The sequence below is a fragment of the Tubulanus polymorphus genome, chromosome 4 (genome assembly GCF_964204645.1).
Source record: "Tubulanus polymorphus chromosome 4, tnTubPoly1.2, whole genome shotgun sequence".
NCBI classification, from domain to species: Eukaryota; Metazoa; Nemertea; class Palaeonemertea; order Tubulaniformes; family Tubulanidae; genus Tubulanus; species Tubulanus polymorphus.
In genome coordinates, this window is record NC_134028.1 from 25,054,163 (window position 1) to 25,342,520 (window position 288,358).

The following is a 288,358-nucleotide window of genomic DNA, read 5'->3' on the forward strand; positions in this document are numbered from 1 at the left end:
TTCGAAGGATTTGGACACCCTTGTCCCTACTCTGAGATATATAAGGGATTGTTCAGTTTTCTGAGGATTAAGCTTAGGAAATACTGCCCCCTTGTGTCATCGTCCGTAACGATATGTTTATTGCTCGTCCTTTTTATTGCCTATTTTGTGAATCTTCGGTATTTCAATTGTATATATTTGTTGCATATTTCCCAATTGTTTGTATCTGATGTTGTAATCATTAATGCTAAGGATCAATGAATAATGATAATAATGATAATGATAATAATAGAAATAATGATAATAATAACATTTATTTTTATATCGCTCAATTATGAAATTAGATGAAAATATCCTCAACTGGAACTTAAGCATTTGTGGATTGATAAAACTGACGTTTTGGCTGTTGACTAACCATCAGATGGATGATGTAAAACATTTCATTTATCTAAATCAATTCGAGTGCGTGCAGATATCTGGCTGTTGAGTTTATGGCGTGAAGTCGAATGTTACAGAGGAAGCTTAAGTTCGCACTAAGCACGAATTGTTTAAATTCAACATGTCAGGTGGATATGGCTGAAATCGAAACCTTGATAAATGGTTATGCATAAGTTGAAAGTGTGAAACCAAACTAAAACTGTCAAGGGACCCATTTAAACGAACGACAACAACGATACGTGTTCAACTGAACGCGACAGACGATCTCATTTAGCAGTTATTTCTGACTTCTATATAACGTGAAATAAAAACATTTTCCTCGTAGATCCAAATCCAATTGCGAATATAGAAATATTATGTATAGCTAATATATAATGGGAAGACCCAGAAAACGTTCGAATACGTTCGAAACGTTCAGAATATCTCAATATTGTTTTTCGTAGAAATGTTTCTTTTTTCTTATGACTTGAAATGTTAAAGAACGTTGTTAGATCGTTTGTAGGTTTTCAATTAAAGCCGTTACACACACGTTTATAAAGGTATCATCAGTATTATATTATTTACCTTCTAATCAATCATCTTGAAGCACAAGTATGTCTGTTGGCCCCACTAAATGATATGTTTTTGAACTACAGTAATGACGTCGTTACTAGAATTAAGAGGCCAGGACTTTCAATGCATCTAAATACATCTACGTATTTTTCCAGAACTCGATGGTGACGGCTGCGCCTAGAATGTTCGAGTAAAATAGAAGAAAATTTTGCCCCATTTTCCTGAAATTTGTGTTTTCTTGATATTAGTTTTGCCTTATAGCGTTGACATATTCGACACTCTGAATATGTGTATCAAATATATTTTCAATCAAAGTACGTTTGACACCAAGATGTTAGGCGTAATACATATTAATACCAAGTCTGTCGTAGATGAGGACAATGGTTGGATGTTGATGACATCAGTTCGCGAAAAGGACAATAATGATATTAACACGCGAACGCCTATTTAGAATACGGCTACACTTACCACGAATAGAATATATAAGCTGCGGGCCAGGACAAAAGCTAGAGCCTAGTTGGATCCATTTCGTAGAGACTTATATTATCGCCTCATTGAAACGGTTCAACTACGGCCGCATCTTTACGACGATTGTATTCTATTTTTTACATAAATCATTTTAATTGATGGATATAAATTTTCGGCCGTCGAGAAAAATGATAAACGTAAATGATGAACACGGGATGAAATGGGATGCCGGCATACCATCTAGAGGCACAACTCGCTTCTGCTTGATAAACTTTGCGAAGGCATTCAAAAATTAAACACTTTTGGCGTTTATATGTTAGTTTTCTTTTGAAAATAGTTTAACGCGAGTGTTTTTATGAGCAAAAATCTAACTTTTTACAACAGAATGACAAATTAGTCGAGGAATTATTTCGGTATTCACAAAAAATGTTTTAATTCCGCCGACAAGCACAGAGTCTTACGTTGTCGAAATGAGTTCATTGTCGATAAACCGTGAAACTCATTCTCTCCCGACACCATACATTATTACCGGGCCACCAAATATACGTTAATCTAATCTTCTCAATGTGATTTGTATAGTTTTCATGATTTATTCAAGAGAAAAGTTCATTCGATTTCAAATGAAATCTAGAAAATATTGAAAACGTTGAAGACGGAGTAACTAATAGTGACACCCGGTGGATCCTCACTCGCCATGATGTGGAATCCTCGATTACCACGGTAGCGCTTCAGCTTCCAAGTTGGTCCATCATGTTTGGCTCATCCCTGGCGGGTGCGATACATTTTTTTTTCAACTACCAATTATTCGAGGAAACAACGTTGTTCATAGGAAGCACGGCTATCGAATTATGGAAAGATTGTTTCTTACAACGCAACATCATCAAAGTGCACACACGGATAGATTTGTTGTTGATGATGTACAAGATCGGGTTGATCGCCGAATTCGCCAAGGTGAGTATAATAAGTGCGCGACGAAGATTATGCGGGGGTACTACTCGGTCGTAGCTGGTTTCTATTGCCAACAGAATCGACATCGGTGTCCAACAAACGATAAAAATTAACGTCGATATCGCTACCGATCGAGTAACCGATCGTTCTCGGGAATAGTGAATTTTGTTCAACGCGTTTTGCATATCGGGTTCGACTCGAGACGCCCGCTTGCGGACCACCGTGTACAGTTTGATATAGATTAGCACGATTAGTATTTCGACTGTTATAACGATGGTCGTCATGGTTCGCAAACTTCGCGGGCTCATACTTTGTAAATCGCACGTAGATGTGTCGCCGGTAAAGCTGGGTAGAGACAAGAATAAAGTACTGCCAATTATCGAGAAAACCAAGGAGAATACAGTGTGAAAAACAAGGCGTCTCCGGCGCTTATTCACGTTGCGAAATACGATAGGGTCCATGACCGCAATGATGCGATCGCAACCGAGTGTTAACATGTTCAACATACTAAAAAAGCTCACCATTAAACCGATCCATTTCATCGTTTGACACAAATGATATCTCCCCGATTGCGGCAGAAGAAAGTGCTTGAATTCCATAGCCACGACTACGCCGATCAAAACATCGGACAAAGCCCGACACACTACTAAACAGTTCGTATAAGTTCGCAGTCTTCGAAATTTCGATATGACTAAAATCAAAAGGATATTCGCCCCGGAAATCACTACTGAAAATGTCAACAGGAACAGCGTCACGGCGATGATGACAACGTATCTTTTCGGCCGTTCCTCCTTGTCCGAGTAATCCGATATAAACGACGAATTTGAAGAGAAAATGCAGGACGAATTTTGAGAAGTCACGACATCGGCGCCTGAATGATTTTGGCAGTTGGTCAAATTCATCGTGAATACTTGACGTCGTCTAATCTGCGATTAGTTGTTTCAAATGAGAACGGCTCGTTTGTCACGTCAATTTAGTCGCGCTGCGTTCGTTCGAACATCTCAGCTCTCAATGGGCAGTGCACAGGTGATACTTAGACGACAGCGGAGTTACCCCTCGTCACCGGGTGGCCTTGATTAATTACTGCTAATAGATAGAGGAAGATAATATACCACCGAGAGATCGGATATTGTTTATTTAATGTAAAAAAATGACGGTGCAAAATTATTGCTTTGATTAAGTGTAAATGATTTGCCCGAATCTGTGAGTACCGCGTCTTATAAGTGGCTGAGCCACACTCGGGAATGTGGTTAACCATATCATACAATATTCAACGTGCATCCTGAAACCAGACGTCGAACGAACCTCAGCGAATCTTTCAGATTCTGCTAACTAATTCATAGTGTACTAATCAGCAAATTGTTTCCCAAAGTTAGCTTAATGATCCGTTTTGTTTCGGTTACTTTATTGTGCGCATATATCTGCATATTTTTCTCTGTAATGATATCTAAGCACAAAAAGTAGCTAATAATCATCATTAGTTATTACGTCCTGGTAAATTGTATTCATATGACTGGTTAACGATCGTTCTGCAGGGTGGACAATAATTGATAAATTTACGAGAAACGCCGCAGCTGGAACTAAGATGATTTTCATTTCGACCATCCATTCATGAATACTAGATGATAATGTTATTTTGGCGTTGGATTTGTGTTTATTTTTCTAATTTACATCATCTTTTAATGAATATTTTGTTTATGGGATAACATTTTTTTTGCCAATGACTTTTATCTAAAAAAAAATTCCAATAGAATGTGGCATCTTCATTCTTGACATTTCGACGTGTATGGCGAAAGATTTAAGTAATAGTTTCTCATGTAATAAATCATTTTCGCCAACGTTGTTTTGATGTCTGCAGAGCTGGATATCTAATTTATTCATGAATATCTTTCTTCTCGACGTCCCCGGTTTTTTGTCGTCCTCATAAATCATCTTGAAGATCCATTTCGAAGTTTTAAGTGTATTGGTTTTGAACGCGGATGCTATATTCAATACGTCAGATGTATGTGTAGGTTGGCCTTAAGTTTTACAACTTAATAGTTCAACTTTTTAATAACTATATGTAGCATGACTCTTTCGACAAATGTCCGTGTGTCTTATGGTGGCTGAATCGGGCCTAATCAAAAATAATTCATAATATGACATTCAATATCCATGTTAATCGCCGTATTGATATCAAACTTTCGCCCGAACGCGGCATCAAAACAAACGTTTCGTTAACACCATAAGCGCTATGGTCACCTACGAAGACCCGAGCGCTTTTATGTCGGCGGATCTAACTAGAGTGATAGCTTTTGCCTCTGCGACGTAATGTGATTTAAGCACTCCATCTGCAACCAACGTTGTAAGAGCATTACTGCCTACGTGAGTGACACTTATATCGATACCGTCACAAAAGGCAATAGTAATAGAAACGACCGTAGAACAACTGATTTTTTAAATGGTTTAGCATTCGTTAAAACCTCTATGGACACTATGCAGCAGCATTCTAAATTAACTTATTTGGAAAAGATATATCGCTTAGATAACTGTACAAAAATACTGGGATATTTCTACAGTTATCTAAGCGATATATCTTTTCCTCATATCGGAGTTTAACAATAATTTGCTCGTCAAAACCGATAAGAAGCTTCGGCGTCGGCAAAAGCCAAGAAAGGAGAGAATTCCGTCATCTATTTCGAGAACATATTCTATAAAGATATTTCATGAAACCTGATGTTTATTTTTTAACTAATACAATGAGTGGCATTTTTTTCGATCACATTTAGCAATTAATGAAATTGCTGAAATACATAAACTGGATCCGGTTCCGAAGTTCGAGAGAAGACACAAAAACTTAACTATTGAACTGGGTCCTGGTGAGTAAATGTCGGCGTTAGTTACGACGAGGCCGCAGTGGGACTATCGTCATAAATACGCAACTGCCGTTCGCCATGTGCGCTTAAAAATGCAATAATAAGTAAACGTTCGCGAAGCTTCTCTTCTTCCAAAGTATACAAAAACAAAACGTCAGTACTGTTTCTCCTCTTATGGTATATCGTCGTTCATCAAACATTATGCATCTTATCGTCGGCGGCCCATTCCCAGATACCTATAGAAATCCAGTGTTTTCCCGTAACCTGGCGAGTCGGAGTCACCTGGAAAGGAAAAAAATATCAAATTTGGTTGTTTCTGAAAACATTTATTTCTACCATTAAAGCTTCACGAATCATAATTTCAAATTAAAAAATAGCCGCAAAGCAGCGATACCGGTTTCGACCGGTGTTATCATATGAGGCGTGACGATGCATAGGTTTGGATGTGACAGATTCACAATTTTAATTTCCGTTAGGTGGCAAGCTAGTCTTGCTTGGCTGCGCAAACTTCATTCGCACACACGCTCTAGAGCTGTCTCACAGTCGTTTAAATGCCCAAACACTCGATCAAAAATCAGATGAAAATGAACAAAAAACAAAGAGAGGAGCTTTAACGTTTTACAAAAAGATATGCCCAAGCGAAATCAAATTTCTTGAAAGGAAGTGTACAAATATATCAGTCTTATCAGTTCATGGCTATGTTGAAGTAGCGCCACCTAGGGGTCAACACATGTACTTGATATGTGAATCCATATGGCCTACTACGTACGAGATACTGATGCACCAAGTTATGTCAAAATAGCTATGGGGAAACGAAGTACCCTGGTGGCAATTGTATTAACTAATTATGGCGGTTGGCGTATATTGCGCACCGTGTTTTCTGATATATGAGGCTAAGTTTTCATTCAGTCTAAAAACTTAATCCAAAAAAGAACATGCATATTTTCATTCTTGTGTAAAGACGATCCTACCGTTCTGTTCTAGCATGTATCGCTTGACATTTCGTAGAAACCGATATCTATCGATCATGTCGGCCATTTCATTGCGATCTGACGTCTGAAAATATAATTAAAACTGCATTAAAAAGAATCGCCCGGATCCGATCCTTTCATCGCGGACAAAAATGCGTAGAACGAGCAATTTCTCTTTTGATCGTCGCGTTTCGCGATTAGTGGATATTCAAATGGTCGTCACACGACAATGCGAAAACGAGAAAATCGAAGATTCCAGCGCGGATAGAACCGGCGGCTATAGTTTTTCAATGGTTTATGTGGTACATTAGAGAACAGCTCGCGAACATTCTCATTTCGTTGACGATGTTGTCTGATATCGGTAGCATTCACATTTATTCCAGTCAACGCACACCGTAATTTAAAAGGCCACCTGAGATGAACCGTTATATACGGAATTGTAATCAACGGGGTTTTATGACATCTTCCGCCCGGCTCGTGTTTTGACCTTGTGTCTGTTATTTATCCAGATATACAAAATTGCAATACCGATACGCACGCCTTTTTCTCCCAATTTACTTTTAAAGGGGTTTCGCATTTTAAGGGGATTCTCTGCCTTAATTCTTGGATCGGCTGTCGTGAAGAGACTAGATTTCTCTTTCAGTTAGATTTTTGATAATATTCATTCGCTAGATTTGTTTTCGCCAGCCGGTTTGTGCTTTTTGTGTATCTGATGTCCGTCAGCGGCAACTGCGGTCAACATACGGTTTATCATATCGAGTCGTCGGTGATTCGTCGACGTGTATCTGTATAGCAATTATCAGCACAGTAACACTGCGATGTTCTAAGGCGAAAATCGTATTAACCTGTCTCGATTAAGAGAAAGTTAGTGCAGCATTTCATCGTGTTATCCGATCGGGTATAAGCCGGTGAATTAGCTATATTTCCGACTCGGATAACAACGCCTCGGGGACAGGCACAGTTCCGCGTGCGGTTTCACCCCCGATGAGATTCGTCGTAATGGGGGACCTCCGACGCTTCTGCGGCAAGCGAGGATCCGCCAGGTTCGCCAGTATGTAACTACGCGTTGAATATCTTCCACATGTCAATTAAATATGAGTGATGAACTTTTCTCATAAATAGATGATTATCATTGATAATCATACCGGTATCTGAGTAAAGAAATGAATTTAAAGTACATTTGGAGAGTCATGTGATAATGTATGGATTGAGTAGCGTGAAAATTCAGTTTAATGAACTAATCTTGACAACGTGACGACTGTGTGTTCCATCCGGCGGTTAACTTGCTGTTGCACTTCCTCATTTGAATGGGATACCGACAACGTGTGGCTTGTGAAATTCCACCTGATTCTGCCAGGTTTGCCAGTGAACTGTCCGGCGCTATTTTCATCTCAAATAATACTCCGAATTCTACGCGGGAATTAACTCGCAAAATTAACAAGAGTTTTACCTAGATGCGCAATTTGATCTCTCCAGTCCGTGGCGACGGTTAATCCGGTGTGCGGGTACCCCCCGTTATAGCAGAATCGCTTCTTCTCATCTGCATCCTCCCTCGCCAGGGATGCCACCAGGTTCGAATACCTGGGGGAGGATGCCTCTTCTGCGAGTACATTTAAATGTGTCAGGAGATTCTAATAAGTTCGAAAATGAAAAATAGCATCTACCATTTCAGGAAATATGACTATCCCCGAAGACGCCATCGATTTGACGAGTAATTCAATTCATTAGCAATTAGTGCAGTAAGAAAACCAAACCTTTAAGTCATTTTATTAGTATTCGCTGGGTAGTTAATAAAGATGTCATATGGGAATTTAATGGTTGTAGCTGCCATCATTTCTGACCGGAACTATATAACACGCAGTCAGGACGCCGCCATCCTTACAAATACTCGCTGATCGTCAACGTTATTTCTGAGATCTTAATACGCGGAATAATCCAATCGGAACTCACAGAAATACTTGACCGTTATTTCACAAAATTCGTCATTTTTATCTCGGTCCCGACGGCGGCGTTCACACGATGATAGAAACACTGAAAAATTGTTTTTCGCAAAATTAATGCGCTTAATTACTACCGCACTGAAAACTATCGTAAAAGGCTGGTTTTTCTATACGCACAAACACACAATATAACCTCGGTCTTAATTAAATTCTCGAATATGCGCGCTCTATATCGATCGATCCAGTTCTAATTGACGACAATGTGACGTTGACTGCGCCAATCCAACGAAATGGATTCTCGAGTTTCTTTCTGCGGGGACGTGAAATAAAACACCGAGGAATGCGAGGAATATACAACAGCAACTGGTGAAGTTCCCATTAGATATCTTCACGAACACGAACCCGCGCGCCTCTTGCCAACATTGTTCAAAACTCCCTGTGCTGGAGACGACGACAACTTGAATCGTCCTATAGGTCTTGCAGCCATGTTCTTTTCGATTTATCTACGCCGTGGTCAATCAGTGATTGACATGACTAACTCTCGAGGCTTGTATAGATCCCCGGGACCTACAGATAACGAGTCACTCTCCGCTTTTACATACCGGGAAATGAACATCTCACTGCAGCATTCTGTTACGCATATTTTCACCGTGCTTTTCTTCGGCAAAATCTAATTCATCGAAATACAATCGAGATACAAAAAATGCAATTCAACCCGCGTGTCCAATGTAACCCGATGAATACTCGGAAATTTCGATTTCCTTCAGGCATTTAGAACCGCGATGAGACTATACGCGAACAAGGCCTATCGTATATTCGCATTGATACACCTGAGGGTGAATTACGTATCATATTCAGCGAGCATAATCATATCACAGAATGAAACCTTTATAGCAATATCGGTACGCCGATGAATTTACCGAGGTGAGGGTTGATCCCGAGTTCATTGCGTGGAAACCTCCACGATGTCGGGGTATTATCGGTATCGACTACATCGCGTAATGATAGTTAGTCGGACTAATGCACATTTCTTGTTACAGAACCGGGGAAGGTCCCTTCTCCGATGAAATTTCAGATCTAAAAGCGACACTTGGCTTTGCTTTGCTTATGAATACAAAATAGATCGATGGAGTTTTAGACGGAATTCATTGTAAAGACTTGTAACTGATATCGCAGTTATTGCAGTGGTTCAGTGTGACCTTCAGGAAAAATTTTCATGTGTTTCTTAAGGTTGGTGACGAACTACATTTAACTCCTCAGTAAAACCTAACTGATAACTCTGGAAGCAAGCACTGTTTTCCCAGTCATGACTCGACATCAGGATCTTAGGTCTGTTGGGCGCGGGGTGATTATGGCGGCCCCAAAATTTTGCAGACCAAACATTGTGAAAGATTTTGTGTACAGCAAAAATACTCTTGGATTACACTTCATTTTCAGCGTTTCCGAGGGGTGGGGGCCTACCGCAAGTCGCTTGCGGTATATGCTACGCGCGCTGTTTTTTTTAATTACAATACAAAAGTCTGAATCTGCATCATTCTCGCACATGCGATCGATTGGCTCAATAACCGATTGGATTCAGATAAAAACCCACAAACTTGACGAGATGATAACTATGAGAACTGTTTTCCTGAAGTTTCGGAAATATTTCTTCTTCCGTCTTCAGAGATTTATTCGAAGTATTCCCAATGAATCGCCGACGAAACCATACGATACGGTTATCACGCGAGCAATATCGTGATTTTGAAATTGATCTAGCGGCATCTCCGCTTACCGCGATGACTAGCACTCTCTGTAATCGAGCACGCGAACCGCCGGCCTCGTTACATCACGACGAGACCGTCATCGACGAAAACGACAATTAAGTTACTTCGTATAACAATAATTACGCGGTGTCCGCTTTATCGGCATTTTATTTCGAGCGCCCGGGCGATTGGGAAAAATGACACATGCTTCCGTGCTAATATAATTAACTTCGTTCGCCAAAACCAATAAAGCCAATTTATCAAGACGCCTTCGCGTTATGTATATATGTATGTATATACTTATATGTTTGACGTGGTGGCGCATTAAGAACTCGGCGAGGCTATTATGGTCTTTCATCGGTTCAACTACTCTCAGTACGCAGCCGATGCGGGAGTGAGAGGGATCCCTACGTGTCGCCGCCTCGCTCCTCGCGCTGACGTCTCAGATATGTAGGGTCCGCACTTCACGAGTCTATGATAATATGTGGCCATCAATCTACGCGGTATTAATTCTCGGCGTTATATTGCATTCGATGAAAAGTGCATGCAGTAGACTTTTTCCGATTAGAAAACATATACACATACGGCAAGCAAGGCACACACATCATTACTGCCGCGAGAGACGATGAAAAATTCGCTGCTTACGTGTCGACCTAACGTATATATCTCTAGTTTATTGGACGCGATATTGCGCGAATATAATTCCTATGAAAAAGCGGTTGTTTCGTATATTGAGACCGGTGAATTATGGCTGCTCCCGTAATACCAGCACACGTTTAACGCTCGTTAATTAGCGTCCTACAGGCTTTCTTAGGACGACGAAAGAATATATCGAATAGCTACGCTTTATCAGTCATTTCTGGGCGATCAATCGATTGATCGTCGCGTACAGTTCGGGTAGGGAGTTCCGTGTGCCGGTGAAACCTCGTTAAAACCACATCGGATACAACGATTTATCGGTCATTAAAAATTTCATCCTAAATACGATAATTCTTATGATTTCACTTCACTTCAATTGGTAAAACGTTTGCATCCAAGGTCACTGTCTCAAAACAAAAAACAATGCCATGAGTTCATCTACCAAAGCTGAATGAAAACACACTCTTCCTATTTCCAACTGATAAAACTGAAATCGCCTCATTTAGCAACTGCCCCAACAAGTCGAGCACTGGCGGGGATGACATAATCAATGATAGTCTACCTAAAAATAACTTTCAAACTGAACAATATTGTTCCACTAATTTCTAACAAATCTCATCCCCTTCCTGGTGTTTTCCCAGATTCCATGGAACTTGCTAAGATTATACCAATCCACAAGCAAAATGATAAATTAGATTTCACTAACTATCGACCTTACTTCTGGTTTTATCTAAGATACTATCTAACGTAAACTATACTCAAACGACTATATTCTCTCTTTTAAAAGAACGATGTACGTAAAACCATTTCATCTTAATTCGAAAACCATTCGTTCAAATTAAGACTAAAGGACTGTTTAATCCCAACGGTAGTTAATTCGATGCGATTTACACGGACTGATATCCAACATAAAGGCACTTAGTAAATTGAATAGGAAATTTAGAAAATTGATATTTTCTACTCCATTTCAGAGATATTTCTTCGTCATTCGTTGTTTACCAATTGAATATATCGGCGGACCGAATTCCCGGGCGATCAAACACACAAATTGATGATATTTTCTCGGATAATTGCGTTCATCTTCTGAATAAAACATTTTATTACGTATCCGTCTTCTAGAAACATCGAATAGACGGCGAAGATGACGGCTTTTATAGTTAAACACGACGGCCTTGCGTGGAGGACAAGATCGACTTGTTCCGGCGGAGAAAATTGTATCAAATATTTCGTTATGCGATTTGGATGATATGATGATATGATTTATTTTCAAGTGAAATTTTTACAAAATTAATGAATAAGGAAATGCATTAAAGATGTAATAATATTAAATGAGTATACTAATTATATGAGTATAATAATTAATTTTCAATATAGCTAAAAAACAAGGCTTTTATTTTTCTTCAAAATTCGAAATCTTCGATTAAGGCTTGTATACTTTGGCGCGTAAACCTACGGTTTTCAAAAAAAACTTTTATCTCAATTTAGAAATTCACCATCAGATATTAGTTTGGGTTACTCTGTGTAATTTACTAAAAACACTCCGTAGATGGGCAGAGACTGCCCTAAACGTTAGAACCGTGCTATGCAGTTGGAAAAAATCCAAAATTACGCAGAAAAAACTACTAGAGTATTCGGACGTTTACCCTCAAATTCTACGAGCCATTTAGAAAAACGATATTTTGGAAAATAGCTCGTAGAATTTGAAATATCTGAATCCTCTATTAACTTCGTGATTATGGGTTTTCATAATTCTATTGAATAAGACATGCAACTGCCACTGGAATATCGAATCCCTTCCTTTTTGTATATTAGGAAAACGCTAAATAGTTATAGCATCAAATTAGTCATCACATAAATCTGAGAGAAATTCATCCATATTTAAAGACAAGAAACAACAAAAAACATCGGAAATGAATAATTTTGAGTCTTGAGTTAAGTTTGACTCATGACTGTAAATCCGGGAGTACTTGACTTATTCTTATCGGTTGAAATGGCTTTAAACTTGATCTCCGGAAAAAAAACAATAGTTTCGTTTTCAAATATTCATATTACCTGTACATACGCTTTAATCCCGACAGTGGCCACCATAACTAGAAGTAATATAGCTGCCCGCATTATTGTCATCGATAGTGGTTGTTAGCGATATGGCGATACAGAGAACGATCCTTTATCCGCCGCACGGAACTCGCAGTCGACGTGATGACGATGATGCTCTAGCGTGCGGCTGGTTGCGAACTAGTGGCTGGAATAACAAGAAGGAAGGGGGAGATTTCTACACCGGTGTATCCGAAAGCAAACACGTCGAAAGCCCATATCATCGAATACAAGATTGACGCAAATCTTTTAAGCGACGATATCTTGATTTTATATTTGGTCCTGTAGCAGATACACTGAAAGGCAAGTATACGAAACATTTATCTGTACAAGTAATGGAAATTTAAGCATGAAAATATCGATATGTAACAAAGTACATTCACGGAATCAAATCTTTATGAAACCATAAATATGTAATGGGGAGCTGTAACACAAGTTATCCCGCCAGATGGCGTGGCGAGCACTCGGTCTTGCGTTGTCAAAATTAGTTCATTTTCGATCAACTTTGAACTGTATTTTTAGGCTCGTGAATCCATACATTATCACAGGACCCACCTAAATCTACATGTAATTTACTATCCTACTCAGTGATTGGTATAGTCTTCATAAATAAATGCATTATTCAAAAGAAAAGTCCATGCAACTGAAATGTTGAAGAAATTGAACGCAGAAGACCGATTAACTACTAGCGACACCTGGATTATCCTTCCTTTGCCATACGTGGAATTAGCGTTGGTAGCTATCCATGATATCATCGTAGACAAGATTTATTTCGGTAATTTGGCTGTCTTGGGATAAGCTACGATCCGAAAACATATCTTCTTCGGATCACTATAGCCAATGTATTCAGGTTGTTGTCGCTTGGGTTGTCTTACGGTCGCTTTTACTTTCGATGAACAACGTATTCATCGATCTCTCATCTGCTCGGCGGGAACACCCTCTCGCCTAACGATGACCTGCAGCCGCGGCGAATAGGCCTCTCGAGAATAAACGAAAATGAATATTCATAAATCAGCGCGCTAACGATTCAGAATGAATAAAACATCACCGAGATCAGTTTGCGCCTAATTTTGTTCGCCCGTTTGAAGCGGGCACAAAGGCGATATCTGCATTCAACCCTTTAATCGACGTGTATGGTTTTTCTATGCATGGATTATACCGCAATAATCTATCAATTTACGGCGCAAAGATTGAGCTTTTTTCCGCTCTCTCGCTCAGACTCCTCTTTTTACCCCCTAGCAACGACGTTACCCGACGCTCGTCATAATAGAACCGTGTAACAACGCGACTGACTGCGCGCTATATTTCAATTACTCATACGCGGAATCGACGCCGCGATAAATTCATCATCATCCGTCTGCGTATATTAGATCAATATCCGTCCGCTAGGCGTCGTCGGTATAATGCGTATATAATGATAGGAGTAATGTTAGTTGTGCCGGAAGCATCTTCGAAATCTGATCGGCTGTTTGGGCTGTTCGAGGAATGTCGAGAGTGCGGAATCGTATCGCCGCGCTAAGCTTGTAAATCGCAGTGTACCGAACACCTGACTGATAGGTAACTATGAATTATCGTGTTGTGTGTTGTGTTGTGCCTGTTGAGAATATATATCTCGTTAAGTAGTTACTTCGTCGGTGTTCAATTTCACAACAATTTTACGGGAATCCTTACCGGCCAGTGCGGGCTCGTATCGAGGTAGGTTGTTTGCTTCGTTGGTCTTTTACAGACAAGTGACGAGTTAATGAATAAAACCCACAATTGAAGAAATTGCACGGATTTCGACTCAAATCCCGTATGAGCCATTTTCATAAACGTCAAGATCCGTACAGTTTTTGTTCGTCAAAAGGTTTTACGGTTTACAAATTAACTGTATATCAGCAATAATAATGTATATCAGCATTTCAAGATTATTTTACATTGTTTGTCTTTTTCATTGATTGTTTATATAAACATAGAATGATGTCTGGTAGATTGTTACTGGGATAAAACTAAAATCGTTGCTGGAGTAAATTCAGATTTTTCGACCGAGCTACAGATCGATAGATTTGGCTTTTCCAATATTTAGATAACGTCCTGTGAACGCGCCTTGAACACCAATAAACTCGATTTACACAGTGAAGATGCCGCTGTTCGAACAGTATCGATTAAATTAGAATAATATCTAACATCGACGTCATAAAACGAGAAAAGCATGATTCATTGTTGAATACATTTTTCTATGATTTCTGCTTTTATGTCTTTATTTTAAACTATGTCCATAAGAATAACGATAGAAAAATTGGCACTTTTTTGTCATTTTTCTGAATGTTCATGATCCCGAGGATATAGTCAAATACCAAGCTATATGATGAAGCGCATGCAGGTATGATAAGCTCCCTGGGGCCAGTTTTGTAGACCACGGATTTAAGTTTATACCACACTCTACAAAACCGGTCCCTGTACTAATAAAGCCACAAAAAGTCGACCTTTCTCGGTTAAGTCAGTCCTACCAACTCCCCATTGCGTTGGGCCTTTATCTATTTCATCGAGGTTACATAAGATTTTCATAAATAATCACACGACTTTTTGCCGGTAGCGAGTAGGTGGAGTCAAGCGATGTCAAGGTGGTTTGGTTCAGACGTGCGTGTGATATCAGTCGGGCGTGTACTGATGCCTCCAGCAAATAGTATGTGGCTACAAAACTGAAAATAAATATGAATTGTTTTCTCAGGAGATCAATTTCAACGAGACGCAGGTTGGTCTTTTTATGAACACACGGGGAACATTATACATTACTAACTGCTGGGTATGTTTTGTAGTCATGCAGTTTTTAGCATTCCCGACGTTAGTTTTGAAATTGCTGGCCCCACAACGGATAAAATTGATTGCGTTGAATGTTTTTCTTGTTTTCATTGCTATGAGAAAATATATCATTCGCCATCCAATTCATTTGAAAGCTCCTCAATTAAAAATGATTACTATAACTGTAAGATTGATGACAGTTATTAGTTTTATTGTCTCTCTTCATTGGAAAGTGTATCTACATTGACTTAGAAATGAAAATTCAAAATAGACGAAATCACATATTGGCGCCGAATTAACATTTATTCAAAATTATCAACATCGAAAGTTGAGGTTGAAGATTGGTTTATTTGAAAACACGAATAAACCAATATAAGCAAAACGCATATTGCACGTATTTCTAATGGAAAGATGTTATGATATATGATTTCCGATGTATGAACATGAACAATGGACACCGATCACAAAGGCTTAAAAACGACAGGGAAACGATAACTTGTAGACGAGTTCAGTATCACGATAAATGTTGTTAGATCTTACTCGAAACACAACGTGAAATAAACAGCGTTTTCGGCAAAATTTCTAGACGCTTTGCAACCAATGAACCTAGTGACCTGCATGTTGGCTATAATTACGTATAGATAAGAAGGCTAGAATAAAGTGATACCTTGTTTCTCGTTATCGGCCAGGTCCTTTTGTAAACTGCAATAAAATTATTACTTTTCACTGTCGGCACTGTTATTGTTGATCTTAAAATAGGGATTGTCCCTGTAATTTATTTGGTTGGTAAAATTCGTTCGATCTTTTGATTGGGCCAACACACCTGCCGGGAGCGAAACAGGGGGTTTGATTTTGAAATCGGAAATATAGTGTTAGCTTGATCATGATTTTGAAAAAAGTACAGGGAAGATATAGGCGACCGGTCGGCATAAAGGTATCAATTTTAGCCTTCACCATAAACTCAAAGCCAAACAATCATGTAAAGGGTTTTTTCGCGGATGCGTCTGAGGGACATGATCATAGAATATTCAGTTCAAAACGATTTCTCTGCGACTTTTTACTTTTTCCAGGATTAAGAAAACCCGGTTTAATTCTTACAAAGCACCAAAAAGAATTTTATGTATTACATTTATCTTATCATCATTGTAGTTTTTGACGTTGAAAACACCATGGCACCTATCGATGTGCTACGCTTCGAATGTCTCGAAAGAGGCGTGAACGGAATCAAGGCGCTGGGAGCTTTGTTTCGTGGACTAGATCGCGACTTCTCATTGGTACTGACCTGGGATGAATTCTACGCGGGGCTAAAGAAATTCGGTGTCAGAATGGACGACTCCGACATGAGATCGTTGTTCATAATGCTCGACAAAGACAACAGCGGTAGCATCGATTTCGCCGAATTTCTGGAGAAACTGCGTCCGAAAATGACACCCAACAGAATCAGCGTTATCAACGAGGTATTCGACAAGTTGGACACTAGTGGAGACGGTCTTCTGCAAACTGATGATTTAAAGGGTATGTATCCAGAGACCTGTTGCATTTGAGATATATGTTTCAGGTAATTTTGGGTCTGTATAGATTCTAACAACTTAAGACAACCAGTCTAAGCTCATTCTGGTTCTTTTCCCAATCTAACTACTTAAGATTAGTCTAAGGTTATGTTCTATAAGTCAATGGAACGATGTAAGACCAGTCTAAGCTCAATTTAGTTCTAAAGCCAAACTAACCGCTGAAGACTAGTCTAGCCTCATCTTTGATCTCCATTTGATCAAACATTTCAGTTTCATCACATCTCGGTTGTGTAGTCAATCTAACAACTTACAACTAGTCGTGGTTAAATACCACTTTTGGATAATGCTGCAAGATTGTGTAACTGGGGGGCCTATATGAGACAATGCCGATAGGAATTTAAACAATGCGTCAAACTTTCCACGATATATTGTTTCATGATAGCGAGTAAAGACCCTGCAGTGAAGTGAACGATAAAATTCGAATCTATTCGAGCAACTGAATCGTTTAAATGATACACACAAGCATTACAACGTATATAGTAAGGCGTGGTAGCGAAATGTTAGCTACTAATGGATAGGCATTTGCTGTATGCAGAGAAAATCAAAGCCGGGTGTCTTTGGTGTATCCTCATGAAATCGATACGAGTTTCCTGTTTTCGGTATGTCGTTGAAAAGAAGGTCGCGTCGTCGTCTTTGCGGAGATTCAATGATAAAAATATCGCATCTTAACCGTCGTCGCTAATGAGAAATTTCGAATACCGCTGAAAGGATATTCCGGAGTTTTACATTTCGTCGATATGGATCGGGTTACGTAGACCTGGCTATTGTTTCAGCGAGATAGAATTACGTGGAAGTAACTCAAACCCCGCTTAACCAAAAAACATTGTAATATCAGGTTACTACGCTTAAGATTGGCAGTTTATTTTATTAGTTCTTAGATTTGATATTTTTTTTAGTTATCAATAATTTCGTCTTACGTTTTGCGAAATTCGGATCGATAATTTAGAATCAATGAAATAAAATTAAAATTCAATGAAATTATTTTATGCACATGGTGGGATAACATAAGGATAGAAATCTACATGTTTTCTAGTGGTACTGACGAACATGTCGACGTTATTCTGTTTTAGGAATTCATTGCGATTTATTTCTGTAATCTTCATCGGTCGCGGCTTTGTAATTCTTTTGATGAATTAGGGATTATCGCTCTTATTTTGCTGATTGGTAAAGATTTGGATTGACTTACTTTGTACTGATGCCGATAGGCTATACGCGAAGAAAACTCGTACATTTGTATCGACCCGTCTAAAAGTCGATTAACAACCGCGAAAAATTACTGCTTCCCTCTTGATCTGATTTCAACGTGCAATATCGATCCATCCCCGAGATGTAACGTTGTTGTTAAACGTTAGACAGTCAATGATCCGCCAGATAATAACGTGAATCCCAGCTTCAGCTGGTAATTACCTGAATTCTATGTAAACGTTGCCACTCGTTCTCAATCGTATTTAGAAAATTATACCACAAATCGAGCGTTACCTTACGATGCGTTCTTGAAATGTGCGTTTAGAGTGCTACAGCCAGGTCACGGTGGCTGATTCGAGCCACAAAAAAAAGTTTTAACGCCACGTTAAAATCAGGTTTTCACTTTAACGTGGTATTTTGAGAATAAGAAATTATCAGTGATTTTGTTCGAGAGAGACATCAGAGCCTATGGTTCAACAGTTGAGCTTTACTTAAAATCAGTTCACTATTTATGTCTTAACCCCAAACGAAAGTACCATCCATGTAACGGGGTCCGGAACTAATTGATATTACATTGGAATAGAGAAAGATTTGGGGATTCGAGTTCGGTGATATCCGAGCTTACAGTATTCTAACGGTATGGGACACGTTATAGCCGATGGCGTGCGCAAAGCTTTAAAATCCGACACACTCGGTATATTTACATTACATTATTCAACTACTTCCCTCTAATGAAAATTAAAACCATCATTTCCACTTGAATCGCACGAGACAAAGTGAGGACAATATGAATTATTCAACCTAACGATGGAAATGATACAAATAATGTTGCAATAACTCAGCCCGCGATCAGTAGGTTCACGCAAATATGTAAATACGTTTAAAAATAACTGAAAGTGCATTTAGGCGTTCCTAAAAAATATCTGAGTCATACCAGGTATCATTGAGCATTATCTAGGCACCCCTGTCTGCCTATTTGCTCTCTTGATTTTTTTCATAACATGAAATGCCTGTTCGGCGCTTTGTAAATAATGAAAAGTATTTCGCTTAACGTTTTAAGTTAGTACGAATAAAAAACCTAGACACTTGATACATAGATATCCAAACAATATTGCAACTAATCATTCATGATTGTTTTCTACTCGTCTAGGCGTTTTCACCGGGCAGGTTTACAGCCATCCGAAATACCGATCGGGCGAATGGAGCGAAGAGCAAGTATTGGTCAGTTTTTTGAAGACATTCGACACGCCGAACGATCCAGACGGTGTCGTCACTCGCGAGGAGTTCATGAACTACTACGCCGGCGTCAGTTCGACGATCGACGATGATGTCTATTTCGATTTGATGATGCGCCAATGTTGGGGTCTACCTCAGAAGAGGACATAGCGGCGAGAGAATTTTAGCCAATATATTCGAAAATTAGACTAAAATACAATATATACCTTGTTTCGCCGGGTTGATTATGACAACTTACTGAACAAAAATGAGAAACAAGGTGCCATAGGCCTATTTTCACCAGTCTCAATGTATTTTCATCATGAATGTAAGCAACCTTGACAGGAATGCTCATTTAGAAAAGGTTGAATGGCGATTCGTAAATTGCGTGATTGTTAAGTTTAATTGTGTTCTAGCAGTGATGTTAATTGTTAGGGTGAATTATTGTGGATCGTTTGGGTGAATTATTGTGGATCATTTTCATGCGTTTTTATCTAAGTATGAACAAATAATAAACAGATGTGCTTTAAACGTGATAGATGTTACAGATCAAAATGTATGCACGACTTCAGATATGGAAAACAATTAAAAGCAATTATTCTTAAGAAAATCGTTTACGCGGTATTTGCTGATTGGAGCCGAAAAAAATAGTCGATGTTGGTAGGACCAGTGAATGACCAGTCAATGTTGGTAGGAATCCTCGATGACGTAATAAATCAGCCATAAGAATCCTCGATAGCAAAAAAGGGAAAAAGAAAAGAACCATTGAAACGATTAAATCTTATGTATGAAAAGTTTTAATTAGAACGTAGTAATTGATATTACAACTAATTATAAATGAATTGAACGTCGCCGTCTATTTCTTATTAACGGTACCAACTCCGTCTTGAAAACATCTCTTGAAATCAGCGACAATGGTGTAAGGGTTCAACGCCTTCTTACCATCGAGTTGTCTGATGCATTCATTCGTCGATCTCGAGCAGCGACCTGGGTTGTACTTAGCGGTGTAAGAAGAGAAATGTGTGACGCCGTAAGTTTTCAGGCTTAGATTGACGACACCCCTCTCTTTGTACCTGGCTTCGTCATCGCAACGAATATCGTATTCAACATTCACACTCTTGTTGTTTATTCTGTACTCTCTGACGTCAGCCATTATCAAAGCAGCGCCGGGGCCGGTGAACGTAACTTCCGTCGCGGCGGTACCCTCCCTGCCGACAGATGTCGCTTTCTCGTAGGAACTTCCCCATGTCGTAGACCCGCCAAACGACTGCGACACTCGGAATGACTCGGAGCCACCCGTACCCAGGAATGTAACTGAAGTCTCAGCTGAAACCGATAGAGTTGTCTCAAAAGTGAATGATTTCTCTTTCGAAGTAGTGAATGAACTGGTCTCGACAACCCTATCGGTTCCGCCAAGATTCAACATGAATGAATGACCAGTCGCACAACCCTGAGTTGTAGCAATACCGACAACTCGTGTGCCGGTATGTGTTGATTGTAACTGGTCGAGAATTTTCATACCGACGGCTTTACAAACAGCAAAACGACACATTCTAAACTTGAACAATCGATCCCTGAAATTATGAAGCAATATATAAACATTTGGTTCTTCATTGAATTCTAATTCTCTGATTTTAAATTTTGGTCACAAATTTGATACTTACTCTTTTCCGTTATCGTGTTTACTGTACATGCCGACCATTGCTTGTCCAGCCGGGAATCGGTAGTCAATTTGATTGTCCCAGAAGTCAGTCCAGTAACATGACAGTCCGGGTTTGGTCACCAACTGCATAAAGATAAAAATTGATTAATTTGAGTCTGAACCGAAATCTAGAAATGGGAAAACTTGGTAATGGGAATTCAGTGAACTTGCTTTGCAACAACGCAACTTCCATCGTCTGTCCTCTTTTTCGTTATCGTGGTAACTTTTGAACCCGGTGACTATGCCGTTATGAGGACACACGAAGCTTACAACTCGATCCCCATCATTCAGGTAACCAGTCCAACTGCAATCAGTTCCGACGTATCCCGGTCGGCAGTTCATGTCGAACAGTCGATCTTCGCGATCATTATTAAACCACTGAATGTGTTGATTATTAGGACACTTGAAATTAAGCCGTTGGTCCCATTGGTTTTTCCAGGCCACAGAAATGCGACATATCCCGAGTAAGGACATTACAACCACGAGTAAACCGGTCATCTGAAAAATAGCAGAATAAAGTTCATCAAACGGGAAAAACGTACAATAAAACTTTATCGAACACAAAACCATCGTGAACGCGTTACCTTCAACAAGTTTTTCAACTTCGGAAATTCGAGTCCGTTAGAACAAGACAGCGACGTTCAAACAACGAGTGAATCGATTCTCAAGATTCGTTGTCTTTATAAAAGACCTGACTGGTCACATGGTTGACTGGTGTATTTTCAGTCGATCAATGAAAGCCCGGTATCGGCGTGGCGTGTACGTATAATGTTACACTCGGTTCGATTAGAATTTAGGATCATTTGATCGATGCTGTTGTTTGAACTGTAAAGGAATTCAATCGTTACGGTCATTTCAACTACCCCTAATGCTTTCGTCAATAGAATATTCATGCTCAAGCTACGAAGCGGTTTCACGCCTTAAGAGTGCATTATCGCGTTGAAGCCCATCGGGTCAAATTTCGCGTAAAAGCTTTATCCGTTAAATTTTTGGTTCAGTTACTTTTTATTTTCAATGCCAGCGACATCAAACTTTAATTTTTTCCTGATATCCGAGCCTGAACGACAAATATGTGTCTCTTATCTAGCTTTGGGTCTATCCCTTCATTTGTTTATGCTTGAATGAATCAAAAACAAACCAATCTGTTGATCTCGAACCGCATCAAAATAAATGCCCTGGAAAAAGGATTTGAACTGTTGAAGAATTATCACATTGAGCCAGATTTCACTGAATTTGTCGAATGTTTTAAATGCGCCCCTATCAGATAACTAATGCTTATCTTAAGAAATCCAACATTGAGACATATTCTCAGTCGTCAGCGTGAATGAAATCGATGATTGTTGCTTCATGAACCTCATTCATCTTAGTCAGTTTTCCTATCCTCAGAATACAAAATGTACAGGGTATAGCATAGTATTTTTACCTTTGAAACTGCAAAAGTATAACCGATGTTTTGAATAGTAAAGTTTTGAATTGTGATCACAAAATGGTAACTTTTCAAACGAGGTGTTTTGAGAAAAGCAGTTACGGTAAGATTTACTATCACAAAGTGACTATTTACCAATGGGTGATTTTATAATTTAGTTGATTTTACTCATAGTGCGCGCTATCGAAACCAGGTGGTCACTTTTTAGCGTAGTAGATTCTTTCAAACAGCAACTATTAAAAACCACCCGAATTTAAAGGTAGACTATCTCAGAGTGACTGCTTTTATGCGTATTCTACTGGAAAAGTAGCCGATACCGTTAACTGTTCATTGTTCTCGAGTGGCTGATAAGTAAAAGTAGACGTTTGAGCCCAAAGTGTGATGGACTTGTTCTTGGATTCAGCTTTCAGTTTTAAGAATTGCGTATTGTTTGTTTTTTATTTTTTGCTCAAATTTGACCTCGACACAGAAAAGAGATACCGCACGTTTTTAAAATGTGAAATTACACAACTGTAGCAAAAAGATAATGGATATTAAAGTTTTATCTGCTCATCCGGTGTAATGATTAATGAACAGGTTAGGTATATAAATAACGACTGGCGCATGCCATACGTACAACTAGGTGCCTCCTGGCTTAATATTTCTATACTTCGTTGAGGAAAGAGAATGATGCTGATATTGTTGTTATCCGCTTCGGTTCTTGTTGGTTCGGTGTTCGCGGCACCGATCGGTAGCGAGTGCGGATGTTTCGGTCCAAACTATGCCGGAAAATTCGATATCAAAATATCTAAGTCACCGATCCAAACGGTAGACTTCACTGACACAAGAATAGCTGGGTTGTAAGTTTCTTTGCAGAATGCATTTGTTTCAACGTATGTTACGACTCTAGGCATTAACGGGTTCGAATCCCTAAATGATACGATTCTATTTTTTCACAGCTTCGATGTTGACATGCTCCACAACACCGTTTTCTTCAACATTTGGAATGCTAACTATTATACTGGTGTAAAATCAGACTTTGCATTTGATTTCACGCTCGATCTACCGAATAAATATGTAAGTCAGGCTTATTGTTGAACTAGGTCCAGTGAAGTAAGTACACTCTGAGCGATTTGACAATTGATGATTTGTGAGTTCGGTTATTTTTTCCAGCATATGCAGCTCGTCCCTGAAGGTGGAAAGGATTGTTTGAATATAGTAGATAAGAGCAAACAGGTCGATTTGTCGAAGTTAAAAAACATCTATGATTTTTCTAACGACAAATCCCGGTGTTTCTTACGTAAGTGAATGTTAATTGATTCATCTCTGTGTCCAGTCTATCCGGTTGTTATTACCGGTATTTAGGATAGAACGTCATTTTAACAATCTTCCTATCAAATTCTTTTTATTTTAGTCCTACTTCGTATTTCTATCACAATTTTTCAACGAAACAAAAACATATTTTTTTCTTTCAATCTAGTCACTCGTAAAAAGTTATGTCCATCTTAATTTTCAATTTCGTAATTTGCAAAATCTTTTTTTTTAAATTTCTCTCATTATTCGAATCAAAATTCATCACAAAATTTCCTGTTATATTTTTTCTGCAATCCTTCTGAGGTTTTATGCGGAAAAACACTCAGATAATAAAAGAATTTTATTTTCATTTTTTGCCCGTTCCTTCCATTTTGAAACGACTATCATAGAAAGAATTCTTTTTCATTTTTCCAATCGAGTCATTGAAAAAATCTGTACTCCAAGTAATTGAAAAATTAGGGTCGAGTTCCGTCGATTATCATGAACCCCGTGCCACCTGACAATCCCTTCAAACGCCACTAGTTTATATCCATCATGAATGGCATATACTCTTATATAGGGAATGGAGTCAAGAACGAAACAGTCGGAGATTCGATCGTGTATGACGTAGATGTGGGAAAGGTGTTCTACGATGCGAAAACCTGTCAAATGACTAAAGCCACGTTCGGTTCTCCAGGTGAGTCAAACGCAACCTTGACATTGATCCCTGTTTTTAAAGATGTACGCAGTTCATTAGTTCACGGTTAGTTTTAGCTCAAGGTCAATATCTTGTTCATTTTCGATTAGTTTGATTCGAATTCATGCGTCGTCTAAATTTGCATTCGTAATCAATTTCATACCATAAATCTAGGGTCAGATTCTAACTCTTCAATTTGTGAACCTAGTTTTGGCAGTTGACAGTTAAGTTTGACTCAGTTGAGTCTGAAATGTGTTCATTTCCGAAAAACCGTTCAAAATACACTAGAACCCAGGATTAAGCCGATGTTGTATTTCTGGGGTTTTCGAGTTAGCACTGACAGTTATTTCTTTATATTGTTTTAGATTCCTCATATTACGTCGAGTTTACGAAAGACAAAAGTGGCAAGAATCCAAAACCAAGTGTTTGCCCTAAAACTGCGATCGGCTATGGAGATGTTGACGTAAGGAGGGTTTTATCAATTAAACCAAGATATATGCAACAAGTGATCCCCCTATAGGACTTCGCAGCAGGCTCCTATACTATACAAACCGTTTATATCAATAAGAGTATAACGTGACACTTTCCGATTTCGGAGGCATTTTTCCAGCGGGATTACGGACTCTAAATCCTAATATCCATATTTCTAATATTCATTCTTCTTTTTCCAGTCTGGGTCAGTGATGAAGATCTTGATGCATCTTGAACCATTCCAGAAAATCGCCGATTCAAAATTAAAGGGTCTTATTGATCTGTCAAAGGCAATAATGCCGTTTTCTAAATAGAATATAATATAAATATATTATATACGGCTAGTTTGTTATATTTCCTTACTCGACTCGACGGTTCTATCGAGATTAGGCATAATGATGGGGATAGATGATAATCAATAACAAAGAAATTCCGAAAACGAATGATTCCTAGTTTAGGAGCTTGGATTTTGATATTTTGATTCCTAGTTTAGGAGCTTGGATTGAAGAATATTTGATCACTTACACTACGGCAATGTACGGGGTTCGAACCCACGACCTGGCTTCCCAGAGCCGAACGCTCTAACCTACCAGCAATAATCTATCTGTTTAGATAATTGCTCGTAGCTCTAACCACTCGGCCACACCGCTCCTCAAGCATCGTGTTAGCATCTTCCATCCGGTTACAACGGAAATTTAAATATTCTTTTGAGATTGTATATTGTTTTCTAATCGCGTGCTTACAAAAGAGCCTTAAGGTTTCGCCTTTTAAACAAAATGTTCTTAATTTGCTGGGATATTGACTGGTTTAGAATATGTATATATCATTTTTCAGGCGGGCTCATTCGATAAAATCATGAACATGGTGGCTCCTTTTAATGTGTAAGCAAATAAATATCTGCCATGGCAAGTCTAGAAGCATTTTCGTCAATAGTACAATCATTTATCCACGTTATCATCGCATTTCGATTCCGTTCAGTGTGAACTTGACAACAGCAACAATAAACATAGTTCACTTATATCATTTATTCAGAGGTAGGAATATGATAAATTGTCGACGAGTGACCTAGACATAGTCCTTTATTTATTGACGGAACCAACTTTGTGGAAACATTCCTTGAAATCAGCGACAATGCTGTAAGGATTCAACGCCTTCTTACCATCGAGTTGTCTGATGCATTCATTGGTCGATCTCGAACAGCGACCTGGGTTGTACGTGCCAGTGTAAGAGGAGAAATGTGTGATGCCGTAAGTTTTCAGGCTAAAGTTGACGACACCCTTCTCTTTGTACCTGGCTCCGTCATCGCAACGAACATCGTATTCAACATTCACACTCTTGGAGTTTATGCTGTACTCTCTGACGTCAGCCATTATCAAAGCAGCGCCGGGGCCGGTGAATGCAACTTCCGTCTCAGTAGTACTCTCCCTGCCGACAGATGTCGCCTTCTCATAGGAGCTTCCCCATGTCGTAGACCCGCCAAACGACTGAGACGCCCCGAATGACACGGAGCCACCCATACCCAGGAATTCAAATGAAGTCTCTGTTGTGACGGACAGCGTCGTTTCGAAGGTAAACGATTTCTCCGATGAAGTAGTGAATGAACTGGTTTCTTCGACGCTATCGGTTCCACCAAGATTCAGCCTGAACAAGTGACCTTTCGAACAGCCTTGAGTTGTAGCAATACCTACAACTCGTGTGCCGGTATGTTTCGGTTTTAATTTGTCGAGAATTTTCATACCGGTGGCTTTACAAACAGCGAAACTACACACTCTAAACTGGAACAATCGATCCCTGAAATGATACAAGATGGATATTTGAAATATAATTTTTCAATCTATTTTACATTTTCATAATCTTTGAATTTGATTGAAACATTAAACTTACTCTCTTCGGTTATCGTGTTTGCTGTACATGCCGACCATTGCTTGTCCAGCTGGGAAAAGGTAGTCAATTTGCTTGTCCCAGTTAGCCAGGTAGCCAGTCCAGTGACATGATAGTCCGGGTTTGGTTACTAACTGTATAAAGATAACGTGAATTGAAATAAGACTCTTGGCGAAAGAAATAGTGAAGCGAATTCTGTGAACTTACGTTGCAACATCGCAACTTCCATCTTCTGTCCTCTCTATAATTATCGTGGTAACTTTGGAACCCGGTAACTATGCCGTTCTGAGGACACACGAAGCTTAAGACTCCATCCCAGTCATTCAGGTAACCAGTCCAACTGCAATCAATTCCGACGTAACCGGATCGACAGCTCATGTCGAACTGTCTATCCTCATAATAATTATCGTGTCGACTCTTAAACCACTGAATGTGTTGATAATTAGGACACTCGAAATTGAGAGGTTGGTCCCAATCGTTTTTCCAGGCCACAGAAATGTGACATATCCCGAGTAAGGATATTACAACCACGAGTAAACCGGTCATCTGAAAACAATAGAATAGACATTATCGGATTAAAGCATGGAATACGAATAAAAGTCAATCGTACAGTGAAACATCGCAGACGCGTTACCTTCAATCAGTTTTGCAACTTTGTTAATTCTACTACTGACACGATGTCTAGATAATGAATGGATAGATTTATATGGTTGGTTCGTGGTACTTTAAATGGGAATTATTAGAATATGACGTCATTGCATTCGACGACCAACTCTTGTGAGTGCAGTGGCATATGTTCCGACTCTTGAAACAGTAAAGGTGACTGAATATGGTGTCGTTGGTTTCAGACAACTTGTGAGTGCAGTGACACATGTTCCTACTCTTGAAATAGTAAAAGGCGACTGAATATGGTGTCATTGGTTTCAGACAACTTGTGAGTGCAGTGACAAATTAATGTTCCTACTCTTGAAATAGTAAAGGTGACTGAATATGGTGTCATTGGTTTCAGACAACTTGTGAGTGCAGTGACACATGTTCCTACTCCTGAATTAGTAAAGGTGACTGAATATGGTGTTTTTGGGATTCAGGCAAATGGCTCATTGAAGAACGTCCCTCACGTCAGCTGAGCTAAGCATATTCCATCCATCAATAAAGTCAGTCGTTCGATGACGTGGACAATATATTCATCGTAATAAACAGTGACATTTTCAGGAAGGTTGACTGTAATTGTCTATGTATCATTACAGAAACGTAAGATGAAGTCTGTTGAATCCTTTTTTGTATTTGTACGACAATGAACGGTTTCTGCTGCTGCAATACCTGTTTTATATAATGATTCACATTGTTATTCTCGTTATCTTCAGTAGTTTGAATTTACTGTCTTGATTTTCTGAAATTGCTTTATCGTTCACGATTCGATGTGTTTCGACTGCTTTACTTAATTATTCGTTGTTTTATAAGACTATATTACAATACACGAATTATACGGGTCGCAACAGGGCGGTGGCCATCGAAGAGTTGCACACAAACAGCCGACAGAGTTTGAACCGATAGCGAATACAACTTACTGCATCACGCCTTTTCCAACTGAGCTACTGAGGCCGCTGTTCTTTATCGCGAATTAATGGCAGGGTTGAGAAATCCATGTGGTGAAAAACGAACCAGATTTTTTGCCGGAATAATACGAATAACTATTAACACAATTAATTAATTACTGTCAAAGCTCGATCACGTTTATTTCTCCATAGATCAGAATTGTTTTAAATTCGTATATTTAAGGTTTTAATTTCGAAAACTCGTTGAGTGGCGCCATCAAGGCAGCGATCTTAGAAATATCTTCGGCCTGAAAGACACGATTATAATACGATGAAATGGAAGTCATTCCTATGGTAAATACTGCAAGGTTGCTTGAAAGGGGGACAACAAATCATAATACGATATCAAACTTAACCAAAATATGCAACGCCATCCTCGCTTGCCGGGGTTTTACTGCCTCCCGTCGAAGCTCACGCCAACACAAACTGGTCCTGGTCGGAGTACCTTCATTGGTCTAATTACACCGGCCTAGATTTGTAGCTGATCGGCGGGAGGCAATCAAACACCAAGCGAGGATCAAGTGACGCATCAAGTGACGACAAAACGCATAGATGCAGTTCCACTAGGAGTTGAAATTTGACCGCCTTGTTATTACGTTATTACAACCAATGCGGATAGATGGCGCATGGGAATAAATTTCTGGCATCATCTATGACACAACGGCGGTAAACGATGTGAATTGATTGAAACATTTAGCGACGATCAACGAAATGAACACGAAAATACTCACGCTTGACTTGGACATATCGATAGCCGGGTTAGGACATACACCAGGTATCGGGCGCGTAACACCAGCCATGGTATCTACTTTCAATGTCAAATCCACCGCGCCTGGAATAATAGTTTGAATATGTTCAAAGTGCCCTTTTCTGTTGGTTTGGTTGGAAATCACCCCGAGATAAGATGCCGTATTCGACTTACCCATGAAAAAGTTCTTAGCTGTAATTGTCTTCAGTTGACAAGTTTGAGCATCGAACGCCATGTCTCCGAGTATGAATGTGTGGTAGGTGATGACGCCGTTAGTTGTCGTGGTTTTAGACATATCACCTGCCAATTGTTGTTTATTATGCGTGATAAATAACAAAAAGTATCAGATAAGTGATAGTAAACTGTGATAGCGGTAGATAGTGCAGAGTTGAGAATCAGAGAACTCGCTGGCGTTTTTCCAATAGTTCATTAGGGTTAGAATTCTGTGAGTGGTTTAGCTGGTTGACCAATACCGAGATTAAGTCTGAATACTAAAATGGCGTCTAAATAATGGGGTGAATCAGAATTATATCATTAAACTTACGAAGAAGACATCTGTTCTTGATACCATTTTCAAAATAGTCATCTAATACTTTGAAGATTCGTGGGGATAGTAGTCCGTTCAAACATTTTCTGTTGCCTCCCGGGATAATCTGTAAATGCTAAAAAAAGGGTCGCAACCGGTCAGTACGTACATGCGTATTGTCAAATCAATCTCCGATAGATTGTTTCCAAAGAAAAATCCATTGAATAAATGTTTGATTTCACAAATTTTCCAAAACGACTGGACAGCTGTTTTGAGCGGCCGAAGATAAAGAGAATTTTCTAAACTCTCAAAAATCACGACAATGCATACGTTTTTCAATAGTTTAATATAGGAATCAAAAGCGAATGTTGTCTTAATTCCTGTCTCGAAGTCAGCGTTCCAAACGTTTGTATGCGATCGTTTATTCGGTAGGTCCAGGTCAAAACTGCAAACATAAAAAGAGAATTAATATTAATTGTCGAATCTGTAATACTTATACTGTTAGCGGTCCGTAACGATAGAATAAAATGATGCGTTTTAAATATCCATTTTGATGGGTATTAAATTAACATAATTTGTTTTTATTCCCAACGAAACACATTCAAGGCCTACAACTAAGATTGAATCTGTCTCTGCAGATACGTGGCTTTCTTCATATAAGGTCTCATCAATAAAGCCAACATAGAATTCTTTTTACAAATACGCACAGAACACAGAAACACGGAATCATTTGATCTCGTAAACATTGTTTCCCGAAACCCGAAACCATGTTTATCGTACACGATACATATGGAAACGCTCGGAAACATGATTCTGTTTCCTGTTCCCGTGTTTCCCGCAGCCAGGGCCAACATCGGTTTTCGTAGCTAGTCGATTAGTGGTCGTAACTAATAATCGAACGTTCTTAGCTCAGTCGTAACGTATTTCACAGTGTCGGCCATCTTGAACCTATATCCAAACTATAGCGACCGTGCTCAATGCCGTGGTCGACTATTTCCGGACCATAGTTCCGACTAACTGACATTCGGTTTCACTTAGTTCGACTATAGTCGACTAACTCCGATAACCGAAGTTGGCCCACGGTGTTCGTTTGGCTTAAGAAAGACATGCTTACAATCCGTTAATCCTAAATTGTTTGATCTCGGGAAGTCTTTTAGCCAGGATACTCGTCGTTTTCATGTCGAACTCCCCGGATATCTTCAACGGAAAGCAGCCGCACTCGTTGTTTGCTGGTGCCGCCGAGATCAAACCGACCAGAAAACTAAAAAGCATAATCATCACCGCCATACTGAGGTATTCGAACGATCAGCAGAATTGTAGATATCTAGACACCGAAACTAATTGTAACAGGATTTGATTATGGAAACAAAACACACGCTGTTTTATATAGTTACTGTGTAATCATATCATTCTGGTTAAACATAGCGCAGATAAACAACAGTTTGTTCAGTTGTATAATTTCGCATCACAAGCATTTTTTTAAAATCAACATTGATTATATACGAACCAATCGACAGAGATATTTGAGTTAATTAATATGCGCGTGGGCAAAGCAATGATGTCAACGTACTTTAGGTCGTTAGATCGAATCGTATCCGGTGTTTTTCGCTGTGTTTAGGGGGAATGACCTCAAATTGCTGTTTGTTAGGAACTGAAGATGTGTATATTAATTCTTTCGTTAAATTACTTAATTCGTCTGTGTATGTTCACTAAACGACTGTGAATGTGAATTTCCGGATTTAGTTCAGTCACGGTTCAAACAGCAGCCACGATCAAATGATTCTAAACTGGAATCATACTAAGTGTAACACTATTCAACGCGCACCACACCAATACCGGGACTTCATTGGTCAACTGAAAATGCACCAGTCGACCACGTGACTGGCTAGGTCTCCTATAAATGCCACGAATTGCCCGAATCCACTCACACATTGTTTGAACGTCGCTGTCTTGTTCTAACGGAGTCGAATTTCTGATTGTAAAGTTGTAAAGCTGATTGAAGGTAACGCGTTTCACGATGTTTCGCTGTTTGATAGAATTATTCGTATTTCTCCTTTTAATCGTTTGTTTCTGCTATTTTTCAGATGACCGGTTTACTCGTGGTTGTAATATCCTTACTCGGGCTATGTCACATGTCTGTGGCCTGGAAAAACCAATGGGACCAACCTCTCAATTTCCAGTGTCCTAATAATCAACACATTCAGTGGTTTAAGAGTCGACACGATAATGGTCGCGAAGATCGACTGTTTGACATGAACTGCCGACCGGGATACGTCGGAACTGATTGCAGTTGGACTGGTTACCTGAATGACTGGGATCGAGTTGTAAGCTTCGTTTGTCGTAAGGGCATAGTCACCGGGTTCCATAGTTACCACGATAATGGAAAAGAGGATCGACGATGGAAGTTGCGTTGTTGCAAAGTAAGTTAACAGAATTCCCTTAAGTTTTCCCATTTCTAGACGCCGGTTCAGAATCAAAATTATCAATTTTTGTTTGTATGCAGTTGGTGACCAAACCCGGACAATCATGTTACTGGACTAGCTATCTGGCTAACTGGGACAGTCAAATTGACTACAGTTTCCCTAATGGACAAGCAATGGTCGGCATGTACAGTAAACACGACAACGGAAAAGAGTAAGTAGTTTTGTACAAATTCAAGATGAGAATTTGAGATTCGAGAATCACAATCACATTTATGAACGCTTTGTTTTATAATTTCAGGGATCGATTGTTCAGGTTTAGAATGTGTCGTTTCGCTGTGTGTAAAGCCGTCGGTATGAAAATTCTCGACCAGTTACAATCAACACATACCGGCACACGAGTTGTCGGTATTGCTACAACTCAGGGTTGTTCGACTGGTCACGAATTCATGCTGAATCTTGGCGGAACCGATAGCGTTGTCGAGACCAGTTCATTCACTACTTCGACAGAGAAATCATTCACTTTTGAGACAACTCTATCGGTCACAGCTGAGACTTCTGCTAAATTCCTGGGTACGGGTAGCTCCGTTTCATTCGGAATGTCTCGGTCGATTGGTGGGTCGTCAACTTGGGGCAGCTCCTACGAGAAGGCGACATCTGTCGGCAGGGAGAGTACCGCCGCAACGGAAGTTACGTTTACCGGCCCCGGCGCTGCTTTGATAATGGCTGACGTCAGAGAGTACAGAATAAACACCAAGAGTGTGAATGTCGAATACGATATTCATTGCGATGACGGAGCCAGGTACAAAGAGAGGGGTGTCGTCAATCTAAGCCTGAAAACTTACGGCGTCACGCATTTCTCCTCTTACACCGCTAAGTACAACCCAGGTCGCTGCTCGAGATCGACGAATGAATGCATCAGACAACTCGATGGTAAGAAGGCGTTGAACCCTTACACCATTGTAGCTGATTTCAAGAGATGTTTTCAAGGCGGAGTTGGTACCGTTAATAAGAAGTAGACGGCGACGTTCAATTTGTCGTTAATTAATTGTTAGTTAATAAGTTATCGTTAATTAAAAAACTTCATACATAAAATCTATATGTCATATCAATGTTTCAATCGAGAGGATTCTCATGGCACGTTTCATTTCTTATGCAAAATCGTAAATTCACGATGCAGTTGTGTCATTTCACGACGTAATCCAGAAAGCAGCTAAACAACCAATTGAAGAATAGACTGGCCATGAAACATTTACATTACGGAAACATTAGAGGATTCACGTGAAATTAGCAGTTCGTTTTCGATTTATTCGACATCATTTGCACTCTGCTAAACGTTGATGACATAACCTGTGGCGAGCGAATATCTACAAAACCGCTCGGCCTTCCCCGAGGATGCTTGGGTGTTTATTTTTCGGGACCTAAAAATCCATTTCAACCCCGATTAAAAATGAACTACATAATTCAAGAATAAACTTCGCTAAAGTTCCTGAACCTCGAAATCGATTAATGCGATTCGTTTATGTGAAAATAAAAATATGTTATTACTTTTTATCGTTCATCCGGTTTCGTTCGATAATAAAATGTATATAATGACTCCACTTTCGTTTCTCAGTGACAATATTTATTGTACGTGCCAGATCAATATGTCGATTATTGTTGGTCTGACCGTTTTTCTGGTCGGGCTGTTAACGTCCGCCGCAGCGAACCAAAATCAGTGCGGGTGCGTGCCTTCAAAGATGTCCGGTAAGTTTGACGTCAGAACTACGAGTTCGCTGAGTTTGCTTCGTCCCGAAATAAAACCATTTAGGGTGTCTGGAATGTAAGTGGAAGCTTCGACTATTTTCTCAGTTCCCTGAGCGATAAAAAGACAAATATATTCTATGCTAATTTTTTACAGTTTCGACATCGATCATCAAACTAACCGCTTCCATTGGATATTGTGGAACGCTGATTACGAGACGGGGGAAAAGACGACGTTCGCTTTTGATTTTTACGGTGATCTGGCGAACAATGTAAATGCGTCGCGTAAATATCAAACATAACAGAAAATAATCGAACAGCATTATTAAAACTTACCGTCAATGAATTATTTTTCTAGCATTATCAGCTTACCCGGGATCAGAGCTGTATCAACGTCAAAAATAGCTTCTACTTCGGGATGTTAAAAGGCATGGTGAAATCTGCATGTTATTTACGTAAGTTTAGCCCGACAACGATGTACTATATCTTAGTGCGAGATAATAAATAATCCCACAATTAAATACATCTATAAAATCTATTCTTCTGACAGTTTAGAGATTTGCCTAAATCACATCTTCATAGAAACAGTAATGAAAAAACATCGATTATTATTTTTTTCATTTATGTTTGTCTGAAGTTGAGATTTAGTTCATTCTCGAAACTAATAAGGCAAATAAATGTAAGTAATCATCAATGAAAAAGTGAATTCAGTTATTTTTCTCTGAGGCGATAAAACCGAGTATACATGTCTTCTTATTGTCAATAACCGACTGTATATTTAATGGTTCCAGTTTTACAACGCTGTACAAATGACTGCCTTGAATTAGACGAATAAATCATAATTTCGTTCAACACACAGGTGACGACGCAGAAAAGAAGGAGAATGGCGGTTTCATTAGCTACAATGCAAATGCCATGAACGTATTCTTCCACGCTATAACATGTCGACTGACGAAAGCATCAGCTAAAGGTTTCCTGTTCGGTGAGTTTTATTTATTTACATTTTTCAAAGTTAAGGCTAAGTTTATATATGAAATGCAATCATGTTCAACCTTTCAGGCGCATTTGATTTTGAAGTCATTTTCGACGGTGACGTTTCTTATTCAAAACCTCCAGCCACATGTCCTAATCCGGCGATCGTATTATTGGACTACAGCGTAAGTGTATCCTGCGTCTATTTGCACAAAACTGTTCGTCTCAAATGTTTGATTAGGTTATATAAACGTTTTAAACCGTTTTTACTTCGATAATAACAATCATACTGATAACAAGTATAAGGATTATAATGATTTATCGCTTATGAGCGCTTTCCATCCTTAAAATCTCTACGCTCTTTAAAAACAGTGAAATATTAGTAATTTCTTATCAATCAAAAAACTCAACTACTGCTTAAACTGCTGCTCTAATTTCTACTTAAACTCTTGAAAGCTTTTTATCCTTAACTAAAACCTCACTCATTTAACTTTTTAAACATTTTGGTGTAGCCGGAAGCTATCTGTGAGACTGGTTTTACAGTGATATTGTAGGCCTAAATCGACCGTGTTTTCTGTTCAGCATTTCCATAGATCTTCTATTTTTCAGGGGGAAAATCTCGAAACAGTTGTGAACATGTTCGCACCGTTCGACGAGGTTTTAAAGATGGGGCCGCAGTGGTAGAATATGAGACGTGCCGGATGGACGTCTATACAGAGGAACCTTGTATTTCATAAACTCGACTGATATCTTGTTCAACAAATCAAATGAATTGATACGTGAATTGAATAAAATGCATCAATCTATTTTGCACAGAATTGTCTTCGTTGTTTGTTTACCGATTTCCTCAATCTTGAAAATATCATCAAAATGGTAGTATCCATTTTTCGATTATAGCAAATTTGATCCATGCGTCACATATCGTGCGGTATTCAGAAGGTCGTTAGATAATTCTTCAGCTGGCTGTTCACAAGACACACTTTAAACGGATAATACTACGACAGGTCCTCGTGCATCTGGATTATTTAAATGTAATCTGGAGTCTACGTCTTCACTGCCAAAAACAGATATGAACAATGATTGACCACACGCCGTAGTGATAAAACAAAATAGTTATTTTATACACATGTATTCTGATCATAAAGAAATTTGCAAATATCAATATTATGTGAATCATAATCTTGTTCTTGACAATGAAAACATATTTCATGTATGATTTACTCGTGCCCGATTTAAAACGTAGCTAGCTCCGGCTGATATATGGTGACTACACGACTGTGACTGTGAATGACTGCATTGAGTTCGGATTCCTTCACGGTTTAAACATTAACCGCAACCATTAACTTATGCTGAATTTGAATCTTACAAAGATATTCAACATGCACGCTACGCCGATACTGGGATTTCATTTGTCGACCAAAAATGCACCAGTCGACCACGTGACTGGTGCGGTCTTCTATAAATGTCACGAATCTTGTGAACGTGTTCACTTGCTGTTTGGACGTGGCTGTCTTGTTCTAACGGAGTCGAATTTCTGAAGTTGTAAAGCCGATTGAAGGTAACGCGTTTCACGATGTTTCGCTGTTTGATAGACTTTTATTCATATTTCTCGTTTTGAACGTTAGTTGTTAACTTTTATTCTGCTATTTTTCAGATGACTGGTTTACTCGTGGCTGTAATATCCTTACTCGGGATATGTCACATGTCTGTGGCCTGGAAAAACCAATGGGACCGACCTCTCAATTTCCAGTGTCCTAATAATCAACACATTCAGTGGTTTAAGAGTCGACACGATAATGGTCGCGAAGATCGACTGTTCGACATGAACTGCCGACCGGGATACGTCGGAACTGATTGCAGTTGGACTGGTTACCTGAATGACTGGGATAAACTCGTTAATTTCGTGTGTCCCCATAACGGCATAGTCACCGGGTTCCATAGTTACCACGATAATCACAGAGAGGACAGAAGATGGAAGTTGCGATGTTGCAAAGTAAGTTCACCGGATTAGCTCGACATTAAGTTTGCCGTTTTCTAGAAACTGGTTATAATCCGCTGTAATTCGCCTAACCTTTTACACAGGTTGCTAGACCTGGACAGTCGTGTTACTGGTCTGGCTGGCTCGCTGACTGGGATCAGGAAATCGACTACAGTTTCCCTAAAGGAATGGCAATGACCGGCATGAAGAGTATACACGATAACGGAAGAGAGTAAGTGTATTTTCGGTCAAAATTATTCCGCCATGATTCTTCGGTTATAAAACAAAAATTGTGTTTTATACTTTCAGGGATCGATTGTTTGAGTTCAGAATGTGTTTTTATGATTAGTGAATTCAAGAAGTTGGAGTTGACGACGACGATTCATTCATCGATAATTACTTTATAATATTGTTATTCATCGATAATTACTTTATAATATTGTTAATTAGATTTCGATCTATGAATAAAATAAGCAAGTTATAGAATATATGAGTGAGTTTTCTTTTGGAATCTTGTTCTTAGACTCGCGACATTTTCCTTTTAATGGGAGGAGCTGACAGCACATGTTCCATACAGAAATCGGAAGGACTCGATTCACTAAATGCGGAGCCATCCGTCTGAAAAATATATTAAGACAAGATTTTAGTAAAATCAAAACGACCTCAAGTAATATAGATTACCTTTCCGGCCTGGTTTTCGCCCACCATCGATAATGATTTTTTTATCAGATTTATATGAATAAATAAGCAAAATAATATGAATCTTTGTTTTTTTTGGAAAAACGTCGTTGCATGTCGTTCTTTGAAGAAGTGTTGCCTTTACTCGGGGAAAAGACCAAATGATTTGACGTTTGCTTAGAAAATGTTTCACTCGTTAACTCTAGTCGTATACATTACTTTGATGGGGAATTATTGAAAGAAAAAGAATTTCAGATGACCGGTTTACTTGCGGTAGTAATATCCTACTCGGGATATGTCATACTTCTCTGGCTTGGAAAAAAACCGTTGGGACCGACCGACATTTAGTGGATTTAAGAGTCGACACGATAAGATGTTCGGCATGAGCTATCGATCGGGTTACGGCAGAACTGATTGCAGTTGGACTGGTTACCTAAATGACTGGGACCGTTAACTTCGTGTGTCCCTTATAACGGCATAGCCACCGGGTTTTATAGTTACCACGATTATGGAAAAGTGGACAGAAGATGGAAGTTGCGATGTTGCAAAGTAAGTTTACCGCATTTGCAAAGTTTGCCTATTTCTCTAGCAAGCGTTTATGATTCGCACATTCAGCTTTATACAGGGCTAGAAAACCGGGACAGTCGTGTTACTGGTCTGGCTGGCTCGCTGACTGGGATCAGGAAATGGACTACAGTTTCCCTTACGGAATGGCAATGACTGGCCTATCCTTCAACTGGTTGGTGATTTTGCATAAGAATTGAAACGTGCCATAAGAATCCTCGATTTAAACATTGAAATGACATATAGATTTTATGTATGAAGTTTTTTAATTAACGATAACTTATTAACTAACAATTAATTAACGACAAATTGAACGTCGCCGTCTATTTCTTATTAACGGTACCAACTCCGCCTTGAAAACATCTCTTGAAATCAGCGACAATGGTGTAAGGGTTCAACGCCTTCTTACCATCGAGTTGTCTGATGCATTCATTCGTCGATCTCGAGCAGCGACCTGGGTTGTACTTAGCGGTGTAAGAGGAGAAATGTGTGACGCCGTAAGTTTTTAGGCTTAGATTGACGACACCCCTCTGTTTGTACCTGGCTCCGTCATCGCAATGAATATCGTATTCAACATTCACACTCTTTGTGTTTATTCTGTACTCTCTGACGTCAGCCATTATCAAAGCAGCGCCGGGGCCGGTGAACGTAACTTCCGTTGCAGCGGTACTCTCCCTGCCGACAGATGTCGCCTTCTCGTAGGAGCTGCCCCATGTCGTAGACCCGCCAAACGACTGCGACACTCCGAATGACACGGAGCCACCCGTACCCAGGAATTTTGCCGAGGTCTCAGCTGTGACCGATAGAGTTGTCTCAAACGTGAATGATTTCTCTGTCGAAGTAGTGAATGAACTTGTCTCGACAACGCTATCGGTTCCGCCAAGATTCAGCATGAATGAATGACCAGTCGCACAACCCTGAGTTGTAGCAATACCGACAACTCGTGTGCCGGTATGTGTTGATTGTAACTGGTCGAGAATTTTCATACCGACGGCTTTACACACAGCGAAACGACACATTCTAAACCTGAACAATCGATCCCTGAAATTATAAAACAAAGCGTTCATAAATGTGATTGTGATTCTCGAATCTCAAATTCTCATCTTGAATTTGTACAAAACTACTTACTCTTTTCCGTTGTCGTGTTTACTGTACATGCCGACCATTGCTTGTCCATTAGGGAAACTGTAGTCAATTTGACTGTCCCAGTTAGCCAGATAGCTAGTCCAGTAACATGATTGTCCGGGTTTGGTCACCAACTGCATACAAACAAAAATTGATAATTTTGAGTCTGAACCGGCGTCTAGAAATGGGAAAACTTAAGGGAATTCTGTGAACTTACTTTGCAACAACGCAACTTCCATCGTCGATCCTCTTTTCCATTATCGTGGTAACTATGGAACCCGGTGACTATGCCCTTACGACAAACGAAGCTTACAACTCGATCCCAGTCATTCAGGTAACCAGTCCAACTGCAATCAGTTCCGACGTATCCCGGTCGGCAGTTCATGTCAAACAGTCGATCTTCGCGACCATTATCGTGTCGACTCTTAAACCACTGAATGTGTTGATTATTAGGACACTGGAAATTGAGAGGTTGGTCCCATTGGTTTTTCCAGGCCATTGAAATGTGACATATCCAGAGTAAGGATATTACAACCACGAGTAAACCGGTCATCTGAAAAATAGCAGAAACAAACGATTAAAAGGAGAAATACGAATAATTCTATCAAACAGCGAAACATCGTGAAACGCGTTACCTTCAATCAGCTTTACAACTTCAGAAATTCGACTCCGTTAGAACAAGACAGCGACGTTCAAACAACGTGTGAGTGGATTCGCGAAATTCGTGGTATTTATAGGAGACCTAGCCAGTCACGTGGTCTACTGGTGCATTTTCAGTTGACCAATGAAGTCCCGGTATTGGTGTGGTGCACGTTGAATAGTGTTACACTTAGTATGATTCCAGTTTAGAATCATTTGATCGTGGCTGCTGTTTGAACCGTGACTGAACTAAATCCGGAAATTCACATTCACAGTCGTTTAGTGAACATACACAGATGAAATAAGTAATTTAACGACAGAATTAATATACACATCTTTAGTTCCTAACAAACTGCAATTTGAGGTCATTCCCCCTAAACACAGCGAAAAACACCGGATACGATTCGATCTAACGACCTAAAGCACGATAACATCATTGCTTTGCCCACGCGCATTTAAACTCAAATATCTCTGTCGATTGGTTCGTATATAATCGAGTTTTGATTAAAAAGAAAGCTTGTGATGCGAAATGATGCAACTGAACAAACTGTTGTTTATCTGCGCTATGTTAAACCGGAATGATATGATTACACAGTTACTATATAAAACAGCGTGTGTTTTGTTTCCAAAATCAAATCCTGTTACGATTAGTTGGTAATACATGTATTCCGATCAAAAGAAATTCGAAATATCAAAATTTTGTGAATCATAATCTTGTCCTTGGCAATGAAAACATATTTCATGTATGATGTACTCTTGCCCGATTCAAAACGTAGCTAGCTCCGGTTGATATGGTGACTACACGACTGTGACTGTGATTGACTGGATTGAGTTCGGATTCTTTCACGGTTTAAACTAACTTGTGCTAAATTTGAATCTAACAAAGATATTCAACATGCACGCTACGCCGATACTGGGATCTCATTTGTCGACCAAAAATGCACCAGTCGACCACGTGACCGGTAAGTTCTTCTATAAATGTCATGAATCTTGCGAACGTGTTCACTTGCTGTTTGGACGTGGCTGTCTTGTTCTAACGGAGTCGAATTTCTGAAGTTGTAAAGCCGATTGAAGGTAACGCGTTTCACGATGTTTCGCTGTTTGATAGACTTTTATTCATATTTCTCGTTTTGAACGTTAGTTGTTAACTTTTATTCTGCTATTTTTCAGATGACTGGTTTACTCGTGGCTGTAATATCCTTACTCGGGATATGTCACATGTCTGTGGCCTGGAAAAACCAATGGGACCGACCTCTCAATTTCCAGTGTCCTAATAATCAACACATTCAGTGGTTTAAGAGTCGACACGATAATGGTCGCGAAGATCGACTGTTCGACATGAACTGCCGACCGGGATACGTCGGAACTGATTGCAGTTGGACTGGTTACCTGAATGACTGGGATAAACTCGTTAATTTCGTGTGTCCCCATAACGGCATAGTCACCGGGTTCCATAGTTACCACGATAATCACAGAGAGGACAGAAGATGGAAGTTGCGATGTTGCAAAGTAAGTTCACCGGATTAGCTCGACATTAAGTTTGCCGTTTTCTAGAAACTGGTTATAATCCGCAGGTTGCTAGACCTGGACAGTCGTGTTACTGGTCTGGCTGGCTCGCTGACTGGGATCAGGAAATCGACTACAGTTTCCCTAACGGAATGGCAATGACCGGCATGAAGAGTATACACGATAACGGAAGAGAGTAAGTGTATTTTCGGTCAAAATTATTCCGCCATGATGAGAATTTCTTCGGTTATAAAACAAAACTGTTTTATACTTTCAGGGATCGATTGTTTGAGTTCAGAATGTGTTTTTATGATTAGTGAATTCTAGAAGTTGTGGAGTTGTGGAGAAGTTGTGGACGACGATTCATTCATCGATAATTACTTTGTAAAATTGTTATTCATTGATAATTACTTTATAATATTGTTAATTAGATTTCGATCTATGAATAAAATAAGCAAGTTATAGAATATGAGTGAGTTTTCTTTAAGACTCGCGACATTTTCCTTGGAGGAGCTGACGGCGCATGTTCCATACAGAAATCGACCTCAAGTAATTTAGAATACTTTTCCGGCCTGGTATCCGCGCACCATCGATAATGATTTTGTTATCAGATTTCGATATGAATAAATAAGCAAATAATATGAATCTTCGTTTTTCTTTTGGGAATACGTCATTGCTTGTCGTTCTTTAAAAAAATGTTCCCTTTACTAAACTCGAGGTAAAGAACAAATGATTTGACGTTTGCTTAGAAAATGTTTTACTCGTTAACTCTAGATATCATATACATTACTTTGATGGGGAATGAAGGAAAAAGAAATTCTTTGGTGAAATATGTAGCTATAACGATTGTCTGCGCCTCTGCGTTCATTTTTTTTTTTGATGAATGAATTTACTTTTCTAGAACCTATATCAATCATCAATGGCTATAAACTATATGTCAAAAATAGTATTTATCATTTCCTTAGTTCTAACTGTTGATCGATAGCCTTTACGTGCTACTTGCTTGTTTTTCCATTTTGTACGTATGTATCCTAATGTTTGGTCACGTGTGCACATGAGAGTGAATGGGGGGTGTGCATGTGGGAGTGAATGGACGAGGGATTTGCGAGAACTTTGGCTTTTCCTAATTCCTCGCATAATCTATTGCTACGATGATTGTTATTATATTTTCATACTGTTCCGTATCATATTGTGATTGAATATCTTTGTATCAATCTATAAGCAAAATAAACTATACTAACTATACTGATTGTGTAATGGAACGAGAGTGGTTTACCCACGAAATAACTCTATCGCTTACTGCTTAGGCTTCGTTTTGCCAGATAAACATAAGTTTGTTTCTAAAATTCAAATACCCTTTTCTTTTGAGACGTTTTCTGGTTTCATTGAGTAGGATTTTTAATTCATTATTCATTGAATTTAGACTGAAAATAAGACGAAATCCATATTTCAATGTTTCGCCCCGCGCATGTATTTGATGAACAATTGTTTCACAGCGAGCCTGAACTTATTATTAGTAAAACAATAGACGACGAAGTTTAAACAGGAATCAACGACAGTCAAACCGATTGCCGTTTTCCGAAAAATAATTTTAGAATCCATGGCGTTTATACCGGGAATACGAAAAAAAAAAGTTCCCAATTTTGGGCCTATCAATTTTTCAATGAATATTAATGATTCGCAGGTGACGTATACAAAAACTAAAGCCAACGACATTCGTAAAACTCGCAGTTCTAAACTACTGGTATCAGTGCTCTTATTCAAGTTCTTTCCACTCGAAAACTTTATGAATATTAAACTAATAATCAAAATAACATTGACAAGAATTAAGGAACACATCGGAAAAATGATACTGGATACGGTTCCTTTCCAGGAATTTGAATAAAGCCTCCATTGAAGTAATACCGACTTCTGGAAATAGTTGAAATATCTACCTCGAGCTAACGTCACTCCGGGGTCCCCACTGACACAAGCGACTGATCGAAGCCTCCACCTCGGTAATAACTGTGGAAAATAACAAAAAAACCCGTACAACGCGATAGAAAATACGAGAGAGGTCACAACTTTTCGATTCCAGAACAATCGTGATTTCAAAGGGAAAAGTGTTACGACAAGTCTTTCGAAACTAATTAGTACGACGCACCAGTTTCGGATTTGTTGAAACATGAAATATGGGCCTATGGCCACTTGTATAAATTCCCAGCCATAATTCCAGTCACCAATATAGAATAGAGTTTTACCCAAATGTATATAAATGTGAATTGCGCGTAACGGGTACATGATGAACACACTCGTCGAGTAAGATACATCGAGAACAGCTAAAACTTTGATCAAATAATAAACTTCATTTTTCATCTTCTTCAACACTAGGATCGTAATGATGTTTAAAACGACGCCGAGTATCGTCGCGGGCCCGTAACCGAAAATATACATATACAACCCGTATTTCAGGTCCCAAAGGTACGGCTTAGAATTCACAATCCGCTCACAAAACCCGGACCATGATTTTACAGTCGGTTTTAAAGTTGTCGTGAGATTTTCAACATCCATTTGATCGTATCATTTCAAGACTAACAATCACAATGTAGGAACATCAGATGTGAGTGCTGTTGGACTACGACGCGCCGTAGTTGCAAATCGAGTGGAATAGATTATACAGCCGTCCTCTGACTCACGTAGTAAGAACCCTCAATTACACCTACGTCTAAATTATACCTTGCACGTGATGACACACCTATAGGTAGCACATATATAATCTATCACAGTATACGCCTCCCTTTATGCTCGTCGTCGAAAATTCCAAAATCTTCTTTATCCTAAGAAATGAAAATTTCGAGCGTTAATTTCAAATATACGCGCGTAAATCTGGGGGACTCCTGCTTATGGCTGCTCATAGGCCAGCATCTTAGCTACGCGTTGAAAAGGTTTTCGCCCCACATACCTGACCAATCCTAAAAAATCCAAAGCTTCGGACGTCAAAGTTACAAAGTTTTACCTCGGCTCATATCATCGGATCACACCGGGACAGGGTATGGCCGTAGAAATTATATATATGAATCGCGAAAGTAATTATTTGATTGAATTGTTTATAGCGCTTGATAGCTTGATACACAAAGCCCGGTGTGACAGAAACCAGTGATTCTATGAAATAAGTGAAGAACTATTATATAATTCTAACTAAATAAATTTGTCATATATGGATATAGCACATATGTCTTTTCGTCAAGTGATGGTTGACATCTCTTGAATCCTTTGGGCTGCGCCATCAAGTCAGCGATCCTAGAAATTGCTTCAGTTTGGAACGATTTGATAATTTTGCATGTGACGGGGAATTATTCGTGATATAAGATGCAATATCGTTCAAATTGCCTCGAAATCAGCATTGCAAACATTTGCAGGGTCAATTAGGTCAAAAACTGCCAAAAAATAAATGAACACTGAACCGGACGCCGTAGCAATGAAACAAAATAGTTATCGTGGATATGAAAAACAACTCGAGATATAAAATTTCATAAATCATTATCATGAAACAATGAAAACTTATTTCATGTATGATTTACTCTTGTTCGATTCAAAACGTAGCTAGCTCCGGCTGATAAATGTTGACTTAAAGACTGTGACTGTGACATTCAAACATTAACCGCAACTATCAACTAATGCTAAATTTGAATCTAACAAAGATATTCAACGTGCACGCTACGACGATACTGGGATTTCATTGGTCAACTGAAAACGCACCGGTCGACCACGCGACTGCTCAGGTCTTCTTTAAATGTCACGAATTTCGCGAATCCACTCACTCGTTGTTTGAACGTCGCTGTCTTGTTCTAACGGAGTCGAATTTCTGAAGTTGTTGAAGGTAACGCGTTCACGATGTTTCACTGTTCGATAGCATTCTATTAGTATTCGTGTTTTATTCTTGAAATAACATTTTTGCAATTTTTCAGATGACCGGTTTACTCGTGGTAGTAATATCCTTACTCGGGATATGTCATTCTCTGGCTTGGAAAAACAGTTGGCACCAACCGCCTAGTTTCCAGTGTCCTCGTTATCAACATATTCAGTGGTTCAAGAGCCTAGACGACAATGGTCGCGAAGATCGACTGTTCGACATGAGCTGTCGATCGGGTTACGTCGGAAATTGCAGTTGGTCTAGTTACCTGAATGACTGGGATAGAGTTGTAAGCTTCGTGTGTCCTCATAACGGCATAGTCACCGGGTTTTATAGTTACCACGATAATGGAAAAAGGACAGACGATGGAAGTTGCGATATTGCAAAGTAAGTTTACCGCATTTGCAAAGTTTGCCTATTTCTAGCAAGTGGTTATAATTCGCACATTCACCTTTATATAGGCTACCAAACCTGGACAGTCGCGTTACTGGTCTGGCTGGCTCGCTGACTGGGCTCAGGAAATCGACTTCAGTTTCCCTAACGGAATGGCAATGACCGGCATGAACAGTATACACGATTACGGAAAAGAGTAAGTATCATTTTCTCCCATTTTCCAAACGATTCGGTGAGAATTTTGAAAATTTCAAGGTAAAAATAGCAAATTGTTTCATACTTTCAGGGATCGATTGTTTCAGTTTATAATGTGTCATAATAGTTATTGATTTTCAAGAAGTTTCTGCGTGTCGGTAACGTTAGTAAGAAATAGACGGCGACGTTCAATTATTTATTGATGATAACTTTTGATTTTTCATCTTGGAATAAATAGCAAATCATAAAATATGTTAATTTATCTTCATTTTGCATCGTGGTTCTTTGGCGAAATCATCTGTCCCATCAAGGGAACTGACGACACACTGACAATGATGACTACAAGATGATACAAGATGCAATGGACTTTGACTTGTTAACATATTGTTTCTGATTACAACACTTCCCAAAAACGATGATGTTTGACAGTTCAGAACTTTATTCACCAGGTTTTTAGTTTATTGAGTAGAATCCAAAGATCCGAAAAATATAATTCATAACACTATGGGAAACGTGTTATTGTAGCGTAAACGATGTTAAGGCTTTTTATTGCTTGCAGCACAGAATCCTGATCTTCACTTCTCCCCTCATTTGAATATAGCACGATTTTTTAAATTTTCACGCGGTACTTCCAGCATTATATGAGAAAAATACTCAAATGATAAAAGAACAATTTTTAATTTTTTTGTTTTTTCCCTGTCTCCTTTTCAAAGAGTCTGTAAAAGAACAGATTTTTCTTTTAATCTTTCATGTATTATCCTTCGCTTTTCCGTGTTTGCTCCAAGTAATCAAAAAGCCTTATTTAGAAATTTGGTGGTGAAAATAGATGTTTTGTCTTGAACGTAATTCGATACATTTTTCAGTTATTCTTGAAGAGAACTCTTCTATCTGGAGATGCGAAGAACAATCTGAAAATCAAAGAAGAAAAGATTGACGAACGTTGGGTTTTCCTTAATATACCCCACTTTGAACGGGTTGGTGGAAGGGTCTATTTCTAGTGAAATGTAGCTGAAGATCTAATCACATTGAAAAAAGCTAATATCAATGAAATGTGAAACAGTTTTATATCGCCCAAACGAGGATTCGTTTGGAAATACAATTTTGTAGTTCTATTGATATCAGGCAAACCGATCAACAGTGTGAAGGATATCCGGGATCATTTTTGGCCAAGCCTGGCCCATATAGAGACACCCACACTGAGGCACTCGCCAAACGCTTTACGTGGCTTCCAGTAATCACCTCCACCCAGGAAGAATCTGAATTGGAAGTAAAAGGGAAAACAAGTGCTGTCAAAGAGATTTATAAGGGTTATGATTTACCTATAAATCAAAGCCGCAAGGGCAGCTCCGAGGGCAGGTCCGGCCCAATATATCCAATGATCGGCCCAAACTCCTTTATGTTTTGAGTCAACGGTATGAGCCCAAACAGCTGGTCCAAAACTTCTAGCTGGATTCATAGAGCCACCGGTGTCGTTAATGCTATGAAATTGAAGAATTGGTGAAGAAATAACGTAGAAATCGACATAAGAATAATATTTATAGGAAGATATTGTCGGGCATTCGACATGTCTACTCACGCGGCTAAGATACCAACAGTAACCGCAAAGCCGATTGCCAGAGGCGCGATGTTAGTTCTGCCGTGAAGATCAACGGCCGTCATCAATACAGTAAGAACCAACAACAGCGTTATCATAGTTTCAATGACCAGTCCACAAACCGGGTGTACCCCGGGATCCAACGTAGTGGCGCCGAAATTGACGTCCTGGGCGCGGGTAAAGTTAACCCGAATTTGGAACGACAACGCCCCCTAAATAAAGATTACAATCCAAAGGTTATTCGGGTGTAAATGTACTGTAATTTGAATTCCTGATTCGAGTGAAGCCTTTGAATTGAAATTTACATACCCGACATATTCCGGCTCCGATGATGCTGCCCCCTAGCTGAAAGAGGACGTAACATATCGCTACAATCGGTTTGATTCCTCCCGATAAGGCAGCGCCCAGAGTTACTGCCGGGTTGAAATGTCCACCGCTGAAAGAATGGAAATTGTTTTGGGTGATTTTTTATCAAGACTACGTAATACAGGTACCAATACGCAACGCCAGATGTCGCGTCTATACGTACGTTTTCACGTACGGAGTCACAATTAATTAATTTTCAATATACTTGCAACTGAATTCCCAGGCTGCAGAGTCAAAACGAGTCACTAAATAGATTCACGATTACATTTTACTGAGTATTACTGGGTATATTTCCGTGGTATATGGAGGAATTTACAGTATTTACAATTAATTACCAAAACTGAATATATAAGCATTTTATAAACATATCAAACGTTATTTATAACATACTGCAATAAACATACGGGTAATATTGGAGGGATCTACAAGGAGACCTAGTTTGATGAATTTTGTCAGGTTTAAAAAGTTGAATTATCTGATAGATCAAAGTTCCTAAAGGTTTAGATTTCACCGAGCAAACCTGGCGGGTCCTCGTGAAAACACCTTGCTGTTGCAGCGGTTTTTCCAACACGGATAACCGAGAATCTACCAGCGAACCTGGCGGTTCGTCGCTTGCCACAAGCGGAATCCTCGATTGCCACAGTAGCGTTACCCGTAGGCAAACATTTTTCATTCACTAAATTTTTGCCACATCTGCGTAGTACGGAAATTTAGATAAATCAAAATTCGGAGTAATTATTTTTCCGATTTCACAGCTGCAATAGCGGCATAATTATCCTCTGTATCGATATCGAAATGTCGTTTGATCTCCATTTGTTACGCGGTCGATGCGTGCGTGTACTAGAATTCCTGATACAAAGCGAGTTTATGAATTAAAACGTTTAGTTGTCGTTGAAATCGATATAAAAACGTTCGCTTATAAAACGCGCAAAGATGCAACAAGTCGCACCACCCACATGTGGCGAAACATGTCGATCTGTGTAATTAAATAACAAAAATCAAACGTTTGGCGGCGACGATATTCTATATTTTATATACATCGACGCAGCAGATGTTGAAAAAGAACCGCCGTTCAAACTGTATAAATACGATTTTCTATATGTGTATATATATATATATATATATATATTTCACGTATTGTGACCGTAACAAAACATCTGTTTGCGGTGTAAATGTGCGAAAATACATATGCACTAATTAGATCTATGCGTTCGAAGAAGTGTTATAACTAGTAATTAGTAGCCTAGGACAGAATTACATAACTCTCAAGCGTCATTTCCCTTGAGAAAAAAACACTCGGCCATACTCTTAGCATTCGTGTCCAAAACGTCAATCCTTTTTTAATTCCACTTCGTAATCGTGGCTTTCTATTTGAATCAGAAAGCGCTTGTTGTCTATGGAATACACTAACTTCGCCACGCGTCATGAAGTACATATCGCGCATATAGGTAATCCGTTCCTGTAAATTCGATGCTTTCGGGAAGTTTACGTATTAATATCATACTTCAATTAAGTATCAACTATCAATAAATACATCATCTGTCTAGGTCGTCTAATCAGGCAATTATATCGAATAGCACGGGTAACTTCCATTTAGCCGATATATTATACACAAACAATAATCGTTTTTTAGCCATAGACGAAAGATTGTTATGTATGATATTTACTTCATGACATGCGCTTAATTCTGAAATATCAACTTGTTTAAAGCGTCATGAATGTGAGTATTTTCTAATAAGACAAATGTATAATGGATCTGGATCTGGAATTGTTTATTTTATAGGTTTAGCAAGGGCGTACCAGCTAAATGTGGGACATTAATTACCCGGTATTTCACAGAGCATTGACTGATTCAGGGTTTTAGTAGACTTACTTACAAACATAATACGCTTATTTCCATCACGAAGGCTCATTACAAAAAAACCAAGTAACATTAAGTGAAAGGAATCCTGTCTCAGACAGTTTCAAATCCTAAGTTCTAGTTGTGTATTATGGGTGAGGGCTTGCTCTGTATTAGTAAGAGTCATTAGAAAAAGAGACCGTATTGGGGTCCAATCCCCGGGGTCCAACCGGGCCGAATCAGTCCAAAGCTTATTTTACGTATATGCATTCGCTTATACAAATATAGCATCATCCTAGTGGTTGATTACTCCAGGAATCAGCCTAACCGATACATATATATGTAAGTTACCGGTATTATTTAGTCAGTTACGTCGTCGAATAATTAATTTCCTTCACGGCGAACCTACGATCGCCGCGGCAGCTGTTTCAAATTGAATCGGTTAATTGGTGCAATAAATCGGCGACGTAATTAGATGACGATTTAAAGCGAAAATGGTTTCTAAAGTTTAGAGATAATGATTACAATAACATTATACTATTTCTAAATACACATCCATATAGACAGCGAAGTTATGGGACTACTACGTGAAAGAAGAATGAATTTTAGAATTATTGAATGAAAGTTCATTGCCCCACAAAAATTACAATTGCTTCGAGCATAAAAACATAATTACAAGGAGTTAGGCTAAAAAAAATTGATACCTTGTTTCTCCGCTCTGCTGAGCTTAAATGTTGACCCGGCCGGCCGCCTATCTACCCTATACATTAATTTTTTTTAAATCGTGATCAATTTTACCATAATAGACCCGGCCGCTATAGAAATGAACTGTTTATAAATTTTATCATATTTTACAAAAATGACCCGGCCGCTGCGGAGAAACAAGGTATCATTTTTGTTTAGCCTTATGTAAATTACTTTGAAAGACGAAGACAAAACATTTCTGAGAAGAACAGTTTAGAAGATGAAATTTATCAAAACGAAACCAGAAGGTTTCGTTTTAATAAATTTCATCATATAAAATTCTATTTTGGGACTTCATAATTCATTTAACCCTGGATCGTTTTGTGCCTACCTTATGTGGCCAAAAGAAGCGACGAGTAACGCAATCGCGAATCCATGAGTTACGGCAATAGCGATCGCAGAGGGTCGATTATTCAACTGCTCATCTTGAACACTCATACAACCGACGAACACGAACAACGTAACGCCGATAAGTTCGGCCAGACATGGCTGCAGAATGCGGAAGAATCCAGCGCAGCATCCGCCTTCCTTGCCGCCTTCTGCGTCCGAGACCAATCGCGAATTTTCATTGGACGCCGGTTTTTCCATGGTCGTCGATATATCGACAATACCGCGCGATCGGTTAAAACGATCTGTTCAAATCGAACTCGCCAGAAAGAATCAAATAGCTTTGACAACAGGATCGCGCGCTGCGACTACAGGATCGAGTTTAACTTTTCCAGAACAGGCTCAGCGCTCACTACTGTGAGAGTTGTTCACGCAGTATTGTGTCGAGTGTTAATCGATGACAAGCGACTGACGATTTTTAAACGGATCCACTTCATCATTGTTTCAATCGCGAATTGGTAACCGAAAACAAATTGAATCGCCAGTCGGTTGTATATATATATATATATATAGATATATCAGAACAAGGTGTTACAACAGCACAAGTGCGTATCGAGACACTAATCCTTAAACTGGAATGATGACAAAGTCTGCTGAAACTACGATCTGAATCAGCTGGAAACCACTGGGAATGCTTCGTCTTCACAACAGATCGATCAGCTATCAAGTTGTACCTCAGGAACGGATCCAAGCGATATTCCAAGAATATATAATCAGAAAAAATGTAAATAACACTTTCTAAAAGTACCGGTGCGGGTAATCTGACAGGCCCAGAATGCCTACAAGGCAGCCGAGTCATTTTTCAAATTTTCCGAACCTTTGCTGCCTCCGATCATTGAGTTATCAGTCAAATTCGCCCGCTGGCTCCGCCCTGTATTTGTATACCGCATCCGTTAATCAACGCAGCTCACTTCAATTTGTGTCATTTTAGGATTATTTACCATTTTTATGATCGTTTATCGATCAAATTTGTGAATATGAAATGTGGAAATTTCCCCCAGGTTTCGGTTTCTCGTAAAGAAGACGACGAACCCGAACCTCTTCTCATGTGGCGGCGACCAGATGTTGACACGTTTTGCAGCGAACAATTGTGGTGCTCCAGGTGTGAATCGGAGAAAAAAATTACAAGCCTGGCTCAGATGATATAAGCCGAGCTCTTGGAGGATGTAAACAATTTGTAGGCATAGGCCTATATTCGATTGATTATTATTTCTGTCGCACGACCCAAGTACCCTTCGCTTGTGAAATGCGAAACCTACCCCGGCATGTTATTGTTGACTCCGGCAACCAGTCCAAGCAATACAATTATTGACTGACCCCGGCAACCAGTCCAGTCAATACAATTATTGACTAAAAAGATGATCACACGGCAGTGAACAGTCTGCCTTAGAATTCTGAAATCTAATATTATGAGACCAGTACGTACTTGCATGATTTACCGTGTATTTTTACGAAAAACGAAGGCGTGCTACACAGCACGTGACGCAGTTGGCGGCGGTGTGACCGGTGCTGGATGGGGAGAGGGACGTAGAGTAAGTGACGACAGTGTGCCCGTGAGTTTCCTCCTACTCTACACGCCGCGACGCACCAACAACAACGCAACGACGTGCAACGCCGGCGGCAACCAGTGTATACAAATTCAAATTCTGAAATTCTGAAATTTACAAAAATTGACTTAGCCCTAAAAAGAGGCCTAAGGCTAAGGTCGAAGAATATGGGATGGATACATAACTTTTTGAAAGAGGGACCTGTCATGTTGAAGCGAAGGGCATACAATTTTGAGGACGATTTTCAAGTCCAAGATAGGTCCAAGACTTCGTCTTCCTGCCTTTACCACACAGAGAAAGTGCATTTCACGACACAAGATTGAAAGTAAAGAGTCGCACAGCCGTGACTTAGGCCTAAAAGTGGCCTTGAATAAGACTGGTCAGATTGACTAAACTATGTTGCTCAGCTTCATGACTGTACAACTGGCCCCTTTGATCTATCCTTAGGCTTTTTATAAGCCTAGTTAGAACAAATTTTAGGAATTAATGCAAAACCTTTTGGCTTGAGTCTACCATGCAACGAAGCTGAGCTCAGGTTCACCTTCAATGATTCTAGTCCTTGTGCACGAAATCTGAGCTAAGTGCCATGGAGCGTTAAAGATGATTAGAATGTGCATTTTCTCTTTTCGTTTCTTCCAGTAAATTACCAGTAAATATTCTTCAAACGAAGCATTTTGTGACTTATACATAATCAGGGCTTTAGTAATACCGTCAACCTTGAAAATAGAAGCGCGCACTTGCAAAAAAAAAACGGAAAGAAAATGGGGAGCTATGTTGCTAGTTTTGGATTAGTTCTTCTACCGATCGTGTTATTATTCCTTTTTCGCGAGGCCGAACAAAGTACGATACTTCTCGTCCAATTGAATGGCCAAGTCAACTTCTCAGCACCAGTTGACGATTCCGAGTACAGCCTAAGATCGTATTTGGATGGATTAGATTATGAAGACTGGGCGCTTGGCCCGTACGTAGTAATGGCAAGATCGTTTGCAATGTCATTTCTTAAGATTCCGTGGGGTAAGTCAACATCACGAATCCCCGCCCCAGTTCCACAGAACTGGGTTAATTAAAATTTGGTTTGAGGTAATGAACTAGCTTTAACTCAAAGTTGGCCCCAACTCATAACTTACAGTGCAAATGCGTGGTTCCAGTACTTTATGGGTCAATCAAATTGAATCAAATCAAACACTATTATACACATTTCATAGAAGTGTCATCAGTAAGCATCATCATAATTTGAGACGTCGTTACTGTGAAACCTCTAGGCTTTCCACTAAGCCCATACTGAAATTAACTACATCAATACAAGTTTATTTCCTAACTACCGGTAAAAACATTTCGATGGGGTCTCAAAATATTGCAGATGAAATTCACAAGTTATTGAACAGTATGATGCCTCAAGACAGCAGCAGTAACAGCACTTTAGCGTCGGATGAATTAGTATCGATATCGGGCATGCAGCAATTGTTTGTGGATTATAGCCAGGTAAAGAATGTGCTGAAAATACGTATGATTAAACATTATGAGTAAACTTTGAAACGTTATAAGCCGGGGTACGGTGGTTACTTATTACCTGGAGATCAGAAAAAAAACAGGGAATTTCCATTTCTTTTCAAAATCAGATAGGTCAAATAGTCTGAGAATTTTCTAAACGAAAAGAAAGCAAAAAATCAGGAAATAGTCAAGAAAATGTGTTAATTAGATCGCGTGTATAATCAAGTATATATGTCTTACGTACATTGGCTGTGTTAATTGATTGATTGAATTAACGTTAAGTCGGGGGAAAAGCAAAAGCCACCCTACCTGGGGGTAATATTCACTAACCTTTATCCGTCGATGTATGTCAATTACAGTTAGTTAAACTGGAGATTCCCGTGTTTGTAATCGGTGGATTCGGAATTCTGGCCGGTATTGTGACGCCTATCATCGGAATGATCTTCTGCTGCTGCCGGTTTTGTGGTAAATGTGGCGGCGAACTGAAAATGGCACAAGCGAGCAAAGAGAAAGGATTTTGCGGATTATTAACGTCGTTTTTTCTGCTATTGTTCGTTCTGTTTTTGATGTAAGAACATTTCCAAGATAAGCACGTTTTAAACGGCGTTTAGGAAGAGAGTTAAATCTCTGTAATGAGTGGGTATATGCACCCCCTCTCCTTAATTCAAACGGGTCCCACAAAATGCGAGCCTTCTAAAAACCATTTGCGATCTATGTACGCATGCATTTTACTCATAGAAGCCTGGAAAATGATTTTTCCATGTAATACCTAAATTTCATTTATTTTTGGGGGTTTGTGGACCCTCTTTGCGCCTTATCTTTTCATCTATTCGCGAATGTATTAGGCCCTACTGTCTTTTCTTCTCTTGGTTATGTTCGATCGTATGGGGCCGAAATAATTCTGTATTCTAAACTTACTTTACTTTCACCTTTTTCGTAAAGCAAAGTCTTATCTTATCTTGCTAAAATAATCCTATATATCTTTACTTGCTAGTGTCGGTGGAGGATCACTACTCAGCTCATATCTAAGGCTGAAGGAATCGCCGGGACATGTTGAAAATGTAATCGTGAAAACTATTGACGACGTAGTCCAATTCAAAGACCTTTTCCTCAGAGTAAAGTATCGATTCTGATTTCCGTTCCTCATTGCGGGGGCGGAAAGCCCTTCCTTTTCTTTTGAAACCTCACCTTCCAATTTCCCAGGGTCTATCCCTGCATTGTTTGGGTTTCTTCTAATGTAATCACTAACTTAACTATTTACCGCAATATCTAGATTTCTAAACGTCAAAGTCTTTGCGAGATTTTCACAATCTGCACATTTCTGTGGATCTCTAGATCTTGAATCTGAGGTTAAAATGATGGAAATAAACCGTTTAACTTCGCAGTCAAACTGAACCAATTGTGGTACTGGTTCCACTATGTAAAGGAATATATCTTTCAGCAAGTTCAAGGATTGCTAAGCAATGACCTCGAAGCTTTGATTGACCTGGTTGTCAGAGATTTGGGTCGTAAGTAGATTAATGATTTCCTATTCATTCGAGTAGGAAAGCCGGATTGAATCCTCGTAAAATGGATTCCATTTTGGGATTCATGCGATTCCTATTTCAGAATCGTCCACCACGATCAGTGCAAGGCTTATGTTGAATCTCCAGCCCCAAGTCAACCAGATAACATCCAGAATTCGACTTTTAAACACCTGTAAGTACATTTTTTCGGCAAACAATTGACTGTCAAATTCAATTGAAGAAAAACTGATGAAGATAGCTGACGTTTCGGCTTAAATGCTACGAGCCATTTTCAAATACTTCTGTGCGTTTTTGTGCTCAGTGAGCAAGTGAGCCAATTAAAGAAAATCATCGGCGTCATATACCGGTAGTGCCTTCATAAAATTTTACGGATTTCAATTCCCCTCCCTCTCCCGTGTAGGCCTACTCAACTTGAAGCAACATGTTCATAGGGAGAAGTGGTCAATATTGACCTACAGTGAAAAGCCTCCAGTTAACATCCACCGTACTCGGTGGCAATGAGAATCAGCGCATTCGCCGCTTGCCGGATGCGGAATAGCGGTTATAATCTCCCATTTCTTTCGGCAGTGATAACTCAAATGAACAGCACGATGGATGAAATAACGATGAAATCAGCCGAAGTAACGGCGACCGGAACTGCCGTAGAGCTCTATGTGAACGCCGTCGATTCGAATGTGACGTCACTTCACGGTACCTGCGTCAGCAATGGGTATTCCTACTGCGGTAGTATGTTATCCGGAGTTCCTACTCCGTATGATTTCGATTTGGTAAGCGCGATTCAAAATACTATTTACAAGGCGCTATATAAATTCAAATTCATTATCGTAAATCAACCTATTAAAAGAAAATGATTAAGACAGATTCAGATTCGAGATTATTTTGGAACGTTTTATTTTTAGGTTCCAGATTTAGTAAGCGGTTTGCTAACGCAGTTAGATCCTCTGTTGCAATTGGACACTGACTCATTTGCATCGACGGTAAGTTGACATTTATTAAATGAGGTCGGCAAAGTCCCACTCGTCACTTGCCACGAGTGGAATTCTCTATTGCCACAATCTTCCTTCTTTTCAAACACGATGTATTACACTATAATTAATGATAATTCATCGAGTTTTCTCGTTGTTTTGTTAGGTAGAAACAGAGTTTTCAAACACGATGTATTACACTATAATTAATGATAATTCATCGAGTTTTCTCGTTGTTTTGTTAGGTAGAAACAGAGTTTTCAAACACGATGTATTACACTATAATTAATGATAATTCATCGAGTTTTCTGGTTGTTTTGTTAGGTAGAAACAGAGTTTTCAAACACGATGTATTACACTATAATTAATGATAATTCATCGAGTTTTCTCGTTGTTTTGTTAGGTAGAAACAGAGTTTTCAAACACGATGTATTACACTATAATTAATGATAATTCATCGAGTTTTCTGGTTGTTTTGTTAGGTAGAAACAGAGTTTTCAAACACGATGTATTACACTATAATTAATGATAATTCATCGGGTTTTCTGGTTGTTTTGTTAGGTAGAAACAGAGTTTTCAAACACGATGTATTACACTATAATTAATGATAATTCATCGAGTTTTCTCGTTGTTTTGTTAGGTAGAAACAGAGTTTTCAAACATTCCATCGCATATAAATAGTAGCAGTTATACGCAAATTGAAGGTATACATGCGCCATATCCCCCTGATGTATATATATATTTAATTTGCTCTGTTCATAATCCTAACCTTTTCTAACATACAAGTAATCCGTCTATATCAAACAAGATCTTCTGATTTAGAGGTTTTTCAGAGCTAATATACGCCTATGTATATCTAAACTAGCGTCTTTTCTTTCTGAACAGAAGTTAAAGTTTCCTTGGAATCGGTAAAAGCGATCACGAATCAGACTCTACAGATGTTGAACAATATGGTTAACGGGGTGAGTAAAAGAATCTGTTTAGGCCCGAAAGCCTGCATTTACATATTCAAATTATGTAATAAGGAAGGGGTAGTAGATGATATCAACATCGCAAATTTCAGTCGTTTCCAAGTGAGAAGCTGACGGACGCGAAGTCGACCGTTGAAGAAACCATAGACATTGCTGATAACTTCATGCAGTACGGGTACGTCCACGTAGGCCTAGATCAGTGGCATAATTGGAATAGACATTTAAAGACATGTTTTAAGCAAACATCATATTTTGCTTGATCGTATTTTGTAGTTTGTATAGCATATACGGATTTTCGGGAATAGTGGCTTTGATAATTACGTTGACTCTTATCGGAGTGTGCTGTGGACCGATCTCAACAGGCTGCAGTATTTCACCTCTCAAACGAAACGGTCTGTCCGATTTGAGCGGCAAACTGAATATGGGGTATGACTTCAACCAAGCCTAATTACTCAATTTACGCTAAAGCTTCTGTTTCATAAAGTCGAAGCTCTGCTCGTCATAATGATTATTCATCCTGATGCAAAAAATAATGTGCATTGAATATAGACGTCTAACCCTTATTGAAAGAAATATCTTAAATTGTTAGATTGGCCATAGAACCAGAATTTGCTTAGACTGTATGGTCTTAAATTGTAAGTTTGGCTTTTTAACCAAAAGGGGTTTGGACTTATGAATATTTGCGTCGACCTATAGGCCCTGTAGGTTCAAGTTTGTAGATGAAACTGATCGACTTAATACTTCTATCTCTATCATTCTTTCCTTTTAAACGACTTTCCTTACTTTTGCTAGTGGTGCTTGTCTCGGATTTGTTTTTATTTTCTTCTACTTGTCCGTCGGGTCCGTTCTATTCGTCATCGGAGCTAATCTCACTATCGTTTGCGGGGCCATACAAGACATGTCTATCTACGACCAGGTACCTGAGTCCTCAGTCCGGAATTTCATAGTCACTGTAGACTCCACCTTACTCGGTTTACAGTCAACTCGGTGAAATATTTGACAGAGCAAAGCCACCTATACGAGTAACATGGAGTCTAATGGAGTTATGTTTTTTTTCTAAACCATCTTCAAAGCTTGTTGGAAGATTTTTGCTAATTTTGTTCTATTATATTTCTATTTAAAGGTTGTTTGTAAGTTTATTTATTATTTTCGTAGCTGGAATTTGTTTGATATTCACTAACAACTGTACACGTGATGGGTTGATTTTGCAATAACGTACGTATATTTCCAGTTGATAGATAACCCAGCCGGTATTCAGAGAATGGCCAATCTGAACACTATGTTCAACTTAACCGATGGCAATATGACTATAAAACAAGTACTTCTGTACGTATCGTTAAAACAAACTTTTTTTTTTCAAATTCGACGAATTTTCAGACCTACCGGTTTTTGAGCATTAAGATCGGAAGATATCGACACCTCCACAGCGTTTAAACAATCTTGAAGTGTTTTTTTAATTTATAGCGATTGTAAAGCGAACAAGGCGTTGTATAAAGTTCTGCATCTATCCAGCATGTTTGATATCAATACGTTCGTCGACTTGGATACGGTACGTATAGGCCAAATGAGAAATATTCATTATTCACGGAAAACAAGCCTTCGCCTATAAATCCTGGAGTCAGATCAGCAGTTTCTCGATTAAAAGTTGACTCTAAAAGATCGAAATGAACTGTAACTCTGTCAAATAAATCGACTTGTGTATTTTCTACAGATATTGCCTGATATGACGCCTGCTTATGCGACAGCGAACGACACCTTGCAGAACACGCAGTTCATTCCTCCATCGTTAGAAGGAGAACTGACCAACGTTACTCAATACATTCCTTCGTCATTGAACGTAACGGATATCATGTCTGCGGTAGGTTATACGATCATTCTACAATGTTTGATTAATTTTCAAGGGTATCTTCATTCATATTTAATGTAAAAAAGTCTAGAGAAAAAAAGAAGATGGTCTCGTCGAAAAGTCAATTATTTTCATATTTCATTTTATAGCTGAATAGCGGTTTGGTCGCTTTGAATTTGTCAGGATTGGCCGATCAGATAGACGCCGCGCGACCCAGTATAAGCGACCCTAGTTTAGAAGGCCAATACGAGGATATAGCAACTTCTATTCGAGCTATCGACGCCACTACCGGTGCTTTGCTAACATCTCATGTCGTAAGTGATGAAACGAACCCATCCCACAATTAGGTACAGATTTTTGTAATAGTTGAACCCTGATTGAGCGACTTGAGGTAACACTTATGTTTATGTATCTACCCAACCATAATCCTTATCCTTTTCTTCCCGCTATATGGCGCCAGTGTTGCGAATGTCCTCAGTAACACTAGCATCACAGGGTTAGAATATGAACGTATTCAGTTGAACAAGCCTACTTCTCTGTTTCACTTCCTTATTCTACTAGTTACACTATTTGAATATTACTATTGCACTATCGATAGTAGAATACATGTAATATCAATCTTTAAATCAGTACGATCCCAATTTCCCGTCTCAGGTTTTGTTCTTTCTATATTCTGTTGCAATATTCCAGTATCAAATTCGAAAAAAAATATGCATTTGTTTCAGACGGAGTTGACCGCACTCTATAACACATTAGAAAGCTATTTCGTCAGTCTCACCGTAAGTCAAAAATCTAAAATAACTCCGATGATCAGCCAAGTCAACAGTTTAAAGAATTGCTGATCAGTCGCTTAAAACGTTAAATAGTTATGTTAAAAATCTTACGGGAACGAATTTTTCATATTTAACAGAGTACCGCTAATCTTATAGTCTACGATGCCACGAATATCCAGGCATACATCATGACGACAGGCAGCTCAATTTTATTGGAGGTAAAATTTTGAAGTTTTTACATCTTCGCGGAAATAGATCTCTTAGAGATAGTGCATGTTATTCTAATGGTTATTAATATCTTGCTAAGGCACTTTGCATAATTCAACCAACGTTATAATTAGCGGTAGCAGACGTTTCTCAAATCACTGTTATCTGGTTACAAGTATATATTCGTAGTTTTTGTATCGTGATATATATTTGCGTGGACTGATGCGACAGGTCGTTAGCGGAAACAATTAGCCCTCTCCCCTCCCCAATAAATCTAAATATTCCCAAATTTCCCCTGAAGTTCTGCGCTAAGATACATCACCTTCACGGGCACTGACAGGGCATCCTAGTTCCGCAGGGACGAAACACTTACACAACATACCTCATTATTCGTTAGACTTTGAAATAACAGGCAATGAATCAAAACGTTCATTATCGCAGTTTTCCATTATGTAACGTCCACGCAGTTACACTGGCATCGCAATGGTTTCTCAATTTTTGCAAGATACCAACTTGAAGAATTGAGTTTGCATTTCGGCACCGGTTAAATAAATGAACAAATTCGTAGCGTGTATAAGAGTATTGAACAAGTCTTGCATATTAAACATGACGCCCCAGCCGATATCCGACAATTGCGATTCGAAACTAGGCACAAAATTCAACAGGGAAACTATAACGCTCGGGATCATACCGACAACGAAAGACAAGGCGATTAAAATCAGCACGTACGTAGTTTTGTTAACTTTTTCATTTCTGTTCGCCTTGTCTCCGAATTTGGCGCGCGAAAAACGCAATCTTAGGATAATGGCGGTGTTCATCGCCGACACAAGTGAAATCGTAACGAATACGTTGTATGTACGTAATTGCACAGCGAGGACAATGCCGTCGTGCGTATGCCAACAAACGCCCCGGTAGAAAAAATATGGCCCCGCCGGGTAGGAACTGATATCGTAGTAAACAGGCATGAGAGGCGAGTACAAACAGAAAATGGCCGGTATCAGAACGGTCAAGCAAGTCGCTACGACGGCGTTTCTGTGGTTGCAGATGCGACTCGACATCAATGGAAAGAACACGACGATAAAGCGTTCTATCGATAAAGTAACCATAACCCACATGCTAATATAGTATATCAATTTAACTACGTAATCGGAAATAACGCAGCCCAGGTAAGACGCGGAAAAAGGCGTTTTCACGCGAGTTCCAGTCAGCAAATAGGTGATTACGCTGATCCAAGCAACGACCCCTATACCTAAATAACAGTTATCAATTATCGCGATGAAAATTATATAAACGGAATACGAATGTCGGCGCATGACTTTTTGAAACATGATCAGAATAACCATCGAATTACCGATAAATCCGACGACGATTATCACGAAATAGCCGACAAGGAAGAGAATAGCGCCGTATCTGGTTTTCAACTGTTCGCTGCCCGACATGAAGTCCATGATTATTCCCGGCACACCTGGTAGCGAAGAACGCAGGTATATACTATCACATGTGGCGGCTGATGAATTACTGCTTTCGCACATTTCCACTCCCGGCGATTGTCGACGATTTCGATCATTGACGGCGCAGCGCGGCTGAACTATCCGTCGAAATCGCTTTCAAATTACTATAGTTTCACCTTAGAAGCCGATTCGAAAGCTTCCGATCATTTTCCCGGCAAGATGCCCAATGATTTGTCGTCTAACAACTGAAGATAATAGCCACGTTCTTGTCGATCCGATGCGAAGTATTTGCCTTCGTCGGATTGTTCTAAAGTTTGTACATCTTCGTACACACTTTTAAAAGGGAAGATTTATTCAACCTACACTAGGCTAAAGCTGCTGTGTCGTCACTTGAATATACACTAAATTCTAAATCATTACTACCCAAGGGCCACTGCGACTTCGCGATTCAGTTCCATAAAACAGTTTCAGCGGCTTGAAAATGTGAAGTGATCATAAGCAATTAAACCTAAAATTTGAGTTAAAATCGTTCGTGAAGCCGAACCCAGGGCGGCTGTTCCATAAGCCTGCGGCTCGCACAGGGTTTTTTCTGAGGGACTTCAGGAACTGTGCTTGTAATTTGAATAAAATTGTCGTTTCATAGGATTTCGAATCGTTCGTTGATCAAATCGTTGATTATGTTCATCAGTTTGTCGGCCACTTAGAAAACGCGGTAAGTCGATCGATGTAACAAAATCATTCCACATCTCTCTATTTATCTATGTACGTTACAGCAGCATCAAGCTGACAATTATTTTCTTTTTTTAAGATCCCCGAGAAAGAGTTAATTTCAGTGAATTCAATCTTCTGCGTAAAAAAATTGCTACAATTTCATCAATTCTACTCTATTTTTCATATAGCTCGACGATCATCTTGGCACGTGTAGACTGGTTTGGGATGTTTATGAAGGCGTCGTCGATGGTCTTTGCAGCTTCTTCCTCGATGGATTTGTAAGTACAGTCAAATAGTACGGTATTACAGTAAACCTCGCCTTATTCGGACACGGCTAACTCGGACTTTTGAGTAACTCGGACAGAAAACGAAACCATTTTCTGACTTCCTAATCCAATCATTAAAATGCTCTACTCGCAACAGCGTACTCCACTTGGTTTTGGCTCTATATCCACAATATATATGTTAAGTGTGTTTACCTCGTCAAAATTCAACCTGATTCATTGAAAGATTATATTTGAAATCGAAATTCCTAATTCTTATCGTATATTCTTGTATATAATTGATTTCAGAACGGTTTCTGGTTATCGCTATGCGTCATAGGCTTCTTCCTGTTACCTGCCATCGTTCTGAACGTCAGAATCGCTAAATACTACAGGTAACTCTATAACTAAACCCGAAAATACAAACTACAAACAGAAGCGTAGTTTTTTTTTCAGGAATTAAGAACGCGCACGGTGGGATATACTGACGTTTGACTTCTTTAATTTCAGAATCCCGATGGATAGGAAACGAGGGTACGTAATTAGTGTCCGCATCAAATGTTTCAATCATCTGACCTGAAATCACCGTCTTCTCGTGATTTAGATCTACACTGATAATACATCAGTTTAGCCGTCATGATGATAAACATTTCATTGTATTTGCTTCCTCTTGAGATTTTAACATTCTGTTAACATGAACTTTCTAACTGTCAATTCGAGTTAACCACCTACTCTAGTAGGTGGATTTACATCAGTCTTCAATTTCCCTGATTCTCAACTCAAAGAGTGAAATATTCAAATCAGTCCAAACGCTGTCACATAAACCTACAATTTTTTCCCGTCGTATTAATACAGAACTGGATCTGAAGGAGTTGAGACTCGGATAACTAAATCTGTCGATCGAATCCGGCGTAATTTAGCGGCACAGGCGGCTCGTATTGGGTACACGTTACGCAGTCGATCCAATCAAACTACGTCTAGGCTTTAAAACTCTCGGTCTCCTCGTCGCTGTCTCATTTGGGTAAGCAGGTCATGGCTAATTTTCATTTTACTTCTTGAATCCCAAGTCCTGGACCCAGTTCCGTAGTTCAGTTCAGATCTTACTCTAAGGTTAGAAAATTCTATAAATTCGAGCCCTGACCACACAACTATATCTGTACTTGGATTTCTATTACATGTATTATCAAAATTGAACCCCGTTTCGTTCCCGGTAGGTGTGGTGGGTTTGTAAGGGACACAAAACCAAATCAAATCAAAGCAAATCAAAATCAGCCAATCAAATGAATTAGAGGAACATACATATTTAAAAATTGAAAAAAAACATAGGAAATAAGTGAAATATTTTGAATTAAATTTGTTTCAAAACTCTATAGAGAAAGACTTAACTAAGGTCTATGGAATCTGGGTCCCTGGTTATTGTCGAACCTAGATATATTTGAGTTCGAGTTAGATACGATTTGCAAAGTCACATTATATTCTAGACCCAGTTCGTTAAAACTGGACTGTTATTCAACGGAATTTTTCTGGAACTCGGTCCTTGTAGATAACTAATACATGCATTAATCAACGTTTTCCGAAATAGTACATGGCAGGCATGATTTGCTCTTACCCAAATGTTACGAGAAGCGGAAATGAATAAATGCATGTAGTCTCCGCTAACGACTAACATCGAGAAAAAGCATGAAAATTTACTTCGATTTTTCAGAAACAAAATCTGGCCAACCGTAAACGAAATTCGAGGCAATCTACCGACAGTGGCGGATATCAAGAACGATCTGATTACGCAGATGCGTACTTTACCACAAGCACCCACATTGCGCAAGGTGAATCGTCAACGAGAACGAACGCAATATTCGAATAAACCAAAACCAACCAAACGACAGTTATACGACAGTGAAATGTGGTAGACGATGCTCCGTCGACAGAGGCTAGCGACAGAGCGCGTCATATCGGCCGTCAAACCCGCGGGATGAGATTTTTAAAAGTTGAAATTTCTGTGAATAGTAATGCAAAAAGTGAAGATTTTCAAAAACGTTTGAAATTTTAAGAAATTCAGTTTGCAGAATGTTATCCTGTTTTATCCTTAGAAGCACATGTGCATGTATGATTTGCGTTCCTTTTCATTTAGACCTATTGTTTTGTACTCCTTGAGTCCGCAATGCACTTGCTTGTTTGTCGTCACGGCATCTAAGCACTGTTTTACCGTTGTAAGAGCCGAGACGATAATTTTCCGATACTCTGTGTAAAGAATGATCATATTTTGAAAGTTCTGCTGTGAAAAATGTGAAAGTATTTTACCGTGAAAAAATGATTATGTGTGAAAAATGTGATAATTGTACCAATCTTACCTCTGAACCTGACATCTGGTGGCTTGTATGACGCGGGTGAAAAATACATATGAAAGATGTGTTCAAAAAGTACGTACCTGTTTTACTGCTGGACTACCTTTTTGATAGGAACCTTCCACCATCAAACTGCGGCTCCATGCCCCTTTCCCCTAGATATTATTTGTATTGAAAAATCAGAGAATGCTTTCTTAACGATACATACAAAATCAGAATTGAAAAGCCTCCAGTTCTCCTAACACTTCACGCATTTTCTGCTATCTCTGCAGCTATTTATTGTTCTAGTGTTATTGTTATATCGTGTTATATTATCGTTTAGAATATAAATAAGAAAAAACTAAGATATCATCTCTAATTATTGTAAAATTCTTTCGAAATCGTTGTGTGGTCGTGTTTATTGTTCTATTTGGACGCAACCTGTACCATTAAACAGTTTCCAGACTTCGGAATAGTCGCCCCGCCATCAACGGATAGAGTTACACCAGTCGTGAACGAAGCTTCGCCTGAAGCTAAAAATCTAACCGTTCGCGCCACCTCTTCGGGTTTTCCATTACGACCAAGATGATGCAATGACGGCCCGATTTCATCCATGAACTGAAATTCTTATATCCGCTGTCTGGTGTCGATTGCAAACGACCTTCGCGTATTCATTATCGTGCCGGCATCCACCAGCCCGACTGGGTAGGATCTCTCAATAGCCAACGTATGTTTTTTTTTCATTTGAAACGGGCAAACTGTTCGACAAAATCGTGCCTCTGTCGTACAGGATAGCTTGTCCAAATTTATTGGCATCGGATTGAGGTGGTTTTCGTGTATAATATACAATTAGTTATCAAGCCGTGATTGTGAAAACTACATGTATGTCCCTTGCAGAAGTAATCTATTGTCAGTTCTGTCCTGTGTATGTTCAATATATCATATTATTTTTATATGTGTACATTGTGCCTGGTTATTTCGAATGAGGTTATATAATCGTAAGCACTCCGAGATAAGAGCGTTGAGTCTGTTTTTGTGTAGAAACGGTAACGGAAAAAGGATTATGGCGTCGTCACTGAAGAATAAAGTTGTTCTTATAACAGGTAAGCTAATCTACGCATACACATATAACGAGAAAAATTACAATTCATGTCATATATAACGCGGGTATATAGTAGAAAATCGATCCCTGCAAATGTTCATGATGGAATTGAAGAGCAGACCATAGATTGATTGCGATAGCGGTGGTGGATCCAGTCCGTGGAAGTCCGGAGGTCTGAGGTCCCTCAAGGATTCCATCCTCCAAGATTTCGGATTGAATATTTTCTGCAGAAATTAAGCTTGAATAAAAATCAAAATTTCATTGTAACAAAAATGGCTGTTTCACCATTCTAGCATTTCTATTAGGTCATTGTGTCTGTGAGCAACGAAAGAAGGCCCTAGTTTTATTGACACCCTTTACCCTGGACCTGCCACTATATGTAGTCAATAAAAAGTAACCTCCCATTTCCAGGAGCTAGCAATGGAATAGGAAAAGCGATAGCTTTGGAATTTGCTCAACAGGGATCGAAGTTAGTTGTAACAGGTCGAAACGAAACTGATCTCCAGGATACAGTCGATAAGTGTAAAAAGCTAGGTCTCGATGATTCACAGGTGAATACCGATTACATCGTCACAAATTTTCATTTCGAATTCGATGTTGTAACTTGTGTATCTTCGATTTAAGATTCTAAGTGTCGTAGTAGATTTTGCCGGTGACGATGAGGGGATAAAGAATGTGGTTGATAAAACGATCGAAAAGTTTGGAGTCATCGATGTTTTGGTACGTGAATTTGTTGTATTTTGCCTTAAGTCTCTTTTTACTGATTATTCGCGATTGTTCGGGCTTTTAATCGGATTTTACAGGTAAACAATGCAGGTACCAATAAATTGGGAACTCTAGAAACTCAAACCATGGATGACTACGATTTTATAATGAAAGTAAACCTCAGATCTGTGTTTTATCTGACGAAACTAGCTCGACCTTACTTAATCAAACAGAAAGGTATCTATCTCACTGAGGTTGTGTCCTTTGGCGAAGAGAACGTTGTCAGTTATGTAGCTGTTCTTTCCACGGAAAGATGAAGCAACATGTGTTACCCAAATAATCGAGGTGTTATGTAAAATAGCCATGGATACTTATAAGAGTAAATTGGTTTCTTACCCTGTCATTTGTGCGATATTTTACTACGTGCCTATGACACTGGAGGGGCTTGGACGTTAGAATCACGAGTCAACAGCCTTCGCATGGTTTACGTATCTCTCGGAACCTTATATGATTTCAGGAAATATTGTCATGGTTTCAAGCGTCAATAGTTTAAAAGTCGTAAGTAGAAATCGAAATCGACGAAATCTCTAGATAACGATCGACAGGTGTCGAATATAATAGATTGTTGCTATATTCTAGTTAAGAGATATGTTAGCATACAATGTATCAAAAGCAGCGCTTGATCATTTGATGCGTAATCTAGCAATAGGTATGTGAAACATCAAGCAGTTGTATTACTTTCGGTAGGCCTTCCGGATATGTAGGTTCCGATCGAGATATTTCAAAATATTCATTCTGATCTTTTTCAGAATTAGCGGAATTCGGTGTTCGAGTCAATTCGGTTAAGTAAGTTTCGGTAGATGCTACAGTAGATGCTACAGCCTGTCATTATGGCCTGGCGGATCCAATTATCGCTGAATCCTCGCTTCCCACAGTAACCAGTGTCCCATTGCTTGGAGTATTCATCCACCGCCTGGAATTTTAACGAAAAAATAGCATTCTAAAATTTCTGTCCGTTATTTTCTTTCTATTTCCGTCTTAATTTTTCCGATGTAATTATTCTAGTTGTTTATTTTTCCCATCATTTGAATTCCATTCGATACAGTTTCAACCCTTTTTTATTTTACGCCACTCCTTCCAAGATTAATGTGAAAAATGCTCGAACAGTAAAAAAGACATTTTTCCAATCTATAATCAATCAGAATAATTGAAAAGGGCCGAAGTGGGCCAATGTATAAATACGTGCATGATTCAAATGTGTGTATATTTATGTAGCCCTGCGGGTGTTATTACCAAAATCCAGCAAAGATCGGGTATGTCACCAGAATTAGCCGAACAGGTAAAGAAAGAATTATTAATGTGAGCTATCGAGTTCTTCTTTTTGATTGTGGGATTTTCTCTACATTGAACAACAATTCTGTTCCAGTTCATGGAAGAACTTGGTCCGAAAATGCACGCTCTCGGTCGAAATGGAAAAGCGGAAGAAATGGCGCGAGCGGTTAGATTCCTAGCTTCCGATGAATCTTCTTTCACGACAGGTGTTACTCTTGCCGTTGACGGTGGCGCTGCACTTAAGTAAAAATTAGTATTATAGATAATCACGTAATATTTAGTTTGGATGTTAGTGCGCCACCGGGAATTCTCGGCAACAGGCATAAAAGATAAAGTCTTAATACGTCGTTCGTTACGGTCACAGTCTTTTTTGATTTCTTCTTTCTGTCTTTCCAAATCTTCATGCAACCTCGATGGAGTGGTTTTTACCGCACTAGGCCGACTATGTTTTCGTCTAGTCGACTAGTGGTCATAGTAATTCCTCAGATTTGCGACTGAGGGCGCTTTTCTAATTATTTCTTGTATAAGTTTTTGTTTTTTTTAAATGCTACTATGTATTATGTATTCTCTATTTAATGTCATTCTGTAATGTTTTGTCCTGTAAATTTATTGCATGTCTTATCGGCCTATGTATAAATGTTATATACGGCGCAATAAATATAAGTTCAAGTTCAAGGTCAGAACTACTTGAAAATTTGATTTGGATAGTTTAATTTTGCGCAGCTTAGGGTTGGAGACAGAGTCATTTACAAAATCATACCATTGTGATGAGTACAGTGCACTTGGCATTGCTCGTTTGCTTAGAAAGCCACTTTTTGGCAGATGCAGTGTTCCTTTGGTTTACTTTGGCTCCATGAACCATGCGCTCAGCTGGTGAAGTCAACCCTGACAAGAGGATGTAATCATGAAGAAATCTTAGATAGTACTCGTTATTAGGCGCCCCGGCCCCGGAATCTCCCTTTTTTATTTTGGCCGCTTCATACTCGCAAACATCGTCTTACTTGGATATATTCGGAGCTTCCCACTCCTGTGGCCACCACCTATAGACGGCGCCATCTACTTAATTCCATTTCCTGCACGGAAAACTGCACGAATCGGAGAATTTTTATGAATTTGTTGTAAACGAGCACATATTTTAGTTTCGCGCATTTGTCAGGTAAGAGCGAGTTGACGTTGATTACAAGCATATTTGAGTTCATTTATTCAGAAAGTTTAGGTATAGTTTATTCTCGTATGAAGCCGTCGAAATTGTCATCGAATGAATGATTGTTGAAAAAGGTCATTTGATTTAATTTTGAATATCAAAAATGTTCTTGCCAATAATACCAGAATACTGTACTCTGCGTTTATTGAGAGGAACCAATAATAGATCCACTTTCCATACAATTATCGGAAAAATATTTAACTACGGTTAAAACATTGTAAACAAATTAATGACTCTGGAATCCTACTAGCTTGTATTAATTGGGTTTATTGGACTGCTGCTGTGGGTGGAACTTATTTTCTGGTGTTGAATATCGACTAGATACCCAATGCTTCAGATGATACTAATATGAATTATGCCCCAGTATTTGCAACCTCCCATTAATATGGATATGAATGATGAGAACATGGTTTGTCCTACTCTATTACAACAGTTACAACAAGTCTACTACGTCATTGATGTGCTTCTTAATAATGCCACTTTTTGGAAGAAATACGTTAAGGCCCTGATTTGTGCTTGCTTTCACAAAAATTGTGATGTTTAGGCTCCGTTTTAGGGCTATTATTGGAGTGAGGTCAAGTGCTATAATAGTTAAAACGTTTAGAGGGATTCCATGAGCCTCGGTGGTCTAGTGAAAAGATGCTATGCCATTGCCAGCAATATACTGGCGCAGTTTTGAATACTGCTGCTCTATCCGCTCTATTTTCTCTAAATCTAGTCTGTTTCTACACTTTCCTGCGTGAACTGAAGCTCATGTCACTGTGGCTCAGTTGGCAGGCCATTCAACTAAAAATTTTGAAGTTCCAGCCTCAAAAGAAGTATAAATTGTGACTAGTCAGAGAGTCTAGAACTCTGCCTCGATAATGATATTCCATTACCTTAGAGAGCTGTCAGTTATCAGTTACGTGTATCTAATCAGTTCAATGAATACTTAATCACCTGCAGATAGAAGAAGTTAATAGGTATGTTTACAGAGCACTAGTGTGAAGAACAATCTTCATTAGTAACTTTCATGATAGATCATTTTCTCTCAAGTTTAGAATAGATCATTACTGCGTTGCCTATGTAATAGGTCTGGAAACGGCCGGAGCGTCTGTTCATAATAAAAACTCAACTCCAGTCGGATAATAATTATCCAGGAGAATGTCGGTACAAAGATTACCGTATTTTAGAGAATATTGCGACCAACTCAAAAGAGAATTTGAAATTTTTAAAAATTAATCTACGTTTTTCAACGTAAGATATTTAAATATTTTGTTGTTTGGGGGTATTTTCACCACCGTTAGCTGTTACGTTCAAGGTTAACAAAGTCCGAATTAGGAATAGAAAGAAATACATTCATGGTTATCAGAAAAAATGATTTCTTTTTTGTCCGAATCAAAAGTCTGAGAGTTTGTTATGTTCGATTAAGTTCAACTGTATCAGTATTGATAGTAGTTGCCGATAACCGCTCTGAATATCGGATATAATCAATCGGTATAAACCGTCATAATCCCTTAATCCGGCTGCATCCTCAATCATCTCTCCCTCCGGATCGCTGTTAAACTCCTACTCTTAAAAATCCCATCCCTTCCGGAGCTGTAATTTGATTGATAATGCGCTCCTATCACCGCGGATTTATTCTTCAAATCTACGACGCGCGCAGCGGTGAGACAGAAACGCTCTTCTGGCGTGTTCCATCGTCGAAGTGAAAGAACCGCCAGCGTGGCCTCCATCCTAGAAAATGCAGGGAATCAGGGAAAATTCAGGGGATTCGACAAATTTTTTTTACCAGAAAATCTTGGAGAAGTAAAAGGGAATTTAGATAGAACACGCATTTCTGTATCAATTCGTGATTCACAAAAGATATTGTATCATTTCAAACCGATTAAAAATTCACTTGGGAAAACACTGGGAATTGTAAATGGACAGAAAGAGGAAAGAGGCTGATCTGCTAAACCCTAATTTGCTGCGGTTCATGAAGCCATTACCGGGACTAGTCTCTGTTATTCCGGTATTGCTTACATTTCATAGAAGCTCTAGGTTTTACGATCTGCTCAGAGACGACTTCTTCTTTACGACGCGTATATCGCGGATAAAATTTCATATCGTCTTGTTTATGCCGGAATTCTTGTTTCATCGCCCCCGTTCCGCGGGCGATAATCATAATCTACAGTTCCCTCGAGTTCACTGAGCTGATAAAACCCGTGCCTAAAGTACATATGTTATCTAGCCATATATTAGTATTCCGTGTCATGTCTATCTTGTGTCTGTCTATGATGCGTTGTGTGGAATGTGACTCGCTATTTATTAATTAATTCCCGCGTGATGATGTCAATTTGTCATCGGCGGGGCTATAATTAATAATCTTCTCTGCCAAATGTTGTACACTGCATATGACATGAAGTAAAAATGTCGTCGTTGTTTTTGCCAGCCAGATTGCTGGAAAATTGTGTAATTAGACTCTTGTCTGTTTTGATTTGTTCATTTACATATCCAGCTAACATTAACAGAAACTCTGATATAGCCAATTATCAGGACTGAATAGACTTAGACTAAGGCACTCGGTACTGTTCTAGGGGAGGGCACAAATAATGTGTGTAAACTCGGCTGAGGGTTGGAGGGAGCAAGAAATGTACATACTTTTCTGATAGACAATAAGCTGCGCCTTTGCAATGTGTGACTGTTTTGCAATAAATGAAACATTATATTTCGCAGATCGTTCGTGATTGAATAAAAAAGAGAAAAAATGTCGGAAAGTAAATCAATGCCTGACGCGCAGTCGATGAATAACGCTCAACTGACGGCGTCGCCGACGCCTCCGAAACCGGCGTTTCTAACGCCGCTTCCGCACCCTTTTAAAACAAAGCGAACTCGAACTGTATCGCAGTAAGTATATCAATGACGAAAGAGAGGACCTGGTGATGCTGCTGCTGCTGCGGCGAGTGAACATCCATCACTGTATTGTTATTCTTTATTTACGAATTAAATTATATTCGAAAATTACAGGTGATGGTAATGTAATTAACATAAGTCGATGGATACCTGGAGAAGTTAAAAACTTGTAACCACATGCAGTATAAAAAGCACGAAATTTTTGTTACGATTGGATGACACGTTGTTTTTCTGTTGAAGGTCTGAACGAGCTCTCGAAGGTCCGACGTTCTACGGAGTGATTCAGGAATTCTGTCGCAACCGAGGACATGGATTCATTATTCCTCATGTACGCGAAAATGGCGACGAACGATTATTTGTTCATATATCTGAGTAAGTACAGCGCGCTCCATATCCCTTCACTCGTACAGAGAGGTACACTACTTATCCCTGATGAAGAGAGGGAACGCTGGTCATTCATTTCCCGTGAAGAGGGGTACAGCAATCTCATCGGTACGTGTGTTAACATGGTCACCCGACATGAGAGGTGGTATGTGTACCTCTAACCCCTTGAGGCGATGTTAACGACACCTGGTGGATCCTCACTTCCCCCACTGCGGAACCGTCTATTGTCGCTTAGTTTCTAATACTCTTCTTCCTAATGATCCCCTTCCGCTTAAGATGCCTTTTTCCGGGAGCTGAAAATGAATAATACAAAGGTAGTTTTCTTAGGGAGGATGCTCTAACTAGCACCCATCTTCGCCCGTCAAGGGATTCGAACCCACTCCCCTTAAGCTGTTCCCCGAACCCCTTGACCTCACGAGTAGTTGGAGTCGTTACTAGCCGACCAGAATCCGGTCGTACCAATCACAGCGCTTGTAACAAACGACTTTAGGCTTCTATTGGTTTTCCCGTTAAATGGACCAATCAGCGAACGTTTTACCGAACAAGGAAGTATTTCGCAAATCGATATATGACGTCACGCGCAACAGCGCCAGTAATGAAATCACGCTTCGTGAGGCCAGGGGGCTGGTGGAAGCGAGTTCGGGAGTGATACCGGACCCCTGGCAAGCGAGGATGACTACCACCCGATACATTCGCTCGGATCCGCTGCCCTTTCCCCCGACCCAGAATCACTCGGCTCTTCAATATTCTATATTATTTATTTGCAGCATCGATGGCGAATACGTGCCGAAGGTCGGGGACGAGGTCGCGTTCAAAAAAGTGTTAGTGCCGCCGAAAAAAGAGAAATACCAGGCGTGCCACGTGCAAATCGTGCACATGGTCGCCGGGCAGACTCACGAGAAGTGGGATTCATCGTAAACAGTGGCGCCACCTACCTGATAAAAACTGCGCGTGTAAATATGGAAACGATGTGCGTTTATCTGAGATGTGGGATTTTATATCGCGGCGAGATGAAACCGTCGTCGTCGTCGTCATCGCGCTTACATCCGATAACATTCCAGCGGTATTCACCGACGTCTGTCCGCGTCTAGTGGCGACTACTATCGGATCGGTTCCGCAGTATTCGGGTTCAAAATTAGAGTCACGTTTAAACGTCATTGTAAGCAAGCTTATTTTAACTGAAGAGTTAACTCACTACTGCGGAACTGGATCCAGTAACATTCGTGCTCAAGTCGGATCCAATCAACTCTGAGATAGCCATTTAACTTTGCTGATTCGATTTTACCATCAAGTTGGAGAAATATTGCCAAAAATTTTAGATCCGAATAGATCCGACTCGAGCGCAGTCTACTCTATCTTTATCAACCGAATTCTAGATATATGTTGAGTTGAGGGCCGGATCTAGGTCGGGGTCTAATATGTGAGACTTGCGCATGCGTAAGAACGATCGAAATTTTGAGTGTCCCTTTACTGTAAAGGCATTTCGTTAAGATTGGCAGCTTCTGTAAAACAAAGCGCACAATTTTATCCAAAATTCTGGAAGTTTAATTTTTCAGCACTGCCTGAATGACCCCCTATGCCCCTACCGTTTGAATTTGCCAAAATAATTTGGGTTCGATGTACAGATCTGTCCCTGACATTTGGGTCCATTCGTTTATCTCAACCTCTTGTTCCTTGTACCAGAAGGTTAACTGATAAATGAGTGGTGCCTTGTGTTATTTAGGAGTCATTGATTGACTCAAATGATTGGTCCCTCGCGTTGTTTTGGAGTCATTGATTGACTCTATGATTGGTCCCTCGCATATTGTTTAGGAGTCATTGATTGACTCAAATGATTGATCCCTCGCGTTGTTTTGGAGTCATTGATTGACTCTATGATTGGTCCCTCGCATATTGTTTAGGAGTCATTGATTGACTCATGTGTATAAATTGTTATCGATGAGTTGAGTTAATGTTAGTACCACAAAGCTTCCTGTTTGTAATTGTATTATTCAGGTCAACACTGCTTAATCCAGATCATTTCGGACCGTAACTGAAATGATTCGGGTTTTAGAGAAATCTGGATTAAACACATTTAACAGAGATTTATCGCTGGACTGTAGTAAATGATATCCGGATTAAGCGCCGGGTCTGGTTTAGCATCCTAACTCGCCGAAGCCATCATATTTGCGATGATCATTACGTCGACTATTTCGAATGACGATTTGCACTTGGTAATTTGAATTGGAAAAATACCGATTGAGACTCAGAAATACTGATGACTTCGGAAATGTGATGACTTCACCTAGTTTGACTGTAATTGCACAAGATTTGATTGAGTTTAGATTTTATAATTTGTCATTGGAATAATTTTGCTGTTAATCAATTCAACATGTGCTCTATTGTTTCTTACACGGTCGACTGCTGCCAGCAGTAGACTGCTGGAGTCCACGATTGCTTCGGATTATCACCCGATTGTCATAGTCACATGATTACGGCCAATTGTCACTCCATCAACCACCGAATGGGGAACCACAACACCATCAGCTAATCCCGCCAGATGGCGTGACGAGCGCTCAGTCTTACATTGTCAAAATTTGTTCATTGTCGATCAATATAAAAATGTATTTTAAGGCTTGAAAATCCATGCATTATCACAGGACATATATCACAGGATATATATATATATATATATATATATATATATATATATATATATATACCAATATAAAATTGATCGGTGCCACGAGATCCGAGGCAAGTGCAGTCGACTCGACGTGTCCTGAGAAAGAAAGTCAATACTAACAAAGTCTACCAGAAATTTTCGAATACCTCCTTCTGGATGGAAATAAACTGCTTGTACAGAAATAATCAAATGTAGATATCGTCATCGAAGATGAAAAATATTCAGGGATTTGTCTCATCGCTATAGTCTGCTGAATTCGTGTTCTCGTTCGTTTGAGAACTCGTCGCGTGAATTGAGTTGATCGGCACACCCGGTAAACTGTGCTTTATAATATTAGAAAATATAGTCGACTGGTTGTATGTATTGGAACTGAGCTACATTTCGGGGCGTAGCGTTTTAATGTACGATGGAACCTCGTTGGTTGAAATTTCTGGAACAGGTAAAGTTTGTTATGACGAGGTTGAAACTGTTACGCTAATGGAATAGCCACAGTAAGACGTGGAAAATGATTATAAGATTAAAACTCATTCCATACGAATTTGAAATTTTCAAAGAATTTATCAAGAACTTGGATTTGAACTCACTCTCTAGAGGATGATCGAGCTTAGACGGAGAGTTTGAAAATGTCGTGTCCTCTCTATGAGTTTTTGATAAATAGATTCTGCTTTTAAATCTTTTAGATTTGTACGTAGCGGGTTTTAATCGTATGTTACAGTGTGTTTTTTTCTCATCCACGAAAAAAATATTGAAACTGTTTTGTGTCTTGACGATGTTTGACGGTGGATGATGAAAGTGTATAAATTGTGTAGTCTTAAATTTTGGTTATGGTTTTTGTCCTTGGTCATTTGTCCTAAAGAATAAGTAAAGAAATAAATATCAATTGAAAATGACGAACGTGTACATGTTTTTATATGAGTTTGATTTCTGTTTAAAGATCGCCTTGTTATCGTGCACCCTATTTAAGCTGTAACCTTGTAAAAGAAAATGTTCAGCATGTTCCTGCACCCGATTGAGTGGCCCAAATTATTTTTTTTGTGGAAAATTATGTGTTATGCCAATATTGATGCACGTATAAACATGTATATAATTTATGACTAGGGCCACGGTCTTAATATCAAAGGAGGCGTCACTTGCAAAAAATTTTACTTTTCCTATCAACAAGTGCCTAAACGTGCTCAGCCCTACCGTCTAGGAATTCTGTCAAAGGTAGTTCTCGAAGGATATATAGGATACAGGGGTGGATGATCGAGAGGCCAATTTCGAAGGACTTGTCACATCCTAAAAGAGCACTTTGATGTCCAAAAGGCATTATCATTAGTACTCTCACGCTGTTTTACCAATGACAAAATGAAAAAAGACCCCAAAAATTTGATGGACGTCTACAAGTCTCCCATGTATCCGCCCCTGGGCTAAACTAAAACCTCGAAATAGTACACGATTTTGACTTGCTGCCCTGAAGCTATCGTGGCTGATTCGGGCCATACTAAATAATCTTTCTGCATACGGCTAGTGGCACGATAAAAAACAATTTTAAATTGGCCCGTTTTTTGGTTTTCTCGCGCGAGAGATAGGATTTTTCCACCGAAAAAGGATCTTTATGGGGAAAAAAATTCACAAGATTCAAAATAAGATTAACTCAGAACTCGGTGTATCTCCTTATATCTGATAAATGATAAATTATTATGAAAATATGTACAAAATCTATAACGACGAAATGTGAAAGTCAGCTAGATTTAGCCATTGAATTCACGGCAGATACATGAAAAATTTATATTGTATATAACATTGTTTGCTCTACAAAAATGTTTATGTTTAGTGTCGTTATGCTCAAATGCACTTCCGCGCCCAAGCATGTTTTTTTTTCATAGAAATATTCCGGTTTATTAGAATGACACACATTAAACACTAAAATTCCTGTCATAGTCCATACAACGCTTCTTCACGGGCGGTGGTCAATCGTGTAGAAACAGATATAAGTTGAGTGAAACACCTTGATCAACACAATCGGCGATCGACAGGACCGATCCGAACGTACTCCCAACAACACAAACACTAAATCAGTTTAAAATGGCCGAAAGACCAAAAGGATATGGTTTTACTGCTGAAGTTAAAGGAAAGGTAAATACGACATCAAAAGATATCCGGATTTGTATGTGAAATCCTTAATCGCATCAAATATGAGGAGCGGTCGGTGTGGCCGAGTAGTTAGAGTCCTCTAGGTCCGGTCGTGGGGTTCGAACCTCGTACATTACCGTAGTGTTCTCGGGCAAGACACTTAACCTATTTCTACTTCTACCAATTTATGGCCACCATCAACCAGTTGATGATTTTGCCATCGAGAGGTGCATGAAAAAATTATTTTATTATTTTGTTTATTATGGTTTAATTTAAAAAAAACTACCCCCATGGCGTTAGGCAGTTAGGAGAGACTTGAAGGCTTCAAGGCTCTCGGCGGTCACCGTTGTGGCGGGTAAGGCATTCCAATCAGCGATGGTCCTTGGGAAAAATGACCACTCGCGTGCTTCGGATGAACCTAAGTGCCCCTCTTCACCCAGGAGTAAATGGGTACTTGACCTGATAGATGACTCCTGAGCGTTTGTTCGGATTTTACTTCTCCCCAGGGAGAGATGACTGATACACGTTAGAGTATAAAATGCATAGCTGCGGTAATAATACCAAAATGTAAATAAGCGCTCATAATCATGATATGTTTCTGTATACGTAGATTGACGGTAAATATGACGAAAATCTCGCGAAAGAAGCGCGTGAATGGATTGAATTTCATGTTGGTGAGCCACTTCATCCGGTTAGTTTTCACTGTGGAGCCAAACCATTACATATAACCTTCATTCACATCTTTGGCAACAGTTATCTTCTGTTGTTAGGGTATCAGATCCCAATTTTGGTCAGGCGCTACAATTTAGATGTATAATTCAAAAATAATTATATATATATATATATATATATATATATATATATATATATATATATATATATATATATATATATATATATATATATATATTGCATTATCTGATTCAATAGACTGGTAATGACCCTGAGAGTATGCACGAGGCACTGAAAGATGGTCGGATTTTGTGCAAGTAAGTTTTCATATTCGAATTGCATGAATTCCCCATATTTTCCTACCCTTAGATCCCCTTCGCTCCTCTCTTTTCAACCACTCTCACCCCCGGCTCCCTCTCTCCTCTCCTCCGTCTTTCATTCCTTCATCAGAACTCACTCTTTCATCTTATACATTCTAAGGTTGATGAACTGTCTAGATGGAGGTGACATCAAAATCAACGCTTCGAACATGGCGTTTAAACGAATGGAAAATATTGGAAAGTTTCTGGAGGCAGCCGCAGCCTATGGCGTTTCGAAAACTGATTCATTTCAAACAGTAGATTTATACGAGGCTACTAACATGCCTCAAGTTATTAATGCTTTACACGCTTTAGGCAGAAAGGTAAATGAAATCAATTTTTAAAAAAACTCATAATAAGGAAATATCTAGACGATACAAGTATATTGTCATCATTTATTGTTGGTGTTATTGTTTTTATCGTTTTTATGATTATTGATTTTAGGCTGCTTCTAAAGGTAAACGAGGAATCGGACCCAAAGAATCTCAAGAGAATAAAAGAGAATTTAGCGATGAACAGCTGAGAGCCGGTGAAGGTGTAATCGGTCTTCAAATGGGTACAAATAAAGGCGCCAGTCAAGCTGGACAGCATTTCGGCAGACCCCGACAAATACGTGATTCGTGATCGTAAAACCGATCATTTGCTGTATTAATAACTAACGATTGATTAGATATAATTTTGTTTACGATACAATTTACAAAGATTTATAAGCATTAGATACGTAAAAATACGATGTATGATTGTTTGCGCCTGTGTTCGAGGATTGAGATTCGAACTCTGGACCGCTGTGATCAGAAACCGGGACGTCAACCTACATGTTCTTGTTATGTGTTCTGTTCGTGTCTGGTATTTCTCAAGTTTTAATGAAACGAGTCGATTCCAAAAAACAATGGATTTTCGCCGTCCATCGTGAACCCGAAAAATTACGATTTTCAAAACAAACACAATACAGGGAGGGACTTGATTTTCCGAGAACATACTATATCGACAGGCTTTCTTTTTTTCTCCTAGGTAATTGGGAAATATCAGTTTTTTTTCCAATAGTGATTTATCGTGATAAATGATAGATCTCAGAAGAAAGGATAATCCGTTCATTTTCACATATATAATCCGTTCACTATTCATTCGTAGTATTTGTCGAGTAAGCGAGGCTTGTATTGTACGTCACGCATGGAGCGGACAATTAGGACCTGATTCGAAGAGCACAAATATATATATATATATATACAAATATATATACAAATCGTTGAAAAATTAAAATTAAATTTATCGAAGAAGACGTTTCGGTTTCTTACTAGACCATCTCTTGAAAGAAACCGATACTTCTAGAATTTCGATTATAGATTTCGTTTCTGGATATTAAATTCGGCTTTAGACTGTATCATATATACCGCGTCTTAATGTGGCTATTTACCATCTAAAACAAAACAGTCCATGATTATGCGTTACTTTATCGTATATGCAGATACGTGTGTCCATGGGAGCTGAAAACAGTTAGCGATACTTTTGGGAATTTTTCGTGCGTGATAAACGAACGGCATATAGCACGGATAGGATTTATATATTATTTATCACCGCTCTCCTATACATTTTACTATCGAACGGCTGATCCAATAATTGGTTTTTCGTAATGGTATGAAAACTGACGTTGTAAATTTCAATCAGCGACGCGAACGAGAAATTTTGTGTTTTTCCCTCGGGAATTTTCGAAGCCGTGTAGCGGTTTATATGTGCGTACATGTGACGCGCAGAGTTTGTTGTTTTCGCGAGACTATAGACCATTTTTGATGACGGAAATTAACAAAGCAATCAACATAACCAAATGAAGTTACTGCTGGTTTTATCGGTGATTTTAAAGGCTATATCCCACTCTACTGCAGGTCAGTATACGCATCGTCGTCCAGTTATCGCATCAGGTGTATAATTCGTTTCCACTTGAGAGTTTTAAACTGAATAGAACAGGTTTTTTTTTCAATTACATACCAGTAAAATTGATTAACTTAACATTTCTTCATTTGTACTAAATATTGAAATATACTATATAAGATATCTAATATACCTCAGACAATTTACAGAAGAAAAACGACATGATCCACCAGGTCTCCTAAGCCATAATACTGATTTTTTTGAGGGATCGCGTACGGGTAGCAGATTGACACTTGAAAATACAAAAGCTAGAAAACAATCTATTTCATTTAGACGACCCGATTTTGGTTTTCTCTTTGGAGAGACATATCTTCAAACCAAAACGGTCGAAAAATACGAAACTTTATCAGTCAATATCAACAATGATGCAAATATTGGATCAAATAGTTGGTTGATTGTCAAATTGAACGCGTGAGATCCTCCTCACTGTTCCGTTCAACTTGTGTTGCCACGTCGTGCGGCAAACACCTTAAATTGTAATTGGTGAATTTTACTAAAATTCTGGTAGGAAAATCATTCAATTTCTCTGATTCTCAAATCGGTGAAATATCTACAGCAGCCCCGACGCAACCAAGTTCCCTGATGAGATAAGATTTATTACACTCTAGCCACACTTAGTAGTAGGCCTACATATTATAATAAATATAAGGAAAAGAAAATCAACATATTCCATAGAACTCGGTAAACTATTTACAGCAGTCCTAATGCTACCGAGAAGGCGCAGCTAACTAGAGCTAACTATTCGATCTGTTATTTTTTTCATCTTTAAATATAGATTGACCCTGTTATTTATTCAATTGGTAGATTTCGTTTGATTTTTTGATTTGGTGTCCCTTACAAAGCTATACCTACCGGGAGCGAAACGGGGCTTGATTTTGAAATCGGAAATCGAAGTACAGATAAACATATATATGATACATATGCATGATCGGCGTTCGAGTTTACAGAATTTTTTGTTTTAGCGACATGTCAGGAATGGCAAACGGTCCAGAATGTATATCGAGATCCCAGCAACCGTACTAAGGTATATCGGCAAGCCTCTTCTCTCGAAGACTGCCAAAATAAGTGCCAAGCTGAGAGTGAGTTCAAATGTTTATCGGTAGAAATCAGTACATATGAAATACATGATTTCTACTATTGTTATATGTCTATGACGATGACTGCAGATATAAATGAGCTCAAAGGCCCTAATTCATGGATATACTCTTACTGCAAGATTTTTGCGCCAGGTGTGTATATACGTCACATAAACAATTCTAATTCAATTTACTATAAAATTGTTATATAGATGAGTATTTTCATCTCAAATACCCAACGATCACGGTTATTGCACAAAATGCATTTTATCTCCACGACAAGGAGCGATTCTGAAATAACGAACAAGCGTTTTTGGCAAGAGAAAACAGGTATGTAAAATAGCAAGGGAACCCTATTTCGCGGAGGTTATGTCGTAAAAAAACAATCACGTTAATTTTCAGGTAAGATTATTAGGTAGGTTGGTGTAATCTATCATCTAATGTCCTATAGCTGGTCTTCAGTTGTTAGAATGTCCATTCAACCAAAATGACATTAAACTGGTCATGTACGTTATGTAAGCCCTCTGCATAAATGGTCTTGAATGTAAGATTGGCCCTTTTGTTTTTGCTGTCGACCGGTGGTGACAATCAGCATCAATTAAACTGGCCCCGGGGATTAATCCTGGCGTAAATGAAAATGGTTTTAACGACTGCGAGACCCGCATCCCAATGGAGCGAGTAACCGGGAGTTGCTGCTCTTAAAATTGTGAATAATTCAACGAAAACAGATAAATCAAACGCTGAAATTGTAATGAGCCTAGAATAAAATGCATGGCGGTGGCACGAAGCCTATATTAGTTTATTGCGTAGTTTGAGCATTTAAATGCAAAACAACTTACATTATCGCGGCACCGCCCCTCATCCATTCTCAGGCCTACTTGCATCGAGTCAATTAAAAAAGGTTTATTTAAATTTGCAAATAATCTTCCGCTGTTTCATTCTACCCGCGTGTGTATCAGTAAGCTTTACTTACTAGACCGAAGAAAGTGCATAATACGGTGTCAAAACCAGCATTAAAATCCTAGTGCCAACAGCAAGACTTACGTCATCCGGAAATTTGTTTCGTGACTCTGGCTCTCCAAAACACAGAAAGTACTCCGTATTTCAGAGAAACGCGTACAGAAACGAAACAAGCCAGGGAAAAAACGATGCTGTTAGAGTCTTCTGTGTGTACTGTGCTTTGGGGGCAGAATTCACCTTCTAGATCCAGCAAAGAATACATGCATTTTGAGGATGATTGTGCTGGATCAATAGAACGTATATTCCGATTAATTGAATATAAATACAATATTTGGTCACGATAGCCGGTGGTGAATAGCCGCCCCATGACCGGTGTCACAGAATTAGATCCTCCCCGATGTCAGATGCCCCCACCAACGATAGAGTGGTTGCATCTGAGGCAGGCTGGTCGAGAGTGGGACTGCTGACCCTAACCTTTAGTTCTGAGATCTATTGTAAGGGGCATGACATTCTATGACAACGGTCCCAACTCCCTGGTTCGGCCATTTTAAATAATCGGCTATCTTGAAACGAGAGACAAACATATCATTCGGATTCGTAATTAATGATAATGATAAAATAGAAACTTCAGAGATCTAGGATCTAGATCACTTATCTTAAAGGTTTTACTCTATTACACCCTGCGATGAAAATTGCAATTCTCTAATGCAGCGTGCTGTCAACCCCTATATATAGGACTCTCTGAAAATTGATATCCATAAAAGTTGTTGGTCTGTGTACATTTGAAACAAAACCACCAACGTGAAATGTTTAATTTCTATGTACATCCCCGCTACCAATCCACAAGTTTCCGTAATAGTGACGTATATTTCAATCGACGCCATCGACAGGTTTTTTGTGTTTTTTCCCTCGGGTATTTTTGAAGTTATGATAGCATCAGATACGCGCGGTCAGTCTGAGGAATGATTTGAAAGAACGCTGAACAGGCTGATCGCTGATCGCTGATTGCTGATTGCTGATCGCAGTTTGATCCATGATTTGTGTCGTGGAAAATTTACACCACGTGGTCCACCCGTAGCAACTGCTCCAAGTATTATAGATTTCAACATTTGTCGTAAACAAAAGCAACTCATTTCATATATTTGTCTATTAATTAGAACACTTTAATGTCATTTCAGAAAACAAAAAAAAAAACGTTAACAATTTCGTTTGTAATGGTTATTCGGTTACTTTCTTTTTCTTCAATCGTTTACAACAACATTGATAAAGTTAAGAAAATATAAATGTCAAGATATATGTAGAAAGATTATCAAATATCTATATGTATATATTGTTGAGACAAGTAACAAACTTGGAAAAAAAACCAAAAAAAACAAGACAAAAATGGAAAAATTGTGCTAACAGAAAATATGAATAATAAAAAACAATATTCACACCTGGCGAAATATAAACTATATACAAGCATATAGATTAATTGCTTTATTGATAATGGATTGATTGGGGCCAAACTCCAAGTAAGAATCTCATTCAACAGTTTTCGGTGGGAATTTGAGTCTGTGTCAGAACATTTGTAATCTATCGAACCATGCTTGACCAACGACTGTGAAACAACATGGCTTGGGTTTGAAAATCTGTCACCAAAAGACTTTACTTCGAACATGAGAATTGACGCGCTATGTTTGTCTTTTCTTTCTTAGTAAACTAAAGCTAAGCATACATCGACAAAGCGACTGGAGACAACTAGTTGCTAGTGAGCGAAGTTACAACCATGTGTTGTTGATTATGGAGCGCTCACATCGACGGATATGACAGCAACTGAGTACAACTAGTTGCTCAAAAGTAGAACATGAGCAACTGGGTGGAATTGGAGATAGATGGACGCTAACCAGTCGTAAGCTCGCTCACATCGACAAATTCGAGCAACTGATTGTATCCAGCCAGTTGCTCTCATGCGCCGAAAACTGCCTGGCAACTAGTTGTCTCCAATCGCAGTGTCGACGTGCGCTAGGCTTAAGAGGCATCGAAGTGTAGCATCGAATTATATAACATATTCAGCAAACCTCATATTACATTGTCAACTCGGACTTTCGAAACTCTGGCAAAAACAAATCAAATCAACTTTGTGCCATGCTAATGCATTTTTCTATTCTTAACTGGGACTTACGCGCGGTTACTTCGGTCCAAGTTGGTCCGAGTTAGGCGAGGTTTACCGCCATATAACATACGTCGTGTTTATGCATCGTGTCTGAAATGATTTATGCGTTTTAACGTGTACTCGATTGATTGAATAGTCTTTAACTTCGAGAACGCGTGCAAAAATATCTAAATATCAACTTTGGCCCGTACCAACCCGTTACACCGATGGAATAGTAGCACGTGCTTTGAAATCATGGACGGAAAAAAGATTATGTTTTTAACTACTAAAGACACCCGGTTTTGTGGAGATACTCTGGTGTTCTAATGAAAAAACTTCGGGCCATAATCCGAAGATAGATTCGCTATATTTCACCATACTTATGATTGAAATCATTCGTTTGACTTTGACAATAGCAAAACATATTCGAATTGTCAAAGAACTGTTCATTTCAGTTTAATTCCCTTCAAACGAAATTTATTCTCTGATATATCAGTTGATATCGCTTTGTTAGAGGTTGCTATTGTGACGTCGTGACTACTAAACTTGTAACTTATAAAACCGACAATTCATAAAATAAACAATTGCTGTTAATCTTTAGTATTGCGTGGTTTGGTTTTATTCTCGGATATACTAGTCGGGTGCTTCGAAGGGACCAGTTTCATAAAAAGGATAACATATAACTTGGAATATTAGCATTCACTGAGAACCTTAGTGTCTGTGGTATATCGCTATCGCAACCCCTGATCGCCTGATGTCACGCCCTGTACCCGTGCGGCCGACAGATGGTTTTATATTTCGAACCATGATCGAATCTTTCATACGAACCGCATCTGTTTCCAATATTACATTAAAATAACGTCAAAATGTAGACATCAATTTGCAGCCAAATGATCAATTCATTTTGACGATTACCATATTTAACGCGTGAAGTTGAAAATGTGCAGATCGAGTGTCTGATATCTGGGACTGGTGCCGCAGTTTCAAGGTCGTAGTGCTGGACACATGTCATATGCAGACGATCAGTTTTCAAAAATTAGCTGATGAAACACCGCAATAGCTCATCAACTGATGAAAATCACGATGCTGTACAATTCATTTTCAATATAGAAATATCGAGGGATAATCCTGAACACACGTGATTCCTAATCGGATAGAAATTGGACGACGTTGGTGCCATGCACACAGGCTGCAGATACAGAAGTGCAAAATCATTTCTAAAGAATTTCAGATTTCGATTTGGAAGTACTGATACGAACCGCGAAAGAACATACCCGTACCGTACATATACATATGTATGCTTTTATAGAATATTAATGCATCCATGCATTGTTAGATATAAAATTCATTATATAATACATAGACCAGCTGTTTATATCAATCATATACTTATAGCTTTGAATTCAGCGTTTAATCGAAAATCCGTGTAACCGAAGTTTTAATGCAGAGTTTCCTAAGCAAAAATTGAAGCAGGCTTTCACAACGCTATTCGAGTCATAACAACGGGACTAAAAACATTCAATTATATATACATGAGATTTTGAACTTGATGGCATCGAGACGGCGAGATTGGCGTTAGACCCAATCAGACTTCACTCCGTATATCAGCAACGCTATTTCCGATCGGCTTATGTCGATATCAATATGTACACGTTGAAGGTGAATCTATAGGAGTCATGCTTGTCGGTCGGGCGGATCCAGCCGGCCTTCACCTAAGGACCTTTCCAAATAATTTCTTTTGAGGCAAAGGACATTCATTCTGACTGGAAAAATACCCTTTCCAAAATTGCGTCTTTCTTCTACGGACATTAATAATAATTTTATAATAATTTTATTTACATTCGAGATAGTGCCCTTTTTGACTAAGTCTGACGAGGGCACTCACGTACAGGATGTATCATAAACCCTCTATATCCGTCCATCGATGCCATCAAATTCCAATTCCAGTCGAAGAAGGATCTATGGATCATCATCTGGCAAAAAGAGTCCACGATTTAAGGCACCACACGCAGATTACGATATCCGGTGTCTGAAGTTCACAGCACCGCCCCCTAACGAGTCGCTACAGAATTATCTTCGATTTCTCGATTCGCATTGTACGCGCCAATCCGGCCCAACTCATGAACGATATAATTAGAAACGCGGCTCCCACCCAGCCCATAGCTACGGACCAGCCGACCTCAGCTATCCGAGCCGAACAGGCCGCGGGAGGGTCGTCGTTTAGGTTATAGCATCGTTTCGTGATGTAATCGGCGATTTTAGCGTGCGTTATCGTCAATCCGAATATCATAAAACAAGCTAGAAAAATAGAACAAGAAAATTAGTTTATTTGCGTGGCTTATACTTGCGAGTGAAAATACGAAAGGTGGAGTTCGTGTAAGACGGGAGCTTTGTATGAGTCTGATTCGCACTTTACAGTCTAAAGTTAACTCGTTGGAAATGAACTATAAATTTCAACTCAGAATCAACTCTCAACTCACAACCTGTGGAACTGCATCCAGCTTTACAAAGCTGGGTAAGCATTTGTTGCCATTGACAACTTTCTTGTTTTCGATAACTTCAATCGCGATTGATATGAATCCTGATTAGTTTATGAAACCGGGTCCTGAGGGAGCTATAAGTTATCTGAATGGTCCCCATTGTCGTCGGGTACTGGGGTATAGTTCACAGCTATTCGCGACGACCAGCGTGTCAATAAGCTCCACGCTGAAATATTACACGATGAAACAATAGCGAAACCAATATCAGCAGAAATTTTCCATGGATCAGGATTCTCTGAATTTCTTTAATTGAGCTTATTAATTTGATTGATAATATAACCACCCGCCTGCGGAGTGAATCGATCCTGATGCATCCTCGCTTGCCAGGGCTTGATTGCCACACAAGGCTTGTATGGCAATCAGGCCCTGGGTTGCGGCCAGGGCTTGGCAAGCCCAAGATTTCTTGGGCGGACAGGTTGCCGCTTAGCTGCGTATCCCCCAGTTGATACAGCTATTACCGAAGAGCCCGCATACCTATTATAGACCATGACAATGATGCCATCAGGTTCGAATGCCCTTTTTTACAACAATGACTTCATCCAAAATTCTTCTGGATAGATTATGGAAGTTGCTACGAAAAGGACATTGCCGGGTAGACCACGCTACACCGTTTCGAATAGGGTTCGAATCCTCTTGCCAAAGCAAAACGCTACTAACCTGCTAACATGTACATAACAGCAGTGACAGTACAGACAGCCACTTGTTTACAAACGATTGATAAAATGCCAGTCATTTTAGCGGTAATCACTGATATTATACAAACAATCACACAAGATGCCGCCGAATTTTGCATTCCTATAAAACATAAAATGAAAATAACAAAGTTAACAAAGGTAATGGTTTGGGACGCGTTGAGGCAGTAGGGATTACCCCTAATTCCTAAGCCATGTGTGGATGGAGTCAATGAAATTATCTGAATTAGTAATGATGAATATATTATTTGTATATAATGACTTTTTATCCATACAGTGTTTCCATGAGAACGACACCGTCATCATTAATATACTAATGGCGGCGTGCGTGACATGTTTATGTTTATGGCTGACGGACTGTTAGTTATTTCGGCGGTGAGGGAGAGGGGAAGAGGGGTCCAGAGTAGAAGAGCGGGAGGTGGACCTGCGGGGAGTTTAGGGGAAGCTGAGAGGAGATGGAGAGGCAGAGCAATAGGAAATACATATCCTAATGTACAGCCATCAAATATAAAAGCTATCGATTGGACCAGTGAAAGGAAACCTCAGCGCAAACAAATAAACTCAGATCAAATCGCCGTAGAAAGAGTCGTAAAGGAAATCTACTTATTGAATGGAGTACACCTATGTATAATAAATCTAATGGTACGATATTTGATGCAACAGTAAACCTTGTCTTACTCGGACATGGCTAACTCTTTTGACTAACGAACAGTTGAAAAAAAAACAAAATCAACGTATTCTCCTAATCTTAAAACCCTTTCAGTGCTGACTAATTAATACCCTATAGCGCTGGAGAAAATTTGAAAATTCTAAAAAATTCCACCCTAGTGTGTTGAACAATGGGAATACCACTATAGCGCGTCTACACCGCAGTGCGGTGTATCGTTAGTTACTAGTATTTCACTATGTTTGACACTTTCTGCCATTTTTCAATAGAGATAATTACAAATTACTAATTACATCAATACACCGCAGTGCAGTGTACTAGCAAAATCCATCACAGATTTATACACCGCACTGCGGTGTAGACGCACTGAAAGGGTTAACTCGGACAAAATTTGCCGGTGCCAGTTGCTCTGAGTTAGGCAAGGTCTTCTGTATTTTTGCTATATCCCGCATTCGTCTGATTTCGAAAGCGCTAATGACGATACTATGTATCGCCATTATATAATATATACTCACGTATTAACCATCGGCCTTTGTCGTTGAATCGCAGATCGATTTGGCCGAGGTAATCGTGGATGTAAGTGAAACATTGGTTCATTTTGTTCCACGAATTATTACGGATTCCATCTCTGAGCTCCGCTGGAAATAGACGAACGAGCTAACGTATAACCTGTAGCATTTCGATTACGATAAAAAAAAACCACACAAAAATACAGTAATGAAATTAACGAGACAATTTTCAAATTAGAGAATGAAATCGAAGAATGGAAAAAATGATATCTCATTTGAGATATAATCTTATATAAATAATGTATTGAATTGTGTTTGTTATTCAGTAAGATCCTAATCAACCAATAAAATTAGCATTTTTATATCCACCAATCTAACTTGATTTAACATTATCGTGTTTTCGTAAGCCATATACACAGTATAATGAATAATCGATGCTATGTTAATCAAGATGATATAGTTACGATGGATTGGTGCTAACGAACGGGCTATGCTTACAATGAAGGCTGCGGGCATTGAACCCCATGTGACATGTGGCACACAATTATAGTTGCAATAGCTGTCAACCTATTTTCGTTTTAGCTATTTATGGAATTGGACTCTGTAACCCTTTTATTCCGTATTTATCGGTTATTGATTCTCGACGTTATTGACGACACTTTAACGACTCGTTATTGTTTATACAGTCGAACCCAGTAAATACGAATCAGTTTACTTCATAACGAAACGATGATTTCCTGATTTCCCGGTTGAGGTAACTGCATCAATCCCCGACACAAAAAAATCCGTGTAGTATGATGATTTTGGTGCCCACAGGATTTGTAATAGTCAGGTTCCTCTGTAATACCCGGGGCGGATCCAATGGAGATCTCCTCCCCCTTCCCCCAATCCGTGTTCAAAAATTTTCTGATAGTGCATTTTTCATTGAAATAATTTGAAAAAAATGTATCTGGGAAAACACTGCGCTTGACCCCCCTCTGATCAAATCTTCTGGATCCACCTCCGAATACCGTAGTATGCGACACTAACAGACCTGGATCCAAATCAGTTCCACAAGTTTTCGTTGAGCTTAGTTTCATTCCAATAGTTCATTTCCAAATTCAAATGCAAGGAGATTCAATGCTTCAAGCCTTGTTTCAATTCGTAGCCGAGAACTATGGAGATGCAAGCAGACAGCGGCGGACGGATGGTCGTCGTGACATAAACTAATCAATCAAAACCGTTACAAAATGTTTTAGATACTTATATACTACTGTCTGAGATAAGATTCGGAAGAATTTATACGGATAGGTGCATAACCTACGTACGTATATGGATTTCCCCATACCGCGATTAAGAGAGAGATAATAAGACAACCCATTCATAATGAATTTCTTACGTGCTGAATTCACGCTAATCATCTCCCGTATAGAGAATCCAATCCAGATTACGTATTTACACGAACCTTATACGAGTCGGTGATGAGAGGATAGAACAACCCGTTACAACTCGAAATACAGGAATAGTAGAACGATAACCACACTTAGACGTGTTGAACGGATAATAAGATAAACCCACTATCTACAGATTAGAATAATTTAAAAACAAGAATTTATTTATTCAATCTAAAATATATATAAGACACCTGACGATGATCTCTAGGGTGAGAACGAAAGGTCGTGTCTTATATATATTTTCTTTTAAATCTTTTAAACTGTAGATAGTGGGTTTTTATCTTATTACAGGGATAGTTTTTTTACTCGTTGTATCCGTTTCTACCCAGCGCGTACATGCACATAGAATTCCTGGGATAGTAGACCTAAAACGTACTAAATTTCGAGCCTAATGATTGATTTGATACACTTCCACGCTAGGCCTGCGGCGTATTTCGTTACGTAGGTAGGATCGAGTCGTTAAACAAGAGGGAGGGCGATGTGCCGAGCACTTTTGAGCAGAATGCTTCTCTTCAATCTGTTAATTATCCACATTTGAGAGCAGAGCGCTAATAGAGTTCGTACACGTCAGAATAAATGAAGCCAAGTCTGCTTGAACGAGCGCAATTATTTCTACTCGTTGACGCTGTTTAAATTGTCGATCCTTCTTACGTCAAAAACTCATTTGTATTTCGAACGCACGATTGAAGGAGTCACGGTAAAATGACAAGGTTCATTTGCATTTCTCAGTCTGAAAATACTTTGATACGGCAAGAAATCTATTTCGAATGATCGCAGACGACACTCAATCGATGAGCGGCGCCGATACGAAAATATCGGTTCAATAAATCGAACCCGTCGTCGTCGTCCATTGTGGCGCGCTATAACCGCATACATCGCTCGAATTAGAGTAGAACATTTTCGGAAAAATCCATTAGTAGAAAAAATATGTCACACTGTTTAGACTTGTGTTAAGACGTTCAGTTTCAAATCGTCGGTTGAGGAAGACTCTGGCAACAGTCAGTTGATGAATATAGCGATTGCATTATTGTGCACGAAACAAAATTAAAGGACGAGCCTGCAGTGTATGCGGAGGTAGGCGGGGTCTAGAAGTGGAACTTAAACCCCTCATTGTAACAGGACTTAGAATCCAGCGCTATGTTTTTTGTTTTTACCGAGGCCCCAGATAATTCCAAATCAAAAAAAAATTTTGTGGAATATCTAATAGTTTTTTCACTAATTTGTGCTTAAAGCGATACTGTTGCAGTTTTTCGTAGCGAACTTTCTCTTATAGTTTCTCTTACGGATGTAGATGGTTCATAATAACAGCGCTTGTGGACAGACGACTCGAGTCAAAAAACAGCACGCGATTTAGATGTATACATTGTTGGGTGTAACTAGAAGGGCGTGTCGCAGGCAAAAACCATTAACCGCGAGCTTTTCATATGATTGCAAACAACATTTACACAGATATATTGACTGAACTCAGATAAATGATTATCAGAGCGATATCGGTAATTCTATACCTGAACCTGCCTGACAAGTACAGCCGTGTTTGACGCGATTCGTGTTGGGCGGTACGCGGGGGTTTCCCACCACCATTTGGCAAAAACGTTTCTATATGGGTTGGTTCCCAAAATTGGTCTATTAAATCTTAAGACTGCATGGTCTTAATAAGTTGTATGACTAGCTATAGAATTATGTAAAACAGTCTTGGGCTTGTCTTTTCTAAGCCATCACTGGAGCCCCTGGATCATGAACGTGAATTTTAGTTTACTCGGCCTTACTCGGTACAGGTGATCTTTACTAGAAACATATTTGGTAAAACCTTCGATTTCTCGATTTTCAACTCGGTGAAACATTTACAGTCCAAACGCTACCGAGTGCGACGGAGTTCACGGTAAGCGTACAACATATCTCTTAATTGTGTATATCCCCATTCAAATGAATTAAGGCTCCCCTATAATAAGGTATCCACGCAATCCAGAGAGATTCTAATGAGAACTCAGATTTGTACAAGTGGGAAGACACCGAAAAGAAGACAGTGATATGTAGGGTGTGTTAGGGCTGGCAACTGTTGCACCAGTTAGGCTCTGGATGACATACTAACCAGGTAATGTATCACAAATCTTCCAGATTCCACCCGATATCGGAAACATCGTGTACGCGTTACTAACTTTATGGCTCATATTACCGATTCTATAAACGGTGACATTGGTCACCGTAAAAACCTGAAATTCCGGATAATAGTTCGTGTAACAAGTCATCGTCGATGTGTTCTGATAAATCAGTTTTAGTTTCTGTATATCCCAGTTCAACGTCTCCCACGAAGTCGTCGATATGGCCACGATTACGCAAATCGTAGCCATCAACGAAAAGAAAATAGCATTCGCCAAAACTAGAACGATAGGTACACCCATATCTCTCATTCAGCGGCTTTTTACCTGTTCTTCCCAGCATACGAAAAGTCGCGTTCGAATTTCTTACTTCTTCGAAATTCTGAACTTTTAAAATCCACTATGAAATCTCGAAATCGGCAGACGTGGCAATGAAATGCAACAGGCGGATTTTTATCCAGCTGGGATTGTTTTCATCGTCACGGCTGCAAGTAGTTAAAATGGTCGCTCATTTTGCGCGAAAAGGCTCATATTAGGACCTTCATCATATATTATTTATTTTCCAATCAACGCAATGACCCGTATCCGAATGTACGTATAAATGAATGAACCATTTTTATATTCCCCTGAACCGTTCGCGTTTAAATATGTATATATTTTGCATGCGCCTCCGTTCGGAGTCAACACTAACTGTTCGCATTGATGATTTTCAATAATTCACAATTTCTGCCATACTTCATAAATTCCAATTTACGATCGTTCGTTGAAACCGCGTAGTATTGCTCTTATCAAACGGTGTAGAATGTATGATATTTTTGAATACCCGTCTCGTCTGCGGTTTATTTAATGCGCGGCTGTTGCGTGGTACACGCAGTTTGAATAGAGCATTTGAATAAACAATGGAATGCGGAAAAACAGTCGATAATTTTCATATTTCAGCAGTGCGCATTCCCACACTGACGCATCGGCACAAATATTGCTCCAGCCCTGATGATAAATTCGTTTGCGGAAAAAAGGTCTAATATTTCACTAGAATGATCAGAATATTATGCCGGCCTTGCACTCTCTGTCGTCGATTAGGAGAACGTTATCTACCATTTTACGATGATTTAATAGCACTCCGTCTCCCACTCTGTATCGGCGCGTAGGCTCTTTACCGCTCTACGGAAAATCTACTCGATCATGCAGAAGTCCTACGTCGCCAGCCTTTCACCAAGTGCTATTTCCCTGTCTGCCTCCCGTTCTGTCGTGTGCGCAGCAGAACCTTCCTTATAGTTCCCCTGTCGTCAAAATATTCGTCGCTGCGAACTAGACACGGCGCGTAATCTGAGTTTTTTCTCGACGCGGTCGAGGTGTTCTTTTCATTCGTAGACCAGCAGGAGTCGGACTTCTAGCGGGACAAATCCAATCAATTCTCCATTAAACCCTCCACGTGTGTGCAGTTACATATCCGTTTGCAACCATAATGTTTACAAGCGACAGAGAAAATATACGAGTTCATATGAATTACATCGGACATAACGAGCAGCGTATAAGCATTCGTTACCATGGAATTCAGGGACGAGTTGCTAGCACCCCGTATCGGGATTCAGATTCTACTCCACAAAGACCGTACATAATACATAACTATCGCTTTTCCAGCGAGAAAGCTCTTAATATTCATTCATTTATCCTGTCTAAAACTGATCAGTGAAGGTGAAACTGAAATGACAGCGCTTTGCTATAAATAAATGATTCGCTGTCTCTGAAATTCATGTACCCAGTCAGACGACGTTTCCAGTCAAAGTAATTCAGTTAAAATCGATATGCATGTGCGGTGATATTAATTAATAATGCCCGGGGTGTCGTCTGAATCTATACGTCGTGACCTTTACGCTCACAGCTGTCGGTTTGAATGAAGTAGCAATCATTAAAAAATCTTTTAGTGCATCGATATTTCCAGGATATCTTTTACACAGAAAATGTCATATCTTTTATAACAGACCCGCTGGTTGAACTTAAAGAGTCATTATCAGCATTTGGTGACCTTGTATGTGATATTTGGTGACCAAAATGTGATATTATCGTGCCGAATTCGGTTCCTTCAGAGTGTCGCTTTGATACATGGACTCCTTGTGTCCTTAAGTCCAGACATTTATGATAGATATCAACCGCGCAGCCCTTTGAATAACGATAGCTAAATATCTGCTGTAAACTCGATGCTATCACGGCATATTACCACCAGAATATCAATATTAAATTCCCTTACGTAATGGACAATGACTGTGGTGATCATCACTTCTAATAGATAATGATACTTATCCGTCCTTAATTTTACAAATATTTCCATGTTTTTTTTGGTAGTATACCATGATTACATTCCGGTAGCAACGGCCGCGGCAATTAATTTCCGGCTGAGCTAACTTATTCAATATTTATTTTGATAATCACTGATCGAAAACAGAGAAACTGAAATGGGGTACCGAGATCTCCTGGTATCTGCGATCAGAACCCTTCACGAAATACTGAAAAAATGTGACTAGATATTCCATTCACCCTTTAAACATAGCGAAACCGATAAACATCTGAATCCACAAACAAATATGAAAGTGCCATTGCAAAACAAGAACATAAAACACTGAAACTGTAGACATTACTCAATTAATGGTAAAAAGCTTTCCTTAAACGATGTTTTGAGGTATGTGCGTTTAAAAGTATCGACGGATTCCCGAATACAGTTTAACATTTCATCTCAGCGGGGCGTTATACTTCATTTAGAAAGTAGGCCAGCCTCTTCAGTGGTCTTCCAACTGCGTTCACTATTTGAGGAAATTTACGTGTCATTTTGTATAATTAAGTTGGTTGGATTGCTGTCCTCCGAAAAGTGGATGTATATCGTACGGCTCGGGCATGCGACGGGCCCTCCGTGCTAAGGAATCAAGGAGAACTTGTCACCCGGGCTCCTTGAGAGTAAATAACAAATACCTCGATACAAATAAGCGCTGTTAAAAACTAATTATTGTATGAAAAATTGGATTGTCATGGAGTATAGCGCCTGTTTTGTGAGTACCGGACAGATCCGGCGCGGGCCGCAGCCCCGCCGCCGTCATCGGCCCTGCGGGTACTAATTTTAAATGGGAGCTGTAGCCTATGTCCACTTAATACTTCTCAAATTTCCTTATAACGTTATAAAATATTTGTAATAATGTCTAATTTGTTTCGTTCGTAAAGTTTGTAGCTCTAGTGTGGAATTTGGTGTAATATAGCAATTTTGAATTGGACTTTGAATTCGTTATACATAGGGGCAGCACAAGACGGCTGTCGGAATCAGCGGTTAGTTTGTTGTTGCTTAAAAGTTGAATTTGGTCTAGAAATCAGAGTAAAATGATGAGTAAATCTCGAAGATTGGGAAATCGGATGGGTGGACGTTCTCCAGAGGTTCGACCGGTTGGTGCCTGGGTACAACCTGAACTGAAACAAGACGATCAACAATATTTCGAAGCGGTGACCTCGGCGCAGGCCGAGGACGAACGTTTACAAAACATCCATCGTAACAAACAGGAACACCTGCGACGATTTCAGGCCGAAGTGAAAAAACGCGTGAAGGTCATCGAAAATGCTCATAAAAAGCAACTAATCGAAAAGTCGTACCGAGCTATGAAGGCCGAACGAAATATACTTCGGCAAACCATGCAAGCATCGGAGAAAGTGATGGCGCGAAAAGATCGGTGCTGTCTGTGTAAAGACGATTCGATGAAAATCACAACCGAAGAGAACGCGGCGGCGCCTCCGTTACCGGACGCCGTCCATAAACAGAAACGACAAGTTCGTCACGTTTCGACGCGGGCGCGAAAAACTTTGCTTACGAAGAAAATCATTCGCGGCGGCGACGAAAACGAGCGTAAATCAACCGATTTACCGGGCGGACCGTGGTGGACCTCGCCGACTAGAGATCATCCGGCTCAACGGTCGGGCGAGATGTCGCGCGTCGAACGACTCGAGAATCGCGAGACTTTACCGGAAACGTACGAAAATCAACTACGCGTTCAGAACGAAGTGAAGAAAGTACATTTTAACGACGATAAACCGAAGAAAAAGAAACCGATTAAAGAAAAATCCGCGTCGCAGAAAGATGAGGTCGTCGTGAACGTACCGGAGTTGTATCCGGGCGTGGTCGGCGAACGAATGAAACAACAGAAGTCGTCCGAGCGCGCGATGTATCGTCGTCTGTTCATGGACATCGAACGCGAGCAAGTGAAAGAAATGAAAAAACGACGGAACCACCGCGAACGCGTCGTCGCGTTGAAAAAGTCGAAAGAAGACGAACGAAAACGTGCGGAAATCCGTGCGAATCGCGCGATCGAGCCGCGCGATCCGGTTACCGGGGAAACGGCGCACGAGATGCTACGAACCGAGGCGGAAGACGCGTCCGAACACGTCGCGGACGCGGGCGTTAAACAGATCGATAATCGGCGATACATCGACGCGCTGAAACATCGTGTACGCGAGCAGATCGAGAGTAAAGGTTTAGAGATACCGCTGTTGTGTACGTGTAATGGTTATTCTATATGGGATACCGATCCTGATCACTGCGCGAATAACTGTTACTTCTACAGAAATCATAAAGGATATACGAAGGCGCTGCAGACGTTGTTATCAACGCAAGTTTAAGCGAATTATGCCGCAACGCGTCGTGACGAGTTGAAACCACTCTCAAACCTGGTGAACGGATGATAAGATAAAAACCCAATATCTACAGATTAAATAATTTATAAACAAGAATTTATTCATTCAATCTAAAATATATAGAATACACGACGTTTCGATCTCACCCTGGAGATCATCGTCAGGTGACGTCACCTGACCCTGTCTCTAGGGTGAGATCGAAACATCGTGTATTCTATAGGCCTATATTGAATAAATAAATTCTTGTTTTTAAATTTCTTTTAATCTGTAGATAGTGGGTTCTATTCTTATTATCAGAAACAAAGATTTACAGTGAACTCTTAATGTGACCTAACCAAGCTGAAATTTTATCCTGTTTTAAGTTTCTCCATATTTCGCAGCATCCTAGCTGGTGTTAATGAAAAATTTAAAAAAAAAATCCCATTACATGTAAAACTATTTATCTGGGTCCAGTTCCACAGTTCTGAGTTAAAATTTGACTCTGAGTTAACTCATTGAAAATGAACTAACTTTAACTCAGAGTTAACTCTAACTCACAACTGTGGAACCGGGTCCCGACTATCATAGCGTAATTGATTTAAGTAATATACATGATGAAATTATTTTTAGTGGAAAAGTATGATATTTTAATCTGATATAGTGAGGGTTAAGACAGTAAAACCAAAGTATTCCGATGGTACACTTAACCCATAGTAATCTATAGGAATATGAAGTAATATCTAGTAATAATAAGTAAACAATAGTAATATATCGTAATATTAAGTAATTTAGTATCTAGTAGTATAGAGTTAAATGTCTAGTAATATAGAGTTTCATGTCTAGTAGTATGAAGAATAGTTATAAGTAATATGTAGTAAAATGAATGAAATTATCTTTTTAATAAAGACTTTAAAGCTACTTTTTGATAGAAATGATCCATATTTATTTTGTTCAATTTTTGATTTTGTCCAAGTCTGCCTACAGGGTCAAGGTTGTTGTGATGGTTTGACAAATGATGATGATCGGTACACCTCTCCCTGTGAAACGGTATCGATATACCCGGTTGGAATCTAAAGTATCCCTGTTTTCTCCCTTTTTATTCGGGACACTGAGAATCAATATCAATAAAGACTGACATGGGACAGCCCTTTTTATTCTCTATACATGTACAGCACTTGTAGAATTTTGAATCTGTAAATACGCTGGGTTCAAACCCTGGACACCGACCCCCTGATAGTAATACAATAACCCTTGCCAAACTCGGACAAACTGGAACCAGGTTTTCTGTAGTATTACGCCTCATAATTTGGCCATGCATCCTCTCTCTCTCTTCCTATATAAGAAGTCAGAACAAAGAAACGAATGTAAGACAATTTCATTGAAACGCTCAACAATACTAAGCTGTATTTTTGTATCAACTATTTGGTAAATAAACACGATTTGTCGAGACGTCTTCAGTTCGGTGGCTTCGTAAATCAGGATACGGTATTTCATCGCTTTCGATTTCCGTCGATAACAGCCACGATTTGTAGAATATGAGAAATTCTTCTAATTCTGTGTTAAATCTGGGATTCTGCGCATACGCTGGAATCGATTCACCGCGATCCTGAAAACAAAACAGAAGATTTTAACATCTATCTTCATACTTAAGTATAGATTCATACTAAAATAGTGAATATCTAAAGGACATGGGTCAGGGCTGCAGATTGATAGCATTTTGATTCACAAAAAACTTGAGTTGAACTTTTTCCTGAAACACCAGCTGCGTTAGGGGTCATTCATTTATTACGTACGCATTAGGGGAGGGGGGAGGGGGTCAGTGCAATTGCGTACTGTAATGCTTAATGTATATGAAAAAATGGCCGATTTTGCGTACAGAGGGGGAGGGGGGTTGAAAATTTCGAATTTTATGCGTACGTAATAAACGAATGATCCCTTACCTTTTTCAACATGAGATCTTTTGCGTATTTGACCTGGCGTTCGATGTGATGGAGGCTTTTCGTGCCCGGTTTAATAAACTCTTGTTGCATGCTGTGACAGAGTTTCAATTTGTAGCCGAAATCCATGTTCGAAACGTGCAAAAGATGTCCATAGATTTCAGACGTTATTTGAAAATTGGCTTTCTGAAAAAAGTAGAACGCATTCAATTTTGATTACTTTTTCAGTCAATTGGTATCAAGAATTAAATCTAGTTGGCACCCTTGATCCCGATTGGATAAATTTTTGCCCAAGTCATCCTCACTTGCCAGGGTTTGAATGCATCATGCCAACACAAATCACGACGAGTTCGTTCATTAGTTTATTACGCTCTCAACATTTCTTCAGCGGATAGGTTACCACCAGTCTATCTAGCCAATCAGATTATTGATATAGCGAATCTGCCAGTGAAAAACAATGCATCTGATTGGCTTTATCCATAGACTGGTGGCCACTGAGCAGCATCCTGTCCGCCCAAGAAATCTTGTGCGGTGTAATAGACCAATGAAGGGTTAGCAGCAAGGGTTTGTGTTTGTGTGAGCCTCAGCTGTGGTTGCAACAGCTCAGAGATTATGAATGGAACTCAATTAACAATCCTTTGCAATGATTCTAAAGAATTCTACTAAGTGTTCTTATTAAGAGATATTACGACTTCAAATCATTTGAGTTAAGAAGAATCTACTGTTCTAATCAGATGAGAAAAGTTGAAATGAATACCTTGATATCTTGAATGAACTGTAAACCATCTTTACGTTGACTACAGGTTAAAGCTAGGATTCCGTACGTTCGGAAATTCGGCGTCAATTTGTGTAAAGTCAATGATTTGAACATTGCCTGAAATAAAACACGAGAAAATATAGATGACTACTTAAATATTGATGAAATATCCCATGGCTATCTAAATCAAAGGTGAGACGTTTTCATTCGTCAACCATCTGACTCCTTTCAAAGGGTCCCTACAGGTAAAACTGTAAAAGTTAAGACGTAGTTTACTGTACAACTACAAAAATTTCCAATTGCCTATTTCTCAAAATTGAAGAAATTTTAAAGGAATTTTTGAGCATTTTGTTCAAATCAAAGGAGTTTCAAGCATCTCAAAAAATATTTTTTGTTTTTAGGTTTTTAAGGAATCGCGGAGTCGTAGGGACCCTGTTTAGGAATCAAGCTCACTCAGTCAGTAACTAACCTGAGCTCCGACGAGGTCTTTACGATAAACGCGACGTTTCATCATCAAGTTCACGAAATCTGTGTCTCGGCGAACGCCTTCTCGATCCATCACCGCCTCGAGCGCCGTCTCCGCCTCCGTCGTCGACGGTATTATATCCATCATCTGAGTCATCGTTTTGATATCGGGCTGAACATTATCTTTACGCATGTGACTCAGTAACGCGTCGACACCGCCGATCAGAGCCAGACGATCGCCGCTCGTCGCGATCTCCGCGAATCCGACGATACCTCGAAAATCCGGCCGCGGACTGAGAATATTCGGCGTGTTGCGGTATCGCGCGTGTTCGTCGTAAATGTAAACGCCGCGGTTTTCTGAATTCTCTTCGGCGGTCGTCGTTTTTAAATCTTTTTCGTCAGTCTGATTTTTAGCAGTGCCCTCGAAGCCGATCTGCCACCAGTATTGATCGCTATTAGTATTAACACTGCTGCTCAGCTGGGGTCGGTTCTCCCCAGTCGGCTCGCGCTCCCCGGCACCGCCGGCTTCTAATTGTTTCAAGCGTTTTTTCCCGAGGAGTTGTCGCGCCGATTCGGCTGAACCGACGCCGCAGTCGCGGATCGCGCGTACCAATAAGTTGTAGTGGAATATACGCGGAGTAATTCCTTTGAGTCGCATCAATCGCCAAACCTGCAAAACAACCAGCATTAGACGATTTGAAAATACAACTTTACTGGAGTCAAGATGTGCATTAACATAAACTACTGCGGCAATAGAGGATTCCATCTGTGGCAAGCGGTGATCCACTGGTGTCACTAGTAGTCCAGCCCAGTTCTTTGTTCTTCAATTTTTCCATTAAAAAAATTCAACTTTCTGCTAAAATCAAGTACCGGGTATCAATGAAAACTATACCAAACTCAGACGATGCAAGACCAACTTTAAGTTAAAGAAGTTAAACACAAATTATTGTACCTCAATTGCGCGTTTGAATCCAGTTTCTTTATCGGAGATACAAGCTATCAACAACATAGCGTAGCAATCAGCATCCGGCCTGTAACCAGTTTTAATCAGTTCAGAAATCAACGCGAAAGACGTCTCTACCTCACCGTGAATTGCATAAGCTGAAAAATTTACAACAAATTCTTCTCTTCGATATCGACAACGATTATTTAACCCTTTCAGTGCTGACTAATTAATACCCTATAGTGCTGGAGATGATTTGAAAATTTTGAAAAATTCCACCCCAGTGTGTTGAATAACGGGAATACCACTATAGTGCGTCTACACTGCAGCGCGGAGTATCGTTAGTTACTAATATTTCACTATGTTTGACAGGTGCTGCCATCTTTCAATAGTGATAAAAACTAATTACATCAATACACCGCAGTGCGGTGTACTAGCAAAATCCATCACAGATTCATACACCGCACTGCGGTGTAGACGCACTGTAAATGTTAACAGTATGTAAGAATGATCAGCTATTCGTCAAAGCAATGACGTGAGATCTGAAAATACGAGATCAATGACGTACCTTTGATCATAGCTTTATAAGTGAGAAAAGCGGGAACGATGTTTTTCTCGGACATGTGTCGTCTGAGATAGTCAGCGCGCTGGATCGCGTCGGACTTCACGGGTGAATTCGCGCACGCGTTGAATAACGATGAAAACACGTAATCGTTCGGCTTCAATCCGTATTCCTTCATCTGAAACCAGATAATATAATCAATACTTATTGGGACTAAACGTAATGCGTAAGTCAGATTGTTGTAGGTTGGATGATGCTATATCAGAGGACAACATTGTTAGATCTGGATTTCTCATCAGATTTTCAAATAAATTTCTGTCCCTAAGTTGGACTTGGCAAGTTGCAGACAAGCAATCATATCCCACCCACCAATTGCTGCTGCGCTGATCCAGGATTTTAGATCGAGACGTATTCAGGTAGGCCTCATAAGTAAGTGAAAATTCAGTGTTTTTAATGTCCGTAATAAACCATAAGAAATGTACATTCACAGTACGTACTTTAAAGAATAATTCTATGGCTAGTTTCAGATGTCCCGATTTACCGAGTCCGGTAATTACGACGGCGTACGCGAAAACAGTCGGTTTCACGCGATCTTTCGCAATCATCTGTTCTTCGAGCAAATCCAACGCTGTGACCACCTGAAAATATGGATAGCGAGAAAAAGTAACTTTCCAAGTCTGGCCTTTTTGGTGATTATTCATCCGGATTCAAGGAGAAGTTGTACCCTTGAAAATTCTAGCTAGGTCAACTAAAATATTTTATCCCAAGTGCTTAGTGCTGGATCAAAACTTATTAAACTCAGCAAATACAAGACTGGAGCCGCCCTCATTTTCCTCTCCTTCGATACAATACTGGAGCCAGCCTCATCAACATCAAACACATACTGAAATGGAGCCACCCTTATTTACCTCTCCTTTGTTACACAGTTTTAGTATTCTTCGATCGTACCAGTTTTGAGTGTGTACGCGACCGGTTTTAGACAATCGGATGTGATGAGGGATTTCATCATCCTCTTCCGACGTTCTGCAACCAAAAAATAAACATAAATATTCAGAAGTCGATCAGCGTCTTGAATTAAAATCACTTAAACGACTTTACTCTGGTAGGTAGAGACATGCATCAAGCCTTTCAACGGATACTGCCATCTCGATCATACAATAGTGATGTCATCATCAGACGTAGTCAGTAACCGGTCTATGGTTTCGGTCATCCTTATTACCGAGATGACGTATTTTACCGAGATGAACCGAGATCAACATGAAATATAACATATTTATTCATACATATCGATTTAAACCATTGAAATCATATTATATCAGTAATAAATGCCTGCTGGAGTCATATTTTACATATTTCGTCGGATATTTTTGTAGGAAAATAACTTTTAACTTAACCGAGATGAGATCGTTGATCAATCGAATTCAATGAAATTTTATTGCTAACCAAGTTTACGTATTTGAAGTCAAAATTTTTCTAAATAAAAAAATATGTAAAATATGATTCTAGAAGGTATTTATTACTGATATAACATGATTTCAAGTGTTAAAATCGATAAGGAATGAATAAATATGTAATATTTAATTTCATCTCGGTTCATCTCAGTAAAATAGGTCATCTCGGTAATAAGGATGACCCTATGGTTTAGTTTGGATATTTTTACACCCATCTGATTATAAAAGCTTACCACGAACGATAAGGAAACTAAACTACATCACTAGGGATTCCCTCCTGTTGCTTTTTCTGCTGGCAGGAGGTCTAGTTTCTCGATCGGATATTTTCACATCAAGCCCATCAGGTTTTCAAAGCAAGGACCAATGATTAGGTAACTAACAAAGCCGAGACTAACTTCAATGCTTGTGTACAGTAGATGGCTCCTTATTCGGGACCAAGTCCGGAAAAGTTGGCGAATTTGAATAAATCTGACAACAAATACCTTTTCGCTTGATCTTGAAGACGCTTGTGAACTTTAGGATCAAGCGTTCCGAACACATCCGCCGACAACGACAACGACCTGCTTTTAGTGAATTCCGAACCCGCGTCTCGTTCGTCGTAAAAAGCGTCCTGACTCTGTTCGTATACTTCCTTCGCTTGTAAATAATCGTCCTGCCATGATTCCGTATTCGTCTTCGAAATACGGTATTTATCGAGAATACTTTTATCCGGCCGAGCTTTTTCGGTATTTTCACTAATTACACTTTGTTTCCTCGCGGCGTTACGAGTTACTTGTCTATTCTGTTTTTTCTGCTGCTGCTGCTTTTGGCTATTTTTATCTTCGTTAAATTTCGAATCTCTGAATTTCGGATCGAGCTCGCCGAAAGTATCAACACTCGTTGAACTTGAAGAGCATAGTCTCTCATTCACAGATCGGGTTGTTGTCGCTGGTGGCAGTAACTGCCGCAGCGTCCTATACCTCGAATAAACACCAACTCTCAAATTCAGTAAAGCAATCCCTCTCGATATTTTCAACATAATTGCAGCTCTTTCGCAGCTTTTACATTTTACAAAGCACGTTATTTGTTTCAATTCAATTCAATCAATTGATTCGTTATTTCCGGGTCCACACGACCTTCGGATAGTCCTAAATACTAAGCAAAACAGACCGAACCTCCTAACTCGGATCTTTACCCACGAAACCCATTAAGGACGAGAATGAGCTATTTAAAAGGTGGTTTCATTATTCGTTAATTAAAAACTAAAGGTCCGTGTTTCTTTGAGCTATCGAGGGTTTGCCGTAGTAGATCCTGGTCGGGATCATCGAATAAAATGGCGGCTCTTTCAACTGAGGAAAATATTGCTTATCCGAATCGTACACCACCACACAAACTAAGAACAACAAAACTTTCATTTAAGCTACATAGTTTTCATATTTATTATCCAACCGTGTTTATGTACACCCTATGTGTATCACTAGTGCATCGGAAAACTCTCAACTTTCAGTCAAAACTCATCACATCAATCTAACCTCTATAATTTGGCACAAACTCTGGAAATCCAAGCAAAGCCATCTATAAAACTAGGTTCATTCGACCTAGATTCTAACTTATAGAACACTCATTTTGACTCGAAACCGCTTTTAGCTTTTAATAAGCCTGTCAAATGTCAATTTTCATATTTTTTATAGGGATCAGATAAATCAGTAGGCCATCCCCAAAAAAGTATTTTTCTTATGAAAGAATCTCGAAATAACAATTCAAAAGAAATTTTCAACCTCGCTTAAAATATCATCACATAAGTTTTAAGCATCACTTGAGTCATCTATTTTTGAGTCCCACAGTTTGCATTTTCAATTCAACAGTGTTAGTCGTCACTTAGATACACCTGGGACATCATAGCAGACAAATTGAGACATTTCAAGCAAAGTTAACTGTACTTTGAATTCACAACCTTCAAGAGAAGACATAAATTGCGGATGAAAACTATTGATCAAATTGTGAAGTTGATATTCGAATATATAACTGAATATGAGTTTCAGATCATCAACAAAAACAACCAATATTCAACACGCATAACTTAACATCATTTAGCAGATACCGAGTTTAAGACGAAGTCATATGAAATTCATACGCAATCCATTTTTTCTAAAACAAACATTAGACCCTAACATTATTTACACAATACAATAACTCGATTATTATCACGCCATAAAATGCATTCATTTGTTTATATTTGCGTTATATTTAATATCAACGCCACATCAGTGCAACCGGTTGAATTCTGTCACCATGCATGTATTTAATGATATAGTAATGCAGGTATCAATCTGCTGTCAGGTTAACCCTTTCAGTGCTGACTAATTAATACCCTATAGTGCTGGAGAAAATTTGAAAATTCTAAAAAATTCCACCCTAGTGCGTTGAACAATGGGAATACCACTATAGTGCGTCTACACCGCAGTGCGGTGTATCGTTAGTTACTAGTATTTCACTATGTTTGACACTTTCTGCCATTTTTCAATAGAGATAATTACAAATTACTATTTACATCAATACACCGCAGTGCGGTGTTCTAGCAAAATCCATCACTGATTTATACACCGCACTGCCGTGTAGACGCACTGAAAGGGTTAACTAAACAACCCTTAACCACTTTTGGTATTCGCTCATACAAGTGTCTCCTGCATTCATCTGATACATTAAGTGAAGATACAAACAACAGTCTCGTCACAAAAGTATCGTCACAACTAAATAAGATGTTTTTCAGTAGAAATCTCATTCAAATATTTGAGAGAATGTGTCAAATTAATCGCTAATCAACATGTGAGACGTTTCATACCGTGGTGGCAAATACTGAAGATCAGTATCAACAGTTGGGGTAGTTAGTTACCTAATCGTTGGTGGTAAGCTTTTTATAATCTGATGGGCTTATACCAACGTTAGGGATGACAAGGGCGAAAACACGAAAATATCCGATCGTGAAGCTAAACCACAGACAGACTGACTACAGTTGGGGCGAAGTCATTTAGACTGGTTCATATCCTGATTGAAGTCGCTGGCAGAGTTATCGAGAATGGCTATTCTAAAACCGAAATCCGTTCAATCGAAACCTGCCTTAAAACATAATGAATGGTCGATTGAGTGGAGGGGTGGTTCCGGACTGCAGATTCATATCATTGATACCCTTATTGTACTGATACTGTAAAATGTAACGTCCCCGGAAAATATCGAGGCATAAATAAACACTTACATTCAGATTATCACGACAATGACAAACTTCATTTATTCAGCGCGGAAAAAGTTACAAATTGAAAAGAAGAATCAGGAAGTGACGACAGTAGACTGCGCTTGCTGTGGATCGAGAGTAGGAACGAATCTCTGTGGGGCTTAACTGCCTTTTGGTGCTGGCACATTTTTATTGCTTCCAATCTTTCTTTAACCTCAGAAAACCCCCCTTCATATTTTCCTGGATACGGCCTCGAGTGAGATAAGATAGGTTATCATCGCGTGAATTGGGAACCGACACTAACTGGAGGACGCAACAAAACATTGGGTTATTTGTAGTAATGAAAATTAGTTCCTCGATGAAATTTGAAGTTGTGTTTTAAGCTTCCAAATCCGGAAATCGTCGGACAAGTCAATGGATAGATACATGATTACCCTTCTCACTAAATGTATGGTTTTGATTTCATTGAAAATTAGAAAGAATTGGAGCGCGGCGACCCAGCGCCAACGTGGCGAAATCCTCGCTCGCCACAGTAGCATTGCACATGATGATACCGAGACAATCAGCTCTGCGCAATCAACTGTAGACATTTCCGATAATCATAAAATGAGATGTTCGCAAATCTCGTCGATAAAAGTTTATTCTAAAGTTCGTCGTTATTATCTCGGGCGAATTACGCGATAGACAAGAAACCCTATACCGGCTGCCAACGCCAGACTCATCGCAGCTGTCAATATCAGGTTCGAATCTTGGATTTGAACTCCGCGAAGATGCCTGAAAATAGCAGAAAAACGTCACAATTAGTAACATCCACGGTACTGGTTATACATGTACAGACAAACATGCTTCTTAAACTTCTGCAATCAACTATGAGATATCTCTTAGTTCCAGTCACACCATCATCGCCACTATGAGTTATCTCATAGCTGAATCCTATCATTCACTGCTTGATATTTGTACTCCAACACACGGGAATGACACAGTTCCCGATTAGATGAAAATGTGAACAAACACGGCTTCATTCTCAATACTCATCGGCCAATATTGAGTAATGGCAGACCATGTAACTTGTGATTAAGCAAGTCTGACTGTATTTGTATCAGATTTATCTAGATTCAATTTCGACTCTATCTACACTTATTTGCTCGAGTAAAAATTTATCAATTTTTTTCTATCATTGATCGGAATTATCCAAGTAATCCACAATCTTTGTGATTCGATTTAAATTCGCCCACATAAACTAAGTCTAAAGCCTAATCTACGATCAGGTATAAACAAATATTACAAGTATGATTATTGTTAACCGAGTTATATATACCGCCACAGTGATAAAACACCATACACCATTAAAATATTACTAAAACTACTCAAATTACCGGGTTATAAAACACGGCTCAGTTGGTCAAAGTTGACTAGTTGACAAATGACGTGTCTGTAAGCAACTTTGAACAACAGACCCTAGAAATCGAATACTACTGAACATTCCATGCAGATTGTTACTTAATGTTTGACTTTTTTGCCAGTGTGATAAGGAGCCGTTCACAAAATTAAGATGATCTAAACTGCACCTCCCCATGTGCACACTTTTCAAGCAATATGTACATAAGGGAAACATGGGCGATTTTCGAGCCTCTTGCCCCCAATGGATGCATGCATTCATCATGAATGGCTCCTTGTCGGTTAGTTTTGATGAAGTGAGAAGATATTTTAAGAAATTTCGACTTTATACAGCAGTGCTGAGATGCTGTCTGTTGATTATGTATGCATTGCTTAAAGCTGATGAGTACGCCCATGAATGATTTTGTATGGGCAGAAGAAGTACTTTCTCCACATATGCATAAATATGGAAAATCTATGTAATAAACGGATGACATCGCACAAGTTTGATTCAGGCGAGAGAATACATACTGATTATGAGAAAGGATACTGAATTTTAGTTTTCTGTGAAGTTATTCGTATCAAACCTTGATCGGACCCAGTTCTACAGATGCCAGTTAAAAGCATAACACCGTAATTGAAAATGAACTGATATTCGTGACTCTTCTTGAGTGAACGGACAATCTATAGAGCTGGATCCTGGACCGAGTTCCACAGGTAAAATTTCGACTCTATATTAGACTTATTGAAAACTAACTCATCCAAACTGGAATCAATTGGAACCGTTGATTTCAAATAAGGCTATAATTTGAATTATAGATAATGGAATTGAACTCACATCCAGTATAGGATGTATAAGACTTATATTTTCGAGTAAAGTGATAATTATTTGAAAGTATTCGAGTTCAGAGGTGTCTACTATAATCTAAAGTTTTAAGAGTCAAATTCATCTGGCGTTAGAACTGGGTCTCAGCGACTATATACATGCACACACATACAATACACTTAACATACCTTCGAATGTTAGTCATGTCAAAATGATTCCAAATCATCCTTTAATAACACAAAGAAATTCAACACGGTGAAAGCTAAGATTTAAATGACACACATGCAAACAACCAACCGTACACACAGCAAGCCTTGATCAGTGACATCTAATAGGAATAATATACAGGACACACCTTCAAATAAATTCTCAAATCGAAAATTCATTTTTGTTCAGAAAGATTAAGCTTCGTGAGCATATCGGGAGCAGGGATGCTTCTACGGATTATCGCCCCTTGGTGGCGATCATTACTTTTCAACAAAAAGGAGAACATTATGAGGACCCGGCTGCTGTGCCACCAGCTACATCATTTAGACTGCTCGATGAATATCTGGTTTATTCTAAATGAACTCTTTTATCTAGATTTATAGCCTCCCACATAAAACATTTGGGGAAATTATGCCTCTAACATTTTTATTGGTCATTCACGGAATTTGAGGAACTATGGTATGGACGGATTTCATTGAATGTGAGAAGAGATAAGCGACATTGTCCGCATGTGCACCTGGTGGATCCCAGCTTGTCAGAAGCGGAATCCTCATCGCTTCATGTTTATCTATTTATTTGAAGGTGGTCGCGTGATTAGAGGAGTTGGGATCGGTAGCCTAGTAGCACACGCAAAGAAAGAGATGATAATCTCACGAGCGAAAACTATATAAAGAAGTAGCAGCCAAACCGAGATATTGATAATAATACGGTCGAACCCTCTGAATCCGGATCAGTTGTTACCGGAATGAAATCAATCTGGTTTACCGAGAAATCCGAATCAAACGTCTTATCTTAAATACCGGGTACATTTACGTATCGATGCATCCTCCCCCGGCAGGGATTCGAACCTGATGGCATCGAGACGGCACGAAACCCTGCCATAATCGACCGTGTGCGCAGATACATGCGCAGTTCAGATGATGTGATTTTTAGCCAATCAGAAATCCCGTTTTATTTTAGCCCGGGTTTTCCTATTTATAGTTCTTCCTTGAAATTTGCCTCAACGATTATAAAACGAGCAATCTGATTGGTGCCGCCAGTTTTCGTTCGGAAAGCTGCGCATGTACCTGCGCACGCGGTCTACTGATGCAGGGGTTCGTGCCGTGGCTGAGTGTAGCGATGCCATCAGGTTCGAGTCCCTGCAGAGGGAGGATGGTATCGATGGACCATAAATAAATTCAGGATTAGATCAAAATTAAGATCCAACTTATCCGGATTAAGCGGGTTTGACATTGATAACGTCTATGACGAAATGATGCCGCTACAAGGACGCCAGTCCGACTGGTGGCAACGCGTTTCACCTGAGCCTATCCTGTACCCAGAACGGCGGCTGTTGCGTTAGTAGCATGTTAACCAATCTCTTCAGGTTACTGCAAAAATAACGCACATCATCGTCATTTATTCCCACCGAAATCGAGAGCGCTCCCTACGATCTAACCAAAAACGTTAGGTAACTAAATCGCGCTCATATCTGAAGCCAGGATCAGGGGCGGATCCAGGAATAATTAGCAAGACCAACAGTTGATTACTCGATAATCTGTCAATTAGATCAACTGTCAGATTAAAATTTATTATTAAGTCATCGACTGGGTTTTGCTAATCAATATCAGTTCTACTAATTTCTTGAATTTTTACATTGTTACCATGCCTACGCCACCCTGCTTTAGTTGTTGAGACCCCACAAGAAAAATAACTTCATTTCGTAGGCATGGTGACAATGTAAAAATTCAAGAAATTTGACAAAATGGAGGATTTTCTCTCTCATTCAACTGGACTTAAGGAGTCTTTTTGCCAATCCATCTAATTGGTACAGAACTGGAAATATATCGGATATTCAGTTGTTGTCCGCGATTTTTGGCATTCTGTTAAGACATAAATGAGGTATGTACCCCAAAAAGTAAGCAAAATATCCAAGAAAAACTGGTCTCATCAATTAATAAATAGACATTAGTCATGGATCGAGGATATGATACTGTTATTAAACCATTGAACGGAACTGTTTGCGTTGTAACGATTTTATAGAATCCCTAAGAAAAGAAAGAAAAAGAGGAGGAAAAATTTCGGCGAGTTAATTGTTTATTCGAAGTTTCCACTATATCCTAATGGACATCTTCAGGAAATGTCGAAACATCGAATACAACACTTTAACTCAAGGAAACATTTCCGACTCTTTTTCTTTCCTATTGTAGAATTTTATAAATCCCAGCTAGAACAGCGCATGGTCCCCGCCGGCCCTCGTGCGGAAGATGCTGCTGATACATTCAAGCTCTCTTTTGGAGCATTTTCAAGCGGCATTTTTCCGATGAATCCGACCTTGTAGAGAAATTATCATCCTAGGAAACAGTTGTTACAATTTAGATTGTTGGGGATTAGGCCTGTAATATACCCTGCACCGCGGAGAGGAGTTTGTGTTTGTTAATTACAAAACAGCAGGAAAGGTGCAGGTCTGTTACATAGTTTATATAATTGGTATATTAATATTACGATTCCTAGCACCTACGACGTGGCACAAAATGGTAGCGTGGCCAAGGGCACATGGTAATGCAACATAGAGTATACTGTGACCCGAAATAGGGCGCACCACTGCCACGGTGCAAAATCAGGTACAAGGAACACCGTGGTACAAACCATGGTGCGAAATAAAGCACGCAATGGTATGAAATAGGAGGGTATGCGCCATGGTTCGAAACCGGGTCGTTGACCACGGTATGAAATGGTGACAAACTGGGCGAATCGGAAACATGAAGATTTTACGAATTTTCGAATGAACGAAGTCTTAACGATTGTCGATGTATTGTATGATTATAACACTTACGGGTGAGCTGCGATCGTTGCCAGTTTCATATAGATATCTTTACTAACACGGTCGAAGCTGGTGAAGTTTTGAGGCGGCGGTAACTTCAGACGCGTGCAATACTCAAACGGTTGAACTTCCATCGTTTGTTTGATTTCCGGCAAATCACTTTTCCCGGCGACGACGAGACACGGTATTTTACTGTCGTGGAAATATTTCTGCGAAGAGATTAAACCGATCATGAAATACGGGTAGATGATTACTATCACAGGAGTGTTGTGGACCGCGTTCCTCGAAGAGACTGACCTCATATATCTCAGTGATGTAGCTGAATGATTTCGGATCGCTGTGATCGTACAGTAAACAAGCTACGTCGCAATTATAGAAGTCGGTTCCCGATGTTTCCAACTGGCTCGAATGCATTTCTTGCAGCTGAAAAAGTACCGGGTAACAAACACTAACAAAACGTCCACAGTTGCTGTAATAAAACCGGCTAAAACCTGATTTCTACACATCTACACGATAATTGTTATGGCAGCATGCCAAATAACGATACAGAAGCAATATGCAGTAAGACGCTTCCACAGTACACTCCATTGGGGCCGACTCTATTATCACGTCCGGACTGATATCCGGATAATCCGGAGATTCCGGTGAAATAGAGTACAATCGGAGAACGACTGTGCTATCACTTAATAGACTGGTTGCTGAGCCTAGACTGGTTGCCTGTTAATGCTATGCTGAACGTGTATCTTCTTAACCGCATGGCTCCACTCCGCAACTAAACCACCGCGCCAGAATAGAGAGTCCGGAGATATCCGGATGATCACGTGATCGATAAAAGAGTGAAATTGGAGACATCCGGACGCGTCCGGATGGATAATAGAGTCGGCCCTTGAAGTCGGATATTTGAGGACAAAATCTGTCACACTTGTAGAGTTTGATGTTAGAGTCAAATGATGATCTCAGAGTTGAGATACTTTTGAATTTAATCCTGACCCAGCATGATAGGTGTTGGTGCTGAAAGGCTTAAGACACTTACCATTAGATATTTGTCCTGGCCGTAAACTTGTACGGTACCGATTGAGAACTGCGACATGTGTTCCCTGTTCAGAGTTTGTACGTACTGTAAATTTCTACCGATTAAACCTTGACAGAAAGTTGTCTGGAAAGAGATAAAGACGACTTGACTTACATAGCGACGACTTAGGCGAGATAGACTGTATCGGTATTGTTGAAACTGACCTTTCCACAACCTCGGCTGCCGAATACTTTACAATGGAAAACATTACGAGCGGTTTGTTTCTTTTGAAAGTCGATTTGTTTGTCTCTAGTCACTGGAAACATAAATACAAAACCATCCGATAAGGGATTTTTTCGCCGATAACCATCTGATCTATATATATATATATATATATATATATATATATATATATATATATATATATATATATATATATATATATATATATATATCACACGGGCGGATATAAGATCCAGGTTGAGAAATGGTGTCTTCAATCAATTCGTACCATGAATGGCTGTTAGTTGACTTTCATTTTCGTACAGATAGCCTAAATACGTGAGGTATTCCATCGTTCGAGTCACTTCTAAAAACGTCGTCAATCTGCAAAATTCGAATAAATTATGGTATACATCGGTGGCATCAAATCTTAAACACTATCGGCAAGAAATATAACGAGCTCGAAACGCGAAACAGATTTATGTTCATGCGATCTAGCAATTTCTAGCAACAAATTTCCCCTGATATTTTAGCTTTTTTCTTACAAAATTCCCTGACTATTCACTGATTTCTAGGTAAGTGACCGCCCTGCTTACCCCTCCCCACATGCGTATATAATCAATGAATGACCGCATATATGCAAGCGGTAAGTAAATATCTATTCATCTATACATACGTCCACTGCGAGAGGAAACCTTGCGACGTAATCCAACCCATCGCGTTCGTGTGAACGCTGTTCGTGACGTCCGGACCCCACGGCAAGTACGGACACGTGCTGAATAGATTCTGTAATTCTACCGGGGACAAACAACCGTCTTTATCCTGAAATGTAACGAACGCGGTCAGTCATCTTATAATAAAGCACGAGTAAATGAAAACAGACGATCGACACAGTACTACAATCTGAAGCCCGGACCTAGCCCTTGAGACAAAGGTGATCGTCAAGATTTCTCGTTAAAAGGCTGAGGGCCAGGTTTAGGGCTGCAGATTGATAACACCTGCTGTAAGTATGAGGACAAGTGCGGATCTAGGGCCCTGGGCCCCCTCCCTCCTTTAAGTGAAGATTGTTTTTTTCGACCGACCTCCCGCCACTCGCTTAATATTAACGCTGCGCTGTGTAGTATTTGTCATGAATTCTTGCCTCAGAATGCAGGAAATGGCCCCAAAAGTTAAATTTCAAAAATTTTTCTGGGGGTCCCTCGCGCCTGCAGCGCAAGAACGTCTCGCGTCTACGCCGCTCGGTGTCAATACAGTATCATCATAGCTACATTTATTAGGTGCCCCCCCTAAATTGGGCTCTAGATCCGCCCCTGATGAGGGTAAGAATTAGTTAATTTTTCTATTAGTTTTCATGCACTAAATTGTAAAGTTAAACTCAAACTAAGTGACTAGACTCAAGAATCTATCTTACCTCATCGTATTTTTCAAAGAGATTCGTAAGGAATTGGATGCCTTGATGAGTCAGCTCCGTGCTGCATTCCGGTCCGACTTTCAACCTGAACACAAGCGAACAAAGAATTTCAATTTCAAAAATTTAAAGCATTTAGAGATGATATCAACTATTTTTGTAAGCAAATTCTTATCCTAAACACTACTAAACTAGATTTCTAATTCGGTAACCGCCTAACCGGGTGATAAAAATCCTGGCACTAACTGTACCAATTTAGACATACGTAGTCTACTTTCTTATCGTTTTTGTTATCTTTTTTAAATATTTTTGCTCAAATTGAAGGAATTTCAAGCACGTATAAACAGCATTTTCGGTTTAGAAAGTTTTTAACCTCTTCACTACCGCAGATAATGTAACCTGTCTCACCAGGATTCGAACCCAATGGCATCAATCAATTCAAATAAAATCGGCATTAGAGGCTGTTAGCGTTACTAATCGTCCATCTATGAGTAAAAATTGGAACTAAGTTGAGGCAGACAAGTCTATAGTACGGCTACACACCAGCGGTGCAATGGCTCACCACACCAGCAATTGTAGTAAATGAATATATTTGCGACGAGAGAAGGTCATTATTTGCGACGTAAATATACGTCGCGCATGGTAGCGAAGAGGTTAAGGAATCAGGGTGTCATAGCGACCCGGCATCAACGTACGTCGGGAATAGATACTCTTTCGGTAATTTCAGCGTGTTGTCGTAGCCGAACTTGCGCAGTACGGTCCACGTCGTTTCGTGGCGTCCGCGCTGAATGAACAACGTGTGCAAGAACAGGAAACCTTTCTGCGTGAGACAATCGTTCAACGTCCCGTCCGGTATGTTCTTCTTCACGACGCCTTTCACGTCCTCCAACGCTTGCGGCATCAACGGCGAATTGAAACATCTCCTCTGAAGAAACATACGCAAACATTGAAGAGGTCTTTGATAATCGCAATATCAATGGTTTCTAGTTGGAAACCAAAAAATCCATTTTTTTAAATAAAACATTTTTCAGTTAGTTGTCATTTACCTGGAATTGATTCAGTTCTCGGTCGTTCATTAGTTTATCATTGTCTTGATCACAAATCTACAAATTATATGAAGAAGAATTACCAGCATATTCATAAGAGACCTTACATCGAGTTTCGTATTCCAGTTCTGATTCTTAACCACAAGGTCACTGTTTAAGTCGGGTTTACCGAGTGGGCTTAAGTTAAAACCGATTTATGCAACTGAGTGTAGTTCGTCTTAGGTACATTTCATTCATTTTGAATGATTTAACTAAACATGTATAGTGGAATTCAGATTACCTTAAATATCCGGGTCAATGCTTTCTTACAAGCAGGCGTTAACTGAAAATAATTCAACGCACAAAATATTAAGTACACACTACAGGGATCAGATTGATGAACTATTACAATTGGCTTTTTCAGATTTTTTTCACAAAAAAATACCAGGATGGTCACATTTTTTACTTAAGGGCACAATAACATACGGTTACTGATCATAATCCGGAATGATTAAAATTCGTTTCTCAACACGGCAGTATTATTGATTGGCTTCCGACAAAACTGCAAACCGGATGACTAACTTTTTCTCATCGGAGCTCACCTCTTTTTGTTCGGGTAAATATAACGGAGCGGTCGGGTGAAGCACGGCTTTTTGAGCGTAATAGAAAACTTCGCTAATGTTTCTCAGCGTTTTAGCTGAACACTGAAAATTGAAAGACAGGTTACAATCGGGATATGATACCCTAAGACTAAAGTCTTCGCGAAGATAATTCTTTATTTTTTTTAATGAATCAAGGACAGGATCCCTATTCAGGATCAGTTATTCCAGGATATAAGAAATTTTCGAGGAGAAAATTTCAAATTTCGAGGAAGTGTCCATAACTCAATTACTGTAGAATTCTCCTAAATCGGTACATTTAATCTCGTTCCGTGGTTTCGTAAACAAGTTTCTATCCTTTACCCTACTAACCCTTGTTTTTGAAACCGCCTAATTGGGTAAAAAACATGAATCAATGAGTCGTGTATTAATGACCCTGAAGGTAAACATAAATGAAATTGATGGAAAAGTTGCTAAAGATCTCACCTCAACGCACGTTTCTACTTCATTGTAATCTTCCATGATTGGTAAAACAGTCTAAAAGAAAAACGTCATGAGACTAAAAAATTTGATATAAACCTTGTCTTTTCATTTCCGCTGAGGTAAAAAATTGACCAGCCAGCTGCCTATCTTAACATGACTGTTTTAAAGTTATGCTCAAGCTAACAACACACCGCTATAAAAATGAACTGATTACAAATTTCATTAATGATTACAAAATTACAGCTGATTACATGAGAAACAAGATATCATCTTTTTCTAGCCAAAGTCTTTTTTCAAAACGTCGTAGTTTTTTCAGTTCAGCAGTTCATTGAAATCTTAAGTTTAGTTCTCAGGAGGAGAAGTACACATGTAAAGGGTTAATACGGTTTACGAAATCTCACCTCCATCGTCGTATAGTCGATGAGGTCTGTTTTATTGCCGACCAGTATAACCGGCGTATGAGAAGTGGTCGATTCAGTCGATTCTTTAATCAACGGTAGCCAATGTTTCGTGATTTGACTAACGGATTCATCGTCATCCACCGCATAAACTATACATATTACATCGGCCTGAAAATCAGCGATAGCAAGATTCGAAATCAAACGCGCAGAATACGATCAACTCTTCTAATTGCACCGACGCCACAATATGTGACACACGCGATCATCACTATTTACGAATGCCTTCTTTAAAGTAAAGTAAGGTAAATGCATAATTCCTACCCTAATGAGTTCTGACTTCAATTGCTTTTCATCTTGTTCCCGGCCTAAAAAAATGAATGTTAATAAATACCGGCATCAGACATTTAACAGCTAACTTTATGTTGAACTCCATCAGGTTAAGGGTCAGTAAAACCTAAAAGACTCAGTCTTAACCCTTTCAGTGCGTGTACACCGCAGTGCGATGTATGAATCGGTCATGGATTTTGCTAGTGCACCGCACTGCGGTGTATTGATGTAATTAGTAATTATCTATATTGAAAGATGGCAGCACCTGCCAAACATAGTGAAATATTAGTAACTAACGATACACTGCGCCGCGGTGTAGACGCACTATAGTGGTATTCCCGTTATTCAACACACTAGGGTGGAATTATTCAAAATTTTCAAATTATCCCCAGGGTCCAGTTTCACGGACAAGTTTAAGCTTAAAATGGTTAAGCTTGAATTGTTGTCCTCATTGAAAACATGAAGTAACCAATGGTAATTACACCAAAAGTTTTAGATAAACTTTTTTGCGAAACTGGGCCCAGCACTGTAGGGTATTAATTAGTCAGCACTGAAAGGGTTAAGTGAAGTTGTAAGATTGGCCTTGACTGTGCAACTGGTCAAAAGTGTAAGTTCAGTTTAAAATAGTCTTGAAATCTTTGGGTTTTCATGTATGGGATTGGAAACTCACTTGAGAAATCCACAATGTGGGTTGGTACTCTTTCGGGAGTCACATCGGGAGGAATAGTTATTTCTTCGGCCTTAGCCGGAACCTAAAAAACCATAAAACACAAGAAGTTTTAATCTAGACAATTTTGTAGGGGAGGGGTCACTTCTCCGTATCGGCTGCAACGCTTAGAATTATTTACGAGGCATGAGTGTAAAAATAAATTCCCTAGGGTTTTCATGTTCACAATATTTCGGTATTTTACCTTTTCTATGAATTCTTCGCTGACTAGAGACATAACTAACGACGTTTTGCCGACACCGGCTGAAAACGAAGAAACTTGAAATTTTAATCGTCTCCTTGAAAAGTAACACATATATTGCTTAATATTGTCGACAATAAATAATGCAATGTAGATTATGTGTAATATCAAGGATCAAAGTTATTTTGGATTTCAATATATATGTTTATATCAATTATTGATGACGTAGTATCATACTGATGACGGCACATCCTCTTGTAGTTAATTATCAAAATTCATCAATAATTAATGGAATGAAACTTATGAAAAATAAGCCAATTACAAAATAAACAGCAAAATTCACAATTGTAATTCTTTTTATCGTCAAAAAACATGAGCTGAATGATTTAACATCATTCATACTTAAGCATCCAAAAATATGTAACTTGGTGACTGCTTGCTTAAATGTGTTCATCGATATCTAAAATTCAGTTGAAATGTAGATGAAACACCAAGCACGTAACTACTACTCGCAACAACTGATGGACCACTGCTTGCCACAGAAGGAATCCTAAATTGCCAAAGGATCCTCACTTGCCTCAAGCCGATTCCTCAATTGTCATTGCAGTTTTCAAGGTCCTTTATTTGAATAAGATACTTACGCTCGCCGACTAATAATATGCGCACGTCTTTCATTTTGAAATGTTTTCAGTTTTGACCGGTTTTTTTAATAAATCAAATATCAAACAGTCGCTTCACAATCGTTACACTATCATTCTGAAATTGACAAATCATTAGAAATGATAAATTAGGCTCGTCAGGTCAAACTGTAAATTGAACTAAAATCCCCTACCCTCAGTCCAAATAAAACTGCAACCAAGTTAGAATCTCATATAGAGTATGGATAAGGTAGGGTATGTTTAGGATATATGAAGGCCTATACAACAGGGCGTTGACTAAACCGCACTGGTTATTGACTAAGACCACCAGAGTCCAGTAACTGAATAAACAAGAGTCCAGTTCAGCTCTTTTGACTGTCTGTTAACTGGCTGAACCCCGACTGATGGAGTGACTACAGTTTAGGTGTCCCTAATGGTATGTACCTACTTTCTAAACAAACCATAACGCAATTCTTTAAGGAAGTGAAATAGTCTGATCCGGTCACCGACTTCTGAACGCTATTTTGCCGGATCCATATATCATGTAACAATAAAATCATTTTATTGTTAAAAGATTTGTATGGTTTACAGCGAGCTCGGTGGTCTCGATGACCCTGCGCTAGTAATTTTTTACTGGCCCGGGTTCGAGTCTCGCTCTATCCGCTCTATTTTCTCAAACTCTGTTCTCCACACTTCCTTCGAATTTTCGAAGTCGCGCCCCTCTCTGCGCATGCACGGAGTATATCAGCCAATTAGAGACGATATCCGGCAAAATAGCGTTCAGAAGTCGGTGACCGGATCCGGTAAAAAATAACTACGGCCTCAATTTAGAATGACACTATAGCACCACACAGTGTAAAGGTGACCTAAGCTACAGTTAGACCATTCATAGTTCAACCTCATCTGTTTCGTTGTAGAAAATCATCGAATAAATGGTAAACAGTCTAGTTAGTAATAAACTTAATTGAATTGAATGAGATTTTTCTTCAATCGTCACCGATCGTCACAAGACACTCGAATCCGGCAGAATTTCTCACCATAAAATAATCATTCATCATCGCTCAAAATACATTCAGAATATGAAATATAGATAAATATTACTAACGTTAACGATGCGAAAACGGAGATATTTAATGGAAAATTCGCGTGAATTTTCAGTTTTTTTTCCAACGAATTAAATCCACTTCCGGTATTTTGGCGCCACCTAGCATTTCAATTAAATTCAATACAAATAAACATTATTGACACGCTCTAAAACGGCCGATATGTATGGTGTCGATACTGCCAGCATGTGTCGATGACGTATGACCAGCGACTCGGAAAATTCGTGTATCACATGGAACTGACATTTTCGAAAGGGAGTGGATTTGATATACAATCTAAAGAATCACGATAATGATGAAAGGGTTTATCTTTCAGTTGACCGGTTGCGCGGCGCATAAATTGGCCACAGATATCTTTGAGTAATCATTTTGAAATGATTTGTCAAATTTTTGCGAAAATAATTTCTAAAAATAGACTCACGCTGTTTAAATGTTGCAAAAACAGTCAAAATCCATCAATGGACCAATGAAATATAATAAAACAGGCCTCACAAGTTATTTTAAAAAGAAACAACTAGACCCAACTATGCCGAAAAATGTACAGCAACTGTAAAATGTTTTTTCTTCCGACTCTTCCTTCTCTCTCTCTTGCAATACCCATCCACACTTCGATGGCCAACGGCCTGAGCTGAGCGTGAGGGGTTCGGTTTCATTTTTGAAAACCATTCGAGGACCAGGAAAAAATACATGTGCATAGAAAAACATAACCCGCCGCGCCCGGTATGGGACTCGAACCCAGGACCCTCAGGTTAAAAGCCTGATGCTCTACCGACTGAGCTAACCGGGCTGCTCGACAAGTGTGCATACGTATATATCAATTTTGACGATGAACCAAGTGACGTCATTTTAGTTGACCGTTCTACTGAGTGTTCGAATTTGACCTTTTAACCCGTCTGTTTAATCACGGTCACTCGTATAAGAGCCCATAGTTTATTTATTGTTCCCGTCAAGAACAGTTTTTGTGTATTGCTAACTACTATGCGATGTTTAATCGTGGTGTGACGTGTGAGTCGATGTGTGCTTGATACGTCATCGATATTGGTATTTGTGAAAACATCAATAACAATTACGTACAACATTTGCATTTATTGGATGAATTCAATTTCATGTCATGTTTCCTACTCTATTCAAAGGACTTTCCAGTCTTAATAATAGATGGAGTGTGTGGGCGGATGTGGATGTGCACTACGTCATCAATATTTGGGTGAAACTAATTGCTTGCCTCTTTTTCTTAGTGTCGACAATTCAATTCAAATTGATTTGACTATATATACCTCATACGCCAGCTTTTCTATCATAGATTTTCTGATCGTTGTTTCAATAGCTTCAACTTCAACTCGTGGACTATTAGACTATAGTCAAATCGATGCTCTCAATACTATCACTACAACTGAACTTTTCGTCCATTATATTGGACTCAATGTGAGATGATTATTTACCGCCAAAACGTGGCCGGAAGCTCTGAATGTCAGGCTCAGTCACGTGGTAACCAGGAAGAAAGACACTCTAAATATTTGGATGGATATATGAAAGCTGTGGGTACTGGAGTGTGTAATGGGTGGTGTAGTGTGAACTGTGTGCATTTGTGGCCAGCACACAGATCACATTGTTCATTGGGGTTTGGTCCAGGACTGGCGAGATTTTCAACAACACGGAAGTAACGTGTAATAAATGATGACTTGAATTGCATGAATACCTACCACCCCTCATTATTGTTGGAAAACTAAACGTTCCGCACTGACTAAAAATTAGTAATAACATTTTAGAAATGGCCAGAATTTTAACTTAGGTTCTATCTCATTTTTATTTTACAATTGCGATTGGTATAATTTTTTTTTTAAACGGCCGTTAAGGCTTCATGTTTCGTCTGTAATTCACTGCAAATAGTTACGCAACTACGCACATTTCAGTGTTTTTGGCAGCTGTACACTCAATCGGCACTGTTCGTGACTAGCTTCACTGCGGAATTATCATTAAATAACATCGCCATATCACATCATCAACTTATATTGTGCCTTAAAACCCTAACAGCCGAAATAATTGAAATGCACACACGATTTCTATCATTGAAAATTGAGAGAGTGGCCATGTTTGTGTTTGCTGCTTCGCGTAAATCCCGCGCGGTGGCGCATCCGCGCGGAGTGGGGCCGATACGTCCAGGGCACCCAAGACGCGGCAGTTGAGTTCAAGTAACATTCGTTTATAGTTCGTCCTGTTATGATTTTCGTTGAAGAGATATATATATTCATTGTCATGAAGCACTTTATTTATCATTTCAATCAGGCTTCAACAATGTTATTCTTCTAAATATTTAGATCGTGTTATTCAATAACACGTCTGTATGACATGCCCCGTTTTAGCGGGTATTTCGTTCCGTCGTGGAAATTTGTTTTTCGGGTATTATTTTCTAGATTCATTAATCATTCTTCCAAAAACGCCTTCTCTGCCTTGTATTTCATTTTGCGTGCGTCCTTCCACATTTTGTTTTTAAATAATCAACGAAAATTAACTTAAGATTTTAGGCTGAGAGCAGTATGTTTTTTATTTGTACATCTATAGGCAATATAACATCTTTTCAATAGTGCGAACCTCACAATTGCGCGGCATTACAAATACATAATATATAGAATACGGAATAAAAAGAAAAACGTAAGTATAAGGTCTTATCACAAATATGTGTTAAGTTTATATGTCATGTTTCGGGTTCAATGCCGGTGTGTCAATCATAACGGCTCTCTTTAAAAGAGAAGACTTTACTTCGGTGCGCGGTGTACAAAGCCATGTTCAGCGTTAAACTATAAGTATGATACTCTGGTTTACTTTGCAGCGTTCTCTTTCATCTTCTTCAACATTTCGTGGATCATTTTGATGCCGTCGTTGCACTCGTTCCAATACGACAAAGCCTTCATTCGTTTCATGTAGGCGTCGATATTAGCCCAGCCTGAAATATCGTATTTGATCGCTTCTAGGAATGCAATCGACGCGGCTATGCTGAAATCAGCGATGGTCAGATTATCCCCGGTAACGTATTTGTTCCCTTTCAGATATTCTTCCAATACGTCGAAACCGTCTTTCATCGCTTTCTCCAATTCTTCCGACGGTTTTTCACCTCTGAATAACTGCGGATACTGGAAAATAGTGTGAATGAAAATACATAGCGATTCAAAACTTGTAATAAACGCGTCTATATGTTGCATCCGGAGTTGAACAGATACTGACGTTTAGAGACTGAGTCTAGTTCCGCAGTCGTGTGACTCATGCACAAAAGTTGGCTATAGTCTTATTACTCGTCTTATACGTTGCTTGGTTGGCTATAGAACCACGACAGTCTTAGACAGGTCTTATATCTTAGCCTTGATTGCAACCCTGGGACCAAACGCATAGTCATCGCTAAAGATTAAGACCAGTCTAAGACCAACTTAGTTCTATAGGCAATCTAGCAACAGATTAAAGAGAACTTTTAGACTTGGGTCACAACTGCGCAACCAACCTCAGGGGCCAGTTGCACAGTCGTGACTTAGTCCAAAAGTGGTCTTAAATCTTAAAACTGGTCTTAAATTGTTAGATTGGCTATAGAACAAAGTTGGTCTTAGACTAGTCTTAAGTCTAAGCCATGACTATGCAACCGGCCCCTGGAGCCTGAATTCTCCGACCAAATGAATGACATAACCGTAACCAAGTGAGCTAAAATCATCAAGGAACTTTTTGGACTGTTCATGAAATTACAATTGGCAAACGAGCCAGAATGCAGGTGCGTTGTTCGTGCGACTTACGATGAAAGGCCCAAGTTTTCCGTAGATCTTCTCCATGTCGAAGTACAAGAAACGATTCACGTGCGCTCGAGCCTGGAGGTCTTTCGGGTAGAGCGATTCGTCACCGTATTTTTCGGCCAAATACATCAGAATACTGCGACTGAAATACACAACACACATTATAGTCATTATTTGAGAGAAGTATATGCAGTGTTTTTATTTCTTAAGCCTTTCAGATAGGTTCTCGGCCATCCTCGGTATTGGTCGGTGAATTTTATTAGACCTTATTTGGAATAACCTTCTGTTTTTGAAATATTCACACTCCCGGGCATAGTTGGCCGTTATTCCTATAGTATAATGTTATTCTTGATAAATTCGTATATGTATGAAAGATGTGTTATTCCAATTTTCAGATATAGTTTACGAGACAGTGTGATCAACCGTTGTTTATTTGCTCTTCTGCTAGAAAATCATTAACAAAATTGAAACGCCCTTCTCGATTGGCGTAGGCATGCGAATGGATGCCCAAGGCAGGTTTAGCACATCCTCCCTCTGCAGGGACTCGAACCAGATGGCATCGCTACACTCAGCCACCGCACGAACCCCTGCATCAGTAGACCGGGTGCGCAGGTACATGCGCAGCTTTTCGAACGAAAACTGGCGGCACCAATCAGATTGCTCGTTGTATAATCGTTGAGGCAAATTTCAAGGAAGAACTATAAATGGGAAAACCCGGGCTAAAATAAAACGGGATTTCTGATTGGCTAAAAATCACATCATCTGAACTGCGCATGTATCTGCGCACACGTTCGATTATGGCAGGGTTTCGTGCCGTGGCAATCTCGATGCCATCAGGTTCGAATCCCTGCCGGGGGAGGATGGTTTAAGCAGCGTTATGATAACAGCGATTCGAATCCCTTGACGACAGTCTTACCTTTCCCACAGGTAGAATCCATTATCATCTAAAGTCGGTATCGTGTGCTGGGGATTCATCTATAAATTCAAAAGAAAACCCAGTAACGATAAAACGATTAATTTACGAAGTGAAAATTATTTGGATAGTGCAACACAAACCAGCAAACTCTGTCTTATCAAAAATATACACGGACACAGGACTGACAGACAGAGAGGTTATGAGGGAAGAAACAAACCTTGATGAATTCCGGTTTAAGTTGTTCTTTATTCATCATGTCGACGACTTTCCAATTAATGTCAATTTTAGCTTCTTTCCCCAACATCATCACAGCCCGACAAGGGGCACTGGGAGGCATCATGTACAAATCGATAGGCATCTTTTAGTAGAAATCGGGACGAATGTTATCTGAAATCCAATGTAACGACCTTTGAAATCGTGACAAAATCATATAACTGGTATAAACGAGGAGAGATAGTTAGATGAGAATGAATGTTAGTTCTACATACGTATAATTATGTCCACTTACTTGCGAGTAATGAGAAGGCAACAGCACACACCGACCTTTCAAAGCGTATAGTGACTGCATGCATATAGTGTACAGTAACGGCACTGGAATTGATTATTGTACATTATCATAAAGGTCTATTGTGTTATCATTGATTTTCCTATGCAGGCACGTCACGTTGCCTTGACAATGACGCCTAGATAGTACGACAAACGAGATATTTTTTCGATTTCACTTCTTGCGATGAGTAAATTTGCTGTTTTCATGTGTGCTGAATAGTGTCGATGAATTGTTCATTTGAAGTAAATGAAATATCGTCCATTCAGTTATGATCGCAGAGGTCCTCGATTCATTGCTGATACCAATTCTTAAGTCAATTCAAACAGGTTTTTTGAACTGAACTGATAATATCATTTCATGGGCGTAAATGGTTTTGCAATTTAAATAATGGATTTGCAATAGTTAGGTTAAGATTATTAACGTACGCTATATTGAACAGTACTTATGTCGTGTAGATTTTCACGACTCGTATCGTACCGTGCCGTACCGAGGTTTGACAGAGGAGGGGGAGTTCGCCTGCCTTTAACAAATTGCGTTATTGATCAACTCGCAATTAAGAATTTTTGTCTAGTCAGTGACTTGGAGATCAGTCGATGGTTGATCGTGGTGAATACAGTACCGATATGATATAAACCAAAAAAAAATTAACTAGAAAAAGTTGTGGACCATCCAGTCTACACCATTGACACATTACGTAGATCTAATGAAAACGACTGTTAGAGATCTTCCGTTAATATCTGCATTCGGGGCGGGCACTGATAAGGGCCAGCCGGAATTTTCCAGCTCGTTGGAAAAGTCACCATTCTGCAAACAGATGAAACATGTCTCATGAGTTTCACTTCCTACTCTCCAAGTATATGCGTATTGGCATGGACTCTATCGGTTCATGACGTCAACCAAAAAATGAATTATACGTTCACACCGTATTACATTTTATTGAATATATTTGCTACAACGTCGAAGCCTGTGGTAATGCTTTAAACATCAAACATACAATAAAGAAACGAGATTAAAATTACTGAGTGATATTAGAATTATGTGTCATTGTGTATCGATCTATGTATCTCAGTACGTGAATATAAGCACAATATTGAGGTGAATTAATTCGGGTGATTAGCCGTGAGCACACGGAGATACTGGCCCGGTCATAGTCCGAGAAGGTGCGTGCTTGAAATCTGGCCCTTGTCAAACAGGCGCGGGCCCATTTAGCACCAGCATGAAAGATAAGCCCGGGTAAAAACCAGTCGTTTGATCACGGCTATTAACTACAAACTTCCTAAGTCGTGTTCAGTGTAAAACTATGTGTGCGCGGTGTTGTCATGCTTAAAGCCATCATTTGCCAGCATTCTCTTTCATCTTCTTCAACATTTCGTGGATCATTTTGATACCGTCGTTGCACTCTTTCCAATACGGCAAAGCCTTCATTCGTTTCATGTAGGCGTCGATATTAGCCCAGCCTGAAATATCGTATTTGATCGCTTCTAGGAATGAAATCGACGCGGCTATGCTGAAATCAGCGATGGTCAGGTTGTCCCCGGCTACGTATTTTTTCCCTTTCAGAAATTCTTCCAATACATCGAAACCGTCTTTCATCTCTTTCTCCAATTCTGTCGACGGTTTTTCACCTTTAAATAACTGCGGATACTGAAAAATAGCGTGAATGAGAATCAGAAATACTACGTAAGAACCTACGATCACTAACAATCCGGCAGTGGGATGCAAACGGACACCGACGAGGTTTTACGCCTCAAGACTTTAGTTTGTTAAAGTGACTGTTTATCATATTAAGCATATTTTTCATTCATACGAGGTTCCGACGACTTACGATGAACGGCCCAAGTTTTCCGGAGATCTTCTCCATGTCGAAGTACAAGAAACGGTTCACATGTGCTCGAGCCTGGAGATCTTTAGGATACAGCGAGTCGTTACCGTATTTATCGGCCAAATACGTCAAAATGCTGCGACTGGAATACAAAGAAAGAAATACTAAAAAATCATGTTTCATCGACCATTATACGCTTCGGAAGGGATTGGAACCAGAGGACACTTAAAAGCGTTGTCCGCATGCTGTGAGCAGCAGCAGGACTCGAACCCACACTGGTCACTCACCAGCACTGATACAACAGCATCTCCTCGTCCTACAAGATACTGAGGTCGAAGGAGCTAAGAAACCCTCATTACTATCATCATTAAAAAAAAAGATTCTAGATAACATTTCAAATATTTTGATTTTGATTTGAACACTTTATTTTTCAAATATAATTTACAGCATAGTGTACAAAGCATAATACAAAATACAGTAAATTAGACCTCGAGGGGCCTGTAGAAACTAAGGAATAGTTTGTATAAAACAGGTCCCTCAAAAGAGAAAAGACAAAAAAAAAAAAATTAAAAAAATAAAAACAATATGGATTCTTACCTTTCCCACAGGTAGAATCCATTATCATCTAAAGTCGGGATCGTGTGTTGAGGATTCATCTTGAAATTAAAAAGTAAACAATTGATAAATGAAATGATTAATATATCTATATGAATCTTGATAAGGCACGGGCGTATAAGTCGTTTTGTGAAAACGAGCCCGAAAATGAAATTCGAGCAAACAGGGTATAGTCTTTACTGTGAAAATTGAAAAACGTATTGAAAAATAATACTTTCTCGGCTGCCTTCATTTATTTACGAGTACGAACTTTCACTGTAGCTTCATCGTATCGGATAAAGCTCTTGTACTTTCAATAGATTTAGTTAACCTTCAAATTGAACTATCTGTCGTTTTGTTTACTGATTTAACATCAGGTTAACGCAACTGAGAAAATTGAGTTCGATTCACAATTAATTTCGCCCTAAATTAACGAAGAAACAAACTTTTAGAAATTCTGGTTTCATGTGTTCCTGTTTCATCATGTCGACGACTTTCCAATTCATGTCGATTTTAGCTGCTTTGCCCAACATCATCACAGCCCGACAAGGGGGACTAGGTGGCATCATGTACAAATCTAAAGGCATCTTCGTAATTCTTAGGAATAGATCTGCAGAAATACAAAAAAAAATCATGTCAACGAAAATGCCAAATTGAAGCGACTAATCATGTCTTAATCATGTTAGGTATTCTGTCAAGCAAAGGTAACTAATTCAACTTACCTGCTTAGAATCCTTCTATATAACGCAGGCAACAGCGTACCGGGACCGAACTTTCTGGGCTTATATACTGATGACACGGTAACAGTGCGGTTTAATATTGATTGATCATGCTCATTACGCGGTTTATACATTGTATCATTGATTTTTCTGTGCAGACATGAAATTTGGCCTTTAGATTTAAAAGCATGTTCAATTCTCTCCTTTGTGAACATAACATACAGTTATACTAAAAATATGAGTGTTGTAGAAATATCGCCGCGGGAGCCACTTTTTGATCGATCAAAATAGCAACTGGAAATGTATCGAATTTTTCTTTTTCTTTTCAAACAACACGACTTTCATTCAGATTCATGCAACCCAGATTTTGACCTTATTTGTCTCGTAGTGCATGTAGAATATGTGTCGATAGAACAGTTGCCTTATTTTCTGTTCAGACTTCATAATTGGGTTACGGTCACGTCGAGTTTTACGGCGGAAAAAATAAAAACCCGCAGAAACACACCAAACTACACCATGTAGTTCAATATTTGAATCCATACTAATCCACTTATCATCACCACTTCATTCATTTTAAAGGTTTGATAATATTCGTAACTGTATAATAAACCGCTCGTCGTGTTTCTGCAGGTTTTCAATAATTAAGACTGCACCAAAAAGTGTTAAATGACAATTGATATGATGTTTTCAAAGATGACGGGAAAAGTTGTCATTCGTGCTATCTGATATTCATTTCATTTACACTAAAATTAGATCGATTAGACGAACGAAACTTATAAAACGAACTGTCGTGAGGTTAAATTAACAATCCAATAAGGTTAGTTTTGGGTCCGGAACCGATGTCCGGACGGCGTGAAACGTGCATAACCAAAACAAAGAATTGAGCTTCATCCGTGCATAGTATATAATACGGTGCTGTCACATCACTTTTAGTGACGAATTTATGAACCTCTTTCATTTGTGTTGGTCACCTGATTGGATGCGGTCTTAGCATTTATGGGGCTTTATCTATTTCTGAAAATAATTAACTGCAAACCGAGCAATACCCTAACTATACCCCGCATATCGACCAACCAGTCTCGATTAGAAACTTGGCGACGACTTTTTCTAAGAACGAAACCTTCTATCTGCGCCTAGCACTAATCAAATCTTGTCACCAAATCGTTCGTGTGACCTTTAGAAGGGTGGCGAAATATTTTTTTGTTGGTTGCCGGCGGTTTTTCGATGTTCGTAAAAATCGTTACGGTTTGGTCTTTACCGCATCAGAAAAACGCCGTAAATCTAATTGATATAATTTGATAAAGAGAGGGATGATTCGTGAGGCAAGGTGGGTTTTTATTGCAACCTTATTTAGTCCTTTGGTGATCCTGCATTAGCTTTTGGATATTACGTGATATAACCAAATTTAACGATCGTGCGCTTCACTCTTTCCAATAATTTTACTTTCCAATTTGAAATGGGTGTCCGTGTATTATCTAGTCGTTACATTCTCAAGCTCTCCTTCTGCCTAAAACACTCTCGTTAATTCGAGGCTGAACTCTACCAAAAACCCCATCAGACCTGGATCAGACATTTCGTTTTTAACATTCCTGAAGATTAGGATATGTTAATTATCAGCTCACCGAAAGATTACAGGATATTGATAATAATTTTAGCAATTTATAAAGCAACTTTCCACGTATGATCACTTGAAAGCGTTTCCTCCTCGAAAAACTTACGAAACGGCCGCGTTTTCTAATTGATTTTAGATCGGTGATTGCAGTCAGGGATCTAATGTTGGTAGTTCCACAATCTCGGGCCGCATACAGAGACAGATCGATTCGCATACGACGTTCTCGTACGCCTTTCGCGGAGATTGTGAGGGTTTGTAGATCTCGAAGCTCTAAAGTTCTTTCCGGCATTTTCAACATTCTAAGTGTCAGGTTTTATTTCATTTTACACATATACACCGGTTTCCTCTAGTCGATCCGAGAACTTTGATATATTCGCACAGGGCGAAAACACGAAAATGTCACGACTGATAAATTCTATCCCAGCGCAACAAATCACCATGAATTGTCTCCGCGGAGACAGGCAAATGGGATTCAACAACATTTCTTCGTTACACCGGTCTGTCGCCGCCATTTTACGTGTCTCTAGTGGCCTATACGAGGCGATGTTAAACTACAGTTAAATTACAATTCCACACAACGAATTCATCGTGTCACGTAAACATTATCACTAAAACTTTACACTCCGAAGTTTTATTGTGTTTCTTGATAGTTTCGAAAGCCGTTCTGCAAATATGGTCTATTCGTAGGTGACATTAATTCATTTTCTCTGGTAATGAAATCTACTTCAAGTCGTCGTCGAATGTTTAACGAACGTTTCTTATACTCCCAATAAGGCGTGAATGTACGGGACCCATTTCAATATATATATATATCTCTTACTCGGTAATTGAGTATCCTCTTCAATTCTTACAGAAAAGCCCTAATAAATCTGGGGGCAGTTCCACAGTTCTGAGTTAAGATTTGACCCTGGGTTAAAACATTGAAAATTAACCAAGTTTAACTCAGAGTTAACTCTAACTCGCAACTGTGGAACTGGGTCCTGGCTTATTTTATTTAAAAAGGCAAGTCCACTTTGCCTCTGGTAAATCGGAATCTAATTCTACTGATAAGACCTATGTTTACAGTTGTTGCCAATCGAATGCATATCTGTTTTATTTGATATATTTCGGGTCCACGTACGAGTTCAGAAACCGTAAAAGTTCATTGCTTCGAATCAGAAAAATATTGCGATGATCGACGAAACTTATTCTATCGGTTCGCGCGACTGAAGCTTACCGCGGCACGGGAGGAGGCTTTACTCGTTGGGGTTGATGCAACTGTGGCACGCGAGGGTAATTCTTCTTCTACCTCATCGATCAATCAATCAGCGCTAATAAATTGAACATTCAAATCAGTGTTGAAATTGATCAATTTCTAAATCGTCGTCGCGGGTCTCCGTGATTTATTTTAATGGTAGATTCGCACGCCCGGTGTTCGGCTCCACGCGTAGGCGGGTCTTCACCAGTGAAGCACATCTACGAACCGCACAAATTGATCTAACTTCATCGTCGAATTGTCTTCAGATATATTCAACTCTAACAGAAAAATGTATAATCTTGCTGAATCTACCAGTAGAATTCCTTCCTATGTTGAGTATTGCCATTGACCTAGAAATGTATCTTCTCCTATTTCTACGTAAAATATTAGTCTATTCTTTCTTTCTTCGTTTTACGTCAAGAACTTTACATCTTTGGTTGAATCATTGTGGAATTTCTCTCATATTCATCTTGCACGGATATTGTGCATCTTGTAGACCTCGCCAAGCGCCACGCTTCCTCTTCTGTTGAATATAGATTAACGCCGATTTGTTTATAGTTTCCGTCGCCGTATCGCGATTGTCACCGTTTTCTTTATGTATATTGTATAAACCCGACCTGCGACCGAGAGGACGAACAGTCGTGTAATTTCGTCCGTAGAAACTAATGCATAAAATCATCAGTACATACAGCCGTAGCGGCCGGTATAAACGCGCTATAAAATCACTTCCTAGATAAATCGCTGCCTTTACGACGGTGGTCGAGCGAAAGATGATAAGTGGAGATGGGTCTAGTTATAATGACTTGATTGCCCCGGTGAATAACGAGAGATGGCAAAGGCCGCGCAGACTAGTATCGCCCCCTAGGGAGTGCTGTGTTACCTAGATTCTTAAATTACCGTGTTAGTTCTACAGTATGGTGCGGCTTCGATTAGCATAATTGGTTTCGTGTTTAGTCAAGTGGTTAATATTCAACCACCCGTTTTGAACCGAGATTGAATTTCTGATTATACCTTTATTGACTATTTGGTAATGTTTCAATCCTAGATGTTTCCAGGCGAACCTCGGTTATCGGAGTTAGTCGGACTATCTAAGTAAGTGATGAAACCGAATGTCAGTCAGTCGGAACTTTAGTCCGGAAATTGTCGACCACGGTATTGAGCACGGTCGCTTGGACTTAGTTCCAAGATGGCTAACACTGTGAAATGCGTTACGACCGATCTATGCATGTAGTGTGTTTGGTCCCGACCACTAGTCCGACTAACTACGAGCTCTCTGAAGTTGTTGGTCGTATTGGTCAGTGGTGTCATCCACGCATGCTCCAAAACCAGTTCAACACTTTTTTCGGTTGTAGTTTGATCGTAGCGATGTGACCGAAAAGACTTCAAATCCAATTTGTCCAAGCAAAACTTATCGCAACGAAATGATCTTTCGGAAATGGAGACTTAATTTAGGATTAGTTAAGCTCTTACAACGTAAACATGGATTCAGCGCACGTTCTTGCCAGAAAAACGAAAAATTTGCGAGTCAAAAATTCGAATTTTTAACGCCAATGGAGGCTGACATTTTTCGTCCCGCAGTTTAGTCGATAAAAATCGCAATGTTATTTTATATCATCGAAGTTTTGTAGGATCATCACATAGAGCTTACTGATCTGCCGGCTATACGATCGCTTATCTGCGCTAACTCATCAGGAAGATGACATTTTTATAATTACATTGTTGGCGTCCTGATCTTTTCAATTTTCTTGACGTTATCGGTGAGACGCGGTTAAAATGGCGTCGTTTTCTATCGCTTAGTGAACTAATTACCGAACTCGGCTTGCAGTTAGATTCTCCTACTAGCATCCCTTATCGCTTAAAACGTCATTTGGCACGTGACCCGTCGTTGCGTTAAACAAACATACGAATCAAAGCCTCTCTTCATTGGTCGTTGAACTTCAATTTTAAATCTCAAGATTATTTTGTTAAAAAGAAATTGATGGCTTTCGAACCAGGATCAGTGCGTACATGTAAAGCCGCTGTAAAATGATAATGAAAATCGATTTACCGAACAAAACTCTTACGGAAAAGACAAATGATTTGACGCTTATTTAGAAGGTGTTTCCATCTTGAGATCTGAATATCATGGATGAAATTATGTATTAGCTCAAATACGTGCTTCTACTGATTGGGGATTAATGTGATGATTCCACTTGTGGCAAGCAAGGATCCGCTTGGTGTCGGTAGTAGTAGTAATTCGGCGTTCCGCGTTCAATTTTTCTTATTCCCATGAATGAATCAACTTTTCTCTCGACTAACCTTATATCAATCATCCAAACTATGCCAAACACCGATTAGAAAAGTGAATCTTATATCTTTTAAGTCGCTTGTATGATGATATTTTGATCCAGGAGCCTAACGTCAATTTCAAAGTTGATTGAAATGAAAATAAACCCGTTTAAAAAAGGAAAAGATTTGACAATGCATTACGAATTACGAATTTACACTACATACTACCATTTCCAATACTGCGCACATCACGCCATCTACCGGTAGAGCGGTTTGCCATAGGACATACGAATGGCCGCCAAACCATGACATTTGACATGTTCATCTTACAATTAAAGATGAGACATATCTTAGATTGTAAGCTCTTGACACCCAAGCACCATCACCAACACCACTACCATCACCATCACCAGCACCAGAGGCACCAACAGCAGCACAAGTAGCAGCAGCAGCACAAGCAGCAACAGCAGCAGCACCCACCAGCACCACCAGAGCAGTGGCATCAGCACCAGCACCAGCACCATTACCAGCATCATCCCCGGCAGCACCAGCACAAGCAGCAACACAAGCAGTGCACCAGCACCAGCAGCACCAGCACCAGCACATGTCATCCACAATCAGTATCATTTTTCGACAGGTCCGCGCTGCGGTGGAAAACTGCGCAAGTCAACTAGTTATCAGAATTACATTAGCGGCAACCACGAGATCACAAGTCATTAATCACGTGTTACGGGAAGGGAAACAGTATCGCTAGGACTCGGGATTTAAGTATTATCGCCGATACGTTCCTGCTAAATGTTTGCCGTATAACCAGGCGACGGTAGCGTCCAGGAAAATAGCTATTATTGTCAATCACGGGGATTAAGTCTGCAAAATGACAGATGTAATCTAAAATGGGGATTTAGGCGCAATACCGAGAGAAAAGAGGCGCGCATATATAAAATGAGAAATTACATGTACGCCGGATATATATCTTGAAAATGTATCGTTCGATTTATGTAAATGCGTCCGGAATTTTTCCGCGTGATTAACGACAATATCGTTGGCTGAACGAATTCGTCGACGACACTGAGCTAGAAAAGAATAATACGAAATCAAATCTATATTCTTTTAATATCGGACCCAAGACAATGAAAATACGCCGTTCAGGACGGTCGAGACCTGAAAATGTTACTACTTTTCACGGTGTTGGCCGGGTGTGTATAATATGATTCCATTCAAATAAAACCGGAGCTAGAAAAAGTCGCAGACCAAAATTGAAATATCTATTATCAAAGTAATCAATATACTTTTGACGCCCATGTAATTCTCCGTGTACAGCACCAAAAACGAGCTTGATTGAAAAGCATCTCGTTGGAGTCATCCTAATGGCAGCAAAGGGGCTTGTCGCGATAGCTTGGGGTCCACATTCAGATTCGATACGGTATCCTAGGTACCATCTATTAGGACACTATGCCGAATGTATGAATCTGGACCCCAGCTATCGTGACAAGCTCTTGTGAATTAATCATGGACGGAGTCATAGAAAACAGCGCCATATATCAAAGAGGGCGCTAGCTGACGGCTTGGCTGGCCGGTGCGATGCATGCAATCATAACATCTTTAGTCACACCATGGACTCTAAAACGAAGTGAATCCATTCGTTTTAGAGTCCATGGTCACACCATGCAGAAATGAAGTAGTGGCGCCGGTGGGTGAGGGTTAGTAAGGCGTATTTTCTAAGCGTCGTTCAACTTTCTCCGCATCAAAATCCGATTAAATGCACGCAGAAAGTAAGCACGGATAGAGGTTTACTCAACAGCCACTTAAATCAAATCTCCTCGAAGTCCCGGCTCTTTTGTGACCGGATTATCTTATTCTATTCAACGGAAATATTGCTCGTCGATAAAAATAATTACAATAAGTTGATTTTGTCCGCGTTCCCGGCACTTCGGTCTTTACGAACGATGCCGACTTCGTGTGAGCAGTGGACCATCTAGTTTGTACGTCCATAGTGTGAATTAATGATAGAAAATATAGGCCTTTTCGTGTAAATGAAGTGTTCTAAGTTATTGAAACAATTCATTTTGATCGATCACCCACGCAATTTTATTTGATATGCATTTTTATGCAGAGATAGATTGAAAAATTTAGGAAAAATATCGCGTACACAACGTTTGAGGCCGTTGACACAATTGAATATCATATTATGTATGTTACATAATACTATTGATAATTGAATTAAAATTCAGCACAAAACGCTCATTAGTAAAATAATAAGTCTTTGATTTTTGTTTAGAAGTTGAACACCATTGCTGCTTCTGAAATAAGTAGGTAAACACTGAAACGATTGTCAGACAAGAATAAAACATCGTTTGAAATATATATGAAGGATGTATGAAATTCATTTTCTCTCTGGCATTCGACGAGTTTCTGTGACGATGCGATCGCTAGCAATCCCGTTGCTTCGCGAGGCCCGAACACCTAAGCCCTAATTAATTTTGCGACGAACTTTTTGCCGAAGCTAATCGGTAAAAGAAAACGTTATCAAAACAAAAACTCTCAGAAAGACTTTGGTTGAAAAAAAGCTCAATTTATAAAACTAACCGGTTGAAGCTTTATTTTGTGAAGTCTGACAGATTGTGTAATGTGAACTATACGCAACGCGGCAGAGAGAGTAGGCTGAATTAAGAGATTTCTCAGATGTTCTGAACTGATTCCGTCAGTGAGTGTGATGAGATAACGAGGAGTAGAATTCACCTGTAACTCTATTCAACAAATACTCTCTTCCTCTTCTTGCGCTATAGTTCACATATTTACCAACATTAACCGCAAACGCAACAAATACACAACTCTACCGCCGGAGAGTGGTTGACTCCGACTGACTCTCGCCGATCTCTCTATGAGCAACACTGTCATCGTTATACCAATCATAGACGCGTTAATCACCGGATTATTATCTCCGATCCTCTCAATACTACGGACGAATAATCGACGCCGTTCGCGAATTTCGTGTCCGTGATAACTTCAAAAGCGAGACAGCGTTAACGCGCTGGAGTCACCGGTAACAGCAGCAGCAACATCACAGCCTCGGACATGCGCACTGAGCGTGTTTGCGGCGGATTTGATTATGTCCGATGATTCCGCGTGCGCGCGAGACGAGAGTTGCGAGGAACATTATGATCGAACCTCTGCTAAAACTAACATTGTCGTGATCGGATTCTAGTTCGATTCTTTCTTTCGCGTTGTGCGGAGAAACACGAATATTACCTCCTTTTTTTAAAAGAAAACCTCGGACGCGACGACGAGTGTGCGTACAACGGATTACAACTCGAATAGCAGATGATACATTATTTCAATATTACATATCTGAACGAAAGCGACATTGAAATAATGATCTGAATAATAATATCGTGTATACCGAACAGATCAGTAACCCTTACCGGTAAGTGTTAAATGTAATCTTTAGATTTAAACATGTGGACGCGGTATATACAACAATATAGCATGTTTTTCCTTCATTTCAAATCCTGCGTGCGTGTGGGCGAATTGCATTAGTTTTACTAAAGGCCCTTAGACTTCATTACCAATTCAACTGTAAGGAATGTTTAGACTATGGTTTGAAGAAATATGGTTCACAGACAAGTTTTATCAATATTGTTTTATCATAACTATAATGAAACCTTGTAGTCGTTCTGTCAATCAGGGTCTCTGAACTGATAGTTCCATTATAAGTATCGTTGTCACAGTTCGATTTGACTCGATATTCAAATTACAGGCATTTTCAATGATTTCGTCCTAAGTCGAACTATACCCGTGTCGATCTGTGTTACAAGAATGTTTTTGGTCGAAATGGTTATCCATTAAAAACCGTTAAAATCAGATTTCTTCCGTTAAACATGAATACGATTTATGAGTTAATCGTCTTATTTCGAACCTGGACCATTATGCTAATGATTTCGACGTTTCTTACCACTCTTACGGCGAGGAAGAGACGCTAGAGAAGTGACCATTAGGACTTTAAAGGTCCTCGGTTGCCTTTACTGCGGTTTCTAATGCAAAGACCGGGGTTATATGGGAGGATGACGCATAGTTATATATTTGACACGGTTTGCAATCTACAAAGCATATCTTTCTTATCGATGCGAACATAACTTTAACATGTAATTCAGATGTTGAATTGAGATCTACATCTGACACCCACCCCTTTCACGTGTATAGGCTACTATACTGTAGAGAAGCAGTGCTACTCTACGCGGGGTAGGGGGAAACGGGTACTATCTTTTGAATATAGTTAATTACCCCCGTTATTGGATACGATATCAGTTCTTAATGAATCTTCGAGAGATAATTTACATATTCTACGATCTAATATCAAATTCTGACCGATGGGACGTTTTTGAAATGAGAGGAGATATTCAAATCAGCATGAACATTAACGTGTATGATATTTAGGTATGAATTGTCGAAATTGCAAAATGGTTATAAGACTTATAAGATTCGGTTTAGAATGGTTGTATATAAATAACTATAAGGTTAACGGATTTGACTAGTATCGGATGATCCAGAAATCGTATGAGGCAAGTCAATATGAAACCTATGTGTGCTAAATGCTAACTAAATGCATTTATTGCTATTAACTCCCCTTGACCACAGTTAGTGGAATCGTACCGAGCGGCCCGTTGAACTCCCCGTTATGCAGCTAATAGTCTCAGAGGGATTAACCAGTAAACTAAGCTACAATGGTCGCCGAATCAATCCCTCTTTAACCGCGTTCAGCAGACCCCCGGGAGTCAGAGTGTCCGGACCTCACGTTTAAACCGGAAACCCGTTGAGTTCCGTCGCGGTTACAGTATATCAAATTGATATTAAAGATCGGAGCTCACGCGAACGGTGCAGATATCTCACCTGCGAACACGCGGGGATATTCATAATTCAATATCACAAATAATCGAATTTACATCCGGAGAATTTTACGACGGATTCGAACGTTACGTGATGCACCGATTGAACTTAGTATGGTGTTTTATTTACGGTTTGGGTCGGTAAAGTTATACAGTTCACTATCCCGTCTGGTTATGTAATTATATACATATATCTGTAAATCAATGACCATTTTGTTTCCTGTTCCGCAGAAATGATTTGAATATTTAATGATTTAATCTATCAACGTCACGCGAAACTTCTTTGATCGTTCGAGTATCACGAGTCGTCTGCTATCGCGTCCGAAAATCGGAACCCAGTTCTACAGCTGTGAGTCAGATTTAGCTCCGAGTTAAGATTAGTTCATTTTCAATGCGTTAACTCTGATTCAAATCTTAAGTCAGAACTGCGCAACTCGATTCAGGCTTAAAGATATCGGATTCGTCTGCGTTATTGGCTTAACCGATAACCGCGAATATCCGGAAAAATGCCGAATATTTCCGAATTCACTCGATGTCTATTATGGATATTTTCTGTTGTCCTCGGGATTCGCATCCCACATATTTTGGTACACCGATTTGTCATTCATGAACTCGTCGAAATCCAACTATTTCATTTTGTGAGATAGCCTTTTCATCCTTTTTATTATATCCCATTCATCTACTAAATTCCATCTCGGCAACGGCTAACGCTAGTTCAAAATGGTCACAGACAGTTCAAAGCCTTTTGCAGGCGGAACGATAAGGGGGTTTTGAGGCGACGACAGAGTAGATAACGTGAACTCGCGCCTCTAATACCCCTAACACGTAAACTGACTAACTGGCAAACCTCCCGCTGCATAGTCGTCTTAAATACCGAACAGATTTCCAAGTAAACATGATATTACACTATTGACCAAATGTAAAAATGAGGATAATTTGGTTTATCGTTGGAATAGGTATGTGATCTTGACAAGATAATTACAGCAAGGTTTTTCGTGTTGGAGAAATCCGTTTGTCTGAATTGACAGAAGGCCGTATTTATAGCGTTATGTTGTTATTCGGATAATCTTTAGTGATTTAAATAGAATTGCAGCTAATCAAAGACCTGTTCACACGCAGTAATACACTTAGAACATCTGCAACTAAACAGTTTACCTCCCTATTTCTTCCACCGTACCACTATGTTGATCTACTCGCCCCAACCCCTGCCCTTCTCTAGCCGCATTTTCCTTAAGGTCCATGTCCCCTCTCTCCTATCTCTTTTCTATATCCCCTCTTCTCCCCCTCTCTCTTTATTCATCTCGCCTTGACTACGTAAATTTCTTTTTTCACACCTCGCTTCCTTTTATTGTCTCTTTCCTGTCCCTCCTTTACCTATATATTACTATTTCCCACCTTCACCCACTCGCTCCAACCCTTACCCCTGCATACTTCTGTATACCTTTACCTCTGTCCTAACTCATTTCCTCGTGTCTTCTGTCGCTTTACGTACCCCCATCCCCCGCTTCCACCTCGAATGCACCTCTGTCTATCTCTCCATCATCCCTTAACGCCTTCGACAACAGCACCATTTCTTATCATCATCATAATTCAACTTCGACGGAAAACAAATAGATGTGTTCTGCTTGGCTGTTGGAATTGAGATGATTTTAATGACGTCGGCCTCATCCATCCACCCATAAATCTGTCGGGTGTTCATACACTGGTGATGTATCTCAGTTAGAACCGATAAGAGACAGGTTTCCAGCATATTTCCGCCTCCGCCTTCAGACATATGGCTTGGTTCAACGTCAATAAGCCTTTTGGCCCGGGATATTTATTTGCTGATTAATTATTTTGAATTAATAAAATTGACAATCTATGTACAAGGCTATTATAAGATTATACTGTATGATTAAAAGGCTAGACAATATATATAAATTAGGGTACCTCCGAATCTAACATTGTGGTAATCGATGATTCCACTTGTTGCACGGGAGAATCCATCGATGGTGCTAGTGTATAGGATATCAAATACTGTGAAGAATCCACTTGTGGCAAGCGAGGATTCACCAGGTGTGCTAGTAGTTACTCGGTCTCCCGCGCTTCAAATTTCTTTTTAATTTTTTTTTTCAATTAAAACGGGAACATTTCAATAAACAATCAAAACATTTCGATCAACTTTCGCTGAATCTTTTTTCTAAATCGATAACCATTGAAAACTACACGAAACATCGAATAGTAATATGGGTTAGGAAATTAGGTGATCCGTTGTTTTTAGTATTTCAATTACACCTGATGATTGTTCCAAAATGTCGCGTTATTTTGATTAGATTTTGAGAAATTTCCAATTCTTTTTTTTTCTGTAAAAAAAACAATCTCTACGATGTGGGTTTTCCATTTATCTTATCATCAAAATCCACTAAAAATCCAGACTGCACGCGGTCACTGAGCAATGGTGGTTTCTTTACACTGCAGACACAATCTATTATCATACTCGATTTGCAAGTCTCAAATTCTACACAAATTTGTCTTAACACTGATGCAAATCGAAAGAATCGATAGCAATTCACCGCGAACCAATTCATAAAATAATTCATTTTGGTCGTCGCTTCGTAATTACGTTGGTAAGAACTATTCAACGACCGGAGTCTTATTTATACCGGTGCCATTCACGAGAACATATTTACCGGGCGATTTATATGTTTATATCAGTGCGTTACAACTGACTAATACTTAGACTAATCCACAATCAATCAGTCAGTCTACATGATTGGAGAACACGTGATGGCGTGGCAGGTTGGCTGGTTGGTTGGGCATCTCATCAACCTGCAGCAAATAGTCTCTAGGGCAGATTCTATGACGGGTACTATATTTTTGTTATGTTTTTTACCTATTCTGACTATAAATACAAAAAAGGTATAAACATCCATAAATGTTTAGAGAATACAACGAGATGAAGTGCAAAGAAATTGAAAGAAATACATGTCCAGCCGTGGCACAGATCCAAACTAGTTTATTCTAAATCATGTTAACTTGAAAGTGAAATTTCAACCGTGGAATACCGACTCTTACAACAAGTTCGAACGCAGTATATCAGAGACCAGTCTATAGATTGTTTTTAACTTTAATTTGAATCGACTAATAGTCGCAGTTAACCCTCGAGTTGCAAGTTTTATAGCCAATCTGAAACACCAGTCCCAGGTGTGGAACTGTAATCGCATCTTCACCATGCAAATAGCGACATTTATAGCAATAAATTCTCCCTAAAAGAGTTTTACGTGGACCCAGTTCCGCTGATATAACCGTTTCAAACTGAATATCCGTATTCTCGTGATATAACGGCGCGCGTGTTTACGTACCGCGTCATTGCCTAATTCGCATTAATTCCTGTTACTGATTTACAGTTTTCACGCCGAGATTTTACGACTTGTAATTGTTTGGTTACGAACCCGAGAACTGCTTCTCTTAACATGTATATATGCGGATTTATCGGGGCTTGCGGCACTTGGTTGAAAATCCTAATCGCGTGTTACTGAGAGTCTATGCGGCTGATACAGATTATCAGTAATGTTTGTATGTCGGGAGATTATTGCGGAATTTATTCTATTTTACGCGCGAAGTATCGTAAAATGCCTCGCTCTATCGGTGTATCCTGTTCCTCGCTTCTTGGTTCCACGCATGTATCCAAAAAGGATCGCTCCGAGAATATCCAAATCGACATCAGTGGGTGGAATACGGCTAAAGAATCATGAATTGTTTCTGTTTTCGATGACGGAATTTGACATTTTCACGGATTCATTAGCATTTCATAATAGAAATCAATCTAAACAAACATCATGTTCTAATTCGTACGTCACGATCACACGATGCGCGTCAATAACTGGTCAAACATAGATTAACGGTAATTATTTTCGCAGTCACGCAACGAAAAGCGATTAAATTTATAATCACTGAAGCTTCCGAATCAGTCGCTGAAAAAATATCCGATTCCGTCATTCAGTACGCAAAATATTGCGACTTCCCTACCACTTTGGCCGACGGACCTCTCCTTGCCACCCGCAACCCCACAATATTGTATGTTAATATTAAACTATAAGTCAAAATAATAGGTTTTTTTCATTTTATCTTTTTCAATGAGGAGGAGACAAGCAATCTTATGAGCAAGTTAAAGACAAAATCGTATTCCTTTTTTGTGTGTTGTGGATCCTGCGAGTCGCACCCAAACTAAAAATACTAGACAATTTTTCAGAACACTTTCATGATTAAGGATCGTCCACACTTAATACTGTTCAAAACTTCGCCCGAGTTGTACTATGAAAACTCGAAATTGGATATTTGATCAGCAAACTTTCAAAAAAACTGTTAGTCTACACTTCATACGTGTTCCATAATTACTACCGTACATCAGACATTTTCACCTTGCGACATTTTAACCAAAATATGTAATAGCAATAACAATAACCTAGGATATTATATCAGACCCACTTCAATAAGTAATCATCGATACTACAAACCAAATTCAATTGGAATTCAAGTTGAAAATTATCTTATTAAACCTTAATATTTACACATCATACTATTGGTTATTACGGTAAGTAAGTGAAGAACAAAACAAATATCATCCTAGAAAGTACAAAAGGTAATTCATTATTTCAACAATATGAATACACTGGAGAAATGTTTATTGAATATATATATACAGATTTAGCAAAACTGAGAAGTAAATTCAAATTTTCGGATATAAAAGCTTGAATAAACACCGCAATAGTTAATATGAAAAGGGGTTGAGTTCAGGGCTGCGTATTTGGTACCTGCAGAAGACGTTCGCATCGCGTTTGTTGCGCCGCCGATGTAACAGTCATGCTAATTATCGAAACAAAACGAATCGAGTTTGATTTCATGCTATGCAGAACTCAATTCCGCCCGGTGTCTATTTCTGTCAGAACGTTAATGTATGAATTATTGTTATTATTGAATTATTACGAAGGAGACTGCGCGAAGATTATTCGATTAGTTGATACGCGATCAATCAAGCAGCATCTGACTGCAAATTCTTCGCGAGCACAGACGAAACCACTCGCAAAAATACGATTTACTAAAAACTGGAACTCTAGATATCTTTATATCTCTGTATGCGTGTGCTTGTTTCTACCAGTTTAGAGATTTCTCAACTCTTTTAAGTGTCTGTATTTTTTCGCGTTTAGGTATTATTTTATTGGGTAAACACAGTTACCTAAAGGTGAAAACAACCAGTCGAACATATTCACCGTCTGAAGATGCAGTGAGTAATCAGGGGAGGGGAGAGAGTTGAGAGAGAGGAGAGAGAGGAGGGGGTTGAAGATGAACGGGATTCACGTCAGATTACACGAATACCACGGGTAGTTTTTTTTCTATATTGAAGGATGTAAGGACATCGAAAGATATTCTATATTCATAATTCGTTTTGATGTAGAAAAATTATGCAACGCTGATATACCTGAATTGTCAAAAGTGAATGTAAAGACTCTGAGAACCTCACAACAAAAAACGTAAACACATTATAGGAAATGAAATGAGGGTTATGATTATACACACAGGGGTTTTCATCAATTTATTTCAAATTTTACAATCAGGAAACGATGTACTGGGATTGAATTGTAGCCGGTATTTTACTAGTTCTAGCGTTTCTGTTACGATTTTATCAAAAGTTGATATTCTAAGTATAACTGTAGATTCTTATCTTTGTTATGACTAAGTAATTGTCTCGGATACGACTCGTTGTCTGAGTTAATGATTAGTTAAATATATTGACGTTGCGGTGGTCCGAACGATTCTATATTCCGAATCGTTTTCAATATATGCCCGAACGATTAAAGGCTAATTTCTGCCACGTCAACTTTGTTTAATCTAAACTACGCACTGTCAGTGGTCTCTGCACGTCTTCGCCACGGTTGACAGATGTTTTTTATTAAAGTTAAACAGCTATTGTCATTATGGCTGACCGTGTTAATCATATGTTCGTCTAACGACGGGGGCTGGACTAATGAAAGAGCGTTGAATACCGGACGGACAGTCGACTTTCAGTAGTAGAACAGCGCGGATTAACTTCATAATACTAAGACGCACGTAAGTTAATCAAATATGAATTCAGGGTCAATGACAAAATGATAATACATATTTATGATTTTTGCAATAAGTTTTGAATTGAATAGATTCTTGATGATGAGACAAGAAGTAGCATTAATACTTAATTAACCACGATATTTACAAAACGTAACACGGTAACAAATCGAGTATCCACATCAAGTCTTATACGGCTTTGTTGATAGAATATCAAAAATTCACAAGAAAGCATATGTGCTATCTAGTGACAAGACTGAAATAGGTTTTTTCGCTTTTTCTCGTGAAAATACATCACTTGCATCATTTTGATTGTGTATTGGGGTGTATTATTATATCGTCCAGTTTCAATCGGTAATCAATGATTATCAAATCGAAAAATTATCATACACACAAATGAACTGTGAGCAAGACCTTCTACTTAGATTTTACGGCGTCCCAGGAGATTTTCAAGCTTTGCCTCGGTCATTTGCAGTTGCCTCGTGAGGTTTAAGTTTCGCTAAAGATACGTCACCTATCGTAAGAGCGATAGCAATTTTCAGTAATCGAAAAAATCCGCAAATAATAGCGGGTGCTTTTGGAAATCATTTTCAAATTTAAACGGCTTTTTCGATGCCATTAATAACCGTATAAACAGGTATTGAATGATAAGTCCCAAAATCTAGAAATTCCGTAATGAAAAATTTTATATTTTCATAACGATAACTAATAGAAATAATCGACATTCATTTAAACTGCATTTCAGTTCGGTTTATATAAAAAGGTACTGAATATATCAGAAAATATCTTGCTTAAAGTCTCGCTTTTGTCAATTTTGATACGAACAACCAACTCCGAGTCAGTTTCTGTTATAAAAAGGAAAGAGTTCTTCCATTAGCAGCATACGTTAAGCCACGATTACCATATTAAATTAAATGAAACACATTCTTCGATCATCATAATCATACATTTTCGATATAGTCTACAAGGGTTCACCTTGACCCTTTGTATCGAGTTAATCTGGTAGTTTTTGCGACTTGGTCAACGAAGTTCAAACGTATACATAAATAGATTCGATGCCATAAATAGAAAGGATATTTAGAAATATAAATTAAATACAGATTATCAATATTATTATTGTGATAATCAACGCATGGTTGAGTTCTAACGACATTACAGTGTTTAATAGCTATAAATGTCAGTATATATAATTACTAACGTTATAAGCCGACTTTGTAGTATATTGACCATTCATTATGATAATTGTCAAACCGACCCGCTCGCCGCGAATAGAGCTTCGATACTCGTGTCCAATCAAATCCGTTTTAAAGGCATACGACTCGGATAAATGAATACGAAGTCATCAGACCCGTGGTTTAATCGCTATTTGTTACTTCATGTTTTCAATGAGGACAAAAAATTCAAACCGAACCGTTTTAAAAGCCTCTGGTCTAATAGCTTCTAACTGCATACAGCGAGTATGCATTTTATCCTATCTAAGGTTATTAATCTATATTAGAAAAACTAGCTAACGCTTTAGAAACTCAAAGAACCACACATAGCTGCGCCGATAAGACAATTTTCGAAAATTCCTACACGCCAGATACAACTAGCCACTTTTCTCTAATCTAGAAATAACGACGCGCCAGCGCGGGATTCCGGAAGTGAGGGTTATAATTCAGAAACATCTCGATAGGTAACAACTGAAATACGTCGTCGCTATTCGTCAAATATGTTAGAATAATCCGTGTGAGATAATTTGGATGCGAGAAATATTTCAACGTCTCTAGAATCGACTCTAGAATTCAGAATCTCCGGATTGGATGACAGTAGAAACACAGTAAATATCTTTCAAATTCGGCAGACGATTGCTGTCATTGCCCGTGATTTACAACGGAATAAAACTATAAAACTATCTTCTAGTTCTCATCTTACTTTCGATAAGACGAGAAACATATATTTTAGCGCTCGAAAGAATTCATTTATACTTTCATCTGAAGATGATTACTCCGGTATATACACAGCAACAATTTTATCATCCTGCGATATTAACCCCTGGAGAACCCGAGCATACTTCTGGTAGTAGTACAAACCGCACATTTTGTGTTTCTCATCTTGTTTCGTGTCCCTTATGACAAATCAATATGAGTTTCGGATATATTTTAACACGTCGTTGTGGGATGGGTCCAAATTTGACCACTCCATTACCTTAATATTTACAATGAAACTTCATAATCTGAAAAAGTTCATCCTTAAAGCACAGTGTTGATATAAAACATAGAAGCTTCGTTCTGGCCATGGGTCATAATGGTTCGAAGAGGTAAACTTCAATTTCACGAAGAGTCACCTGGTGATATTCCTACTAACCAACAAGGGTCATATATGGAAAATTTTAAGGTAGCGCTGGTGCTATCCAACCTAGTTAAGACTCTTTTCAACAGTAGGTAAATCTATGACCGGCTAATTAGGCAAATAAGATTACGAGGGGCCCGGGGTCAGCAGGCTACACTAGGAATTTAAGGCACTGAACCCGTGTATGTTGTAACGGTTCCAATAATGATGTCATTATCATCTAGAAATGATTTTTTTTTTTCGTAGAAAGAGCTGTTGAAATAAATGAACGGTAGATTATTTACGAACGACGCAATAAATTTGATTAAAAGCAGATAAAAACATTTACGAAATCAAGAACGCGTTAATATGAAAAATGAATCGGATGAAATATTCGGCGACGGCGCGGATAACTACTTCTGAAGAGTGATGATGATGATATCTCTGACTTCGCCCCTCGGATTCTGTTGATATCTCAATCTCCCCGGCTATTTCTGTTAACGGATCATCAGAGTTTAAAACGTGATAAATCATCAAGTCTTATCGGTTGTGGGTATTAAACTCCCGTGACGTGTAACTGCGAACATATTTTCAAGCGGATAATTACTGCGGCTCGATTTGTAATCATGATTACGTCACCTGTATTACGATTAGTAGTTAGTGAATAATGGTAATTCATACGAAACCAGTCGCCAGTCTGTATACCTGCCTTCTTTGACTTTCTCGTATCATCTCCATCCCATCACACGCCTCTCATATTCATTCTCCCTCTTTGCCTCCTCTGTTTTCCCCCCTACTGCCCCATCCCAATGTCTTCCTTATCCTTCTTTTTCCCCTTCCCACAACCCTTTCTACAAACCCCTCTCAGTTTATCCTCATCAATCATCCTATCCCCCTATCTGTTCCCTTAATACTATTAATACTTTTATCTCATCTCTCCCTCCCTAATACTTCTAGTCTCAGTTCTTCACCTCTCCACTCTCCCTTGACACTCCCAGCACCCTCGTATTTTCACTTTTCTCTTTCGATATAGCCTTCTAGCCAGTATTATTCCTCTGCCTCTGCCTCTGCCTCTGCCTCTGCCTCTGCCTCTGCCTCTGCCTCTGCCTCTGCCTCTGCCTCTGCCTCTGCCTCTGCCTCTGCCTCTGCCTCTGCCTCTGCCTCTGCCTCTGCCTCTGCCTCTGCCTCTGCCTCCATCCAGTCAGTTCTATCCCTCTCCCCTCTCCATCTCGATATCTTCTCTCAGCCAGCCAGCTATCCCTTTCACGATCCCTCACTCCATATCTCGTTGTAATCACGGCTCAAATACACGATATAATGAAAGTAAAATAATGGATTGGCTCATAATGTTTCTACCCGCTGGTTTCATCATCTGACTCTTGTCGCAAATATAGTGTTCATCATGAAAATTACTTTTTTCTTTGATGAACGATGAAATAGTCTCGGCAACTCGCTAAAGCATGAACTGAATTTTTCATTCTCGGCTTATTATTCGGTTTAACGCGCTACATCGGCTGAGACCGGCCCTGCGGTTCGGAATACACATTTAACTTCCACTAAATGGAACTGAAAATCTGAGTTCTGGTACCAGCTATTATTTCGGTCATAGATATAAAAAAAATTTATCTGGACAGATCTTCCGGATGGGCCGTTCATTCCATCTCTTTTTCAGGAAATAATGACTTTATTGGAGATTCATAACGTGAAACATATGTGAACGAACATCACGTGCAACAAACACGCGGAAAAATAGTGAAATATTTCAATGCCGGTTTCTATGCTTCGACTAATGAGACTTATGTCTAGAAATTTGCCCGACCGTGAAAACATCGAAAAAACCTCGAATCCTTTGAGTTCGCCCGAAGTCGTGTTCCGTATAGAATTACCGAGCATGTCTCAAACAAGACAAATCTGTTCGGTGCGTTAATTTGCGATAAGTACTCGGATAAGACCGGGAAACACGGGCGGGAACGTTGTCAATTTCTGGTCGAATTGCGATTCGCGGCACGTCCGTCGGACTGCGAACTCGGCACTTTCAACAAAGCGCCGCAAAATACCAATTACAACCGATCGTGAAATCCCAACGGTAAATGGATATTGATGGACGCCGAGTCGGTTTCAAAATGTCTGTTAAATGTACTCGCACCCACGACGCGTTCAGCAATCTTTTTAACTGTCAATTAGACATTGTAATAAGTTCGGATTTAGATCTATTTATATGGACAGTTCTGACAAGACTGAGACCCCAACGACTCTGTCGTTCTATTAAGTTTTCTACCGGATAGTCAACGATAAATCGTGACCGTTTGAAACGACTCGCATTAATTCTCTATACAGCCGTTTATTCGGACACAATTATTCTAAATGATTTACAACCGAAAGAAGAGACGTTTTCATTATTTGAGAGCGCGCAAATCGAAATCTAAATGCGATCAGCAATTCGGAGCATACAAAAACAGACGCATAAATAACCCGGTTTATAAAGACTGGTCATTAGTCCGGTCACTTGATAACCTCGGGTCACAGAGACGTGGTATTTAGGAGTGGTCATTTACACGTTCGTGATTCAATTAGCACCTTTAAACGAAATCGTGCACTGACGCAGTTTCCTAATTAAACTGTGACATTCGATATTTAATCTTTATTCTGTGTGTTGAAATTACTGACCGCTGCTTAAGGCAAGCAATTTGAAACGAAGGTCAACCTTTGCAGATTTACGTCAGTGATGATAACAAGCTTTTCACCTTTCTTGCTATTAGCTCTCACACTGGATCAAAATTTAGTTCATTTTCCTTTTACAGTGTTCTAAAATTTCGTCCAGGTTCGCTGTCGTCCGAATCCTCGCTTGCCGCAAGTGGAATTCTCGATTGCCACAGTTGATCGTGGAGTCTCCGTTAAACCATTGAAATAAATCGGGTGAATTTAAAAATGTTCCCATAGGTCCAGATCAATGAAACTGGTTCCCATGACGGCCACGAGTTAAAGTTGCGAAGCTTTAGTGAAATCACTTCAATCCTTCTTTGAAACGGCGTCAGTAGTATCCGAACCTTCTTCATTTCCGAGTTGAATTTAACACGAAAGTTGAAATTAAGATGAATTCGTTAAGTTAAATCTTGCTCATAGAAAGTTAAGATTTCCGTTCATTGCAGTTTTGTCGCAAATATTGGAAATATTTTTTTACATTCATCTATAACGAATCCAGCAACGTACATTTTCTCGGGCTGACCTTACATACTCATTTCGCAAAATGGAAATGCGCCTGGCAAACACATCGCTTAGCCACTCGCTTGCGGTTCCCCTCTGACCACAATCGGGGATTCCGTGACCAAATTAGCCGTATTGCCATCTCTTGTTATTTGTCTTTACCTGTACGGCGATCTGTTTTGACATTCTCCTATGACACGGCGTTACTTTTTCATTAGGCTTTTAGTGAAATTAACCTGCGGCCGCCCGATAGGTCGACGGTGCACACACAACACACTAACACAACTTGTGATGTTATAAGAGCCCGTTGCGGTGGTGTATGTTTACGATGTGCGACAGTTGGGGATTACTGAAAGTAGTTTGATGTCGTGCTGGCCGATGCACGCAAACAAAGACCAAAAGCGTGGTAACTTAAAAGGGAAACCTATCTGCTCGCGTCAAAGCTATTAATCACCTTGCATTCTCAGCTCCGAGACTTAAATTCTGCAATGTGGAGTCAAAATGATGATGATTTTTGTTTCCTTGACGTCACACGCATTCGATTGTTGGCCCCAAAGGTCCTGCTTTGAGATGAATAATGGCAAATGAAGGGTGCCATTTCTTCATGTCTGCAGTTTATATTTCAATAATCATCTATGGGTTTTGTATACCGAGTAAAGCGGGAGATACGTGTTTAGATTCGAACGAAGCAGGTCCGTCGCATCGGTCAAGACGCAACGATGGCGACGCACGATTGCGCTCTTGGGGTGAGATGCAGAGGAACGAATACAAGTCGTGGCGTTACGGGTTTCCCAGCGGGACAGGTTGGGCTACGCTGGTCCCGGTGAATAAGATCGCACTCGGAAGACTGGTGACCCTGGTGAAAATGCTGGAGCTATGCGACGAGCATAACGTCCCAGGTTGTCGTTGGAAGCAATTCGTCGACTTACAGCGCAGCTATAAACACATATTAAAAGATTTCGATGTACTTTCAATTTTGTACATATTCGAAGTTTGTAAGCTGACGCAAGGTCAGGATAAAATCTGCCCTCGCCCATGCGAAAGGGACCCGTGTCGAGACCTAAACCACGTGGTGAGTTCCATTTGCCATCAGTTAGAATACGGTTTGTTCGACAACAACTACAAATGCGAATGCGAAAATGGCTGGACTTGGGATTTAAACCACATGGAATGCCGACAGATCGACCTGTGCGCCGATCAAAATAACTCGCCGTGCATTCTGGAAAACACCGAACTCTGCTTAACGAAAGACAACGGCGCTTTCCTCTGTCAGTGCAAAGAACCCTTTATGGGAATGAAATGCGATAAGGAACGAGACGCCTGCGTCGAGAATTACAATAAAGAATTCTTAACCGGGTTCGACGCGTGCGGTACACACGGCAAATGCCGCAGTATCAGAGGAACCAATTTCTACGGTTGTCACTGTAAAAAAGGCTACACCGACGATCCGACGAATCGACAGAGAGACTGCAACCAGAGAGAACAGAAATGCGACGAAATTCTATGCGTGAACGGTTACTGCGCCGCATCTGTTTCTGGTAGCAGAGCTAAGTGTATTTGCGACGAGGACTACATGGGTTCAGACTGTACTACACCGTTGCCTGAATGGAACCCGTGGGGAATATGGAGTGCTTGCGAACCGAGTTGCGGTAATCATCGAGTTCGGACTCGATCTAGAGAATGTTCGACTCGAGTGCGTCCGTGTCGCGGTCAAAGCCACAAACAGGAACGATGCACCCCGAAAGTGTGCGAGGTAAACGGCGAATGGGGAGACTGGAGCAGTTGGAGTCAGTGTGATTATAACTGCGGCGGGGGACAACAGTGGCGACATAGAGAGTGTACGTATGATATTAAACAAGGAGATAAACGAGGTCGCAACTGCCGCGGCGAGGGTTTCAAAATCAGAGATTGCAATGCAGCCAGTTGCCCGATAGGTTCTCAACGTGCGCGTCAAGGACCTTCGCCTAATGAAGCCTACGGTGATTTGATTCATAATGGAAAGTGGAATGCCGATGGTTGGGGCCCATGGGCCACTTGGTCGACTTGTACGAGTCAGTGCGGCCCAGGCGAGCAGACCAAACAGCGCCAGTGTATGAACGGACCGGGTAACTGTGTCGGTGAGTCGGCCGATGCAAGGCCATGTAAGACACCGTGCCCTGCCGGTCAATATGCGTGGGACCAGTGGTCCAGTTGGTCTCTATGTGGTCCAAGCGTCGATATCTGTTCTCGCCAACGTCGGTGCCCGTTCCTGAACAGTTGTCGCGGTCCCGCCTCGCAGCAAGCTTACTGCGTGAACGGTTTGTGCGATGGAGAAAATTCCATGTCGGCTTTGAGCACGAAACGTCACGAAGGCAAACAAGCGGCTTCGAATTTCCTACAAAGTTCTCAAGACGGGAACAGCGGCGTCAGTTCTCGCGGGACGTACTTACAAAGCGAACGAGAACTCGAATTGTCGATCGGGAAACGGCCGAGACGGAAAAGCGATAGTACCGGATCGTCCGCTGGTGGCGCCACGATCGGCGTGGTTGTCGGTTCTCTGCTGGTTCTAGCCGGTATTGTCGCTTTATGCGTTGTTTACAGGCGTAAAATAAAACTATTTCTGACGACGAATTATGAAAAATACATCAAACAAAAGAAAAACGATCGTACGAAAAATCGTCTGCTAAAATCAAAAACGGATGATGATGATGATGATGATGATGACGAATGGTGAAGCGTCCAAACATCAACCCATCTTCCGTTGTAATTGTATTCTAATTTTATTATGAATAAACAACTAGCGAGAAACACTCGCATCCATGCGTCAAAATCTTTTCTTCGCCAGGTCAGTGTTGTTAATTCAGTTAAGGATGACGGAATGGTTTGAACTGTGTGTCAGTCCACGGAGCGCTGTTCGCCGAATTAATCCGCTACACATTCACTTTTCAAACGATAATTGTAGATCATTTTCGGGCCGCGATTCGCCGCGATACAATTCATTATACATGGTCTAGCGATTATTACCGAGTGACTGGTTATCAATATAGTCTTCGCGCGCAACGAGCCCGGTTGCGACGGTGGAAGCCTCGCCAATAGTTTCTTTACCAATCATAGATTTCTTTGGCTAAGTGACAGATATGACGAATGAAATGCTACTCCGAGTTGACAAGCTCTCCGTTACCGAGAGAGATAATCCAATTCTTTATTAGGTTTTACTTATGGATGATGGCAAAGCGAGTCACTCTCGAAAACCACTCTAATGTACATATATATGCATATATAAATATGCACGAAGTGACGTATTAAAAGTCACGTTTCAAACGTCCGATGCGCCTGATTCGATTAGAAGTCTTCGCTTAGGGGAAATCATTTTTGAAAACGTCCGCAACATCGTCAGTTGAAAGAACAATTAGATTTTTTTTTCAAAATATCGATCGACAATTTAGACCGCTTTTATCGTTGATAATGGAAGGGGAACGAATTTTTCGCCATCCAGTTGAAACGAATTAGAATTTTTAATCTATTTCGAGAATCGATCGCCGATTTGAAAAGTGCTTTCATTAGCCGATAAGCGTGCTAATGCAGGTCCCTTCGAGGGTGACAAACGTAAAATACACACTTGCTACATAAAGATTTCGAACAAAAACCAAAATCGCCGTCAGCGGGTTTGGTAACTAGTTGTCAGCGGAGAGAAAACAAGAACCGATTTGGTAGAATAGTCACAATCAGTTGTCACGATCCTGACGATCCTGACGATGATCTCTCGGCTGTGATCGAAACGTCGTGTATTTTGATATATTTTTTGACTCAATAAATTATCGGTTTTTAATAATTTTAATCTGTAAATAATGGAACTGATTTGATTAGAAAAGTGCCTAGTTCCACCTAGTGACGTCAGCGGGTTAACGACGAAATTTTTTACGAAAACTTTAGAAGCTGATAATGCGAATCGCCGATGACGTGAACAGCCCCTGGAATCACGATCAGTGAGAATTGCTTTCCCTCCCCTCCTTCCACTAGCAACCCATAATCTATTTATTTTCTCCTCATTTTGGTTGCGTTTCGTCGTTGTCAGTCAGTATTGTGGCCTGTTATCAGTAGTCGTCACACGACGCCAAACCGTGCTAGAATCTGTTACGGCGTTATTATAACCGACTGAGGGCTGATAGCCGGGTTTACGTATTGAAGCCCTACCGGTGACTGATCCCCCTTCGTTAGCACGACGGCTCTATATCGATCATGCTTCGATGAATGACAGATTCGGATCTCATCATTGCCAGCTGATTAAGGCGATTTTGACACTTTTTCCGACGACTTGATGTCAGCGAGAGGAAGCATTAGGCGGCGGCATCGGCGAGAAAAACAGCTTTCATTTTGTGCTGCACGACGATAGTTAAAAATCGGAAGAGACTAGCGTGAGGGGTGAAATAGCCTGGCACACTGTTCTCGCTGTGAGTCCAGTAAAACCGATAGCGTAGGGGAAGAGCTCTCACTTAGTGTCGAAAGAAAGATGTTTTTCTCAAAAACCTAATTTTTGTCGACAGAATATCGTCATTCGACTGTCATAGCGTCATTCCTCATCACATTACGCTCTGGGTTTGCGAAATACGTTACAGCTAAATTACCCAGCTGTGTAGTTTGTGACTTAAAAATGTGTTCTTGATTCTGAGACAGCAGTTAGTTTGTCAATTGGTTATAGAACTAAGATGGTCTTAGACTTGTCTTGAATTTAAGCCATGACTAAGCAACTTGCTCCCGTACTCACTAGGCGTATATTTCGGATTTCGTAACCAGCCGACTAGTGGTCGGAGCTTATAATCGAATGCGCAATAGTGCGGTCTTACGTATTTCATATTGTTAGCTATCGTAGAACTAAGCCCGAACTACGGCGACCGTGCTCAAACGCATGGTTCACTATTTCCGGACTATAGTTCCGACTAAATGAGATACGGTTTCACTTTGTTCGCAAATAGTTGACTATATGTGATAACCGAAGTCCCCTAGCCGCTAGTTTGCTCAATTCAGGCCAACATCCTCGTCCCCTTTATCTTATCCTCGTGTCCCTCTATTTCTCCACTATTTTCTTGTCTCTGAGACTCTCATTTTACTACAGAATCTCTAAATTCCGAAATCTCAGAGCGAGTAAGTTCATTTAATTTCGTAAAGCATCGACCGTACACCACCTTATCTAAAACATAGGGACGACGCTCTACCGAAGCTTATGAGAGGTAAGCGCGTTCGAGGCGCTAGATTCTGACAGATATATTATGAACACGTCGGTCTTTCGGACATCAGAGCAATGAAGAATAATCAGCAAATCTACGGCTTTGCTAATCACTGCAACCAATGATTTCACTGTACCTAGTCACTGAAGCGGGATGATCTCCGATCTCGCTCATTATCAACAAATGTAAATAGGTTTCTCGGAAGTGGTACGAGCTTTTCTGACCCGATGCCGCACCGGAAATTACGTCAGTTCATCAGCGAGCATCAAGTACAGTATGGCGGGTTTTATCGGTGACAACCTTAGTAGATTCATTAGCGTATTAAGAGCTTCAACTTTTGACATCTCGCAAATATTAAAAAGTCATTAATTGATGTAGATCATCACGGTGTGTTTTCACCGGTGACAATCGGGTACCGGCACCGCTACTGTGGCAATCGAGCTTCCGCCAGTAGAAGTAACTTACTTGGTCTTGTACTGGTTCCAATTCATTTAGATAATTCGATCAACAAAAACCCAAAAACTTTTAACTTAGGAAATAGTAAATCTTAGCTAAACCAAACACCGAACTGAAAAGCTATTGTTAGGTCTTAAGTTCGCAATCAAGTTTAAAGTTGTGAAATGAACTTATTTTGACTACATCAAACCGACTTTTGTGTTTTTTCACTCTGGACCCGGCTACAAAGTTCGCGGTTAAGTCTGAGTATTAAGTGTTAAAGTTAGTTCATTTCAATCAATTATTCGACCCAAGATTCAAATTTCAATAATTACAGTAGGCCTACCTGCTCCCGAACAGTGAGGCTTAGCTCGCTCCTTGTTTCTTGTAAAACAATTTTGAAATTCTTTTTGACATTCTTACAAACGTTTTCTAGCGAAATTTACTTCTGTTATAAATGAGTTATTATTTTGACTTGCCCTTCTTCAAACTAGAGTTTGACTATACTGGCGATGTTCGGCGCTTTTCGAGAGTCTTGGAATATTTCATAGCATTTTTCCTGAACTGTAACACGAAACAATTCGCTTCGAACTCCTGATGACAGCGCGTACAACAACATGTATACCAACGGGTAATTATTTATAGACTGTGAATATTGCGCTGAACACCAAGTTAAAGGCTCATCAAATCACTTCTCTGAAAGTATCTATTATTGATAAATAGCCGACTAGTTTTTTTTCTTTCAATCATCTCGATATATTGTTGGCAGTCACGCGAGGTTGCAATGCGGCTGGCAATGACTTCAGGTGATGACTTCGAAACTGGGCTAATATTCACGGGCACGATACCTGAATACATACTGTCAACTTACACCCGTAGTAATTACCTGTTATAGGCTGAACGCGTGACAGGGTTTTACTCAAACCAATGATGAGCCGGTTAATCAGAACCAATCCGTCTTCGCGGAAATGGATTGTATTTTCCAATTTATTTTCTGTCTTGTGTCTCTTTCTCTAGTCGGAAATGTAATGCAAATGCTATTATAACTGGCCACCTTTTATATGCCGCTTCTTCGAGTGAATTGACAACTAAGCTACATTCGAAGGTTGTTCTTTTCATTAGGAAAGGAATTGAAATGTTCCTCTCTCGCAGAAACTGAATATTTCGTATTTTTAAAAAAGAACGGTATCGTCAGACAGTGCACGTCAGTTTTTGTCCGTTATCATCAAGGCAATACGCACTGATTTGAAACTAATGGCTTTTGTTGATTACGTTATTACAATACTGATTGAAATAATATAGAACACCGGATCCATTTCTAGGCTGTGAGTAACGTTTTGACCAGAAACGGTCGGCTTATTGAAAAAAGATGTATAATTCAATTCAACGTGTCAAATTTTACCACCAGGACACCGTTGACGGCCACCTCATTATCATCATAAAACGTTCGGAAGGTTTTTCGTGGGGGGGGGGGGGACTTTCTTAGCCCGGAATTCAAAGTTACAAAGGGTTCTTTTATTAGAGGTTCTTTGACTTGCCTCTGAGAGAGATTACTTATAAAGGGTACTCTGAAGAACGATCTTAACAGGGTTTGAGTGGATGATATGACATGAGAGTTGATTTAGAATCGAAATTATTGGTTTCCAATCTCCAAACTCTAAATTTAAGTTTTATCTGATAAAACTCGGAGATTCCAGGGAGGGATATAGTTGGGTAGTCGGGCTAAGCGAACGGGTGATATGACACACTGAGTGGCCTCACGTATGAAGAGATTATCAATTACCGTGTCCGATCAAGTATATTGAAACACATCAGTCAACCTCTGTTCGCCGTAGATTGAGATGCCAACATTTCTGAGTGTTTATCCAACCGATGAAGATTACCGAACATCGACTCGTTTGATCTGTGTTCGTGTCAGACACGCGGCAACCTGTGTTCAACACACGCTCGCATAAAAATCAAAATCATTTCACCATAACGATCTGTTGACCAAACGTGCGCCTGAATCGGGCTCGATCGTCAGAAAACTCGTCTTAAATCAAAACAGGGTTTTTCGATCTGGCAAAAACCGTTACGAAAATGTTTTATACGTCGTTAACTAATATCCGTTAATCAAGGGTAAATGATTGAGTCGGTGTGGACTACGTCATCAATATTGACGTTTCAAAATAACAATGACAATCGTATTTATTGTTGTTTATGTTTTGTGTTCAGATTCTAATTCTCTATTTAATGAATTCGTTTATCTTTTTGATAATGAACTCTCGAGTTGATGTAGACGACGTCATCGATATTGGGGCTAGACTGGTTTCCGGCCAATTCGACAATTGAATTCTCGAGCATCTGATACATGTTATTCCCGATATATTCTTTTCATCACTTGAACTCTGTTTTGAATGTAACCCGATGACACAGCGCGTCCTACATGTGTGGTGCTCGTGGCTTCATAATTCGTTGGAGGCTTATGGACCCAGTTCAACAGTTCTGTGTTGAACTACCGCAGTCATCAACAAATTGAAAATGAATTGGATCATAGCATCTTACAAATTACGGGGATCTGCCATGGAAATCGTTCATTGTATTGGCAAAATGGCGTCGTCACCTGTAAAAAGCGCATGGCTACGCGACCTTTAAAGTCGGACCAAAAAGCCGATGGTCCTCGGAAGCCTTTTTTAAAGGAAAATAAGCAAATATCATAATTGCGGCATTCGGAGCAAATATACCAAAACACACACGAGCAAAGGTTACCCCGGACACAAGAACCGATTGTTAATTTCGGGAGAAGTTACATTAACTTAATAGCGAACTAATCCGTCAGATGCGAGAACGGAATGAAAAAAAGGGGGGAAACGTCCCCGCGAGAGGATGTTACTTATTAAATCGTTGCACCCCCGAGCATCGCTGAACAAAGATCAAGCGGCTATAGAAACAGTGACCATCTCCGAGGACCGATTCATCAGAGTTATTATAGTGCACGGTAATTGTGGCAATTAGTTGTGTATCAGATTAAGCCTCTTGGATTTACTACAATTCGAGGTGTCTTGAGACTAGCCACCTGTCGGTCGTTATTGCACTAACTGTTCGTCGTTACTGCGCAATTACATTCACAGAGCCGCGACGTTAATGGCTTCAGGTCCGACGGGATTCATAAATTGTCGACATAAAAAACGCGCGCGTCACATCCGTAATATCATATACGACTAAGGAAACCGCATGAATAAACTACGATTACATGTACCATATATATTTTATATACATGTACCGCTGTCACAATCTGCCAATCTGTTCGGGAACTTGTGATTAAATTACGATTGCTCTTCTACTGCACAAACACGTTCGCAAAACGGTGGCAGATCCAAGCAAGGCCTACTTTAGAAAGTGTTGTGACATTTTGAGGGAATTATGATAGTTGAAAAGGCATATTTGCAGTCTTTGCATCGCGTTCGAAAATCTGTGAGGTTACGTAGATGCATTTCACGTAGATGCATTTCCAAGTAGAAACCGTTATCCTTCTGATCATTCAGTTTGCAAGTTCATAAACGTGATAAGGCAGTAAAGGAGTTCTCTCAGAAAACCCAACACATTTGAGGGTATTTTCCAATGCATACACCAACTCTGGATCCGTGCCTGCGTAAAAGTTCATATATTATGGTAAATGAATTTGGAGCAATGATCGCGAGTTGTCCGAGTTTCCATACGAGTTGTTATAATAATACATGCGAAAAAAGTGCCGCGTATGTCCGGTAAAGTAATTTGGGAGGCGACGTCGTTTTGAGTTTGCGTAAAGGGTATCGTGTGCTACTGAAGCCCGCAGCAATGTGACGGGTCAGTTGCGTTATATTGGTTTGTGATTGGAATAACATAGGTTAATCTGTCAATTCTGTTTGTCTAACTCTTCAGACATGGCGGCCGCTAATAATAGATGGTATCTCTACATACGCGGCATTGATTGCGCCTTGCGACGCGTTTCAGACTCTCATGACGATCTATTACAGATCAGGAGGTCTCTTCTCTGTAAATTTCCATATTTGCCACTCTTATTTCCGTTCGTCGAGTTGTTGCTGTCTCGGTATCAGTACAGTCGGCGGATTTTAAAACGGCCATTTTGGATAAAGCGAACAATGGCCGATTTCGCGTTCGTGAGCCACTGTGGACGTTCAATGTAAAATGCATAGGTCATTAAAGAAATTATCTATCCATTACTGAACGATGATTCCAAGTTTACTTGCATATTGCAAACTTTGTACGTATCTCTGAGTAACTTGCGAGTTTAGCATTCGACCGATCGCATCAGCGTTGACGTCACGCGAAATTCCCGGTGACGCGGGGGATAGTGTGGTGTCTCCCTAGTTCGCAGATCAGTGAAATCTTGGAAAAATTATCTTGTCAAGATATAATAAGCGCAAGTGAAATATAGGTGTTTATGTTATCGATCGCGTGTACAATTAGCGTCCATTTCATCGCTAAACTGTAATTTACTTTCAGCGATTACGTAATTAGTACATCTGGCCATAAAGAATTGTGTTATTCAAGCTATCGTTGTCTGCGTCGGTTGTCTCCGGAAATCTGCCGCTATCGGACACGTCATATTACACCTTACACCGTCTAAAACCCGGTTTACTCGTATTCAATGTCGCGCTACGCATCAAAAGCCAACGGCCGCGGCGTGTGAAACTGTTGACTGAAGTGCTAATCCCCGCTGTGGTGTACTAATAGGCCATTAGCGTAAAGTGACGTTTTAGACGCCTCTAGAGGGCGCTTTTCTCCATTTTTCTCCTAAACAAATGATGCTCGATCACCCGTTACCCCGGCGAATTCTACGATAGGCGGCAAATATTTTCATACCTGTTCAACCTCGTACGTTTCCCGTTCAGTTATCACATGCAGAGAATTCGAAAGCGCTCTATCTATTTACCTTCTCTCTGAATTCATCGTCGAAAACACTTCAATTTATTGTGACGACGGAAATCTAACTAAGAACGCTAATAATGTGTCTTCGATTTGTGCTCGCTTCCATTTTCTTTTCAACAAGTTGTGATCACCGAGAAAATTGTGCGCAATCGACGGCATCATAGACAGCTTTTCACGCTTTCGTTATTTAAGATATAGATTTATGTGCCGTATCTGCATTGCTTTGATGATACTTATCAGGGTTAACTTAATGATCTGGGTTCATTTTCTACCCGACATAGCTAAAGCGGCTAGACTTAACGGCAGTATTAATGAACTAAGATATACATTATGACGTTGGGTTAGATGTTTCTCTCTTCAGCTACCCTTACACCCCTGGTTCTGAGTCGTCTGGGGTTGACTCGATTGACTATGAACAAACTGGAGTTGGACCAGGTTCCATTGTTATTGGTTAAGTTTAGATCTAAAGTTAGAATCAGTTAGTTAACACTGTTTTAACTTTCAAATAACATTTCCGAACTGTCTAGAACTGGATCCTGGCTCGAAGTCAACAACCTGTGTGTAAAACCTGTCCCAACATCGTTTCCTACGTGTTGAGCGTCTCGAGCTGCTATCGAAGAAGATACATTACGAAATATCGAAGAGGCTCGTAGTGGGAGATTCAGAAAATGAGAGGGGGAGTGAGCAGGCATGTTAGCGCGTTATCTCAGTTTCCACAGGGAGCTCGTGATAAAACCAGCCATCAGTCATCTTACAAACATGACTTAGAAAACAATAAACTGCCCGTATTACATCCTTATTGCCATTAGCTTCACTTCGGTAGATTAACCTTCTTACACCGACTAGAAAATCTACACTAAGTCACTCGCTGACCTTTTCCCTTATAATATGGTACTTCAAACGAACTTAGCGAGGTAAATAAATAAAAAAGTGCTCGATTTTTGCTTTTTGCAAGACAGGAAACATTGTCCGTATGAGTAGATGGAAATCCAGTTTAAAGTAAAGAAGGTGACCTTCGTAAGAATTACTAATTGTGAATTTATTTAAAACTAAACCATTTCCATGGTACATGGTGGGAAACTATTACATAATAAACATATTTACAAAACAACACTTAAGTGATAGAAATAAAAAATAAATATAACAAAATATACGTTAACTCTTTACAACATATACTAATGGAGGGATCACATAAATTTAACCCTTTTTAAACCGACCATTAGTCACGCCCTCTAGCGGTACTGCTGCACTACTTTGCGTTCCGCATCGAGTGCTGTATTTGCTCAAAATGGCTACAATAATTGCCGTTTATAAACGAAAATGATATAGAAGACCTAAAAATAGATTTCACACGGCTAAAAAAGCTTTTTTTCGATCAATTTTCTGTCATTCCTATGACCGCACTTTGTATTCGATTGCTCATATAATACGGGCTCTCGTAAAATTGAAGCTAATTTCAGAGGATTTCGCGACGAAATCTCCTCCGAGCAAATTCTATTTACGCGCTAGTTTTTCAACACGATCCGGTTATAACGTAGTTTCCGGTAGTACACACAAACTGATGAGCCAGCTCGACGATTCGGTTTATATTAGGCGGCTATTTTAGGCGTTCGCCCGGGGACGATGAAAGAATATTTCGATTGATAAATGTATCAACAAAACTAGAGTGAGAGTGACAATACATTTATCTAGATTGTCAATCGACAATCAACGGACCATCGACGATAATATTTTCTCGCAAATTACCAGTTTTCGTCGCTTTTCATCGGCAATTATCGGCTACTTTCGGTTGGTGTCGGAAACTCTCGGCATTACGCGTCGTGTGAAGATATGGGGCGTACTCTTTTATGACCTCCGAAGTCTCCGTCCGAAATCTCCGGTTGGCTCCACACAAAATCCGAATCACACCACCTCGACAGAAAGGAGGTTTCGGAGACTCCAAAAAGTCACATGACCAATAAAAGAGTACGATTGTAGGCAAACGGATTCTCCGATCTGATAAAAGAGTTCGGACCACTGCTACTTGATATCCTACCACTAGATGGCGCATCTATCAGGGGCAGGTGGTCGATTTCGATACTCCCAACTTGAATCTGTAGCAATCCGCATCAGACAGAAATTTAGACAGATGTCTCGATACTTTGGGTTCATACATAAACAGCATGACCGATGGATCCTCGCTTGCCATAAGTGGAATTCCTCTAACACTGAATCAGAAATAGCGGGGTATATGTTAGACTGTTGCCGGTCTCTACTTCGGCCAAATTCGGTTTTCGTATCTAGTCGACTAGTGGTCGGAACTAATAACCGAATGCGCTTGATTTTCGAACTATTTCCGGAATATAGTTCCGACTAACGGACATTCGGTTTCGTTTAGTTCGACTACAGTCGACTAACTCAGATAACCGAAGGTGGCGTAGACTGCGAATGCAGGTGGCGCAGAATTGGTCAGGCGACCAGTCTAGGTATGTAAGACTTTTTACCGGTCTCTATCTCCATATTGAATGGGACAGGCAACCAGTCTAGGTATATATCATCAAACGATTGGAGTGAATCCCCACTTGCCATTAAAGTGGAATCCTCACGTGCCGCAGTCGATTATGGAGTCTTCCTCTAAAAGTTGTCTGAATTATTTCATTTCTTTGTATATGCGTGGTTGCTACCACATTACGACGCCATCACTGGCCACGGGTTATGGTTTTAGCAGTTCCTGTATACAGATTCTATTCGGCGCTAAAACATCGCACCACAGGGCATTTTCTATCAGTTTTAACACCGTCTCCCAAAGGGTCTCATTATAGAGCTTTCCGGAGTTACATCGGGTTCTATTACCTGCCGCGTCTCGGACAGGATACACATAAAACTAGTCAGGAAATTATCTTCTCCCAACAAAAACCTAACGAGCAGGAAGAGCAGCCTCGCTAACAGTCGTTGTGTAATGATCTTCCAAAAAAAAGAAAAGTTTTTTTCCCCGCTCGCTTTCCGTTTCGACGAGGTATGCCTTTTACTTCCATTAAACAAATGAAGTGACTTTGATGAAATTGATAAAGGCGAATTTAGACTTGAATTTATTGAACTAGCCTCATCGCTGTGGGTTATTTTTTCACCTTTACGTTGACATTCGTTTTCAAACGACTTGAAACTTTTTGACTTTCAAATTTTCGACTCCAATCAAACATAAGAACTAGAAAATGATATAAGGATTTTTATCCGAGTCCGAGTCCGAGTCCGAATCCGAGTCCGAGTCCGAGTCCTACATATTGTAATCTTGATAAATCTGGCTATATGCCAAGGCCTCAGACATTGACCGACATTATAAGCGTATATCCGACTTAACCTTATCGCACCGTTCCTTATAGACCAGATCGGATTTGCACGTATCATATTCACAATAGCCCCGTGTACTAGCGGTCCCAATATCCGCATCCAATTAGATGATGGGAACAGACGGAAAAGATGCAGCGGCTTACAATTTACAGATGGGAGAAAATATGTCGTATCATCTTGATCGTTCAGATATCACACGTGAATGACGAATTTTTGGTCGGTATTTGTAATTTGACGAAATATCAGTCGCGCATTGTGTTATCAGGTTTAACGATCAGTTTCATTATATAAAAAACAACAAGATCAGTCGCGTTACGTTTTTTACTCATCGTAACTAATTTTTATGATTTTCAACGAAACGAAAATGAAATGAAAACGTGTTACGTGTGATAATTAAAAGTAGAATATACACGCGAAAATCCAACGTTCTGATAAACCATGTCTTCACGCGCGTGGGTGCTGTTTCGCAGAAGAACTTCCGGTTAGAAAATTTGAAAATAGTATAGTTTATTGATTTTTGATAAATATACATAAATTAGTGCGCCCTATATGGTTATGAAAATGAACTAATTTCATATCGTACTCACAGCAATGCAGAGTCCTGGAGGTTCGTTTCACAGAACTACGTTACGAGCAATCATTTCATCTAAAAGATGATTGCTCGTTTAGCGCAGGGCGACGTTATATTCGATTTAATTCTATTAACAAGTGTATAGTGTTAACGCGTGAATCAACCCTTCACTCGTTATTTCGGCGAAAAGCCATCGGTATCGGGTTACCTGGTGCTTGGTGAAATTCTAACGTTTGAAATGAACTGAACAGGTTTGACTCTAACCGACAGCGATGGAAGTGGATCCTGATGAATGAATTAACACTGAATACAGAACTGCAGCCATATTCGTAAACTCTCACCGAGCCTAGCTTCTTGCTGAGTTCCTTACGTGTACTACAAGTAACCAGCTTTTCATCACGGCTGCTTATTCCTGGTCTATAGAACTGACCCTTGGGTGACACTGGCTTTTATTATCATACGTACAAGTTTATCTCTTTACTAAAAAGTACAATACAAAAATACAGTCATCATCCTAACATGATCAGAAAAAGTTATTTCTTATACTTAAACCACTATACGAACGTCAAAAGTAATGAAATGTTTAAGTTTCGGGAGATATTCAGATACCAGTGGAACATTAGCAAAAATGCAACTAACGGATGTATTTTAAGATGTCCATTTTGAATAGATTTCAGTTACGACGTTTTGATCGATTTCGACTTGTCTCTTTAAAGTCTTTTTCGAGAAGAATAAACAAAACGAACGTTTTTGTTCATTAGATCTATTGAAAACAAAATCTATTCGAAGTTTTTGATACTTGCATTTTTGCAATTTTAACAACATATAATGACCATTTAGATATAGCCTTTATGGGGCAATATTTTTTGGGGGTTAGATATGGCAGATTTCAGGTAGATAAGACTGCATAAGTCCCACACTCAGAGATCCACGGTTTATTCGTTGAAACAAAGATCGAAAACATTATATGAAATTCCACACTAACAGTCAATGAAAAATGAAGTCCGAAAAGGTTTCCTTTAGCTTATAATTTGTTAAGCTCGTCGACTATATTCTAAAAGTCACTTTCAAGAATACTGCGTTCACAAAAGTTATGGGATACTAAAATGCCATAAAATTATGATAGACGTGAATGTCAGATGTGTGTTGAAATTCGATACGGTTTATCGAAGCCCGTATGTTTGTGTGTGTGTGTGTTTGCTCGGATGGTCGCCGCCGACTGGTTTCTCGGCCGTGCGTCGTGTCTATGTTATGCAATCATGATTAAAATCTTCAATCAAATTAATATTTCGTTGTAGCGAACGCCAGCGCGCGCCCGCGGTCAAACTATAGCGCTTTATTAAAGTAGATTCCAGCTTTAAAAAAAAAAATCTATTCTAAAACATACCGCGCGTTTCGTTATTTTTCAGACGTTACTCGGGAAAGGGGTCCGGTGCGAACGGGGCGCGTCTGGAATTTAATCTAGAAATCGCTCGGATCCGATCTCGATAAACAAGATCTGAGTGAGGGAAAGTGTTCGTTCGCTTCGACTACGGGAAATAAACCGTTGTGGTTTGTTTGAGGCGTCTTTGTTATATTTACTCTCGGCTGTTGTGTCGATGTATTTATTCGACACAGCTATCGATATCGATGTACGCGCCGAAACCAGCACTTAGCTAAGATAATACTAAACTTCCGCGCCCTGTTTCAATATGACGACTGCACTCACGACTGTGCCAATGACGCCGCTCCTAATGCAAGCACAGTAGCCCGCAGTTACTTATAGTGATCATCAACCCAGAAAAAAAACAATCCCATCTCTCCCCGTGAGATATTGTTTCTTGTCATCTAGGGGAAAAAACATTCCAGTTTCGGTAAAGCGTATAAGAATACCTAGTCTAACACACGTGGAGAACAGGGATTTTTGACACACGCGCTAGGCTGGCGACCAAAGCAGTTGTTGAATTGAAGTTTTAACACTGCAATGCAATAATCGTAAAAAAATCGAAAAGTAATGGTTAAACGTTTAGAAACGTTGAAGGTTTATGTAGACGACAACTTCTTTGCCGTGTGAGTTTGGAGTGCAATATATATAACACAATATGATAATCCTTATTCGCATACAACGAATGAATTAGCGCGCTCTTTGCTTGTTCTGGGTCATCGTTAGATTTGTTTTCTTACGATCTAAGAAAGTGGTCACAATCGAAACCAAGGCCTCATAAAAAAGGCGAAATCAAATGCTTCTTATATTGAGCTATGATTTTTACCAGATACATCGAACTAAATAAAGGAACCCACTTTTCATAGTAATTAATGCTGGCTCTTGACGCGTGTGAGCTCGTTGATAGCAAGATCAAGGAATTAATGTTGAATTGAATAGACAGTGTACACGGGGACTATAAGGAGACCCGCGGGATCGCTAATTTACACATTTTACATCCATTTTGTAGACTGAATGCAAATATTTTCAGTTCCCCGTGATCCTGGTGAGAACGGTATAAAGCGCGATGGCTTGAATTTACCGCATCGGTTCATGGTCGCTTCCTGGCCGCGACGATACGACGGCCGCACGACCTTCGCCATCGATCTGTACGAAACGCGCAACTGAAAACCACTTCGACGCTATTTACCATCAGGTTTCATTCGGTACAAAGTAGAAAAGCCGTCTTCGCTGCGCTAGACGCTGTCGTCTGGTGGTGATGATCGCGTGACGTCACGCGTGAAATTTGCATAATGTTGACATCACGGCTTCGTTGTTTTGGTCGTATACGTACCAGGCGTTTAATCCGGTGTGGCGAATCCCACTCGGTGTCGTTCTAAACGCGGCGGTGGTCAGCAAGAAAATTCGTTACCGACAAGCATTTTAAAGTTTTCTACACGCACCGCGTGGTTAACACACTGTTGCTAATTTCGACTTTAAACCGTTAATTGATGAGTGGTGATGATTCTGCGAATTGCGATGTTTACTGGATGATTTTAGTTCTATTAATAACCCTGAAGTTGTTTGATGTTTTGAAGGACATGGCCTCCATGACGCCGACGATATTATGACCAGGTCGAAGACGGAAAAGTCACCAGTGGTAGAAAGATCGTCGCAAGTGCTTCATCTATAAAACGATTATTTACTCGCTGGGATGTAACATAGCGTACGCAGCCGGACTTCAGTAGTTGTAAAATGGATGTAGCCCTTTCTGTCATGTTGGCTACTTTAGTGCTCTATTCGATATTTCCAGGTAGGTACAAAAACTTCTTTTTTTTTCTATATGATATTTCGATGATATTCCAGAATTTAAGCTGTAACTATATTGCTGTTCGTTCAAACGGTCAGTGTCGATCAGTGGGGTAAATAAACGATTGGCTTGGTGCAAGTTTTGGTCACTTTGGAGGCTGACACCGGGACTCGATTGCAATTTTGGCATTCGATATTTACTTTTAGTTACTGCTGCAATATTTCGGTAGCATTTAGTGGTTAGGTAATTAATGAAACTACATCTAACGTGTAGTGACTAATTATTTGTTTTAAACGTTCAAGGAGCTGTCAAAAACAAATTCTCCACAGTTCTGTTGGTTCAAATTGTTAGTATCACGAGGCTGTTTTATATGACGACTTATACGTTCTTTATCCTAGGTTTTAGAGTTCGAACGAGTTTATTTCGCATCAAAATTGAGAATTAGATGTGGAACAGGTATGCCAGTGCAATTTCACGGAACACCTCGAGTCATAATAACACAATAAATGGAACTTCTGTAATGTCGGTCTTTGAAAGTCGACCGACCTGGTCCTCCCACACTGGGCTAGATTTAGTCTACCCGATAAACCATCAGTTAGATAGACTTAAATGAATTAGCTGATATGTAGTTGATACGCGGTCCTTTTTAATTTCTGCTTGAAGAAAATCTGCCTTTTAATGTCTAACGAATCCCCATTTAGCGAAATCACGGGAAGACAAGTTTCGTCGGGTATGGTGCGTCGTCGTACATTATTTATACGAAGACCAATCTAAAAACATATGTCCTCAGTCACCGGTGAGCCTCGGGGACGGCTCGGCCGTCGTCTCCTCCATAAATAAATCATCAAATGACAAAGTGAATACCATTAACAAAACCTTGAATAACGTCTCAGGGAAATTAAACCGGCGATTTCTATCAGAGAAGTAGAGGGTTGTTGTTTAGACGCAAGAAAATGAATAAAAATGATTTTACTCAATAAATAGCTGTATATTTTTTTAATAAGATTTCATATGAATTAATAGTCATATAAATTCGCATGAAAATTAATTAATAAACATTGCAATATAATTGATACCTAGAATAGGCATCGCATGGTGTTAGGATATTATTTGCCGAAAATTAATAATCGAAGATAATTTTTTATAAAAGTGTAAAAACTAAATCTTGAAGTGAACTGTTTGATTAAGCCCAACGCACATGACCCAAACGCAGAAATACGGACACAAACATGTTTGATCTCAGAAACGTTGATACCGAAACCATGTTACTCGTTTCTCGTAAACGCACCCGACACGGGGAAACGCACGGAAACACGTTTCTGTTTCCCGTATCCGTGTTTCCCTGCGCCGTGTGCGAAGGACGGTCGTTCCTTGTGGTCGAAATATGCGCCGGATTTTGCGTCGAATATTGGTAAAAAATCGAAATTATTCTATATCAATTGAAAACGGAAATAAAGGCGAATGGATTAAACGAATGGAACCCGTGCTGAGTTTAGCAATCTTCTTATTAGGTTTTCCATCAAAAGATTCTCACGCGCTTCTTTCTCGTCCGTTTTAACGACCCGACGCCGTTAGATAGTTTGAATACGACGCCTTCTGTTACCATCAGCAGCATCGACGTTTTTCGAAAAGAATATATAGAATACATATTTGTATAAAGGAAAACAAACACTTCTGAATAAATCGTGAAACACCTGCGCGATTGCTTTCTACGAAACTATTGTCCCGATATGTATGTCCTATAAAAGATCTTAAAATCGAAACCTATACAGTACAACGACGATATTATTTGATACATATTTTCTGCGTTTGTCAATCGGTTGGTGCAGCTCCCCCCCCCCATACCGCGTTTTCTTGCATATACATGAAATATGTAGATTGTCTCCTGTGAGAATTAGATAGTTGCGACGCGCGTATTTCGAGCGTGTTTCTATTAGACTTTAACGCGCCCGCCGTTGCTTTTACTCACGACGACCTGAAAAGAAAATGTTCCTCTTAATTTCCGGATGACGCTGGCAAGAAATCCGCGGCTCAGACCGTAACCGCAATTGATTATTCTATTTATGCCGTTTTGACTGTAATCGAAGATGTGCGAGCGAAGCATGGCCATCGCGCTGACGCGTATTCGAGACGTTACTCGTCTTTTGACAGTTTTAAGCGCCGAGCCGAACTGGCGAAGAGTTTAATTCAAAAATACTAGAAGTATTTCGGGTGGTTCCCACCACCCTTCTCCAGTCTAAAATGATATAATCAAATTACAAAGGTTTCAGTGCTCATAATAAACTCCTTTCGAAATACATCAGTGCTATAGGCCCCCTAACCTAGCTATGTGCAGTGATTCGTTTCTTATTTTATGTTTAAATGATGTGTGTAGGCTGAAGAAAGGTTGTAGGTGTCTTCGAAATATGTTTAATATTCTAATTAACTTTAATCAGATTAGAGGTTTTCATCGATTGTGGGATTTTACATTTAATGAATTGAATGAATTTCTATTCTAATGCATCTTTAATGTAGATAATGTACACTATTGACACGATGAAGGACAGGAGCCCGGAGTGTTAGCAAAGGAAGCGCTCCACCTTATGCGAAAACACTGAGTGTATCATTGATGAGATGACTACACTATAAGTATTTTCAATTTTAAACAAGTGTAGGTACGTTAGGACCCTGTTAATATCTTCCACTCTTAAGGAAACGTGGCATCGGACACTGTACAAACGAATTCGTTGTTAACCCTGAGTTGCTAACACAGGGTAGATTAGTTTTCTGACTCGAAAGTAATTATTCGAGGTATAACTAAAATTCTCGAAAGATGTTTTTAAAATATGATTACAATATTGAAATATGCAACGTTTAGATACGATTAAGATTTATTAGATTTACTAGATCTATTTGTCCTCTCTTCGTTCATCGTTTTTTTTTTCCTGCGTTCAGTTCCCTATGAAATGGATTATGTACGCGCGCGGTATTTTTGTCCGGTGTCATGAATTCTGATTAGCTGTCTCTTATCCACCGTCGTACGGAGGAGGCATAAACGATAAACCGGCGATAGAAAAGAGAGAAGAGAGAGCACGAAAACTTGTTTGTGACCGGCGCGGCGCGTAAGATATAAATCCTATGATCTGTGACATGTAGGCTTCTACCGGTGGGAGAGTGTGGTATATTTGATCCTGGGTCGTCCAGCAGAGGAAATTAACGCCACTGATAAGACGACCAATCCCCGATGACTGCTTCTCGATATCATAACATCTTTATCCCATTTTATATCCGCGTAGTTTATAAACACGGTCATATTTACCGATACTCGTTCTCTCAATGGCGCTCTGTATTTACAAGTGCACGAACTGCCTATTAAACCCTACTTGTCAATAAAAATATCTTATTTCGTCATAAATCGAAGTATTTGTCGAAATTGAGCTCTTTCTGGGGTTTTCGATGACGAGAAATCCGGTTGACGAGAAATGCCTGAAAAACATCTAAGCTCGAAATGCAATTATTTAGTTTATCTTCAGTATCTATTTGAAATCTGTCATCACGATGTCTTGCTTTATTACGTATATATGATATATTCAATCTTCCAAGTGTTCCAACAGGCATTTTTAGTCATGAACTTGATAATCGAAGAACCGGGCCACAGACTAGGAAAAAGATTACTCTCTTAATTCTCTCTAATTGTGGTCTTTATGGGTGAATGATTTATAGTATAGAAGCTAACGACTCTATTCAGCTAAACCGTCAAAATGAAAGGTATATTTTGGACGGTAAGCCTTTCCGCAGCGAAAAGCATGGCTTGTAACACGCTATAAGCTCATCGTAGATAAGAACTCTGGGTCCAAATAGTTCACATTTTTCGAAGCGTGAATTTCTATATATGTAAAAACGAAAAAAAGCCGATTATCTTTCATATACGTAATACACAACGGAGCAGATCGAATTTATGTGTGGCTGTTCGCATTTTTATCGGAGTTTTTCTCTGGTTATACGTATATATATAGATCAACTTAACCCGTCGACCACGCTCAAAGCGTCCCATCGCCAAGGAGAGCGTAGCTGATGTAACCTAACACGATAGTGGCCGCCTCGCCGAGAATTGAGAGGTTTCGAGCAAAGAAATGCGGAAATGAAAGACCCGATCGGCTATTCACGCCAGAGTTAGTACCCGGCCGCAAAAAGCCTATACTCCATCGAGGTAAAAAAAAAACAAGATTCTCTTACTTAAGCTTAAGCCCAGCGGCGAAATAAACATCGAAACGAGAAGAAAAATGGTTCGTTTTTAATGTTGAGTCCAATAGTAAAATAGGCGATGATTTGGACAGAAATGTCTTGAATTGTCATTTTCTTGTTGGGAAGGAGTCGATATCATGGAAGGGTTGGGATATGAAATTCCATATTCCAAATGCACGATCATTATGATATAACTGCGAGAAGGTTCAGGAGGACTTAAAGTAAAGTGTCAGGTTATGTTGGAACACAAGCAAAACTATCATAATCCTCTCCCGGTCCTGGCAGTGGTTGCTCCACAGAGATATCCGTCGCTCTACGACCCTGTGGTACATCAAACACTAAGGTGCATGGTGAACCATAATCCGAACATTGTTTACCGAAACAAACACCGATCGCGTACTATATTTCACTTCCTGTGTAAATTCAATTTGCGAGTAATTAATTTGTCGAGCTGGTCATACGATACATTAATCTGAGGCTAGTTGCATAGTTACGGCTTAGATTTTAGACTGGTCTAAGACCAACTAAAGTTCTATACTCGATCTAACAACTTAAGACCAGTCTTAAGATTTAAGACCACTTTTGGACTTAAGTCACGACTGTGCAACTGGGCCCAGGTGCTAAAACAGTTTACAAAGGATTCATATACGAGGACGATGTTTGTGAACTGATGAACTTTGTGAATTATGGGAAAATACAGCAAATTATACAGCGTTTACTACAGATTGACGACTGAGATGGATGTATATATTCTATAAAATATATGTTCAAGACATTTCAATTAGCGTTTCATTCCGAGATTAAAAGCGTAATATCTGGAAAGGCAAATGGAAAAGAAAGATGCGAAGATGGATTGACGCTAAGTTGTGATCCGGGAATTCGGGGCTGATTTCGGTTCAGTCCTGGCACAGCTACCATTCTCTCATTGACTGATATCAATCTCAACATTCAGAATTGATTAGTTAAACCCACACTTGATGATTATAACGTTTATTGTCAGGCAGTTTCTCTAAACTCCATCTTGAGAGAAAGCAAACATATCTTTGTTCCTCTATTTTAGTTTCCCTGATAAGATGTCAGACACGTTCTAATCATCATCTAAGGGTTTATCATTGTCATTTCGTTATCATTCAACGTCGACGATATTAAGCAAGATACATGTTACTCTTTTTAAGGTGTCAATAAAGCTTTACGATTATAGTTTTTTTTTGTTTTCTACAACAACCGATGACGTCACCGAGGGGGTACGCGTACGGGACGTAATTGGATAATTTTCTGACGGAGAGTCGTTGCGCTAATAAACTGCGGCCCGGCTCTCTTCCGTGGCTAGCGACGGTATAATAACGGAGAGTCTGATTGCTACATAACCCGAACTGATTTATCTGACGGCGAATAATTGCCACATTTTCGCCATCAACGCAATTCAAAAATAGCGATGACTTGTTTATTGTACCCCGGGTGTTCGCTAAAACCGCTCGATGATCATTCACGCGCTATTTTTTTTCGATGCGGTTATTTCTGCGTGGACCGCAGCGACTCTCTGAATTGTGACTTTTTATTCAGCGCCGAACCGAGCGCTCGGGAATTGTGTCTCTTGATGGGCACCGGCGGATCGAGTATTCCGTAATCTTTATACATATTTATAGTATCGTGATTCCCCGATACTAGAGGACCAAAACCAATTCAGCGCTCTCGGATATAAACATTTTTTATTAATAATGATTTTCTCATCTCAGAGGTATCAACTAGCCGAAGCTTTATTTATATTTGATATATATATATATATAATAAGATGCCTGATGATATTTTGATGGATAGACATTTCATGACGAAGCCACATTCTGAGAGGAGAACATCCTCCCCAAACACACTTTCCGCTGCTAATATCACTGAGTTTTGCGCAAGAGTGTTTCCTAAGAATTGCTATTGACCTTCGTTCTGACCTTGACCAATACATGCCTAACCAAACCCTCCCTCCTCATCTGCATATAGAGGTTCATCTGACGTCACAGCGCGTCATATTGGACGGCAAGTAAAAAGAAAATCAACTTAATAATAATCAACTAAAATCCGTATCAGCTGTAGATACATGAATAACCCCACAAATTTGCGAGGCATATATCAGCTGTAGATATATAAAATGCCCCACAAATTTGCGAGGTATATATCAGCTGTAGATATATAAAATGCCCCACAAATTTGCGAGGTATATATCAACTGTAGATACATGAAATGCCCCACAACTTTGCGAGGCATATACATGAATAATTTCAGTGACTACCCGAAACCTCGCCGCTTCACCTGTTGACTAACAGCCATCATCAGGTGGAATTCATGTGTGGGACAATTTTTATTCAAAATGCGTAATTTGTCAGTGATTTCATCGTAGATTTTTCTATATACTTTAAAGCAACAACTATCGGAATCGAAAATGGTGAGTATGAAATTCAACACATTTTTATTCAACGCAACATTCATATGGCGTAAACAGTGAACATTTATTTTCGGTGATATTTTATTTTCACGCGCCACGCTTACGTCTAATTGTTTAATTACTTCGATTAAGCACGCTAATGAAATACGTGCGTATACTATTATTAGAACGCTATTTTCGTTAGGAAGGAATTTTCGCTAGGTGTAAGCGTTTTTCGTAGAAATTTTGTAACTCTTTTGAAATCGCTATTAAATTCGTGCGTATTATTTTTTTCATACACCGGTGTCGACTAGATAGATTAAACTCTTATCTCTGTTTATAGCTAAACCTGGAATCAATGGAACGGGTAAGTTCGTGGTAGATAGACCGTTAGTTCCCACTTATCACTATAGGAGGCATGGATTTATGTATGTCGTCGTATTTCGCACAGTTTTTTGAAATAGAGATTATCTGATCCGGCGCCGATAAACAGGTGCACGTCAAACAGGTGCACGCTACACAACGGATTCGCTCGGTGACGTTTTCAAAGGATAGAAACGATAAACCCACAATTTCAAAAGTATGATCATTTATATTCGGACGCTGTCCGAAAACTGTAGCCAATTTTTGCAACAATGAAATACTCTATTGATAACGGTAGAAATGTCGGGTCCATCTTGTGATTAATTTTCGAAAAAAAAAACAGAACCGAAACGTCTAAGAATATATACATCCTTTTGAAATTGTGGGTGTGATCGTTTGTAGGTCGAGGTCGCCGTGGTGTCGGTTTGGTGCCTAACGCGCATATCCCTCACCGTTGAAAAGGTTTATGTTTTTATCTGATTACCCACGACGTACGTGATGGGACTAAAGTTCCGTTAATTATTAATTAAAACGACTAATTAACGTTGTACGGTCGGTGTTTTGCTTTGCATATGAATTTTTTAAGCCCCCGAGCAGTTGCAGCGTCGAATTCGAAGACGCAATAGCCTAGAAAAACGAGGTGCATTTTTCGTGTGTTGTGTCTATATATTTTATTTTGCTGCTTTGAATCGATTTTCTCCGTAAAACTATAAAGCGTATTGAAGTATTGTTGTCTGTGTTAGTTGAAACGGCGAAATAGAAATGCATAAGGTGAAATTGTCTACATCAGCGGTACGATGAATGACGAATTAGACTTGTTTGTATCCGGCTTGTCCGCTGTGTGAAATGACAATATCGCTGTGAAACCTGGACAAAAAAACAGAACCCGCGGAATCCATTCTCGTCGAAATAAATCATAATGTTACGACAACGGTTGTAAAAGCATTGGCCGGCTGGCTGTGTACACATACACCGCACTCACTCACTCACTCACTCACACGGAGATAGAGAAAAAGGTCGTTATGTAAATGAATTAGATCGTATAATGTTGCATAGAAAATAATGACAAATCACTGACTAACGGCGATGACTGATAAACGAAGCACTTCGTCCTAAACACGTTCGTAGACGTGTAACTGTACGCCATTAGATATATCACCGATGATACTCGTTCCACGCGATCCTGACGCTCGTTCCGCCGCGCCGCCATTGTTAATCCGATTTGACGACGCTGTATTTTCGGTGTTCTTTAATAATCGGGACGGGGGTCGTCGACTCCTACGTCAAATATTCGTTTGTTCGCGTGTAAATCACGGGTTTCTCAGATATATCGCGTTCGATGGTGAATTTTAGCAACGCTATTTTCTGTCCTATTCTCGAAGAATGGTCGACGTCGGAAATCCGGAACAGAGCGAAAGAGTAACGAGCGAACTATCAGTTTGGAATACCAAAACTGGAACTGACTTTATTTTTACACATAGCTATTTATATAACACAGATTCAGACAGGTTGAGACATGGAAAATGATACAAAAACAAAGGTGACGAGTAGTGACATGACAGTGAGACAAACAACAATTAACACATTCTGACACAGACAAACAGTCTCAGAGGACAATGAGTAATAAGATGGAGACATAAACAATAAAGAAATACGAAATATAGATGAAATATGTATAACAATTATCAGTGACATTTAGTGTTGTTAAAGAATGACAAAAAACGCGAACGAGTTTTTAGTGCTTAATTTACGGCTTTGTGTATCGATCGTGTAATTGAATAAGCCTTGTATTTGATTACCTGTGATGTGGTCGGTTTTTTCTATCCTTCGTAACTCGTTGGATATAGCGTGTTTCACTTTGACTGTGGGAGTTTGAACTGAGAAGTGGTGGGTTCGAACCTCGGTGCGAAAAATTATGATCGTCCCCGAGTCACCGTTACAACAACGAAAGTCCAGCTGTTATCGCACCTATATTTACAGATCGGGGTCCAGTTTCACAGTCGAGTGTTGAGATTTGACTCTGAGTTAAAACATTGAAAATGAACTAATTTCAACTCTTATTTACAACTGAGGAACTGGATCTGGGATATAAACCGATTTTAACCTCCCTTTATTCAAATATATGTAATTTTTCAACTTAATTCTCAACAGGGTGGTGGTGCATGAGCACCTCCTAAACGCTGGGTTACCACAAAAAGATGTTCCTTGTCACTTGAATAAAAACGTGTCCTATCTATTTTCAACCTTAACTATTTTCAATAATTGCTACTTTCTCTGCTCCATCCTATTTCACGTGAAATCGAGCGGAGCCTAGCGCATACAGCAAGGCATAGACCCGAAATACCAAAGAGAAACTTCCTCTTTGGTATTTCGGGTCCATGTCTTGCCAAACGCTTTTCTGGCTTGTTTCACGCGCGTTGCTGCAAAACACGAAACATCGTTTCCCGAAACCGTATCTTGCTGTGCGCGCTGACGCGATCCAAAAAATGCCGGGAGGTTTGTACATTAAAACACAAGAAAAGTCGTCCTCTGCACTCTCTGCCTCTCCGCGAGCTCTTGGTCTCTCAATCTCTCTCTCTCGCTCTCCTATCTCTACCTCCTCGTTCGTCTCTCCTCACGGTCGCTGATTTTTGCCTGAAATGTGCTCTCTCACATTTGAGTGCTCTTATCCACATAAGCGTCATGTACAGCTGTTTTTCTCGATCTCTACACGGCGCACTATACTTAAAAACTACTCGTCACGCAATGCGTCTGTCAAACATATCAACATTAACCATTTTTGACGATATTATTACGAATGTATAGCCGTATATTACGAATATACTAGAACGATCTTCAAAACGGGCAATATTGTTTTATCAGACCCGCTGACACTTTGAACGGCCATGCGACCATGTATCAGACGGTTCGCTTCTTAGCGATGTATCTTCGATATGCGGTCCTAAAACCTTTCGCTTTCTAGCAATATATCTTCGGTATGTTGCGGCATTGTGGGCGATTTGTTGGAATTATAGAATTTCCACCGACAAAAAAATACGCATAATTAGATAGTACGGTGTGAGCGAAAAAAAATTCAATGAAATCCTGATTGGCCAGAAATATGTCACTATAACCGCGTGCGTCTAAACGCCTCCTTTTCGCGCAATGCTCCCCATTTCAATAGATCAATATAAGGAGTCAATGATGTTGCGAATCCTTTAAGATTGACTTCCTTGTCAGAGAAATATCCACGAAGCAGAAACGTGTCTAAAACCAGTGATATATCGATAAATGACCACGTGTACTTTTGCCGCTTTTCTAGTCGCTATAGAGGTTTTTAATGGACGTCACGCGCACTTTTCGCATTCGTCGTTTATTGGCCGTCAAATGGTTCGGCCTGTTTACCTCATTTGGACGTAAAAACCACGCAGGATTCCACGTAAGACTTTGACTAACAGAAATTGCTCCAAATAACCAGAAAGATGCTGACAGATTCCTCGGAGGATTCGCGCAAGGATGAAACGGTGTTTATGCGATATTGAATCGATAATGATACGATATGAATCTGCTGCACTCATCCATATGTAAACTCGGCACACAAAGACCTCGCAGTGTTTAAACCTATATATAAAACAGCGCCAATACAAACTCAGTAAATAGAAGAATGTTCCTGTGGTGTAGAACATGTTTACAATCGGATAAAATGTGCAACGAGAAATTGCTTCAAACACCATCCTCGCCAAAATTAGGTTTCTTGGATTCTTCTTTTTTTTTAGTTTCGTTCCTATGGGAAAATGTTTTAGTTGTTTTTTCTTTCGGTAGATTGATAATGAACGAAGATCGAGCGTCCGTCGCGCCCTCCGGTGGGATAGGTGAAGTTGCCCTTGTACCACACGGAGACCCGGAGCAATTTGATTTCTCCGGCGTTATTAGATTCGATTACGATTACGATTTATTTACACTCCAACCATTTCCATGGTATATGGAGGAAAACTATTACACATGTATATACAAATATTTACAAAACAACACTGAAGTGATTAAAATTTAGAGAATGAATTAGCGAGACTACCAGCCACGCAGTAACACGACGGCGGCGGTTTATTGAACTAGCCAGCCCCCGTCTGCTTCACAGATTCCTCACGCTGTTTTGTACGCTAAGTCGCATCGACTAAAAAAGGTCGATTCACGCTGGTGATTTTATAGACACTACCCGTGAACGCAGCAGCGGCGCACACCATTCAATATTTGATGAACAGAAGAAGTCGCGCTACGATTCATTCAGTAACGTCGTTTGAAAGCTTGTTTATCTGTTGACGCGATGGAAATAGCGAGACTTTTAATACAGTACGGAGGGGGCATACAAACTAAGCATGCACGATTCGTATATGAATTCAAGAACGCGCATCTATTAATTTCGAAAGATATATTTTTAACGAGAATATGTGTTGACAATATGGTCATAATTCTTAACGTCGTATCTGACAAATATTTCGCCACAATTCTGTCGTTTGTGGTCTCTTGGTTGTGATCGTGTAATTTTCCGAGGCCATATTAAGCGACTGTCACTAAGGATTATATGATGATAGATCGTGGTGAAACTGTAGGCCTACGCGCCGTGAGTTATGTTTAGTTGATCTCAGATAATCCGCGATATCTGTACACTGTAATTATCCCATCTATCTCTGAATCGGTTGCGAATGGTCGTAAACGTTGAAACGCTCCTCGGTTCGCCGAGACGTCTCGCCTGTCCGCCGAGGATCTATCTGCCGCAGGACCGGTCCGAGCAGCCGACCCGGTCTGGTGATTGAAACCCGGTACCGCGCCGACATCAGTAATCATTCCGTATTATTTTCGACGCCGTTAAATCCGTTATTGATTAACGTCAATGAATTATGAATTAGAATATTGTCTGAGGGGATGTGTACTACGTCACCAATGTTGGGACTAGATTCGTCAATAAACTTTCAGTTAGTTTTCTTGTTCTTTTGGTTTCTAAGTGTTGGGCAAACCACCGATTCCTTAATCATCATTATATACAACACCCATGACCATATTTGTGAGATAGATATTGTATTCTATCGCTACATTCTATGGCCTTGCTATACACGATGGTGGTTTTTGGGGATATATCAGATCATCATTAATGAAAAATTGTATAGTATTCGAATTCGAAGTACTCCGGTGCCATTAGTTGTTACTCCCTCAGTGGGGATATCCAAAAAGGAATTAGGGGTAGGAATGCTTGTATAATTGCGGCCTCTGATTATGACTTACGACTAGTGGTAAAACTGACCTTTGTTCCATCAGCCCACATTATATCATTCCATCGGTCGAAAAAATAGCTCGCTTTGCCTCTTACGGGTATCATAATGAACAAATGGTCTGTTGACGTAATGCCTGGATGTTAATTGATAAACGGTGCCATTAGTTCGCGATAGTACGAGTCATTGTGTAATAAACATATAATTATTGAAAACTATAACCATCATTTATCTAGCCAATTCTTACTCCGCTTCTGCCCAATTAAATTGTAAATGCACAACGCTTTGTCTGCCGTTCTTGTAATACATAGTAAATGCGTAAGCGACCGTTCGCAGAGCGGGAACGATTAGCCGCTTCATTTTGATTGCAATTTTTTCAGAAGACAACTGAACCATTCTATGCGACGTGACTGGCGTTCGCTTCTATCTCCGTCCGGAAAAAGAATTGATATGTTCGGTCCGGGACAAAGTGCCAGCAGATCTAGAGAGAGAGAGAGAGAGAGAGTGAGAGGTGAGAGAGAGAGAGAGAGAGAGAGAGAGAGGGAGGGAGGGAGGGAGGGAGGGAGGGAGGGAGGGAGGGAGGGAGGGAGGGAGGGAGGGAGAGAGAGAGAGAGAGAGAGAGAGAGAGAGAGAGAGAGAGAGAGAGAGAGAGGGAGAGGGAGAGGGAGAGGGAGAGGGAGAGGGAGAGGGAGAGGGAGAGGGAGAGAGGGAGGGAGGGAGGGAGGGAGGGAGGGAGGGAGGGAGGGAGGGAGAGAGAGAGAGAGAGAGAGAGAGAGAGAGGGGGGGGGAAGTGAGAAAGAGTGAGAGAGAGAAAGCATCTCCGTCTCGTCTCTGTGGTTGATTTTAGATTATTTTAGCCAATTCGGTCTCCTCGATGCGGGGAATCGCGCCGTAGAAAAAGAAATGCAATTTGCATTGGATTTACGGTTATTTGAATAGCCCACAGTCAGACAGGAGACTCACTACGGAGTCTGAATTCCGATAGTCATCATTTTCTCGTTTATATAGGTCTCCCCTACTAAGATTGTCTCATGTACAATCACGCGTTCAAATACCGAAATAATGATATGCGTTGTTTGTTGTATTTCCTCCTTCTAAAAAACGAGAATTATCAATCGAAAGACGCTTTGTAAAGTGTGGTTAAAGCCAACAATAATCCAAACCACTTGTACAAGAGTATAATGTGATAAACTTCTTTCTGTTCTATAGCCATGGTAGGGGTGGATAGGGCGGCTTGAACAAGTCCATCAAATATTTGAGTGCCCTTTTCATTTTATCACCAAAAAAGATAATTGGCGCGTCTCTGTGCGAGAGACTAGACATCAAAGTGCCCATGTGGGACTGGACATGTTCCTTCAGAATTAGCCCCCCGTGCGGGAGAAGCCTACGCCTAATATTGCCTTTTTGGACATCAAATTGCACTTTTGCCTCTGGATTCGCCCTGCAAGCTTACAACTTATCATGTAATATCCAATACCTTCATCGTAAGTCACGACTGTATTACTGGACTCGGGGTTTGAATAGAGGAAACCGATCTATTGATGCTGCACATAGCGTCGTTCATACCAGATGTAGCCAATTGTCGTTCACCGTTGTTTCGAAAGTCGTAGTATCGAGAACGATATTGTAATTGACTTAACGTCAACTGGAATCTGCGCATGTTAACAACTAGTAGAGTGATCAGCGATATATCGTATAGTTTCGCTGTTGACCATAACCAGCGTAGTCAAGTAGTAATTCGACCTCCGCTAATTGCCGTTGATAATCAAAGCTCGTGTTTGAAGAAACGGTGTGTATCGATACTTAGTGCGTGTATAACGCGAGTTTCGATGATTCTCGAACCGGTAGAACACGTTCCCCTCGAACGATTCGTTCCCAGCCGAAGATTGCCTGGATACGAGAGATTTCGAAACTCGAATAGCATCTGCGCAATCGTGTTTAGTCGCAATCAATCGTTTTAACGAACGACCGACGGTCAATTGAAATAGAGCTTTAATCGGGTAATGATTCAAAACTATGTGGCTAGAGGACACGGTCTCCGGGAACCCTGACGAGGTCAGGTGAAAATAGCAGTCACAGCATATACGCACATCATGCGTACAGGCTCCAAGCCGCATTCATTTTAGAACGGACCAATTTTGGCGCTTTGATTAAAAGTGTACAGATAAAACAGTAAAGGTTTTCTAATAGATCAAGATTTTCATATCCCCGTTTTTTGCAGTTGTAGCGACAGGAATGACAAACATGTCAAAATTATTCAAAACATAACATCGCAATGAAATTTCAAACGTCTGCCCTTTTGAATAATAGAAAACATAGCTCTCAGTCTGGAAGCTTTAGTCATAAATATATTTTTGCCAACAATAAAAAATACCATTCCAGTTAAATTTCACTTCAAGATAAACATCAACTACTTGTAACTCTAACTGATTAACATAAATATCTTGCTACGTTATTTCGAGATACGTTTAGTCCCATTTTTACTTCGTGTAAAGACTAATATTTTAGTTTTATCAACATTCCTCACGAAGCCCCGTTGACTGCAGTATATTCAAACCGAATGATAAAGCGCATTCTACTAACATTTTTACGAACTGACGTAATTTTCTTCGACAATTCGTCACCTCTTTTGAACCTTTTCGCCACCACGTGGATCGGTCTTTTTGGCCAATCGATATTGATCCGTAGGAACGGACCAATTGAGAACGAATTGTTCGCTTGGAAATGTTATAATAAATTAAAACGGACTAAAACAATGTATTGTGAGGACAGCTTTCGCGTGAACAAGTCTAAATACATTAAAATTGATCATTTCATTAATGGCTATAGTTAAGTGTAGAAATGAAACTACTACGGCCGCCAATAGCGCATCTTCGAGTGATTTAATTACTGCGTAGAGTTATAGAAAAGAAAACCGTGGTCCTCATTTGGAGACAGTAAATTGACGAAGGACCGCGATAGCAGCTCCGACAAGCTGACAACCGACTGAGCCTGAGAGCAAGTCGTTTATTACATTTACAGTGATCGTATTACTGAGTGTGACGACGCTGCCGCTCTGTATACCGGAGGAGACGGGAGGGAAAAACAACGACTCGCATCGGGGCAGAGACGGGGATGTAGATTAAGAGAAAGGGCGATGGAAAAAGAAGGGTGAGGTAAGAGAAGGGGGACAGAGAGAGGGGGGAAGCGTTTAAAAGTTAACGAAGAATGACGAGGGAGAGAGAGGGTGGAAGATATAGGGTGAGGTGAGAAAGAGGCACTAGGAGGAAAAGGGGCGAGAGAGAGAGGGGGGAGAGGGAGCCATAGAAAGGAATGGAGGATGTAGAGATATAGTTGGAGTGAGAGGGCGGTGATAGTTGTGTGGAATGGAATGGTGTGGGGGGGGGGGGTTAGGAGATGAAGAGTGTGTGGAAGGATAATGGAAGGAGGACATTCCAGGAGATGGATCATGTTGAGTCATTGAATGACGTTGTCCTCTGTAATCAAATAAAACACGTCAGGAAGATGTTGGATAGGTTACACACATTCTGAAATCACGTCACTTGTAATTGACATAATTGAAATTGACGAAATACCATCCCTACCCGACAGCCATTTTACCGTGAGCTCAAAACGTCAGCTTAAAAAATACACACACTTTCTACGAGTAAGTTGACGATGGATATGGCCGAAGCCTGCCTGACCAAATTCTGTTTCAAAATGTTATGTAGGATTTACGGTTTTAGTTGTCATTCGGTAAAATTTTAGTCTTAAATGAAAAACAAATTCGCTAATTTTGGTGCCAAAATCAAATGCTACAACTTAAGATTAGCTGAAAAATGTTTATACTTTCGGACTTAAGACTGTAATACCGATGGACCGAGAAGTCTCAAAGACACGAAGCTTTTCGATCTTCCTCAACGATCGTTAAAAACCAAGCTTCAAATGAATAAGAACCTACGGATTTTGACTGAACGATCGCCGGGAACCGATTGTTGGTGACTGACATGGTTTCCGGGTCAGCACGACTGACGACTCGCGCTCTATTTCAAATTGATAACGAGTTCTAACGAGTAATTTGCATTATTTAATGGAGTTTTTCTGTCACAGTGACAGATTTTCAACCTTCCATACACGCGCGCTGATTAGACGCTCCTCGATGGATTTTCTCGCCTCCGGTGACGAAATTCAATTCGAAATGAAACAACCTCGGAAACGACCCGGCGTCATGAAACGAAATTACGCAACACCCTAATTTGCATATGTCACCCGTATTCGAGAAACGGTGTCCAATTTGCGAGTTGAAATTTCTAATTATTTCTTGAACGGTTTTCGACCTCAGATATCATATCGGGTATGCCGGATGAAAACATACTCGCATTTCTAAAGCCGGTATGTTTCACCTATCTCAACAAGTGGCTTATTTCATCGATTTCGACTCAGCTCATCATCAACATAACTCATATAATGTTGGTCGATTTTATTCTTTATTTCAATCAATTCGAATATTTCATTTGAAAACTAAGCGCATTAAGTTTGTCATTTATCATCATCGATTTCGAGAAGATTATTTCATCGTGTTGTCAAATCTTTTAAAAATGAACAGTAATTTCATCTCATCGTCACTTCTGACTATATTGTCGAACTAGGCCCAGAGCCGATGTAAATCGCAGCCGTCAAGGGTCAAATTAAACCCACACACTGTGGTACTGGATCCACAGTCAAATTAAACTCGTAAAAACTGTGGCACTGAGTCTTGATTTTGTTCCTAAACTTGTGGACTAGATCTATGTTGCACTCGACTCTGGAACTGAATACCCCATGTTCTTCCATACAGATAGATATCCGCATTATACTGATACGGTATCATAACATATCTCATTTACAAAATATCTTCCATTATCTGTCTGGTTCATTGAGCGCATGCGCGCAAGTCCTCGCGTTTACAGGTCAATAGAATAAGCGGAAATGAAGAGGACGCCTATTGGTCGATTTATCGGTCGTCCGTCACAGGAGCACTTCCGGTTCATTGGGTTTTCTTTCTGATACGAAGTCGATGCCGAGTAGCCTTTCTCATTCCTGAACTGATTGTCTCCGGTGACGTCACATATTTTCCGTGATTTGATATTCTGCCGACCGTTAAATTTGAATTAATGTCCTTGGCGTCGTTCACGTGACGTGTTTACCGACGTCCTTGTTGTCGCGCGACTAAAGCTATTTCGTCAAATGATATATGATAAAATCAATCTTGTTACGCAATATCGATAAGCTTGGGAAATTAAGAAATCGGTTTAGGTCTAAAATCATCCGTATCAAACATAATAACGAAAGCAATAAGTTTTTGGTAGGATCGATTCTTTGTTTTGTTTTATCCCTTCTCCAGGACAAATGAACAATCTACAGGCTTAGGGAAAATTGAGAAATCGGTTTAGGTCTTAAATCAATCTTATCCAAATGATGCGGAAAACTATACGGTTTTTGATAGGATTAATATTGCGTGTTTTGTCCCTTTTCCCAACTACGCATTTAGAAAATCTCTGTTGGCGTATGTAAACGCGTATAAACATTGAAAAAAAACGTTCTTCAACATACGACTGCCAATCTAGCGGTATTAATGAGACCACGTTTAAAAAGTGTCAGGACTGAGAGATGTGACTTTTAAAACGCCACGCAGAATTGACAGGTAGCCCTTGAGTACGGTGTATTGAGCCGTGTTAACTGTACTGCGCGACTCAAGTGTAAATGTTCTCTTTGATCAGTCCTTCACACGAGTCTCTCAAAGCCTCTCAAAGCATATTACTTGATATTAACGCTGGCAACGTTCAAGAGATTCTTTATTTATCTTCTTGTCACGGCGTAACGTAAGCGCTAAAGCCTCTCAACGCTAAACAGATCATCGATCCGAACCGCGCTTCAAAGCGCTACCGATAGACGGCGTCAGCGGTGGCGCGACGACTTATGGTTCGCTCGATTCCTCATAGATGTCGCTGTCGTCGGAGACGTCGCTCGTTATTCATCATCGTTCGACTTTGACCTTTTCAGGTTTTCGATCAATCAAACGTGGCTTTTTCACAAATCATGCGAATCAAGTTCTCAAAGCGGAAAATGAGCACAGATGTCGGTGAAGCCTTGCGACCACAATTCACGACGCGCTTCCGAATCTGCCTTCACTATTCTGTTGGTATCCGCGGCGAAGAAGTGTGAACGTATCATTACGAATGTCAATTTAACGAAGACATCATTTTTTACTGATGATACCGATGATTCTTCGGAGGTAAAAACTGCTATCCCATTGAGATTGTCAGAACCTGCAAATGGCTACTTTCTCGGATGGATTTGTTCACTGAGTCCTAGAAATGCCTATTCTTTTCTTCTAGCCCCCATCCTCCAATTATCCAAGGAAGCCCCCCTCAGCCCTCTTCACACTCATATCCAACTCAGACTCAACATATCCGTCTGTCACCCGTAACGTTGATGATATTCAATCAATCACGCATCCATTTGGAGGTCGCACGACCTTATCGCACAGTCAGTAAATACCGCGTATAGCCAATTTGATTTTCCGCATGCGAAATCAAAGTGAAATTGGATATAATTATGAAATATAAAGGCGTTGTTGTGCGGGTAAATCTGATTATAGAACGGGAAATAGATGAATTATAGCTGATAGTATCAAGTGGTGACATCCGTAGCATCAATAGCCCCTGCCTGGGATCTATGTGTATGCATATTGAGAACCAGTGCGAGTCTGCACGATCATACTTCGTCGTAGGGATTCGAATCTGATGGCACCGTTACATGATCACCTCCTAGCGTATTTTCTCATGCAACCGTATAGATAAAGTCGATCAGTTTTTGAGAAACTGAGTAAACTATATCGAACCGTTTTTCAGATTCTACGTGATCAGTTCCATAGTCGAGAATAACGGTCTTTAATCTCGAGAATGGTCTTAAGTTGTTAGATTGGCTATAGAGGTGAAACGGTCTTATAGCCTGTTAAGCCTGAACCATGACTATAGAACCGGCCCCAGAGATTTAAGACCAGCCTATAACTATTTTCATTCTATAACCAATGTAACAGCAGTTCGTGATTCGCTTTTGACTTAAGTAACGATCGTACAACTGAACCCGTGGCGGTGTCTAAGGCTCAATACGTGAATGCGACGACAGCAAGGCCAAAGAAGCTCCTATCAATAACAGGTCTACTAAATCAGCAGCACAGCTTGCGAGGACGTTAAAACTTCAATTTTCACCCATCAATCACAATTTGCGCAAATCAAATGTTTTATCGGGTGCTGAGTCAAAGACAAATGTTGTCGTGCCGTTATCTGAGACCATGATGCTCGGAGGCTACAGTTTGAGCCAGTAATCAGTGCATATGATATGAATCATAAATGTATCCATCTCCGTTGATAATGAAATAAATAAACTCTTCCTCAAGTAACGCTCAAATGTCCTGCACGTGATTTTATTCGTGGAGATTTTTGCGTCTAGTTTCATGGATTATTTAACTTTCAAGTGTAAAAGAACTATTCTTAGGTCTGACTCGTTTTCTGTGAAGAGCTGAATAATTCATAGATTCCACTGAACCTCATAACACGAGTCTGGCGTTCACGTATATGCTTTTAATACGACACATTTAGCATATTTTATATCGCTTTGTTTTCGGATTTGACCTATCTGTTTATATATTAGATACGCGCGGTTTTTAGAATCAATTTTACACAAAACGTTTGTAAAATGTGTATCGGTAATAGTTTTGCTTGAGGGTTTTCAATTCTCTATTCTAAAGAATTCAAAAATAAACATTTTTGTATCGATTGAATTCGACAGCCCGTGGCTTCGTACACGTATTTACTGAGCATTATAAGACCATATGAGGGTTAGCTATATTAGTGACTGATACTTCGATCTTTTTTATTTTTGTAACCTTTTAAACATGATCTGATTTCGTAACTCTAGTCATTCACATCTTTCTTACGCTATTGATTTTCCATCTTTCATCGTCAGGATTCGAACCCGATGGCATCGCGAAACTGCCACAGGTTCGCAGCTATAAGTCCATGATTACAATAGAGCAAATGGACAGCCACAAAAAAACAAAATATGGTTGGGCTCACTTATTTTTTGTGGCGTTACAAGAATTGTGAACGGTCATACGGTAGTGTTGATGACATCACAGACTACGCGGTTCACCATCGAGTCCTAATTTAGATCGCGAAAGGAGTAGACTGGTTGCCTGTCCAATTCTGCGCCACCTGCGTCAGAATAGGTCTAGCTGGAGGTAGAGACCGGCAACCAGTGATAAGCTATAGTTGGTATCGAATCCTGGGCGTATGACTTTCAAGATCCTTTATGTGTTAGCCATCCATTCGACTCGGGTTTGTAGTTAGATTTAGTTCGCAAAACTCGAAACCGTGTTCAACCACACGGATGAACATGTCAGGACATTGTACAATTCTATGAAATAGAGAATTATTGTGATGGGTGTATTTTGAAATCGATACACGAAACGGACGTCACAGGCTGCAGTCCCGACAACACTACGTACGTACATGTTATCCGTAGCCTACATGGTCCGGTACACGAGCTTCATATAGTCTCGATCATAAACATAACGGATCTTATCTCAAATCAAATGTCCGATATCATGACGTAAGATAAGTAAATTCCATTGTTGATAATCGACTATTTAAACGTGCGCCCGTACTGTTGACATGTAACGCTTTGCGCAGTGTTGAGATGTTACAGATACCGTACGATCAATAGAAATCGATAGAAACCTTTACGGTTATGCGATCACGTACAGAGACAGGAATTTAATTATCCAGCTATCCCATTCCTTTAGGGACCTGATATCCGCTATACATAAAGGCATCGCATCGTGCATCTATAGATCTGAAGACGTCTATTTTATGCGTCATTTCGCCTGCAATGCCTCTCTCTCTCAGTCTCTTCTCTCCATCACGGCGTCTCTTGTTTTATTTTCTCGCTCGCTGCGAAGTGAACAATATTTGTTTGAAACCTTGAGAGAATTTGGAGTATTTCCCTAAGGACTATATATTAATACTGACTCTACAAACAATACGTCTGGCTTGCGCGTTGTAAGCCAATTAAAACTAGGCAGATTCCATTGATTTCGGCTTCAATACATAGTATTCACTTAGGAGTGTCATTAGTATTCTTGTCCACGGTCGCTATTGCTGCCTCATGGTTTTCTTTGCAAATGTTGCCAAGTGGGCCTTTTTTTCATTGCACATAGCAAAATCCTTTGTTACTGAATTCGGAACATTTCGTGTCTACAGTTTTATCACGAACCTGAGAATTTTGGTTCGTCGTTTTTTTTTTCTTTTTTTAATTCCGGAAACATTATCCCCAGTTTCATTAACTCGGGCCGAGTGATTTTGAATAATATATGCGAAACATCTGAAGCAGACATCCCCGGAGATTCCGGCATCACTAATTCCAGCCGAAAAATTCCCTTTCTATCTTAGCGTGACTTTCTGGAAATGTATTAATTAATTACACTACCACTGGTTACTTCATCAATAGTCGATAAACCTAGATGCTCAACTTTGGCTTAATCGTTCTTGATAATGTGCTCCGTGTTTGTAAGTTTACTGTTAACTGCCTCGGGGTCTGTCACTATTTTTACACATATCATCAATCTACTGTCTATGCCAACCCTAGACAATTACCATGGAACTCGGATGCTCATAGTTTCCTTCGCAGTAGTTTGTGCAATCACTTTATATGGATTGTTATTTCCTGTTAATATTTACCAGTTACGTGTACCCGGATAATTGTCTTTTCGTAGAATAAGCGGTAGATCATTACATATATCTAAACTATAGTAAATCTTCCCTAACTCAGACAAACTGGGACCGACAAAAGGCCAAAAAACGGTAGAACTAAAAAATGATGACTGTCAAAAGTCAAAAGTGTCAAAAGTGCAAGTCAGCCATGTCCGAAGTTTACCTTGGATTCGCCGTCTCTTTAAACTACAATACAAACTCGCTTTCTTATCGCCAATTCAGTCGCTAGTTGCCAGTCTTTCACATCAGCTGGATCCAGTTCCACGGTTGTGAGTTAGAGTTAACTCTGAGTTAAAATTAGTTCATTTTGAATGAGTTAACTCAGGGTCAAATCTTAACTCCGAACTGTGGAACTGGACCCAGAACCTCATTGTACACTGTATTACTAACTATACTCGGACAGGTTTTTTATCAAGGCGATAGAGAAGAAACCGCCACCGTGTTCCACCGGAATAAAAGATAATTTATAGATATATGTAGGGAGAGAAAAAGGGGGGATAGGTGACGGAATCCATCGGATAAATAGGAGTGAATTGCTATCAATTTGCGTTGAATGGCGAATGTTCTTACATTTACATAAATACAACAGATCGGCAGATTTTCAATGATATCCTCGGGTTTCTTCTTCATCGACAGCAACATCTTTGATTTGATTTGCAAGTCACTCTAATGGACTAGGAATAATATATATACATACATACATACACTGCGTCTTCGTCTTAGATCTAGCTGGTGACGTATATTCAAAATGTGACGATTCCGCCTCAAGACGGGCTGGTTGTGGTCTTAAACGCAATCGAGGCCAAGCGTTGTGGGGAGAGGGTTGTTTTGCATTGCCGTGCTTTACCATTTCGATCTATCAGACCGAACAGGCTGCCACGGGGAATAAGAGCGCCAAATTCGCGAAAGCATTTATGCAACTTTGCTAGTGTATTCATCATTAAGAGCGGTTGAGGATCCAATAAGACCGAGTTAGCCGTCGCGATCACGGATTTGCGTCCAGTTCAATCCAGACGTTGGCTGCAAAGAGTCGCGAACATATATATCGAAACTGGATGTAGATACAATTTCACAACTTCATTTGAGTCAAGGGAAAGCATTGCAGTTATTTCGCATTCATACAACGAATTCTAGTTTTTTGATACACATAATGATTGTGATGGTCAGTAACATTCAGCTGATACATCCGGGTAGTCTCGGAATCCGGCGGAATTGCCCGAATACTGTTAACCTTCACGACAATAGATGATGTCTGATTTGTCAGACATTCGCGATCATCGAGAATTTGTCCGTTAAGTCGTTATTATCGAATTCAATTTCCTTTCCTTTATGAAAATTATTCTATTTCAGTCATTAAAGCGGTCAATCTGCGGTCGAGAGGAACTCATTGTAAATTCTGTCTATTTGATCTTCACCCGAATTTCAACTTAGCCACGAGTGAGTTAACTATTCGTGGTACTGGTTCCCACATACACAAACACGCGTCACATGGCCAGACACAGTTTGACAGCTTCTTGCGTCCTACATTCCAGTTTCCGATCAGTCAATAAATCAATCAATCAATCAATCAGTATATCCTAATGTTAATCTGATTGATAATAAAACCCGGTTTTGGCAAAGCTTACGCGGACACCGATTCAACTTTGACTGGGAATCTGTCAATTTTGATTAATCCGTCGTGAATGCAAGATCTAGATTTAATTCGGCGCCCGATATGATTCTCAATCGTAAATTGTTACAGTGTAAGTAACGGATTTCGGTTAGGCTAATAACGTCTGAATACTGTCTGCGATAGACGGACGGCTCCGAGTAAGTCAATGCGCATACACGGGGATTTAACAACTTTAGAGAACCACTCAGCTATAGCTTCCAAGAACTGACATCCTGCGCGTATCACCTGAATTTTGGACGACAAAGAAATATGAATAGATAGCACTCGAGACAATTGCCTATATTTTTGTCCTTGGACGGGCGAAACGTGCTCGATTTTATCGGACTCGGGAACACTTCAGTGTCATTAGCAAATAAGAACATAAGCTTCAAATTGTACGATTGAGAAGCTCTTGTTTAGCTGTTGCTATAGATAATTTCAAAGAGTCGATTTACTTCGTTAGAATGTATATTGTACAACTCGGGATTTGCTCCCACATTCATGAATCCAATGATTGAAATGTTCTTATTATTTCGGTTTTTCAAATAATCTAATCCAAACCTATATACGTCTCATTTCACTGCGGAATCGGAACCTAATTGTTTGAGTGCAAAATGTTAGTCGTTGAATCGAACGAAAATTGAGAGTTATTCTGGAAATAAAGTCGTAATCATACGGCAGCGATACCGGGTCGTTGAGTTTCTATGTCAGCGAATTTCCTACGGGATATTAATAAAGCGGTTTGTTTCTGCTATCACTGTCGTCACTTCCGCTGCGAACACTCGTTGCACTTCCGCTGCAAATTGCTGTCTTACATTAACGTTTACGTAACGCTACAACAGGGTTACGGCGTTCTCTGCTCTGCATGGAAACGGCGTTATATGCTGAGGACCCCGGCACGCGAGCGCACTCGACTAATTCCCCCATTACGACGTAACTTCTATTCCAAATATTACACAACCATGAATTCGCCGGTCATTACCACTTACAAACTGTTCATTACGCGGGCATTTGTTTGCCTAAGCAGGTACCACTTCTCCTAGCGAAGATTACCGAATCTACCCGGGGAATAATTCAACGAATCCGACCCGGTCCTAAACCCAAATTGTCTATTCAGGCCGTATGCCGTTTATGGTACTATTGGGGTATAATCAACGCTTCGGTTTCCCATTACCCGTGGCACCGACAGAGCCGACACAAATCCTCCGAAACCGCTGTAAAAATGATATCTTTTTAATGGGAAAAGGTGGACACTATAAATAGGAAAATAACCGATGAGGTTATTTATGACAATTTTGTAGTTTCTCAAACCGAACCGACTTAGAGCAGCTAGCTATAAAACTCGTTAATGTCGAATATAACTCGCAACTTACGGGCCCAAACAACATTAAAGCATTTGAGAAACTAAGGCCAGTTGGTTTAGGAGTCAACCTGTGCATAACTGATATAGTGACAATTTAAACTGCATTGTCGGGTACATATTTTGTTTTTTTTAAGTTTCGTCTTACCCATACCTTTGATACCATGGATAAATTAGTATCACATGATAGCTTAATAACTTTAGGGTTAGTCACAGTATTACGAAGCTACATGTATTTACCAAATGGTTGACTATGAGCAACTGGCCAAGAATGAACAGTGGTCTTAGATGAAGCTGTCTTTGGGTCAGGGTTGTTATCGGTATCAAACCACAGCAAATATTTCATTACCCATAATAATACCGAACAATAAACCAATATATACCATGGCGCATTCTTAAACCTTCCAACGTGGCCATTTTAACCTAGGTCAATACTAAACTGCATCAGCCTTGCGCTAAGCTATATTCACAATTAAAAGACCTTTCAGAAACTAGAACTCTTTTATAGAAAGATGCTTATTGATATATTGGCGTTATGTAGTGTCGTTTATATGAGTGTGACACCTTTTCTATTGAGCTGGATAAATTGTAGCTTATCATTCCAGCCAGACAAACGGTAATTGTAGATCCAATACGCGGTCTCCCCGGTGATGATGGATGCGCGATAATTTCCTGACCACAAAAATACCCCGAGGAATCGGTCGATCGAAAAGCACTTGAAACGCAATTTAGTCACGATTGCGGTTCTCAGTACCACTACCCCGGCCTCGGTAATGATTCCGTCTTTTGAACGATAGCTAGAAACATGGACGGTCGAGACCACGTTTTAGCGTAAATCATTATCGGGTATAGGCCTACATCTTTATAGTTTTTTTTGTCAACCAATTGGGTGAAGGCAAACAGCACCGAATTTTGTCGATAGCAGTCAGTTTTACGTAATTGACTTTTATATTCGGCGTTTGGTACATAACCCAATAAATACTAGTGCACCTTGTGGAGCCTTGCGCGCTACTAGTGGATTCCTCTATTGCACTACTGTACACTAGCGACACCCGGCGGATCTTCACTTGCCACTAGTGGAATCATATATTAGTTGTTCTTCTCCTAATGTATACTAGCTTTGTGGTGCGTAGGTTGGTCACTTGCCAAAAATGGAATCATCTATTGACACAGTAGTTGATGTCCTACTGCACATAAGTGACACCTGGTGGATTCCGGTCAACGATCGAAATATTGAGTCTATAGAAAATAACCCTAAAAACCTTGCCTTTTGTATCATGTATATATACTAGGTGTAGCGGTGTCGCATAGATAATTACATGAAGTATTCATGTCTAGAACCGTCTCCGTCTCATTCAAGGGTAAATCCTTCGTCTTCCTCTGTCATCATCTCTAGGTGGCATATGTTTTGATGTCTTGTCGTTCGGCGTATGTGTTCTGTGTCAAATAAACGCCATCACCAAGCAACCGCGCTATCTTCACGCTAGAACGATTTAGAGTCATTAAAGTCTATAGAAATCCGTCATTCCGATGGTAAACATCGGTGTCCAATGTAAGTAACAATTTTCGCACAGTCCACACGCGTTTATTTCGCCCTGCGGGAATAAATTCGTCGGTGTAATCGCGCAGATATAGATAGCATTGAGTATTAATTGCGTGTCCTCGAAATCTTTAAGAAGACGGTCACTCGCTTTCGCCGTATCCTGCGGACTTCTTAAAATATTTATTGATAGATAAATCTCTTTCACGGCTTACGCGGATCGGATTTATCCGAATCAGTAGCATTATGCGGGGAAACTTCAGCTAGTTACTTAAAGACAAATATATACGCCTCGTGTATGGGCGGCCATTTCTACCAAAATCAACCTTTTCGTACATTTGTCTGTACTTCGATAGAATTTCTATCGTCAAAATGTCCAAGTGATGCCCACGCGTAACGTCAAATCATCTAACGCAAGCAAAATAACACCAGATAGCGAGAGCAGGAAAAATGTGACAAATATATCTGTATGGTGTCGCCATCTGGTGTTATTTTGGTTGTTGTATGATGACGCTACACTTAGACATTACTTAGACCCATTGATGATAGACATAGATATTCTATTCTAAGTACAGACTAATCATACGGAACGGTTGATTTCGGCGGTAATGGCCGCTCATACTCAAATTCCACAATTAAAAGTCAGTTGCGAACATTCTTCGGTTGATATCCAAACGATTAGTTTAACGGTAAACACAAAGCTATCATCTGCGGCACTTTGTCGAAGAGAGCATTTTCAAAGGTACCCGAACGGAGCCGTTGAGAATATGCAGGTGGGCGATGTAACGTAAGTTAGCTAATTCTCTGGAGAGGGCAGGACTTGTTATTCCGCCGGAGGTTCACGCGCGTTTCGGAAAAAAATCACAGCTAGCCTCAGCGCGTATACAACGACATCTTTGTGGATGAAATAATTGATGTGTCACGGATAGAGGATTACAGTTACACTGACTCGACTCCCCCGGAGACCAGCTGTAGACCGATCTTCCGTGAAATTTAATTGCACATTTTGCCAGAAGTAATTTCTGGCCGTTGAACGCGCATTGAGACGCATTTGTCGACAATCGTTCGACGAATATTGCGTTAGGTTTCTTCTTATCCGCCAGTCTATTTTCGAGCGAACCTAAATGCCTATCGAAAATCGAATTATCGCAGGGATATTTATGAGTAAAATTAGTGTTAATTTAAATTGACAGCGTATACAGAGTATCCTGACGCATCTTCGGGGAGTACGCCTTAATTCGTTCAGCAATATTAACGAGCTGTAATCACTGGACAGTGACAGTTTGACTTCAGGGGAGGGAGCGATCTGTATTTCATTGCCCGGCTAATAGAATGTATGCACGGACGTATAGTTCAAACGCGTCATAATGACCGTCAATTGTGACTTCAACTTAAACTGCGTTTGTTGGCAGTAATCCTGCAACCCGGAACACCTGCCCCTCTTGAATGGGCTCATGTCTGGGCAGTATATTCATTGGGTACAGATTCCAGAATGAGAGTGCAGGGTCCGGGCTGAAGGATGCAGTGTCCAGGCTGAAGGATGCAGTGTCCAGGATGAAGGATGCAGTGTCCAGGCAGTAGGTACCTGTATTAACAGCCAATACTATGACGTCACATGCAAAGATAATCTCGTATACAATTGTTTTCAGTTCACCTGCACCCGACATCAAAATCCATCACCGATTTCCATAAAACTGAGTTCAATTTTGTATCGAAATCTTGGGACGAACATTGCCACTCTTTTCGACTACGAATTCAGTATGCTATCGACCTTGAAAGGTTAATCGTTACGGCCTTGGAAGATTATTTCTACTGACAAACGCTGCAATTAAATATCAATCATAAATTCTTAAAAGCCTTCGGGTGCTATTAAAGTTCGAGTAAACTCGCATCTATTCGAAATTGACATGCGCCGGAGCAGGCGATGCACGCGTTGCCGTAAATTTCAAAAAGTCAAATATGAGAGAATATGTTTATCGGCTGATTCAATAAACCTTATCAGAGAATAACTCAGGCGCATAATTGTTTTTTTTCTACAAAATTGAATATCATATTCAGATCAAATGATATATCACCGAAAAGCGATGTTTGGCTGTGCGCGGGTGGTATTCATCTTTCTCTCACTCTCTCTCTCTCTCTCTCTCTCTCTCTCTCTCTCTCTCTCTCTCTCTCTCTCTCTCTCTCTCTCTCTCTCTCTCTCTCTTAAACCACCTGATGGAAAATAATTCAAAACATATTTAATATCATTATTAAATACACCCGCGTTGTATATTTACACAACGCTGATTCGGGTTCAATTACTCGAATTCAAGATTAGGTTTTTCGTCAAGAAAAACGTGAAACAAACATTACCCGAACGCGCTATGTCGGAATTATAATATCGAAGAATTTTTGAAACGGGGAATTTTGTGGGAACGAACGTGAAAGTAAATGAGAAGAAATAAATAAGTGCATGGACTCGATGTAATTGATGATGATCGGATATGGATTCTGTTGAAGCTACTTATGAAACAGTCACAAGACAACAACAGAATTTCCATCGTCAACTCATTTTCAATAACATGAACCTTTATCTGGTTTCTTAATAACGTATATAAGGTAGTCGTTTTTGAATGACAGGATCCTTTCTCATATTGTGTTTTAAACGTGTCATAAGTCATTGAAATCTCGCTTAAGTCGCCGTCGTTGGTAGTTACAATAGTTTCTGTTTATAATTACAGTTTAAGGGGATACACGTGTAAAGTAATCATACGATGAATAAAAAATGTTTTTTTTATAATTCCTCAACAATTATTTAGAATTTTCCGGATTTTTTTTATACTCGCCATTGCTTCTATGTATAGTAATTTGCGTACTTCGATGAAATAAGTTCGGTTGTTCACCGAAAAAAAAGATACGCCAATTTCCTGCGCTCTAAAACGTGTTCATTACAATCACTGCGTTCTCCGATCTATCATCGAGTTTTTCTCGAAGACGTATTAAGCTCGTAAGCGGCGCGTCTGTGATGGCGTAAGAGATGTCGAACTTGATAGCATTTATCGGGCGTTCTACATACATTAATACAAATCATGTCGAGTCTTCGGGCCACAGGAAATAGAATGCACAGTCAAATGACCGCGAGAAAGGAAATGAACGCAGCGATGTAGTTTTCCATCGTATTGACCGTATCTTCATATAGGGAAGGTTACAAATCTTAAGGTCCAGGCGTCGGTTGGTCCGATTGGTTATTAACCTTGCTTAACGGGTTGTTTATCCGAGAATGATCTCGGTGATTTCTTGGTACGGATTCGCGTGTCCGTTGTGGTCACGGAGTACGCGCACATAGATCATTAACAGTGATCCTAATTGACCCGCACAACGCAGAATGACTTCTTTTTACGAGCTGAAGAATGGACTCTCGTCTCTAGAATATATAGCCTATTTAGGTCTTATCCGTGGAATAATAAACCTTGCAACGAAAAGGCCGAACAAAACTTATCAAATCGTATCCGATCGACTCGGGTCAATTCCATACGTACTTTATCATCTAAACGTTTTTTTTGCGAACTAGCGCGAGAGTAGTTTCGCTGCTCCGCAAATTATCATAGATATGAGCAAAGATACATGAACACGATGTATTTTTGATATAACGTATAATAAACATAAGTCTGCGCAAAGCAATATCAATTTTCCAGCTAATCAATACAGTTATTATGTCATTAAGCGATATCAGCACCAGTTGCATTGAATAAGATAATTAGTTTAGTATTACGAGTCAAGTTAACGGAATCTATTCTAGATTGGTACCATATGTTAATGCATTTTAAAGGGAGCATATAAGGTATGCAATGAAACCCACAATAAAGAGTACAGAAAAACTAACGAGGTAATCTGACGTTTCGGCTCAATTCTTTGATCCTTTTTTTGAAATTCAGTTAGATATGAAATATCTATCAAAATGAACTGATGCGACGATATCAGAACTTTACTTAACTGGCAACTGTTGAACTGGTGCTAGAAGAATATAACTGATATAATGATATAGATATGAGCATTTGACTTCTTTATACAGCTGTCTCGTGTATGTTTATAAGCAATTATTCAGCGTCGGTCCATCCACTGTGACGCCGCATCCTGCGCTCTCCTTTTTTCTCTCGTCTTGTCTGATCATGAAGTTTTTTTCTGCCGATGATCAAAAGTCTCGGCGAGTGGATAATGCGGGCTGATTTTCCGCGCTATTAGACAATAATTTTGTCTTTAAGCCCCGGGATGACGCTCTGACGGTGCCCTCTTCAAATCAGGCGTGATAATGCCTACAAGTCACCCATACGAGATCAGCTACATTTCGATATACAATAACGAATTCGTGTACAGTAGCCTCCTGTATACAAGGACGGCGATTTTTTTTATCATATATAGACCAGAGACCAGGAAGCGGAACACCGCGGTTTAAACCGAATATCGCTTATTATAAAACTTCACGACATTTAAACACTGGTATATTAGCAAGAAATCATGGGTTCGAACCCTCCACCAATCGATTATCGGTCAAGGTATACAAGTCGACCGCGTACAGGTTTCCAACAGAAAAACCATGTTTCACGGTTTGCGCCACTAGAAAACAGAACACAAAATGCCATAAAACATATATCGCCATTGATATGTTGTTACAGTCTCGGACATTGTTACAAAAATATATCGTGAGGAATTGTGTGAAAAGTTTGCGAAACCTTGAAGAATTTGACGTTTCGATTTTTTGTCTCCGCCTGTATTTGCGCGTTCGGCTTAAGCCACGAGGACAGACGTCGTTTACGCGACGAGTCAGTGACTTCAAGTGGATATGAGGTCGTAGATCGAGCCAGTTAGCCTGCAGCTATATCGACTGCTCTCATATAACGGATGTTTGTGTTGTTTGGTGTATTTTACTTGTCTCATCCACTTCGACGTTATTCGTAAAGTGTATTTACTCAAGCAAGCAGACGGCGTGTGAGACAGTTGATAAAACTCGGTTTCATCCACAGATTCATCGCAAACTCGTCGATAGCATTCAAGTCACCAGCAAAGGCAAAGCTAAGACAGTGTAACTCCCCATTTTTTCGATACTAAAACAGGCCCGTTGCCAGGTGGGTCCGCACCTATCCAAAATGGCTTATTTCAGACGTAAAACTGCAACAACAAGTTAATTCCATAGCGTTTGGTTGCATAATTTTTTCAATCGAAACAGTGCGGCCTCTAAGGAATGCGTGTTTTACAAACAGGTTTCAGCAGTAAATGTTTTATCTGATAATGATCTGTATGATTCTATATTCGAGCAAAAAACAGCTCAACTATGAGATGATGTGTTGGTAATGATATGTACGGCGTATTTTTCAACAAAAAGCACGTTCAAAAATCTGGGACCGTATTCACGAAGCGTCCGAACGTGCCACGTAATTCTGCGTCTCTAAGTTCACTCATCAGTCCGGTGCTACGTGAGTGAAAACGGTCCCTGTTCATTTCTGGATATGATTTTGCACGGGTGAATTCTTCGAAAAAAACAACTTTAGGGCCTCCTGGCTACGGAAATACACAAGACTGGATCGCATTCCGCGTGAATTTTGCCGCTTCCAGTTTGACGCCGGAAGGTATCGATAAAACGCTTGTTGTTGATGTTCATTAAATTGTCTCGAAAAATTCGTTGAAAGGCCGAGATTTAACAATAATTATCGTGAATTTGAGCTTAGTTTCTAATTGAAATTTGAGAATTATCGAGTTATTACGAAAAGGCATCGACCGAAAAGTAGAAAATATGAAGCTAAAACAATATCGGCCGCATCCATCGCGTTAGCTTCTAATCGAGTTGTTTTGAATATCCGGGAGCAGAACTTTGTATCTCTTCAAAAATTGATGCGCGAGAATGATATCGAGGCGATTTATGAAGTGGTTCAGTGATGTTTAATTTTAATCGCTTTTTCCAATAGCCGCACTCATCATCGGGCGTTTTTTACTGGCCCAGTTTCATGACGAATATGAATTCATCGTGATATCTATCCTATTAGATTTCTGGTCCGCTGTATGACCGCGTGACGGGTCACGCCGAAACGTTGTGGTTTCATTTCACTATTTCATCTCCGTCTTATCCAGTATCGTCGGGACTGCTGTGAATATTTCACCGAGTTGAGGTGAATCAAGGAATTCCGTTATCGTCGGGGCTGCTGTGAATATCTCACTGAGTTGAGGTGAATCTAGGAATTCATTTATCGTCGGGACTGCTGTGAATATCTCACTGAGTTGAGGTGAATCAAGGAATTCGTTGTCGTTGCGGCTGCTGTGAATATCCCACTGAGTTGAGGTGAATCAAGGAATTCGTTGTCGTTGCGGCTGCTGTGAATATCTCACTGAGTTGAGGTGAATCAAGGAATTCGTTGTCGTTGCGGCTGCTGTGAATATCTCACTGAGTTGAGGTGAATCAAGGAATTCGTTGTCGTTGCGGCTGTTGAGAATCAGGGAAATGGACGATTTATTTCTTAACAAATGATGATAAAACTCACCGACTAGAGCGATGCGATTCACTCGAGTTGACTGGTATTGAGTTGCGAGAAATCTACTTTATTTCTTACAGATTTCTAGTGTGGTCCATTCTCATTGACACGCATAAACATTACGAGTAATAATAGTACAGCCATATTCAATGATTTATATAACTTTTTTCACACGTTCCGAGACAATACTGATCGTAATTATACTGATGGTTAGGTCACTCAGTGCTGTTTATATTTCCTCTTTGTTTTTTCCAAAATCGTGTCTCTGTGACTCTTATTGCATCTGGCCGACAAAAGAACTCGGTCGCGATTTTCATTTCTACCCCTGCCCCATTTACATTATTTCAGTTCGCGACGACGCTTCTTTCGGTGAGAAATCGAGGCGGCCTAGATTTAAAATCCGAGTGATTATAATAATAATAATAATAATATTAAAGTCGAAACGCATCCAGCTGAAAAATTCAGTCAAGGTTAAAAAAAAGTATATTGATGAAAAACAAGGCAAACATGCGGTAACAATATTGAATCGGGTCGTGGGCTGCATTTTAGCTCAAATATATATAAATACCGTGCAACCTAACTAGTTCCATCATATGGAATCAACGTCTGTCTGGTATTATTGTGGTGTTGTGGAAGTTTTTCTACTTAATCTATTATGAAAAATGATTACAACAGGCGAAATACATATGGATATTGATAATAATCAGTCGGGTCTCCGTACCACCGGGTGCATCCATTACAACTAATTGATTTATGAAACAGACACGATTATGTCTACCAATTATTCCGCTCTGTGTTTTGCCGTTGAAAAAAAGTATGTTCGTTAAGGTAAAAACGCATCCGAAATTCGCTTTTATTTATCCCTCTTTAGATTTTCGCTTTCGATTCCGACGAATTATTTCAAGTTCAGGTAGTCTAAATGATGAGGAGAGAATCCCACAATGATAATAAAAAGTCCGAAAATGAAACTTCGAGATAGTAGTTTATTTCAACGTTTCGACTATATCCTAATAGTCATCTTCAGGAATAATGAAAAATCGCGTCAACACGGATATAGTGTTCTACCAATCGTGAGTTTAAATGATAACTTGAGGTCACAACAAACCTACATTTCGTGTTGAAAAATTCAGACTAATTCTGGTTGATATTTGCTGTAAGTATAACGATTCAAAGTGATATCAAGTTCGCTTATAGCTTTATATCATCTAGAAATAGGAAACTGAGATGCCCCTTATTTATTTACTGAATTGATTGATGGATTGGATCTGATGCTTGTTAGGAAATGCGATTGCTTTTGATATTATCTTTGAAACAACTTGTCTGCCATCAATAAGGCTTCTCAAAATGAACTACTCAAAAAGATCTAGTAAGTGAAAGAGACTGAAAAACTTTTTTTAGGTGTCAAAATATTCGTCAATTTTCATTCAATTCGACAAATCAAATATCAAGCCCAGAATTGAATTTCTTAATTATTTTCTAAATTGTTTTTAAATCTTGAACTGCCCCCGATTATTTAACTCTATTCAAGTTCACGCGATCGTATGATCGAAAATAACGATGGACATTGAAAGCAAAATACATCTTAATTTTTTTCAAGGAAATATCACAACGAACGGGGACGTATTTGTACATAGTCTTTTTTTGGGGGGGGGGGGATTCTGAACGACAGACCCGTTTTCTAAATATATAATCGAAAAAGAAAAAAGACAAATCATAAACTATAAATTCTTTGAAATCATAAATCCAGATAATGATGAATTAGAAGTGAAGTCGTGATTGAACTGTCGCTGGTATTCACAGTATTATGTCTCTAACACACACACACATACCGCACGATACACAATATCGATTGTTTTAATTCATATTTAATAATTCTACATCGACTGCGCAGTTTCTAATTTAATAACTATACATTTACACAGCGATAGATTCTGTGTTAGTTTATTAATTTCTCTATAGTATGCGAGCAGCTCTAACCGAGGTTGCGGCTAACGGCGCTATCATACGACTGTGCATGGACGTCCACACGATTTTTCATGGGAGCTCGAACATTTCTTTAAATGGGGCCGAATCCACGATTTTACAAATTGTATTCTTAATATTCATCCATTGTACTTCTTGTACATTATAATCATTCATAGAGCTGTAGTCCTGTTATCAGATAACTGTATCTAAATTGTTTCCTTATTGGAAAAAAAAGGAAAATAAATATTACAGGCTCGAATCGAGCATCTCCGACAAATCTGCTAAATACCGGGGATAGATCTTGGTGTACGAAGTCTGGAGTGAACTGCGTAAGTCATGGAATATTTCTCATTATTGTAAAAAGACACTGTGGTCTAAAAGGCACCCTTGCGGACTCCCGATACTATTGGCCACAAGATTGTGGACTAACTCGCGCGGTAATCGGTAGTACCTCCCTCCCACCCCTTTTCCGAGCTCTGCATCCGTCTGTTGCTCTGTCTCTCCGTCTCGAGTCGTGGTTTAAGCAGCTGCCCCGGTTTTTAGTCAATATCAACCGAGCGTAGCATCCAGTTGATTTCACATCATCGTTCATTATCGGTCGTCTCTCATCTGTTCGTACGCTCTCTCTCTCTCGTTCACTCGCTCACTCGAAGCCGACGCATGGTTCTTGTTCTCTGTATCTCTCGCTCTCAGCTCACTCGCTCGTTCGCTCGCTCGCCGTGTCTCCGTAGAATATACATATATACTTTCTCTGAATTACGTACAACAAACACACGCGTTTTCACACGCGACGACGAAGAGTCTAACGGAATGTAACTCACAGAATCATCATCGCCAACGACACAGGATCGTTTTAAATCGAGTCTCGGCGTTGAAATGTTTGTAGATTATAGATGATGCTCCACAGTCGTTTGTGATATATATGAATATATCTATATACCGGACTTCTATATGACTACCGGTCGGTGTGATGAAGTCCTATGTACTACTATTACTGTATTCCTTATTCGAGATTTTACCGAATCTTGTTGGTAAGTGCAACAAATTTCACTATTTTACCACCTCCACTGAATAGACGCTTTTGACATTTTTCAATATTGTCTAAATATATATTAATGCTATCGATTGATTGATCTCGGTTTTCCTGGTGCGACTCGTACATACGCCAATAGCTGTAGGTAGCAGATTATTAATGGATATTTCGTTCGATTTGAATAATTCTCTAATAAAAGATATGATACATTAGATTATATATACATTCTGAGCGGTAAGAATCGTTGTCATATCTGACCAGTTTTTCTTTATCACATAATATATTTAAGTATTTCTTGTAGAAGGAAATGTAACCAACCTCGAATCTGATTTGTATTGATTCATCCGATTTTAAATTCAGTCGAACTTAAGAAGTTTTGTAGTTGATCTACGATGTTTCGACTGAAGATGGCTATGAGTGGAAACACCGTTGAATAAACTACAAGCTCATGGAAATATTTTCGGTCTTTGTTTTTTCTTATTTATAGTTGAAGAGTCTCTTTAAGGTAATCATTGTATTATTGCTTAGGATGTAAAATAAATGATGGATCATTCATTGTCCCTATAAATCCACAAAGTATGCGTATGATGTAAAAACCTGGTTTCTTCGAATATTTAATTTTCATTCAATTATCCAATCAAATGGATCCCTGCGAATCTAATAGTTTATGCGGTTCGTTTTCTACCCGATTAATTGCATAGAATGCTGAATAAAAGACTGGATGGTTTTATATTCGAATCTATTTTCAAAACATCGCTATTCATCAAGTATTTTCATTCGGCAGCTGGGAAATGCATCCTCAAATCGCGTGACTAATTTTTGATACAATTCTTACGAAATAATTCAGTCGCTTTCAGATGATTTCCACACAATTTGATGAATACATGATTTGAATCGAAACGTATATAGTTAACGGTTAGACCTTCGAACAACCAACCAGGAAAAAAATTCAAATCTTCACCCGTTTCGTTGGAGAAATAGATTCATTTTTCATTTGCTGGTAAATCGTAATTTTCGATTTCAGCTAAATCTGCATTTACCTGTATTTTTTGAATCACGATAGGAAAGCGTTGGTTTTGAGCACAGAAAGAGCTAAACGTATTTTCATACGAACCCGATTAAAGTTTCAAAACATTTGACTCTTCCCATGCGAAATTTCTAATTAGCTAGTCTTCGTTAGATTGGTCATAAAACAACCATTAGCTTAGACTGGTCTTAAGTCTATATAAAGAACCAAAAAAGATTTTCATTCCAGAAAGGGCAATAGAATTACATAACTAAGATGTACAACTAATTGACTAATCGATTGCAAAATTAGACTTCTCTTCGGACATTAATTAAATTGCATTCTCATTAGTCTTTATGGTCCAGATTATACATAATTTTCCGAGCACAAAAAAGCAAAAGTAAATACGTGGAAATCGTAAGTTTAGTTTATTGTTTTCTTTTTGAAAGCCAGCCTATAAAGGCTTACGCGACAAATAAGAAAAAAGAAACAAAATACACGTTTTTTTTCAAACACATTTCCAGCGTTTTGAATCAAATTATTTACTAGATTTCTTAAAAATTGGGTTTACCGAGAAAAATTGGGGTATACACAAATAACTCAAATCCGAAAAGTGATTGCATTTCAGAAATAAATAACAATAAGTTTACAATGACGATGGATGTATAATGTTGTAATGTAAAGCCCGGGATAAGGTTAAATAATACTACTATCACAAAAATGAGCTTAGACTGGTCTTGAATCTGAGCCAAGCACAATTAACGACTGGGTACTATGTTACTATACTTAAGCGAATACGACTACTACATTTACTCACAACATGTTTAATTCGTGTAATGAAGTAAATTAATAGAATTTCAAGTTAAACGTTGCCGTTGTCCTCAATTAATCGATAACAATGACGTTAAATAAATCTAACTGTCTAGCTGTGTGTGTGGATTCAGATGATACTGATTTACATTATCACATCAATCATTCCACAGTGTAAACTATTAAAGCGAGGAATAAGTGTACTATATCAACCGAAAATCAACCGAAATGTTTCATTTCATTTGCACATAAAATGTAGCCCAGCAGTTTTGGGACCCAGAGACCGTACTGAAGTTGTAGTACCCGCATGCCTGCACGTAGGTCCAACCTTGGAGTAATCATTGAATTCAACGATTACTCCAAGGTCCAACCGTAGCTCGTACGTTCACCCGTAAATCTCACGGGCGCGTACGGTTCCTGGCACGCACAGAGCCCTTCGTAACCGCATCTTGAAAATAGGATTGTTCGTCAATCTATGATTTATTACTTATCGTATGATTGGATTACGAAAAATAGATATGAGATACTATTATTTGATATATAGACTATCAATGATAACTGTTGACTGTGTAATATGTAACTCTCCTCATAGAAATCTTTGAATCGATGAAGAAATCCCAGGCGGAAACGATATTTTGCCCAATATCTGAACAAAGTGCTGAATTCGAAATTCAATTCTAAAACTGTATCCAAAGCGCGGTCCTTATAAGTAGCGCGGTTGTTTAAAAGCGTTAACGCTATCTGAATGCTAAATAGTATATTTATTATAGTATATTTAGATGGTAGAAATCGCGTAAATCCCAAATTAGAGTAACAAAACTATTCCATGAAATCAGCCACCATCTGGGCAAATTATTTTTCGCCCGGTAACGTTGATATAAGCTGACGCGCTCGTTTCGGAAAACATCGGCCTGAATGACGTCAATTAAGTAATAGATTTAACGAGATGTAGAATTCCACTGATAATGAAACTGATTAATTACAGAGATACATGCGCGTTCGCTTACTGTCTATACACAGCACGTCGATATATTGGTCAATTGACGCTCTTCAACTACTGGTCCTGATTTAAATATCAGTCGCTGTAAAAACAATACAATCTAGAGTCGTTGAACTAAACGAGAAATCGTCGAGAACATCTCTGGCTGGGAATGCGTCGTTCGCTTAGTGCGACTGCTGTGGACTGTGTCGATTGAATTCGAGTAATGACGTTTGAAAAATGATATTCATCGAAATTGAAATACCAGACTTGATAATAACATCAGAGCTTGAATGATGTTTGTCTTTGTGTCATCGCTAGATTCGGTTTCTGCACGCTGTCTGTGCGCGAGTCCTTGGCTCTGAAGCGCAAATGTACTTTGAGTCGAAGGGCTTAGGTTAAAACTGATGGGATATATGAATTCGAAGTATCGATATTGTCTATGGTATCGTGTTATATTTCAACCTGAGAAAACCGAGATACAAACTCGGAATTAACCTCGAAAATCTTTCCAATGTCCCCAGGGCACCGTTTTATAGACTGGCATTAACTTTAACCCGGGGATTAACTGAATTCATGTTCAATTGAGTTAACCCCCGAGTTTAAGTTAACGCTTCAGGGTCCAGTTCCACAGTTCGGAGTTAAAATTTGACCCTGAGTTAACTCATTGAAAATGAACTAATTTTAACTCGGAGTTAACTCTAACTCACAACTGTGGAACTGGGTCCTGTATATTTATTCATTAATTTCAGAAACGAATTACAACGATTTGCACAAAAACAATGAATAAATCAGTGCTACTTATATAAAGCTGAGCGTCCAAAAAAAAACCCAAAGCATGTGTAAACTGAAACCCTGAAAACGAATGTGAGATGTAGAATTTAGCAATTGAAGACCAGTCGTGTACCATACATGATACTGAATACTTAGACACTGACGCAGATATCACCAGACCTCGTATGACTGTATAACACTTGTTGATATTATACTCGAGTCAAAATCAACCACTATACGCGAACAACTCGCGTTTAATTAGACGACGTCGTTAAAATACGCTTTCGCTTGTCGTTAATTCTATACTTGAAATGTTCCTAATGTTACTTTGATAGTTTATAACAAGTGAAATGAGCGATTCGTGTGCCGTGTGCGCTCAACATAATTCCACGATGCGAATTGATTTATTTTTTTCATTAAGTAACTTACGAAGATGGAATTTCAGCGGTTTTTCCAGCGCTATTGTTTCAGTGTTTAAAATGCGGGTCTATTCGAGAAATAAATGAACGGCAACAAACCGAAAACGAATACTGATGTAGGTGTATCAATTTTAGCTCAGCGACACTCTACTATTATCTCTTTTTCCTGGCGAATGTCTGTATTTATTATAGAGTTCAGGGCCCTATAAGTGCGCAGTCGTCATTTAAGTCCAAAAGTGGTCTTAAATCTAGTTTTAGGTGGTTGAACTGGCCTTAGAACTAAGATGGTCTTGTGCTGGTCTTTAATCTAAGATAGAACGCAAAATGGCTCTACAAGGAGTCTTTCGCAAGACCCTCACAACTTGTCCCTTTTTCAAGAGACTCCACGTAAAGATTTGTCGTATTTTTGCTTTAAAGGGCACCATCAGAATGCTTGCTCCGATGGTGTCGGCAAACCGCCCAGGTCTTGCCCCTGGATCAAGCCATTCGGATCGGTCGTATCTTAGTATTCGAACTCGGTGAATGATGCTAAGCTTGCGGATAAAATATCTTCAAAAAATTTGTGACGCAGCTGATTTGACGAATAGCGAAAGATTCGCTACTGATCAGCCAGTAATTCACGGGACACGCGACCGATTATCCCATAGCAGGCACCAATATACAGATAGACGAGTTTTACTGCCTGTTTTTGCAGAATGGTGTTAAGTGAAATCAGTATGTGTAAATGGGCACCGAGAGTTGTTACTGATTAATTATGAAAGCCCTGTAAACATTGTCACACATGGAACTTCCATCTACGCGTTCTATATCGTATATAAATATACATAATGCATTGTTCGCGTCAGAATGACGTCGTGAATGCCGCGTAAAATGGCACCGGAATAGTTTTACTCGCATAATATATCCGCGTACACCCGTTTGAACATACATTATGGATGACGAGGATGTACTAACCTAGTCATTAAACACGATTGACATCGCTATTATATCATCGCACGGTTAGATGCATTCGTACATATATTTAGATATAGTGCAGCTTTTTTGACGAGACCAGTCTAATCAGTGCGGCCGTACAAGAACGCCAACCAGTCTTTGCGACGACGTATACAAGTACCATTAATCGTCACTTCCGGTATTGACGTTTTGCAATGCTAAAGTGGCTTGTCGTCTTATAGAATCTCTACTAATGGTTGAGACGAGATGTTGCAGCAGGGGTTTATATCCGTCCCGTGCATCTTACTGGTAGCAAAGCTGCGCTGTCAACCGTCACTCGTCTACTGTTTTTGAGCCGTCAATGAGTTGAATGAAGCAGTCGGGCCGATAACCTGCAGAGTGCGTGAAAGCGGCAAAAAAGGAAAAGCGCTCATCGATACGAGAAAGTGGCGATTATATCCGGCAAAATATTTCGATTCGTCTTTGATTTTTGCGTAGAAGGATTTAGAGATTGGTCTCGACAAAAGAGCCGGGTTTTAAAGCGGAACTGTTACTGTTACAGTAACATGTGGTTTTACCAAAGGGCCAGTGCGCGAGAATGGGGCGGGGGTTAAAAAAAACCGACACAGCTGAACGAACTCTTGTGTCATTTGTCTCTGAATGAAACTAAAAACAAAAAAGAAATTCACGTTTTCTCATTCTCTCATTTCGGGCTCGAGGAAACATTAATTTGTTTCTATGTTTCGTGTTTACGGGTGTCTTTGCGCGTCGTAACGCGAGTAAACACCTGCGATGATTCACCGCCGTTCAGTTCTCATTAGAATCACTGAATCGAATCCTCGAGAGTGAAATTCACGTAGAGAGGCTAGCGTCCATATACGTCATCACGGCCGTCAAACAGTATCGAATGTAACCTTCTTATTCGTTTAGATGCTTCGCTTGTGGCCATTATGACACCCCGTGACATCGTGGACGAAACCCCTACAAATCTACAAAGTAATTCATCATTGGTTATATTCATTCAGATTCAGCTCATTAGCACTGGTTGCGCAGTCATGTCTCAAGATCATTTCGAAGCCATCTTTGTTCTAAACAACTGAATACCAGTTTTTATTTATTCTTAAATTATGGACCGTGCAGTTGGTTTTAAGTTAAAACCCACAATACAAAAAAACTAAGCGTTTGACGTTTCGATCCAGTTCTATGAGCCATTTTCAGTTTTCGAAAATGCTAATTTCGTATTTTCATCATATCGTTGGTTTTTACTTCATCGATATCAACCAGTCGCTTCTAGAATAGAAATTGTGGAACACTGCGGAACCGGGTCCGAATCCGTGTTTTCATGCGCTCATTATCCGCAGAAACGACACTAAACATTTAAAAAACTGTATCAGACGATGTTTATCCGTCAGCGAATACAACATGTCGTCGATTTGACCGCCAGTGAAGCAACGACTGAGACGCATTGTAATTACGCGAATTTGGCTTTTTATGCTGATAACAGGTTGTGTGTATGCGGCAGAAAAAGTCGACGTCATTTTCCACGACGGCGTTGTTTTTTGGACGGAAATACTTCAACATACGTCGTAAATCGCCGTCGCAATCAGCACTTTCCTACACAAGACCCTCGTACCGATAATATCCCGAAATGTTGTCCATAATTCCGAGGTAATTTTCAAAAACATGAAAACTGCGTTCGGAGTCAATTCCCTGGTGTATGTCGTGTCGGTTGTAAACCATGTTTCTCGGCTAGATTAGGCGAGTGTTTTGCGTGACTTGTGTCATCTCAAGACGACATGGTCATTATATTAGTTCCAAGTAATATCAACTAGAACTCTTGTCGTACTGTATTTCTATGTGAACGCGCAGTGTTGTTTGTCGTACAGAAATACGAGCAAATATACGACGAACGCTGGACGGCAATCTTTAAAATAAGGAAAAATGTTTCGCGCTTCGTGCGTATATCGAATCTTAGATAATACATGACATACCGACAGTAGACTCCCGAAGCCGACAGTCGACTGATGTAGAAGACCTTTCCTCGAAATATATCGGATCGTTCTGAGTCTTTCCTAGAACATGCCCTCTCACGTTTTTCAAGGATCGCCACTTAGAGAAGATGGATATGTCATCTAAAACTAGTAATGAAAAAGGCGACCTGCTTTTTTTTCTGAAATAAGTATCTATCGGCGTAGAACCACATCAGTTCAAACGAACTTTCGCGCAGTGAGGTTTCGGCTCAATCATCAATGGATTATTTTAGAAACTGTGATGTAAAATCCTACAATAAGTTCCTTGAGCTAATATTCATTCTAACTATATCCTATAATAGTCATCTTCCGGAATACGGAAAACAATTTCCCGATTCGCGTTTTTCGTTTGTATCGTGAGATTCCATCTGATATCAACACACATTGTATATCATCATGGTTATCTTATAACTAGAATATTTTTCCTCATTTTTGAAAGGGATTTTTACTGAATATTTTCATGTCTACTTCGCTCTGATTTGTGGATTTGAGTGTGCCTAAAAGGACGGGAGGTTTTGAACGTCGCGCCGCTGCTGAGAAGGACATCCAGTTAGTTTTGTTCATCTTAAAGTAGATTGATTGCCAGACATTCATGGACGACATACATATAAATGTCGAGAAAACCGTATTAACGTTTAAAGGATATTTATAGATAAAAGTTAAACGTATTTCATTTTGAAAATCGAATATTGAACATTGTCGATTCGTTTGAAAGGGATGCGCGTTCATACGATGATCATACATCCGACATCAAAGCGTGTTATTTCAGACTGCTGCGCGACGTCAATTTTCAATTCAACGAAATATGTTTTTCTTTGTGGCTACATTTTATTAATCGTGACATTCGCGGGTTTCATTTTAAAAGTCGATTTCAAAGGCGTGTTCGACAGGGGGACATTGTTTAACCCTGTTGGTATTGAAGGACCGACTTAAGCTGCGTAAAGACCACTGAAGCCTGACAACATACTGAAGGACTTTCCGATACCAAGGGCCTTTATAATCGTTTTGTTTGTGTTCAAATGCTTCCATAGTCTGCCCCCCCCCCTTCACAGACCAGACCGAACACTTCTCTCCGAGTCACAGAAACTTCCCTCAGTTATATCATATCGTCTGATAAGTCATTAAGCAGATGTGCATCTGTGACAGTTGCGCCCATCTACAACACATTCGTATCATTCACGTTCTACCAGCATTCAAACGACACCTCGAGATCCGTTCCGTCCAAGTCATCGCCTTTTTGTAGGGAACGCCTTTGATAAAAGTTCTGCTATCTATAAAGACACCGGTATAAATGAATTGTTTCAGATATATTGAGGTTGACGATGCGCCAGATCTCCGCCAATAGAGAACAAATTCATTCATGCCGAACTTGCTTTATTATGAAACATCTTTCATTTTTTTCATCGTTTAATCAATTCGCGTATCAAAACCACTTAACTTGATTAGCGAACAAGCATCAAAGCCACGAGCGAGCTAAACGACTTTCTTTCGGTTAAATCTACCGCAGGATAGCGCCAAGCAGTGAGATGATGATTAATCGTGCTCAGTGTTTCCCATTGATCGTGTATTATTGCTTTCATTGGATCTACGTTGTTTGTGTGTTTGTAAAACCGTTTTTACGGTTCCCCGTATAAATGACTATTCTATATGCGCGCATATACGTGTCAGGCCCGGCGCCGAATAATATCCCGAAACAAATTTTAGTTAGAACTGACGATTTCGTCGCGGAATGTGCTCTTGAATAAAGAATTATCGGTTATGATAATGCGTACGATCCTATGGCGCCATCTGGAGTCCATATGGATACGACGAGTCACATGATATACAGATGGTCATTTGATTGGTCCCATGTGATTTCATTACAAACAGCTATTGTCTGCTGCCTGTGGTCATGTGATTCCTTGTCCTGCAGTTGTTGCTTATTGGTTATGTGATTTTATTACGGGCGGCTATTGGTTGTTGCTTATCGGGCATGTGATTGCATTACAGGCGGCCATCGGTTGCTAGTTCGGATGAAATCTCCCGGGTTTGACTTTAAAAGTTCGAAATGAACTCATTTACCTCTTCAAGTCGACCTAAACCGATAACTGGGTCCAGATCGGCCGAATAATGTTCCTGGCTACAATATGATAATATGATAATTGTAATGATAATTTTTTCCAAGTAAAATTTTGTCGTCCGGTATCGTCGTTTCGCGGAACAGGGTTCGGGTAACAGAAGTAAAAAGACGTCGCAGAACTTCCTCTGCGCTGTGAATCTCCATTTCCTGATAAAAATACTCGATACACCGACGGGAAGATTCGCGTACATTGCAATGAAAACCGTAGGAGTTTCCTGTATACATGTTTATCAGAATCAGTTCGTAAATTATTGTTTAAATCTATGCCGGTGAAATTATGATATCGATGACTTTACCTTCTGGTGATTATCTTAACTTTCATCCCTCGACCTGCTCAGCTGGACCCATTAGCAGGTACCCGGTTTCGTTCCCCCTTTTGAAGAACCCGGGAAATGCCGCTGCAATCACGATTCGCACCTAAGAACCCTTATAACGAGATCAGACGTCAAATACCTTATTTCTTGGACAACTCGGAAACGCTCACCTTCCCGTTCTCATCGACGTATCCAGGACCGGATCCAGGTTAATGTGGTAAAAATCTGGGTCTAGACGAATACACATGTGCACTTCCCTTGTTTGTTGTATACGAACGTGCAACACGCAGACTACAGCGCAGAGAGTATGGCGTACACGCGGGAATGTTGTGTACTCGTGTTATTAGATTCGTTTTCACCTGTCAAGCATAATTCCATCTGAACGTAGAACACCTTAATCGTGTAACTCATTCGAACTTAATCGGTTGATGCATGATAAGAGTTCGAGTCGATTAAAACTTCAGGTACGTCATGAAGCAGCGGGTAACCCATCGGGGTGATAGTCGAGTACTACAGGATGGGCTCAACAAGAGTACCTTTAATCGCTCTACTCTGGTCAAGAAGATTAAATACACGTTGATGATGTTGTGATAATATGCACACCAGACAATCCGAGCAATGAATTTGTAAATAGATCCCCCTTCCGGGGTACGTGTGCTACCTCAGCCTTCAATACCGGACATGGCCACTCGAAATGATTTAACGAATCTTTAACGCTATGTAATGAAGCTAGGATACTGCTAAGGGTAAAACAAACCGAAAGTTGCAGCCGAAACCTCAATCGAGGTGCATTCAACCTTCAATCGAAACTGTTCATATAAGACCAGACGATAAAGATTTTAGAAATGAACTCTCAACTTAAAAGAATATAGCAATATTTCACAGACAGAACAGCGAGAAAGTGGAAACATTCGATACGAGAGATTGAGAACGGGTACATGTACATAATGTATACGAAAGAGTATCGGGCCGCGGTGTGAATGCTTCCGTTTACCGCAGAATATCACTAATAACTATCACCATAGACTATCATTAATAATATGTTCCCCGAGGCTACCAGACGATAGCACCTTTAACCCGCGCCGGCGTCCGTCTGCCGTCAAATCTCTGGGAAAATCTGACCACGGGTCACAAGTCGCCATATGCAACTTCGTTGTTGCATTCTGTGTAGATCGTCGTGTCCCGTGTTTGAGGATTTATCTCCGATGGGTTATGGATCTATATTTCTTGGTAATCCGCTAAGCAAGCATTGATCCCGGTGTAAATGTTTCTTCTGCTGGCATCGCGCACCGTGCAGTATAATGCTATAATCAGTTCATTATGCCTCACTCGTACGTCAGTTTGATGTCAATTAACCATTGTTGCATCCGAGATACAGCGTACACGTCGACGACCAGTCAGCGAGCTGCGTAACGACTCTAATTTGCATAAATGCCGTAACGAATTCGTACGGTGAAAATTTGCGTGTCGTTTCTTCGTGAAAAGTGGAGCTCGTTGCTTTAGAACCCTCGTTATACAACAAGTGTACCAGTTACTGCGGTGAATGAGGATTCACCAGGTGTCGCTAGTGTGCAGTAGGTTAACTACTGTGATTCCACTTTGGCAGTGAGGATCCTCCCGCCCACCAGGTGTCACTAGTTTGTTGTGGACACTAACCGCCCTGGCAATGGAGAAGATCTTTTACAAGTTAAGAGCCACCAAGTGTGCTAGTGAGCAGTACGACATCAACCTATACACTGCAGCAGTATTCCACCTGTGACAAGTGGGGATCCACCAAGTATAGCAATACTACTGCAAATTACACGCTTTTGTGTCCACTAGAAGTTTCCATTAAAGCGTAGTTAAAAGTAGATGAAGGTTGACATCTATAGGCATGCCTCTGGGATAGCTGCTCTTTCAATACTTACAATCCGTGTTGGGCCGAATGTCAAAATATTTGAAATATACGTCTCAGTACTTCGTCGAAACGTTTTAGCTTTACAGAATGTCACGTGGCTTTGACGTGTTTCGTCTGGTTATGATTCGTAAATGAATCATTATTTTTCCGAATATACATTACGACGTTGGCAACAACGACGAAGTTTAAATTCATCATGGAAACAATCCATCAATTTGAACCGTCGATAATACATCAGCTCCTGGCGTATAGACGCACCCCTCGTCGGGTCTGTCGTAATTACTGTTATTCCTGATCGCTGTACACGAGCAAGCAGTCATCCGTACCTGAACCTAAGGAGGAGACCATGCTTCACGCTTTGTAACCTTTAAACAATGTCCCCCTGTTTAATCGGCTGTAGATATTACGCTCTCTACTGTCTATTTACGCGGCGGTAAATATGATTAATTCATTAACTTTATGGTGTTTGTGTACACGGAGTCAATTAGTAATGATGAAGACCCGCGGGGCGTGGATTGTCACACATTTAAATAAAGATTTACTGTCAGGTAATGTGCTTAATTCTGGATTCAGACTGCTGAGAGCATTCTCCAGGTCAACCCGCGAAGGTCAACGAAGGGACTAATCTATTTAGTGTAGAGGTTATGCGCGTTACGTCACAGAGCGGGTAACTGAAATGAGAAGATTAACTGATTTCATTGGAAATCACGAACCTTCGTTGTGCACGCCAATTTTCCTGATGAAGATACCTGTACTATGTATGCACTAGAAGTGAAAGCTCGTAATTTCATAAAGAATCAGTAAACCTTAGAGTACAGCCGTGTTTTTTCATTGCATGTGACCTTCATAGACGTGATGTGGCTAGGTCATTCGAGACTATCGCGGTTGAGTCGTCATCGTATAAGTCATTTAGTTTCAATTCGTATTATATAATTCTAATTCAAATCGTCGTTTGGATAGGTCGTCAATAAAATGATCGTTCCAAATACGGCGACTGAAGGGGGTTTGACTGTGTATGGGAAATATGCGGGAAATGCGGCCACAGAACAAAAAAAACATTGCCAATTTTGCACCATAGCCCAAAAGAATGATTAGGCTAAAAAAGATTGATACCTTGTTTCTCCGCTCTGCTGAGCTTAAATGTTGACCCGGCCGGCCGCCTATCTACCCTATACATTAATTTTTTTTAAAATCGTGATCAATTTTACCATAATAGACCCGGCCGCTATAGAAATGAACTGTTTATAAATTTTATCATATTTTACAAAAATGACCCGGCCGCTGCGGAGAAACAAGGTATCATTTTTGTTTAGCCTACCATATTCATCGTCCACAATTTGTAAAATGTTCTGAAATGTTTCGTCCTTTATCCAAACCTCTTCGTATACGAGCACTGAAACAATATATATACATTTAATTCTTTATAATGTTGTACACGGGACGAATATGGAAGTTACGGCCGAGAATAAACTAATGCATCTAATGAATAAAACATAGTTCTGAACCGATCTATTGGGAGTGATATGTAATCATCTGGAACATGTCTACAGAAAATAATAGGCAATTACTGGTCTTACTGCTGCAGTCTTATGCCGTATACAATTAGATGTAAGAAGATATAGTATTTTGCCTTTTGCCGAGCATATAAGTCTGGCGAATAGAAGATTATGCATTCGTACACGTGTATACCTGAAAACCTGATGCAAATGTAGGGAAAAAGGTTCAGTTGTTCGTTACAACATGTACTGAAAACACGTCGGAAAATGTTAATTCGTTGCCTATGATGAAATAAAAAGGTCCCTTTTTCTCGTTTCGTGTTTTGAATCTGTTTATAGAATAAGATTTATTCGACCTGAGGGGTAGGTGTATTTACCGAAGACTTCTTCTCGAGTCTGGTCGGTGCGAACACTTGTATCATCGTCAGTAGGCGCGTGTTCGCGGCAGATATTCTCTTCGCCTTGTGGGAAAATATTGTGTCTGAGAATTAGACATGCGCGCTCACTCCAAACATCCTCCCCCGGCAGGGATTCGAACCTGATGGCATCGAGATTGCCACGGCACGAAACCCTGCCATAATCGACCGTGTGCGCAGATACATGCGCAGTTCAGATGATGTGTTTTTTAGCCAATCAGAAATCCCGTTTTATTTTAGCCCGGGTTTTCCCATTTATAGTTCTTCCTTGAAATTTGCCTCAACGATTATACAACGAGCAATCTGATTGGTGCCGCCAGTTTTCGTTCGGAAAGCTGCGCATGTACCTGCGCACCCGGTCTACTGATGCAGGGGTTCGTGCCGTGGCTGAGTGTAGCGATGCCATCAGGTTCGAGTCCCTGCAGAGGGAGGATGACCCAAAAGTGCATTTTCAAAAGTATACCGTATCTCTCTCGGTAAGAATGTGGTCAGCGGTGTAAGGCCATCTTCTCCGGCGCTCAATAACAAAGTCAACACTCATCGTTCATAACCGTCAATCGTGAACGGACTACTAACTAACTAAACGATGTCAGAGGTCTGCTGCAACTGTTTGAGCGCTGTTTCATGTGTGAAGGTGGAGATTTGAACCGTGGAGTGGATAGTTTTCTAGCTGCTACACGACATCGCAGACCCAATTATGTGAACATTGATATTTGTCGCTTGTATTATGAGGCGCGTGTAGAGACGAGGTGGCAATCAAACAACGCAGTCTGAATCGACACAGATTGCTGCCATCTTTAACCTGTTTATGTAGACCGTTCGATACGATATTCGATATGAGATTTTCGATATTCGATTATTAGAACTCTATTTAAAGCGCGCGCTAGTGTAAAGGCGGTTACAATCATTTCGATATGATGGAAATATGAACCGACGTACGATAGCCGGCATCCGACGACGTTCGCAAATGCAATTTCGCCCATTTTCATCATTAGATTATCGGACATTTTCTTGATTGCAGTGAACGCCCTTTTTTAATCATCCAAAGAATGAATGTAGTTCGAACATGATCGAAAATTCTCTCGTCGATGATTGTATCCCAAATGAAGCTTTCGTAAGATAAAGCAGTGAAATTACAGGGCCGATGCGGGGTGGCTTTCCGAGGAAGATCTTTTTCGTTAAATCGTATTTGTGATCGACAATGAAACAGCTGCGTCTTAAACATTATGATCGGTAACATTCATTGACAAAGTGACTCAATCGACCTAAATCGTGATACCGGAAAACTATCGGTTTCAAATATCCACAGTAGAAATTACATTTTGTGTTTGTGGTTTCGTCGTTCGTTGATGAATCGGAACGAGACGCCACCACCAGATGGCGCAAATAAAAGTCGGTTTTCTGTAGTCAAAATTAGTTAATTCTTCAAACAAATTTGAACAGGATTTTCAACTTTTTTCAGATTGACTTTTTATACTCGGTGTTTGGTGTAAATATGATTTTTTTTAATTCGGAGAAAATTTCAGCGATCATTAAATGAAGATTAAAATGTTTAACGAATCTAGCGGATGAGTTGGGAATCCTGCATTGCCACTGTAGCGTTTTCCATGCCCTATCGTCTATTGGCTTTTGATCGTGAATGCATTATTTTTAAACATGTTGCTTGTTGTTTATGCAACAACTACGAAAATTTACTTCGGAGGAAAAGACTTATTATTTTATATTCACCTACATTCCATTTTGTTTATAATTCAAACCTATTTATCAAAAAAGAAATACATATTGTTATTTAAAGCAATGTTAACAAAAAAAAATGATACAATGCGCTATCGTTCATTTAGCCTTAGTGCGGGATGCACGATTTTCCAAAGAAAATTACGATATTAAAATACATCGTTTGAATTTATGTTATTTATTGCATACACGCAATGCTATAAATTGATATAAATGGTAAAACAGGAGTTTCTCGGTCATCAGACGTGACGCCAAGCACGGGTCAATTTGTGACGCAAATACGACTGGAAGAAAATGGAGAAGATTTAATTTTGAAATCGGAAATCGAGGTACAAATATAGTTGTGTGATCGGCGGTCGAAAAACAAAAGATGTGCGAATGACCAGTTGCCCATCAGCATTTTTGCGACAGAAAATGAAGTTCTTCTCCCGGCGGGCAACATAGCACCAGCCGGTGGCGCCGCCCTCGTGCTATTAGCCAACCAGCCAATCAACGCGAAGTAAACACGTCCTTTTCAGTTCCGGAACTCAGGCGTAAAGTTTAACATTTTCATTTCTCCTTTTTTAATCGTTAATTATCCTTTTTTTACGTACTCATCCGATAATTTTGTATACCGGTATTTTTAGATAGGATGTCTAAGAACATTGTAGTCGTAGGCCATAGTTATATCAGGCGCCTGGGTGATTTTGTGAGAGAGAATAGTTCTGCTTCCTCTATTGTTAATTCCGATTGGGGTCTAGCTGGTTTAGACTTTGCGGCACCTCATTTGATCGGTATTGGGGGAGCAACAATAGATATTTTGATAAACCGTGATGTGCTCTCATTGATCTGTGAGCAGCGGCCTACATTAGTTTTGCTGCAGATTGGGTCAAACGACCTAGATAACCGGTATCTAACCCCAGCGTTTGTTGGAATGAAAATATTTCAATACGCTAATACCATTGTCGAGCGTACGGGTGCTGTTGTGTATATATGTGACCCTATTCGCCGCCAGAGATGGCGCAGTTTTAACGAAATTACTGGGAATAGTAGGGTTAGACAAGCGCAGGAATTTCTGCACGCCGCTTGTACAGGGTGCGAAAAGATATTTTCCTGGCGGCATCGGGGGTTTTGGAATTCTAGATATAATCTGTATGGTGGGGATCTAGTTCACTTGAACAAACAGGGCAACATTAAACTATATCGGTCACTCCGTGGGGCGATGGTTAAGGCCGGGAAGTGTCTCGGGACTAATAGGAGTGAAAGGGTCTGAAGCATGGAAATACGTAGTGATATGGACACACATACATAACTGCTTGTATAGTATAAAAAAAAAAAAAAAAAAAAAAAAAAAAAAAAAAAATTTATATAGTATTCGTTAACATATAAATAAATAAATTAGTGATTCATATAGCCTCCTTAAATATATATATATAGTTTACGTACTCAGTAATCCTTGAGCCTATAACTTAATGCTCGGATGCTCAGAAATGATACAGTTTGATGTTTCTATGCACGTTATTACCTTTAAGTTTTTTACCTGGTCTTCATTGATGAAAGGTTGAATTTTGCCTGCCTCTGGCCAGGGGCCCATGGAATTTTCCTAATCCTGCAATAACCATTGATTAGGGCGTGCATTTTTCCCGATCATTACCATAAAGGTTTTTAGAATATGCTACTGTACTGGAGGTCCCAGGAGATAAGCATTAATATCGGGCTTAATTTTCCTGCTTCGGGGCAGGTGCCCATGAATAAATGTTTAATATGAGGGCTTAATTTCCTGTGATACATATTGATATAGGGCTTAATTTCCCTGCTTCTAAGCAGGTGCCCATGGGATAATTAATCATGAATATTGGGCTTAATTTTCCTGCTTCTGGGCGGGTTACCACGATATAATCATTAATATTGGGCTTAATTTTCCTGCTTCTGGGCAGGTGCCCACGAGACAATCATTAACATAAGGGCTTAATTTTCCTGCTTCTGGGCAGGTGCCCAGGAAATAATAATTAGTATAAGGGCTTAATTTTCCTGCTTCTGGGCAGGTGCCTACGAATTAATCATCAATATTAGGGCTTAATTTTCCTGCTTCTGGGCAGGTGCCAACGAGATAATCATTAATATTAGGGCTTAATTTTCCTGCTTCTGGGCAGGTGCCCAGGAAAATAATAATTAGTATAAGGGCTTAATTTTCCTGCTTCTGGGCAGGTGCCCACGAAATAATCATTAATATTAGGGCTTAATTTTCCTGCTTCTGGGCAGGTGCCAACGAGATAATCATTAATATTAGGGCTTAATTTTCCTGCTTCTGGGCAGGTGCCCAGGAAATAATAATTAGTATAAGGGCTTAATTTTCCTGCTTCTGGGCAGGTGCCCAGGAAATAATAATTAGTATAAGGGCTTAATTTTCCTGCTTCTGGGCAGGTGCCCACGAAATAATCATTAATATTAGGGCTTAATTTTCCTGCTGCCGGCAGTAGGCAGGTCTTATTCATAATACTGATACGGTTAATAACCCGCACGTATTTTGTGTTTTAGTAGTCATATAGAGTAGTAATGCAGCGCACCAAGAGAAAGCAACAGGCAACCCCAGCCTTAAACAAGCGGAGGAAAGCGCCAGCTGGGGCTATCTCAGAGAAGGAGGCTCGGGCAGACCGCCTGCTGGAGACTCTCGAAAGAGCGGTCTCTTTGTTACCCCAGGTCAACGCCATCCCTGCAAACACCGCTGCAAATACACCTCAGCAGGCTGAGAATACGCCTCAGCAGGGGACCATAACAGTACCACAGGCCTTGGATGTGGCAGCGCCGGAAGCAGGTAATATCATCCCCGATGGTATGGGTTTTTATCAACAACCACAGTTGAGCGGCCTGGGGTCTTTTCTGCCCGCCGCGGTGGCATTGGATGCGTTAGTGCCGGTTAAGATAAAAGAATCTATTTGGTCAGGAAAATGGCTGGATTTCGCGGTGCTTTTGCGCAAGCCCGATGCGGCGTATTCCTTTAACGTGCTGCCCGCCCCTGGTCAGGAAACGCCTCACGTATCTATAGCGACACCCAGGCTTACAGCCATTAAGTCGATCGAGCAGTGGGTAAGGGCATTCGAAATCTTTTCTACTGTCCATTTGCGCCGTCATCCTCATGACGCCATACCTCTGATCAAGTACGGTCGAAGCGTCCAGAACCTTGCGTCCCAGGGCGGGGATTGGGCGTTTTACGACCAGAATTTTCGTGCGCTCCGTGCGGCTTCAGATGTCGCCGGTAGGTGGGACGCCACCAATTGGGAGCTGTGGTTGGAAGCGAAGACTCGAAATAATAACTTGAAACGGCCCTTTCGAGCATCTTCGGGCCAGGCAGTCAATTTCTGCTACGCGTTTAATAGCGCCGCCTCGTCCTGTCCCCGAAAATCTTGCATATACGCCCACCAATGCAAGTTATGCAGAGGCCCACATTCAGCCGCTCGCTGTCCGCGTCGGAAAACGCCCAGCCCCTCGAATGGACATAAACGTAGCGACCCCACCTACAAATCATAGTTTACCGACGCCGGTCAAAATTTCCGAACTTAGAAAATACATTTACGATTACAAGGCCGAGGATCGTGACATTATTATTGAAGGTTTTACTTCGGGTTTTCGCTTAGATAGTTTTTTCTCTGGCCTCTCATCTACCAAATGCGTCGATAACCTTAAGTCCGCTAGGGAGCGCCCTGACGTGATACGCGAAAGAGTCAACAAAGAGCTTGCAACGGGTAGAGTTCTGGGCCCTTTTCAGACTCCATTCATGCCGGACGGTACCCCAATTCACGTTTCACCCCTAGGGGTAGTTCCTAAAAGCTCCGGGGGTTTTAGGGTTATTCATCATCTATCGTACCCGGAAGGCTCGTCGATAAACGATTTTATTCCCGAGGAGGCATCCACCATTAAATACTCGACAGTCCAGGATGCGATTAAAATCATCAAGTCCCTTGGTGACGATGTTTTCCTAGCAAAGACCGACATAGAGTCGGCTTTCAGGATAATCCCTATACATAAGTTAGACCAACCACTGTTGGGTTTCACTTTAGACGGTCTTTTTTTACGTCGACGCTGTTCTGCCCATGGGCGCAGCCAGCTCCTGCGCGATTTTTGACCGGTTCTCGTCGTGTATTAAATGGATTGCGATTAATAAGCTCGGGATTTCCCACATTGTACATATTTTAGATGATTTTTTGATTATTGCTAAGGGCAAATCTAAGTGCGACCGCGATCTGATAAATTTTCTTGACCTATGCGAACAGCTCGGCGTACCCATAAAGGAAGTCAAAACTTTTCGCCCGTCGCAAATCCTACCGTTTGCCGGCATCATGCTCGATACTATTTTGCACGAGGCACGTTTGCCGGAAGATAAATTGGCAAAATGCATGGCCCTGGTGGAAACATTCCTGTCTAAACGGAAAGTGACTTTGCGAGAGTTACAGTCACTACTAGGGACGTTGAATTTTGCCTGCTCAGTCATCGTACCGGGACGACCGTTTCTCAGGAGGCTGATCGACCTCACCGTGGGCGTGCCTCACCGTTCGTTGCACATTTCACTGACGGCGAGCGCGAAGAATGATCTCCGGGTCTGGAACGTCTTCCTTTCAAATTTTAACGGTCGATCATTTTTCATCGATGAGCGTAAGCTCACTAACGATCGTTTGAATTTGTACACTGATTCCGCCGGTGCTTTTGGTTACGGTGCCGTTTACGGCACCCACTGGTTCCACGGTTCGTGGCCTTTAAGCTGGAAGTCTTGTTCGATCGCGGTCCTTGAACTATACCCAATCGTTGCCGCACTATCAATCTGGGGGGCACATTGGAAAAATAAGACTATATGTTTTAATTCCGATAACCAATCGGTGGTCCACGTTATTAATAAACAATCTTCACGGGACAAGGCTATGATGACCCTCGTACGCAAGATGGTCTCTGTTTGTTTGAAATTTAACATCGTTTTCATTAGCGAACATATACCCGGAAAATATAACATTTTACCCGACCTACTTTCTCGGTTCCAGTTTCGTCGATTTCGCATGGAAGCGCCATGGGCCGACCCTCAACCTACGCCGGTTCCCCAGTCTTGGCTGCCAGCAAATATAAACCTACTATAGACGCCCTGTTAGCAGCGGCTTTGACGACGGAAACCGCGAAGGCCTATGATCGGTCTTGGGGTAAGCTAGTCGCGTTTGGCCAGCAGTTGGGCATCACAATTTTGGTCCCAGTTTCAGAATATTCCATCGTCTTGTTCGTCGCACATTTGCACGAAAAGGGTTTGTCGGCCGCAGCTACTGCGTCGACATTGTCGGCAATTTCATATTTTCACAAGATAAAAGGGGAGGCCGACCCTTGTCGATCATTTATCATTCAGAAAATGTTAGCAGGCGCGAGAAATCTATCGCGGAGTTTCGACGTTCGTCTCCCAATTACCGCAGATGTTTTGGCCCGTTTATTTGACTGTCTTGCTGTGACGGAAAGTCTGTCCTACAACCGCCTTTTAGTGAAATCGGTTATGACCATCGCGTTTTGTGGTTATTTCCGCCTAGGGGAGCTCTTACCGAGGACACTCGCCCTAACGCAGAGTGTAGTACAGCTCGAAGACGTGGCACTCACCGCCTTTGGTCTCCAAATAGTGCTAAAGAAGTTTAAGCACAGCGCACGCGTTGGCCCTCAGGTCATACAGGTTGATTTTTCCTCCCTTTCGACCAGGGTTACCGATGCCCGATCGACTATCACCACTTATTTACAGCGCCGAGGCCCGCGTCCAGGCCCGCTTTTTATAGACTGCAGTGGAGCTCCGTGGTTAAGGCGAGCATTCGACCGTCGCCTCGTGTGCCTGCTGGAATGGTGTAAACTGTCACCTAGGGCGTTCAAGGGTCACTCCTTCCGCATCGGCGCTGCAACCGATGCAGCATCGAGGGGAGTCCCCGACGCACAGATTAGGGCGGCTGGCCGGTGGAATTCCGAGGCCTTCCGTAAATACATAAGGATTGCGAGGTGATCGTGTGGGCTCAGCCACAGGTGGGTGGCTTTGTGGCATTTTTATAGCCCACTTACGATTAATCGAGGACTTTTTACTCCGAACTAGGTCAAACAGCTGGGGCGTTTGACTTCTTAGTAATAGTGGTGTAGTTACTTGTATTCATAAATAGGTCAAACAGCAGGGGCGTTTGACCGCGTAGTATTTTTTCCGATAATTGTTTAAATCAGAAACTAGGTCAATCCAGCTGGGGCGGTTGACCTAGTTAGTTTTGTATGACTTTGTATTTCTTTGTTAGATTGATGATATTGTAATTTTGTACGTGACAGCAAATTAGGTTGTCACGTGTTTTGGTATAATTTTTCAAATAAACGTCAAGCAGCTGGGGCGCTTGGCCTTTTCCATCTAACAATTTGTTCCGACTTATTTTCTGTTGCAAAAAACAAAAGATGTGCGAATGACCAGTTGCCCATCAGCATTTTTGCGACAGAAAATGAAGTTCTTCTCCCGGCGGGCAACATAGCACCAGCCGGTGGCGCCGCCCTCGTGCTATTAGCCAACCAGCCAATCAACGCGAAGTAAACACGTCCTTTTCAGTTCCGGAACTCAGGCGTAAAGTTTAACATTTTACCACCCTCCATCCCCTACCTGCGCCTACGGCATTTGTTAGCCCTCTTACGATTAATCTTTTCTAGCCCATTTTTATAGCCCACTTACGATTAATCGAGGACTTTTTACTCCGAACTAGGTCAAACAGCTGGGGCGTTTGACTTCTTAGTAATAGTGGTGTAGTTACTTGTATTCATAAATAGGTCAAACAGCAGGGGCGTTTGACCGCGTAGTATTTTTTCCGATAATTGTTTAAATCAGAAACTAGGTCAATCCAGCTGGGGCGGTTGACCTAGTTAGTTTTGTATGACTTTGTATTTCTTTGTTAGATTGATGATATTGTAATTTTGTACGTGACAGCAAATTAGGTTGTCACGTGTTTTGGTATAATTTTTCAAATAAACGTCAAGCAGCTGGGGCGCTTGGCCTTTTCCATCTAACAATTTGTTCCGACTTATTTTCTGTTGCAAAAATACATAATTAATTCAAACAATCGTCCAACCATCCTGAACCGGTGAGCGACTGGTTGGGGACCTTAGAAATTATTCCAAAGCTATTCCAGTTCTGATGTTTTGACCTTTGAGTCAAATGAACAGTAACAAACGTAACGGTATATAGTATATAGATATAGGTATTATAACTCAGCTAAGGCTAACTGGTTTAATGAATGCATTTTCTTTACTGAGGAGGAATGCACACAGTCATGTACATCTCAAATGTGTGGCGAATCCCAACACTTAGCGGTGAACTACTCAAATCCGGCATCGAACGGAAGCGGAAGTGAGTTGAAGCGCCGTGGAGAGATCGAGCAATTCATCTTGTTTGCGACTGTCAGCGCGAGACGCGTCCCGAATAGGACTAGGAAATACATGTAACGAGTCGGGGATTGATACGAATTTCACCTATGAATCCGTTAAGAACATCAGGAAATATCAAAATTACGAACGGCAGGCGCCAGTGATCAGTAAGAAACATCACGAACACAGGGTCCAGTTTTACGAAAAAGCTTAAGCTTGAAACGGTTGAGATTGGCCTCATTGAAAATACAAAGTAATCAATAGACTAAATTTGAATGGAATCAGTTACCCCAGTGTCCGCGCTTATAGTTCGACTTGAATTACAATAAGTAAATTTCCAATGTTTCTATGCCTCTAATGTGAAACCCATTACAGATTTTCCATTGGGTAACTAACCCTCATTAATAACTGCGAAGAAACGGGTCCAAGAGATTTGGGTTTAGGGTGAAGAGGTAACTGGTCGTACCTGGTCATATATATCAGCAACAACCGATAGCCGAAAGCACTCGATAACCTGTCATAAAAACAAACCATTTCAGTGTTTGTTATTTGTTGTCGCTATCGTTGTCATTCCGACGATAATTCTATTTCTCGGCAGATGGGGAGACACTTGGAAAAACACAACATTCGGCGATACTAGCTTAAAAAACCAATTACCGAATGTGTCTTCTACAGATGTTTGCTCGTCTCTTTGAAGTTTTTATTGCCAATACGGAATGAACTGCTCATTTTTGCAATTTCGTGCGTGTCGTCTTATTCCGCCGCGTGGCGTGAATCGAGTTGCCAGGTAATGATGACCGCGCCGCCATCGCAAAAAAACTAACATCTCGTCGACAAATGCAGATGCCTCGACTGAAAGCGATATTTACGGAAGCCCCTTGGTGACATACGAGATAATCTTTTCACAATTTCGACTTATTATGTCGAAATTCGACTTTAAAAGTCGAATTTCGAGTTATTTCTAATGTCGAATTTCGAGTTATTTTTATGTCGGTGTCGGTGCGGTAACAAATTTGACTTGTAAAATTAGCTAGAAAAAAATGAACTGATTTCGACTCAAGAGTTATGTCTAATTGTGAAACCTTGTCTAAATTTGTCAAATGTTCTGGTCCTAATAACCACACACGCAGCCCCATTAGGTCAGTATAGTGGGTCTAATTTGCCTCGTTTTTCTCTTCGTCTTATTACTAGTCCATGGTCTAACCCATCGTGTGATCTGCTAGTGAATATTCAGACGTTTTTCGTTGGGGAAAAAAACGGAAATTATCTGCAGACTGTTTCGCAGTTGGGAGTTTCTTAGCGTTCACGTCAGTGTGATGATGTATCGTCGGTTACAAGTTTTTAAAAACGCGAATCACCGCGTTAGCAGATCTATCACTTTAAAAGACGTCATTTAGCTCGTCTAGTTCAACTAGGCGAGGACTTTACTACCGACTGTGGCAATCGAGGATTCCGCTTGTGGCAAGCGAGCATCCATCACCAGGGTTCGCGAGAGTGCATTCGGACAACGATGCCGGATTCCTTCTCAGATTCAACCAAAGTCGATCTTTAGTGGCTATCTTTACACATCTCATAGAATTTGAGAAATCATCGAGGTAAAAAGATCAGCGTTGATGCGCGTTTGAATTTCGCCTTTCGTCGTTTTAAACTTGGTTTCCAGAGGCTAACCGTTTGATTGTTTATTTTATCTCACGACGGCACCACGGCCTTTGTAATAATTGCCCGCGCACTGAAAGCAGTCAACGGGACTCGAAACCTGCTCAGCACTGGGCCTTATCCCACTTAGCTCCTGAAGCTGTTCTAAGAATTCATGATTCGATCTGTCAACCCAGACGACCGCTGAGGCGGGTGAGACACGATTGGCCATACGCCCAACCAATGTAACCGCGCCGGACAGACTGACCATGCACGGCGTATATCAGTCACACGTTCCAGTTGTTGCTGCGCATTTCGATTTCGTATCGATATAAACTAATTGCGTTAATTATTTAATTTATGACGCAATCTTCCCCGCGCGTAAATTACTGTCAACTATTTGTGATTGAATAGCAATAACGAGACTCGGAAGTATTGCCTTGACGCTACTACATACAGCAAACAGCAGGAAACAGTTTGTCCTTGCCATTCAGGGCACGTAACTCTCGTTCAAATTGCCGACACAGTCTGAAGAGAGAAGCGGCGATCTGTGTGTGTGTGTGTGTGTGTTGTGTACAGCCCGATCAAGCGTTCTGTTCGCATCTTTGAATTTTAGAAAAATGTCTCCCAACATACGCCTGAATATGGCACTCGTAGTGCGTCATTTCCGTGGTTATAATTACTCATTTGCGATTGATTTCACGCGATGTAACCTAACACACACTGTTGTGTCGTACATAACGGTTTGCTACTAAAAAGACGTTGCCCCGACACACTTTCAATTCATCGTGAACGAACCCTTATTCCGTGGTTCGCATAAAAGTACCAGATCTGTTCTCTTTGTTAAGTGGCGATACAACACGATAAGTGCGGTCTACATGTGTCAGATCCCGGTAGGGTGGACACCTCATTATTACGTCATCATCGTCATTTTCTTGGTTATAGGTCTACGTGGTGACCAAGCCATGACTGTGTTATAAAACTTGCTTTTATACCTCCATAAAAACTATGAACGCTTTGATAGTTTTCGTGTGATTTTCATTAGAATGAATCAAGAATATATTGATTAAAAAAGATCGCATATACATATACGGATACACGAATTTGTTGGTGTAGTAAGATAAAGACGCCAGGGATATTGTGTCGTCACGTGAAAAAAGACACAAGGCTTCACGACGTCTTCGTATATCTACGCCGTGGTTGGTTCATGATTTGCCGCTTGTCGCTTAATGTCGTGTCTGACGCTGAGCGCTGAGTATCAAATATCCCTCGTTGACTTGTTGACTATCGGTTGAGTACAAATTGCCGCATCCTAAACATGCATTTATTGACATACAACTGCCGCATAAAAACATCTTAACACCCGGGGTCCACAGTGCAGCGTCTTCAACGCGCCGTTAATTGTTTGAGGAAGGACAGGTCGGTAAGAAAACCGATCGTCTCCAGTCCATACGTTCGGGTTCCCTCGGCTGCGATGTTTCGCGTAAAATATGATCTAATCAACTCATCCTCGACAATAGGCCGCGAAATTATCGTCCATTTCAGATATTGGCTCGGGGAGATTTTATGTCGCATACTTACCATTTCTTGTATTTACGCATTAAGTGTAAATTTCGTATTCGGTCGGCGTGTAGAGAACGTCTACCCGGGGAATTGTTTCGAGCCCTTGATAAGTACCGCGTACGATACCAATCTATAGAGTGATTATTTTTTGATATAGTAACTTCCCGCCAGGGCTATCGACGCCGCGAATGACCGACGTTGTTTATGCCCGCGGTGGAGACCGGCGAAGACGGCTTATGACGGAGATTGGTCGTATCGGCTTTAAAAGCTATCGATCGCTCTCGGGCTCGAGAAACAGATCGTGATGAGATTTAGTCGAAGAGCTACAACAGCGGAATCGACCTGTGGCATGTGTTTGTTACAACTATCTAACGTACAAACGATTCGTCGACCCTGTGAAGTGCTTACACCTGTGATTTGATCAGTCTTTTTATCGGCTTTAACTGGCGATCATTTCTCGCTGATTTGAATTCATCGCTAGTAGTTTTTTGTCGGAAATGTGTTCGCCTTTTATTCAGTGACCATTTGCTGTTCAGGTGAAGTCTGATCTGAATCCAGGGTAACAATAGCCGTGTCGTGTTCGTTTGGCAGACTCCATCTGCCGATCATTTCTTCAATATAGAGGTTCACATCCAAAGGGCGTTGTATAGGGCCGCAACGGGGACCATGGGCCCTGGCCCAAGCAAACGATTTCGAAACCCCGTACGCCAACAAAATGAGTGACACGTTGCCGATTGCAGCAAATTACCGGCCTTCACTTCACATATCATTTACTCCTCTAGAACAGATAGTTCGCTTTAAAAACTAGCTTTTATCAAAATCAATTGAAAGTACACCCGCCATCGGACGAAATGACGTTCTGCAATTCATCCTATACCAATGAATTTCAGTAACTATGGTCGAATTTTAGAAGAAGTAAGAACTTTCGTAAGACATCTCCTAACGCAATATTCAAACAATAAATTACATCTTATTGTCTACGTGTAGATTATTCTATTGGGTTATTGTATTTGACAAGATAGTTAGCTTAAAGTAGATGATGATCACTGATTGTAAATTTCACCTATTGTCAAAAAAGTTATCCGACCACTCATACTTGACGGCCAATATGACGTTAACAGTCCGAAGTGACCTATGTTGAACCCTGTATCAGGGAGAATGAGAAAGTCATTGATCGGGAATATGGAAAAAAGGACCATCATTTCTCTCAATATAGAGACAGTTATAATGAGAAATTGATGTTCGCAGCTAAATGAGGCGTCTCATAATTTAGTTCCAATAAAAAGGTCTTTTCTCAGCGCGTTTTACCGATTCGGACTCTGTAAGCAAACGACGTCTCGACTGTGCTGTCGTCAAATAATATCTACGACCTGGGAAAGTAGTTTCTTCCTGTTACTGGCGTTCTGCGCTGATAGTTGATCCGGTTCGTTAGAAAGCGTGCAGCTTTTCAGTCGAGCCCCATCCACGTCAGGACTGCCGTGATATAGTGCGTAACTCGATATACCAAAACCGTTAACGGCCTGACAAATAAATAGTAAGGCGCCTTGTTTTTACTCTAAAGATATGTGTACGATGTATATGTATATAAATCGACACGTCGACACGTCGACAGTCGACATATAATTCAATTCGAAAACGTACGCGCTTTAATTCGAAGGAAAATGTATGATGCTTGAGAAGTAACGCTTTTCACTTGCGTTCAATGATACTCAATAGCTTGAAAAAGTCACTCGGAATAAAACTGTTCGCTACTTGGAGTAAAAGGCTCTCATTGTACATTTACGAATGAATCTTGATAAAATGTACATTAAGAGCTTGATATTTATGGAATTTGCACGATGTACATATGATTTAGAAGAGGGCGTTCCAAGCAATTCGGTAATTCGGTTTTTTTTTCACCGGGCCTATTAGCTAGATTTTTTATTCAATTCTAACCTCGTATTCTAAACTTCGATAGTAGTTATAAAATGGAAATTCATGGAATTGTCTTTTAATCTTTCTCGATCAAAATTGCGACTGTCATTGCGTAAAGAATTGTGTTAAAATACCACTCGAATATATCACATTAATAATTCGAACCTTCAGACTTAATTGTGCTGATCAATAATATTTTATGTCATAACCCATTTCCATAGTTGAGTCTAGAATTGAAATTAGTTCATTTTCAATGTTCTAACTCTCAAATTTGAAACGAGAGTGGAACTGGATTCTGATTTTAGTTCGTTTTTATTTGCGCAATGTGGCGATGAAGCTGCAGCCAAGACATTTATTGCGTTCAGTGTTTCGATTTATATTATCATAATCAAACTCTGGTGAAAATGTCACATTTCTGGTGTTTGTAGTTCATCGTCAATTAGAAATATCTCAGGTGAAGTCCTGAACACAAGTGTGTTGTTGATGATCAGTTTTTGAAAGGGTGCCGATAAAATGTCTAATATCTGGTAGAGTATATACATGAACGCGTGGAAAATGTGGACGATCACCTTTTGGAAGACTGCTGATAAAATGTCTGATCCCAATATCCCGAATATACGTGAAGCATAGACGATCAGAATTTGGAAGAATGTCGATACAATCGTCCCGTGGGTTGCAGGTTACATGCTGAAGACATTTGCCTTTTATTTTCTCAAAACACGAATACGACATATATATATATATATATATATATATATATATATATATATATATATATATATATATATATATATATATATATATATATATATATATATATATATATATATATATATATATATATATATATATATATATATATATATATATATATATCTCATGCATGATCGCAAGATTCATTTTCTGCGCTTATTCTCTTTGAGAGATAGATATATATGATTTAATATTGCCAGTAGAAAAAGGTCAATATTTAGTCAAGTTTTAGCCGAGTACGGATCGGAATATTTCTGTCAGTTCATTTCGACGGCTGTATAAATATAAATACTCGGCGTAGTCAATATCGGCGCGGTGCGCATATTAAAACGCAGAGGGGACAGGCGGCACTAGTAGGCATCATCAAACCCGTGCGTCGAGGTATTTTCAAATATGATCAACGCGCCGATAACACATTCCGGATCCGTAGTTTGGCCGTGTCCTCAAGGCTTACTCGTTCAATACGCCAAGATCTCCGGTTTCGATCGTATGCTGGGAAAATAACTTTAGGATAATGATATTTTTTGAATTTGTTGTAATTACCTTCTATTCGCATTTCGATTTCTTAATTATTCCATCTGAATTGACGCTAAAGAATCTCGCTAAAAATTTGGTTTCTTAATTGCAAAACTATATTGAATCGATAAGATGTGACACCTTCTAATTATATGAATATGCAAGTAATTTTCTACATCAAGGGATACAGTATTACTCAATGTTTTAAAGTGCTACAAATATTGCGTTATAGATAGTTGAAACCTGTAAGACGCCTCCAAATGGCCCCGCTATGCTAGACTGTAACTGACGAATTCACGACGACGTCATTCATTCATTCGTACCTCCGATGACGTCATCAGTTCGTTTATGTCCCCGTCAGCGTATATGCACAAATATACCCGTGCGTTCCTGGCTGATGGCCCGCGATCCTAAATCAGCTACACCGCTGCACCTGAAGCAGTATCTGTCCTATTGGCAACTGATATATCGTGTTACCAATCAAAGCCTACACCTCTGATCATAGCTTCATTGAGTACAAAACCGGCTAAATTCAATCAATGTCACAGAGCGATGTGAATATCCACTGCTTCTATACCTCGTGTATACGGCACATCTTGTCATCAGACACATAACTGGTAAAAGACGAATATTTCACGTTCCAATTATCCAGGAAATGTCAGCCTGCTCTGCGTGTATCTGCAGTCATAAATTGCCGGAGATGATGTTTATAGTTCAGGTAGAAGAAATACAGATCCGTGCCACGACCCATCCGTACATTGTATACACGTGTGTGTGTGTGTGTGTGTATGTATGATAACGAGAGTGATCGAAGAAAAACTGTCATCGAAATCGAGTTGGGACTTTGAAACAAAATGACGATGGATTCAATTCATGCTGGTGAAATATGGTGTGAATTAAAGCTGAGGAAAGTTAGTTAATGGGAAACCACAACACCAATCACCAATCCCAAAGATGGCGCGACGAGCCTTATATCCAAATAACTTCATTCCAAAGCATAGCCATTTCTACTCGGAGTTCGGTTGATTTTTCTATAATTACCGATTTACTTGAGAGAAAATTTGATTCGGGTTTGGGTGAAATCTATGGGAAATTGAAACGCGGAAGACCGAGTAACTACTAGCGATCCTGGTGGATCCTCGCTTGCCACAGTAGCATCGAAAGTTCTCCGTCAGTCGCGTTGTCTCTTGAATCTCGGCCGCTTAGAACAAAAAGTGAAAATGATCACCGCTATTTAACTATTAATAGCACGCAGTTCATTTATTCGTTTCGAGCGACACTCTACGACCTGTCAACAACAGCGATGGAAAGTGACCTTGAAAATAAAGCGGGGATATTCATGATAGATTTCCATGGATTTCGTGTCTGAAGTCGGAAACATAATTTCAATCATCAGCAGCAAACGATTCTCTCTGTTGGGTTGAAGTGGCGCTCTTTACGGCGACAAAAATGTCGGTTAAGCACATTTAGAAAATTAATTCAGATTAATTGACAGCATCGTAAACGGATTTCAGATTGATTTGCCATATTATATATTTAAACTAACAAGTCGATTGCGGTATCTAACACGTCACTTCACAAGTCAATTCGCTATCCCGAATGAAATCGTTTTCCTAATTACCGAAATGTCAGTCACGGTCGTTCCTGTAGTTTCTTGATAATCAAAAGTATAGTAAGAATTAGTCTTCGGGTTTCAGAACATAGCGCGGCCGGTGATGTAAGGTGCCCCATCTTACCGTAGCAGGGATTCGAAGCTCTGCGACGTTTTTGACCGTGCTATCGGCGATCTCCTACTACGCCATCAGGTTCGAATATCTGCCTAGACGGGATGAGTTGTCCATTCGCACCGGGAACAGTAGCGGTTCAGCTTATTTCCATCCTAGCAAATTAAGAACAATCATTCTGATCTTAACATCTATGACTAGTTTCGGAGTAGGCTTAGTTAGATTCGTTTTTAGTTTAGATTTGTTTTAGTGTTGTGTAGAAACTTATATTGTTTTAACTGGAAGCTCATCTATTGTTGTCCTCTTCAAAGGAACCAACAGCAGCTAATCCGAAAATTCAACAGCAAAACTCTTACCAGGTTTGAGATCGTTGTTCGTATAGCATGTAACCCTCTATATTGTTCTTGCTATATCTTCCAAGACAATTCTTACGCACGCGGCTCACATAGCTTGAGCACTTCGTGGAGTACTTTCACGGTGAAGTACTTTTTATCAAAGTAATCGTCGAAACGAAATCATATCTCGAAGAAGTAACATGTAAGTTGTAACACGTGTGTTTTACGTGTTCAAAACCCGATGATGAGAAACAGTGAGATATATTCATATATATATATATATATATATATATATATATATATATATATATATATATATATATATATATATATATATATATATATATATATATATATATATATATATATATAAATCAATTTTCATCTTCTGACATTATTCAATCACGATTGAAGATGACACACGAAACTCTTTAACATATATTTCTTCTATTTGCTCACAGTCTTGTTATTCTACGGTAAAACATTAATGAACCAATATAAACGGATGCGAATGTGACAGGAGTTCTACTTGTGAATGTCTCTGAGCCCTCCCTACCGTACTGACAAATGAAACTTATGTACGCAGCTCCCGCACTTAGGTCGGCCGCGTTCTATACTCGACGAGTAAAACCCCGGATATTCTCCAAAAGCGAACCGTGTGCGTGCGCGTCCGAGAAATGTGCGACTAGATCACCTCTAGAATGTCGGATCTGGCCTGCATAACGGACAAACATCACGCCCCAAATATCGTGTCCCAGTTACTTTGATGAAACACTCGTATTCGGATTGTAACGACAATTTCTGTATACAATGGATAAGAAAGACTAGTCGTAACTATTAGGATATAGTCGAATCGTCGTTTAGGATATTGTCTCAAGCAAATCTTGTGGACTCGTTTTTCGTTGGGATCTTTCAACTTTTTCCTTAATTCATGACATGCTTCTCCAATTGTTGATTACTAGCACAATTTGCGACCGATCTCGGAAATATTTCGTGAATTCTTCCAAATTTCAAAAATCTTGACCCAACTTTTAGGGGGTTCATTTGCGATGCAAAATCGATGCACCAGATCCTCGGTTGCCACAGTACCTCTGCCGGCTCAATATCTAAACCCTCCCGGTATCAAGGTCACCTGTCCTCTTACGGGGTCCTCCTTCAAAAAATGCGCTTATCTCGGATAAGCGGCGAGTGGCAATTACGTGATAGAATGAATTAAATGGCCGATCGATCTGGACATAACTTTCCGAAGCATCCAATCTGGTTTAAGCCTCCGTCGGATTATGGCTGGAACTTTCTCGGCGAGGGAGAAACTTTTTTCGGTGCGAGCTCCCATAAAATCGGAGAAAAAATCTAAAGAGCGTCGCGCCCGACCATTCGAGCAGTATCTTTAGGATGCACGTGATTTGTTGGCTGTCCAAATAAGTGACATAAAGTGCTAACGAAATGCTCGAGTCAATCGAACTAATAACAGAATGAATGGCGTTCATCCCAACGATGGCGAAACATGAATTCACCATTAGCTAATAGAATCTATTGATATATACACGATTTTATGTTGTGCGTTCGCGCGCGCGCGGCGGCGGCGGCGGCCGCGGCGGCTTGTTGCAGTTTGAAATATGCCGTAAATTCACCGAGATCTCTTGTTTTGACGGATCGCTTTAAAACATCCGATGCGTCAAAACGCGGCTGCGGCAATCAATTATTGCAGAAACATTTAGCAATGATAAATCGCAATATGAAAAAGGTCAATGTCGCGATGGATCGTCTACTCCGGAACGATAAGACGTATGACGTCACTAGCGATGCAGTTTAATCTATGATTTCTGTTGTGACTAATGTCCTATTAGTTTTATCATTTAGTCGTTTACAGCGAAGAGTGAGATAAGTATATACCGGGGACTATAGGAAATAATATGCTTGACGTGAAACAGATTTAGCGGTCGTCTTATTATATCGTTATTTATCAGTTAATGTCGCCTGCCATTTCCAAATCTGAGAAATGCTCACAATAATAAAGTCATCAATTGTCAGACGTGTATCCCGACAGAATGCTATCATGTTATGTGTTTTTACGCATATGTTATTCTGGTGCACCATACTCGGTCGAAACGTAATATTAGACCAGGCAACCGATCTAACAATTTGAGACCAGTCGTCTTAGTTTATTTCTAACAACTTAATACCAGTCTAATTGACAATCTGAGAACTCCAGAGCATTCTAAACCCTTTATGGTTCTATAGCAACCTGCTTATTTTGGTTCTATACCGATCTAACAACCGTAAACCGATTTGAGGTTATAAATACTTCAAGCTTCCTAATATGTTTGGCGCTTGTGATGTAAAAATATTCATAAATTTTCCGTAGATTTGGAAAGTTGAAATTGTATATTCATCGCCGATTTTTTAAACTACTTGCATAGCTTTCATTTTAATTGTGGGTCATTTGAATTAAGAAATTTGAAAATAAAGACAGTCACTTGGCTGGTAGACTGTCAGTATATATGATGAAATATGTATAATGATACAAGACGTAACAGTCAGTCACTCGTCTAGTCGAGTATGTTCCGAACATCCTAATTTCTAACGCGCTGTCATTCTCTCCATTTTCGCGTCTATTTGCCGCGTAATTCGATTTGCGAAACAATCTTAGCATGAACCGAGAGCGAATCTGATTAAACAAACTATAATGACAGGCGCAGTCGATGATGCCGTCTTATGATTTCTTATTTTCATATTGCGAAACGCGATATCAGTTCACGAAATCACTTAAAATCGAGAAGTTCGTTCAACATATCTATATTATAGCCAGAACTTCTTTAGATTTCTCACTTTTCTTCTGAAAGCGCTTTTTCCAATATATTCAAAATAAAATCAATCAGTTTTCTTTTTTGTTCTAGAGTCACCAGCGACAAAAAGAAATTCTTCTGAAATGTCGAATATATATGTATTTAATTGTATGTACTAATGATTTATATCCTTTTTCTACTTTCATAATTTCCCGTCGTTCGATGTTGATTTATTCAGGTAAGTCTTTTATCTTCCATTGATTAAACAATTTCATTGATCAAAAATACGCAAAAACAACGTTAAAGCAAGAAATGTTCACAAAAAATGTTCTTGTAATCGCAGGGATCTTGTAGTATATGATTGACCTTAAATCGAAGCCTTAAATCGAAGCCTTAACCGGGCGACTAGCCCTGAGTGATATCGTAATCATACCTAGCTTAATCGGCTTCCAGAACGGACTAAATAACTCGCAAATGGCAAAAAAGACAATTTCTAGAGAAGAGCCTCTGTCAGGTTTCTGCCAAACTGCCATATTTGTGTAACACAGACCATCTTGTAAAAGAACATACACACCTGTTTATATTCTATTTTTGTTACAACTCTCATCTCATTCTATCTACATCACATATTTTTCATTAAGACTGAACTTAATCGAAGCATAAGAATATTCCATCATTGACGGCTATATTCATGCATTAAGTCTGTGCCACTATTCACGTAACTGAATCCTGATTGATGCATAGATGATGATGAATGCTGCAGGTTGAATACTATTGCCGCAGAAACGAATGGAATTTTGTGCTATTTTGTCGTTGTATTTCATTATTTTGTCTCAATCTCCCGAATCATTTCTTGCGGCGGCTTTTGTTGCAATCAGTCGCCACTAATTGCTGTATCATCACTAGCCAGCGGCTAGTATCCTAATATCTAAGCTTTCTACAAACAATCCTGCTAAATTTGTTTTTAATATCTTTGTTCTAAATATTTTTAATTATCGTTGCATCAACATGGACTCTAAAACGATTAGAGGCCATGGTTAAGATTCAATTTAGTCTTCATTGAAGAGTTCAAGTGTTTTGATCTTAAAATAGGGATTGTCCACCATACCTGTTACCTATATCTGCTGATGATAATTTGGTCTCCCCTGGCTGTCTGTCGTCAGCAATTTTCGTATTATATTATATCTTTGAGAATATGGTGAATAATAGTTTTGATCATTCGATGCCCGGTAAAATGTGGATTCGCACGGTTTTCTAAATGTCTGCTATAACTGGGGAAGATAAGCAAACGACACCTTGCTTCGTAACGCCCGATATTCGCTTACGATGCTCTAATTAAATAGCTGTTGGTTTTTACAGTAGTTTTTGCGAGCGAGTGCCACTCGAACCAAGTGAGATATTTCACTCGAATCGCTATAATTAGGCATTAAGTTGATTTCTCTTGGGGCGAAACGTTTTTCAAGTATCTTCGATAAGCCAAAAGAAATTCTGCCGTATGCAGCCACGTAAGTTCAGCTTGCTTGTGTGTGTGTGTTTGTATATAGGAGTGTAGATACTAGATCGTACCGTTCCCTTGATGAGCTATCCCATTAAAATGTCCTAGCACGTCTAAGGTCGGTAGCGTAAATAATTTTAAGCGAGTTTTAAAAAGTCATTCGTCGCTCGCTCGGAGCGACGGTGACACCTGGAATCCGGTTTTCATGCTCCGACGTGTCGACTTCATACGGAATAACACAGGCTTAACGAATGATTACATTCCGTGCATAGAAGAATTAATTGAAAAATCAACGACCTTTTTTCAACTGCCAAACTTCAAATAACCTCCTGCCAATGACGTCAGTTTTGAGTTTCGGCATTTTTGCTGTGCACAGCTGCCGGGTTACGCTTTGTTTTGGCATCCCTTCATGGTTTCATATTCTTTCCGATAGAAAATCGACTGGATCCAATTCAAAAGTTTTGAATGGATAGAGTTCAACTCTGAGTTGAAATATGTCCATTTTCGATCGGATTACTTGATTTGAGTCGAATCTTTATTCAAATCTGGATTAATTTCGATTCGTTTGCCAATAGTTTGCATGCTATTCTTTGTAACGAATTTTATCCAAATCCAAGGGTAATTCCCATCAAGTCAGAAAATAACCTCTTAAATTTATTCCGCTGTCTGAATATTTTCCAAAGCGCTAGCTGATCCTTCGAAAAACATAAATTCATATATTCAATATTCATGAAAAGCCACTGTTTTACAATTTAAAAAATCTATAAGCGAAGTATACTAAAATGAAAAAAAATAAATAAAGGGGGCACGAAGTTTCATGTTCTCACCGGAGACGATCGCCCTTGTTTATTATTCAGCCATGGCGTTTACTGGATTCTAGTAATTAAAAACCTTTGACGGAATCGTTTCTCGGTTCGCGTATTACGTAATACCTTATCATATGACGATAGAGTTTTTGTTGCCATGTACTTTTTCGACAAGACTGTTCCATTTAACATTCCATATCTAACTTACACAATACGTGATTTTACACGATAGTTTACCTCGAAAATAATATTTTGTAAATCCCTTAGACCAAGTTGCACAGTCGCGACCATGTCCAAAATTGTATCAAATCTTTAAGCTTTTCGCAAGTTCGTACAATGGCTATCCATCTAACCTGGTCTTAAATCTATGATAAATCTAAGATTATCCCGACTGTGCAACTTGACCCTGATTATATTTTGTTGTTTTATGTATGGCCCCAGTCCCTAGCACCGGTTGGTAAAGGCAACTATGGCGCCACGAGCAGGAAGGACCTCAATAATGCCAATGAAAAAGAGACACTATTTCACTTGTCGAATATTTTGTTATTCTCTGCAAATAGTGATTGCATTCTCTCTCACTAATAACGATCGACGATAGCGATACCGAGTACAATATCTATTTTAAGCATTCACGTGAAGTGCTCGTTGAAACAGTCAACGTTAAGCAGTATTTATCCCTTCAGATTTCGAATATATATTGTATATTGTACAGACAATATAGCGTAGCTGATCATATGGCAAATGTGTGTTGATTCGGTGCGTGTGGGTGACAGGGAATGCCAACGCTGTTTAAGAAATATTTCAAGCCTCACCTTTTTTTGAAAGAAACAATGTATTTGATTAGATAGTGTCGTTTGTTCAATCAATTTCTATCAAATTATTTGGTCATTGTTTTGAACTGAATTGAAAGTGTGATCCCGTATCATATTTGATACTAATACTAGCGCTCTATAATGATTACCGTTGTAATTAATACGCTATATGGGAAAAAAATTAATTGTCATTATTAGACTTCTAGTAGTAGCGGTATTAGCTGCTGCTGCTGCTGCTGCTGCTGCTGCTGCTGCTGCTGCTGCTGCTGCTGCTGCTGCTGCTGCTGCTGCTGCTGCTGCTGCTGCTGCTGCTGCTGCTGCTGCTGCTGCTGCTGCTGCTGCTGCTGCTGCTGCTGCTGCTGCTGCTGCTGCTGCTGCTGCTGCTGCTGCTGCTGCTGCTGCTGCTGCTGCTGCTGCTGCTGCTGCTGCTGCTGCTGCTGCTGCTGCTGCTGCTGCTGCTGCTGCTGCTGCTGCTGCTGCTGCTGCTGCTGCTGCTGCTGCTGCTGCTGCTGCTGCTGCTGCTGCTGCTGCTGCTGCTGCTGCTGCTGCTGCTGCTGCTGCTGCTGCTGCTGCTGCTGCTGCTGCTGCTGCTGCTTCCACGCTTGACAGTAAAAAATAGTTTACATTAATGCATTAATAAAAAGCTATTTTGGCCTTTATTTATTGCAAGCTTCCACTCCGACATTTTTTCCGAAATGTCATCTCAATCGTGATACAACGCGTTATCGTCTTTGGCTTCGCGGTCTGCTGCGTCAAATATTTCATCGTTAGATGTCAATATGAAATTTATTATTTCGAAAAAATGTCATTGGAACATACATAATATATACAAATCGAAATAAAATGTTTCTAAAAGTTGTTGGTGATTTTGTAAACTAACACGGATTTGATGTTTATAACTCTTAGCCCATTTAGAAGTTTTCTTGATTTATCGACAAGTCGTGACGTCGAGTGCTCGTGATGGCGGAGTCTCACAGGGTCGTGTTGTAAGCCCGATATGTTTCTTGTACGTATCAAACAGAGCCCGGTGGTAAAGTACACTCGTGTGCTGCCTGCCTGTTCCTAGTCAATTTCCTGCGTCACGGCGCTCGATGCAATTAGGCACGTTGACACTCATCTTCGTTTCAACGAGTCTTAGATTTCAAGCGTGTTTTAAAACATTTGACACGTTCTGCGCGTAATTGAGTGTAGTTTCAAAGTCAATATTGTCGTACCTGGTGAATATTACGTATTTCGCGCTTTTCGATCCGGAGAAGTTTTCGGATAATATCCAGGCATCGTTATTTCGAAAGGAAATTCACTTTTCGAAGGTGTCAAATGTGAAGAGATTCACAAACAGAAACAAAAATGCAGATACGTTCACGTGAATATTCCAGATGACTCAGTTCGAGGATTGTAGGTAGATTTCCAGTTCCAAAGTTGAGATTAAAGGAAAAACTGGGCTCATTATGATTAAGGTCTAAGGAATGAAGCCCGGTGTGCGGATAGGCAGATCAGGCGCACCGGCCATTGGTCCCGCAAATCCAGGTCTCAAGGATGCAAAGTCCCGGTGACGGTAATGTTTAAGTTTGTTTTCTGACCTCATAATAGAAACCCATCTAAAATAGCCCGAGTGCGGATCAGTGGGTTGAGGGAGAAAGAAACCTCGGAGCTACTTACAATACACTGGAAGCCAGTTCTATTTAGTGTTCCAAGGATAATGGAATTATCTCTAAACTATGCTATAGATGGAAAATATACGCGTAAAAATGTTTTTTACAGCACATTTTTGACAAAAACAAAAACGAATTATTTCAATTCCTTTAAATGCTAAAAGTCTTTATGGTTGGATCGCGGATTCGCAGTAGTTATTTACCGAACTAAAATTGACACAGGGAATGGCGATGTGATTTTGTGAATAATTACTGAATGCGGCCTTTTATTCGTGTGACTGTAAACGTTCAGTTGAGAGTGCTCGTGTTTCGTGCTATACGCGAAGAGTTGAAGTATCCAATTAAGCGTGCGTTTATATTATCAAATGCACCCGACTCGAACTATTCAAGTCGAATAGAGAGCGAACGAACGAACAAGCGACAGTAAATTCATTTAGACGTATCGTTATGTTTACAGATTAGATGATTAGATTTCATATTCCAAAATATGAACCAGTCACGGAATATTTTGGAGAACTGAATTTTATATTAGTCATTAACGCGCATCGTAGCTCATATTCCGTCTCTTCCTACACATTACCTGTACTGGAACTAATACTGAGGAAGCATTTATACGGTGTTAATGGGAAATTGGGAACCGGCTCCGCTAAGTGCGTCGGGCGAGATTCCGCGAAAATCCACGAGGTTCGCTAGTAGTTTCTCGGTCGTTTGAATAACGCTTTAGAATAGGGATACTCGTAAAGTTCGTAGTCACACAGAGGAACACTTCTCGTGTTTCAGTGTTTCAGTGTCTCCCTGCGTCGTGCGCGTTGGGCTTAACTTCGGCTCCTGACAACTTGGCCAAAGAAAGCGGTATGGAAATCAGGAGCAGTCCCAAAATGAAATAGGTTTTAAAAAATTTCAATTCTAGATTACTCTTAATCGTAAAACGTTTCACTGAATTCCCGACAGCGGCCAATAGTCCAAACGTCGAAATAATAAGTCCAAGGAAACATTTCGAAATGTTTCTATACTTATTTTGTGATTTTATATCATCTTTACAACGCGAGTGCCCGGTCAATGTTCATCTGCTTAAGCGTTATAGCATGTTGATATTCAAAGACGGATGTTTTTAGACTCGACAGTCATTTCTCTGGCGACCGTTGATTTGATTGAACAACTCTCATAATCTGCAATAATAGAACGTGTTCATTATACGGCCACACTCATAATTCATATTGTTTCGACTGCGCAATCATTGCCGATGATCAAGCTTTCCAACTGAACGCTAATCAACTTATCTCCGCGGAGTTACATATTCACTAAATCTTTATCCAGTTACGACTGTGTAATGACTCTGTGATAACGCCATAAATTAATAACTCGGCCGCAGTGTTGATTTCAACGCGACCGCCAGGCTCTGTCCCGGGGGCATACAACTTCGCTAAAACTAGTTACTAAATGCGATATGTAATAATTCGCCCGGGGATTTTGCCAGTCTCGGCTCGGTTATTGGTTAGCACTGTCGGGGGACTAATGAAATTAATTAAAAGGGTAATTTTCCAGAGCTTGTTCACGCTTCGTAATTAGGGTTAATTAGGGCGTTCTGCGATTATATCTTTATCTTTAATCGTAATCTTTTTCCAGCACCGATGCGCCGGTTTATGGTAGTTATTTTGGGTTGCCGGAACAGGCCATAAGGACTTTATCCAATTGTCAAAACTAAACTTATATTCAAACCATATTTGCATGATCTACCTATCGTCTTGCAACCTTTTGTGCCAGTTAAGAAGTAGTTAACAGATTATAAACGCACTCAAAGCTACACCAAGCTAATGTCTAACGAGACCTAGTCATTATAAGCTATATACCTTCGATTAATTTGATTCGGCAAAAAATAGTCTGGTTAAACTACGTATATAAATTCCTGAAAGCAGCTTTTGAACCTCGACTATGTATCCCCCTCTTAATTCCCTAAATCATTAGATTATTATCATCATTGCTATAATCATGGGTTGCCATCATATTTCGTGCTTTATCATTGCGTGATATATATTTGTAAACTATACTGCGGTCAAAGTTACAATAAAATGAAATCCAACAGTATTTACTGATAGCGAGTTTTGGGACGCACGCCATAACAAAACGTTGTTGAATTCAAGCGCGTATTGGCTTTTGTGTAGCTGACTAAACAATGGCACTTAATCAACCGTTCACAATAACTGAACTCACACCGGAACTGCGAATACGTGCACAATATATCCCTCATGAAAATTTAAATCTTTCAAGTTTTTCGAGTTCAGTTCTAACGTTTATACTGTTGTTGTATGTACATGCGATTTTTCAAGTTTTCCTGACATAAGAGCAAACTCCCACAGGCAGTTTCGATGTGCAGTGAATACGACATGAAGCTGTGTAAGTTCCCCTCGTACGTTGCGGCCAATTAGTGGACTTGTTCTATTGGTCTCAATGCAGACGACGTATGGAACACGGATCGCAGGCTCGTGTGCGTTTGGCTTAATGAAGCCCCGCACACGCGCGCTGCCCGTTCCTCTTACCGTATGGGGATATTCATGTGCAGCTTTAAAGCATCCATCCAAAATCTGGATATTCAAATGATAATTTCGAGCGCACCAGTTCCCCTGGGTGTGCTTTGAGCTTTAGCAAACTCGGGTTCGATACCCGATGAGTGCACGTATATTCACTTCTTAATAATTACATACACTTCGCTAACTTCCTGACCATGTTTTTACGCATCTGGCTGCAACGAAAAAACCCAGGAGATAAATTGTAACACAATATCGTTGATTAAATTCGTTAGTAAGTATGCACAAGTGGCCCACTATATTTCCCTGCGGTATAACCTCCTCCCGTCTTGCAGTAGGGCCCAGTATATTTCCCTGCGGTATAACCCCCTCCCGCCTCGCTGTAGGGCCCAGTATATTTCCCTGCGGTATAACCCCCTCCCGCCTCGCTGTAGGGCTCAGTATATTTCCCTGCGGTATAACCCCCTCCCGCCTCGCTGTAGGGCCCAGTATATTTCCCTGCGGTATAACCCCCTCCCGCCTCGCTGTAGGGCCCAGTATATTTCCCGGCGGTATAACCCCCTCCCGCCTCGCTGTAGGGCTCAGTATATTTCCCTGCGGTATAACCTCCTCCCGTCTTGCAGTAGGGCCCAGTATATTTCCCGGCGGTATAAACCCCTCCCGTCTTGCAGTAGGGCCCAGTATATTTCCCGGCGGTATAAACCCCTCCCGTCTTGCAGTAGGGCCCAGTATATTTCCCTGCGGTATAAACCCCTCCCGTCTTGCAGTAGGGCCCAGTATATTTCCCGGCGGTATAAACCCCTCCCGTCTTGCAATAGGGCCCAGTATATTTCCCTGAGGTATAAACCCCTCCCGTCTTGCAGTAGGGCCCAGTATATTTCCCTGAGGTATAAACCCCTCCCGTCTTGCAGTAGGGCCCAGTATATTTCCCTGCGGTATAACCCCCTCCCGTCTTGCAGTAGGGCCCAGTATATTTCCCTGCGGTATAAACCCCTCCCGTCTTGCAGTAGGGCCCAGTATATTTCCCGGCGGTATAAACCCCTCCCGTCTTGCTGTAGACAGATATTGTCCCTGTTTCTTGCTGGTAAACTGACTGGTGTGGATAATCTTCTCTGTGTGTAGCACCGATAGTTTAAACTCTTATCGTGTATGATTAGACCGGTGACGATATATCAATTATAGATTATATGAAAGCTTTCTCCCTCAGGTGTCATCGGTTTTTATTTATATTCCGATATTGCACGACGTAGGTTGTATATATCCAAAATATATATATATATTTATATTCCTGCTATATAAAGCAGTAGTGAAGTGATCCGACAAGAAATAAAGCGAGGGGCGAGGTAAGAAGTTGTTATCGGTGGAGAGGCAGTGATAGATTGTACAGGAGGGATATGGAGAAAAAAAGAAAAGAGATGAAAATGAGGGTGAATCTTGAGGAAGACGACTATCAGGTTTAGCGCAAGGAACTTTTGTTTGTCATTCTAAATGTGCGTTTTTCTGCGTTGATGACGTAGTGAACGTACGACATGCTGCCACTTGAATTAAGCACATAAAATATACATACATAAAACATTTTTTAACGGTTTTTACGGCGTCAAAAAGAGAACAAAAACTGAAGGATTAGAATAAGAAGGAGTGAGTGGTGTATGAGATAGAGAAAGAGAGAGTGCATCGATACACATGAACACATGATGATTATCAACGCTGTGAATTTTCCGACTGAAATGACAGTCGAATTTATCGGTTTGTATCACGCTGATTGGTTTATGTCGACCGCTGAGTCGTTAGAAAAACAGAATCATCGCTTCACGCTGAGTTTATTCGCTGACATGAGAAATCTCTTAGTTCGAATAAAATGCTCGGCATCGTAAGGTCTCGTTAACCCACTCCCCGCTGCTATGGGCTCTCTTATCGCTGTCGCAGTGAATGAATCGTAATTTGTGACTTGCGTTTTTAGGCTTGTCCAATGCGCGTGACGTAGAGAAACACGGAAACAAGAAACAGAAACATGTTTTCGGGCGTTAATTCCTTGTGTCGAAACGAGAAACTCGGGAACAACATTTTCGACATCAAACATGTTTATCTGTTTACATGTTTATGTGTTTCAGTGTTCCAGAGTTTAAGTGTTTCAGTGTTCCAGTGTTTCAGTGCTTCAGTGTTTCCGTGCGTTGGACTTGAAGCTAGTAAACCTAGACGGACTGAGACTGGTATACCTAAATGAAAATCTGTCAAATCAGTTCAAATTCAATCAACTTTCAAAATGGATTTTTAGACTGCTGGATCTATCAGTGTTTGGCAGTTTTCCTTGCTTGATAGTCGATTGAAGAAAAAGGTTTATTCGATTTTAATGTGTTGAAATGTACAGGAAATCGAAGCGAGGAATTAAACCGATTAACTACTAGCGAACATAATAGGACCTTACATGCCACAGGAAGAATACTCGATTACCGCAGTCGCCTCGAAGGTCCCATCGATTTCGCGATCGTTATTCATACATGTTTTACTTACAACATTACGAAAATCTCCGATGTTTCATACGAAATCAGATGAAACCGAAGTTTGCGACTTTCATTAGAGTTTGATGAGCTATTACAAGGTTCACGACGTACAATAACATTTCGCCACGAGGTTTTTATCGAAGGATTCTATGTAATATTTCGCACTTATCGCCCAAAAAGTCTCATCGTAAATTCCGGTGCTTTTACGAGACGTGGACTGATGAATATTTAATAGGCCTGTGGGGGTGATTATCTACCAGCCGTGTTAAGGTTTCGCTGACACTAGAGAAGTCGTATTTTATACAAATATCGTTAATAGTTCCACAGGAACCGATCAAGGTGTACAGCTGAGAAAGTCGATCACGAAGGTGTCGAGAAATCCCTGCAGAAATCCCGCCGTCCCGCGCGCCTCAGTGCATTGTTTAAACCGTCACGTGCTGCCACCTATTCCTAACGTGTTCACCCAATCTGTCACAATCGTCATCTAGTCCTAAGACCATTTTGAAACCTAAATATTGGCGGCTTTTTCAACCGCAAAAAATTGGGTTTACGGTTTAGTCGGTCTATAGGTTAAGACAGGGTGAGCTAGGGTAGGTTATGCTTTCTAATAGAGTAGGTAAGGATAAGGCTATAAGTAGTGTATAAAAAGTAACGGTGCTAGCATTTTCGCATCTCAACTATCTTGGGTAAGGGTAATTAGAATTTTCTAAGTAGGCTACGGAGGATTCGTGCATGCGCATCGTGATGATCGACAAACTCGTCAGCGTCTCGATTTGTCATCGAAGCCGTAAGGTGGCGCCACCTAAATTGATTTTAGGCGATCGTAAGATCAGTTCAGTAAGCGCATCAAGCGCGGAAGTGATCATACAGCCGTCCATAAGAGCTCAGTTTCTCGTCTGCAGCGGTTACAACTACGGCGCGTCATGGTATCGGTTTTTGTGGAATAAAGAATAGAGATGTCTGTCCTGAATAGCGGAGTATTTAAAAGCAAAATAACCTTGTGTTTCATCAGAGAAGAAATTCTTCGACAAAAATAATGTACTTTATCCGGCTGACACGCGGATGCACGATGTGCGCATCTGAATATCGGGTATAAAATTCAGTATCAAATACAAACATCTTACATCAGAAACTCGTTATTCGAAAATTCGATTTACTATAACGCGAATACTTGATACATTAAAGAGCTCCGAGAGTAGATACTTAATCCTGTGCAGCCGAGATTTTACGCTGCTGAGCAGATGTCTGGTTTCTGGGTTTTTCAGATACTACAACATCTCTTCACGAACGACGAGTGTAGCTGTATCGGATAGCGTTTATATTTCTGGCGGTGGCTCGAAAGACGAATTGTTTAGTAAGGAGGATCAAAGAAGGGGGCAAACATTTGGTTTGGATTTGTTAAGTATACCTTAAGTATATGTGTTTGATTAAGTATCCCTGACACAACCACCGCACCTGCCGGGAGAGAAACAGAGGGTTTGATTTTAAAATTGGAAATCGAAGGATAGATACAGTTTGTGTGATCAGAATTTTCTGTTTATCGAAGTATGTAAATTGGAAATTTCGGCTCCGGTTTATCTAAAGAATATTCCAACCAGTCTGAAACGACAAAGACCTTGCATACATCGGCGTGTGCGCGAAGGTTTAGATGACGTACGGAAAGCGCATTTTAGTCTTTCTGCAAAAATGTCTTTTGTTGAGCAATAAACTTTTGAATTGAAATGAATCTTCATTCGTCTGTCGTTCGCTTTTTAAGCAGCTGAAAAGAACTACTGAAGTTCCATCTCTCGATTCATATTATAACGTCTGTCATACTGTTGAGTTTATGACGACTAGAATATTCCCCTCGCTTCGCGATGCATTACGGCAGATTACTCAGTCAGTGTCTGCGGCTCGGCGCGCACTTGCACCGAGCAGAATGTCATTTTCCGCCGCATTTTACGGCAGACCTGATAAAACGACGGTACTGTAAAGACTGCGGTAGTTTCAGACTTGATAATTGCTTGGTGTGACGCCTCGGGGTTCGCCTTATATCTGTTTTGCGGTCAGGTCTATTGATAGATCGGCCTCTTGTGATACATAGACTATCTGTACGTGTATTTTTGTCAACACCGACTTATTAGATATGACTCGTTGCGTCATCATATTTCATCCGTATTCGCATTCTGAGCCATTTCTTCGTGTAGTAATAAATTCCAGATTCTTCGTGACAAAAAAGTTTTCCATCTCTGAGTTCGAATAAAAATGCTACCTATGAATTTGTTGCAAACATTTAATCTCATTTTGTGTGGAAGTTTTACAATACTTTTTGTCTTTGCAAATTCATTTAGAACTTTGCAAGTTGTGGTGAGGGGCCGGCATTAGGTTACTTCAGGGGCCTGTTGCACAGTCGTGACTTAAGTCCAAAAGTAGTCTTAAATCTTAAGACTGGTCTTAAGTTGTTAGATTGGCTATAGAACTAAGTTGGTCTTAGACTGGTCTTAAGTCTAAGACTATGCAACCGGCCCCAGGAGTCTAAATAATCAGTTGATCGGTTTGAATTTGAACTACAAGTTATTTTGACCAGCGTTAGAACGCATGTGAACCACACCGCCAGGACCCGATCCACATGTGAGATATAGAGTTAAAAATCCGTTCATTTTCAATGAGAACTCTTGGGTACATGTAGAACTGGGTCCTGTTGGGAACATTACGTCGTGATTTCATGCCAAGTATCAGTATTTATAATAATGATAATGATAATTTATTTCCACAATAAATTACAACATGCCTTAAAGATATACAAAAATATACAAGTATGGGACATTTTGATATAATGCGGAGGAGATTAGATGAAGCCAACAAAGGCATATAAAAAAGTTTCTAATCCCCCACACACTGATTCGCGCAACAGACGTACACACACAAAATACCAACACACAGCGGGCAAACTTTGTAATCGAAGCTAACATCTACTTAGGAATTCAAACGCCGTCTAACGGTATGTTAAATGTAAAAAATCTGGGCCCGGTTCCACAGTTGTGAGTTAGAGTTAACTCGGAGTTAAAGTTAGTTCATTTTCAATGCTTTAACTATAGAGTCAAATTTAACTCAGGACTGCAGAACTGGGTCCTGATGTGCCTCGTAGGCCAAATCTTGGCAAATAAGTTGTCTATTGAAGTAATGGAACGATATTTAATAAAACTCACGATGAAGTAATCGTCCATGGATCTTAAAAATCTAGTATTATTTGATATTTCATCCAGACGAAATAAAAGATATATGGTTTCCTGTGTGCGCCACCCACGATCGGTGCTCAATTTCAGCTTCTATAATAGCGAAGAAGAGTGATTATGAGTGCTGATATAATGATACACTGTGAATGGTTTAATGACACGGCTCATTGAGGCGAATCAGTGGAGGAGACTTACATTTATAGCGGCTGCGATTCTTTTATCGATCTCTCTCTCTATTTCTGTTCACATCAACGAATCTTCAATCTGTCAACGGCCTTTGACTCTAGGGCGATTATTAAACGCCTTCTGCAGATCGGGAAACCGCGCAATGAGTGGTAGAGGACTTTATCCACAATCGCCCTCAACTCGGCAGACATTATTGATGATTCAGGCTGATCATAATCATTGTTCGAAGAAATATGTGACGGGTGATTCATGGAATTACGAAATATCTAGAGTAGTATCCTCTAAAATGCGCCGGTACCGGTCCCAACGTAACGATTAAGAAGTGATGGAGTGCGCACTTACCAGCGATCGAACCCGGGTTTTGTACGTAGAATGCGTACCGACCAATAAACCAATAGAACTATAAGGCGCGTTCAAACTACTTTATTTGAAACGGTCTAAATTTGGCCCGTTCCAATTTATAAAGGACCGAGCGTTCACACTACGAAAAAGTCCGTCCCGAATTGTACAGTTTTATTTTTAGACCGTTCTAATTTGGATCGACCTAAAAGACCGATCCAGGCCCGTTCCAAATTCCTAAAGTGTTAAACCCGTTGTTGAGGATCTAAAATATTTTTGTAACTTAAGTTTAAACCTGATCACAAGTCAAAGTCTTTCAAGTCGTTTTACTTGATAAAATGAAAGTGGTGAAGCGAAACATCTCGCGGGAGATTTATCAACCAATCATGAATTTAGAATCCGTTCGCGCGTCGAAATTAAGGGTCACCCCTACATCATTCACTTCTCAAAAGTGAATAACCACAAATACACACGCACCGAAATTTTCCGTATAGGGAACCTTGATTGAAAGGGGACTCGGTTATATTGTTAACGACTCTTCTTTCAGCTCACACGAGTCGCTCCCTCTCCCTCTCTCCCTCCGCAACACTTCAGCTGATGATGCTATTACTGATACATTAGAGAAGAGCGTCGGTGATGAGAAAACTCAATAACATTTTGCCAATCATTACAGAAAGACGTGAACGACGTTTCCCACCACACATCGGGGATTGCTAGTTACTGAAATCTACTAACAGTATCAGTGAACCGAGCTCTATTAACTGTCGGAACGTGACTAGCCGCCACTCGTCGGCTATCCGTCCATAATTTCATTCCTCTATTATAGCGCGCCTGTCGATCGAATTCGGCTGAAATAGTTTTTCAAGAAATCGAACGAGATGTCCCTTAGATTATATCATATATTCAGTTAGTTAGCTAGCTTCGAAAATATGGAAATAGAAGTCTCCGAAGAACGCGTCTAGTGAGAACATTTTGGCATTTAGATTTACGGTTTGCTATTGAGCCAGTTTCGATGTCAGTCTAACGCAAAATTGTTCTGTCATTATAAGTTGCGAACGTGTAAGAAGTTTGATTTGTAAACCTCACGAAGCATCGGGCGCCAGTAACGCAATTAGAGTCAAAATCAGTTCAGTCCTGAAGTCCGTTTCAGAAAAAACTTTAAGTTTAATTATTCATTAAAACGTATAGTAATGAGAAGTGATTCGAAATTAGTTGATTTCGTATATTTCAACTCAGGGGCCAGTTTGATGTAGATTCATTTTTTATCAATATTATTTGATTGTCCTTTGACAATTCGTCTAACGTAATTGATAAGATATACCAAAGCCTAAAAGCTGTACCAATGGGGTATATGCCATACAAATCCCCTAGAAATATTTAGGGAGGTTCCTATCATCCTTCTTCAGTCTAAAAGGTTCATGAAATAACGAAGAATTGAAATCACTTTGAGAGTTAAAATGATCGTGAAACTCGGTCAATTTGTTCTTAAAACTGTGACATAGCTTTCGATATGCGTAAAGATAACGACACAGTTTAACAGCATATTTTGTTACTGACTCTGGTACTGAATACTTTTTTGTTGTAATATTTGGAGTCGTATCCTTAATCTTGAAAATGTTCTCAAAAAAGAAAACAAAACTGAAGACTGTTAACTAACTAACTTAGCGCGAAGTCGTGTCATTTCACCGCCGCCAAATCCGGATTATTCCCCTAACAGAACCGATACGTGTTGAGAATCCCGGGCGCTATTTTACCGCAGCTCTCCTTAAAGATGTAATTGCATTTTCTGTCAAATAATTTTCATCTTATCCCGTGCGATATCCAGTCCGTTATACCGAACGTCTTAACCAAGCGATTTATTACTCTGTCGACTTGGCAGATGCTGCACCAAAACGAAGAAGTGTTATTGAATAATTGTAGTTCTTAAGTCCTGACGCGAATGTCTCCCCAATGTAACGTACCGAAGGCGATGTAGAAAAAAATGTACAGTCTTTGTTTGCGTTTCATTTACGGTGAAGAGATTGAATGAGAGACGACAGAATTATTGAATATTAATATCTGCTGTCGTAGGGTATCTACGTCTGTTCAGGGCGAAAGATATCCACAAAATTAGAAAAAAAGATATTTTCTGTGAATAAGTACCGGGACACGCCACCAGATGGCACAACAATACAATGTAAGAAATCCTTCGATGATTGGGGGTTTAACCACGTTTTATAGTCTATGGTTTAAGTGGTATTCGGACACAGCAATTTACGGCGAACAATATAAGGCCGTCTCAGGGCGAATAAAACAGACTCTCCGTGACCAACACCGTTTCCACGATACGTACCTTAAAGTAATTGAACAATGTTTTTTGTGATCGATTGAAAATTTGTATCTTTGCAAAATTATAAATTATAAATTCCACAACATAAGTCAATAACCCGATTCAGTTAAGAAATATCATTCATATCAGGGGTTGCGTATAAACGCCTGTGCCCTATTTGCATGTTAATCACAAAACGGTCGGCTCCGTACCGCTCGCTAGATTTTCATACGTTCGTAGCAGCTCTCAACGACATCCGTTCGAGACGGCGTTCAAAGTGTTCACGAGAACCTATTTAAAATTCTCGACGTCGAATTCAGCCGTAGCGTCGCGATGACATCAATTTCCGATGACCTCACTTTCCGTGTAGAGAAATCGCGCGTAAAATACGTTTGCTGGCTGTCTGCGCGCTTGGCTCTTAATCGTTCTGACTACTTCATGTTCTAACGGGTGAGAATGAGTTCGCATTTAATGAAGACTCCATACGTTCGATTGTGGCAATCGAGGATTCCCCTTGTGGCAAGCGAGCATCCATCAGGTGGCAATGAACGATGCCGGATTTATTCTTACCAGATTCAGTTAAAAGCTATGATATTCGTATGATTATTATTGATAACAAATAATTTCTCAAATTATGCAAAATTTTGAATAAAAATCACGCTGATTAGTTTTCAAACTGGCAACATTTATCTTGGATACTTTTCATTAATTCTGTAAAAATTGGACTAAAGAAAATCCGATCCTGGTTCTAGAGATCAAGGGTTACCTCCACAAAAAAATTGCACCTGAATATAACTTTCCACTCAAGCGAAAAGTCTATTTTTGAGCCCAACTGAGACTCGTGGCCGGACTTTTTGTGTCTGCACTTCAAAATGCTGATAAAAATTTCTACTTTCAGAACTAGCGATTTTTCCATCATTGAATACGACAAAAAAATCGTTAATTTGATGTAGCGCATAGATATCGATTCGTTGTATTACTACGCGAGTACGAAAAGGTAAAGCGCCATATAAGGAGCTACCTGACTTATTTCCCAATGCGACCGGAAGTCACGGTGCAGGTGAAGTGACGTTTTTTTCTGACGGATCTATCTTCCCGGTATGGAAATTATAACCGACGCGAATATTTCCGCTCGGTTGCCAGCCGGGCTGATAACGAACGCGTGTGACATTGATTGTTATGTTCGAGTCGGCCAAGCGAGTGATACCGCATAACGCGCTTCACAGTCGAGATACCAAGCGACTTAATTTACAGAGCCTGGAAAACTTACCGGCGCTGTATCGAGATTTTATGACCGTTTCATATCGTATTTACGGTCGTTTGCCACTGACCGCGTCAACAAATCAGTTAATCACCAGAACATATACTCGAGATTTGTTCATCCCAGTAGAGGATGTACCCATCATTACGCTTGACCGCCGGTCAATTGGTAGTTGTTATGTGAGTCTATTCGATTCACATGGACGTGTATGTAAACGAAACGGTATAATTAACTTCTGTTGTCATGCGTTTACACTCTAGCGACCTCGATGGCTCTATCGATATCGCACGTGACCGGTATGAATCCGTTATCCGCAGTGATTAAATACATACACACAAATAAACCCAATCGAGCTCTTTTTATTTAAGATGGAGAGCCCTCTTTTAGGTAAATACCACGCCGTGGCAGTAGAATATCAAATTGATTAAAAACGATAAAACCAACTTGATACGAATAACAAGATTAAACCGAAGTTCATTTATCAAAAATTCAAGAAAAAAAACAAAATGGACTTAAATCGCATTATCTCGTTATCTTGGTAATGTTCCAATTTGATTTGATTCCTGAATTAAGAATAATAATGATGAAGACATCGCGTTGTTTCAAACTCCCTCCAGTAACAACCATCAGGTGAGATCGACGACGATGTCGGACAATGAGTATTATGACGTAGTCGTAAATAAATCATTTCTCCGAACAAACCTTTTCGTTTTTGAGTGTGGAATTTTATCTTATAAATATTCAGTCATTCTGCGACATCGGCTGCAGGTTTTGCTGGGCCGTAAAGAATAAAGAATTTTTCTGAGCGAAATTAACGAACGGAGAAATATTCCATTCGTTCATTAACGGATGATGTCTTTAAAAGGTAATTGGGTCGCTGTCGGGAGGATAATGAGTGCGTTTTGATGGACTAGACCGAAAATTGTTAGGAGTAAAGCTGACGATCATGAGATTCAAATGACATCATTACTCCGTAATAAACCTCACTTCTGTAGATTATTTGGTTGTTTCTCTTTTATTTCATTCGTTCATCCAGGGTCGGTTCCAGGGCGGTACTAGACAGTTTACGAAATAACGCAGCCTACAGAAATAGCATATCATTATCCCAGACAAGACCAGTACCCGGGGCCCAATTAGAAAAAAACAGGATGATAAATCGGTTAAGTCTAAATCATATCTGTCGCGTTATGAATCTGAGGGATTTTTTTAACAATAAATTCATTTCCATGATATGCATTTGTACAAGATTGCAAGTATTGATGAAAATGATGAAAATGATTAATGTACATAGATGGCAGACCAAAATCTGAGGGATTTGTGAATTTGAAAATTGTAAAATACGTTATGGCTCTCAATATCATTTTCGTGGCAAACAAACTGTAACTTACAGATCAAATAACGATGAATCGGTACTGGTAAACACTTCGAACGAATCTGATTGGTTGAATCAATACACATTTGCATATATTTACATAAGTGGATAGTTCCGAGGTTTATTGTGAGATGGCGTTACTATACGGTGTTTACGTGCCGTAGTGTGCGCAGCTGGAATGTTGCAGAATATGCTGAATTAAGGCGATTCAATTGCTAACAAGCGAGCTGCTCTGAGCACTCTAAAAACCAGTCTTTTAATCTATTCCATGCGCTGAATTATCCAGTGGGGATTTCATTTTTTTAAAAATACGCTCATGTATAATGTCAAGGAATAAATTCGCATTCGATCAAAAAATACCAAAGTGTTGCTTTATCTGAATAATCATTTCACTTACGCGAAAGCCAGTGGTTTGTAAATTGAAAGTTCCGCCAATTTAATCCGCATTTGATGATATTTAACATGTAATATGTACGTAAACGATACCACACAATAGTTTCAGCAGAAAAGAGAAAGTTCCTGAGTTAATCAGTCACTCATAACCCCAAGCAAAGTATATTTGGAGTACATATGATAAGTTTTCGGCTTAAAATTAAAGCCATACCCAGGCATACTGATACAGAGTAAATTTACAGGATTCATGTAAGAATCAAACGAATTGAGAAAGTTATTGCGATTGATTGGGAACCAATTAATGCGGGATTTCTTACGTATCTTCTCGACCAAACATTTCCGTGAGTATTCCTTCGAGTTCATTTCGTGATTGCGCGTTTTGACGTTGATGTCGCCACTGTACGGTGTCGTATCGATCGGATGATAATTGCCTCTCAGAGAGTGTCAATTCAGCGACCCTCGCATCTGAAATTCGCATTACTTCTTTCGATTAGATTTACATCGCGGCGGAACCGCGCCGGAATTGGTTTTGCTATTCGGGCACAATCCGGTCGTCAGTCGTCGCAACAAAGGTGATTTTCGTAGAGACGTCAATTTCTATCAAGAAAGGTAGAAAAATAAATGTGCTTTTATGCGCGCTAGTTATATCGGGATGGGTTGAGGAGAAGAGGGAAAAAAGTGATTTTTTCCAGCCGAACAGTTTCTATTACGTATATACGTGTGTATCGGTAATATACATAAATATGTCTCGCAATACTACATTAATCATATGCGCGATCTACCGTCGGTCCTAGTTTTGATCCAGCCCACGCATCATATATATATATATATATATATACATATATATATATACATATATATATATATATATATATATATATATATATATATATATATATATATATATATATATATATATATATATATATATATATATATATATATATATATATATATATATATATATATATATATATATATATATATATATATATATATATATATATATATATATATATATATATATATATACATATAAAGCAGTAATAGAATAGACCAATGAAGGGTTTGCGGCCAGGGTTTGTGCTGGTGTGGGCTTCGGCGGGAGGCAATCAAAGCCTGGAAAGCGAGGATGGCATATATTCATATTTACGATTATGCTATGAATATCTATGTTCCCTTTACATAATGTAATATATCATCGTGTAGGTGATATTCGTAAACCTTTTCTTTCGCATATTGACATAATGATTCCGAGAATCAGTTTTTTCCCCCAATTAACGCGATGCAATCAGGTTCGAATCCCATCAAACCGTCGCACAACGAACCGATATAAGGCCGTTCTTTACCGCACGTCCTGGAAACCATGTGTAATGAGAGATACTTCTCATAATAAGACGACTGCAACAACCTTGATTGTGAAATGCTCTCGCAGCGCGTATGGAGTTGAAGTTATTATCACTAGCCTTGTACTCCGTATAGTTAACAAAACAGGTGCATAAAAATATCGCTACATGCAATTTATCAGCAAAGCGCACCGATAATTATGTACTAAACATTAATGCGCGTCGACGCTCGTAATTTGTAATTTTCGGCATTAAAGTGTCCTCTGTGGGGACGCATTACCGAAGCGTCACGCATCTGTGCATTGAAGATAAATAACACTCCGTTCAAACGTCGTCTTATAGTGAAAGTAGCTACACACATCGCGTTCAGGTGTTACTCTTCGTATCGGACGATAGTGTGACAACAGATATTATTATTATTATTAGTATTATTATTATTATTATTATTATTATTATTATTATTATTATTATTATTATTATTATTATTATTATTATTATTATTATTATTATTATTATTATTATTATTATTATTATTATTATTATTATTATTATTATTATTATTATTATTATTATTATTATTATTATCATTATCATTATCATTATTATTATTATTATTATTATTATTATTATTATTATTATTATTATTATTATTATTATTATTATCATTATTATTATTATTATTATTCAAATGAACCCATCGCGCACGTTACGACCGGTATTTAGTTAATCGTATTAGCAGCGGAACAGCCGGTTCACTCACACATGCAGAATCAATAATCAACGTTAGGTTTTAAACCCTTTATGTACAAAATTTAAAAGATTGAAATCTTTTTGAAATTGGTAGTTGTTCTGAATGAAATCGAATTTTGTTTTTGTCAAAAGTTGAAATCAAAAGACGCGACGTTTTAACTCTCATTTATCCTCGTCTCGTGTATTCGCTTTTAATCTTTTAGATTGTTAAGTATTTTCAAACTTATTATCTACTCTCTTCTATCTATTCTCTGGTTTTCTGCTACAGTATAGTTTTGAGATAACTTGATTATTCCGATTGAGATCAAAAGAAATTGAAGTTTAGAAGACGGAGCAACTATAGTCAACTAAAGCGAACCAGATGGATCTCCACTCGCCACAAGTGGAATCCTCGATTCAATATGGACCGGCACCGGTTTATACGTACACCGAATTGAAATGAATCAAATCGATTTGATGTCACTAGCGTTTCATGCAAAAATCACAGAATTGAAAATGAAAATAAATATTTTCCTAACGAGTAATTTGCAGGTATTTACACAGCGCTCTAAACAAGCACTCGCGGCTTTGTGTAAATTCAGTTTCAAAACAATAAAATCAGCGTTTTTTGAATACGGTTTTCTAACGATACACTCGAGTTTGACACGAAACAGTGATTTATTTACTGTTCGATCATCTAATCGGATGTGTAATCCTGGTTTATTGAATAATTCTGGTTTAGCTATTAAAACCTGACAGCGTAGCTCGCGAAGCTCGACGGCTATTGATATATGATTTATAATCCGTCGTATAGATGGGTTTAATGCACTGAACTCACACGGCGCTATTTAGCAATAATTGGTTAACCGAGGATAAAATACTCACAAAAAGGTCCAGGCCCGTATTAAGGGGGTTCGCGTGGGGGGATTCTAACGAGCATTTTACGGAGTGAACGAAGTTGCGCCCGGTTTTCAGCCTGAATTTTGAATTTTCAAGCATGTAAATCATTTTTAACATTAACAATAAGTATTGACTAAAATCTCCTTATATAGGCTATCATCTACAAATAGAATTTGACCTTCGGTAGTTATAGAATAAGAGGCAAAAGCTGCGGGAAATTCGTCAAGTTTAATGAGTAAGGCTTCAATAAGATCGCGGGAGGTATACAGGGAATGGCGACTACTAAATTGAGATAGAATGAGAGTACTAAGGTTATTTGGGATTGACATGAAGTTATGAAAACGAGAAAGGAAAACAACCGCCGTTTAAATTAGCGCTAAAAGCGAAACCTTGCACACCTGCACCCACTTCCGCTTCAGCGTTCAATCCCGCCGCGTTAGTTACCCACTATATAAATATACTGAATTCAAAAGATTAAAAACAAATTTTATTTATCAAGAATTAAATCAAAAATACACAACGTTTCACTAGAGATCATCGTCAGGAGTGACGATGATCACTCTGATCGTCAGGTGTGACTAGTCGACTAGTGATCGAAGTCTGGGACCGTATTCACGAAACACCCGTAACCCTTAGATCTTTACGTGACACGTAATTTACGGGCACTTCGTAAAAATACGGTCTCAGTTATTGTAGCTCTGTCTTACACAGTGTCAGCCATCTTGAAACTAGGTCCGGACTACGGCGACCGTGCTCAGTTGCGTGGTTTGCTATTTCCGGACTATAGTTCGGACTAGCTGACATCCCGTTTCACTTAGTTTGCAAATACTCGGACTTACTCCGATAACCAATGTAGAGGATCGAGGTGCTTACTATATGGAAGGGTCAATGTTTTGAAAGCACGGATATAAAGATGATTTTGATGTTCAGCCGTGGCGGTATAGACTACGGCTTATCAAAATGGCGAAACGATATTCAACAAAATGTAACAGATGTACTTAGGTACGCGTCCCCCCCCCCCCCCCCCGAAGTCCGGAAATTCATTAATTGCACCCGGTATATTTTTTGCTCGGCGATATTTGTGTTTGGCTAATTAATCTACTATGAAAAAAACTTGATCGATTCGATATAGAAAGCAAAGCTTTTAATACCGAAACGCGCGTGTAAACATTACTCGAAGTCAACTCGGCTTCGATGCAGTTTCCGTTCCGGTTATTGCATACATCAATGAATCGTGTTGCAATTTACACCTCACTTCCCAGGGCAGGAATGGGTTTTCTACGCGATGGCTTATTGCTTGAGCGAGGACGGGCTGTCAGTTTGGACGTCACCGATCGCAACCCGTACCCCGTTCCTCGGTCGCCTGTGAAATTGATCTTAAAATAGTGATTAACCCTGTTATTAATTTAACTGGCAGATTTTTATCGTTTGTATTTGATGTCACTTACAAACCCAACACGCCTGCCGCGAAACAGGGGGTTTGAAATCGAGAAACGAAGTACAGATATAAAAACACTACTCTCTCGACGTCATCATTAAAAATTCGAATATATAGATATTTTTCATTCTCGGAGCCGTCCTCTGCAGCGGTAACACCAATGTCCGTCGCGTTCTTATCACGCGTAGCCGGGATAAGAATGTGATTATCCGCATAACCATCCATTTTTCAGATGAATCCTCCATGCATATCATCACCATAAAGTGTATTTATATATACACATATATAAACTAGAGCGCGCCAGTATAGCGTGGTTCAGACTGGCAGTTTATTACACTCGTCGTAAACAAGTTTCCACTCAGCTGCCAACGGCTAAGTGTCTTTTGAACCGTTCAATAATTTGTCATCGGCTCGCGAGCGGTTAATGCTGATAAAGAGAAAGAAAGCTGAAATAACGAGATAGCCTTTAACAATCGAGTCTGTGTCTATAAATCCTCTGCGGTCCACAGCCAGGTCAACGATAATATCCGGCGCACTTCTATAACAGCCGCAAAATTATTCTCTTCGATAACAGGGAAACGTGATCGCTTCAGTCGAATCGGCATTCTTTAGCTTTAAACTTCAAACGATCAAAAAGTGTTCAATCAGGGTTCTTTTAAGCCCTTATAATCAGTAAGATAAAGATTTTTTTTTTTAAGTGTAATTTTTTTTACTGAAAAAGGCTGAAAAAATCTTCTTGTTAATCGGTATTCCTGAATTCAACACGCTATAAAAATGAACGTATTATCGTGACTGCCAATCAACGTGTTCGTTGCCCATTCGGTTTTTCTTTAAAGTTACTTTCTAAAAGGGCTGTTTTTATCAATACGAGCTACTGTTCCTTCGAAACAGTCCTTCATCTAATATTGATTCCGATCGTTAACTATAATATTCTATAGTTATTCGTTAATTTTGTGAAGATTTTATACGAAAATGAAATAAAACGATGTAACATAATATGATCAGTATGAGGAACTAATAACCAACATTTCATTTCCTTATTGAATATTCTAACGAGAAATATAAGAATATCCAAAGCCAAGTTATGTCTTCACTCGTATGAAAAAAGAACAGAATGACATTTACTTTGGATGGGGCCGGTTGTGTGAAAGTTTGTTAGAATGAACCAGCGGCCAGCCATGTCAACAAACCAACCGACTGGTCGCTCAATTACTGTCAGTCCCTTCTTTCTTCTGGGAGTAATACCGCGCGCGCTGATGTGGTTACAATATTCAACTAAATTTACGTCGAGGAAAAATATCGGCCTCCACACAGATCCCATTTGGGGTTCATCCAGTCGATTGCTGTATAGAATATCACGTCGCCTGGTGTAACTTTATTACAACCGGTATAAAGCCGACTGTTCACGCTTCCTACGATGATTACTCGATAGTGTATGCAAATTCAATCTTCTTTTATTGCAGTGAAAGAGCAGAAATTACCGAATTTACATTCACAGCTAACACAAATGAGCCGGAATGATGATTCTGTTAGTTTTATAGACACCGATTATCTCTGGTTCTTTTTATACTAGTGATGACTGTTAGAGGCGCGTGGCTGATGGGCCACAGTGCGTTACTGATGCCGTAGCTGCCGTTGCTGCGGCCGCTGCTGCTGCTAAAAGTATTCGTTTATTTTATCCCTTCCTATAAGTTGTGTTCATAAGGACTTAAATAACTTAACACACTTTTAAACCGCTCTATCGAGTCCGAACTCGAATGAATTTTGAGATTATTCGCCTGAATTCGAGCGATTTTCATTCGAAGGTTCGTCATTTTATCCCAACGTGTATTGCGGAACTTCGTCATCACGAATCTTGTGAGCAACCATTGAATTATTAAAATGTCACCGAAGTGTTTAAGAAATCATTAAACTACAATCGTCCACTGACTATTTATTTACACTGATGCGTGAATATTATGAATAGTTAAAGCCGTTCTCCCTTTTTAAGTTTTGATAGTAGTTTTTGAGGTTTAAAAACAAAATCTATTTCCGAATTATCTCAAAAGACTATTCGAATCGCGATACTGAAATCTATTTCCGAGCGATGTTCGACTTTTAATCTTAAACATTAAAATTGATACGGCGAGGCTTTCGTCGAGCGGCTTAATATGAAACGTATCACGTGATCGGTTTACGGAAGCGCGAAACGCCTGACGGGAATCAGTAAGCGGAGCTGGTTCGGTGCCGTTCACTTTTCATGTTGCTATAATTAGAATTATATATGAGATGGGAAGAACAGTGGGCTACTCTCTGAGTCTGTTTCGTATACAGATGGTTCACATCAAAACTCGCATCAAAACCAGCGTGTCTTCATGCTCCCTTTACCTCGAACTGCTGAGTGTTATTTAAATCGAATACGCGGGAATGTTCTAGTGTGCAGTCCTATTGGCGTCTATTGGGTCAAGGGCGTTCTACATAAATCGAAGGGTCGGTTTACAAATGAAAAAGATTTTTTGTTGTTTATCTCGCTTAACGTTGTTCGGATCTTAAGTTTCCAAGACTAACCCTATTCACGACGGGTCCACGCAGCCTTTGAAGTTTGGCCTGCAACTATAAGCAGCCAGCAGGACTCGAACCCGCTTTGATAAGAACGGCTCAGGGCGATCGGCCTTTACACTTTATGAAATAGTTGCGTCGCAATGTTGGGTGACCTGACCATTCCGCAAAATCCAGTTCCAGCGCGTCGCAAGGGTGATTGCCCTGAACTTAACTTCCTGCGCTACACCGTGGTCAAAATCCAGTTGCTGGATGCGCGATCCGAGCTGCAGCTCCCGAGACCAATCCAGTGACGTCGTTTGTAATAAAACGTTATATAACTCTTAGTCCGTGGTAGCATAAATGAAGCCGGAGTTTGTACTGGTTTTTTTTACAAGCATTTCCATTTGTAACATTACTCATCCAATTAACGAATACTACAACGCGATATTCGGTAGATGTATTAACGGACGAGACGCACACAGACACACGCGCCGCTTCGGGATTCCCGACATCATATTGGTTAATTATAGAGAAAATGGATTAATGCGCTTAAGTTCTATCCATATTGCTAATTTCAGCGATGCACCAGAAAACTTTATTTTCTTTCACGCGAGATATGAAACTCGGAAATGACCTGGGATACGAGGTTTACGAGTTTACGAGTTTGCGAATGCGGTTAATCTGAAAGGGAATTAACTCGAGTTTCGAGTTCAGACAACGTTGAGTCTACGAGTTAATTGTGAGACTGGCGGTTAGGCAGAAATGTTGGCGAAAGTTCCCTTTTTGCCTTCAAACTAATAGAGATTCACGTTAAAATCTTTCACTTGAGACTGACAAGCATTTTGTTATATAGGCCTGAGACTTGATTTTGTTAAGGTCTACAAGAAAGATCTCCATATTCGATGTTTGAAGTAACTGCCCCTTAAGACAGTTTCTCCGCCCCTACCCCCTACCCCAACATTCAAATGTTAGGCACGGCCCTGTGTTCGTTTAAGGTAATAGGTTTTTTTTATCATTTTCCCTCCATTATAAATCACAATTATCTTCAATCGAGCTTCCATTCTATATTGACTGATGTCTTATGTCCGCTTGTTGCTTATCATCTTATTACAAACTTGTTTGTGTAGTCGGTGATTTCGTTTTATCGTGAACACAAAATCAAACGCATTTATCATCCGCAAACCTGATTAATTGCGCTTTTAAAAAGCATTTAAGTATTCAACGGCATTTCATTTGAGAGGCACCTAAATAGGAAAAACCTCAGGTGACAATCAACCTCACGTAAGAAACGTAAATCATTAAAACCAAACTAAACCAAAACACATACAACCAATAACAGTGATAACCTAAATCAAGAATTACAAAATTACTGAATCATTGAGATAATATTTTCATCATCTACAACTTAATTTAACGCCCGAGTTCCACAACTGAAAAGGACATTCTTCCATTGGATTTGATTGGCTGGCTTATAGCCAGATGGTGGCGCCACCGGCTGGAGCTATGCTACCCGCCGGGAGAATACGTAACTTCATTATATATCCGTCGCATAAACGCTAATTGACAATTGTTCATTAGGAAAAACGTATAGATAATTGTTAGAATATGCGCGATAGTATTTTGGATTTTTTGAAATATCTTTGCGAACACTGTGTCGAGGCTTACATCCTCGGAGCTTGTACCGGATAATTTCCATTTTACCAGAACGCGCTGTCGTCAATAGGTTTTATAACTCGATTAGTTAGAACTATAATTTCGCTGCTCCGGTGGTGGAAGCGATGAAATGAGTTTTGAGAGCGGTTTTTGAACATTCTGCACCAGTGATCGGCTATAATTGAAGTAGATTGTTATTGAGACTGCGCACGTCGCATACAGAGTTTCGGTGTACGGATACCGCTGCGAGGGTCGCAGACATTAAGTAGCGACTCGACGCTAAAATACGACATAACCTCATCTGGCCCGAAGACCTGAAAATAATAGAGAACCGGTTTCCTCCTCCCGATATGGTACTAAGTCAGTGTGACCATACCAGCCGTTTGCGCAACTTTCGTCTCCGAAAGAAACGTGTTTATCATCATCTTCGCCGAAAAGGCGTTCGATCGATATTTCCTCGGAAAGAATGTGTAGGAATTTTGGTGCGTCCATCTGGTAGATGTAGCTTGGGTATAGATTGCCTATTCGAACTATCGGCGTCGCAAAAAGAATTATACTATTCTTTCAGGAAATGCATACGAAAGGAAAGCGTTGACCCATTTGAAAGATAGTAATTGAGGTTTGTTTAATGCAAGCTAGCCAAAAGTTAGCTCGAAATAAACTTGACCGTAAAGTTAGTTAAAGTGATTTTTTGGTTTGATATAAGATTACGAGATAGTTATTAAGAGATTACGAAAAATAGTATATTCCGACTTAGCTATCTCGGAATAAACCTCGAAAATCGTTTATTTACTGAGAAAACTATAGTTTATTCTGAGTTCGCGAAATAAGCTTCGATTTTTATTTTTGTTTTACAAATATGTCCCCAGGGCGCTTCTCTGACTTTCCTTTTAATAAATCGTCTCTGCTACCGGAACTAAATGACTAAGAGGTGACTGCACCTTTTTCAAAATTATGAATAAGTTGGCGCAGTGAAACAGGCTTGAATAATGAGACTGCATCTATTCTAAGGGTTTACGTTGAATGTTTGAACAAGCCGGTAGGAACTTATTTAAATACTGGGTGTCAAATCAGAAAAGCTTAACTAATAATCCATCAACTCTTGAAGCCTTTAATAGTCTGACAAATTTTACCCGTGTGTATTGACGGTTTCCAGAAAGAACTTTTCAAAGATAGAACAGAATTCAGCTCCACAGCCGTCAGTAAAAAAAATCCTATCTATCTACAGAAATCGGATCGGCAGTTTTGAAGATTGAAATCTCCAGAATTCGGTTATTCGGTCTTTAAGGTTTTGAATTGTATCAACGCCATAGGCCGACCTTCAGAAATACCAAATACTAGAATACCAAACACTATACTGCTACATAACACGTCTTGGGCAACTGATATTTGGTAGTTTTTGAAACGTATTTTGCGCTGACCACGCGGTGGCAAAAATGCGTCACAATCCTACAGAGGAAAGCGCGTCAATCAGTATCAAACTGCAAATCGTTACTCGTTATAAATCGTTTATTCAAAATGGCGGCCGCCATATCGAAATTTATCCGGAGATTTATATCTCGCAAACTGTCGCATTTGAGCCATTAGCGGAGACCGCGGGCGTTCTGTCATCGGCGGCCACTGATTAAATGGAAACGAAAACGTGTATCAATCTTAGAACTGATTAAAAATGACCCGAATGACAGTTACGGCCCGGTGTGATTAATAATGATAGGATTACTGCGATGCGGTTTGGAGCTGCGGGTTTCATATTCGACGACAAACTGATATTCGTAAAAACAAAGAGAGATAGAGAGACAGAGAGAGAAAAGCTTCCGTTTCTTCCGACCCTCGGGGATTGTTGTATGTTGTCTGCTGTCTCGGTCGGGAATTGTATCTGAGTAATAATTAACAATCTCTCAAATATATTACAATATGCAGACTCGTCTATTAGAAAGGAATACATGCATACATATCAAGAAAATAAGATAAAATCCCGCTGTAAGAAAGAAAAAAAGCGTCTGAAATGTTTCCTTCTGCTGATGATTTATTCAAACGTCTCGACTTTATCCTTAACATTTCGGGCTCTGTTTTCTTTCACAGTGTGGGATTTAATATCGTTATTACACGGACATAGTGTTCCATCGACTGTTATACTTCAGGAAACACTAATCTGCGAACCGCTTAGGATTAACCACATCCGATTATAGCGCTAATCGAAATATCAATGGATACGGAATCAGTATAGTGCAAATTTATTCACAATTAGCGTCAATTCTCTACATCTTCTGGACAGTCGAAACTGGTCATTTAACAGGTCATAACTTGGGGAAAATATAACGTTGATGCGACTGGTTTAGATACATTACTCTCGAGGCGATTTTGCGCGACGATGTCTCCCGGGATTATTCGTAAGCGGAAAATATAAATGGGGTAAATATACGACTGTGTTTTGGGCCATGAAACGACGCTTGCGCGTGTACACACATAGACGAGTTGACTTATATAACCTCGTCACAACACAAACACATACGACATACAACATACGACATGATGAGGCCTAGTTTAATCATCGTCTTATACGATAATCATCGAGAGACTATTAAATACTGGGTGGATTGTTGACTTGTGACTAATTAACGCAGTAACAATCTCCATACATTTAACTGCAGTTCATCACACCGACTATCCCGCAGTAGTAGCGGGTGTGCTTTAAGAGGATAGCGGTCACGGGTCTCTGACTGGAGCCGATATAGCCAGCCGACCGTTCATTGAGCACTGTTAGTGACTTGGTAGCCGATTAGTACCCTCAGCCGGTCGAAAGGTTACTGATATAGAAGTGGGCCGGATAGCTGCGTGAGTGGCCCAGCCGCCCAGCTAGTCGCAGGAAAGCCCGAACAGCTGGTCGTCGAGGTAGGCTAGCTACGGACCGAGAAAGCCACACGACTGGTCACTGACAAGAGAGCGAATACCAGCCATAATATAGGACATCCATGAATGAATTAAAGAACGAAAGTTTATTCGGCCTTATTTCCGGAAGATATCGCTGATGGCCACACGGCTGGTTGTATATCGCGCCTGAGGGCTTCTCGTCTGCAACACACCGTGTCACGTGATACGTTTTAATTTGCATAATTCGAGACGTCGAACAGATTTTTTACTGCGCTGAAGCTGTTTTCTTTATGCGAGTGATATGCTTTTCTAATCATCTGGAAGGAAGAAATCGCGGTTCGAAACGTTATCAGGGGTAGCCCGTTTTTCTATTTGATCATCGTTTGAGCGATGCACCGAACAGTCGACGTCGGGTGAAACACTATTTTAACGGCATTTGATGGAAAATTTACGGCTCTCTTCTCTCGGTTGTGCGAGAAAACACATTTATATCCGTGTATGAAAAACGACTGTTATAATAGACGGGACAATTCTACAATTCTATACTAATGATGTTTTCTCATTCTATGGCTTAGCGACGAATTTACGAACTGCGGATAGATATAACAAACGTACTTGCTTCTTAGTATTGCTAGTCCGGAAGATGGTTTACTCGTCCTGCGGGACCGTCGAATCTTTGTGTACCGAAACGACACAATTTCAGGAATTAATTGCAATGTTTGGTTAGGCAAACAAGCGTTGGTGATATTAGTATAAACCTCTTAGCGAATAGGCTGACCGGCTTATCGTAGTCCGGACTGAATTTATCACGGAGAACGTCCTACCGAAACTGATACGAAATGCGCCACCGCATTAAACGGCGAAGAGCGGGCATTTTTAATCTTTCGATACCGAATTACGATTAATGGTAAATGTTTATGAATCTGTATAAGTTGATGTTTGAATATTGACGGTTACAGTCGCGCGTACGGTACAATAAGTTCATTAATGGTTTGAGTGATTGGTTAACATATGCTCGTCTACGTTATCGTTGAATCAATGAGCATTGATAACCGGAGTCAATTAGATTTATACAGTATCGCAACTGTGATAACCGCTTCGAAAATCTGTGCTTAAGTTTCTATTACGCAAAACCGTCCGTCCAAACGTCGACCGCACATCGAGCGGAAAAGACAAGGACACGAGCAGATCGAATTCTAGAATATAATCGCCGAAAAAACTGGATGTCAAATTTGTGGAGTTTTACATGGCTTTCTCTGATCGAGTACCAGGTTCAGACTATAGGGATAGTAGTGAGTTGGATGGCCTGTTTAGCTAAGCTGACGTTACTTATAGTGAATATTCTCATGCAAAGTAAGTCTTCTTAATGTTCTTACTCAATTACCAAAAGTCTTTTTTCAATTCCATGGCGTTTATTACCAACCACACTTGAATGTGTCCCGAAATACGAATTTGTTGATATTTCATTCCTGGGAAAATTAATGAAACGCTGTTGCCGAAAATGACGTTTGAATATCAGAATAATTACTCGGATCTTTCAAATAGAAAATGGAAATTATAACTGTGTGGACTTCTTCATTGGTGCAGAATTGTTGTGTGCATCAAACCACCATGATTATTCGGCCTTTGAATGCTTCTAGGGAATCATGAAGCGAATTCAAGCTTCAATGCTGTTGGGAATGGAATTATTTTTCGTACCCATTTCGTGAGTTCACTCAACGATTTCATCGCGTTTGAAAATATCTATAACTTCGGCATTTCTTTTTTCCTAAAACGCCAATATCCCCGTCGTCGAAAGCCGCGTCTCGATATTCTAATGCTTTATAACCGGAATTTAAAAATGCAGTCGAAATGTAAGCAGCGATCGTTGCAGGTTTTTTGCACCTTTAGACACGTATTCGAGCATATACGATCGTGTTATAAGTGTAACGTCGATGGTTCGGTGTATGTTATGCGTAGGATTAGATAACTTCTTTTTCAAATTATATCATATTCACCTAATCGTTAGACGGGTGTATAGAAAAGCTAATAATTAGAGAATTAGAAATTCAGAATAGTCAGACAGGACCAACTGGTTCCACGTAAACATTGACTCGGCGAATTAATCAATCGTAGCTTGGAGTGGTCTCCTAACTTATAACCTGTGAAAATGGGGGCCGCTTCACGGGACGGCTTAACAATTTGTCAAGGTTTCATGAGTATTGTCGCATCACGACCACGCGAAATTAGACAAGATCTGTTTCTACCGGATCTGCGTTAACATTTGACGGTGTAATCCCCTAACATAAAACTGCGCAACTGGGGACCGTTTCATTGCTTAGCATTTCATTATGGTTTCATTAGTTTAGTCGCGTTATGACAAACCGAATTTTAAGTCAGTTTGTGAAACGACCCCTAGATCTCTGGTCAATGTATTTTTAATGGATGGTCGTTATTGCATATTACATTATCACTAGAACATTCGTTATGCTTAGAAATGATGGCAATGGGTCATTGTTATTGTGGTAGTTCTATCTCCCCCAGGGGATATATTATCATAAATAGACAGGACCCAGTTACACAGTAAGTTGTCGGTTTCCTACAACGAACTAATATTTTTCCCTTAATCAAATTAACCTCGTAATTACAGATATATTCCAGTCTGTGGTATATTTATCAATGTTTCAGTGTTTTCGTTATCTTCGATATTGTTAACGAATTATCTGATTATGAGTTAAAACTTATCACGACGATATATCAGTATTCCTTATGCAATAGTCTGTCTTTCTTCAAACTTATATTTCTAAAATTATGCAGTTATACAATCGCATTTACACATGTAAAAAAATTTCAATTAAATTTGATTCTAGTCTCGAAGTATCTACGCATCTGAAGTCAGATGAGGTCGACACTTTTTTTGAATTGATTTTTATCCTCGCAACTGGCTCTTAAATATCGTATATATTTTTCATACAATTTGAATTATCTACTTATTGCATTTTATGGTGAATATTTAATGTCTGAAACGCTATGAAGATGTCTATCCCCGGTGCAGGTAAGCTTTCTACACAGCGGAATAATGCATTATCTCCGACTGATGTGTAATAAACTATATTTTATCGGCTGATAGCTTTGTTGAGATATTTCTTGCAGACGCAAATATCTTAAACTGTATTCGTGTTATTATGCAATCGTAATTCCAGACGCCGATTTTCACGAACGCAATTACGTTTGAATTTAAAATCGAAGCGATTTCTTGTATTTTCCATTTCGTCGTTCGGTCGGAAATTCGTTATTCGTTCTTTGATTTATTTTCATCGAGCACTCCTCTAACTACAACATTAAAACCCGGTTTGACTCTGCGGTAGAAATTACATGTTTATAGTTTCACTTTCAATGTATTTTTTGACGTAATCTATTCGTCGGTCTCCGAGACTTTTTCGTCATGAGTCGGTCATTAATTCATAAAAACCTAATTGGAACGAGGGAAATCGTACAATGAAGAAAAAACTGAAAATAACAGTCGAAACCTCGTAGCGCTCTAGTGAAACCTTAATCGTTTATGTTCGCAGATGCCCGGGGCGGTGACTGTAAAACGGTTGAAAAGGTATTTCGCAATTGAGTGTTTTTAGCTCAGCGATTGCGATTACACACACAAGATCTGTCTTACAAACAAAACCAGTATCGCGCACAACTACACTCCACAAACACATGTACGTCGCGTTTGTTTTTACCGTAATTCGACTCTTATTGGAGAGTGGATTTACAAACTTAGAAAACTTTTTTCAACCGGAGTCCGCGTTGTCTATTCTTTCCGGGGATGATTTTGGAATATAGTTTGCACCGCTATTGCTCTGTCGACCAGCGAAACAGTATTGATGATAGCAAAAACCAAAACCCGTAAATACGAAATTCCATTTCATGAAATGAAACCATAACCACAAAAGTATATGACATCCTGAATTTCAATTGTAACAAACTTGATTGCATTAAGCAATATTGTCTTTTACGTTTAGTGGACGAACAGAGGCGCTTTCCTTTTGTGTCACCTTCAAAACCTTAATAAATAACCTTATCCGCGGTGGTCCTTTGAAAGGATGTTACGTATATAATCCATATTAGCAACTGAAATGGTCATGTTGCTAATCGACTAATAGTACTAACTGCGTAGTTGCTAATTAAGTTCAAGTTTATTGTTTTCATAGAATAAACCATTGTAATATTTACGAGACAGTTTGAAGAAAGTTCGATGGACTATCGCACACACTCCCGCCTAGTAAAAACACCGAATATAATGGCATAGAATATGCTCTATAGAAAGTGGATGTCATGAGTATTCAAAGGACAAGTAACCTCTTGAGCGCCCAAAATACGTGTTTGGACCGGGTAAAAATGAGTCGTTGAATAAGGCACTTCCCCGGAAGAGCCGAACCTTTCTACTTATATCCGTTCAATTCGCAATACCGGCAACGATACTGTGGCGAGCAAGGATTCCGTGAGGTTCTACCAAATTAACTAGTAATTACTGAGTTTCTCAATTTAGAAATTTGGGTCCTGAATCCAGTAAAAAGCTGATCAAAATGAACTAATGCTGACTTAAAAAACAGACCGTTTAGTTGCGCCACCTAGTGTTGTATACCAGTATCCATCCACAGTGACACATCGTAATTATCGTTAATCGACACTGTTTCTTTGAAGGTCATAGACCCCACTTAAACTATTGTCGTAACCAGAACTCATAAATACGAAAACAAAGTTTCCTAGAAGAAAAAACGTTCTATCGCTGAGTTGTACCTTCACAATAAGAGTTTTATCGACTGCACGCCTCTTAAAGGGTAACTGACACTTTTTTAAAGATAAATACAATAGTATCGGTTCTTATAGGTAAACATAACCGCATCTTCTCGTTCGAACTGTCGAGTATTTCTATAATAGTTGTCACAGTGTTCACCGGTAGTACTCGTGCGGCAGACATCGCTTCGTTCTGATCGGTATTGCGCGGCGCTCGCTCTCTCTCTCGCTCTCTCTCTCTCAGTCTCTCTCTCTCTCGCTCTCTCTCTCTCTCTCAGTCTCTTGCTATGCTGCGCCATTAGCGAGAATTCAGCGCCACGATTCGATTCATGTTAACACTCATTTCTATTCATAGTTTTTTTTTCTGCAGAGTTGTTTTAGCAGATACTGTATATATTGTATACATGACCGAAAACCTACATCCTACATTTCATTAAAAAAGATTACGCCCATATACGCACTAGTCGCTTGTATTAAATAGCTGACAGATCGTTACCAACAATAAGACAGATTCCGTAATCTCCGCGCGTTGCTCTGCGCGGATTATTCGCACGAGAATCTTCGCAGGGGTCAAAATACTGTGGGTTGAATTAATCTCGAGGTTTATAATCGGCGGATTAGAAGGCGCCGTGCGATGATCCACGCTTAGGCGCATTTTAACTATCAAAAGTACCTACGACCGTTGCTGTTAATTTCACACGTGGTCAGTCCTGCAGGGCTTGTTGCTGTCATTTATAATCCGATTAGGTTTATTGATAGATATTCGGTCGAATTTGAATCGAACTGCGATAATTAACTATTGACAATAAAACAGCGTAAAGCAAAAGAATTGCTGTTAGTGTATTGAATATAGTAATGCAAATTCGGTGTGGCCTCAGTTATTCGTAGGGACCTACTATTGGGGGAGCGAACTAGAGAGATATCTCCGAACTCTCGTAAACCGGGAAGTGGTGCTTCTAAACACATGGTGCTGATGGACCTAATGACCGTCGTGCGCTTCAGCAGTACCTTCTGATCAGTTCTGTACGTATCGGTAATTTTATTAATACGGATATATGATATAATATAGATTGGTCGCCGTGTGTGTGTAACCGTAAAAGACGGACTGGTCGCCGTTTGTACGCGTCGCGCTATCGTAGATTAGAACATACTTGAATATATTTGACAGTTGCCGTGTTCCCGGTTGGACCATTCTCTCTCGCGAGAATCGAAACATTTCGCCGCAATTTTTACGAGTAGATAATGAATGACGTAAAGATACATTAGCATTATTCTTATAGCCGTTCTTTTAGTCCGATGTGAATAAGTACAAGCATCACGGATTGAATCGTGAACGTAGCGCGATCTTGTGTCGGGACAATTGATATTCCCGCGTGTACCCATCTGCATTTCGGTCTGCTTCGGAAGGGGGTGTTGTGTCTGATCGCGTCTTACGTCTGGTTAGATTTATATTCGGCTGTGTTTCCTGGTTTACCTCGGGTTGGCTTTTCGACGTATGCGGTCAGATACCGGTGTAATAAATGACAATGCAACGGGATGATTCGCAGCTGCTCGTAAGACACCGCCGCGTTACACCGTCATCGTCATCGTCTGACGTGTCGGCGAAGAAAAGATGATCGCTAAAAAATCGACGTTGTTTCTAATATCGCTATCGTACAAACATGGATGTTATGAAAAAGTTAACGCTCGTCTGCGTGATAATCGTGTGTTCGGGCGCGTGGATGTGTGGTGTCGTTTCCGGTCATAGGGACGATGAGGATACCGAACTGGAACACGAAGAAAATGTGATATCAAAACAATCCGGTGATCACCCAGGTTGTACATTATTATAGTTTTACCTTATTTACGTAGATTTTAGTTTGTTTTTAACTTTTAGCTTAACAGTATCGAGACTTAAGTCTAAGAGTTAATAACCTTTGCACTTAAGTCTTTATATACTCTTTACATTTTAGTCTTTGGTCTGATATTCTTTCGACTTAAACTTTGAGACGTTAACCGTTTACACTTAAATCTATCTGTCTTATTGTGTAGGACTTAAGTCATGAGTCACACAGTCTTTAGACTGATTTAGTATTACGCTCTTTAGACTATGGCACCTAAATGAAATTCTATTTTTCAAATAATTCCGTGCTTTGAATGATTCTGACTGATGATTATTTGCGGGCCGTTATCTACAACTGTGAGTGAAATCTAACGCAAAAATAAGTCCGTTTTCAATTCTAAAAATCTAACTCAATTCTCCGGAAGTGGGGCCTGACGTTTTACCGCGCTATTATAACGTCACTCTCTAATGGGAAAAGTGGGTGTACTAAAGTAGCGGAAATGCGGTCTGGTCAGTGGCGTGCGGTTACTATGGATGTCGATAATGGAATGTCTATTTAAAATACCATTGATCACTTATACACAAAATCTCCACGAAATGTGATGAATATTGCGCGACAATAAGGAAGAGATGGAGATAGAGCGATGCGCCACACGAGGCGATGAAAAACATAGGATACATATTAATCCGATTTGAGCCCTGGTTTTATAGACAGCTCGGCTTTCTGTGGCTGCGGGAGGCGGTTAATACAACGCTTTCTTGTTTAACCGTGGGAATAACTCGCGCGCTGTATTCTTTTTAAATCTTTTGGGTTTGCTGGATTCGGGGGAACTTATCAGACGTATACAAGTTGATCAAATATTTTTGGGCTGCTCTTTTTCGTTTTGTCAACAAAAATATGCAGACAAGAATTTTAGTGCAGGAGTACGTTTAATAAGGCAGTTTGGACTTTAAAGTGCCCTTTTAGGATATGTCCTTCAAAATTTGCCTTAGGATCCGGCGCCGCTCTTAGTTCCCTTATAGATCCACCCTCTGTAGTAGCCGATCTTAAGCGGCATAAACTATTGAAGAGCTAGATTCTGACTTCGCGATCAGATACGCATTTTTTCCATATGAGTAGTTGTTAGGAGCTGGCGTTGTGAATAGCACTTTGCGCGCTGCGGTTCGCCTAAATGAAATATCTGTTTAACTTGGTAAATAGTTTGTTAATGACTGGCCCGCTTGCGAAGAGCCATGGCACCCGTCGGCAATAACCAATGGATTCTACAAGCCCATATCCATTGCGGTATGATTTCAAACAAACACGGATCTCTAATTAAACCATTGGTATTCAACGACTGTCATATCGCGGATTGCATTGAAACCATGGTCGATGATCGAATCCAAGACGCGACCATCACAAATATTATCAATTACCTATTTTGTTCTTATGGTTATTTTGTTCTCAAGGTCGCGTGTCAGAAACAAGACACTGTCTTTTTCAATTCGGAAAATAATATAACAAATGAATATTTCGATTTCCCCTGGTATATGCTCAGGATCGAGTTTTTCGCTAAGGTTTGTAGTTTGAGAATAATTCATAAATGAAATGATTCTTACTTTCGGAGTAAAAAAAAAACTAGAACAGTCAAAATCAAATGATTTCCAATTACTAGCTCTGTATATATTCAAGTCAAATATAACTTGATGGTGAAATGTTAACGGTTGAATCACTGAGAAGGTATTGTATTATCCGGTATTATTTTTTCACTGTTTCTATTCTCGGACTCTGATGACAGATACACAACACAATTGTACTGATCACATTTTCCCTTTAGGCGTCTTATGATAGTTCTACGATAACGAGTCCATTAATTGGTATATAAAGCTACAGCTCTGTAGAAATCTAATCAGCTATTTTCATGTCGTTCATTACGGCAATATGTAACACCGCTTCATATATGTGATCATAAAAATATGTCATTCTTAATGCGCTAGATACTGGCATTCGGGTACACTGAACTAACCCCTGCCTCCACCTGAGTTAGCCTACACGTCACACGTGCCTTCCTTGCAACATCTCGATTAGGCGATCAAATATGATAATATGTATAAATATATAAGATGAAATCCCACGATACGAAAAAGCAAGTCCGAGAGGTTTCTTTGCTTATATTTATTCGACGTATCGACTCAACAGAGTGTTCCTGGATACGACTATCAGGATATAGTCGGAGCGTTCCCAGATACGACTAGCAGGATAGTCGAATGAAACATTAGTTCAAGGAAACTTTTTGGACTCGTTTCTTTTGTACCGTTGGATTTTATCTTGGCCGTCGTAAACGTAGCTATGTTTCTGAGTGCGCCCTGATAAATGGTTTTTTCATCATTACGCATTAGCGATATACGAATCAAGTGGTTGCACGAAGGCCACGTGTTACAGAGAGCAGTCGACACATCTCTCAAATTGGCATTGTTAAACCGATAGACTCCGATCAGAAATATTGTCGAAGGACCTAGCGTTTTCGATTTCAGTGCCTTGTCGTGCACGGAGCTCCTATTCGAATAATAAGCAGCCTTCGCCATATTCGAAATGATATTCAACTGAAAATAATGACATCGGAGAAAGAAAAATCTTTGAATTAATTGAAATAAAAGTTCGTCCGTCCGCGAAAATAATGAACGGCGCAGTTTTGCGATGAAACATACATGTTTGTATCCGATAGGAAAATGATTAATTGGCTTCGCTGAGTAACTTGTATTACTTGTATTACTTCTATTACTCCGGAGAAATATCGTCATATTAAAAGGTGGAGGAAATAGGCAAACATCCTGTTACATGTACATAGTTCTAGAAAATGAATTGATTAGTTAAATTCATGTATAAAGCCGCTACGTAAATAATACCATAAGAGTTAGAATTTTACGAGTAAAGATGAGACGATGATGTATTGATATCGCAGATCCATGGAACATTATAATCTATTCAATCCCCGATTTAATTAATGATCATTCAGTCTTGAGTAAACAAGGCACTCATTTCATTTCCTGATATTCTGATAAAGCCGCAGTTTGCGCGAAGATTCGACCGCCGACCAAATCCTATCCGCCGCTAGAATGATACGATATCGAGAAATCCATACAGACATCCACAGCAATTCAAACGATTCAAAAATTCTAAGTTAAGAATGTATCGAGTAATATCGTGTATGGGAGCCTTGCATTTAGTACAAACTTTATACCAAAGATCATATAACTAAAAGTCTATTCGTCTATTAACATTAGTGGTTCCAATTCTTCTTAGCCCCACCGTGAATTCGTTTAAGAGACCGCGGTTCCACCTTGGAGTAATTATCCTGTCAGTATGATTAGCTGTGTTTGTAGTACTGACTGACCACTCGACCGAACAGTTAGATTGAACAAAATAGACGCGGTTTTTAGTTCCCCGCTTCGCGCACGGACAAGTTCATGCTTAAGCAAGTTCTCGATTTAGTCAAGATCTCGGCGTGTGCGCACACGTCACGAGAATTTTCTCGCGGAAGTCTCACCGTCTGCGCATGGGCTTTAAACTGCTAAAATTGCTCATCACCGCTTCCTAGGTAAAGCGGGAGACTGTGACGACACAATTCAACGCCTCGGAGCGTCGTCAATCTTTATTTATCGAGATGGTTCGTTCGAAAGATTGCTATTCGTCTGGGATCGCTTTATCATAACGTAATACCTTTTTACACAAATATTCCGTATAGCATTTTGTCGTTTCCGTTAATATTCAACAGCGTTCATTATTCCAGAATATTCGTTTCCTGTCGTCTCGAATGAGAAGGAAATGGTTGATATTTTCGCCGAGATATTCACAGAAAGAATAAGTTGATCTTTTCCTGTTATAGTGTTTATTCTACATGAAACCAGGCGCCGGTTTCTAATCAAATCTATTGTTGTTAAACAGTATTGAAGACTGCGCCCTTGTCGCAGGACCGATCGCCTCGGATTAACGCGGACAAAATATTCAAAAGTTGTCCTACTCCAAATTAAGCGATGGCGACCCATGTTCACCACGACTGCCACGATAGATTATCATTATCATTGTTATCATTATCATCGTTATCGTTATCATCATTATTATTATTACCATTTTTGGTGCCCTGTACATGTTTTATTAAAAAAATAACTCCAAGAAATACTAGAAGCTAGAAGCTCGTTCCACCATAAAACAACAGATATCGAAAAATGTTCTATGGTCATACGTAAAATGGGCGAAATACATCGAATTCGAAGTTAAAACCAAAGATCGCGCCTGCTTAAACGGTGTCTATCTTTTCAGGCGACCTCGTTTATTTTTGGCATCGGCGTCGCAAAGTGGCGCATTTTATATTCATTTATCGGAAAATGAACCCCGGAGAACCCTTATATATATTTCTATTGACTGGTCAAGCAATGAGATGCGTGATAGGAATGTACGCGGTTCTCATTGACCCGTTTATAACCAAAAGACAAGCCGCGAGTCGGAGAAATAGACACACCGGTTATTCCAGCAGTAACGTCTGTAACTGGACGTAGCAATCACAGTGTGCATCAGCAGCAGCAGCAGCAGCAGCAGCAGCAGCAGCAGCAGCAGCAGCAGCAGCAGCAGCAGCAGCAGCAGCAGCAGCAGCAGCAGCAGCAGCAGCAGCAGCAGCAGCAGCAGCAGCAGCAGCAGCAGCAGCATCAGAAGCTACACATAACTAACAGATGCCGAGGACCCGCGACAAGTGTTTACCCATATCTGCTTGTGCACGTTAATGACCTGTCCAGTTTGTAATGGCGCCAGTCCTCGAGCGCTAACAATAATGATGACATCGATGCACTTAACGTTGCACGGGCTAATGACGACAGACGGACATCTTAGGATTCAGTTTTCTTTGTACTTCGAAATAATTTGGCAAATTATAAACCTGAACGTATCTGTGTTTTATCAACATCGTTGGAAGTTCGATGCCGTCATTACAGTTCCATCTCGTAGAACGTCTATTAAGGATGTTTAATGAAGAGCTATGAAAATCTAGATTAGAATTTTGGAATGTCAATAAAACTTTATCAAATGGCAACATTTCCAATGCAAATTATCATCCGTTTTATTACACGTTGAAGCAAATTAGGAAAAACGAATTTAGTAACGTCTAGACAGGGAATTAGATTCAGCGTATAGCTCGTAATTTGTAAGAGTTGAAAATGTGTCCTTGTCCGAAAAACCGACTTATGTCAGTACAGGAGTTTATATAGAGCCATCGCACGATTAGATTTTGGCTCCTAGGACAAAACCACACGAAATCATAATATAGTATATACATAGCCAGGAACGATAAACTAGATATACTCGGGACAGAATTTTGATTAAAAGGGATTTGTTGCGTCATTCTTTTCTTCGGACTTTTCCACAGCACGGTGACTTGGTACATGATTGATGCTTGGGCCAGTGAATTCTGATGGCGGAATTCTGGCAATCTTCAACTGTTTGCTGAAACGCACTCAATAATGATTTGTAGACGCATTCGTGTATGAAATCTGAAGTGTCTTTACTACCGTGTTACGAAGACGGTTCAATAGCTCAACCGATCATACAGATAGAAAAATCACTACTCGCTTGCCGCAGTCATTCTGGTCTTACAACATTCTATGTACCATAGCCCGAAACATGTCAAATAAAAATGCTCCGAACGCTCCAATCTAAACCTGCAGGTGTAGTTTTCTTATCGTCTGGGACTTCAAACGTATTTGACCGAAGTATTTTAACACTTCACTGAACGCAGTAAAAAGTCCAACCTCCGGGCAACCTTCAACGCTACTGTGGCAAGCGACGATACGATAGGTGTCGCTAGAAACGTGGTCGTCCGAGTTAAACTCTCGAGATCAATTTTCGATGGATTTTATACCAGGCATCGAATAGGAAGGTCAATGTTTCGTAGGTTAACATGATAAGGTTTAGTGACTTTTCGTTGATCGAAAAGTCACTTATTCGTGATGAAACTGTTTGATAGTGGAGCCATCGGATGGGGCAGATTGGCCGTCACATTTTAATCGCACTTGACGGTCAATATGATGCGTTTTGACGTCATGTATATGACTTTTTGTATAGCTACTGAGGCTGATTTCGTACTAAACTAAACTTTGGCTGGTATTCATTAGGTCCTATAAGGTCCACTGCGGGCTATATTTTCCCAAGTTCAAATTAGTTAATTGTTTCTCTCACGATCTGATCATCAAATTGATTACAGAATGATCGCCAGTTTTTACCGCGGTCATCAAATAAAACCTACCCGCCGGGTTTAGGACGAAATAATGATTTAATCATCGTCGAGTCTTAAGTATCGTTTTAGAAAAGACCGTTATCGGTCGTCGTTATACTTTAAACCGTGGGCGCGTGATCAGTCGTGTTTGTTTGGTCGACACTAAAATCTCTCCGGGAAAGCAACTCAGAGAAAGTGCCATTAAAACTCACCAGTTTATTACTAATAACAGTAAATTAACTAGAGGACTGAACACCGAGATCATAAATCCAGATTATGCGCAATATAAACATGCAGCGAAATAGCGAGTTCTAACCAAATTTTTATGGTTGCTTATTTTTCTCTGAGTGTACTTGATAAAGTGTTTTCGTAACTTAAGCCGTCGTCGGGTTTTAGCGTGTAATACATTTAGCTTCGTCGCTGTCTCGTTTCATTATGAAGACCCGGGTATTACATGTCCTAAAAAGCCGCCATTCATTTGATGCAGATTATCATAGCTAGACTTATGTATCGTTTACTTTCTGGCCATAGACTTTCTGATTCGATCAGCCTCCAGTTCGCTCCATCCTGCAGGCTAATTGATATATCGCATCCCGGATTACGTCTGTCTCATCTCTCTATCTCCACTCTCCTCACACTCTACTCTCTCTCACCCTTTCTCTTCTCTCTCCCCTCTTCTATTTCTTTCCCCTCTTCCAACTCATCTATCTCTCCTCCCTCTACTCTATTCTCACTTTCTTCTCTTTCCACATTCTCCGCAATCCCCTTTCACCCCTCTTCCAGTCCTTTCTCCCAGCCCTCTCTCCTCTCTCGACTCCTCGCCATATTACAGATTTAACACATGTGACAAAACATTTGCTCAAGAGTGAGACATTGAAATAGTTGAAAGTTGCAACTACACATATCAAGGACACGGGGAGCGACGATTGTCAAACAATTTCTATCTCGGTATATATACTTCTGATTGCGTAAAGTGTAGTAACAACATCGTAAAAACCAATAAGATTCTATCCATTCCAGTGACATTTCTGAACTATCACTGAATGAATTATGCATTTGATCTCAATCTTATACATAAAATTTATGAACGTAGCGAATTTTACTTTATCCGGGACACGTTGCAGAGTCAAAGACCTAAGAGCAGTCGAAGCTCATTTGCTTCGATAGCCAATGGAACAACAAGACCAGTTGAAGCTCATTCGCATCTATAGCCAATTAAACAATCAATCTAAATTCATAACAAAAACAAAAACATGATCTAACAGTGGGCTACAGGCTGTATTATGTAGATTGAACAATTCTGCAAATTCTCAAACCGAATTGGAGAATTATTATCTCAGGTAAAGTCTATACGCCGGTGTTTGGTAATTACCCGCGGTGACAGGTTTTATGTGGTGACTAGAGATGTGGAAAATTAAGATATACCGATGTTCATCGAGCTAGTTTCACATAAGACGGCTAAATTATCTAGCGGATATAACCGTAATTAGTACGATCATTGTAGAAATGGAAATCTGATGGTATACGGAAAATTTTCGACGCGTTTTAAAGCTCCGTAAGGGGACACATTCGATTAGCAAGTTTCGATTATCGTTTCGCGAAAAGCGACGTTCAATTTCTAGGCTGCATTTAAAACAGTCTACGATGCAGTAACGTTATACCCTGTGTGTGTGTGTGGATGATCTCTTGAAGCCGATGCGACTCAGCGAGTTTCATATCCTGCGCTATAATGCGGGCTACGTGATTTGAATTTGGAAACAGGTTGTTTAGGATTACCCCATGATTTGGGATTCGATCGATTTGTGATTAATGATTTCCCCGCTTCCGTAATGTCAAACAGTGAAACTCGACTGACAGTATCACTGACTGTTTCTAGACGCCGCGTTGTTTTCTTAGTTTCCAGTTAGCGCGAAAATGAGCTCATTTCCAACGGTTTTCGCATTCAAATTCATCACGTGGCAAGAGAGACCGGTTAAGGTTGTTCCGTGTCCGGTTATAGAGTACTCGCATTTGACGTTATTCCGAGCGATGACGTCACGCACTACGTTGACGTCATCACATTCATATTTCACGCTGAAGGTTCTGCGCTATTTGCCTGATAGACAACCGTTTTAAAAACCTCCTGAATTTCGAGAAGGCTAAAAATTCGTGCAGATTAATTATTGATGGTTCCCGTGAAAGATCTTCAGCCCATTCCCGAGGAACACCTCCACCAAATAATTGAAATATTCACCTCCATTGAAATAGTTGCCATTTTTAAATCTAAAGTAATTATGTCGATGTATTATAGAGACAAATCTTTACCATGAAAGCGCCCACAGTGTAAAACGGCTTTTCGGAAGTTTATTTGGAATAAACCTCGAAAATAAAGTTCATATGAAAACCGACTTAAGACCTCCGAATTTGTCCCAAGCTTTCGTACAAAAATTTTGTAAATTTTTCTTGGAATTTTCCAGGAACTGAAAGCTCTTGTGTTAAAGCGAGTTCAGATGTTTAGATGTTGAAATGCAAGTAGGTGATGACGTCATAGCTCTGTCTTCAAGCGGTTTCATTAGCATTTTTGTTATACATTGATAGGTTTCAGAGAATCCGAACTAGCTCCAACTGCTTGGTCCATCGGGTGAATTGTTCAGGTCAGTCCGTTGGACTCGACCCTGAATAACAATAACATGGATGATTGGATTTGATTATCTTCACGTTAAAACTGGCGTATTTCTTGATTTGATGGCTTCTCCGAAATAGCTCCGCCGTTTTTATACGGTCGGTCACAAAATCATTTCGCTAATCAGAACCGACTAGGAGTCGTCGCATCTCGGATAGGTTATCATAAATGTAAAACCCGATCTCGGTTCGTCGATAACGTCTGCCTGAACCGACGTGTAGCGTGATTGATCGCACAATAACTAAATAAACATACGTTATATAAGAATACGAAGGATGCGATCAATCACAGCTTGAATCAATCAATCTGAAATCATGAATATTGATAGCTTTTACGTCGACGGTTGAAACAATCTCGACTTTCACTATTTTCTCGTGGTAATCTCGAAAAAAATATACATCTACAACAATATTTCAATGAGCAAGCAACCTTTCGTGCTTTCAACTTTCAATTTATGAAATTTTACCGTGTTATTTCGTTTCATCGAGAGCTAGCAAAAAGCCCGTGGGAATGATGGGTATTTGAAGCGCGGCAAGCTTATCGATTCAACACATTTTCAGGGTTTAAGGGGTCGATTCTTATCAAGCGAACTTCGAATATCTCCCGTGATATCTCACATGCGATGGGATCTCGGGAACTCGGATAGTCTTGCCGGTGAAACCAAGGAGAATTACTAATTTAGAGAATTGCTGGACCGCGAAGAGACCATGTCAGAGCACGGAGTAAATAAATTTGTAGTTTTAAGGTGAAGAAGAATGTGCTATAATGTTTTTTCAAAGAATCATAGTTATTGAGCGTCGTCTTGAAATTCTTCATTTATATGAAATTCAGTTATCATTTTTTGATCATGTACTTCTTGCTGATGCTTAATTAGCTTAATGGACGGAACATTAATCAGTTCATTTCACTCGTCGCCGAATACGCGAAATTTCATGCTGCTTTAGCAACATCACCGAAATATTCTTCAAACAACGCATTTAATTAATGTATTTTTATGAAAAATCTATGCAAATCTATGCAAATATACGTAAATATGGTGGAAATCGATGTATTCATTTCAAGTGACACATAATGTTAGTGTAGAAGAGAGATCTGTTCAGACGTTTTAAAGAAATGTATAGCATGATCCGGTGGATTCGACTTACTTCGATAACCGAAATTCGCACTGGCTTGCATTGGAACCCTCGTAATCTTCCAAAACAAATTTGTTTTTGTGACTTATCATATCGTAAAAATAAACCATCATTATCGATATAATTATTGTGATTATTATCTATTTGCAGACGGTATTGCGGTCTCCGAAGAGAAAAGGTTGATAAAACACTTATTAGATGATTACGAGATGGTCGGAGTGGTTGGTCGACCTGTACTCAATACGTCGAACACGATTCGAGTAGAATTCGGTCTGGCTCTCATTCAAATACTCGATTTAGATGAAAAAAATCAAGTGCTCACTACAAACTGCTGGAGTAGATATGTAAGTATTTCAGTCACGTTTTACGCACGTGTTGTCGATTACATTTAGGTCAAATCCATGTAATGCGGATTAAGCATTCGGGAAATGGCAAATGACGCACGTGGAAGCTGTTTATCAAAGTTTATTAAACATGACGACACCTAATTCACAAGTCCCCGCTAATTTGTGCCTTGAGTTTATGTAGTGCACTTCCACCTTAGATTAGTGATGACGATTGTCCTTTTTAACCATTCAATCTTTTGTTCGATTGATTTGATGCTTAGTTCATGTGTCTCAACCCATCACACCTACCGGGAACGAGTCGCAGTGTGTTCGGTTCGGAAATCGAAGTACAGATAAGTTCGAATGACCTGTCAAATTTACAACAGAAAGAAAAATGCTTTGATTGAAGCACGTTTCCGTGAAATGAATTTACCGCTCAGTTTTGTTTATTCGATGTAAAATATTGTATCCTCAGTAAATTTGGAAAAAGTTCCAGGACAGCAGGAAGTGACAATTTCCATCGGTTAAAAACAAATTGGAGTTATTTCAGAGATCGCTTGGCGATCTTATTTTTTTTTTAGATGTTATGTCAGAAATAATCTCAAAAATATATCTTAATCACGCGTCCCCGCCAACGCTACCGTACTTTTCGGCCCGGCGATGATTGACGGATTGTTTCCAACTGTAATTCCGGATAAGACGTAGTTTACTGCGCGTTCTGTTGACGGTTACCGCGATAGAGAATTTAAAACTGACTTAACAATTACAAAAGAATGTCTTAGCGCGCAATCGTAGCGTAGAGGCAGAATCCCTGTAAGCAAATTCCTCGATCCCGAGTAACCACCGTTGAGAATTTAGTGGAATTAAATTGGTCTATTCGCTGTCATCAAGATATTCCCTTTTAATTAGATCATTGTATTGGAAAAAATTTCACACGCGTCGTCGTTAGGCGAAGGTGTCCTTGGCTGTTTGAGTCGAGGTCCGACGGGCGGCACCTCCGAGATGTGGAAGGCGAGGATCTTATCATAATCTTATTATAATCAGGAAATACATAACTAAAAATCGAAACACGTAAACACAAAAGTTGTTTCTTGTTTCGACGTTTTTCTTGCGGCGAGCTTACAGTAGTTTACAGTCAGACTCATTATTTGCCAGTATGTCACCGCGCACAGCCGAGAGTGTCGCTTTTCAGAGGCGGGAACATATTATTAGACGAACGACCGACTTGGTGAACATATCTTCCCTCAACACAACACCTCGACCTCTGTTAATAAACTGACAATGATGGATCGTCTGCTAAACCTTCAGCTAATGACCTTCTCCATTTTTAAAGGAGATTACAGATTTATCTTATATCGAGGGCTGATATTACGTTGATCGTCCCGAGGAGGAGAAAGTGCTGACAGCGACGCTCATATCAATCAATATACACTAACACAGTATGATATTGATGAATTATCGGCTATATTTCTGTCTATTTTTATCTGTTAGATATGATATAATCTCCGCCTCGTAGCGTGTAGCAGTGACCTGGTTTGGGTATATGCTGATGCAGTTTTGCTCTTGGGCAGATTAGTTATGTCCGGTGCCTGGAGGTGTAGCCGAACCGGTGGAAAGTTACGAATTTCTTCTCCTCGTTCACACTACGTTATTTAGAAAGTTCCAAGAGTTCCTATTTTGGAAGAGTCCGTTCCGCGATAGAACGGACCAATCGTTCACACTAACGAAAACCCGTTCCAAATCGGCCCTTACCATTCTTAAAGGCTGATGACAATCCCAATTTAGAAAAAGGGACCTAACCAGGTTCGTTCTAGAGTTTAGGAACGGACCATTTCTTTCTGTGTCAATAGAAACGTCGCCAGTCAGCGTCTAGATGAATCTGTGAATGCACAGCATTGATTTGGTCCATCCTAGTCCGTTCCGGCTACGGGCCAAATAAAAACGAACTAACTTGCGATAGTGCGAACATGGCCGCCCGGTTTTGCTAGAAATGTATATGTACGGTAGTAAACTAATAGTTCTAGATGCAAAAAGATATAAACTTTGATGGCTCGAAATGTGACCACGCTAGCTGTTCTGTTGACCTTCCTCGTCGAACCCTTCTGGAACGATACGGACAAAGATCGATACGTTATACTTTCTTGTTAGGCTGTTAGCGATAACGAATTGTTTACGAATTACAGAAAGCCGCGAATCTGTTTTTTTCTCATTCCGTATCTTTTTATTACAGCGTCGACGTTTTATTCTTTCGCTGTCGGTGTTTTCAATTTCCGGGTTCAACCTCTCGTGGGCTTTCTTTCGCATCTGTCACATTATACTTCTAACAATGCTGTCAGAATCGAGAGAGATAAAGTCTTATTCGTCGCTGATGGTCGGAATTTTTTCCCTATTTTTCATTGTTTACGTTCAGCAGTATAGATCGCGCAATTATGCGGATCGCCGATCCGGGAAATACAACGTATGCCCGTGTGTGTATGTGCATACCGAATTTCCTTTCGTATCGAAAACTTGAGGACCAATCTTCGTTCGACTGTGGCAATCGAGGATTCCGCTCGTGACAAGCGAGGATCCACCATCGGGTTCTCTAAATGCGCATTCGAACAACAATGCCGCATTTCTTCTCAGATTCATTTTGAATTTATCCATATTTCAGAATGACGAATAAAGTTCGCGCTGCATCTGAACCCTTAATTCAGTTCAATTGTGGTTTATCTTGGGACGTGATTTTCCAAATTTCTTATGTGCGTGGCTAACAATCATGATAAAAGTTCATTAAAAATTAAATAACCCTCGATTGACATGTCCTATTGTCCACGTCATCTGGTGGGATAGCTGGTGGGCAGTTGGGTCCTCGTTTTTTCAGATTAAGTCGAAACGTTGAAATATGCAACTAGCTTAAAGAAACCTATTGCATTTTAAACTTTATTCTTAGCGTGGGTTTTCGTACTCACAAAACCTGCCGTAACCTAATGAGAAAACTGGGATAAGCGCCCATCATATCCGTTGAGTATGCATATGTTGAGTATGCAAGAAATCGGCGTGAACGGCTGCGTCTTATCAAACGAACAAAGTGAACACAATTTTACCGTTTCATTACGCTAACGTCCAGCACCGACAGTATAAACCCTTAAGTAATTATATATATATATATATATATATATATATATATATATATATATATATATATATATCTATATATATATATATATATATATATATATATATATATATATATATATATATATATATATATATATACGTTTAGAACTCGCGTATCATTCATGCTTTCATCCCTAGCCAACACAATGTCGATTTCGTATGTAAAATGAGTTGTGTTTTGCCGATATTAATTGTATGCTCTTTTACGATGTGTGTATTTCATTTGTAGCACTGGATAGATATTTTACTCCAATGGAACCCTGATGATTTCGGTGGAGTGAAAGAAGTCCGCATACCTATAGATAAAGTATGGACACCTGACATCGTCCTATATAATTAGTGAGTATTCGTGAGTATGGCAAGCAGGTGTGAATAATCTCCCAAACCCCACCCATTCTCTCGTCTCCCCGACACCCGAAACTCCTGTATCACGTTACGTGCCATGTGCAGCCAGCCACGCGTGTTTCTACACATGACGCGAGCAACCGTTTACGTCATATAATCTCTTAATCTGGCTAGAAATTCGTGATTTAGTGTTGACACGATTAACACCGAATGTTACTTAGAAAACGAATACATCAACGATGAGTTACCGAGTGACGTATTTCGAAAATTGCGGCGAAAAAAAAACATAAATTAAATATTTTATACGCCTTCGTCCGTAAAGTGGGTTAAAACAACTGTGACTGTTATACGCGTGCACCTCCAAAACTCGTAACTGTGGAACTGGGTCCCGGTTTCTTGGTGATCAAGAAAATGAAACTCCGAACGCACTAATATGAGTGGGGCTCGGTGGGTTGATGGGATTAAAGAAATTCCAAATCTGCTCTAATAATTCCCCGATTGATGCTCTGAGTTGTGGAAAAGATGATAATGATAGCCCGACTATCAGCTTGAGGAGAAAGAAACCTCGAACCTGCCCTGAGTAACCCTCGGTGAATTGAGGGGAAAAGAAACCTTGAGTCTGTTGATAGTACCCTCAGTCATGGTCGAGGGATGAGAAAGTAACTTTGATAAGTTATAGTCTATCGCGAATGATATTGATATGAGGATTTTAATTTGTTTGCAGTGCTGATGACCGTCTAGAAGAGAAACGCAAAGCCATGGCCGTTGTATCCAACGATGGATCAG

At 39.9% G+C, this 288,358-nt stretch overlaps 20 protein-coding genes, 1 long non-coding RNA gene and 1 other non-coding gene across 28 annotated transcripts; 12 read left to right on the plus strand and 10 right to left on the minus strand.

Annotated features, from left to right (window-relative positions):
- Window positions 1-14,073: 14,073 nt before the first annotated feature.
- LOC141904240 (calcyphosin-like protein) lies at window positions 14,074-19,944 on the plus strand. Of its 2 annotated transcripts, none has more exons than XM_074792805.1 (3): window positions 14,074-14,183; window positions 16,557-16,922; window positions 19,314-19,944. In XM_074792805.1, the coding sequence occupies exons 2-3, from the start codon at window positions 16,577-16,579 to the stop codon at window positions 19,547-19,549; spliced, it is 582 nt and encodes a 193-aa protein (XP_074648906.1). In that variant the 5' UTR covers window positions 14,074-14,183; window positions 16,557-16,576; the 3' UTR covers window positions 19,550-19,944. The 2 variants fall into 2 exon arrangements, with proteins under 2 accessions (XP_074648906.1, XP_074648905.1); XM_074792804.1 differs by lacking the exon at window positions 14,074-14,183 and adding an exon at window positions 14,299-14,321.
- A 229-nt stretch (window positions 19,945-20,173) lies between these two features.
- Window positions 20,174-21,780, minus strand: LOC141903932 (uncharacterized). The gene is made up of 4 exons (XM_074792321.1): window positions 21,665-21,780; window positions 21,252-21,578; window positions 21,043-21,164; window positions 20,174-20,952 (listed from the first exon to the last, which is right to left on the minus strand). The coding sequence occupies exons 2-4, from the start codon at window positions 21,576-21,578 to the stop codon at window positions 20,235-20,237; spliced, it is 1,167 nt and encodes a 388-aa protein (XP_074648422.1). The 5' UTR covers window positions 21,665-21,780; the 3' UTR covers window positions 20,174-20,234.
- Window positions 21,781-23,134: 1,354 nt separating this feature from the next.
- LOC141904603 (uncharacterized) lies at window positions 23,135-25,275 on the plus strand. Its single transcript, XM_074793214.1, has 6 exons — window positions 23,135-23,345; window positions 23,445-23,562; window positions 23,659-23,785; window positions 24,359-24,475; window positions 24,841-24,938; window positions 25,147-25,275. The coding sequence occupies exons 1-6, from the start codon at window positions 23,173-23,175 to the stop codon at window positions 25,258-25,260; spliced, it is 747 nt and encodes a 248-aa protein (XP_074649315.1). The 5' UTR covers window positions 23,135-23,172; the 3' UTR covers window positions 25,261-25,275.
- Window positions 25,276-26,025: 750 nt separating this feature from the next.
- Window positions 26,026-27,963, minus strand: LOC141904498 (uncharacterized). Its single transcript, XM_074793087.1, has 4 exons — window positions 27,946-27,963; window positions 27,035-27,373; window positions 26,831-26,961; window positions 26,026-26,737 (listed from the first exon to the last, which is right to left on the minus strand). The coding sequence occupies exons 1-4, from the start codon at window positions 27,961-27,963 to the stop codon at window positions 26,026-26,028; spliced, it is 1,200 nt and encodes a 399-aa protein (XP_074649188.1).
- Window positions 27,964-28,534: 571 nt separating this feature from the next.
- LOC141904141 (uncharacterized) lies at window positions 28,535-31,067 on the minus strand. The gene is made up of 6 exons (XM_074792664.1): window positions 30,811-31,067; window positions 30,027-30,141; window positions 29,715-29,832; window positions 29,345-29,470; window positions 29,154-29,254; window positions 28,535-28,670 (listed from the first exon to the last, which is right to left on the minus strand). Exons 1-6 carry the CDS (start codon window positions 30,981-30,983, stop codon window positions 28,602-28,604), a joined length of 702 nt encoding a protein of 233 aa, XP_074648765.1. The 5' UTR covers window positions 30,984-31,067; the 3' UTR covers window positions 28,535-28,601.
- Window positions 31,068-31,589: 522 nt separating this feature from the next.
- On the plus strand, window positions 31,590-33,211 carry LOC141903556 (uncharacterized). The gene is made up of 4 exons (XM_074791717.1): window positions 31,590-31,698; window positions 31,781-32,116; window positions 32,200-32,330; window positions 32,418-33,211. The coding sequence occupies exons 2-4, from the start codon at window positions 31,781-31,783 to the stop codon at window positions 33,133-33,135; spliced, it is 1,185 nt and encodes a 394-aa protein (XP_074647818.1). The 5' UTR covers window positions 31,590-31,698; the 3' UTR covers window positions 33,136-33,211.
- Window positions 33,212-33,805: 594 nt separating this feature from the next.
- On the plus strand, window positions 33,806-35,575 carry LOC141904716 (uncharacterized). The gene is made up of 6 exons (XM_074793357.1): window positions 33,806-33,938; window positions 34,017-34,131; window positions 34,218-34,314; window positions 34,719-34,841; window positions 34,919-35,016; window positions 35,441-35,575. The coding sequence occupies exons 1-6, from the start codon at window positions 33,856-33,858 to the stop codon at window positions 35,513-35,515; spliced, it is 591 nt and encodes a 196-aa protein (XP_074649458.1). The 5' UTR covers window positions 33,806-33,855; the 3' UTR covers window positions 35,516-35,575.
- Window positions 35,576-36,328: 753 nt separating this feature from the next.
- On the plus strand, window positions 36,329-37,292 carry LOC141904073 (hemagglutinin/amebocyte aggregation factor-like). Its single transcript, XM_074792522.1, has 4 exons — window positions 36,329-36,389; window positions 36,486-36,824; window positions 36,914-37,041; window positions 37,119-37,292. Exons 2-4 carry the CDS (start codon window positions 36,486-36,488, stop codon window positions 37,156-37,158), a joined length of 507 nt encoding a protein of 168 aa, XP_074648623.1. The 5' UTR covers window positions 36,329-36,389; the 3' UTR covers window positions 37,159-37,292.
- A 1,006-nt stretch (window positions 37,293-38,298) lies between these two features.
- LOC141903587 (uncharacterized) lies at window positions 38,299-39,943 on the minus strand. The gene is made up of 4 exons (XM_074791774.1): window positions 39,812-39,943; window positions 39,394-39,729; window positions 39,180-39,310; window positions 38,299-39,092 (listed from the first exon to the last, which is right to left on the minus strand). Exons 2-4 carry the CDS (start codon window positions 39,727-39,729, stop codon window positions 38,375-38,377), a joined length of 1,185 nt encoding a protein of 394 aa, XP_074647875.1. The 5' UTR covers window positions 39,812-39,943; the 3' UTR covers window positions 38,299-38,374.
- Window positions 39,944-40,828: 885 nt separating this feature from the next.
- On the plus strand, window positions 40,829-45,802 carry LOC141904499 (uncharacterized). Its single transcript, XM_074793088.1, has 8 exons — window positions 40,829-40,889; window positions 40,986-41,324; window positions 41,390-41,517; window positions 41,599-41,637; window positions 42,307-42,343; window positions 43,006-43,065; window positions 45,269-45,600; window positions 45,675-45,802. The coding sequence occupies exons 2-8, from the start codon at window positions 40,986-40,988 to the stop codon at window positions 45,766-45,768; spliced, it is 1,029 nt and encodes a 342-aa protein (XP_074649189.1). The 5' UTR covers window positions 40,829-40,889; the 3' UTR covers window positions 45,769-45,802.
- A 102-nt stretch (window positions 45,803-45,904) lies between these two features.
- Window positions 45,905-51,126, minus strand: LOC141904059 (aquaporin-8-like). Its single transcript, XM_074792510.1, has 5 exons — window positions 50,677-51,126; window positions 47,705-47,831; window positions 47,378-47,607; window positions 47,121-47,279; window positions 45,905-46,709 (listed from the first exon to the last, which is right to left on the minus strand). The coding sequence occupies exons 1-5, from the start codon at window positions 50,931-50,933 to the stop codon at window positions 46,661-46,663; spliced, it is 822 nt and encodes a 273-aa protein (XP_074648611.1). The 5' UTR covers window positions 50,934-51,126; the 3' UTR covers window positions 45,905-46,660.
- Window positions 51,127-53,668: 2,542 nt separating this feature from the next.
- On the plus strand, window positions 53,669-58,920 carry LOC141904500 (prominin-1-A-like). The gene is made up of 14 exons (XM_074793090.1): window positions 53,669-53,761; window positions 54,130-54,338; window positions 54,765-54,885; window positions 55,212-55,278; window positions 55,864-56,063; window positions 56,196-56,273; window positions 56,902-56,965; window positions 57,147-57,223; window positions 57,325-57,407; window positions 57,506-57,658; window positions 58,356-58,362; window positions 58,464-58,558; window positions 58,697-58,781; window positions 58,891-58,920. Exons 1-14 carry the CDS (start codon window positions 53,669-53,671, stop codon window positions 58,918-58,920), a joined length of 1,362 nt encoding a protein of 453 aa, XP_074649191.1.
- A 3,927-nt stretch (window positions 58,921-62,847) lies between these two features.
- LOC141904661 (uncharacterized) lies at window positions 62,848-65,173 on the plus strand. Its single transcript, XR_012619169.1, has 4 exons — window positions 62,848-62,878; window positions 62,994-63,017; window positions 63,339-63,504; window positions 64,189-65,173. It is a non-coding gene; the product is annotated as an uncharacterized LOC141904661 (long non-coding RNA).
- A 591-nt stretch (window positions 65,174-65,764) lies between these two features.
- Window positions 65,765-68,619, plus strand: LOC141903836 (3-oxoacyl-[acyl-carrier-protein] reductase FabG-like). Its single transcript, XM_074792174.1, has 9 exons — window positions 65,765-65,907; window positions 66,318-66,457; window positions 66,531-66,626; window positions 66,710-66,848; window positions 67,129-67,169; window positions 67,251-67,320; window positions 67,421-67,457; window positions 67,887-67,950; window positions 68,038-68,619. Exons 1-9 carry the CDS (start codon window positions 65,787-65,789, stop codon window positions 68,188-68,190), a joined length of 861 nt encoding a protein of 286 aa, XP_074648275.1. The 5' UTR covers window positions 65,765-65,786; the 3' UTR covers window positions 68,191-68,619.
- Window positions 68,620-69,021: 402 nt separating this feature from the next.
- On the plus strand, window positions 69,022-75,053 carry LOC141903458 (cold shock domain-containing protein C2-like). Its single transcript, XM_074791574.1, has 4 exons — window positions 69,022-69,099; window positions 71,845-72,015; window positions 72,262-72,393; window positions 73,173-75,053. Exons 2-4 carry the CDS (start codon window positions 71,876-71,878, stop codon window positions 73,321-73,323), a joined length of 423 nt encoding a protein of 140 aa, XP_074647675.1. The 5' UTR covers window positions 69,022-69,099; window positions 71,845-71,875; the 3' UTR covers window positions 73,324-75,053.
- A 1,944-nt stretch (window positions 75,054-76,997) lies between these two features.
- On the plus strand, window positions 76,998-79,191 carry LOC141904057 (myophilin-like). Of its 2 annotated transcripts, none has more exons than XM_074792507.1 (5): window positions 76,998-77,188; window positions 77,796-77,876; window positions 78,116-78,174; window positions 78,338-78,539; window positions 78,661-79,191. In XM_074792507.1, the coding sequence occupies exons 1-5, from the start codon at window positions 77,138-77,140 to the stop codon at window positions 78,838-78,840; spliced, it is 573 nt and encodes a 190-aa protein (XP_074648608.1). In that variant the 5' UTR covers window positions 76,998-77,137; the 3' UTR covers window positions 78,841-79,191. The 2 variants fall into 2 exon arrangements, with proteins under 2 accessions (XP_074648608.1, XP_074648609.1); XM_074792508.1 differs by having other exon boundaries at window positions 77,017-77,188; window positions 77,796-77,859.
- Window positions 79,192-84,941: 5,750 nt separating this feature from the next.
- LOC141903081 (uncharacterized) lies at window positions 84,942-92,626 on the minus strand. Its single transcript, XM_074790979.1, has 5 exons — window positions 92,577-92,626; window positions 92,243-92,363; window positions 88,727-88,849; window positions 87,510-87,647; window positions 84,942-86,610 (listed from the first exon to the last, which is right to left on the minus strand). The coding sequence occupies exons 2-5, from the start codon at window positions 92,319-92,321 to the stop codon at window positions 86,375-86,377; spliced, it is 576 nt and encodes a 191-aa protein (XP_074647080.1). The 5' UTR covers window positions 92,322-92,363; window positions 92,577-92,626; the 3' UTR covers window positions 84,942-86,374.
- Window positions 92,627-95,561: 2,935 nt separating this feature from the next.
- On the plus strand, window positions 95,562-97,014 carry LOC141903993 (uncharacterized). The gene has a single exon (XM_074792422.1). The coding sequence runs from the start codon at window positions 95,613-95,615 to the stop codon at window positions 96,897-96,899; it is 1,287 nt and encodes a 428-aa protein (XP_074648523.1). The 5' UTR covers window positions 95,562-95,612; the 3' UTR covers window positions 96,900-97,014.
- Window positions 97,015-98,298: 1,284 nt separating this feature from the next.
- On the minus strand, window positions 98,299-104,072 carry LOC141903773 (pentatricopeptide repeat-containing protein 1, mitochondrial-like). 3 transcript variants are annotated; one of them, XM_074792069.1, is made up of 9 exons: window positions 103,491-104,072; window positions 102,466-102,580; window positions 102,055-102,195; window positions 101,564-101,735; window positions 101,005-101,153; window positions 100,057-100,722; window positions 99,588-99,704; window positions 98,834-99,016; window positions 98,299-98,499 (listed from the first exon to the last, which is right to left on the minus strand). In XM_074792069.1, exons 1-9 carry the CDS (start codon window positions 104,024-104,026, stop codon window positions 98,308-98,310), a joined length of 2,271 nt encoding a protein of 756 aa, XP_074648170.1. In that variant the 5' UTR covers window positions 104,027-104,072; the 3' UTR covers window positions 98,299-98,307. The 3 variants fall into 3 exon arrangements, with proteins under 3 accessions (XP_074648170.1, XP_074648172.1, XP_074648171.1); XM_074792071.1 differs by lacking the exon at window positions 103,491-104,072 and adding an exon at window positions 102,656-102,769; XM_074792070.1 differs by lacking the exon at window positions 98,299-98,499 and having other exon boundaries at window positions 98,850-99,012.
- Window positions 104,073-104,411: 339 nt separating this feature from the next.
- On the minus strand, window positions 104,412-119,648 carry LOC141903080 (mitochondrial Rho GTPase 1-like). Of its 3 annotated transcripts, none has more exons than XM_074790975.1 (20): window positions 119,558-119,648; window positions 118,456-118,570; window positions 117,818-117,876; window positions 117,577-117,658; window positions 116,901-116,944; window positions 116,580-116,747; window positions 116,182-116,232; window positions 115,699-115,800; window positions 115,398-115,439; window positions 115,118-115,174; window positions 114,767-114,996; window positions 114,075-114,159; window positions 113,340-113,485; window positions 112,953-113,047; window positions 112,666-112,757; window positions 112,463-112,585; window positions 111,727-111,852; window positions 111,442-111,638; window positions 108,608-108,646; window positions 104,412-106,990 (listed from the first exon to the last, which is right to left on the minus strand). In XM_074790975.1, exons 2-20 carry the CDS (start codon window positions 118,487-118,489, stop codon window positions 106,876-106,878), a joined length of 1,887 nt encoding a protein of 628 aa, XP_074647076.1. In that variant the 5' UTR covers window positions 118,490-118,570; window positions 119,558-119,648; the 3' UTR covers window positions 104,412-106,875. The 3 variants fall into 3 exon arrangements, with proteins under 3 accessions (XP_074647076.1, XP_074647075.1, XP_074647077.1); XM_074790974.1 differs by lacking the exon at window positions 108,608-108,646 and adding an exon at window positions 109,928-109,996; XM_074790976.1 differs by lacking the exon at window positions 108,608-108,646.
- A 621-nt stretch (window positions 119,649-120,269) lies between these two features.
- On the minus strand, window positions 120,270-120,342 carry Trnak-uuu (transfer RNA lysine (anticodon UUU)). The gene has a single exon. It is a non-coding gene; the product is annotated as a tRNA-Lys (tRNA).
- Window positions 120,343-122,082: 1,740 nt separating this feature from the next.
- LOC141904501 (uncharacterized) lies at window positions 122,083-127,791 on the minus strand. The gene is made up of 9 exons (XM_074793091.1): window positions 127,651-127,791; window positions 127,208-127,266; window positions 126,614-126,752; window positions 126,129-126,432; window positions 124,750-124,832; window positions 124,459-124,599; window positions 124,242-124,300; window positions 123,329-123,467; window positions 122,083-122,683 (listed from the first exon to the last, which is right to left on the minus strand). Exons 1-9 carry the CDS (start codon window positions 127,789-127,791, stop codon window positions 122,372-122,374), a joined length of 1,377 nt encoding a protein of 458 aa, XP_074649192.1. The 3' UTR covers window positions 122,083-122,371.
- Window positions 127,792-288,358: the final 160,567 nt, after the last annotated feature.

Coding starts and splice junctions, on each gene's coding strand:
- LOC141904240 (XM_074792805.1), top strand. CDS start 16,577: ATGGCACCTATCGATGTGCTACGCTTCGAATGTCTCGAAAGAGGCGTG. Junction 16,923..19,313: donor GCAAACTGATGATTTAAAGG/GTATGTATCCAG, acceptor CTACTCGTCTAG/GCGTTTTCACCGGGCAGGTT.
- LOC141903932 (XM_074792321.1), bottom strand. CDS start 21,578: ATGACCGGTTTACTCGTGGTTGTAATGTCCTTACTCGGGATATGTCGC. Junction 21,165..21,251: donor GGAAGTTGCGTTGTTGCAAA/GCAAGTTCACTG, acceptor ATCTTTATGCAG/TTGGTGACCAAACCCGGACT. Junction 20,953..21,042: donor AAACACGATAACGGAAAAGA/GTAAGTATCAAA, acceptor TCATAATTTCAG/GGATCGATTGTTCAAGTTTA.
- LOC141904603 (XM_074793214.1), top strand. CDS start 23,173: ATGATGCTGATATTGTTGTTATCCGCTTCGGTTCTTGTTGGTTCGGTG. Junction 23,786..24,358: donor CAAATCCCGGTGTTTCTTAC/GTAAGTGAATGT, acceptor ACTCTTATATAG/GGAATGGAGTCAAGAACGAA. Junction 24,939..25,146: donor TCGGCTATGGAGATGTTGAC/GTAAGGAGGGTT, acceptor TTCTTTTTCCAG/TCTGGGTCAGTGATGAAGAT.
- LOC141904498 (XM_074793087.1), bottom strand. Junction 26,962..27,034: donor GGAAGTTGCGATGTTGCAAC/GTAAGTTCACAG, acceptor ATCTTTATACAG/TTAGTAACCAAACCCGGACT. Junction 26,738..26,830: donor AAACACGATAACCGAAGAGA/GTAAGTTTAATG, acceptor GTATCATTTCAG/GGATCGATTGTTCCAGTTTA.
- LOC141904141 (XM_074792664.1), bottom strand. CDS start 30,983: ATGGCGGTGATGATTATGCTTTTTAGTTTTCTGGTCGGTTTGATCTCG. Junction 30,142..30,810: donor CAATTTAGGATTAACGGATT/GTAAGCATGTCT, acceptor TTATGTTTGCAG/TTTTGACCTGGACCTACCGA. Junction 28,671..29,153: donor TCGATATGTCCAAGTCAAGC/GTGAGTATTTTC, acceptor CGTGTCTTTCAG/GCCGAAGATATTTCTAAGAT.
- LOC141903556 (XM_074791717.1), top strand. CDS start 31,781: ATGACCGGTTTACTCGTGGTTGTAATATCCTTACTCGGGCTATGTCAC. Junction 32,117..32,199: donor GGAAGTTGCGTTGTTGCAAA/GTAAGTTAACAG, acceptor GTTTGTATGCAG/TTGGTGACCAAACCCGGACA. Junction 32,331..32,417: donor AAACACGACAACGGAAAAGA/GTAAGTAGTTTT, acceptor TTATAATTTCAG/GGATCGATTGTTCAGGTTTA.
- LOC141904716 (XM_074793357.1), top strand. CDS start 33,856: ATGTCCGGTAAGTTTGACGTCAGAACTACGAGTTCGCTGAGTTTGCTT. Junction 34,132..34,217: donor ACGGTGATCTGGCGAACAAT/GTAAATGCGTCG, acceptor TTATTTTTCTAG/CATTATCAGCTTACCCGGGA. Junction 35,017..35,440: donor TCGTATTATTGGACTACAGC/GTAAGTGTATCC, acceptor TCTATTTTTCAG/GGGGAAAATCTCGAAACAGT.
- LOC141904073 (XM_074792522.1), top strand. CDS start 36,486: ATGACTGGTTTACTCGTGGCTGTAATATCCTTACTCGGGATATGTCAC. Junction 36,825..36,913: donor GGAAGTTGCGATGTTGCAAA/GTAAGTTCACCG, acceptor CCTTTTACACAG/GTTGCTAGACCTGGACAGTC. Junction 37,042..37,118: donor ATACACGATAACGGAAGAGA/GTAAGTGTATTT, acceptor TTATACTTTCAG/GGATCGATTGTTTGAGTTCA.
- LOC141903587 (XM_074791774.1), bottom strand. CDS start 39,729: ATGACCGGTTTACTCGTGGTTGTAATATCCTTACTCTGGATATGTCAC. Junction 39,311..39,393: donor GGAAGTTGCGTTGTTGCAAA/GTAAGTTCACAG, acceptor GTTTGTATGCAG/TTGGTGACCAAACCCGGACA. Junction 39,093..39,179: donor AAACACGACAACGGAAAAGA/GTAAGTAGTTTT, acceptor TTATAATTTCAG/GGATCGATTGTTCAGGTTTA.
- LOC141904499 (XM_074793088.1), top strand. CDS start 40,986: ATGACTGGTTTACTCGTGGCTGTAATATCCTTACTCGGGATATGTCAC. Junction 41,325..41,389: donor GGAAGTTGCGATGTTGCAAA/GTAAGTTCACCG, acceptor TATAATCCGCAG/GTTGCTAGACCTGGACAGTC. Junction 45,601..45,674: donor GGAAGTTGCGATATTGCAAA/GTAAGTTTACCG, acceptor ACCTTTATATAG/GCTACCAAACCTGGACAGTC.
- LOC141904059 (XM_074792510.1), bottom strand. CDS start 50,933: ATGGAAAAACCGGCGTCCAATGAAAATTCGCGATTGGTCTCGGACGCA. Junction 47,832..50,676: donor GCTTCTTTTGGCCACATAAG/GTAGGCACAAAA, acceptor CCATTCTTTCAG/CGGTGGACATTTCAACCCGG. Junction 47,608..47,704: donor TCGGAGCCGGAATATGTCGG/GTATGTAAATTT, acceptor ATCTTTATTTAG/GGGGCGTTGTCGTTCCAAAT.
- LOC141904500 (XM_074793090.1), top strand. CDS start 53,669: ATGCCTCAAGACAGCAGCAGTAACAGCACTTTAGCGTCGGATGAATTA. Junction 53,762..54,129: donor TGTTTGTGGATTATAGCCAG/GTAAAGAATGTG, acceptor TGTCAATTACAG/TTAGTTAAACTGGAGATTCC. Junction 57,408..57,505: donor GATAACTTCATGCAGTACGG/GTACGTCCACGT, acceptor CGTATTTTGTAG/TTTGTATAGCATATACGGAT.
- LOC141903836 (XM_074792174.1), top strand. CDS start 65,787: ATGAGGTTATATAATCGTAAGCACTCCGAGATAAGAGCGTTGAGTCTG. Junction 66,458..66,530: donor TAGGTCTCGATGATTCACAG/GTGAATACCGAT, acceptor CTTCGATTTAAG/ATTCTAAGTGTCGTAGTAGA. Junction 67,321..67,420: donor GATGCGTAATCTAGCAATAG/GTATGTGAAACA, acceptor GATCTTTTTCAG/AATTAGCGGAATTCGGTGTT.
- LOC141903458 (XM_074791574.1), top strand. CDS start 71,876: ATGTCGGAAAGTAAATCAATGCCTGACGCGCAGTCGATGAATAACGCT. Junction 72,016..72,261: donor CGAACTCGAACTGTATCGCA/GTAAGTATATCA, acceptor TTTCTGTTGAAG/GTCTGAACGAGCTCTCGAAG. Junction 72,394..73,172: donor TTATTTGTTCATATATCTGA/GTAAGTACAGCG, acceptor ATTTATTTGCAG/CATCGATGGCGAATACGTGC.
- LOC141904057 (XM_074792507.1), top strand. CDS start 77,138: ATGGCCGAAAGACCAAAAGGATATGGTTTTACTGCTGAAGTTAAAGGA. Junction 77,877..78,115: donor TTGGTGAGCCACTTCATCCG/GTTAGTTTTCAC, acceptor CTGATTCAATAG/ACTGGTAATGACCCTGAGAG. Junction 78,175..78,337: donor GATGGTCGGATTTTGTGCAA/GTAAGTTTTCAT, acceptor ATACATTCTAAG/GTTGATGAACTGTCTAGATG.
- LOC141903081 (XM_074790979.1), bottom strand. CDS start 92,321: ATGAGCCATAAAGTTAGTAACGCGTACACGATGTTTCCGATATCGGGT. Junction 88,850..92,242: donor GATTTGTGATACATTACCTG/GTTAGTATGTCA, acceptor GTCTATTTCCAG/CGGAGCTCAGAGATGGAATC. Junction 86,611..87,509: donor TGTTATGTACATGTTAGCAG/GTTAGTAGCGTT, acceptor CTATTTTTCTAG/CTTGTTTTATGATATTCGGA.
- LOC141903993 (XM_074792422.1), top strand. CDS start 95,613: ATGATGAGTAAATCTCGAAGATTGGGAAATCGGATGGGTGGACGTTCT.
- LOC141903773 (XM_074792069.1), bottom strand. CDS start 104,026: ATGTTGAAAATATCGAGAGGGATTGCTTTACTGAATTTGAGAGTTGGT. Junction 102,196..102,465: donor AACTGTGTAACAAAGGAGAG/GTAAATAAGGGT, acceptor CCATATTTTCAG/GTGGTCACAGCGTTGGATTT. Junction 98,500..98,833: donor AAGATCTCATGTTGAAAAAG/GTAAGGGATCAT, acceptor TTTTGTTTTCAG/GATCGCGGTGAATCGATTCC.
- LOC141903080 (XM_074790974.1), bottom strand. CDS start 118,489: ATGAAAGACGTGCGCATATTATTAGTCGGCGAGC. Junction 116,233..116,579: donor TCGACTATACGACGATGGAG/GTGAGATTTCGT, acceptor TTTTTCTTTTAG/ACTGTTTTACCAATCATGGA. Junction 115,175..115,397: donor CATTGACCCGGATATTTAAG/GTAATCTGAATT, acceptor TATAATTTGTAG/ATTTGTGATCAAGACAATGA.
- LOC141904501 (XM_074793091.1), bottom strand. CDS start 127,791: ATGCCTTTAGATTTGTACATGATGCCACCTAGTCCCCCTTGTCGGGCT. Junction 127,267..127,650: donor TGAAACCAGAATTTCTAAAA/GTTTGTTTCTTC, acceptor TTTAATTTCAAG/ATGAATCCTCAACACACGAT. Junction 124,600..124,749: donor TGCCTTCTCATTACTCGCAA/GTAAGTGGACAT, acceptor TTCTACTAAAAG/ATGCCTATCGATTTGTACAT.